At 45.0% G+C, this 288,358-nt stretch overlaps 2 protein-coding genes across 2 annotated transcripts; both read left to right on the forward strand.

The window, feature by feature from the left end:
* The first annotated feature begins 12,025 nt into the window (after positions 1-12,025).
* Positions 12,026-212,085, forward strand: FRAS1 (Fraser extracellular matrix complex subunit 1). The gene is made up of 70 exons (XM_065405125.1): positions 12,026-12,185; positions 16,628-16,761; positions 20,428-20,511; positions 21,365-21,466; positions 21,582-21,773; positions 27,609-27,698; positions 28,339-28,377; positions 30,235-30,382; positions 34,810-34,953; positions 35,416-35,550; positions 48,372-48,515; positions 51,436-51,576; positions 51,963-52,103; positions 53,123-53,296; positions 58,131-58,271; positions 61,283-61,426; positions 71,285-71,437; positions 73,451-73,597; positions 77,606-77,752; positions 79,172-79,312; positions 79,602-79,742; positions 80,465-80,609; positions 81,204-81,470; positions 82,595-82,679; positions 86,764-87,090; positions 98,300-98,453; positions 110,924-111,102; positions 114,935-115,051; positions 126,076-126,190; positions 126,760-126,897; positions 132,400-132,432; positions 133,235-133,366; positions 135,048-135,173; positions 136,087-136,334; positions 141,096-141,247; positions 143,384-143,546; positions 144,839-144,971; positions 147,001-147,191; positions 148,107-148,260; positions 154,063-154,326; positions 156,468-156,656; positions 158,336-158,455; positions 159,189-159,368; positions 162,074-162,198; positions 162,758-162,898; positions 163,993-164,220; positions 166,179-166,292; positions 167,917-168,067; positions 171,440-171,599; positions 172,587-172,749; positions 174,909-175,155; positions 177,157-177,501; positions 177,850-178,010; positions 179,567-179,714; positions 180,775-180,980; positions 181,507-181,663; positions 182,222-182,422; positions 184,144-184,331; positions 186,098-186,373; positions 187,366-187,598; positions 188,070-188,230; positions 189,026-189,240; positions 193,811-193,961; positions 195,533-195,640; positions 197,469-197,628; positions 199,341-199,457; positions 205,757-205,923; positions 206,274-206,479; positions 209,188-209,334; positions 211,489-212,085. Exons 1-70 carry the CDS (start codon positions 12,032-12,034, stop codon positions 212,083-212,085), a joined length of 11,721 nt encoding a protein of 3,906 aa, XP_065261197.1. The 5' UTR covers positions 12,026-12,031.
* A 13,389-nt stretch (positions 212,086-225,474) lies between these two features.
* ANXA3 (annexin A3) lies at positions 225,475-266,719 on the forward strand. The gene is made up of 13 exons (XM_065404991.1): positions 225,475-225,546; positions 227,821-227,858; positions 241,637-241,724; positions 242,812-242,906; positions 243,637-243,750; positions 244,829-244,919; positions 256,153-256,232; positions 257,100-257,156; positions 258,329-258,422; positions 259,511-259,606; positions 261,275-261,333; positions 261,574-261,696; positions 266,488-266,719. The coding sequence occupies exons 2-13, from the start codon at positions 227,844-227,846 to the stop codon at positions 266,545-266,547; spliced, it is 972 nt and encodes a 323-aa protein (XP_065261063.1). The 5' UTR covers positions 225,475-225,546; positions 227,821-227,843; the 3' UTR covers positions 266,548-266,719.
* The last annotated feature ends 21,639 nt before the right edge of the window (positions 266,720-288,358 follow it).

Raw genomic sequence — 288,358 nt, forward strand, 5'->3', positions numbered from 1 at the left:
GTGGTTGCTCTAAACTGTCAACTGCAGAGGAATTCAATTTGGACAAGAAACATGAATTCTGAAACAAAGGGGGTAGGAGCCATTAATTTGTCCAATACGCCTCACAATAAGAAACTTGGAGGTGAAATCCTGCCTGCTTTACTCTCATGAGTTGTCTCATTGAAGCCAGTGAGATTACGTTAAGCAAAATGGGCAACATTTGGCCTTTAATCTCTAATTTCTAAATTTACTTCAGAAAAGTGGATTACAGACTCCTTTTCTGGTTTCTTTCTTCCCACCCCAAAACAGTTATAGCCTGACTCTCATTTGCACTAAGTCCACTTTCCACCATTCTAACCAGGGCCGGCTCTGGCTTTTTTGCCGCCCCAGGGAGGGCGGCCGGAGCCCCGGGGGGAGGGCGGCGAGCCCCGGCGGGGGCTCCGCTCTCCCCCCGGCGGCCGGGGGGAGGGCACCGGGGGGGAGGGCGGCTGGAGCCCCGGGGGGGAGGGCGGCAAGCCCCGGCGGGGGCTCCGCTCTCCCCCCGGCGGCCGGGGGGGAGGGTGGCGAGCCCCGGCGGGGGCTCCGCTCTCCCCCCGGCGGCCGGGGGGAGGGTGGCGAGCCCCAGCCGGGGCTCGGCTCTCCCCCGGGCGGCCAGAGCGCCGGGGGCAGGGCGGCGAGAGGGCGGCGAGCCCCGGCTGGGGCTCGGCTCTCTCCCCAGCGGCCAGAGCGCCGGGGGCAGGGCGGTGAGAGGGCGGCGAGCCCCGGCTGGGGCTCGCGGCTCTCCCCCCGGCAGCCGGGGGGAGGGCGCGGGGGGGAGGGCGGCGAGCCCGGCTGTGGCCCCGCTCTCCCCGGGGGCCCGAGCGCCGCGCCGCCCCCCTCCAGGTGCCGCCCCAAGCACCAGCTTGGTTGCCTGGTGCCTGGAGCCGGCCCTGATTCTAACACGGTAAGAGAGCCTTAGAGAGTGGAGGTGAATTACATTTACATTCACTTTAAGCCCTCTCTGTGCTGCCAGAACAATGTAAAGGAAGCTCAGTAGGACATTTTCACTTAGGGTTGTAGAAATGATCTCTGACATAGTAAGCACAATGCTGTGTGCCTGTGTATTTGCACATAAACGTTTCCTCGCCACGTTTCTGCATATGCGAAACCTCTGTAGGAATGGAAACCGCTTTTGCACACAGACAGCTGGTAGTGAGGTGATTAACCCACAGCAGTCAATTTTCTCATGACAATACAGCGTTCATATACAAGACTGGATTTTTTTTTGCATGGGCAAAATTGGTGACGGAAAAATTGCCTTCATCAAAACGTAATGATCAGTCTGTCCCTAAGTCTGCAAAATTATGCCCATAACTTTAGAACCTACCATGCGTCTCCTCCATAGACCCCATAAGCCCTCCCTCTTGAGGGGCGTGAGCTGAATTTTCTGGACCCCTGCATTACCCCTTCCATAGGTGTCAATTCAAGAAGGGATGTTTTTCATCTCTTACTCTGTGCATGGATTTAGGGGCCTAGTTTTCAGAGATACTGAGCACCTACAGCTCCACTTGAAGTTAGTGAGAGTTACAGGTGCTCAGTGCCTCAGAAAGCAGTCCCTTAATGATGTACTGTATCAACAGGACTGGCTTTACTCCTGGTGAGCTACGGAGGTGCAAGGGGTGTGGCTAATGGTGCCGCAGTTAACGTCAAACTGCGGCTCGTGTAAATATCCAGCAGCAGCACATAGATATTTTGGGATGATCAGCGATAGCCAAAGTTGTTTGTTTTCAAAGCCACCTAGCGGATTTGGATGCCCCTAGGCAGCTTTTAAACTCTCAGCCTCGATTTGTTGACAGAAGACAGGAGATTTCAAAGAGGTACAGCACTCAGCTTGAGGCTCTTGCAGGTTATGTACAATCCATTGTCTTGCAGTGGGAATTGATTGATTGTTTTTCTGTGCATGGCCTTGTCTTTTCATTACGAGTTTGAAATTATGAAATGAATAGCCCTGGCCTTATTACTGCCTGGGGTTACTAATCCGCATCGCGTAGACGGAGCCCGTTGTAGAGTTTGCCTTTCTATTCTGTGCCTGTTTAATTCATTTGAACTGTTAGCCATTAGATAACAGCACACGTTTTACACTTGACGCGAGTTTAATTCAGAGCTTATGTTTGTTTGCAGAACAACACAATTTGGAAGCCAGATTCTTGCCAGGAGTGCAGATGCCATAGTGACATTGTCATCTGTGAACCTGCCGTTTGCAGAAACCCTCGGTGTGACTTTCAGAAGGTAAATATGCCTGTTGGCTTGCTATGCAAGGGATGGGAAGTATTTGAATCATTAGGTTTTTCTCCCTATGTTCAACCTACACCCTGTGGGTAACTACAGGTTTGTGAAAGTGTTATACTGGAATATACACAGTATATGATCCATGCAGGCATGGAATGGACAATCAGAAGGGGCTTAGTCCTGTAGTCACAATGTAAGCAAAGCATCTCTTTTCTTCCGCGGGCCTCATGGTTAAACTTGCATAGAACACCTGATAATTAGTGGCTCCTCTATAGCATAGCATCAGCCCTATCACGGTTCTGTTTTCATCAGTGGGAATTGTAAGAAGTGAAAAGTGAGTGCAAAATGCTGCCACCCACTCTACGCTGATGTAAATGACTGCCCAGAATTGCACAGGCATAGATGAGAACGGGATTTGGCCCACTGTGAACAGAAAAGGCAGTGTTTTCAAGTCCAACCAGTCTGTTCCCTTCTCACATGGGAACTGGATGCTTGGCAGTGGCACCGTTTGCATGCTACATATGGCAAGTGATCTGCCAAGAGTATTCTGATCTCAAATGATGCCAGTGGGCTGCAGTGTTCGACCACAGCTTGGGCATAGCTGATAATCACCTTTAGACTGAGCCCAGGGGGCTGGGTTGCTGTAGAACAAGCAGATGGACGCTTTCCACTCTAATAAACAGTAACAGAGCTAAAATTGTGCTTTTGGTCCGTCTTTTCGTTTGTTGTGCCTTGGTGGTTATTGCTGGGCTTTCATTGTCTTTTCGTTTATCTGTTTCCCTGTGAGCCTTCATTAATGGTTGTAGCTAATTGGGCGCAGGGTTTGTGTTCCTGTAGGGCCCAGGTTCTGAGGGCAGGAACAGATGAATATCAACAAAAGTCTGTATTTTAAAGAGACACTGCCAATATAAAAATCATGTAGCTTTAAAAAGGTCTTGCTAGTGTTCCTGGTAGCACCCATAGGTTATTAACAGTGAAAGAATAGGTGGTGTCTAATTTTTGCTCCATCATTAATGCTATTTGTTTGTTAGAGGGAGACTGAAAATATTGGTTCTGTTTATGTTATAGAGGAGATGAATAAAAGGAAATGTAATATACAAAATAATGAATGGGATAGAGCAGGTAGATTGGACACTCCTGTTGCTCCTTTCTCATAACAAAAGAACATGGGCAAATTGAAAGGCAGCAAATTTAAAACGGATAAAAGGAAATAATTTTTCATGCAATGCATAATTAACCTGTGGAACTCATTGCCACATGATATCATCAAGGCCAAGAGCAGAATAGGGTTCCAAAAAGGAATGGACATTTATATGGATAATGAGACCATCCAGTGTTACCTTAATTTAAGATAACTTTTTTGGAAGGTGTCATGCCTTGTGCTTCAGGGCATCAGCCAACCACTAATTGCGGGGGTAAGGAAGGAACTATTCCTGTCAGTGATTTATTCTTTAACTGCCTGCTGCAGGATTTCTTCAACCTTCTTGGAAGCGGCAGGTGCTGGTCTCTGTTGGAGGGAGCTCCAGCTTGAGTGCCTCTGCTGATCTTACTTCCAACAGGCTGGCATAGAGCCGTGGTTCTCAACCAGGGGTCTGGGGCCCACTGGGGGGTCGCGAGCAGGTTTCAGGGGGGCCGCCAAGCAAGCCCAGCATTAGACTCGCTGGGGCCCAGGGCACAAAGCTGAAGTCCCAGCACATGGGGCTGAAGTCTGGGGCCCTGAGCCCTGCCACCTGGGGCTGAAGCTGAAGCCTAAGCAAGGTAGCTTTGTGGGGGCCTCTGTGGCATGGGGCCCCAGGCAATTGCCCTGTTTGCTATCCCCCAATGCCGGCCCTGGCTTTTATATGCAGAAAACCAGTTATTGTGGCACAGGTGGGCCGTGGAGTTTTTATAGCCTGTTGGAGGGTAGAGTGGGGCTCAGAAAGAAAAAGGTTGAGAACCCCTGGCATAGAGAGAGGCAATCTCTTAAATAGGCAGGTCCCATTCTATTTTGGACTGAATACGTCAAAACCAACATCTTAAACACTGACCGTGACCTTCCAAAAGGGCAAGCTTCGAATATGTCCCCAGGGGGACACCCTTACAGTATTTTCAAGAAGGTGACTTTGGGGCAAAACTCTAAGTCAGGGGTTGGCAACCTTTGGCACGTGGCTCGCCAGGGTAAGCCCCCTGGTGGGCCGGGCCGGTTTGTTTACCTGCCTCATCCGCAGGTTCGGCCGATCGCGGCTCCCACTGGCCGCGGTTCGCCGCTCCAGGCCAATGGGGGCTGCTGGAAGGGGCAGCCAGCACATCCCTGAGCTCGCGCCGCTTCCCACAGCCCCCATTGGCCTGGAGCGGCAAACTGCGGCCAGTGGGAGCCGCGATCGGCCGGACCTGCGGGTGCGGCAGGTAAACAAACCGGCCCGGCCCACCAGGGTGCTTATCTTGGTGGGCCGTGTGCCAAAGGTTGCCGATCCCTGCCCTATTATGGCCCCTCTTTGTTGCCTTTTCATGTTCTTAGCTACTTCATTTAGTGTGTGTGTGTGTGTGTGTGTGTGTGTGTGTGTAAGAGAGAGAGAGAGAGAGAAAGATGGTGCGGGGTTTGCTTGTTTCTGGCTTGTACAAGTAAAACTGTCTGTCTCTGTTTTGTTACTGTGGGCCTAATCATGAGGGATGCCGAGCACAACCCAGAAGGTACCAAGTATCCTCAGATGCGGTTGACATCTGTGAAATCCTTGCCAGGATAAGGTCTCATATCACATTCCTTTGTGGCATCTGTGCGGCATGCTGCCAGGGTCTGGGATATTTAAAACACATTTGGGAAGGCTGGAATGAGAATGCAAAAGCTGCTTTGCACAACCCTTGGAGATGCTCCAGGAATGGAAGCAAAGCACCTCCAGAGCTTTTGCCAACTTTTTTACTAACCCTACTGCTGCACAGAGTGTAGCAGCCAAACTATGCGCTATGCCTCTGGGAACACTGAGGGGGCAATATAAAATCTCACCAGGCAATATAATAAAGATGGTCAATATTTTTCAAATTTTGAAAATGTCACATTTTGGAACTTGAACAAAAATTGGGAATTTAAAAACAAAACAAAAAAGAAATCGATAATCAGTTAATTTCCCTTTCCTTTTTTCCCAACTAGCTCTAATTAGAAAGGAAGAAAATGTTTCCACTTATGATATTTTAAAAAAGTAATACATTTTAAAACAAGAAAACAAGTTTCCCTGAGATCACTTATGGGTTAATCTTTTTTTTTTATTATTATTATTATTATTATTATTATGCCTTGTTGAGAGAGTCAGTTTTCCCCAATCATTTTCCTATCTGTCACTGAAACGGCTGGTGTCAGGGAGTTAATGAAGAATGAGTCATACTCCAAAGGATTGTTTATGGCAGTGGTTCTCAAAGTTTTGTACTGGGGACCCCTTTCACATAGCAAGCCTCTGAGCCCGACCCTCCTAATAAATTAAAAACACTTTTTTAAATATATTTAACGCCATTATAAATGCTGGAGGCAAAGTGGGGTTTGGGGTGGAGGCTGACAGCTCACGACTCCCTGAGGGGTCCCGACCCCCAGTTTGAGAACCCCTGGTTTATGATGTGTATGTATTTTCCTATGCATATCTTGGGCATAAGAATGAATTCAGCATCCCAAAGCAATGCAACAGATCTTCACAGGGAAGTCCTTGATTAGTACCATTGCTTTTAAAACTGAGAGCACCATGTGCAAGAAGAACCCCCCTGGAGTCACCCCTCCCACCTGTACTGCTCATAGGACTCTCTTGTATTTGTTCAGGGGGAAGTGCTCCGGATAGCCCCCAATACGTGCTGCCCTGAGTGCGCCTCAGGAACTGAAGGCTTTTGCCAGCATGAAGGCCAAACCCATGCGGTAAGTGCTCTTAAGTATCCATTGGCATTAACATTATTTTCCTTTTCTTAGCTCTCCGATTGTCCACCTAAATTCAGTGGCGGCAGCTTTTGCCTGTGCAAAGTCAGTGGCTGGTCAGGTGCTTCAAAAGCCATCTCCTAGACTTGACACAGTTGTAAAGCAAAGAACCTCCCCGCCAAGGTCACACCATGCTCAGTCCTGACCTTCACTCTGGCTTCTTTACCCCTAGAGGGACTGGAAAGCAGACAGCTTTTCCCAGCTGAGAGTCCCCAGCGGATGTGTACTGGTCCTGCACCTCTAACTCCTGCAGCCCCTGGTGGATTGGGGGGGTGTTTGGAGCAATCCCCATCTCTGGGGCTACTCTAAACTTCTCCAGGGGCCACCCCCAGGAGCAGAGTGAAGTAAATGCCTCCTTCTGTCCCAGCTGTGCCCACTGGGAATAACTGAGGATTGAGGCCACTGCAGAGTAGACATTGTACAAAACCACAATGGAGGTATGGCTTAGGAACATGGCTGACAAGTATGTTTATGAAGAGCCCAGCGCATTGGGACCGCATATCGTTCTCTAGCTGCAGCGGCAGGGATGTGTAACGATTACCTCCACTTTTTATAGTGCATTTCAGGAGTGAGAGAGAATATTGATCAGCAGTCTTTTTCTGAAAGTGAGTATCCAGGCCATTATAAATGTGATAAAAGAATCACCTCGTTAGTGACAAGAGGCCTACCCCTTGAAGCCCTTACCCACCTTACCAGTTCTTACTCGAGCAAAACCGTCAGTGGGATTTCCCTATATAAGTATTGAGGAAGTAAGGAGGGGGTAAGGACTACAGGATTTGGCTCATTGGTAACGGAGAAGCCCTTTTATGTAGCAGCAAATCCTCAGAATCTCTACATTGTACACCAGTCCTGCACACCACACTGAAACCCAACTTAATTGTTTCCCCCAAGCAAACCACTCTTTGTAGATCCTGTCTAGGGAAGATGTTGCCTGGCTGGCACGTCGTTCTCTAGTTAAGTCAAGCTAAGCTGAGTTCTTTGAGCGTGGTCCTTGCGAATATCACGAAACATTTAATTCATCTACTTGGCCAATATTAGGGCTGCTTCAGACTCCACAATGCATATGCTTATGACACGCGGGAACCGGGTCAGTGGAATTGTAGGCTCTTTCATACATGAAAGGTATCTCTTCAAATGAACTTTCAGGCAGATAACCAAGATGAAAAAATGGAGTGCTGCTGCCAACCAGGTCATGGAGAGAAGCCTTCATGTATTCACTAAGGAATGCTGGAATGTCCTCTCGCGGCTGCCTTTTCAATACAGCACTCTGTGGAAGGCAGCAAAAGGCACCATTAATCGTTGTTCCCCTCTCTCCCATTATAATTTCTCCCGCCATCAGATAATGGCCATAGGGGGAGTTTTGTTTGCTACAGTTCATGCAAAGTGAAAGCGCCAATTCACAATAGCCTGGCCTGTTTGGCTCAGAAGGGTGGGGAGTCTGGTGCATTCATTCATTCATTTAGCTGTGCTCTGTGGTTAAATGAGACAAGATAGTATTGTTGGGAGAAGAACTGAGTATTGAACTGTGCACGTTTGCCTTCTTCAAAGTGGAGGCTATAACACTGCTCTACAGCCAAAATGCTTCTGAAATAAATGTAGTCAAACTTTACTAATTCTGGGTCACTGAGAACGAAAATGATGTTTAAAATTGTTGATTGGTTCTAGTTTTCAAGATATGCTATTGGGTCAGTATATACGACCCTTGACTTGGGAATGGCAGAGGATAAGTGAGTTATAAAGGGAAGGGATCTCAATTTAAACCAGAAATGACTAAAATACATCTTTGACTGGATCTATGAATAAATCTATGACTGGGTTTGGACAGTACTTGCTTTTTAGGCAAAACAATGAATGATGCAATCTGAAGCTGGTATTGCGTCATACATTATATGAATTGCATCATGTTATTTCTAGAAGTCATGGATGATGCAATCCTAACGAAGCTTACATCACTCTGCTGAACAAATTGCCCTATATCAGCTCTAGAAATCATACAGTGTCGTGCTCTCTTCTTTGTCAGTGTTTGATTTTGCAAAGGGACACATTTCTGTTTAGCCAAAGTGAGCAGAGATGCCTCGTACTTGTGTGAACAGTGCAGATAACTTCTGCTATGTTTGTGGTGAAGTGACTTTTGCATCACAAAAGCGCAGTATAACCACTATGGTTAAGAAAGCCTATCACCTTTATTTTGGCTGCAAAATTGGAGATCAGGACAAGAGGTGGGCCCCACACATATGCTGCAACACTTGTGCAACAAATCTTCGCCAGTGGTTGAACAGGAAAAGGAAATCTATGCCTTTTGCAGTGCCAATGATTTGGAGAGAGCCAACAGATCATACCAGCAATTGTTACTTCTGCATGGTGCCTCCAGTTGGGAAAGGTGTGTCAAAGAAGAAAAAGTGGACTGTGCATTATCCAAACATTCCATCAGCTATACGCCCAGTACCCCACGGAGAAGGACTGCCGGTTCCTGATGCACCAGAATCATTCACACTTGAGTCAGACGAGGAAGAGGATGAAACTTCTGGTCCTGAACCATCAATGTCACAGGACCCACATTTTCTCCCATCCTCCTCCTCTGAACCACACCTCATAACACAAGGTGAACTGAATGACCTTGTCAGGGATTTGGAACTACCCAAGAGTAAGGCAGAGCTGTTGGGCTCCAGACTACAGCAGTGGAATCTCCTGGCAGGTGATGTTAGGGTTTCCATGTTCCGTGACCGTCAAAAGGATCTTGTCCCATTCTTCTTCATGGAAGGTGATCTTGTAGTCTGCAACAACATCGATGGTGTGATGGCAGCCCTCAACAGCGTTCACGATCCAGATGAGTGGAGACTGTTCATTGATTCATTGAAGACGAGTCTTAAAGCTGTTTTACTGCATAATGGCAATGTTTTGCCATCAATTCCAGTTGGTCATGGAGTCCATATGAAGGAAACCTATGACAACATGAAACAACTTTTGAGGTGCATAAGCTATGACCAACATCAGTGGCAGCTTTGTGGCGATTTGAAGGTTGTTGCTCTCTTGCTTGGTCTGCAGACTGGATACACAAAGTACTGCTGTTTTCTCTGCAAATGGGATAGTCGTGCAAGAGATTCCCACTACATCAAGAAAGATTGGCCACTCCGACAGTCATTGGAGCCTGGGAGGAAAAGTGTTCAGCATCCACCACTTGTTGAATCAAGGAAGATTTTGTTACCACCCTTACACATCAAGCTGGGTCTGATGAAGAACTTTGTCAAGGCCATTGACAAAACACAAGCAGCTTTCAAGTACCTCCGTGGAAAATTTCCAAGGTTAAGTGAAGCTAAGATAAAGGAAGGCGTCTTTGTTGGTCCTCAGATTCGTGAACTTCTTCGAGATGATGCATTTGACCATGCACTGCGTGGCAAGGAAAAGACGGCATGGAAAGCCTTCCAGTTAGTGGCAATAAATTTTCTCGGAAACAACAAGGCAGACAACTACAGGTTGTTGGTGGAAAACCTCCTCAAGGCATACAAAAGCCTTGGTTGCAACATGTCACTAAAGATACATTTTTTGCACTCTCATCTAGATTTTTTTCCACCGAACTGCGGAGCAGTGAGCGACGAGCACGGCGAGCGATTTCACCAGGACATTGCAACAATGGAGAAACGCTATCAGGGCAAATGGAGCCCATCAATGCTTGCAGACTATTGCTGGACAGTGACAAGAGATGCTCCATGTAATGAATACAAGAGACAAGCCAAGAAGCGCCGAGTAGACACTGAATAGGACTAAACTATGTACATAATAGTTTTTTGCCTTTTGTTTCATAATAAATTTTATTTATATAACCCTTTTGCTGATTTTTAAAGTGTTACATAAACAGGACAGGTGAAATATTATCATGTAAAGCAACCATAAACACATGAAAAGACCTAGGTTTACAATTTATGATTAAAACTCTACTATCTACACAATATACATAGACATAAAATGTAAAAACTTAAATATCTTAGAAACAGTAGCCAATCAGTTGTTTTCATTGTCATATTTGAATTCAGCACATCAAAATACATAATAAATAGCACATTTTATCTCTGAAGCAGACGACTTCTCAAAAATTGTAGACCAGTGTAATTACCATCAGAAACTTGCATTGTTAGATACTGACCTCTGCCATGAGATGGGGTGTACATTTCTGTAACCTTGCCCTATGCAAACACAGGCTGCAGGCGGGCCAATCCACCTCGGTAGTCAAACAGGCCACAGCAGAAGGAACAAGTGTCCATGTGATTAAAAAACCCACTGAGGTTCAGAGATGGTACTTATTGACAGATGTCCAATAACAGGCAGAAATGCTCTGAAAGGGGAATTCAGAAGAAGGATGGTTTAGTGGTTATGGCACTAGCCTGGGATTTGGAAGATCTGGGTTCAATTCCTGGCTCAGCTACAGATTTCCTGGGTGACCTTGGGCAAGTCACTTAGCCTCTCCATGCCTCAGTTTCCCATCAGTACAATGGGGATAATAGCACATCCCTACTGCACGGGGTGTTATGAGGATAAATACATTGTGAAGTTTTCAGATACCATGGTAACGGGAGTCCTATAAGTACCATAGATAAGTTGTAGACTCTTCCCTCTGTCTTACTGAAGTGTTTTACTAATTGGCTGCAGTTGTTTTTGGCTCCTATTATGTTTTATTTTCATTTGTTTTGTTTTTTTTAATGGGAGAGATGTAACCATAGCTGCTGGAGTTGGTGCCTGCTGATTGCTGTCATGTGACTGTGGTATAACCTCTGGTATGCTTGACTCATGTCGCATAGGCCGGGAAATAAAGATCAGCCTCATGTCAGTACTGTCGTGTCTCATCCTTACTATAGAGCCGGCTGCATATTTAGGAAGTGTTCATATTCTAAGGGTACAGCCTAACGGCTGGAGCAGATTACATAAGGGAAGGTGATTATCTTTCTGTCAACGCGCCAGGCAAATGCTTTATGTCTTCATCATTATTTTAGAAACATCTAGCCAGCAGAACTGTCCCCAGTAATCACCCCAGGAAAGAAAAGCTTACGCTGCAGCTGACAGCAGGTTTTTTCCATGCCCAACTTCCATGTTGCATGTTTCACATAAATTAAAATTCTGCATTTCCCGTTTCAAACAATATCACAGCTTATATCCTTGCCTTCTGTGAGTGGTGATGCATGTGCTGTTGTACCTAGTAGAGTCTTGTAAGATGGCTTTCTGCTCGACAATGATCCTAAGGAAAGAAGATTCTGCATATTGCGTTGGAGTGTACTGCAAAAAGCAGTGTGTTCCTTACTGGGCCAAACCCTGCTCATGAGAGCAGATCCAGCAGTTGGTGGGTAGTAAGGGAAGCAGGATTTGGCTTGTTGTGAGGTACACTGTAGTTTGTAGTTTAAGCTTAGCAGGACAAATATTGTCCTTGGATGTGTGTAGGTCCTAATGAACATTTTAATGAGACCCAGGTAGAGACAGAACAGCTGCAGGGTTATGTCTGGTCTGGACATGCCAGCTCAGCCCATCACACAGGCAGTCATGGGTGGGGAGAATGTATCTATTAGATGTAGGTCCTTTGGCCGAGGTTATGCTATGTCTACGCCACCAGGGGGACCCTCTCTATTGGACTGATCCCAATGTGACTGCTATGCCCGTGTTAGGACTACTTTGTCCCCGTGTTGCCAGGAACAGTGGGTGCATTGCAGCCTGGAGTCTGGGCCATGAGTTACAGAGCCTGGGGATGTTTGCAGAAGAGGGAAGTTAGGCACTGGTGCGGGGTAACTCACTGGAGCAAGGATTATTTCCAGGCTTGTTGGCTATTAAATTAGCTGACACATTTCCCGTGTTGTTTTTCCATTGCAGCATGGCATGGAATGGGCAAGCTCTGCATGCACGGCGTGCTCCTGTGCCAATGGGAAGGTTAGCTGCACCCGCAAGTCCTGCCCACCCCTTTCTTGTGGCAGAGGGGAGCTGGAGTACATCGCTCAAGGAGAGTGCTGTCCCAAATGCGTGGGTACTGGTGGTGAGTATTTCGAAAGGGGCGCCCCACGCAGTGAATTTGGCCTTAGTTAAGTGGCCCCAAGGAGTGGGGTCGACGGTGCTGCTCTGCCTGTTGGCTTAGTGATTAGGTGAGACCATCTCTTCAGTCCTCAAATCCAGGGCCGGCTCTAACTTTTTTGCCGCCCTAGGCAAAAAAGAAGAGTGCTGCCCCGCCGTAACACCCGCCCCCCCCAGCCCCGCGCTGCCCAAACCCCTCCCTCCCCCCAGTGCCACGCCGGACCACCCAACCCCCTCCGAGCGCCTTGCCGGGCCGCCCAAACTCCCGCCCCCCCGGAGCGCTGCGCCGGGCCACCCAACCCCCCCCCCCAGCGCCGCGCCGCGCCGGCCACCCAAACCCCGCCCCCCGATCACCGGGCCGGGTCGCCCAACCCCCCCCCTCCCCCAGTGCCACGCCGGGCCGCCCAACCCCCCGCCGCTCCGAGCGCCGCGCCACCCAAACCCCCGGCCCCTGAGCGTCGCGCCGGGCCGCCCAAACCCCCGAGCGCCGGGCCACCCAAACCCCCGCCCCCCACCCGAGCGCCGCACCGGGCCGTCCAAACCCCCCAGCACCGCGCCGCGCTGGGCCGCCCAAACCCCCGCCCCCGCCGAGTGCCACGCCTGGCCACCCAAACCCCCACCCCCGCCGAGCACTGCGCCTGGCCACCCAAACCCCCCAGCGCCGCACTGCCGAAACACCCCCCGCGCTGCCTGGCCGAAACAACAAAAAAAAAAACCCCAAAAACCCCTTGAGTGCCGCCCCGCCAAACAAAACAAACAAAAAAAACCACACCGCAAGCGCCCCCCGCTACCCCAACATTGGCCACCCCTTCTAGGGTGCTGCCCCAAGCACGTGCTTGGGCGGCTGGTGCCTGGAGCCGGCCCTGCTCAAATCAATGAAGAGTATTTTTCCCCTTTGCTTTGAATCCGTTTTCTTCAAGCTCTCCTGTGCAGTACCCTGCCCAAACACATATCGGGGTATGGAACTTCTCCGGATTCTCTTTTCACGCTGCTCATTTTGTTTCTTGTAGATAAAGGCTGACATTTCCAAAGCTGCCTAAGGGATTTGGAGGTGCAGATCCCATTCAAATTAAATGGGAATTGGGCATCCAACTCACATAGGTGTCTTTGAAATCTCAGCCTTAACCTAAAGGCAAAATCTCTTAAAGGCTGGTGAAATTATTGATTTTTTTCCCCCTCCGATAAATCAGGCCTTTTGCGTTTTGAGAAACACATAGTCTTATTTAAACCACACGCACAAAAATAATTCAAAAAACTTCATTTAAATCCACAGATGCTTCAGATTTTATACTTGCTTTTGAAGCTGTGTACTTATCCATCCTTTAGGGCCTATAGACTAAATTCAGCCCTCCTTAAGAGGGGGGAACCTCTTAGACTCTACTTGAATTCACTAGAGTTGTAGCTGCTTACACCAGGGCTGAAACTAGCACGAGTCATATTGTTTGCAGTATCTTAGCCACATGATATCAGTTGTGACATGCCGGCTGAACATACTCAAGTGTTGGACTAGTAAAAAATGTAGAAATGGTGCGAGTGAAACGTCAGTGGCCCTAGGCTGTCCGGCACATCTTCATAGCAGTGTCCACACTATTCAAACTTGTCTTGTCAAACAAACCTGACTTCAGTTTTTCATGAGATTACAAGTTGAGTTGATTAAGGATGTTATGCAGTTACCTTTGAGTTTTGTAAGGTATTTGATTTAGTGCTGCATGCAAGACTGTCCCTAGGGGTGTGTGGAAGTGATGGATTCGTCTCTTCCGGAACTGACCGTGCTGGCCAATTGCAGCGGCTGGCAGGACCCCCCCCAAAGCTGGGGTGCCCGGTGTGGAAGTGACGGTTTCACCTCTTCCAGGACTGACCGTGCTGGCCAATCTCACCGGCCCGCGTGCCCCCCCCCCCAAAGCATGGGGCCTGGAGCGGTTGCCCCAATTTGCCCTACGCAAGGGATGGCTCTGGCTCCATATCTCTTTTAAAAAAAAAATTAGTTCTATACAATAGCAATAAAGAACACATTGGATAGATTGAGAATTGGCTAAGTGACAGATCTCAAAACCTGGTTATTAATGGGAATTCTCATCAAATCGGGGTGTTTCTAGTGAGGTTTTTCCAGGATTGAACATTTTTATCAGTGATCTGGATGTAAATTTAGAATCACTGCTGATTAAATTTGCAGATCCTAAAAGATTGGTGGAGTGATAAGTAATGGTGAGGACAGGGCATTTGTATGGGGTGATCTGGATCGCTTGGTAAACGGGGTCCTTTCAGACAAAATGAGTTTTAATACATCTAAATGCTAGGTTATACATCTAGAAACAAAGAATGCAGGCCCTGAGTATCAAATGGATTATATTCTAGAAAGCAGTGACTCTGAAAAAGGATTTAGGGGTCAGAGTGGACAAACAGCTCAACATGAGCTCTCAGCGTGATACTATGGTTAAAGGGCTAATGTGATCCTCAACCATATGAACGAGAGTAGTGAGTAGGAACAGAGCAGTGATTTAACCTCGGTATATGGCATTGGTGAAACCTCTACTGGAACACTGCATCCAGTTCTGGTGTCAACATTTTTAAAAAGATGTTGAAAAATTGGGGAGGATGCAGCAAAAAGCCACAAATATGATTCGAGGGTTGGAGAAAATGCCTTACAGCAAGAGATTTAAAGCTCTCAATCTGTTTAGCTTATCAAGAAGATTGAGAAGTGACTTGAATACAGGTTGTAAGTACCTTCATGGGGAGAAGGTAACGGGTACTCAAGGGCTCTGTAGTTTAGCGAATAAAGACATAACAAGAAGCAATGGCTGAAATATAAAGCCAGACAAATTCAAATTAGCAATAAGATGCACATTTTTAACAATGATTAATCAGTGGAACAAACTACCAGGGGAAGTGGTGGATTCTCCATCTCTTGATGTCTTAGAGTCAAGACTGTTTACCTTTCTGGAAGATAGGCTTTAGTCAGACACAAATTATTGAGCTTGATGTGGGGGTAACATGGTGAATTTAATGGCCTTGGATATGCAGGATTACATCAGCTACTGGTTCCTTTCTGGCCTTAAACTCTATGATCTATCCTGAACTTACTTCACAACGAATATAGGTACCTCCTGTAGTTTGTAACGTCATATACAGATGTCAGAACCCAGAAGTAGATCTCAAAACATGTCAGGACAATTTCAGGAGGAAGCATCATGGTTGATGCATTTCTTCAGTACTGAGATATCTCATTGGTTTAAATCTCAGACGTAACTTTGGACTCTTACTATAATCCTTGGCCTTTCTGCTGAGGCTGTCAACATCAATTAGGTCATTTGTCCATGGGTAATTAGATTGAGACCAGCAGTTTACTGGGGCAAGGATCATGCTTTCTTTCGTGTTTGTAAAGCATCTCATACATCATGGATGCCACCAGAAACAAATAGATAATAAATAATAATTTCACACAGGACAGTGAATAATGAATGGGTTTTTTTAATATTGCAATTATTCTGGGTCAGCTTCATGGAGTTGGCTCTTATAAAGTTCTTCCTTGCAGATGCTAATCAGTAGATGAGTCCTACATCTGCAGTCTCTTTTATATGATTGTGAATGTCCATAAAGTCATCGCACATGTGAAATTGTGCTGGTAGAACGTGAGAAACCAGAAAAAATGTGCACAGGTGAACGCCGTGCAGCCAAATGGAGTTAGTAAGGAAAGTCATGGTCTGATGCTACCTCTGGGCCTTCCAGGGGGCAGAAGTTCCTAGAGTATAGGGGATGGATCTGAGATTAAAGGAGTTGGATGAGGAGAGGGAATTAAAGAAAACATGAAAATGGAAACACAGAATGACTCACAGACTCATAAACGTTAAGGCCAAAAAAGACCATCATGATTATATAGCCTGACCTCCTGCAGGCCACAGAATCTCACCCACCCACTCCTGTAATAGACCCCTAACCTCTGGCTGAGTTACTGAAGTCCTCAAATCATGCTTTAAAGATGTCAAGTTACAGAGAATCCACCCTTTGCACTAGTTTCAACCTGCAAGTGACCCGTGCCCCATGTGTAGAAGAAGGTGAACACCTCTCTGCCAATCTGACTTTGGGGGAAATTTCTTCCTGACCCTAAATATGATGATCAGTTAGACCCTGAGCATGTGGGCAAGTCTCACCAGCCAGACACCTGGGAAAGAATTCTCTATAGTAACTCAGAGCCCTCCCCATCTACTGCCCCATCACCAGCCGTTGGAGATATTTGCTGCTAGCAGTTGCAGATTTGCTACATGCCATTGTAGGCAGTCTCATCATACCGTCCCCTCCATAAACTTATCAAGCTCCATCTGGATGCCAGTTAGGATTTTTGCCCCCACTGCTCCCTTTGAAAGGCTATTCCAGAACTTCACTCCTCTGATGGTCTTAATTGTCTCTTAGAGTCCTGCTCCTTTGATGGCCAAATGTTTCGGGATGGCGAGGAGTGGCACCTCAGCCAGTGCTCCAAATGTGTCTGCAGGAATGGGGAAACTCAGTGCTTCACAGCCGAATGTCAGCCAATGTTGTGCAACGAGGTAAGAACTGTCCTATCAATGGTTTGTGCAATTTATTAGCTTTTCCTTTCCATGGGAAATTTGCATTTCTCAAAAGAACATATTTGCTGGCAGGCTAAAGGAAAAAATATTCAGAAAAGAGGCTTTTGAAAATCATGTAGAAGTGTACGCTCCACAAAAAAATAAAAGCCCCCCAAACCTCCAGCCATGTCCATTACAGGCTATTACAGACTAATATATTATAACCTCCAACCATATTACAGACTAATATATTGTAAACACCAGCTGTGCCTTTCGTTTTGTAATTCAGATAATTCTGTGGAGCTGGTCAGGAAATATTTTTTGATTCTGTGAACAATTTCGTAAAACGCAAAGGAGTTTTATTTAAATGTTTCTTCAAACTTTTTTTGAGCTTTTGTTGAAACCTACCAATTTTTGTTGTTGTTGACAAGAACCTTCCCAAAATTTAGTTGAAAATGGACATTTCCCACCATAATTTCCTTTTTGATGAAAAAGCAATTTTTTTGTACAAAAATGTTTCAAACTAAAAGGTTCAGCCAGCTTTACAATATTACTCCCGAAAGGTGACTGTGTTGTCTACTGATTACAGCAAATCCTGGGAGCCAGCAATGCTAGGGACATAACTTGCTCAAGTTCACCCAGCGAGTCAGTAATTTAGCCCAAATTAAAGAATCAGAGCACTTCTGGCTCCCAGTTCTTTGCTTAAGATGACAGTCATTATTCTCTAGCACCTACACAATGATTTTCACATTCAAAGTACTGTACGTACATTAACTAAAAAAATTCCAGTATGCTGGGTAATCCAGATAATCAAAAGCATACTTAGTACTTTATATATTGTAAAATAATTTGATACATTTTATCTTTGGTAGATGTCAGGCAAAAAGTGCCAAAAAAGAGCAAGGGATCTGGTTGGACTTTTCACTTCCTGGGCTTCCCAACAGTGCTCATGTGCAACCACACTCATCTGCAAAATAAGAAACCAGCTTCCAGGGAGTTTGCATTGTTCTGCTTTACTGTAGTTCTCGAGATGCTGTCGTTTTCCTGATTTTTTGTTTCCCCGTCAAGCGCATTCCAGTCGCAAATCCAGAATTGTGTCTCCCTTGGTGTGTGGTGAAGCAGGTTCCCACCTTAGAACTGGGGAAATAAAGCACCTATCATAAAGCTTTTTCTTTTAGTGCTCGCCAACCTATGTGCTGTGGGACCAGGTGTTCATGTAATGAACACTGGCTCCTGTTTGAAAAAAGCCCAGCTGTTTCTCTGAATACTAATCACTTCATGCTTCATACTGAGATGTGTAATTAATATTACGAGATTAAGTGGTGTTGGTTAGAGCAAATTAAAGCAAAATCTCTAAATGTTTAGAATTTTTCCTCTTAAATGTACTTAAGTTATCCCTTGATTGATTGCACTAATGTTTAATCAGTTAGTCATTAAAACTTAATTAATAGAAACTGGAACCAGAACATTGTTGCCATGACGTATCTGAGACTAATCAGCTAGAAGCATCCAATTTAATGTACCAAAAATCCCCTTTAGCTAATTCTGATAATGTTCCATAGATTTCCTAACAAGGTGCCCTAATGGAAAGCACATTAGCAGTAATGGCAAGAATCCCATTCTGCTCACGATAACTATCATTTTTTCAGTGCTCTGTGCTTGTGTATTTATATCAATATTGCCCGGTCCGGGCTTCCCACAGCACACAACACACGGGTAGTTTCTCTCCTGCTACATCAGGCAGAATGGCAAGCAAGAGAAAGCTGTCCTTCAGATAGTCATGCTCTGTCCCTTCTCTCTAGTCTTTCTCCTGCCTCACTGCAGAGAAGGAACTTAGGAAGCTTCTGCCATTTTTGTCAGTGTTTTCTTCAGAGGGCTAGATCCCGCCAATCTCACTCAACCGGAGTAGTACTTTACTCCTTTATTCGAATGGCACTATCTGTGGGAAAAGGTACGGTCAGTGTGTGTAATCAAAGGATTCGTTTAGCTCTCCATGCTCTGTACAGTGAGTACCATCAAAGAGCCAGGAGAGAAGAGGAAAAAGGCACTGTCTGTGGTGGCACAGGATACTTTTGCCCTGCACGTGAAAGTTCCCTAGTCCTGAGCAGCCAGCAGGCAGCTTCTGGTGGAACATGAAAAGGGTGGCTGGCAGTTTCAGCTCACTTCGCTTGCTTGTCTCCAGGGAGTGTAGTGGGAACAAGAGGTTGTCCCCAAAACCCAAGTCAGATAAAGGGTCATTTGTTAGAATTTCCCTGGCAAAATCCATGAATTACCACCATGAACTTTCCCAGGAGGTTTCTGGCTCTCCAGCCCATCCTTTGGAGGTTGGACATTAGGAAAAACTTCCTAACCGTCAGGGTGGTTAAGCACTGGAATAAATTGCCTAGGGAGATTGTAGGGTTTCCATCAGTGGTTATTTTTAAGAGCAGGTTAGACAAACAACTGTCAGGGAAGGTCTAGGTAATTAGTCCTGCCACAAGTGCAGGGGACTGGACTAGATGACCTCTCGAGGTCCTGTGATTCTATGAAAGTCATCTTTGTTCTCCCTTTGGAAACTTGTGACTTACATGCTATCTCATGAAGCAGGAGCTGACATAATACTACTTAGCATTTCTATAGCACTTTTCATGTTCAGAACACCTTACGCATATTAACTAATTAATCTTCACAAGATCCCTATGCGGCAGGAGGTAGATACTGGTGTAAATATCATTGTCCCCATTTCACTGACAGGATACTGAGGGTTTATCAACATGCAGAATTGTGCAGGTTTTAACTAAATGTGATTTTTAGGGTATGTCTGCACTTAAAACGCTGCAGCTACACTGCTGTAGCACTTCTGTGTAGATGCTACCTATGCTGATGGGAGGGGTTCTCCCCGCAGCATAGGTAAGCCATCTTCCCTAGAGGCAGTGGCTAGGTTGACAAAAGAATTCTTCCATTGATCTAGCGCTGTCTACGCTGGGGGTTAGGGCAGCTTAACTATGCTGCTCGGGTGTGGATTTTTCATACCCATGACTGAAATAGTTAAGCCAACTTAATTTTCTAGTGCAGACCAGGCCTTCGACTGATTCAGTTAAGCCATTGCAAAAGGCTGTGTGAACACTCTTATTGGTTAAAACCAGCAGGCTTATTTCATTTTCGTTTAAGTCAATTAGCAACAAGTTTAAACTAAACCAAAATAAGTCACTCTTAGACTGAAGTAAGTCTCTACACAGAGGATTGTACTGCACCAATTTAACTAAACTGGTGCCAGTTTGTGTGTAGACAACCTCTGAGGCAGAGAGGTTAAGTGACTCATCCAAGGCCACAAAGTGAATCAGTGGCAGAACCAGGTCTAGACTCTAGAACTCTCCTAATTTCTAGTCTTGTGCCTAATCCTGTAGACCATACTGTTTCTCTTTAATCATGATTCCAACCGTGTCTATCTCAAGAGTCCCAAAGAATGAGATGTAGTATCTTTGTACTTTTGCAGCAGAATGCAAAGCTGACCCCAAAATTCTTACCCTAATTCATGGCTATGGTGGCTGGTGGTTATCACATAGATATAAATGTCTTTTGCAGGAGTTACAGGTATAGGCTACTGGGTTGCATATTTAATTTTCAAACTGTTATTCTGCTCATTTCTCTTTTTTTAAATAAAGTTTTCTGTTTTTTAATCTTTAGGATGAAGCTATGGCTGTGTCTCCTGGAAAATGTTGCCCAGAGTGCATTCCAAAACCCTGTTCCATATCTGGAAAAGTGTATGAGGTAACCTTTGATGAACCAAACCAAAAACCAACCTGACATGAATTCTGGCACATCTCTATTTTTCCCCTCCCTAACATCTGACTTTCTGCCAGCATTAATAACTTGGTACAATGGCTGTTTTTTTTTTTATTTCCTGGGAAGCTAAAAGACTTGAAAGGGATTAGAAATATAAAGGAATTTGCTGGCAAGCTGCAGCCAGGTTCACGGGATAAATTAGATAAGGTACTTACTGTTCACACATCATTTTTTTTAAGTGGGAAAACAAATAATTGATGGAAGTCATTATATCCATAGCTTTCAATGTACTCCCCTGGAATATATTTAGTATTATTCAGTCATGTATACAAAGGGAAATATAGTACACCTCTACCCCGATATAACGCGACCCAATATACCATGAATTCGGATTTAACGCGGTAAAGAAGCTCTCCGGGGGGGGGGCGGGGGCGGGGCGGGGCTGCGCACTCCGGCGGATCAAAGCAAGTTCGATATAACGTGGTTTCGCCTATAACGCGGTAAGATTTTTTGGCTCCCGAGGGCAGCGTTATATCGAGGTAGAGGTGTATTAGCACTAACTACGCTCTTGCAAAGGTGACTGACCCTCTGGCCAACTTTCTGATGAGGAGTGTACACTGCAATATCGATCTGGGCCTCTCTTCTTCCCTTTATCTATCCTGATCATGGAGCAATATGCAGTTTCTTTTAAAAAAAAAATCTCTGTACTTGGATACATGTATGTATAAGGAACCCATTACACTCAAAGGGAAATCCATACTCCAGGAGAGAATGTGGTGATGGTTACTGCTTTATTTTTTTATTTATATATGTATCTATCTATCTTCTTTCTGGACAGCATGGTGAGCAGTGGAAGAAAAATTCCTGCACTACCTGTGTATGTAACAGAGGGGCAGCAAAGTGTCTTAAACAGGCCTGTGCCCCACGTACCTGTGAGAAGGTAATGCAGCAGTGCACGGCCTCACGATCAGGCTGCGGGTCTCACTCGCCCCTTTCAGAAAGGGCTGAAGGAGGGCTTGAAAGGTTAGCACTTACTGAGTATTGATGTTTGCTAGGATCAGAACAAAGTGCAGCGTCCTGGGAAATGTTGCGAGCAGTGCGTGTCTTCCAAAGGAAGCTGCTTATACGAAGGCACCATCAGGTATCACAACGAGATGTGGAATGGCACTCGCTGTGAATTTTGTACGTGTGATGGAGGACAAGTCACTTGTCAGAATGGAGCGTGTGCCAAAGTGGAGTGCGCCTTGGTAAGAAAAGGTTTCTTCTTTAAGAATATAATGGTCAGTTCCTGATTTTCTTTCTTTACTTGCCTCCAAAGCAGTTAACATGGAAGTGATGGTCAATTTGTATGTGCAAGGCAGGCAGGAGGTTTAGCTGTCTTGCGTTGTGCAAGCAGCATGCCTGGGTGAATCGGTGGCTACCTTACTTTTTGATTGTCTCCGGCACTGTCACTATCTACCTGGTAAGAAATGGCTTCAGTAGAGCTTGTGCTGAATTCGGTGCAGAAACCATAGACTAGAGGCAGCCAGTTCTGTTAAAAACTGTGAAGAATTTTGCCCTTGATCTTTGCTAGGCCTAGAAAGCAAGATCTTAGCTAAGGTATTAGCCACTAGACTTAGCGACCCCCTACCGATTTTCAGACAGCGAGCAGTCAGGGTTTATGTGAAGGAGATTTGTGATGGACTATACAAATATTTACCTCTTACTTAGAGCTCAAATGATAGTTCATATTATAATTGCCCTGTAAATGGGTGCAGAAATGGCATTAGGTAGGGTTGATTGGCCCTATCTATTTGCTGTATATGAAAAAAGGTTTTTGGATCAACTTTCCTCCACTAGATAAAACTTCTTTCTTTCACTTTTAGTGTCAGTGCTAACCAGTGGGCTAATATCTGCTTCATTCCAACTGGGCTTACAGAGCCAGGGTAATGAAGGGAAGGAATTGTGGCCTTCATGCATATCTCTAGCTCACAGTACTTGGCAAGAACACTCCTAGGATGGTAAAATTTATTTAACACCCCTGGATCAAGGCTGTGCCCACAGTCTAGCCCAAAATCTGGGTATGTGCATGGATATAAGGTGAATTGGAGTAAGTCTAATTTAATGGATGTATCAAAAAGTTCAGTTCTGACACAGTGCAAACACATTTTCATTCCATCAAGAGCAGAGATCATGTATCTAGGAATAAAGTTATGTGCTAACTCATGTAACATTATCTCTTTAAATATTAAAAATACTTTGTATTTCCCTCTCTTGATCCATTCTTATTGACGTTACAAAGATGAATATTGGACCCAAACTTTTATTGTCAAACGGAATGCTGCCTTGTTACCTTAAAATGCTTAAATAAAACTACCTAAACTACTTCTGAATGTAGTTGGATGGAAAGTCAAGCTTCTCATATAAACAAGACAAGATCAAGGGAATAAGTCTTCTGGATTTGTATCTCTTTTACTTAGCTTTCCACACGCACACAGCTGTAAAATGAAACGCTTACATTAACGATTACATACCATCATGGCTCAACGTAGAAAATGATTTAGCAGCTCCATTTGGTGCAGTGCAGACAGTCCCATACCTTGAACTCTTACTAGTACCCATGAGAGAAAATCTTGTATTCAGTACAACCTGGGATGTATTACAGTACAACTGAAGACGCTCACCAATACAGATTCATCGTACGTAGCATTCCGCCCCAGATTGGACCATCCAACGTTTAAGATCACTCTACAGACAAATGTGGATTCATAAACAAATATATAAAGTAGCAGATCTAATTTCTACTGACAGATTAGATCCTTTCCCTTTCTTATGGAGAAAAAATTGCCTGTGTTAGAGACAGACCCTGGGTGGTGCTGAGTGCCATTAACACTCATTGAATTCAATGGGCATTAAGAGCACGCTAATCTTGGCAGAATTGGGTTCCATGGAAAACCTCTTCAAACCCGGGTGTCCCAAATCAGGCATCAAAATAAGTAATATTGAAATCAGTGGTGTATGGGCATTGGAAAAGACAGGAAAAGTGTTTTTTGCATATTGGACAACAATTTTGGTCCTAATGGATAGAAAATAAAAAAAATAAAAAAAGTTTGTGTGAGGACTTGCATCCTATATGACTTCCCAAAAAGGTGAAGCAGCTGTCTTGGATCATTTGTGATAGAATTCCAGCTCAGTAGTACAAGCCATGCATTAATTTACTCCAAGGATAATATGAAATGTCTCATACAAGAATCTTAAAGAGGGTAGGGTGTCATTTTTTCTTCTTCTTCTCCAAGTCTTGCAGCTTTGCTGGCAAAATCTGAGATTTTTTCCCCCCTGCCTCAGTAAATCAGAGCTTAATTGAAGCGAGGAGTCTGTGGGGTTTAGCCCTTCATTAAGGGAAAATTAATTTTCTGGTCACATATTCTTGTCTAAATTGTAATGAGGTCACAAATTTAAACATGAATCCTGGGTAGTTCGACCTAGCATATCAGCATCTGATGGGACTAGAGCTAGGGCTTAATTTTAAAACCCTTTCAAACAAAACCTGCCCAGCAGTTGCAGAGTGAATATGTCTCTGGTGACTCTGAGCGGCCCTCAGGTGAGCTGTGAGTTGCAGTCTTCAAGGGGGCCGCTGGAAATTGTCTGGTAGGTGTGAATAGGGTGGTTGCTGAAGTGGATTTGCTCAACCAAAACCACTTTAGCCATCAAAAGCATCTCATAACCCATCAAGCTAGTTCCCACCGTCCCTTCCATGAAGTGCTGTAGAGACCGTTTTCAGGGACGTTTCTGAAGAGTACAGGTCATGGGTGGCTGAAGATGAGACTGAGCCAGACCTGAGAATGAAGTTCCTGTTTCTGCATCATCCCACTTTGGAGACTCTCTCTAAACAGTCCCGTCACAAAGGGAACAATGGGCCAGATCTTGCAAGGTGTTGCATGACTAACATGCTATCAGCAGGTCTTTGGATTGGTCCTAATGTTATGAAGATAAGGAGGAAATTTAGATCATTTGTATTGCACAGCTTTTTTCCTTTCCTTGCAAGTTGTTGTAGTTACTTTTGATAAATCTTAAAGATAAATCTTAAATCTTAAAGATCTAAAGTATTGTGTGTGTGTGTGTGTGTGCGTGTATAAACATTTTATTTTCCTCAGGCCTGGTCTACACTACCCGCCTGAATCGGCGGGTAGAAATCGATCTCTTGGGGATCGACTTATCGCGTCTCGTCAGGACGCGACAATCGATCCCCGAATCGACGCGCTTACTCCACCAGCGGAGGTGGGAGTAAGCGCCGTCGACTGGGAGCCGCGGCAGTCGATTTTGCCGCCGTCCTCACAGCAGGGTAAGTCGGATCTGATACGTCGAATTCAGCTACGCTATTCGTGTAGCTGAATTTGCGTATCTTAAATCGACCCCCCCCGTAGTGTAGATGTAGCCTCAGTCTGACACTCCCCTCCCCCTTACTCCCTTTCCACAGTCTTAACGTTGAATGTAATGAGTAACGCCTCTTAAACAAGAGTTCAAGTGACATAGTTATCTCGCATAGTGCCTCCCACTTCTGAGTCTTGGCAGGCCAGGCTGCCTTTTTTGGCAAGGAGAATCATGTCCCATACACATTTCCCCCCCCCCCCCCCATCCTTTGTACAAGTGTCTGTGTGTGTTGGAGGTGGGAAAGTTCACAGTACATACTAGTGACCTGGGTTCTTACCATACACCACGGAGTTTTGCAAGAACGGTTTAAATATCTAGACACTTGTAGGAATGCCCAGTGATGGATTAAAGTGAAATGTCTCCCCGATTGACTGACAACATAGTGCCTCAACTCACTACAGTCGGTGGCCCTTTCAAAGCATCGGGCCCAGATTGGCCATTCTGGCATAATCTGCCATTGGTAACGCTACTGCACTTGTGTATATGTAGCCAAACTGGCAAGCTGTGTTTTCCTAAGTGGAACACTGTAAAATATACCGTAGTGATTCTATGAACAAATATACTGGGATGCATCCTAAGCTGCTGTAAATAATGGAGCTACATCAGTTGACACCAGCTGAAGATCTGGCTCATCGGAACAGTTGACTTTTATGAGCCAGCCAAGGGAAGTAGCCGCATGCTTCCGTTGAAGTTAATGAGAGTCGTGGGCAAAATCCCCTGGTTGGCTTTGAAAATCTCAGCCACTGTCTAACTTTATACTTGCCTCTTGTCCCTTAACTGTGTTTTAATATTGTGAAGATACACCTCTACCCCAATATAACGCGACCCGATATAACACAGATTCGGCTATAACGCGGTAAAGCAGTGCTCCGAGGGGGCAGGGCTGCGCACTCCGGTGGATTAAAGCAAGTTCGATATAACGCGGTTTTACCTATAACATGGTAAGATTTTTTGGCTCCCGAGGACAGCGTTATATCGGGGTAGAGGTGTACTAGTGATTGAGCAATGGCTATCCAGCAATCCTGGCAGATATATGGAAACTTTTGAATCCAACCACAGTTCATTTGATTGTGGGAATTCACCAGTTTTCTCTTCACTCTACTCCAGACTTAGGGAGCTGAGATGTAACCTCCCCCTGCAGGGTAGGTGGCCAGGAGTGTTTCACTATCACTTCACTCAAGAGCAGCATTCCCTGAGCACAGTGAACCCAAGGATGTAGCCAGCTTTTCCATTCGTGGGGAGTTTTTGTTAGCTGGGGTTTTCCTCTGTGTGTGTGTGTGTGTGTGTGTGTGTGTGTATATATATATATATATGAACAGTTCAATAACAGAATTTGAAAAGAGGATTCTGCACATATAGAACAACTCCCATGACTGGAAGTTCATCAAGGGCCTGATACAAACCCCATTTAAGTCATTGGAAAGAATTCCACTCATTCCAGCGGAGACTGAATCACACCCTGTAGCTAGAATTCTGGTGCATAGAAACAGTATGAGAAAATGTTCTACTTCAAAAACAGGGTTTTACTATATCCAAAAGCACTATCTATCTACTAATATTCCCCACTCCACCACAGTATCTGAGCACTTCATACCTATTAATGAATAATCTGCACAGCTCCCCTAGGAGGTAGGTAAATACTATCCCATTTTTTACAGCTGCAGAACTGAGATACAGAGAGATTAAAAGGTGCGATTTACAAAAGCGGTCAGCATTTACCATTGACTTCAAGGGCAGCAGTTAGTCCAATGCTGTGTGCGTTTGAAAATCTCATCCTTTGGGCTGGTCCATGAACTAATTTGCCCTGAAATAGCTAAATTGGTTGTTAGTTCACCTTTTATTATTTTGGTGCAAGTCTGTGTGGATACTTAGTTTGGAATTAAAATAGCCTATTTTGATTTAATTTTTATATGTACACCCATTTTTAGGCCCCTTTATATCACCTTAGCAGTGTCAAGAGGTCTTAATGTAAATGAGAATCAGGCCGAGAGAATCAAAGGCAGAGACAGGAATTAAACCTAGTTCTCCTAAATCTAATCCAGGTTCTTCCTGTCCCGTAAGTGTTTCACTTCCATTCAGACAACAGACCTTTGAGCAGATGGAAGGCCCCATTTCCATTTCTTATGGCAAAATTATGATCTCAGTTACACTGGTGTAATCACAATATCTTTGTTACAGTTGTAACCAAGAATAGAATTTAGATAATATAATGTGTGTTTTAAAATTTACCATGAACATTTTAAAAATTTTTAGTCTTTTCTTTAAGGGAAAAATGGAACATAGAAAATGAAGTGAGAGAGCTGTATTTTAAGGAGGTGAAAGTTTTCAAGTAAAATCCAAGGAATTCAGAGTGAAAAATGACGTTCCAGTTTCTATGTATTTTTAGTGGTTTGGTTGGGGGCTTCTTTTACAGCGGCAAGAGTTAAGGATGATACAGTTGCCTTATCAGTGAATTTCCTGAACTTTTCTGGGGTTCGTTCTGCAACCACAATGTTATTTAAACACACTTTTCAAAACGTACATACAGAGATGAAGTAGGATGTAGGGAAGATAAGATGCAACTGGATATTGAAGATTGCATTCCAGTGTGATAACCATTCTGCCTCTGCATTCTGCAGTATTGCTTGGAAATGCTAATTTCATGTGTATTGCTGCAACCTCTCTCTCTGCAGGATGAAGAATTAATTCATTTGGAGGGGAAGTGCTGTCCTGAATGTATTTCAAGGGGTAGTTACTGTGTGTACGAGGAACGTAGCAAAGATGTGAGTATCCTGGTAATTTGGAACACATAACACAGTGTGTTATGCTTGTGAGGGTTTGGAGAAGTGAAAGTCTATCTCCTCAAAGTCTGGAAAGAACATTATTTGCTGAGTCTTACAAAAGAATAATCCGTTAATATTACTTACCCAGAGGGTTTTTGCATTTTATAAAATCTGCTTGTTTATAATTTTCTGCACCACACAAGTCTCCTAAGGCTCTTTTTATTACATAGAGGAAAGCAGAGCAAATTGAATCATTCCCGTTTAATGTTTTATATACATACCCTTAAGTTTTCAGTGCATCTCCCGGGGTTTAAGATGTTTGACTTTCATTACAGTCAATGGGAGCTGCGCAACCAAAGCTCAATGCAGCTTTCGGAAAATGTTCCCCATTGATTAGTGTTTTCACTGCAACAGGAGTCTGTTATTCAGGGATATTTGCAATCAGCATTTCTTCTGAAATTGACTATGCAATTTTGATGAAGTACAATAGGAGACCTTACATTAGTGTGACAGATGAGTAATGACGCTAACCACTACTTACGTAGAAATAAACAGCTCTTAACAGAATACTTTTCAGAGATGCAGGAAGTAGAAGATTCAGGTGTTTTCTAAACAGGACCATATCTCATTCTGTCTATAGATCTCGCTCCCTGATGTGAGTGGAGTAAAACACATCAAGGTGAGTATATTGCATATTTCAACTCACGCATTATCCTTTTTAATAGAGAAATCTTCATGATATAAGGCCATCTAAGAACCAGACTGAGCCTCCCCCGTGCTTTTACCACCTCTCTTATGGGGTCAAGCACAATTACTGTCACTGAGTGTAGGGACTGCTCCCTGTTAACAGCCCCAGGGACACAAAGGATATGTCTACACAACCCATGGCAGAGAGCCTCCCAGCCTGGGTTGACAGACTTGGGCTAGTGAGGCTTGCACTAGCACTCTGAAAATAGCTGTGTAGACAGTGCTTTGAAGTTGCAGTTCGGGCTCTGAAGCCCACCCCCATCCCGAGACTTTAGATAGGCACAGCTATTGTTAGAGAACTACCCCACTAGCCCAACTCTGTTGACCCAGGCTGGGAGGCTTGCTTCGGTGAGCTGTGTAGACATACTCAAGTGGGACAGGGAGTAGTTGGGATAATGGGGTAGTCCCCAGCCCTTGCAGTCCCCCTGCTCTTGCCAACAAAACTAGCTGGGTGCAGAAAGGGCAGTGTGCTGCACCATCCTAAAGACTGGCTTTTGTCAAGGAAAATTGTGCCCCTTCAGTCTGCTAGAATTCCCTGTGTGTGTCAACAGAACAGTTGTTAAAGGAAAAAGAGGCGACACAAACTTATTTAGACTTTCAAAAAGCACGTGATAAAGTCCCACTCAAGAAGCTTTTCAGAAACTCAGTAAAGAAGGTGAGACGCAAAGTGCAGTCATAGACTAGAGACGGGCTAAAGGATAGAAAACAAGCAACTGCAATAAATGGTCAGTTTTCACCATGGCAGAAGCTTAACAATGGAGGACCCGAGGGTCTCTACTTGGCACAGTGTTGTTTAATATATTTATTAATGAACTGGGGAAAGGGATAGAATAACGAGGTGGCAAAATTTGCAGATGACACAAAATTCTTTATGTTGGTCAAGACTTAGAGAAGATGGAGGGAATGGAGGTCAGTGAATGCACAGCATAACAGCAAACGGAATTCAGTGTTAATAAATTAACTCTCTAACCACTTGGGAAAGACCAGGGCATCATTCTGAGAGGGGAGAAAGACATAAGAGGGGACTTGATAGAGGTGTATGAATGGTCTAGAGGATGTGAATCAGCTGCTCCTGTTTACTCTCTCATACCTTAATATGAGAACAAGGAAACATCCAATAAAACTGAAAGGCAATACATTAAAAACTGATAAAAGAAAGTACTTCTTCACAATGCCAAGTTAACCTGTGGAGGTCATTGCTGCAGTGTATACTTGAGGGCAAGAACTTAACAGGATTATAAAAAGGCTTAGATGTTTATAGGAATAATGAAAACCTCTACAGTTACATCAGACCTGATAAAAATTATATGGGACACAAACCTTTAGTTTTCATGTCATAAGCCCAGAGGTAACTGATGGTGATTCAGAAAAAATAACTTCCCCTTTGGGCAGCTTATTTGTCCATTATAGAGATTCTTGTACTTTCCTTTGAAGTATCTGTCACTGTCTAGTCTAGAAGACAGGAATGGACAGGGCTACTAGACAAGATGGAGCACTGTATGGCAATTGATGTGTTCCTGTGTTGTTAGAATATGGCTGATAATGGTTATCACTCTATTAGATTCTCTGGTTTATTTGGGGATTGCTATAGGTCACAAAGCATCTAGTTCGTGCCGAGGCTCTCCTTTGATTAGTATCATGGCTCATTCTGCAAAATTCTAGCTGGCCGCTAGACCTGTAACTGTTCATCACACGTCGCAGGATCTGGATTCAGCCCCGCTGCTGAACTTGGCATCACTGCAGTGAGAACGGAGCCCTCATGTAAAGCGTTCAATATTGTCTTATGCAGAATGGAGAGAAATGGAAAGAAGACCCGTGCAAGGAATGTGAATGCCGGGACGCCGAGGTGGTCTGCTATCGACGCTCTTGTCCGTCCTGCCCGTTGGGCCGCCTGGCAGCAAAGGCGGAGGGAGACTGCTGCTCGCAGTGCCAGTCAGGTATTTGTGCGAAGGAGCTTCTGCTGACTTTTGTAGTTCTGTACAGGGTGGATTCTGACCCCTGTCATATTACCGGGGTATAAACCTTTGTAACCCTGCCCCTCATAACTGAGGCCAGGAAATGAAATCCTTTTACGAATGCTCCCCAGTGAGGCACTAGTTTTTCAGGGGCCTAAAGAGGGGGTGTGATGCTTCTCAGGGGTTCCCAGGGTGGTGAGGCATCTCAATACCACCTGCCCTTAGCACGAGGAAGTCTGTGCTTGCCATGAGTCAGCTCCCCAGCTCCACTGCTACAGCCAATCCAAGCACTGTCCTCTAGGCCTTGCTGTCACTGTCCAGGTTAGCGACACATTGGCACATACCAACCTCTGAGCGTCAGCCTGCAGTGTCCAGCCGCTGGTCCTGTGGACCCTCGCAGGATTCACAGATTTGTTGCTTCAAAAAATCAGTGCACCCCAGCTTACCAGTTCCACTTCACATCAACCCTCCACTAACCCACAGCACGTAGCGAGGTTAGTCGTGAAACCAAATATCACTTTATTTAACAAACACAGAGAATTGAGTAATAGCAAGTAGAAATATTAGAAACATGGTTACATATAAAATAAAATCATAATACGCATTTCAGAGCCTGTATGTAACGAACAAGGTACTCTCATGTCTAGTATTGCTCTTCCGAAATCCTTGCAGCGCGTTACAGCCAGGCTGACTGACCCTTCTTTCATGAACCATGCATACTGTCGGTTTGCCTCCTCGGTGAAGGATTCCACGTCTCTCTTTGCGCTCCAAGATACACCAGACCAATTCTTTGTTTTTATTCAGAAACAGGGCACCCCCTGCTGTTTGTTTCTTCCTGTGGATTTCCTCTCTTGACGATTTCGCAATCTCACAATGCGCCCCTGGCTCAGTGTGAAAATAGGTAGATAATACACCAACGGCCAGACAGGGAGATAGGTGTCAGTCACCTCCTGCTCGAAAGGAACATCTCCGAGGTATGTCACCTCCCGGCGACCTGCCTTATCTCCAAGATCTTCAGAACATAATGTTCAGTAGGGATACATAATTCCTTAATATTATCTGTACAGACATTTCTCAGTGATTAGGACGACCAGTGGGCAGCTGGCTCTCGGTAGAGACCTCAGATGCAGGGCCGGCTCCAGGCACCAGCTTAATAAGCAGGTGCTTGGGGCGGCCAATGGAGAGGGGCAGCACGTGCGGCAATTCGGCGGCGGCAGGTCCCTCACTCCCTCTCGGAGCGAAGGACCTGCCGCCGAATTGCCGCCACCGATGGCGGGTTTTTTTTTTTTTTTCCCTTCCCCCGAATTGCCGCCGCCGATCGCGATCGCAGCTTCTCCCCCTCCCCCCCCGAATTGCCGCCGCCAATCGCAGCTTTGGTTTTTTTTTTTGCGCTTGGGGCGGCAAAAGTGCTGGAGCCGGCCCTGCTCAGATGCCACCCTTTGGTGAACTATTCTGCAGCTAGCCAACCCAGGGGGTCTCTGTAAAACCATGCACTGTTGGCTCTCTGGTTACAGGGAGTACAATCAGGCATTAGGGGTTTGATTGTGCAATCCTTACTCACACTGGTTAATCCCGTTAACTTCATTGGGGGTACTTGTCGGTGCTTACCAATGTGAGTAAAGGTCATGCAACGTAGCCCTCTATTCCCCGGGCTTCTCAGTATTATCAATGTTCTCGTGACAACTGTTTTGATTTCAGCTTTGCTGCCTCTGTTTGGTTTGGGGATCAGTAATTATTCCCCTCCCCCTATAATTTAAATACGATATCAGGGTAGGTTTAGGACTCAGGCCAAAGTCTCCCTCTGACTTCAGTGGAGTTGGATCAGGACCCTAAGAGCCATCCTTTGGCAAAGTAAAAAGAATCGTTGGAGGACTTGGAGACTGTTGTCCTGGAAATGTTTTTCATTCCTTTTTTTTGAACTCTGAAATCTTCTAACAAACAAAAAAAGTCTCTCTCTCTCTCTCTCTCTCTCTCTCTCAGAATTATAACATGCTTCTGTGAAGTTTATGGGCTTATGATTAATTTCCTTTAAAAAAATGTACTCCCTTATACTGTAACGCCACTTCCAGTTCACCTGGGGTCAAATTAGAGCCAGTTAATAATTATCTGGACACATTAGAATAGCTTTGGCTATATAGCAATTTTGCATATAAATTATTTTTTTCCACAGGATGTTGTCATTTCCCTTCATTTGCATTTCATAGTTGGTAGGTTTTAGCTGCAGATTCCTAATTTTTCATATTGGCAGCTGCTCTTATTCCTAATTTTTCATATTGGCAGCCGCTCTTGTTGCACTCAGCTTGCTTTGGTTAATCAGAGAGCTCCAGTTTGTCACAAGAAAAAGAAAACAACTTTGCAGTTTAATTATGCTGTCATTGCCGAAGTGGCTCAGAGCGCTTGTCAGATAAATATTTAAAGCTTATTATTTGTTGAATAGCAAAAAAACCCAAACAAACAACAACCCAAAAAAGCGTTTGTAAATCCAAAAGGCAAGCTTTTTGGACAGGCCACATAAACTTAGAGACATCTTGTAGGCTACAGAAGGTGAACGTTTCAGGCATAAGAAAAGAGGAAGTGGTAGGGGGTTAGCCTGGGAGACCCAAGCTCAATTTGCTACTCGATCACAGACTTCCCGTGTAAACTTTGGCAAGTTGCTTAGTGGCTTTTGAAAACGTTAGCCCTGAAGTCCCATTTTCAAAAGTGACGGCTACTCGGTCCCATTGACTTCCAGTGAGACTTAGGCTTCTAAGTGCCTAAGTCATTTAGGTGCTTTAAAAATGTTTAGCCTTAGTCTCTTTGTGACTCAGTTCCCCATCTGTACAATGGGGATAATAGCACAGCCCTCGCTTGCAGAGGTGTTGTGGGGATAAATTAATTAAAGGAGTTCAGATGCTATATAATGGGGACAGATTTGGGAGAAAGTATGACTGTGATTTGAAAACATTGCATTGTATTAACAGGTCTATATTTTCTGGGCCGGATTTTCCAAAGAGCTCAGCTACCGTTAAGGCACTTCAATGAGGCAGGCAGATTATAAAATAATCCCGGCACCCAGAAGCTCTCATTCGTCTCAATAGGAGCTGCTGAGTGCTTTTGAAATTCCGCCGACTTCATTTAGGTGCCTGACTGTGTGCTGAGCTCTTTGGAAAATACGATCTCCTGAGATCATTGCATGGGGATATATAGAGCCAAGCCTGCGTTCTGCATACTCACTGCTCCCCTTGAAATCTCCTTTCCACGGACCCGCCAACTACTTCTCTCCATGCTGCAATAGAGGCAATGAGTGTTTTGCAATGCAGTGTCCAGGCTGATGATCCTATAAAACTTTCCAAAATTTTAACTCTTTAGCCCAGAGTTCTCCAAAATCTCCCACAGCGTTGTCCCCACCTTCCCACAAACTAAGGGCTTCCCTCACCCAGATGTTTTTGTGAAGCCAGTGTAAATTACTGTTCTCTGACCAATGTGTTTGGGGGGAAAACCCACACCCCCCTACCCAGTCCGTAGTGTCGCTCTCTAAGCTGAGGTTTGCTCATGGGACAGCAGCTGGTCCTACTTTCAGGGAACACTTTGGATTAGTGCAGAAAGCTTTGCTCCTGAATGGAGCCCAGGCTGTGCGCTACCTCTCTCAGCAGTAAGGTGATTGCCAAGCAGTGGAGACGCTGCTACACGTGTGTAGGGACAGGGCAGCCCATTCTTTGTTTGTTTTTCGTTGGGGCTTTTCCTGCTCCTCCTCCACCTACTCACCTATAGAACTTCACTAGGGGCTGAAACCATTACTCAGGCAAGCCCCACATTGATGTCAGTAGGGTTTGGGGCCTGAATGAAGACTGAGTAACAGCTCCAGGATTGGGCCCCCGTTGAAAGTTGAACAGACAGTTCTTCTGCTGGGCAAAAATGATTCAACACTAAAGAAAAAATATTCGGTCCCTTGGCCACCGCACGGAGGCCGGCCTTGTAGTTTGAGAAACACCTGCTGTAGGGAAATATCTCGTCATAATCCTGTCCCCTCTGCTGATCTCTCTGTGTTGCTAAGCCTGCAACTCCTACTCCGACCCGACTTGGCCAGACTCCCATTGACTTTGTTATGGGATTTGGCCTGAGGTAACTCAAGTTCTGATTGTTGTGGGCCATTGATTCCTGATGGTATAAGAATATCAATGAAAAGAGACAACATGGATTGTGAATGGACGGTTGTCCAACTTGAATTAAATGCAACGTTTACTTATCCAGTCCAATAAAATGCAGCATTTAACGGATCGCATGCAATTTATGAGAAAATGCCTCGAGCCATTAGCAGAGAGGCCACACATTGAGTGTTGCTTTGACTATAGCGTATGTGTTATTTCCAGCCTTCTTGATACAAGGCACGCAGTGCTGACAGCTTCTTTCTTTTTTGTTCTCCATGCTAGTGCAATGCCACTCAGACTGCTTGACGTGCTCTCGGTCCTTTGACCACTGTGACGTCTGCCTGGATGCAACTAAGTGGCTTCAGAATGGACGCTGTGTGGGGAGCTGTGATTCTGGATTCTATCGGGATGCTGGGGTTTGCTTAGGTATAGCCTATGTACCAATCTCAGCTGACTGGATTTCCTTCAGGCTGGTGCTTTAGTCCTGGGGGGCTGCTTATTCACAATGCCTCCCAGTCATGGACTGTTATTGTATGAAAACTTTCCTCCTTGTAATCGCTTATTGATGCGGAAACACAACACCAAATCGGATATCAGTAAGGTTAGTCTTTCAGTCCTGGATTCAGGAAAGCACCGAAGCATCTCTTTATGTCCTATTGATTTCAACTGATCTAAACTAGAGCTCGTTGGAAAATTTAGAATTTCAAAAAATTTCAGCAAAAAAAGGAACCATTTTTTCCCCAACCATCTTTAATCTAAAATGCTTTTCCTGCATAGGGATGCGTCCCTGAATTTAGCCCGCAGACTGACCATGTACAGATCGGTATCAGTGCACAATGACGTTTTAAGGTAACACTGTCTCTTTTTCCCTTCGTTTTGTGTGGGCAGCCTGCATGGAGATGTGCTCCACCTGCACCAATGGGTTTGAGTGCACCTCATGCCAGGGATCCCTGCTGATGAAGTACGGGCAATGTGTGACATTGTGCGGGGACGGATTCTTCCAGGATCACCTCCACTGTGCAGGTAACTTACAAATAGGGCTGCCTGGTAAAACAGCCACATGTCTAAGCTACAGTGCATAGTCTGTATTTAGAGATCTATTGCCAACATGAGGACAAAAGTTTTCAGTGCTGTAACACCACAAGGTAACAGAATCACGTAGAGTTAGGATGATGGCAAATGGGAGAAGAATGCACTCTTTAACCGTCTGTTTCTGAAACCCCTACTTCTCAACACTGTGGGTACGTCTTAACTACCCGCCGGATCGGCGGGTAGTAATCGATCTATCGGGGATCGATTTATCGCGTCTTGTCTAGACGCGATAAATCGATCCCCGAACGTGCTCCCCGTTGACTCCGGAACTCCACCAGGGCGAGAGGTGGAAGCGGAGTCGACGGGGGAGCCGCGGCTGTCGATCCCACGCCGTGAGGACACGAGGTAAGTTGATCTAAGATACGTCGACTTCAGCTATGAGAATAGCGTAGCTGAAGTTGCGTATCTTAGATCGATTCCCCCCCCCCCCCCCCCGCCCCCCAGTGTAGACCAGCCCTGTGACTGAATCAGTCCTATTTCGATTCAGAAGTCTCTCCCAGGGAAATGTTATTGTCTCTTACTCCTGGAGGGTGAGAGAACTGCTATATTTTACCATTGACCTAAAATCCGTAGCCATTTACTGGAATCTAATTCTTTGGTGTATACTTTGTTTTCAGCACAGGCTAAACTACAGCTAATGAAATCAGCTCTCCCCAGGAGGCTGCAGTGGAGGTGTTTATTAGAGCGAATTAGAGAGCGACATGGGATATGGCAGGTAGCCAGAGTGTCACAATCACACTTAAAAGTCCTTTCCTCTTTGGTGATATTTTCTTGCTCTTCACACTTCTCCTTCCCAGAACATCTCTTGTGGTAGCTGGCCGCATCAGGAATATTTAGGGAGTCTTACTCTGTTAATCACGAATTCCACATCTCCTCAATATATGTTTCACTGTATATGCATCCGAAGAAGTGGGCTGTAACCCACGAAAGCTTATGCTCTAATAAATTTGTTAGTCTCTAAGGTGCCACAAGTACTCCTGTTCTTTTTGCGGATACAGACTAACACGGCTGCTACTCTGAAACCTGTCTAAATGAGTGTATCTCTGTACGTTTCTAAAGGTTGGGATTAGGATAGGGAAAGTGGGGCTTTCTGTTTGATTCCTTTGACATATTCTTTCTTTGTCCAAACTGTGATTCAGCCTCTTTCATCCTGACAGATCTCTAAAGTCAGCACTTTCCTCCTTATGATATTGGCCTTTTTAGAGGGGTTGTAATTCTTTCTGAGACCAGTTCAGCCAAACACCTGAACACATGTGGACTTCAGGCACCTGAGCAGTCCTAATGACTTCTGTGGAAATACCCATTTGCTTTAAAGTAAAGCACATGTTTAAGTGCTTTTGCTGAATGGAGATCTAAAGCAGGAGTTGGATTCTTGACCATTGCTTTTCTATAACTGTCTGACCCAAAGGGTTTACGATAGATTTCAGGTTTTGAATGCTAAGTAATCTTTGAGTTTGTTTTATTTTACCATTCCCTTTCTGCCTGCTCCTGGTGTTTTAATTGGCAATGGCCACGCACTGTAAAGGCAGTTGGAAAAGGCTAATGTTTCATTTTATTACCGGTTTGTAGTGAACTGGCTTTGCATTCCATCCATGTTTGTACCCATGCATGCCTGGAGTGGAAAGTTGCTGGGAAAAATTTGTTCATGTTTCCTCCGGGGAATTAAACCAATTTGCTTTAGTTCTGCCTGGCTGCATTTTCTGCATAAAGTAAAACTGGCAGAGAAAGCCTCAAATTTCAGACCCAGTCCATAATTAATTTCCATCCAACCTTCCTTTGTATGCTCTTTGTTTTTATATGCATGCAGTCAGGTTGTCCAAACTGTCCTTAAGCTGTTCAGCAAGCAGTATGTTTTATTAACACCTGCAGTAAGTTTGTCAATAGAATCATATATAGGATTGATCAGAGCCTCAATTGGTGTAAATTGGTGCAGAGGATCTGACCGTAAAAAGGGTAAAGACCTGTGAGAACAGATGACCTAGTCCATCCTCCTGCCTTTGCAGGACTGCTCTCTGCAGTATATGAACAAGCCACAACAATTCAGTCTTGCTTCATCACTTGTTTTTTTTTTTTTTTAAAGAAGATCTAATCTAAAACTAAAAAGAACATTTGACCGAATTGGTTTGATGGGGTGGGTTTTTCCCCCCTGCTCTAATAATGGGGTTTGTTTTGCTGTAAAACAGAAAAGCCATTAAGGAAAAAGGGAAATTGAAAATCAGTAAGGAGGCTTATTCAGATAACTAACTGCGTGATTAATATTCACGGGATCAGTGAGAGACGGGGTAGAGCAGAGTGACACATGGAGTCTGCTGTGCTGAGATGAGACCGAAATGAATAAGAAAAAGGCTGAGAGAAGAAAAGTCAAGAGAGTGAAAGAAGAATGACCTCTGCCCTGAAAAGCAAGACAGATGAAGGACTTGCAGTCTTCAGTGCCCCCATTCTTTCTTTTTCCGGCAACTTAATTGTGCACATTTTCAGGATTAATGCTCCCTGAAAAGTCTAGACGGAACTCAGGCGTTGCTGCTTTGACCTATCCAAATGAGAGTATTGAAATATGTAACCTGATTGTAACAGACAAAGCCTACATCATAGCAAAGTGCTCAGATTTTTATTAATGACTCTCTAGGCTCTTTATTAATGGTTCTTTAGACTATCTTAGTTATAGAAGCTCATCTCTGAGAACAGAGGTCTCAGTATTACTAAATAGAATTACTACAGGTAGCTAGCACTACCTTGCAATGAACTGTTCAGTTTATGAGTCATTTAGATCTACAGTGCAGAATTGTTAAAAACATCTTGTATCTTTCAAAAGTCAGGCAACTGTTTCTCAAATAGTTCCATGTGTTCCTTTTATGACGCCGTTAGCGTTAATCTCTTGCAGTCACAAAACGGCTTGTGATCTTCACACCTGCGGTGATGCCGATGAGATTTCTGAGAAATCTTTTGAGAAAAGAAACTTTAAATGAATTTTTACTCTGAATTGTGACCAAATGAAAGGGAGTTAAATGGCTGAGTGCAGGAAGCACTATGCTTTAGTCTAGGAGCTTTAATGAAACATGTCAGTTATGCCACATTTACTAGTGGTTCCGGGCAGACGCGTACTAATCTTGAATGCAGCAGAGCACAGATGCTTTTATAAATGCATGGGTTTCTTTTCCTCAAGGAAGCCAGTGCTTTGCAAGAGTTCTTTTCTCTTAAAAACATGAAGCATGGCTCAGCTCTGTTCTACACCAGTTTTACACTGCTGGAATTCCTAAACCTAGAGTAACAGAGAGGTGAATCAAACCCTTTAACGTGGCAGCATTGGAATGCTCCTAATTTAGCAGTGAAGTGAAACCAAAATTTGAAAAAGACCCATCCATCCATGAAGAATTAAGTGAACATGCGGGAGGGGCCCCCCTTTTCCCTCTTGAAATATAAAGAAACAAAACTGAGAATACTAGACTGTGGGAAGGCTCCTTGAAGCTTATAATATAGTCCTGAAAAATCAGTAGTAGAGAAAAGATTTTCACCACCCATGTTGTCCTCTGTTACCCCAATGAGCTCATTTATATATAATAAGCAAATTATTGACGCCTATAATGTTATAAGCCAATCAGTGATCAGACTGATGGTGACCTAGTTATGGCTTGCTATGTTGTAGAAGGAAGTTTAGTTTAGTGGTATAAGCAAAGGCTTGGAAGTCAGGAGATCTGAGTTCCATGATCAGCTCTTGACACAGGTTTGCTGTATGACTGTGAGCAAGTCTCGTGAGCCTACAGCAGCTATTAGTTTTGAGTGCCTTGATTTTTGGGTATCAAGCTGAAGGTACCTGAAAGGGGCCTGATTTTCTGAGTGTGGGTGCTTAGTGCTTCCTAAAAATCAGGCTCCTTTAACGTATCTCCAGTTGGACACCCAAATTGAGGTACCTGAGCTCGCTAGCGACTTTGAAAAGTTGGGTCATTTACATCTCAGTTTCCCTTCTGTAAAATGGAGAAAGCAATATTTCCCTGCTGCACCTCACGGTGATGTTGATGTCAGCAAATCTTTCTGTGATGGGGGTTGTGGGTTTCTTAGGACATCTTGTTGGGTTTGGGGTCTGCTTAAGGAACAGGGCTGATGTAGTATTGTCGGTTGGGATTTGGCCTTGGTTATGTTTAAACCAATGTCCACATGTATAGTGTAGGATAGTTTCAGTGCCAAGGAAAATTAACGTCTACGGCCAAACTTTCAGCTGAGTTTTTAACCCACCCTACGTTTGTGCGCTTGCGAGTTAGCAGACACAATTATCTGCATGGTCAGCTTATGGCGCGCTATCACTTGGGCTGATGAAAATAGGTGCATAGAAGCAGTAAGTACTATCATGGGATGAGGCAAGCACTCCTAAAGTGGTTCAAAAGGCCCTGGTGGTTTTACAGTGATGCTGAAAGCTCATTGGCTCAATGGGAGCATCTGGGGGAAGACTATGCCCTTGCGAGTGCCAGGTTGGGAGGGTCCCAGAGCCCGGGCTCCAGCCAAACCCAGGAGTCTGCACAGCAATGAAACAGCCCTGTAGCTTGAGCCCTGCGAGCCCAAGTCAGCAGGTACAGGCCAGCCACAGGTTTCTCTTTGCTGTGTAGATATATCTATGGAGTCCTTACACCCCCTCCCTGCAGGGCCATGCAAACTGTGAGCCTTCATAATGATACATTTGTGACACCACTTGTGACCATAGAGGACAAAAGCCAAATTAGCAGGTCTATATCCTGACAGCTTGGAGTCGCTGAAAATGGCTTGTTTGCATAATCCCTGCTTTCAAAATCAGCAATGTCTACAACCTTCCACATCTCGCCCCAAACAAAATCTTCCCTACCCCCCTTCCCCACCCCCCAGCCCTCTTTCCTCCCATAATTTTTTGCAGGGTGTGGTGAGAAGATGGGTGTTATAGCGGCTGGAGGGTGATTTGGTGGGCACTCAGAGAGAATCTGTGCACTCGACATTTGCTGGGTCTCTTTAGAGAACAAAGATATATGCTGTGGAAGGATAAGGTATCCTATACTGTCAATGACAAAATGGAACAGAGTTTGTCTCCTAGACGGAACCAGCTCTCTGTACAACAAAATGTTTAAACTAAGCAGAGGAATAGGCCATTTAAAGTACAGAACGCCCCTTTGGCTTCTGGCCCAACCCTGTAGGGTCCGCATGTGACGGGTTGGACCGCCCGTTCAGGATGCCACCTGATATACTGGGGTCCCATTGAGCCTGCCCGTTCCACCAGCCTGGGCTTCCTCATCCTGTCCTTGCTGTGCCAGGCCCACAAGCCTTCTCCAGCACACACGCAGGTAAGGCCACACCCTGTTGCAGCCACAGACTGAAATCAGCTGTGTGTGGGAAGATTCAGCTTGGGGATTTACCCAGCATTCCCATAAACCCAAAATAATATTGTCTTGCACTGTATAGAGAGATCTGTACAGCGGAAGCTCATAAAAATCATCCCCTCCCTCAATCTGGAGGGAGATATGCATAGCCTTTTGCCCCTCCTTCCCCAGATATGAATTGCACAGACTGGTTTATAGAAAACAAAGACAAGTTTATTAACTACAAAAGACAGATTTTAAGTGATTATAAGGGATAGCAAACAGGTCAAAGCAGATTACTGAGCAAATAAAACAAAACATGCAAGCTAGGCTTAATACATTACAGAAATTGGCTACAAATAGTAATTTCTGACCCTAATTGTTGTTTTATGCAGGTTGCAGAGTTTCTTGAAGGTAAACTGTACTGCTTGCAACTTAAATCTCCAGCTATTCCTTTCACAGGTTGACCTTTCCCAGCATGGGTCCCAGTCCTTCTCCCCAGATCAGTCTTAGGTGTTTCCAGCAGTCATCCTGGGCAGGGATTCCGTGAAGAACCCTGATTAACTCACTCTCCAGCCTTTAATAGAATTGACATATGGCGGGAATCGTTTGTTTCCCAGTCTGACCCCTCTTAATGGAAAAAACACTGAAAGCCCAAGATGGGGGTCTAGTACCAGGTGACACAATCCCCTGACCCTGTAGTGTCAAAGCAGCAACCCAGGAAGCGTCTCAGGAAGGCGGGAGATAAGTATCTTCAAAGTCTTGTTGTTCTTCCTAATGGCCCATTCAGGCTGATTGCTTACTGTCTGGTAGGCATTTCCCAGATGCAAATGCTTTTGCAATTGATACAGAGTTTATATTCCTAACTTCAGATACAGCAATGATACATGCATACAAATAGGCTAATCATATTTGGTAAATCATAACCTTTCGACTGATATCTCACAAGACCCATTTTGTACCCAATACATCTTAGTTGTGCCCTATTCGTATCATAAGCATATTTCTATGAAGAATATGGGCGTGATGTGACACCTCACTTCTTCCTATTTGGTTCCATGACATATGTCCTCTCTCCCTTGGCTCCATGCATGCTCTGCGTTCCAGCCTGCCTTGCAAGCAACACCACCAATCAGTTCCCTCTAGAAAGAGCTGAGCTGAGGTGAGCTGAGCAAAGCCAGCTGGTCTGAGATTGCTTTCCAGCAACCACATAGTTTCTATTGATGCACTTTCCTTTAGTGTTTAAGTTACTGTAGACAAGCAGAACAGAGATATCGTGGGGATATCAATAGCTGTTGCATTTTTAAAACAGCAACTCTCAGGGCATGTAGGCAAAGAGAAATTGCCTGATGCCTGTCACTGTGGGCATGAGAGCTGAAAGTTTAGATACGAGCACAAATTGGGCCATGTTTGATATTCATTGGGAGACCTGCAGCTGATACCCTATGCAGGTGCTGCTGCTTTGAATATGGAAGTGGATGCAGGGCCGGCTCCAGGCACCAGCCGACCAAGCACGTGCTTGGGGCAGCACCTTGTGGCGGGGCGGCGCTCAGGTTTTTTTTTTGTTTTTGTTTTTTGGTTCGGCAGGGCAGCGCTGGAGGGTTTTTTTTGTTTGTTTTTGTTTCTGCCGGGCGGTGCTCGGAGGGGGGGCTTGGGCAGTGCGGCATTCGGGAGGGGGCGGGGGCTTGGGCGGCGCGGTGCTCGGGAGGGGCAGGGGCTTCGGGCAGCGCGGAGCTCGCGGGGGCAGGGGCTTCAGGCGGCGCGGCGCTCGGGGGGCGGGGGCTTCGGGTGGCGCGGCGCTTGGGGGGACGGGGGCTTTGGGCGGCGCGGTGCTTGGGGGGGTGGGGGCTTGGGCGGCACGGCGCGGGGGGCTTGGGCGGCGCTCAGGGGGGCGGGGGCTTTGGGCGGTTTGGTGCTCGGGGGGGCTTCGGCAGCGCGGCGCTCGGGGGGGCGGGGCTTCAGGCGGCGCGGTGCTTGCGGGGGGGGGGGTGTTACGGCGGGGCTGCTCTCTTTTTTTTTGCTTGGGGCGGCAAAAAAGTTAGAGCCGGCCCTGAGTGGATGGGTTTTGCTGTCGGCCATGTTAACAGAGCCTGAGTCCAGCACCATCATGTGTGGTAGACCTGACAGCTGTAGCAGTGCATTTAAAGGAGGCCAAGCTAATCACTGTCTTTCCTGGCAAATACTTTGTTCAGTGAAGCCACCTGGGAAAGTTACTCATTAACCCTATCTGAGCAATTAGCTTCGCTGCCAATGCTAACCTGGCTGAAATGAATTGAGAGGCTCAGCGGTTTGATTCAGAGAAGCCTCTGAGTGTTTGCTAGCTTATTGAGAATGATCTGTAGTTTTGATTCTTTTTCTTTCCCTCCCTTCTTTCAGCCCCCACCAGTCTGCCCCTTGTCATCCTCATCCTCCTCTTCCCCCTCAGACTCTGCAAGCTATTGGTCCCTGATCCTTCCTTTGTCCCTCCTCCAAGATCAGCTCTCTGGCTTGTTCCGCAGACTTTCAATACTTCTCTTTCCTTCCCTGACTTCCAATGGCCTTGACCCCAAAAGGTTCCATGCTCGTGGCGCTATCCTGCTAAGTTCATTGCATCTTCTCAGTAGGTCTGGCAGCCTCTGCTGAGCTGTTTGTTATTGTCAGGTCTCTCTCTCAGGCTTTGCTAGATCAGAGATAACTCAGAAGTCATCGCACCCCAGAGAAAGATAAAATGTGAAGACAACATCTGCCTTAGTAGAAGCTTCCAGAGCTGCTGAGATCCTGCACTGGTTTTGCAGGATCATTGCCAAAGGCAGGGGAGTCAACTGGGAATCGGAGCAAGATGGAGAAGGGGGAGTACTTAACCAAACGGATCTGACCTTCAAATAGTGCTGGTTTGCATCTGCCTCTGGGCTGAGCAGAGATCTGCCTGGTTTCCAATGAAGCGTGCTGCATCCTGCCTGCCCTAAACTCGCGCTGTCTGAAGCATGCCCATCCTGTTCCAATACCTTCCTCTTTATTGCCTGTGTTCAAAGTGAAACTTGCCAATGACTGTAGTGAGTTTCACTCTGCAGATAGGGGTTGGGGCAGTTGTCAGGGTTTGCTCCCCACTCTGAACTCTGGGGTACAGATGTGGGGACCCACATGAAAGACCCCCTAAGCTTATTTCTCCAGTTTAGGTTAAAAACTTCCCCAAGGCACAAATCCTTTCTTGTCCTTGGATGAGTACTGCTGCCACCACCAAGTGATTTAAACAAACATTCAGGGAGGGCCACTTGGAGCCCTACCTCCCCCAAAATATCCCTCCAAGCCCCTGCACCCCTTTTCCTGGGGAGGCTAGAGAATAATATCCTAACCAATTGGTTACAAAGTGAGCACAGATCAACCCCCCTGGGTCTTTAGGACACTGAAAAACAATCAGGTTCTTAAAAGAAGTTTATTTAAAAAAAGTTAAAAGAATCACCTCTGTAAAGTCAGGATGGAAGATAACTTTACAGGGTAACAAAAAGATTCAAAACACAGAGGATTTCCCCTCTAGGCAAAACTTTAAAGTTACAAAAACAGGGATAAACCTCCCTGTTAGCACAGGGAAAATTCACAAGCTAAACCAAAAGATAATCTAATGCATTTCCTTCCTATTACTTACAATTTGTAATCTTAGAGACCTTTAGTTCAGGTATGGCTTTGGGAGATGTATTTTCCCTGCCCTTATTCCTCGCTGACCCGGAGAGAACAACAAAGGAACACAAAACAAAAACATTCCCCCCACAGATTTGAAAGTATCTTCTCCCCTCATTGGTCCTTTTAGTCAGGTGCCAACCAGGTTACTTGAGCTTCTTAACCCTTTACAGGTAAAGAAGGGATTTTATGCTACCCTTAGCTGTATGTTTATGATAGCAGTAAATGACGGTGAAAAATAGCCACTGATTCAGAGCAATCTTAATTGCCCTGACTGATCTGGGCTCAGAACAACAACATATGCTTTAAGGCAGGCAAATGCAGGGACATACATTAAGGAGCAGAGAACGTAGGCCATGCTTAGAGGATGGGGAGCTTCTTTTGGTCATTGCAGACCATCAGCTGACCATGAGCTCCCGATGCAATCCTGTGCCCCAAAGTGCTGCTGCAGTCCTCCGGCGTGTAAATGGGAATGTCAGGAAGATGATGCAACTTGCGCATGTGGCATTGGTGAGTCCATTGCGGCAATACTGTGTTCCGTTCTGGTGTCCGCACTCGAAAAACGATGGTGAAAAATTGGAGGGTGTTCAGAGAAGTATTACATGAAGGATTCAAGGTCTGGAAAACCTGCTTTAGGATCAGAGAATTAAGGAGCTCCATCCATGTACCATATTGAAGAGAAGGTTGAGAGGGGACTTGATAACAATCTGTAGGAACCTACAAAGGAAGAACATACCTGATTTTAGGGGGCTCTTGAATGTAGCATAACAAAATCCAATGGCTGGAAGTTGAAGTTAGAAAAATTGAAATTGGAAATCAGATACAACTTTCTGTCAACGAGGGAAATTAACCACTGGTTAATGTTGCCAAGGGAAGTGGTAAATTTATCATCATTTGCAATGTTTAAATCGAGCCTGGATGTTTGCTCTAATTCAATCACAAGTTTATGGGCTTGATAGTGTTCACATGTGAAATGGAATAATTGCCCTCTCCGCGGGAATAACTGGTGAAATTCTGTGGCCTGTGCTTTGATCTCTTCTGGCTTAAAATGTGTGACTCGGACTGCCCATAATGCTCTGGAGAAATTAGGACAGAGAAAGGGAGGAGGAGTGAGGCAAGAAGAAAAAGGAGAGGAGAAGATGAGGAAGAGAGCAGCAAATTGCAAGGGAACAGAAGGGGAAGAGAGAAAAGGGTGGAAAGAAAAGCAACAGATCGTAAGATGGGATGATAGAGGAGGAAGGACGGTCTAGTGAACAGAGCACTGGACTTGGACTCAGGCATGTTAGGTCCAATTCTTGTGTGACCGTGCGCAAGTCACTTAGTCTCTCTGTGCCTCAGTTCCCCATCTGCTCACTGGGGGTAATAGTACTGCCCTGCCTCATGGGGGGGGGGTGTTTGTGAGGGTAAAATCCCTTAATGGTCGGGAGCTGTTCAGCTGCTATGGTGATATATATGCTGCAGGCTTGTTAATAAAACAAAAACGACAGGGAAGAATGCCGTGTACTCCAGCAGATAAAAGAGGAATTAAAAAACTTGGAACAAAGCGGGGGTGGGGGGTAATAAGTGACCTTATTTCTGTGGAAATGAACGTGTTTAGAGTCAGTGGCAGCCGTCTACCCTGCTCTCTAATTGCAGTATCCTCTCCTTCGTTCTGTCCTCGCTTGCCCTGCAAAAGTTAGGCATGTTCTGCTTTTATTGGAAACGAGCCCATTCTCATCTATTCTGGGGCAGATCCCTGCGAAGGGTGGGTCTGTTCTTTTTTTTTTTTTTTTTTAAACGGGCTTCTCTCCTATTCCTACTTTAAATAAATGTGCATTAGACCAGGGGTCGGCAACCTTTCAGAAGTGGTGTGCCGAGTCTTCATTTATTCACTCTGATTTAAGGTTTCGCGTGCCAGTCATACATTTTAACGTTTTTAGAAGGTCTCTTTCTATAAGTCTATAATATATAACTAAACTAGTGTTCTATGTAAAGTAAATAAGGTTTTTAAAATGTTTAAGACACTTCATTTAAAATTAAATTAAAATGCAGAGCCCCCCGGACTGGTGGCCAGGGCCCGGGCAGTGTGAGTGCCACTGAAAATCAGCTTGCGTGCCGCCATTGGCACGCATGCCATAGGTTGCCTACCCCTGTATTAGATAATGAAATTTAAGCTCTCCAGCGTGGATCATTTATTCCCTTGTGAGTTGTTATTGTTGCCTCCTGATTTTTGCGGGTTATACAGTCTGGATACCATAATTGCAGCTCCTTCTGTGTTAGAAATGGCTTCCATATACCGTTTGAATTTCTGAATGCAAGTGCTGCTGAGATTATATGAACGTCACTGCAGGACCTCCTGTACAACCACACTGGAGGTTGCATTTTACTTTACAAATGGCAAACGCAGTTGTGTTTTCCGGAGAGGTGGGTTTCATAAATGTCTGCATGTTCAGGACATACGCCTTTAGGATTCTGTTTCACCCCACCTTTCACAGGGTGGGAATACAAGCATAGACATGGCTTGTGAAACTATAAAGTTGAGAAAAGCTTTAGAACATATATGGGTGTAATCAGGAAAAAAAATCTAATTCTGAAAGTGCTGTAATTTGCACAGGCTGTGTGAGTAGTGGCAGCACGATTTAACATGATGTAACAGCCACACAAATACCATGAAAGGCTAACCACAGTGGGCTTGATTTTCCTCTCGATTAAACTCATAGTCTCAAAGTGAGTTGGGTCTCACAGCTATGTAGGAGAGCAGAATTTAGCCCCATACAGTCATTCATTTCTTTGCAAAAAAATGAGTATGTTGAAATGTTGCTCTAATCCTGTGCAGGTACTAGTTAGTATCTTCTTCTGCTCAAGAGAGAACATATCCATTGCCTGAATGGTGTATGTATGTAATATACTGCAGGAATACCCAAACAATTACTGGATGCTGGCCTTGGTGCAGAGTTTGCCCAAAGATAAAGCTATTCGCCTGCTCATTATAATTGCGGCATTTCCATTCTCTTCTTTTGGCCATATAAGGGAAAAGATTCACAGTGCACAATGTACACTTCAATGGGAACCTGCCACACAGAGACAGTTTCAACCTGTCCCTATGAATTACTAGTTCCCAGCAAACTACAATTCCATGGCATGATTCCTTCCCTGTTCAGACAGAATCAGTCGGGGGTGGAGTTCAGCAGCTCATAGCCCCCAATGCAGAGTTTTTGGAGGGAGTAAAAATCATTTTCAGAAGGGTGGTCCCCTCCCCCCCCCCCCTTTTTTTTTGCAGGAGCAATTTGCTTAGGACACCCTCTCCCCCCCCCCACCTCCTTTTGCAATCAGATCCTCATGGATGGACCTTTGCACTCTCATGTAGTTCCATTGATGTGTCAGTGGGGCCTTGCAGGAGTCTTCCTGCAAAGATCTGGTGGTTTTGTTTACATGTCATGCAGGGCAGATTGTTTCCACCTAGTACCATGAAGCCCAAATCCTGGTCCATGCTATACCAATACATATATTTTACAATAATCAAAGTTGTTCCTCTAAGTGTCTGATTGTAGCCGCAGGCACTATTCTAATTTGCACTTAGCTATTTTGCAGATGCAAAATTGGGATGTAAATGGAGTTCCCCAAAAGCGTGACTAGCCCAGATGAAAATACCAAACTCAACACACCAGTGATTTTTTAAAAGCACAAAAAGCCTATGTTATTTTAGGAGTGAAAGTGCAAATAGGCAAATTGCTACAAAACTCATTTTTAAAAACTCAGTGGCCATGTGGTTGTTCATTAACTTGTTAATCTTTTTCCTTTCAGTTTGTCACGAGTCCTGCTCTGCATGCTGGGGGTCTGCTGAGAACAACTGCTTGGCCTGCAAGGACGGGTCTCACGTTTTAAATGCCGGGCTCTGTGTGGCCAGCTGTGGTCACGGGTTTTATGTGAAGAACGGAATCTGCAATGGTAAATCCCTGTTTCTCTTTTTCTCTGACATGAACTTTGCCCATGCATGACAGAAGGGAATCAATATGTTGTGTAGACAGCCAGCAAACAGGATTGTAGATCTATATCTGAGAGACCAGACACACCTATTCCATAAATATTTAGTGAAAAATGCTGCTATTTGTTTATAAGATTACTAGCTCATTTAAAATTATCAGATGCTGAAAGGTTTAAGGCTGTTTTGTTCACTGAGCAGCATGAAAGCAAAAATGAGATGATCCTTCGGGCTTGACAGATCCACTTGACGATGGAAAGAGAGACGACTTTTGCCAGCAGATTGCTTGAAGTTGTTCAGTAATCCACAGCTCGGTGACTAAACAACGCCTGCGGCACATGGGAATCTTTTGGAAGGACAGAGAGAAAGAGAAGGAAAGGGGGCAACGAATATAAGTCTTTAGAGACTGGTAGAGCTGGGCAGATAGTGAGAAAAAACATAGGCGTTTCCAGACTGGATCAGACCCGGTCCATCTAGTGCACTAACCCATCTCTGACAGTGGTCACTACCAGCTGCTTCAGAGGAAGTGAGACAAACCCTTTAGTAGGCAGATGAGGGACAATCTGTCCTTCCTAAGAGTTTCTGATGTCCCATCTACCTGAAGGAAATTGGCACTGGTGTGATTACATGGTCATTGTTGCACTATATAAATCCCGAAAGTAGGCGTGCTGCCAAAGTGAGATGAACTGGGGCAAACTCATGTATGTTAGGGGCTTGCTCTGCATCGATGTAGTTCATCATCATTCGCGTAGAGCAAAGCACTGTAGCGTCACATCACAGTGAACAGTACAATCACAACATGCAGGAGTCGTCCAGCAATCTTCCGCCATGTTTCACAGTCTTCACACAGACTTAAGCAGTGTACTCTACTGCCTCCCAGCCAGCCAGCCACATCGTCAAACCACTCTCGCTGTGGGTGTCCCCTTCCCCTGGCATTTGACACCAATCGCTGCCAACCTTGCTCTGGCAATCTTCCTCTGCTCATCCAACCCACATGTCCCCCAAACTCCAGTTTTTCTCGTCTGATAGTCTGGACGATATCAGCTATCACTCCAGTTATGCTGTAAATTCGGGTGATTACCTCCTTGTTAATCATGTGTGAGGTATAACTAATGCGCAGCTATTACCTGTAGCATTTCAATTCGAAGGCAGAAAGCCTCTTCGGTGTCTGTTTTCTTAGCATCCATATCTCACACACACATAGGCAAGAGACTGCAGCCATTTCATTTTATACTTCATGGTAATACCTTTGCTTCTCCAGATGTGGTTGAATGTTGCTAGAGCAGCAGTCATGAATCCAATTCTATGTCTGGGGCGTCTAAGTGCTCAGCATCCCTCGTAGTCACATTACCCAGCTCTCTGGAGTGCTCAACACTCCAGTGCCTCCTCAGATTTGGGTAGGAATATCTTCGCCTTTTCAACAGACTTAGATGTCACCATTGTCTTTTGTCTTTTCATACGATCTCTTTATATCTAATTTCTCTGCCTCCCTCGCTGCCCTTTCTAGACATTTTTGCACCTCTTCTTGTGACCATCCAATCAGGACAATATCCATATGATTGGCGAAACACAGATAACTAATTGTTTGTCCACGTGTACACCCTCCTGTAGGTTTCCATCAGTGGGTCTTCTTACAGTTTCTTCAAGATAACTCTTGAAAAGGGTCCGGAATATCATGCAGCCTTGCCTGACTCCTATCCTCAGGTCAAACCCCAACTGCTTTGCTCATACCCTGCAAACACTGAAGCCGTTGCGCTGATGTAGAGCTTTGGTATCAGCCGTATTACATTTTCACCAACTCCGACCGGCCGCAGGATTGTCCAAAGAAGCTTGTGCCATCTGCTTCAGCAAAATCCATGAGGACATGGACTGCCTTCCCACCATTTCCTAGCACTAGCTTGCATAGCACATGCAGATTGAATATTTGCTCCACCGTACCTCTTTTGCATCTAAACCCAGCTTGTTCTTCAGCTAGAAAATTCTCTCTTGGGCGTTCTCTTCAGGATGGTTCTCGGCATTATTTTGCTAGGGTGTATCAATAATGAGATTGTGCAATAATTTCCATAAACAGCCGGGTTCCTGTTTTTATGAACAGGAACCATCAGGAACTGTGTCCAAGTCGTGGTCCATATTCCAGATGCCCAAATCACAAGCTTATGGGATGCCTGTATGAGTGTCTCTCCATCACTTTTAATTGGTTCTGCTTATATGTTATCTCTGTAGTTACACCTCCGCAGATGTCCTTAGTAATGCTTATGGGTTGTGAAGAAAACCCTCTGAATGCAAACTGATGTCTGCTGCATGCAGAGAATGTGAAAGAGAGCTGTGCTCTTTCCACCTTACATTCATCTCGATGGGGTGTTAACTCTCAAGTCTTTTTCTGATGGAAAATGAAAATTGTAGACATTGCTAAGAATTTATCTGGGCAGGGAGCAGATGGGACATAGGAACTGCAGATTTGAAAAAAATAGGCCTGAGAAGAGGAGACCTTTAGGATTTTCAGCATCTCCAGAGGCCATGTCTCACTGATTCTTTACTGACAATTTTCCACTGTTGTTGTAATATGAGTGCATCCACTGGTGATAGCAGTAGTGAGAGCGCTAGTGCAGAACAGCTGCTGCTGTTTCTACTGTGGTGTCACTCTGAATTCCACTAGTTCTTTCGGGCAATTAGAGATCTGTTCTGTCTTTCATATATGCTACTAGGCATGCAGTGAAAGGCAAGAGGAAGGGTTTAATTTACTGTAACATTTGAAAGTGTCTCTGTAACAAGGAAGGAGCTGGGCATGGCTATATTTTGCTATATTGTATACATGCAACCAGATTGGGAACACCGCTGTTCCTTTCATAACAGTGCATTTCATTAATGGTCTGTCCTCTTTGACAGCTTGTGACCAGTCCTGTGAAACATGTTATTCAGACCAACCCAGATGTTTAACGTGTGCTTCAGATAAGGTGTTACACAGTGGGAAATGCATTTCAGAATGCCCTGGTGGGTATTACACAGACAACATTCAGCGATGCAGAGGTAAGAGGCATTTCTGCTTGGCACTTGTTGCATGACCTTTCTGATGACCTTCAAGGCACATTCCAAAGCTCATCTTCTCTTGCGAGGGTACAGAATTGTTTGAGGAGACAGGGGATTTGAGTTTTTAAGTTGCTCAGTTAACTCGGGGTGGATTATTTTAAATGATCTCCTTTGCAAAACTTTTTGAGATCTCCGAGTGAAAAGGACTGTGTAAGAGGGAATTATTTATTATCCTCACTATCATTACTTTAACACGTGACAGAATGCTGTGGATGTGTGCGGAGTGAGAGATGACTTGGTTGGCAGCATGGTACAGTAGCCGGCAGCATGGCTACAAGCGGATTAAGTATGCTATTCCAGTTATATGCTCTCTGTTTCTCCACCAGCTTGTCACGATTCTTGTGCCAGTTGTATTGGCCCATTGGCCACTCAGTGCACTTCCTGTTCCCTTGCTCTGGGATTGCGCCAGGGCCAGTGTCTGCCTGCCTGCGGAGAGGGCTTTTATCACGATCACAATGTCTGCAAAGGTAAACTCCGTATTTTGAACCAGATCCCCAGTAAAGTGTAAATCAGTGAAATTCCATTAGCTTCAGTGGAGCTGTGCTGATTTAGATTTAGATAGAGATTCTTCCCCATTACCGTATACTGAAGTAAGGTGAGGTGTGTGAAATTCCCACTTTTTGCTTCATTTCCGCCACACAACAAACACATACAAATTATTATTTTTTGATTTTTTTCACCAGGGTTTGCTCCCTCTGGACATTTCCTCCCCCCCATATTGTCACAATAGGCCAACACGACAATGTTTCCTATATTTTTCTGATGACAGTTAAATGTGCATACAATTTCACATTAAAGTTCAGTGGATTTGCTAAGACACAAGGTAATTTCCCCTGGGCTGCAAAGGAAAATATGAACATTCAGGGGACACAGTTTACACTTCTCATAAACCCTTCGAAAGCACTATTTTCCCCGTCTCTCCCCAGCTCCCCCGACAACACAGTGTTGGTTTATGCAGCTCTACAGGTAAAAGGAAAATTGAGTTGCCTAAAATACTAAGCTGCAGTGTTCTCCCCTTTAGGATTTTGAAAAAAAAATAAAATATTTTTTTAATTGAAAAAAGATGTCAGATCTGTTATCACCATTTCATTATATAAAACAAAGCATCCCATTGGATAGTGGAACAGTCTCCCAAAGGAGGCTGCGCACACCCCATTAGTTAACTCGTGTAAAATTATCTGGTGGGATTTTCAGATGCATTGACCTAATTCTGCTTCTCCAGAAATGGGTGATAAAACTCCCATTCACTTCAATGGGAGTCGAATTTGGCCGGAGCTTGAGAGAAACCCACCCAATGCTTGAAGAATCTACTGTAAGGAGCAAGCCAACACTCCAAGGTGGCTGAAGAAGATGATTTATCTATTTTCCCACCAGCTCTCATTTTTATGACAGGATTCTATTGTTTGCATTCAGATAATCCGGCTTCTGTCAGTTTAAGGGCGCTGTCCCTTGATCCATGACTTCATATTCCATTGCTCTTGTATAGGTTGCCATCCATCTTGTCGTGCCTGTGTAGGGCCGGAGAACTCTCACTGCACCCAGTGTAGGAAGCCAGAGGAGGTATTGCAGCCTGGACAGCTCCTCGAGGGAGCACCATATGGCATTTGCCTTTCTCAGTGCAAAGCCCGATTCTACCTTGAGAACACCAGAGTGTGCAGAGGTGAGGAAAAGAGCCGGCCAAATGATTCTTAAGTGCTTTCAATGTACATGCCGGTATTCATTAGGTTTTAAATACAGTATTGGGAATGGCTGATTGTGTGTGTGTGTGTGTGTGAGAGATACTGGATGTGCTTGTGACATGTTACAAGCTACCGTCTGGCTTGTGGTACCAATAAGTTATTGGCCTGAAACGTGTAGCGTTTCACAACCTAAATGTGCTCAGCTGATGTTTGTCCCGAACACTGGTGTTTTTGAGAGAAAATATTTTAAAAATGTGTAAGATTCTAGCAGGTCCAGTTATGTTTTTATGGCTCCTAGGGTAGGTCTGCATTGGTGTTCCCGCTCCATTGAACGCAATGGTAAGAGTGTCACCAGTGACTTCAACTGGAGCAGGAGCAAGCCCCAAGTGTGGAAAATGTTGCAGGAAACGTTTAGTTATCTTGCTTGTCCCTGAAGCAGTTTAACAGGAGTGCTGCTTTTTTAAAGAACGGTTTTAGCAAGTCTGCACCCAGCACACCTTTTAGCCTGGCTATCTTAATGCATTCTGGGTATCCTGAAGGTCCTATCCCATAATGCCCAGCACTGTGACTGGGAACAGAGACTTTTAGGTAAATTCCAAACAGAAGGCCTTGCATTGTGGGATGGAGTTAGGAGGACAGGCTGAACCGATACAGATTGAATGCTTGTGGCTTCCCAGCAATGCTGAGAGGGAAACCACTGTAGATTGCACTGGGTCAGCCAAGCCCAAACTGAGAGCGCTTGTCCGGATGTTGCAACCAGCTAGTAGAACCAATGGCTGTATAAAGCTTGAGACGGCTTTGCATGTAGGTGCATGGCACAGTTTGTTACAACAACTTTTCACGTAGTTAGGGTGACCAGACAGCAAGTGTGAAAAATTGGGACAGAGGGTGGGGGGTAATAGGAGCCTATATAAGAAAAAGCCCCACATATCGGACTGTCCCTATAAAATCGGGACATCTGGTCACCCTACACGTAGTGCAGGCAGGGCAGGGGAAGAGTTTACTGTGGATGCCTGGAACCAGCTCAGCCCATCCTCAGACTTAGGATATGTGTACACTGGAGCTGGGGGTGGAATTTCCAGGTAGGCATACTTGCCCTGGCTAGTGTGCTAACAGCAGTAGCGTAGCTGCAGCAATGCAAGTGGTGGGATGGGCTAGCCACTGGAGTACAATCCCCTCGGAAACCCTAGGGACATACTCAGGACAGCTAGCCGGTCCCACTGCCCATGCATACACTGTTAGTTTTAGAGCGCTAGCTCAATCAGAATTAGCGCAGGCGTGACATCTCCAACCCAAGTCTGAAGTGAAATGGTACTTTTACAAGTGACAGCTTGAGTGCCAGGAGCCCCTACACAGAATGGGCATTCTCATAGGCTAGATACTCTACAACTGTGCATCATATTCTGCTAATCTGAGTGCTTTCCCCCCCCCCCCCCCCCCCCACACACACACACACACACTCTTTGTGTTTGCTGGCAATGACTGTAACATAAAACTCATCTAGTATATTAGTTTCACAGAAATTTGCTGGAGGGTCATTTCTTGCCTTAGAGGTGCTTAAAAGAGAAAAATGCATTGTTAACACAAGATCGTTCTGCAAAACAATCAGCTGTACAGGCTGTAACAGGTACAGTGCTCTGGTTCGTCTCTCAAAGGCGTCAGCGTCAGGTTTGTATCCATCTTGCACTCCGCTGAACAGGCGCCAAACAAAAGGAATTTGCACGTATATAGATTTAAGCGATTGAGAGGCAAGCAAGAGAAGAGAACATCTCTTGATTGTCCTAAGTGTTTTCTGTGCCAGCCTCAAAGACATAATTCAATCATTCTTGACATTTTTCTTCAAGTAAAATCCCAGTCATTGTTTTCAGCGCAGTTGCAGTTCTGGGCGTGGGGACGAATAACAAGAACTTGTTGTTGTTCTTGATTCTTAAATTTCTAGAGGTGGATCTTCAGCGGGTGCAAATGTCATAGCGCCATGTAAGTCAATAGAGCTCTGGCAAGACATCAGCTAAGGGTCTGCCGCAGAGCAGGTTGGAATATTTCTAAGAAACAATTTCACTGGAAGATGCCGATTTGAGAACCTGGCACGTTACACCGAAGCATCTTGGGTTCAACGAACTTGCCATGACAAAGGCTTCCAGGGCCCACGGCGTGGGGAAAGCGCTGGCCTTACCGGGCTCCCAGACTCACTGCCGTGAAGCCGGGAGCCCCAGCTCTAACTGCGGCTTGGCTCTAAAAGTAACTTGATGGATGTTACTTATTCATCCTTCTAGCAATGCAAACTCTGCAACTGACATGTACAAATGCCTGTAAATAGGCAACATTTGCATTTACTGTTTGAGAGGTCGGGCTTGAAAGTTTTCTCCATTCAGGTTTGGATTTCTCAGGTATCCACAGAAACATTCTTGTACATAATCTGAAACTCTTGAAGTTTCCCTGACAACATTGGGTCAAATTGATCCCTGGTATAACTCTCTTGATTTCAGTGGAATTAGCTACCCCAGAGGCTGTGTGCTCCAGTGGAAAAGGGCACCGCACTAGTAGTCAGGATCCCTGGGTGCTGCTCCTAGCTCTGCTACTGACCCACTGTGTGACCTTGGGCAAGTTCCTTCACCTCGTGGTGCCTGTTTCCTCCCATCCTTTGGCCGTCTTGTCTGTTTATACTGTAAGATCTTAGAAACAGTCCCTGCCTGCCCCAGCCTTTGTGTTCTGCAGCAGGGGTTCTCAACCTTTTTCTCTCTGAGGCCCCCCTTGACATGCTATACCAACTCCAAGCCCCAGCAGGGGTAGAGGGGCCTTGGGGCAGGGACCTTGGGCATAGGCGTAGTTTGCCTTCTATTTGGGGGGGCAGGGGCCAGCAGGGCTTGAGCCACCTCCGCATGGCGGGGTCCAGGGAGGGAGCGCCACCTCCACCCCAACTCACCTCAGCAGGCCACCCAGCCTGTCTGGGTTGGGGTGGGGGGGGGGCAACCAAAAATTATAACTCAAAGGTGGGGGGCTTAGCTCAAAAAGTTTGAAAACACTCAGGGTGCAGGGAGAGGGGGTAGCTCAGGGTGCAGGGAGGGGGCAGCTAGGGGCTGTGTGCGGGCAGGGGGGTAGCTCAGGGTGCAGGGAGGGGGCAGCTCGGGGCTGTGTGCAGGGAGAGGGGGTAGCTCAGGGTGCAGGGAGGGGGTAGCTAGGGGCTGTGTGCGGGGGGGTAGCTCAGGGTGCAGGGAGGGGGTAGCTAGGGGCTGTGTGCGGGGGGGTAGCTCAGGGTGCAGGGAGGGGGTAGCTAGGGGCTGTGTGCAGGCAGGGGGGTAGCTCAGGGTGCAGGGAGGGGGCAGCTAGGGGCTGTGTGCAGGGAGAGGGGGTAGCTCAGGGTGCAGGGAGGGGGTAGCTAGGGGCTGTGTGCGGGCAGGGGGTAGCTCAGGGTGCGGGGAAGGGGTAGTTAGGGGCTGTGTGCAAACAGGGTGGTTGTGGGTTCAGGGAACTGGGGTAGCTGGGGCTGTGCACAGGCAGGGGGATAGCTCGGTGTAGGAAAGGGGGGTAGCTGGGGCTGTGTGCAGGCAGGGGGCAGCTCAGGGTGCAGAGGGGGGTAGCTGGGGCTGTGCACAGGCAGGGGGTAGCTCAGGGTGCAGGGAGGGGGCAGTTCAGGGTGCAGGAAGGGGGTGGCTGGGACTGTGTGCGGGGAAGAGGTAGCTAGGGGCTGTGTGCACACCGGGTGGCTGTGGGTGCAGGGAGGGGGTAGCTAGGGGCTGTGCACGGACAGGGGGTAGCTCAAGGTGTAGGGAGAGGGATATTAGGGGCTGTGTGCGGGGGGGGGGTAGCTCAGCGTGCAGGGAGAGGGGTAGCTAGGGGCTGTGTGTGGGCAGGGGGGTAGCTCAGGGTGCAAGGAGGGGTAGTTAGGGGCTGTGTGCACACCGGGTGGCTGTGGGTGCAGGGAGGGGGTGGCTGGGACTGTGTGCGGGGAAGGGGTAGCTAGGGGCTGTGTGCACACCGGGTGGCTGTGGGTGCAGGGAGGGGGTAGCTGGGGGCTGTGCGCGGACAGGGGGTAGCTCAAGGTGTAGGGAGAGGGATATTAGGGGCTGTGTGTGGTGGGGGGGGGGGTAGCTCAGCGTGCAGGGAGAGGGGTAGTAAGTGCTGTGTGCTGGGAGGGATCTGCCGGGAGCCGGGTCTCCCCACCCAGGCGGCTCTTACCGGCTGCCTCTGCATGAGCAAAGGGGGCTGGGAGCTGAGGAGCAGCTTCAACCCCAGGCACCAGCAGGAGAGGCAGGAACGCTGCTGCTTACTGCGCCATGGCACCAGTCAGAGCAGCAGCTGCCCTGAGCAACCACTCAGCACGCCCATGCGCAGCATCAGTTTTGCCGGCATGTGCCCAGTGCCGTTTCGGCGGGAGATGCCGTGGAGCTGGTTTGGTTATGCCGACGGGAGAGCTCTCTGTCACTGGCGTCATGTGGCTACGCGATCGCTCTGACGGTGGCACAGCTGTAGTGTTACAGCACGGTAAGCTTGTCAGTGTAGACATGGCCTAAGACACCAGCATGCACCCAAATCTTCCGTTCTTAGAACGCAAGCGTGAGCTTTGTGAGAGAGGCGGGTTAAATGCAGTTACTTGTGGTTGATCTTCATATAAATAATCTCAGAAGACAGTATTTGTACTTTTACCTATATTACGGCCTTTCGCTGGCAGAGAAGCCTGTCGAGTATATGTCTTATCGCCTTGGGGAAAAGGTAAGCCAGCGGGTGAATGAAATCATCTCGGTCCGGGACAGCAACAGCCAACACAGGCTGGAAACCAATTTGTCTTCCTCTTTGTTTTCTTTTCTTTTCCTGTAGAGTGCCACTCCTCATGCTCAGCCTGCACAGGGAGATCTCCCCACAACTGCACGGCCTGCTCCTCCCCCCGTGTCCTACTTGATGGCAAGTGCTTATCCGAGTGCCCGGAAGGATTGTACAGCCAGAATGCTCTTTGCCACTGTGAGTGCATTGCAGGGAGACCGACAGCATATGCTGCTGAATCTTACTTACAGTTAGACACGCTGTCAGGTGATAGGAGGTTATTCGGCAATTTCAGGAGAGACTCATATGGTTCAGCTTCAGCAACTGGATTATTTTACCAGAGAGAGAGAGAGAGACATACATGTTAAATAAAAAATTATAACCCCCTCTGCTCTACTGGATTGGAGTGAAAAAATACTGCATTTTATTGCAATAGGCTGCGGTGGTGTTCTCAGCCAACATACCCTGGGGGAAGAGTTCTTTAACATCCTGTGTAGTGCTTAAGCAGGATTCTGCATTCAGAAGGGCTGGTTTTACTAAGGCAGTGTTGTCCAGTGGATAGAGCATTGCAAGATTGTGGCCTTGGTCCCTGCTCTGAAGAGCTTACAGTTTAAATGCATAACAGAAACAGTATAGTGAAGGAGCAAAGCTAGGCTGTCCAGGGATGCTCTCATATACACGGGTGCAACTCCCTTAGGGCCAAATTCGGTGCTGGTGTCACTGGGTGCAACTCCACTAACATAAGTGGATTTGTGCCGGAGCTGTATTTGGCTTAATGACTTCAGTGGGAGTTGTATATGTGAGTATGAGAGCCGAATGGGACTCAGGCTGTCGTGCAGATGTTACCTCCAATAGACTTAAATAAGGAGATGAAAAAATTGGACTGTGCTGGGGAGGGAAGCAATGGACTTAACTGGGTTATCTTTCTTTCCAGCCATCAGGGTTCAGGGTAATGTATTTTCTAGTTACAAAGAATGCTTCAGAACGTCTTTAAGAAAACCATCAAATGCTCTGTGTCTAGGCATTATGTAGCTGGAAATAGTTTTCTGCCTTTCAAAACAAATAATTTTGTATTTGGGATGAGGAAACAGATCTCTTGTTTTATGGCATTTATTTGTTTGTGATCTTAGGGACATATGAAGTATGCTAACCTAAGTCTTCAGCAAAGCTTCCACTTAATTTCCATGGGAGTTGGTGTGTATGGATCAAGAGCAGTGTCTAGTTTGTGCTTCCACAGACAGCAAAGAATTACCATTCTATTCTAATAATGGAAAGTGAGCGTGACAATATGCAGCTAGATTTTTTTTGAAGAACCTTTGAATGGTTTATGCCCAATGGTCCAAAAGGCTAGAAAAACATATCAGTGTGAATTAGATTATTATTTTTAATCCATAGTTTACTATAGCACTGGGTTTATGAGGAGGAAATTGTGCAGTTGCGTGAGAAAACACATGTTCTATATGGGTGTACTTACCGGCCTAGGGAAGGGCACTGTATTTCTGATGTGCGCATCAGCTGCAGTATAATTATGCGTTATAAGCCTCTTCAGCCAATCAGTTTGCAGCTTTCATTCAAGTCATTTAATCTAATCTAATCATATTACCAGAATCAGTCACTCTGTGGCTGAATGGCACAATGAATTCCTATGTACCCATTGAGCTAGAATTTGGGGATTTGGTGCAATCTTTCATTATTAGCTGCTGACCACAGGAAGGTGTGGGGAAAAGGTTTGAAATGTGATATGTCCCTCAGACAACGTATAAAGGTCATCAACTGGTTTTATCAGATTGCAGCCGTTGTCCATAAATGTGTACTGGGCTAGATATTTTCAGAAATGATATTACATTTCTTCGATGAACTGGTTACTGTTGGGTAGGAGGCCTCCAAATTGGAGAAATGCAGTTTCTCTGAGATTCCATGTTCTATTTATTGGATTTTAGCCAAGAAATACTCTATAAAGATGTTTATGGGGCAAGTGATTACAAAAATTACATTGATTTTGGTGTTCTGTACTGCCACCTAGGAGATCCTGGCTCATGGCTAACTGTATGTTGCATTGCAATATGTCTGATCCTGGGATGGTATTAATGTGTAAGTGGCAAACATAGGTATAAAGAAAACTACCTCATCTCACACCTTGCCAATATAGAACATCTGCAGCTTTTAAACAGGCACAAGCAATAATGTTAATATAATCTGTGTCTACCTGATTTTTACAGCGTTTAAAATGTTTCATTCCATTTTTACCAGGCTCTGAATAATAATGGGCGGGAGGCCCAGTCAGAAATAGGTGATGATGACCTTTCAGGGCTAGAAGAAGGAGCTTTATATTATATGAAATGGGAGATTCCTAGCTTTCCATAGAGATCCAGCAATTATTTCTAGTCTGGGGAGGTCCTGAGATGTTGTTACACTTCTGAAGTTGCAAGTTTTTATTCATAGGAAAGCTTTTTCAAGGTAATTTTTAGAGGTTTTTACACATCATTAGTCTCAGTATTTTTTTATTTCCCTCAGAGGTCTGCACAGTTGGAATCCTGATAATAAGACTCCTGACTTTATTTTAGGTAGAAGGATGCAAAACATTGTCTCGATAAAATATTTTAGAACACTTTTAATCTCTTTCTGGAGTAGTTTTACTGTTAAGTATGTGGCATGGTATTTAGGTTTTATTGACGTGAGTTTGGGGGACACCTTCATAAATCACTCCTGGCTTCCCCACTCATGAGTAATATGGCCATCCCAAACTCGTACTAATAAAACTTTTATACCATGCCCTCATGTATCCTTTATCTCTCCCCTGTCTCTCGCTGTGCATGTGTTTGCCTGTATGTATATATACACACAGGCTGGGAGATGATCTCTGTATTTTGTATGGATTTAGATCTTAATTTATGCAGAGGACAAGCACAAAGGTCTTAAATTTCCCGCTGCTTGCACCTTGTCAAGCCAAAAAAGGAGAGGGAGTAAAATCCTTCCAAGTCAGAATTTGCTAGTCACTTACACCCGAGATAGCAATTTACACCTTCATTGCAGAGGTGTAACTGATAACACAAGGTGCTGGGCAATGGAGAATTGGGCCCTATGATTCATTCTCTCTCTCTCTCTCTGGGTGTATATATATATATATATATATATATATATATATATATATATATATGGGTATATATATATATGATTATCTTAACAGCGAGTGTTGTTTTCTCATGCAGCCTGCCATCCATCCTGCAAAAAGTGCAATGGTCCTTCAGACTCTGACTGCATAACCTGCCATCCTCATGCAACCCTTGTGAGTGGGAAGTGCAGGACTAGCTGCAAGGAGGAGCAGTACCTGAACCTTGTGGGATATTGTGTTGGTAAGTGAGAGGAGGAAATGGCACAGTCTGTACAGACTCCTGGCCATTCTTCAATAGTAACCAGATATTTCAGTGTACAACTGTAACATAAAGGAGTCAAAATGATAGTTACTGATAAAATAATGACTAAAAAGTACTGCTAAACCACTAGACATACCATCTAGCACGACCACTTACCACAGCGATTTTATTTCTCTTCGAGCTGTGTGAGGCCAATTGCAAATTATAGAAACACAAAGGTTTTCAGCTTCACCACCCACCCAGCATAAGGGACCCTGAATTGAAGCTGCACAGGTGGTGGAAGGCCATGGGTGCTGACTCTGTCCTTCTTCCTGAAGAGGTTGGTGGGATGCAGCCTTCTGCAGAGGGCCAAAAGCCACTCTGAGGCAGGGAGTTAGAGGAGAACTTGGTCAAACGAGTCCCCCACCTGAGTTCCTCTTCTGTTCCCCTTGACTTCTCTAGCCCCAGCCCCAGTATATGCAGACACTCCATGTGCAGCCCCAAAAGGGGACATGGGCCAATTCTGGTCATCCAATGGACGGTCTTAAAAAAACCCAAACCACACAAACCAATCCCTATCCCCCTGCTGCTAGTTGGTGTGAGGCAACAGGGACAAGAGATCTCTGATCACTTTGATCTCTGTGGAGAATGGAAGGGGGTTCTCATATCTGATCATGAGAGCAGGAGGTGCAGGGGGACTTGTCCTTCCCGGCTTGTTGCCGCTTATTTTGGGGAGGATTGGGCTTATGTCTGGAAAGTGGTACTTAGCAATATTACGAAAAGCAGTAGAGCGTTCACACAGTTAATGGTATCATAACAAATCAGCTCTTACTTAACAGCTGCTGCTAGAGTATAATACAGACCTCAGCTCTGCTGTGTTCAGTGATTGCTGATCCTCTTCAGAGGGTTATAAGCAGCTGGAATTCGTGCAATTTTATCGACAGTTCAATTAGGCAGTCAGACCATTGGACCACCTCCTGTTCAAGGCGGAGCTCTGCAATGGGGCTGGCAGTCAGCTGTCTTTGGGTCTGTGGCCCCTCACGGGGACCAGCCTGCCACTGAAGACACTGGACATGCTGTGTTCATCCCCTGAGGTGGTTGCCCTGAACTCAATTCCCATACCAGGAAGGGCACCGTCACAAGCTCCACCCCAGAGAAAGACGCAATCATAGGTGGTCATAATGCCCGAAGGAGCCTTCGGCGGCTGTTGACAAGAGAGTAGTATCCCCGGGGAATCAGGAACAGCGTGGTGGGCCAGTAGCCAGGAAAGCTGCTTTACCGCTGCATAGAGCTTCAGAAAGATGAATTAAGAACCCATCCCATGATTCTGAGAAACAGCTTATCGGGCCTTACAGGAATATTGGCACAGCTGGGTTTGATGTGTGCACTTTTGAGAGATAGGAGGATGTATTCAGAGGTTACGCTCTGTGGGTACTGTATACATGCACTTCAGCCGATCATCAGAAGCCGCTAATTGCATTTACCTGTTTAAAAAAGAAAAATCTCATTTGATCCATCATGCAGACGAGGATAAACATATTCTGGGAACAGTTCCAGTCACTTCTGAGCTGTAAGGCGTCTCTGTATTTATTTAGTTTAGTTTATCAAAGAAAAGATAGAGCTTGTGAGGCCTTTGGCAGCACTGAGAGGTTCCAACAAAGATAAATGATCTGAAGAAAGGAAGAGGAAAAAATGCAATAGACAATAAGTAAATCTATTCAAGGACTATCATTCTCATGTTAGTCCTGACTCCCCACTCCCTCCCACCCCCAACATAGACTTTTTTCCCCCCAATATAAGACTTGTTTCTTTGATCTCAACTTCCAGGACTACTTCTTTTTTTTTTTTTTTTAAGCAGATTTATTATTTTGCCGGGCCGCAGCAGAAATGGGAAAGGAAAGAACAATATAACTAAAGAGGGGAGAAATATCCAAAATGTATTCTACAGTTCTCTGAATGCGCACAAAGCTGGGTTACTTATCAATTTATAGAAAGAAGGAGACATGAGTCGTGATTTTGTTTAGCTAAAGCCTGCAGCCGAATGATTACAGTGAATGACACCTATGAAAATAATTCAGCATTTCAAAGAGTTAAAAGCTACATTGGATAATGGGGTGGAGAGTATGCTGAAAATATTTGTGGATGACCCCAAGCTGGGAGGAGTTGCAGGCACTTTGGAGGACAGGATTAGAATTTAAAATGACCTGGATAAATTGGAGAATTGGTCTGAAATTAACCATATGAAATTTAATAAAGACAACTGCAAAGTACTTCGCTTGGGAAGGAGAAATGAAATGCACAATTACAAAACAGGGAATAACTGGCTAGGTGGTAGTACTGTTGAAAAGGATCTGGGAGTTATAATGGATTGCAAATTGAATATGGTCAACAATGTGACGCAGTTGTGAAAAAGGCTAATATCGTTCTGGGGTGTATTAACAAGAGTGTCATATGTCAGACACGGGAGGTAATTGTTCCACTCTACCCGGCACTGGTGAGGCCTCAGCTGGAGTACTGTGTCCAGTCCTGGGTACCGCGCGTTAGGAACGATGTGGACAAACTGGAGAGAGTCCAGAGGAGAGCAACAAAAATGAAAAACAGCTTTAGAAAACCTGACCTGTGAGGAAAGGTTAGGAACGCTGGGCATGTTTAGTCTTGAGAAAACAAAACTGAGTGAGGGGAGGGAGAGAACTTGATAAGTCTTCAAATATGATAGCAAGAGGACGGTGATCAATTGTTCTCTTCATCCACTGAAGGTAGGACAAGAAGTAATGGGCTTAATCTGCAGCAAGGGAGATTTAGGTTAGATATTAGAAAAAACTTTCCAACTGTAAGGGTCGTCAGTACTGGAATAGCCTTCCAAGGGAGGTTGTGGAACCCCCATTGTGAGAGGGTTTTAAGAACAGGTTAGACAAACAGGTGGTCTAGGTCAGGATGGTCTAGGTTTATTTGGTCCTGCCTCTGCACAAGGGGCTGGACTTGATGACCTCTCTAGGTCCTTTCCAGCCCTACATTTCTATAACTTCTATGATTTCTCTGTAAAGTTTCAGAGGATGTAAAAAATGTGCTTGGTTGGAACAGACTATTACTCCAGCTCATTGGCCTGATTGTAACTGGAGTTACATCACATTAGAAGTGGTGTAACACAATGGTAAATCTGCTCTGTTGTGTTTGCTTGTGGCCTGGGTCTTCAGTGTATGTAAAAGTGTATCTTTTGTGGTGCTGAATTCTTTTTCGTTTGAAACCAGTTTGAAGCATTAATTACTTATTTAGGTCCCCAATCCTGCATATGGATCTGCTACCACAGACTCTAGCTGATTCTGATGTAGGATTAGCACCTTAGAAAGCTCGTTAGTGTGTTATGCTTTGTAGCTCTATGCAGAGAAATCCTTTATTTCCTCCACTTTATTTTTCCATTACTTTTCATTGTGTTCTCTCTAGCAGATCCCCCTTGAATTGTCATTCCTAGCTGTAAGATTGACTGGAAAGAATTAGTAACATTTATCATGTCAAGATTAGTCTTGGGAATGGTTTTCTTTGCCTCTGGTTTGTGTGTATGTTTTAATTGCCCCCTGTCATCTCTATAAGTTTGGTAAAGTCTCGTCGGATGGTAAGCACGCTGTTATTTTCATGTCCTTGGGCCCTGCGTGGCTTGGATTTGGCCTGGAGACTATTATTGGCAGTGATGCACGAGCCAGAAAGAACCCTGCTTGGTTTTCAGAGCTTAGGCTGTATATGAAACACGGGCAGTTGAAAGGACCATCATTTTCTTTCTAAACGAAGCCAAGTTTGATCTGGAAATCACTGAAGCGACAAGCATTGGCCCCCCACAGGGCTGTTTTTACAGAATCACTTCTCAGTAGAACCACACTTCAAAGGCCCTATTCAAACCCACTGAGGTCAAAGAGTTTCAGTGGCCTTTGGCTCAAGCCCTAGAATAGGAGGGAAGGCTTAATAGTTACAGAACAGCAAAGAGGGGCAGGAGATCTCAGTTCTGTTCCCAGCTCTGCCTGAGTCTTGCTGTGTGACCCTGGATAGGTCACTTAGGCCCTGACCCTGCACCACAGAAGTCAGTGGTAGTTCTGCCAATGTCTTCAATGGCACAAGATGAGGCCCTTCATCTCTCTGTGCTTCTGTATAGTGGGGATAATACTTCCCTGCTTCACACTGGCAGCGGCGGGAGGGCGCAAATGTAGGTAAAGTGCTTTGAGATCCTCTGACGAAAGGTGCTGTAGGAAGAGTGTTGCTATTGACTGACTTTTTAAAACATCTGTGGGTGGGTCTTTGAGGGAGATGTTTGTGGCCGGAGGGGATGTTGCTCCTTGTTCCAAAGTTCTGTCTAATGTTAGAACAAATTGCACATGCTGATGGCCCTGTGCCCTGCGTTTATGTTATTGTTGCATCTCAGTCAGCCTCCTCACTCAACCCAGATTGAAATGTTACTCTCTATGTTTGCCTTTGCAGGTTATTAATGATCAGTTTGAGAGCAGCTGTCCAATAAAAGTGAACATCAGAAACCATTACATTTACATTGCGTACAATTTGCATTAATATCTGCAAGGTTTTTGACTTTGCTTCAAAAGCAATGTTTTTACAATTATCTATCCATCCATCATGATCACTTGTTATTCCAGTCCCTCCCTGACCCTGGAGGCAGAATTTTGTAGTGACTTAAAGGGTGTACTGTGCATTGTAGCCTCGTCTTATTCTTTTTATATCCACGGGCGGGAAAATATTTTGTGAAAGATTGAGAAAGCCAACTGTCAAGTGAAACTATTAACGTCTAGTGAATTTTATTGTTGCATTTTTTAATAATAATAATAATTAATAAAATAGTGTTATGCTTAACACTGTCCCAAAAATGCACTTCAGTTATCACAAGAGGAAAGAATGCTCAAATATTTTGAAGCAGAAGTGGGTTTTCAAACTGTGGTCCAAGGTATCCAAAGCCTCTGCGAAAAAGCTTCCGAGGAATGTACAGGTTACCTGGGGGCTGTGTGGGGCAGTGCTGGTATGGTGGATTGAGACTCCTGAGATGTTGGGTGGGCAAGTCAGTTTCCCTGTCTGTAAAATGGGGATAATGATCCTGATGTCCTTTATAAGGAGCTTTGAGATCAGTGGGTGGAAACCGCCATATAAGAGTTAGGAATCATTTTCAGGTGTATGTTTGGATTTTTAGCTGTTTCGAATCCAATTTTAGGTGTTTTTATTTTTCCAAAATTTGGCAAAGATTACGTGACATTTTCCAACGACTAGTAAAAGTTTTTGTTTGGCTTCAGAAACCTTGGAAAGTTTCACCTTCACTAAAATTGCTGTCCTTCTGGTGAAATCTCACTTTCTCCTTTACTTGTGGGAAGGAAACCCCTCAGGGTTTCTTCAGATTTCTTCCAGAGTATTCTCTAGTACTTAACGGAAGTCCCATGAGAAAATCACAGGAAAACCTGAGGTCTCACGTGGTGGAAGAGCCTGAGAATTCAGAGACCAGGTTCACCTGGGCATTTTGCTAACCTATAAACCTTCAACCATCAAAGGCTTCCGAGAAGAACTGATAGAGAAGATGACTGACATGGTGATGGAATTCAAGACAGCTCTTGATCTTGGTCACCTCAGTTTCCACAGGGATGACACCTCTGATACAATAACCCCAAACCTTCTAGTTAAAGTTTCCATCTTGGCATTCTCACAGGTAGTCTCCAGATCCACACATATAGTTGGTCAGCCCCCCGACTGGATCCTCAGGCTGGATGTGGACATAAGGGTCCAAGTTCTCGGCTGGTGTAAATTGGGATGCCAATTTTTGCCAGCTGAGGATCTAGGTGAAGAAACGCAAGAACCACCTCCCTGCTTTGGTCTGGGCTATTTTGTCTCCTGCACCATTCCTCTGGAATTCCTCTCCTCCGTGTGTTCAGAGACGCTCCTGCTCTTTGTGGCAATATAAGCATTTCTCTATGAGACTGCCAAGATCCCATTAACTTTCTAAGGAGCTGAGTGTGTTTGTTTATGAGCAAATGCCCCCATCAGCATTTTCAAGAGTAAGGTAAAAAGTTTTTTGTTTTTAGATGACCTTCTGACTAAACTTTATTGACTTTTCTCTTTGGATGCATTGTAAGTTGCTGTGGGAAGTTTGCATGATGACATGCCTGTGAATTACATGATATTAGATTATTGATTTAATATAATGCCCTGTTCTTATCCCCATGTTCTCTGTTATCCTTATGGGTAAAATATGGGTAGGCATATGCAAGGGAAAATATATCCCCAGGATCCCTTAAAAGGCTAGGTATAGCTAAACAACTCAACACAGGCATTTGCTAGCTTAGCTAATGGACGAGTCAAGAGGGCATGGATGGTTCTGGGTTCTTTGAGTTTTGGCTTCGTGATGAGTCCCTGTTCTGTGTGTTTCACAAGGGAAGCGGTCGCCCCAGTGATTTTAGGCAGGTCAGCAGCAGATCACTTTCCAAGCGGGGGTGGGGAGGGGGGTGTTTACTTTACATTTCTAGTGAAAGACATGTGCATGGTGGTGGCTTGATAGGCTCTGGAGTGAAATCTTGCTGTAGCTGTTTTATCCTGCTCCCTCCCAGTAAGGTTTTGGTGGGGGACCAGGTGGAGAAGAGGAACCCTAGAGCCTGATGAGAAACAAGGTTAGTTAAGTCATTGGCTATTGTGAAAGCAGCTCTGTGAACGTGAGGAGGAGAATGAACGAGAGGACACTGGGACTATCATCAAGGTGACACCATCATACTCTGAAGACTCAGTCTGGGATTCTGAAAGAGGCCTCACAGAGTAATGTACCTAACTCACATTGATTTTCAATGAGGGTTGAACGCCTGACTCCTTGAAAATGCCAGCCAGTATCACTCCTGGAGCTGAAGTCACATCCTAGATATACGGTGCGGGGAGGAGAGTTGTGAAGGGGTCAAGCAGAAGTAAAAAGACAAATATCGGTGTGGGGGTGATAGCAGGGGGCTGTTCAGAACTATAAGGAGAATACTCTGCTCCTTTTCCTTCTTAGCCCAAAGGGAGCCTGCTGTGAAAAATCTATATAACCTTTTACAATACAAAGTACCTTTGTTCTTCCTTTTCTCTGCCACTTGTTCCCCATGGTCCTTCGAATTCACCACAAGCCGTTGTCTTTCTGGGGGGAAGTCAACAGTGTGAGTGTTCTTTGAGCTCTACACGTTCAAAGTATCGGGGGTGGATATAGGACTGATTTCTCAGGAAGCAACAGCCGAATTAAAGGAAATGTTTTAACATATAGGAACAAACACAGCCAGGCTATAAAGAGGAGAAAAAAGTGCTAGCACCCAGCTCTATAGACACTTATACCTTTTAAATGTCTTTGGACTTTTCCAACATGAGAACAAAAAATTATTTAGATGAGAGTCTGGTTAATTGCACTCAGCAGGTACTTTTCTCTCTGTGTTAGTCTGCATTTATCGGGTTTACCTGCCACCGATATTTATTCCATGCTCATCGCTATAGTATTTCAGTGCCTGGTGTACTGTATTTGTCTATTTATTGCACCTAGCCAACAATTATCACCATCCAATACAGACACTTGGAAACAATAGGACACTAATATTGTTTTGGTGGTAGGGTGAGTAAATGAATTACTAGGTGAATAGGGGGAGCATGAGAAATTTGTGAAACCTACTGGTGCTAATTTTAGTGCTTAAGGAGGGTGCACATAGATGTTTATGATCTTACTTCTTTAAAAAAAACTATCCCACATAAATTACGTACAATATACCAACATATATAATCATATGTATGGTACCTTAATCCCTGATCCCCATAAACTCTGCAAGATAAGATATTTGGGACCATGCCAACCACCTCTGACTTCAGGGGGGAATCTATGGGGGTGCAGGGTCTGTCCCCTAGCATACAACAAATATATGGCATTACACACAGTATAGTGTGAAGCTTTGGGGGATATTTTATTAGTTCTTTTCACACACAGGATTCTGAAGCACACAATACATTAACCCTTGCATGCTGTGTATGCAGGATGGATGAGGTTTTCCATTGTGAATCATGGAACACTACAAGCATTACTTGGTCTTTACTATCAAGAAATGTATAGAAAAACAATTTCATGATCTTAACCATAACATTTGTTCTCCTTTCCCTTTGGTTGTTAGGTCCCTATCTGTGAGATTGCGTCCTTGGGGCCGGGACTGTGTCTTCTATGTTCTGTAAAGTGCCTAGTACACTTACGGTTTTATATTGCCTTTCCTAGGGTTTTACGCTGCCGGCCATCACCATAGGAGTGCTCAGCACTCTTTAGGCACTAATTAAATAAATAAACAATAATGACCCTAAGTGCATGCACCACACTGCTTAAAAAGTTAATGACACAAAATACTAGTACCTCATGCCAGAGTCTCAGGGAATGAAATGTGCAGTAGGTTAGGGGATGAAGTAAGCAGTTACCTGAATGATCTGAAATACTGTATACTCCCTGGGTCAAATTTTGCCCTCAGCTGCACATGCACATAGATCCCGCTGAATTCAGGGAGACTTGTGCATGTGTAACCGGGGAAGAATTCAGACAGGTTTTCAAAGGAGCCTAAGGGAGTTAGGCATCCCTATCCCAATGGAAATGGGTGCCTAACTCTCTTAGGCTCCTTTGAAAATCCCAGCCTCGTTCTTTAGAATCAAAACACTGCAATTCTCAGTGAATGTTTCAGGAGAGACAAAGGACAGAAAGGTTAGTTCTCAGTAGAAATCTCATTATTACATTTCTTTCAAGACGGCCATTATTTCCCTGATAATTTTCTGAATTACTGTAATGAGGATTAATTTGGCTTCCAGGATACCTTGCGTTGACCTTGTGTAGGTACAAAAGGTTTGTTGTAAAACCTTTTGAAACCCTGAAGGTTCAGGGGAAGGTCAGGAGCCATTAATTGGAGTGCTGCTGAAAAAGAGGTTTGTAAGGCTGGCTAATCCTACTGTGAATGGCACTCTTGGCTTGGCGGCTGGGCAGGCAGTGGTCTTTTGGGAGTGCCGGGTGGGAAAGCCTGGGCAATGTGAACCGGAGGAGAAAATTGATCCACTTGCTCCGATCATGCTCTTTTGGGGGCATAGAATCTGTACAGCCAGCAGCATCCTTTTTAGAAAGATTAATCTTAGGGGGGAAAAAATGTGCCGGGGTCTTTTTAGGAGAGAGCTTTGAACCATCTTCGCCCATTAGGGAGGAAGTGGGGAGGACACTTGAATTCAGCAAAAGGCACGTTCAAGCAGTGTGCTCGCTGTCTGATGCTAAGTAAAAAGCTGTAACACCACAGTGCCTGAAAATAACACAGAGTAAAAATGGGGGAGGAGGAGCAGTCCACTGGGCCTAATATTTGCTGATAATGCCTCTTGCAAACCTGATCCCATACCCCTTTTGCTCCGAATGAGAGTTGTGCATGCAAAGTGCTCTTAATGTTACTTTTCCGAAATATATTCCTTGTGCTCTCTCTGGCTACGTCTACACTACCCGCCGGATCAGCGGGTAGCGATCGATCTATCGGGGATCGATTTATCGCATCTAGTGTAGACGCGATAAATCGATCCCCGATCGCTCTCCCGTCGACTGCTGAACTCCAGCTCGGCGAGAGGCAGAAGCAAAGTCGACGGGGGAGCCGCGGCGGTCGATCCTGCGCCACGAGGATGCGAAGTAAGTGATTCTAAGTCGATCTAAGATACATCGACTTCAGCAACGCTACTCTCGTAGCTGAAGTTGTGTATCTTAGATCGATCCCCCCCTAGTGTAGACCAGGCCTCAGTGTCGTTGTCTCTGAGCAGGGCTGTTTTGCAAGATGATGGTCAGAAGCCTCCTTCATTGGTACCCGCTATTTCTTTTCTCTTTAGACTGTCATCCTTTGTGCCACCAGTGCGTGGCTGATCTCCACGACACGGGCAGCGTCTGCTTGAAATGCCAGAACGCCCGTCACTTGCTGCTGGGGGATCGCTGTGTTCCCGACTGTCCTGTGGGATCCTATGCAGAAAGCGGAGTCTGTAAAAGTGAGTAACACCTGGAGGTGGAGGTTAGTGGTGAGAGCTGCCCAGCTGCTCCCATGGAATCGCTTCTCTTGAGAGGGGTCCAGTGGGCAGGCGCTGAGCTAGGATTCAGGAAATCTGTGTTTGAAGCATGGCTCTGCAAGTCACTGCACCTCTCTGTCCCCGTTTCCTCTCCCGCCCTTTGTCTGTTGTTAAATTGGAAGCTCGCTTTGAGGTAGGGACCGTATGTCTTTGTACTGTGCCTAGCCCCATGGAGCCCTCGAGTCCCCAAGCACAGCTATTACACAGATAATACTAGTTAATATACTGCAGATAGCAGGAAGTTTATGGGGAGAAGGGGGTGGGAGTATGGTTCTGTGTCAGTCTTGTGAAAGGTCCCCGCCTCATCCATTCAGTGTTGGCTGATGCAGTGATGTCACTTCTAGAGGTTGTTTTCAGGTAGGTGGGGCTCAAAGATTTTCCATATTCAAGGAACACGTTAAAGTGGGGTCACTTCAGATGTCCATTGCTAAGCTTCTATGATTCCTGTCTCTTCTGCTCTTGTGGTGGTAGCACAATTTTAGGAGCTTGATTGTCCAGGGGACCTTCTAGGCATGTGCCAAGAGGAGAAAAAACAAATTCTATTCACTAAGGTGGGAACTACTGGTACAGAGGGACACTAAACACGATGGTGAAATCCAGGCCCCATTGAAGTTAATGGCAAAACTCCCACTGACTTCACTGGACTTCACTCTGTGTATAGATGTCAAGTGGGCACAGGACCCTGCATTAGTCTACGGTAGCATCTCAACCGAGGAAGGTTCTTACATCTTGAAGCGGCCTCTTTTCTCCGTGCTCTTAGGAATCCAACAGAAAACCTGCCACCTGAAGCTATTATCCCCATTTTTAGAATCTCCTTGCAGTTGATTGAGGCTCTTGCTGAATCAGTATCGCCAGAGGCAGTAATTCCTGCCAGTCCCAGAGACAAAAAGCCAGCTCCAGAAAAGCTAGTCTGACTCCTTGGTTTGTGGGGGTAGTGTGCTGTAGGTGGTCAGCCAGCAGTATTGGTAGTAGCATTTTGATGGTGCCTTGTGTCTTCTGGTCCATTAGCCCTTTTGTGCCCACCTTGGTACCTGCTGGTGCTTGAGTGGCACTTTTTGGCAGTCAACTTTGCACCATTTTGCCTTTCTCTGCCTTTCTCAAGAGGACATAAATCCATTTCCTATGAGAACTCCAGGATGTCCACCCACAGCTCGCCAAAGCCCAATTCATCTTACATGAGACAAAGGATATTAGGGAGTGATGGAAGAGAAAGAGACCAAAAGAAGAAACATTATATATTTAAATGTCCGATCTGGCCTCTTTGCATGAGATGGGCACTTCCTAATCCAGACTAAATGTACAAGATGAGCACTGCAAAAACTTCTCTCTGCTGGCCCAAGATTTAGTTACAAGGTCGCTGTATCGTTATTTACCTAGCTCCACACTGACAGAGATATTAACTGTGTTTCTTAGTTTGTCTTAGCCTTCCGGGTAATGTAATTCACTCCATGGCGTTATAATATGTCATCTAGTGGGGCATGTCTCTTGGAGGGAGGGGGGAATTCCTTCCTCCTGGAAAGCCAAGTTTAGACAGAGCATTTCTGCCCTTGGGTGTAAAGGTTTCATGAATTACCCAAAATGTTCTGTTGTTCAAGCTATGTCAAAGTGCATATTACATTTAGTGTTAGCTTTTAAGATTCCTAACATTGCCTTGGACCAAATTCAACCTTGAATAAGGTGGGTATCTCCATGGATTTCTCTGTCCACTTGCAGTCAGTGATGGATTTGGCCCTTTACATTTAATGAAGGCACAGTTCTTTACTTACAGGACAGTCAGGAAAGCAAGAAATCTGACAGCGAGAACATGTGTGCGTGTAGGAGCGGTGGGTGCTCTCTGTGCTCTGAGGATTAGTCCGGTGATGTGCGCTTGTAAAGAACCTCTACAGAAGATTTGCTTTTGCGTGAATGGTATTTTCATTCTTTCTGCCCTCTCAGAGTGTCACCCCTCGTGCAAAACCTGCAGTGGCGGAGGCCCTTTCTCCTGCTCTTCCTGTGACTCCAGCCTCGTTTTGTCCCACACTGGAATGTGCACCTCAGCCTGTTTCCTAGGATACTACAGGGATGAGAGCCGGACCTGCAAACGTAAGAGTCTCCCGCCAAACACTCCCTCCTCTTCAGAATGCCCTTGCAAATGGTTTCTTGGCTTCTTGATCCCATCTGTCCCGTCATGAAAAGCTTGTAACTGTCAGGAAAATGCTGTTGGTGACATTATGGAGACCTTGAATTAGACTTAATAATTAAGGAGCATCACTATACATGCAACAGTGACTATGCAGAACGAGGGCCTAATTGCCTACTGCCTTGAATAGGTCTGTCATTTATGCCAGTGCAAAATGGGTTCAAAATGCTACCATTCTGTTTGGGGAGATTTCTGCAAGGTGCTTAGCACTCTAGCCACAATACAGCAAAGCTCTTAAACATGTGCTTAACTTCAAGCATGTAAATAGTCCCATTTGCTTTAAGGGGTCAGTCCATGTATGTGTTTCAGTACTTTGCTGGCTTGGGACCAGACCGCTGAGCAGGATCAAAGCTTATGAGCACAAAGTGGATTCCACTCTTACTAACTTCTCCAGAAAACCCGCTCTCCAAATAGAAAGGCTTGCCAGGCCTCAGTGTTGTGCTGAACTCATGGATAGTCTTCTGTGAATGTCCTAAAACATCTGTTTCTCCCCTTGGGCTGTCCATTCACTAGCCTTATGAAACCAAAGCCCTTGCCAAATACAGATCTAGCTCCCAAACTTGAGTGAGACATTTATTTCTGTAAACAATCTCATTCCAACCACACATGTCTCCTCTCCCAGTTTGCAAATAACTTTTTTATTGTATGTAAAATGTGTGGCTGGTGAAAACTAACGAGAGCCTTATGGCAGGGTGTGTTGATGAATAGAATTTGTGTAATCCCAGGGGGCACTCAGACCTGTTCAGGTGTAGTGTTAGTGCTAACTCATCTAGAAATAGATTGATCTGCTGTGTTGGAGAACTACCATTTAGAGATAACAAAAAATGTTTAATCACAATCTTTGGTCTCTTTCCCTCCTCCCCCATTTGTTTTGATTTCACTACACTTTTGAAGAATCCATAGTTTTAAAAATACCTTAGATTAAAGCAAAGGAATGTGAAGTAGATCTACGTACTCCTTTGGTCTCGATATGCCTACTGGAGTGTTTGTAGAGAAACAATGACACAAACTTAAGAAGCTTTTCACAAAAGTGGTATGCATCTAAAAACAGTGTTGCAGAGCAATGCTGATAAAATAAATGGCATGTACTTGTTTTTAAATGCGGCTTTTGTTTTCCCCTTTGGGAGCAGTCTTTTTGGATAGTGTGACTACGATGTATTTTGAACTCCACAAATGTTTTATCATTCATGGTCTTCTAATTCATGGCTCTTTTAATGTAAAGATACTTGACAAACACTAAAGTAATGCTCGCCACACCTTTGTAAGGACCGATGAAATGAGACAAGTGCTGGCGCATTTATAAATAGGTATTAGATGCTTTAAATAGACTTTTCTTTAGGGTATGTCTACGTTACCACTAGAGGTGTAATTTCAGATAGATGTACACGGGGTAGCTTTGATTGAGCTAGCGTGCCAAAAATAGCCGTGTAGCCATGGCAGCATAGTTTAGCTGGCTTATTACAGTCCTATCCTTGACCCTAAGTAAGTAGTCAGGTGGCTAGCCTGGACTGTCGCCCGCACTGCTGGGGCTACACTGCTGTTCTGAGTGCCCTTCATCAAAGCTAGTTCGTGTACATCTACCCAAGCTGGAAATGACACTTCCAGCTGCAATGTACATGTATCTTTGGAGACCTGATGTTTTCTCCCAGTAGCGACAGAGTTGTATGACATTTTTGGACCATATAGCAGCAAATCATTAGCTCAGATGTCACGAGTGACAAAGTAGGCGGTTTCTCCGAGTTTCAACAAGACACCAGGGAAAAAACAGGTATTTACAGCTAATCTGTGCTTTGAGTTTTTCGGATTTAGGACTCAAAGTGAACTTGAACCAAGAACAAGTGCACATGCACCCCCCTAAATAAGAACCACTGAGTTTCATAGATCTCTACTTTCCAGCCACACTGAACTCATTCTCAAGCCTGTGAGAACCTTGGGCCATAAAAGCGACCAGTCGAGCTTGATCCTTTGGACTTATGGGGCCATATTTCCAGAAATTTGCCTGCATGATTGTATGCATAAAATTGTACTTGCTTTTGCATGAGCAGATGCCGTGATTGTGTTTGAGATAATTGTGTGCTCAAATAACCAGTTATGTTTCTAGCTGACCGTTTGGGTGCATAATGGTTGCATTTGCTAGCACAGCTTTGGTAACTGTGCATGCAAGTTAGGTGTGCAAATCCACACGATTTTTGCATGTGTGTTTCTGAAAATATGGCCTTTGATGTGCATTGTACCCCTCCAAGTGATTGCTCACCATTAAAAGTATGGCAGGTCAGTATCCTAGTGGGCTTTCTGCACATCGGCTAGATGCTATTAGGGGTACGTCTGTACAGCAGAAAAGACCTGCAGCATCAAGTCTCAGAGCCTGGGTCAACTGACCTGGGCTTGCACTGCAGGGCTAAAAATAGCAGTGTAGATGTTTGGGCTTGGGCTGGAGCCTGGTCTCTGAAAGCTGATGTGGTGGGGAAGGTCTCCAGTCTGAGGCCAAACATCTACACAGCTATTTTTAGCCACCCCCAGTGCGAGCCCTGTGAGCTCGGATCAGTTGACCCAGGCTCTGAGATTCACTGCTGTGTTTTTTTGTCTGTGTAGTTGTAGACGTACCCAAAGTCGCTTTCCACTCTTTTGTAGCACTTTGCTATTAAAGCTTTGCTGTGGGATCAGAGAATCATAGAATATCAGGGTTGGAAGGGACCTCAGGGGGTCATCTAGTCCAATCCCCTGCTCAAAGCAGGACCAACACCAACTAAATCATCCCAGCCAGGGCGTTGTCAAGCTGGGCCTTAAAAACCTCTAAGGAAGGAGATTCCACCACCTCCCTAGGTAGCTCATTCCAGTGCTTCACCACTCTCCTAGTGACATAGTGTTTCCTAATATCCATCCTAGACCTCCCCCACTGCAACTTGAGACATTGCTCCTTGTTCTGTCAAGGATAGCCAAGAGCTGTGCCATTCATGTTGAATGCACCTGCATTGGGCTGAGAAATTCAGACTCACAATATTGTGGAGTTGGAATGAAATATTTTGAATCTCTGGGGGTTGCACCTTGTCCAGCTGAACCATCAGATTTTACTTCCTGTTTCTATAAACCTGCGACCAGGGGCGGCTCCAGGCACCAGCTCTCCAAGCACGTGCCTGTGGCGGCAAGCCACGGGGGGGCGGCCTGCCAGTCCCTGCGAGGGCGGCAGTCAGGCAGCCTTCGGTGGCGTGCCTGCGGGAGGTCCCCAGGCCCAGGGATTCGGCAGCAATTCGGCGGCGGGTACGCCGAAGCCGCGGGACCGGCGGACCTCCCGCAGGCATGCCGCCGAATCCGCGGGACCAGGGACCTCCCGCAGGCGTGCCGCCGAAGGCAGCCTGCAACATCCCACATTTCAAGCAAAATGTAAAACACTTGGTGAAACACTTTGGTGAAATTCTCTGGCCTGTGTTATGCAGGAGGTTAGATGATCCTGATGGTCCCTTCTGGCCTTCAGAATTCTGAGTCTATGAATACACAGTGGAAGGGTTACATTTAAGTTGCTCAAGGTGGAAGGAGAAAAATGCTTGAAGAACACCTGTATACAGGGATTTGAATTCAAGTCTCATGTTTGACCCTGGTGGTTCGCCAGATTATTAGTACACAAACTCTGTCCATCTGGGGAAAGCAATATTTTAAATTGCTCTCAAGTGGCCTCTTTTGGTAGACACTCAGAGCAACATTAAGTCCTATGTGGAGACATGTCCAGAACTCCCTTTTGGATAGATGGAGCCATGAAGCAGGGTCTGGGGATGGGAAGCAGGGAAAGCTATGAAGAGTTACCCCAGCAGATTCTCCAAAGAGAACATTCAATAGCGAAGCTTCAAGTAAATCTAACACCATTTGGCTAGTGCTTCAGTAATTGCGGTGATTTTTTGGTCTTAATTTCTCTACAGCTTGCAGTGTCCACTGTCTGAGTTGTGAGTCGGCCATGGGATGTACATCATGCAGAGACTCGGCCAAGATTCTGTTATTTGGTGAATGCCAGTATGAAAGCTGCACTCAGCAATATTATCTTGATTACTCCACCAAGACTTGCAGAGGTGAACAATGCATATTTTCTATTTAAAAATAACAATTAGGATGGCTGCAGAATGGTCTGCCTAGGTGGTCTATTACTGAACAGATTTTTTTCTGTTCTCTTTTTTTCAGCAGTCCTCTGTCACATACTTCAGTTTTCAGTAAAAAAAAAAAAAAAAAAATCCCCAAGATTATTGCAAACCCTTCCTTTGTAAATGATTTAGTAAGTGAGCCGTCAGACTTTCCAAGGGTCAGGTTTTGCAATTCATTCAGTCACGACTCAGTTGAATAATGAATGAGGTTAACATTTTAAATCTTTTTGTATTAAGCACATGTAGGGTCTTGTATATTGACCTGAGTATCTCTGGCTTGTAAATACTACATCCCTGAACAACAACAACAGCAACAAATATTGAGAAAGATTTGAGAGATTTCCAAAACTCTCCTGGATAATATTCCATACTGGAAATGTAGTTTGAGGATGTTGTAGCTTTATCATCTTCCACCACCATCCAAAGCACTATTGCAAATCGATTGTTATTAGATAGTTATTTCTAGCTGGCTGTCTCTATGCCTCATTTAACTAGGTAGTAAGAGTCTGATGATATTTCAATACTGTAGAGAAGCAATGTATAGGGCACTGGACTGAGCTCTGCCACAGATCTGCCATGTGACATTGGGCAAGTCACCTCACCTTTGTAGGCCTTTGTTTCCCCTCCCCTGCATTGTCTATCTTGTCTACTTAGACTATAAGCTTTTGAGAGTGGGGATTGTCTTGAATGATGTATTTGTACAGGGCCTAGCACCACAATGCCCCAGTTGAGGTGCTGCGGTACTACAAATAATATTATAGGCCATATTATGCCCTGATGGACACAGACACATGCACACAGCCTCCACTAAAGGCAGCAGGAGCCATGCCTGGGAATCTGAAGGTGGAATTGGGCCTAACTATATTTGCTATGTTTCTGGCCTGAGGTCTCTCCTCTATTAGTGACCTTCCTCTTTGGTTAGTATGAATTGGGAAAGCTTTCGGCATCCTAGGATTCCCAGTCTGTGCAAAATAAGAGACTGAGGATTTTATGTGGATAAATACTAATGCTTAGCATTAGCAGATAAGGACCCACTGGTGCCTAAGGGAGAAGAGCAGACTTCTCTGTCTGCGAAGCTGCATCACTGATAAGAAGGTCCAAACACTGAACAATACCTGTGTTGAATGTAATTAGGGAATGTTAAGCCAAAGAGAGGAATTCTTGTTGTTAGAAGAAGGCCCCGCATTAGAAATCTTTCTGATCTTACATCTATTACACTGTCCTTGCTTTACCCTTCGCTGCTCGGGATTTGGCTTCCGCAGCTGATAGCTGCCTAATGTGTTAAACGCTTGTACAGCGCTGGATGTGCACGCAGAAGGCTGCCCTACTTTGACGTTTTCTTTATTTTAGAGTGTGACTGGAGCTGTAATGCTTGTAAAGGCCCCGCGAGGACTGACTGTCTGCAGTGCATGGATGGCTATATTCTGCAGGATGGGGCCTGCGTTGAACAGTGCCCGTTAGCTTTCTACAGGGAATCAGACACATGCCAACGTAAGTCTCTGTGAAACTGCTTTTAGCTATCACTACAGTGCCATACTTCCCTCTTTTGTTTTCGAATCTGTCTCTAATTTTCATTTGTGTGTACAGCAAGTTTTTGATTTTGAAGGCATGCCCTAACTTCAGCCTCCAAACCCCCTACATGCAATGAATCTCTGAAGACACATAGGTATTAATGTACTAGACCCAGCCATATATCGCTTTTGTGCAGGCAGCAATAAAAGGCCTAGTTGCTAGTACGTAGATGGTAGTTAATTCTGTTGGTTTTGCAAATGTTTTTCAGGATGTGATGACCATTGCCTCCAGTGTCACCATCCAAATGAGTGCACTCGCTGTGAAGCTCCTTTTCTCCTCTTGCAAACACATTGTGTCCTGGACTGTGGGAAGCGATACTATGCAGACCGCACAGAACAGAAATGCACAGGTGAACAGAACTGGTGTGAGAAGGTGGGATGGGATTGAGTTTGCAACTCTTTAAACACTGTGAACTGTTAATTCTCACATGGTGGCTTAGGCAAACAGAGAGCACCGCTGACATGCAGTGATATGAAACTCATTGCTGTCTAGGTGAAATCAGATTGAGAATTAAGGAATAGGCTATGCCTACCCTGGAACCCACTTATGGTGAGTTTGAATAGAGTGAAATTCCACCAAACAGCAACTCTGGTTTTAGTGAACCTCTACTTATGACATTTGCCCATAATAAAAATAACATTTACTGTTATGTAATAGATCCACTCTATTATAGCTTTCTACGGCATGTTCAGATTAGCTAGTTGTGCAGGATCTGAGTACACAGCCAGATTTTTCAGATGTGCGAAGCTAACCGTGGTTCCACTTAAAACATTCTTCTGTTTTGAACGATTGTCAGTTTGAGAGAGCTTCCCTATGTTAAATGGGGGATATTAGTAGAACCAGCAATGAATCTGACACTAGTAAAAGCTTCCTACCAAGGACACCCACTCTCTGTGTATTTGTAAATGGGTGTGTTAGCACTTGTAGATACAGTTCGGGTCATTTTTTACCATTAGGCAAGGTAGTAATGGGAGTCGTTGTTTCCTAATCTAAGAACTGGGACACCTGCACATATCAGTTCTTGCATTGCTTGTGGTGGCTAATGATCTTGTGCCTTCCCATCCATCTCAGCTTGCCCCGGGGGATGCTTGGAGTGTGACAATGCCAGTGAGTGCCACCTCTGTGATGCCACCATGTTTTTGAAGAACAAGCTTTGTGTTTCTTACTGTGGTCATGGTTTTTATGGCAACACCAGGACCAGAGAGTGTGAAGGTGAGTTCCTCCCATGGTGGGTCAGGGAACTTAACTGGTGTTTTTCTGACAGGTTTATGGGTCTAGAGGTAGCACGTGTTTAGTAGTATTTTTTAAACCCAAGTTTTGTACAGACCCTCCATGTTGTTCACGGACTGGCTATTAAAAGGAGCAGAAAGCTAGTTCTCTGTAATGTTTCTTTTCAGGAAAATGCATGCAGCCGGAATTCCAAGTAAAGTTAATTTGTATAGTTAGGGATAATTCTCTTCCCCCAGCCCCATCTCCCATCATTAGTGGATGCAGAATAAAACCCAGGTGGGAAAAATACATTACTGAGGCAACAATAAGACATAGCATTTTATATGTACAAAGCACCGTGTAGACACGAACTAATTAATACCCCTGTGGGGGAAGGTCAGTAAGGGTTGTTATTCCCGTTTTACAGATATGGATACTGAGATAAGAGTGACATTAGGTGATTCTGTTGTAGTATCTAGCAGAGGGCAGCGGCAAACATGCACATCTTAGGAGGACAGAGAGACAAATAAACATAGCCTCCGATTATGTAGTGAGAGCATGTCTTATGTATTCATGATGTTTTCCCCTTGTTTCTAGCCAGCACAGATACGTCTGTTTCCCAGGTGAATGGTTCACTCACAGTAGGGATTGGTGGGGTAAAGCCACTGGACTTGTCCTTCATGGATGCACGTGACCTGGGTGACCGAGATGGAGAGCTGCTGTTCCATGTGGTCAGCTCTCCCACCAATGGCAGGCTAGTGATCATGGAGAATGGGAAAGATGTGCAACTGGACACGGGTGACCACTTCAGTTGGAAGGATGTGAAGGAGAAGAGAGTCCGCTTTGTGCACAGCAGAGAGAAATCCAGGTGACTGAGCGTGTCTTTGTTTTGATCTGTTGGCCTTGCAAAGATGGATGCATCTTGAAGAGTTCCTCACCTGTCAGTTGGCAGAGCGCTGTAACTGCTTTCTGTGAGGTGCATTGCAATGTTTTCCATCCCTGCGCCAAAGCTGCTGTACCATGGTATCACAGACTGCACATTTCCCTCCGTGTTTAGAATAGCAGATAACTCTGATCCAGCTCCCATTTAATTGAATGAGAGTTTGCTGTTGGATTCAGTGTGAGCAAGTGTAGGTCCTATGCTTGGGATACGGTGATGGTGGTGGTAAATGTTGATATTTTAATGGCGACTGTGGTATTTAGTTATCTGATACCTACAGGAAAATATTCAAATAATTATGTAGATCCACATCCCAGCATGACCTGCGCTCAGCCACTGCTGACATCATGCATTCAGTTTTTAGGTCCTGACTGTATGTTCCATTACTTCATGTATAGTACCTGGGAGTGTTCAGATCTGAAATGTTTGAGGAAATTGCATCTCCTGACTGCCACTTGTATGTGCCAGAATGAGACCGAGCGCCAAATTCCACACTCGGTTACACCACCTTGAAACCAGAGTAAGGTCTAGTGTGAGGGCTGGAATCAATGGAGTTATTCCAGTTTTACACCTGTGTAACTAAGAGCAGAATTTGGCCCATTGTTTTCAATAATAATTTTGCACTTTCAGAGCACTCTTCATGTGAGAATCTCAAGGCACTTAAAAATGTTAGCTAATTCTGAATAGATAAGGGGCGGGAGCGTGTGGTTTTCTATTGAGCTAGAGATTTCTTTCTGCGTGGTCTTCAAAAAGTCACTTACGTGCTTTTGAAAATCCCACCCAGTATTCTTTAATGGAGACTAGTTTATTGAATTTTGGACATACTGGCTTACTGTGAGTAATAAAGGGCAAAGGGAAATTAGAGTATATTATGTACTGCGAATGCACTTCACTAAAGATACTATATAAACCTAATTGCAGAAGTATTAAGTTCACCTGCCACTAATCTATGCATTCCTCTTTGAATATATAGTATTTTATCTTTCTTCTGTTCCACGAGCACATTTCATCCATTAATAATATTCTATTTTTATGGGGGGGCACTTGTTTAGGAAAGGTCAGTTTTCCTTGAAGATCAGCGATCAGCGGTTCTTCTCCCAGTTAGAGATGATCACCGTGCAAGCACTGTCGACACAGGTAATATAACAAAGCTGAAGAAATCCCTGATATTTTTATATAGATTTTAAATGTACAAGAGAAACTTGGTATCTTGTAACAATAACCAATGAACCTGAGTAAAACTCAGTCGATTTGAATTTCTTCAAGCCAAAGAGGTTTTACCAGAGACACACAGGACTGGATTTTCCTCTCATTTACACTGGTGTGAATTAGGAGTAGCTCCATGTAAATTAATAGAATTACACCATGTAAAAACAGTTTAAGTGAGAACAAAATTTGGGCCACTGAGTACTGTGGTGCTGGGCACAATTACTGTGGTATAGCAGAACAGCAGCTCTTCTAAGGTTAAGGTTGAGAGTCACTTACCGTTTAAAATATCCTTACGGTTAGTGGATGATCTAGTCCGGGGTAGGTAACCTATGGCACGCGTGCTGAAGGCGGCACGCGAGCTCATTTTCAGTGGCACTCACACTGCCTGGGTCCTGGCCACTGGTCCGGGGGGTTCTGCATTTTAATTTAATTTTAAATGAAGCTTCTTAAACATTTTAAAAACCTTATTTACTTTACATACAACACTAGTTTAGTTATATATTATAGACTTATAGAAAGAGACCTTCTAAAATGTTAAAATGTTTTACTGGCACGCAAAACCTTAAATTAGAGTGAATAAATGAAGACTCGGCACACCACTTCTGAAAGGTTGCCGACCCCTGATCTAGTCCTTTATTGCACTGCAACTGAGTCATTATTGATCTCTACAGTCGAATCTTTTGCACTTGAGAGCCTGTAGTTAGAGAGTCTGTTTCAGGGCTGCTGATTAAGTACACTAATAGGAACAAACAGAGCAAAAGAGCTTTCTAAATGTCTCTGTAGTCATTTATGTACCCCTTAAATTGCTCACCACTTTTACTCATGTTGAGCTTATAGTCCGTGTTCCCATTGTATAGGATTATTTTACTATTATCGTTATTTCATATCTATAGTCTTCTGTTGCCTAGAGGTCTCAATCAAGTTGGGGCCCCATGGTGCTAGGTGCTGTACAAACATATAGCAAAAGACGTTCATGCCCCCAAAGAGCTTACAGTCTGAAACACAAAATATAAAAGGTGGATGAGAGAAACAAGTATGTGAAAGGAGGACAGGGTTACACAATTAATTGGATGTTTTAGCACAGATTAGCTGGGTGCGCAATTCTTAGCCAATCAGTAGTGGTAATCACATTTTATACTCTTATGGGATCTGATTCTCATTTAAACAAAGGCTGTTTTACCCCACTCTAGCCAGTGTAAAGGGGAATGAGAATCATTAACTTTAAGGCCTCTTTATACCATCAAAGCAGTGTAAAACAGCCTTAGGGTTACTGAGAATCAGGGCCATAGTCTTTTATTGTTGACTCTTGTCTGCCTGCCTCCGCACCCTTAATCATAATGAGTCATTTCAGAAATATATAAAAGTTCCTTTAATCTCTCCAGTTAGGCTCGGATTTCAAGGCTGTAGTGCTGTGTTTTAGGCTAATTATGTAGGACTACAACCAGCTGCAACACAACTCCAAAGCAGAAATGTTGGCACACTGGACTACTGACATCCTCACTATGATTGGTGACCATTTTATTTATCTATTTAGTGTTCCTGGTATGGAATAAATCCTCCAATTTGAGTCGTTTTTTTTCTTTTTGGGGGACACATAGTCTCTTGATCCTGTGAAGTCAGTAGGAATTCAGCATCTCGCAGGGTTGGGCCCTTAAACTTGAGGATTTAAAAAAAAACAAACGTGATTGTGTTTTCTTGCTTTTAAGCATTATTTTCTGTGTGGGCTAAATTAATACCTTACACAATAGGTTACACAACTCAACAGTGCTCCTTACAATAAAGAACTAGATAACTAATTTGAAACTGGTAAAATTTGGACTGTAACTGGACTTCTTCCCAGGTTGTGTAATGTCTTCAAAATAGAGGTTAGGTGCCCCTTGGCCCTGGAGTTAAGGCTGTTGTGTAGCCAGGTCGGTCCAATCTATAAATTGAATTTGTTTTCCATAAAACATATGTTTGAGCATTATTTGGTGGCCTGGTACTTTGCGCAGCAAGAAAATATTTCATTACAGGCCTAGTCTTACAACTGTTGAAGTCAGTGGTAGAACTCCCATTGGTTTGAGTGGAAGCAGAGTAGAGACTTAGGTGAGCTAGGATTAGAGGTCTGATCCAAAGCCTATTGAAATCAGTTCCATCTCCATTGACTCCTGAGGGTCAGGCCCTAGGGTCTGTGTCTGTACAAGCACTTCATACAACAGCTGCGGTGAAGAGTTTAAGAATGCTCCTGACTGATTCTTTTGGAGACAAATGGGCCAAATTCAGTCCTGGCATAAGGAGACATGATTCTGTTGACTTCAGTGGAAGTTGTACCTACTTATGCCCACGCTGAATTTAGTCCAAAATCTGTGATGCTCAATTCTCATTTTGTCTGTTGGACAAGAGATCAAAAGCCCAGCCAAGTGGAGGTGGGTTTTTGCTTTATTATTGTTAAGACTCACTTCTTCACCAGCCGAATAACAAAACCCTGTGCATTCCCATGTTACTCCATTCAGTCACTTCCACTGGGAAGCTTTACCAGAAGCTGAGGCCTCCCAGCCATTAGGATGTTACATGGAATCATTTGTGTGCATGAAGCCATCACTTTAGATTTCTTTTTAATTTGCATGTCAGGGAATAGATAAGTACCCATAGTCTGTATCGTGTGCGTTTGCAATGGTGTTCCTTATATGACAATATCATCGGTTTAATAACGTTTGTTTTTGAGGAAAAGAGTGGGTCTGAGAAGAAGAGGAGCTATTCTAAAAACAACCCTGATTTCAGCAGAGGGATATTAAACTAAGATTATTATTTAGTTGTATTATGGTTGTGTCTACAGGTTCCAACAGGGGTGAGGGCCCCATGATGAAAGGCACTGTACAGATACAGAACAAAAAGATAGTCTCTATCCCTAAGAGCGTACAGTTTAAAGTAGATGACAATAGACAACAGGTGGAGACAACCTGTTTTCTTTGGCTTTGGGTTTTGATTAGAAAAAAAATCCCTTTTCTAAAGGTTCATGTTGCCTGCTTCCTAGATAAAGGGACACTTGAAACCTGAAGAAAACACACTTACACAGATACGTAACCAGTTATAATGAAACAGTGACCTGTGTTATATGCCTTTCCCCTAACCTGTCTCTGTCTTGTCTAGTAGATTTTAAGCTCTTCAGAGCAGGGACAGTCTGCTGCTCTGTGCTCGTACAGTGCCTAATGCAAGGCGGCCCTGATCTCAGTTGCTGCCTGGGCACTACCGTAATAAATATGATTAATAATGTTGCCATACCACCTGGGACTGCGATTTCATTTGATTACAAAAGCGAAGCATGGTTGGGCCTGGTCATTACCTGTATGGGAGACCTCCACGGAACGCCTAGGAGCCGCAGAAATGGGTAGTGGTGAATGCAATAGGTGGCACTCTTCTCTTGGGTTACATCTAGAGCCATTACCCAGTATGTGCAAGAGGGGGCGGCATTGTCTGTTCCGTGAAGTTTCAGTTCGTATTTTTATGTATGTTTTCCTCCTCATCATAGTCTTACCTCGATAGGAATGATGCCTTCTCCTTCTTGGTCACTGGGCAAGTGAGAGGGTTGTAACTAGATGCTAGGACAGCTCTACCAAAATCAGGGGGGGAAAGAACTTGAAGTCAGTTATTGCTTGGAGTTCCCACTGACTTTAGCAAAACCAGGCTTTGTCCCTGGAGGTTCTTATCGAGCTATCCAAGTAGAGCAGCAAAGGGGATACAGACCGTGAGCAGGTAACTACACTGCTTTATGCATAAATGTCCTGAGGCTTTATGTTCAGCTTGCTGCAGTGTGAGAATCCCACCTTCTTATGTAATTAAATCTGTCTAGGTAGTCTAAGTTCTACCCTTCTGGGGAAACGTGCAGTTAGTGAATCTTTCTTGTTTACAAATCGGGGCTTTCCAGCACATGAAGGGAATTAATCTTCCTACCCCACACCTTACTTCCCAGACTTCTATCACCATTCGAGCACTGTGGTTTAGCAAACAGCTAAGAGCTGGTTTTATGTTTCAGGCCCCATATGTGCTAAGGAATGAAGTCCTCTTTATCAGCACAGGGGATATTGGATCAATAACAAACGTGTTGCTTGATATTCGAGACAATGACAATCCCCAGGATGTAGCGGTGGTGGTTTTAGATCCTCCACGTCATGGCCAGCTGGTCAAAGCTCCAGGGGACACAGCTTCTGCAGCCCAAGTATTCCATCTTGATGACCTGGCGAATGGACTCCTACGTTATGCTCACGATGGTTCTGACAGTCGGGATGATACGGTTCTTCTGCAAGTGAACGATGGGCACCACTTCCAGAATATCCTGTTCCACATTAAGGTTTCTCCAAAGGTATGTTCCTTTCTGCAGTGCCCAAGCTAGTAGTTTATAAAAGCAGTATATCTGGGGGGGAGGTTAGAGACCAGACATTGCTGACGGGAATGTGGCAAGGGAGGGGCAAAGCGGTAGGTTGGGTTTGCAAAATTTTGTCTGTTGATGTTTTGGTTTGTAGACCCAGAATGGTTCCACTTTAGTGGTTCAGCTTAGCTAAATAGTTCCTGTTTCAGTTCATCTCTAGCTTCAGTTTGAGAGTTGAAAATGCACCATTCTTTTTTGCTGTGGGAGCAATGGACATGTGAGAGGAGGGGAGCCTGACTCTACCCTCACTCCCTGGGAGGAAGGGGTGCAGAGAGGCTGGTCGCAATCAGCAGGCAGTAGTGTGATATTGGACATGGGCCAAGTTCACATCTGGATCCAAACTTCCCCCAAAGTCTGACGGTGCACTGATCGGGGGATTTGGGACAGCAAATTATAAAATTAGGGGCCAGAGGCAGAGTTCTGATCCAGATAAGGATTCAGACTTCCCCAAAGTGTGGAGGTGGTTGGGGTTGTGATTGTGACTGGCTTTAAAGCAAGTTATTCATTTGACCGGAGGTTAGATTATGTAGCTAGGTAACATCAGTGGAGGAGTATGGAAGAGAAAACAGAACAGCTTGGTGTTTGGAAAAGAGAGCTCTTCTGTTAGTTCCTGGCACAGTAAGTTAGTATTACATAGTCAATACTCAATTGTGAGAAGAGTGAATGCATCTGGAAAATGAATGGATCTCAGGAAACTATCAGGAAAAGAAACCTACATAAATTAAAAAGCTTAGTTAACAAGGTGTTTGATTTGCTGACTTCAGCTTTAAAGGGATGGGGAGGTATTGAGTGTAATGGGTTCATGGCTGATCAACATCTCAAAGCTATCAAGATCACTGAAGTTTAATAAACTTTACTTAGTACTTGACCCTTCTTAATATTTGGTAATGTTCCTAGAGATATTTGAGAAGAAATCCCTACAATTTAACAATTATTATTGTTTATTTTAATTTAATTCTTCCATTTTTATTAAAAGCTGGATGTTCCCACCTGTAGTAGTGTTATTCCCATTCTAAGTACAGGGAATACTGTGGCAAAGAAAATTATGGTGCAGTATCTATTTTTAAATCACATTACTTAAAAAAAAAAAAGTAGAATGCACTGTGGAAGTGCATTTGTATGTCAGACACTCAGGGTATGTCTACACTACGAGGGTATTTCGATTTCACTTAAATCGAATATGTGGAATCGATATTGCAAATTCGAACGTGTGTGTCCACACTAAGGACAGTAATTCGACTTTGTGAGTCCACACTAACGGGGAAAGCGTCGACATTGGACGCGGTGCACTGTGGGCAGCTATCCCACAGTTCCCACAGTCCCCGCTGCCCATTGGAATTCTGGGTCGAGCCACCAATGCCTTCTGGGTAAAAAAAATGTGTCGAGGGTGCTTTTGGGTAATTGTCGTCATCCGTCCGTCACTACCGCCCTCCCTCCCTCCCTGAAAGCGCCAGCGGGAAATCAGTTTGCGCACTTTTCTGGTTAGTGACAGCGCGGACGCCACAGCACTGCGAGCATGGATCCCGCTGCGACCATCGCTGCAGTTGTGGCCGTTGTCAACGCCTCGCAGCTTATCATCCACCTTTACCAGAGGCAGATGCAGATGCAGGCGAGGAGGCTACGGCACCGCGGTGAGGGCCTGAAGTCTGAGAGTAGCACAGGCCTGTCAGAAAGCACGGGACCCAGCGCCGAGGACATCACGGTGACAATGGGTCATGTGGATGTTGTGGAACGGCGATTCTGGGCACGGGAAACAAGCACGGACTGGTGGGACCGCATAGTGCTGCAGGTCTGGGATGAATCCCAGTGGCTGCGAAACTTTCGCATGCGGAAGGGGACTTTCCTTGAATTTTGTGAGTTGCTGTCCCCTGCCCTGAAGCGCAATGACACCCGGATGCGAGCAGCCCTGACTGTCCAGAAGCGAGTGGCCATAGCCCTCTGGAAGCTTTCAACGCCAGACAGCTACCGGTCAGTCGCGAACCACTTTGGCGTGGGCAAATCTACCGTGGGGGTTGTTGTGATGCAAGTAGCCAACGCAATCGTCAAGGTACTGCTCTCAAAGGTAGTGACCCTGGGAAACTTGGAGGTCATCATAGATGGCTTCGCCGCGATGGGATTCCCAAACTGCGGTGGGGCTATAGATGGAACTCACATCCCTATCCTGGGACCGGAGCACCAGGCCAGCCAGTACATCAACCGAAAGGGCTACTTTTCAATGGTGCTGCAAGCACTGGTGGACCACAGGGGACGTTTTACCAACATCAACGTTGGATGGCCGGGCAAGGTTCATGACGCTCGCGTCTTCAGGAACTCTGGTCTGTTTAGACGGCTGCAGGAAGGTATTTACTTCCCGGACCACAAAATAACTCTTGGGGATGTGGAGATGCCTACAGTGATCCTTGGGGACCCAGCCTACCCGCTAATGCCCTGGCTCATGAAGCCCTATACTGGCGCCCTGGACAGTGAAAAAGAACTGTTCAACTACCGGCTGAGCAAGTGCAGAATGGTGGTGGAGTGTGCTTTTGGCCGTCTCAAGGGGAGATGGAGAAGCTTACTGACTCGCTGTGATCTCAGCGAAACCAATATCCCCATTGTTATAGCAGCTTGCTGTGTGCTCCACAATCTCTGTGAGAGCAAGGGGGAGATCTTTATGGCGGGGTGGGAGGTTGAGGCAAATAGCCTTGCTTCTGATTACGCCCAGCCAGACAGCCGGGCGATTAGAAGAGCCCAGCGGGACGCGCTGTGCATCCGGGAGGCTTTGAAAGCTAGGTTCCAGAGTGAGCACGGTTACCAGTGACTTTTCAGTTTGTGTACAGAGAAGCTGAACCTGCCCCCGTTTCTTTACCCAGTTAATGTTGACTATCCTCTCCAGTTACATACCCCCTTCACCCCCTTCCAAAAAAATAAAATCAGTTTTATTTTCTTAATGAACACCGTTGTCTTTATTACTGTTTTCGCGGGAATGTTTTAAACCTGGGACGCAGACTGTGGTGGGGAGCGGGTGTAGTGTACTGATGCAAATGATCCTTCTAAACTCCAGGAATGACAGGATTCGCAGTGGTGGACTGGTTGTTTCAACGGAGCCTGCCAGCCCTCCTGAGCGGGACTGCGTGTATGTGGGGGCTATGTGACTTTATGGCAGGGGGAGGAGGGTTACAGATCCCCTGCTGCGTGGCTCTGTGATCCAGGAAAAGGACCGCTGCATAAGATCTGTAACTGCCCTCCCCCGCCACAAAGTCACAGAGCAACCCCCCCCACACACACACAGAACATGAAAACCACCTCCCAGACTGACCAGGGTAACTAGTGACTGCACTGTGTATGTGCCCTGCTGCTGGACCTGCCCCCGCCTCTGTACCCTGCTAAAGGTGACTGTCCTGTCCAATTACCAAGCCCCTTCCCCCCCTTCAGACAGACTCTCCTCCAAAAGAACATGATGGAAACAGTAATGAACAGAAACGTATTTTTTATTAACAACCACACATGAAACTGGGGGGTGAAATTTGGACGGGGGCTTGGGTGAGGCGGGAAGGAAAGGACTTTTCAAATTTTGGGGAATGACAGCCTTCTGGTGCTTGAGCAGTCTGCAGGGGTGGAGTGAGAGTTTTCACGGACTCTGCCGCCCCTCCTTCTTTGGACTTTGGGCGTGGGGGGTATGGGACTTGGTGGCGGGGGAGTGCGGTTACTGATAGACTGCAGCGGGGCTCTGTCCTCCTGCCTCCGTTCCTGCAGAACATCAACAAGGCGCCGGAGCGTGTCCGTTTCCTCCCTCAGAAGTCCAAGCAGCGTTTGAGTCGCCTGCTGGTCTTCCTGCCGCCACCTCTCCTCACGTTCCATGTGTGTCCGGTGCATTTGGGACAAATTCTCCCTCCACTGGTTCTGCTGTGCTGCCTGGGCTCGGGAGCAGCCCATTAGTTCTGAGAATATGTCCTCTCGCGTCTTCTTCTTCCTCCGCCTAATGTGCGCTAGCCTCTGGGAGTGTGACGCCAGGCTGGGTTGGGAGACAGTCGCAGATGTGGCTGTGGGAATGAGAAAAAGGTAGTGAATTCCTCTGAAAGATAAATGTAGTTGTGAACAAAGAACATAGTCTTTCTCTGTGAACAAGACCATGCACTGCACCTATCACATGCGCACTCAGGACAAGGTCGAATTTTCGGACCTCGCCTTCAGTGCCTGGGGTCTTGCACTGCCGATCTGGGAAGCGGGGCAGGACACCGGAATTTCTGTAGCAGGCAGACATGGTAAGCCGTAGACTTGTGGCTGCTTAAAACTTTAATAGTAGCACTGGCCTCCTTTCACATTGAAAGCAATGCCAGTCTCTGCTGCCAGCAATCGGCCAAGCATGAACTCTGCCCCTGTCCCACCCCCTCACGGCTGTCCCAGGGAAAGATCCCTGTATGCTGCCCCTCTCCCGCCTCCACCGCATGGCTGTAAACCGGCGGTTACAGTTCTGTAAAGGAACGGGCAAGCAGTCCCAATACTAACAGTCCCCTACCTAATTCAAAGCAGGTCATCATGAGCGACATCACTATCATGAGGATCTCAGACAGCGATAAAGAAAGGATGCTTCGGGAAAGCCTGCAAAGACCAGGGCCGTATGCCGCCATGCTGTGCAAGGCTATGATCCCGGAGTACTTGAGGATCTCCTGGCGCGGAAACGTCTCATACTTCGGAGGACCCAATAAGGCCGCTCTCCCCAGGAACCTGATGAACAGGCTTTCCAATTACCTCCAGGAGAGCTTCCTCGAGATGTCCCTGGAGGATTTCAGCTGTATCCCCGGACATATAGACCGCATTTTAATATAGCTGCACTGGCAGGGACTAAAGAGTGGAGCGGCTTGGGCAGCAGAATCATGCACAACCGGCAATTGTTAGATTTTTTTTAAATAGTTGGGACTGAATAGTTAAGTGCCTAGGGCACACAAATCATGAAAAACACATTGTTCTTATTGTTAATATTCCAGTTCTGTTAAAAATAAATGTTTAGATGTTTAAAACACTTACTGCTTGATCCTTCCCCTGAATCTGTGTCCGGGTTAAATGCTGGGGACGGTTGGTAGGGGATCTCTGTAAGGGTGATGAAGAGATCCTGGCTGTCGGGGAAATCAGCTTGGTAAGCGCTGTCGACTGCCTCGTCCTCCTCATCTCCTTCCTCATCTTCCCCGTCCGCTAACATGTCCGAGGAACCGGCCGTGGACAATATCCCATCCTCAGAGTCCACGGTCAGTGGTGGGGTAGTGGTGGCGGCCGCACCTAGGATGGAATGCAGTGCCTCGTAGAAACGGGATGTGTGGGGCTGGGATCCGGATCGTCCGTTTGCCTCTTTGGTCTTCTGGTAGCCTTGTCTCAGCTCCTTGATTTTCACGCGGCACTGCGTTGCATCCCGGCTGTATCCTCTCTCTGCCATGGTTTTAGAGATCTTCTCATAGATCTTTGCATTCCGTCTTTTGGAGCGCAGCTCGGAAAGCACGGACTCATCGCCCCACACAGCGATCAGATCCAAGACTTCCCGATCAGTCCATGCTGGGGCCCTCTTTCTATTCTGGGATTGCACGACCATCTCTGCTGGAGAGCTCTGCATCGTTGCCAGTGCTGCTGAGCTCGCCACGATGTCCAAACAGGAAATGAGATGCAAACTGCCCAGACAGGAAAAGGAATTCAAATTTTCCCGGGGCTTTTCCTGTGTGGCTGGTCAGAGCATCCGAGCTCGGACTGCTGTCCAGAGCGTCAACAGAGTGGTGCACTGTGGGATAGCTCCCGGAGCTATTAGCGTCGATTTCCATCCACACCAAGCCTAATTCGATATGGCCATGTCGAATTTAGCGCTACTCCCCTCGTTGGGGAGGAGTACAGAAGTCGAATTTAAGAGACCTCTATGTCAAACTAAATAGCCTCGTGGTGTGGACGGGTGCAGGGTTAATTCGATGTAACGGCGCTAAATTCGACATAAACGCCTAGTGTAGACCAGGCCTAAGATTTTGTAACAATCATTTCAATAATGTGTGGTGTTGTCATAAAATAACAGTCTTCAAAAAGTCAAGGATTTGTCCACCTGAGAAGAGGTCAGATTTGTGCAGTCCTACTATTGTGTATTGTGGAAGCCAATAATTACAACGGACTTCCCTATATAATTTTGGCCAAGTTGCTTAATCTTTCTGTGCTAATGGTACAGCTATTCTCCCATTCTTTTGTCTGTCTTGAAAATGGTAAGATCAGATTGTAAGGTCTGTCTCTATGTGTACGGGGTCCTCTTCTCTTCTGAGGCTTCCGGGTGGTACTATAACATAACATAAAGAATAAAACTTAGTTGTGTGACTCGAGCGCATCCATCTGATAATCAGAAAGGACTTCTTCAAAACTACTGGTGATAAGTCGTTTGGGCTCCACCAGAATTAGAGCAGCCACCCCCATCGTTCCCCATTTGCTACTTCCCCAGAGCACAGAAGTTAGCCCTCAAACTAACAGAAAAAGAATCGTTTGGGTGCCGCTCAGTTGTTGAAAGTGCCAGGTTCTGTAGCAAATGACAATGAAGGGTGAATTGCTGAGTATAGTTTGTTTTATTAGCCAATTTCACTCTCCCTTGTCTCTGGTTCTTTTCTGGAGTCCTCCTTTGCAACATTTAGCTACAAAGAGCAATGAAGGCAGTGAGACAGAAATGAGAGCAGAGCAGGATTGAGCGTGAGATAGGGCTGGCAGGTGCCCAGTTTCTGCCTTATCCTAATTATCACCTTTCTGCAATAGCCTTGGGAGATGAATTGGATGCAAGGTTTATTTCAGAAGAGGTGCTGTCTAGACACACACAAGACTTCTTTTTTCTTCCTAGTTTTCATGTTGTTACAGATTCTGCTGTAACTCTAGCTGTAGGGTACTTTTTACCTTGCTTCTAATCTAAGTACATGAGGCTTATCATAATACAATGCTGTATGATCGTATGTGCTATGTCCTCATTTGAAAACATTTCTAGGATTTCTATTAAATTGGCTTAGAGAGTAACCTTTTAAGGTTACATCCATAGAAGCACCATATTATTAGAATCAAAACATGAAGTAAGGACCACTGATTCTTTCGAGTATTATGTAATTGAGACATTGGCTCATCCACTCCCACTGAGTTGGTTTTTGCAAAGTATTTGCTTGAGTGCTTGTGTTTGCTGAGAGCCTGATCTTCAATACACCGGACCCTCGCTAGAACGCCCGTCTATATAGCGCAAATTCGCAAATAACGGTCGCAGCCACGGATCCCAAATTTAATTACTTTAATTGCAATTTATTTTAACGCGGTCCCCACGTTAACGCAGTACTGCGCATGGATCCCAAATCCTGCATTTTAGCGAGGGTCCGGTGTATTTGTAAGACCCCCATCCCAGAACTACTGGAGCCTAAATGGTTGGCCTCATTTTCAAGAGCACTTAGTAACGATTTGCATTTCTGTATTGTGCCCTCTGGCCATTTTAACTTTGATGTGGCTGTTGGTCCTGCCACTAATGATGTTCTATTGGGAAACAGTGAGCCCACACCCTAGAAAATGTGCCATCTGGCAACATCAGATCAGCCAAAGCGGGGGTTAGACCTGGCTGCATGTTGTGTGTTTGTTGTAGGTATCAGCCTGGGTAATGGGATATGGAACCCTTTCCCTTCCAGGTAGCCAAAAGATACTTAGATCAGATGGTTGTGTGATGTTCAGTGTAGTAAGGGCTGATAGTCCCGGTTCATTTCGTAATGGATGAGTATCTCCGGTGGGCAGTTTCAGCGGGTTGGCCCAGATTTGAACGGGCATAGAGACTGAACTACCTTCTCACCACTAGGGGCGATTCAGCCAGGTCGGTGTCGAGGCACATTGGCAAGGCAGTGTGGCGGAAGCGTGACCGGCAATAGCCTGTGCTATACTTGCTGAGTGGTTAAATAGAGAGGACTTTAGTCTTCAGGACTGCTTAGTACACACACACACACACACACACACACACACACACACACACACACAGACAGACAGACACACACAGACACACACACACACACACACACACACACACACGAAATGTAACTATCAGCCTTACCACCGGTAAACAAAAATCGGACATGGTTCCAGTTGTGTCACTGACCTGCGCGGGAGAACTGACTCTGGCCTAACTAAAACTTGTCACTTACAAATAAAAGGATTAGCAAGCAAGAAGGAACCTTTTGCTGAGAACATTTTTATTAATTAGTTGGATCACAGCATCAAAGCCAGCTGGGAATGTTATTGCAAAATGACTGACTGATTTATTGTGGGGATTGAAGAGCCCTTCATTCATTCATCGCTTGGAAACGAGGAGATGCCATTGTTGCTCTGGAACTGTGACCTTGCTTTTAATTAACATTTTCTTGGAAATTTTTTCTTCTCATACGGTGCATTTTTGGCCCTCGCCTCAAAGTACTCTGAAGCACGGCTGCTCTCTCACTTCTCCCCTGCCATAATAAATCTGGTAATCTCTCTGTCCCTTTCAAGCTGGTAATTTCCTGCTGCTGATTTATGCTTTGATGTTAAACTCCATAAGTGCCGTGGCATCACTGACACTTGAAGACGGAAAGTTGCCATGGGTATTGTTAGGGTTCTCCTTAGCTGGCAATCAGTTCTTTCTTACTTCTGCTCAATTCTTTTAAAGAATAAAGTGATCATTTGTCCTAGGGGAAATGCTGATCCTAAATGATGTAAAACTTAGGACTACATGACATTCTGAATTTAAAAAATAGCATTATGCAAAATCAATATTAAATGGATTAAAATTTGATTGGTAGCTCTCAAAAAGTAATTGTAAATGGGGAGTTATCATACAATGGGGATGTTTTAATGGGGACCTGCAGGGATCGGTTCTTGGTCCGGTGTTAGGGTGACCAGACAGCAAATGTGAAAAATCGGGATGGGGGGTAATAGAAACCTATATAAGAAAAAGACCCCAAAATCAGGACTGTCCCTATAAAATTGGGACATCTGGTCACCCTATCCAGTGTTGTTCAATATTTTTATAAATGATTTGGAAGCAAATATAAAATCATTGCTAATAAAAATAATAATAATAATATATGGAGATAATACCTATCTCATAGAACTGGAAGGGACCCCAACAGGTCATTGAGTCCAGCCCCCTACCTTCACTAGCAGGACCAAGTACTGATTTTGCCCCAGATCCCTAAGTGGCCCCCTCAAGGATTGAACTCATAACTCTGGGTTTAGCAGGCCAATGCTTAAACCACTGAGCTATCCCTCCCCCTCCTTACTTATATAAGGTTTTACATAACACAAAACTTGGTGAAGCGGTAAATAATGAGAACAGTTAAGTTATACAGAGCAATCTGGATTGCTTGGTAAACTGGGTTTATTTAAACAACATGCAGTTTAATGCAGCCAAATGCGAGGTCATACATGTAAGAACCAAGAATGTGGGTCACACTTACAGGGGGACTGTAGCCTAGAAAGTAGTGACTGAAAAGGATATAGGGGTCCTGGTGGATAACCCAACTGAAGAGGAGTTGCCAATGTCATGCTGTGGCTAAGAGGGCTAGTATGATTCTTGGCTGTAATACAGCGCAATATCGAATAGACGGAGAGGAGTGTTATTACCAGTGTATATGGTATTAATGAAACCATTACTGGAATACTGTGACATGTTCTGCTGTCCGCACTTCAAGAAGGATGTTGAAAAATTGAAAAGGTTTCAAAAAAGAGCTACAAGAAGTATTTGGGGTCTGGAAAACCTGCCTTACAGTGGAAGACTTAGGAAGCTCAATATATTTAGCTTATCAAAGAGAAGATTGAGGTGACTTGACCATGGTCTATAAGTACTTACATGGGGAGACAATTTTTGAGAGTAGAGCACTTTTAAATTTAGTAGACAAAGGTATAATGAGGTGGCTGGAAGGTGAAGCTGGATGAGTTCAGTCTATAAATAAGGCACAGATGTTTAACAGTGAGGGTAATTAACCATTGGAACATTTACCAAGGGATGTGGTAGATTCTTAATCACTTGAAGTCTTTAAATTAAGAGTGGATGTCTTTCCCAAAAATCCGCTCTAGCTAAACCACAAAATATGGGCTTGATACGGGAATTGCTGGGTGAAATTCTGTGGCCTGGGTTATGCAGGAGGCCAGATGAGATGATCATAAGGGCCTCCTCTGGCCTTAGAGCCTATTAATCTAGGAACTGACTTTGCCTCGGGATAAATTTGGCTCCCAAATATTCATTTTCCAGTTGGAAAACTTCCTCTGCCACAAATAAAGCGGGGCAGAACAGCAGGTTTATGTGTCTCCTCCAGACACGCTACCACACCCAAACTCCTCAGTCATTTCATATCTTCGCAAACACTTTTGCAATTGCAGAACTATGTCAGAAAAGTTCTCCCTGACGTGTTGTTGGTTCTAAAGGTGTTATACTTTGACATGCTTCCTAGGATGTGAAAGGGGTGAGAGATTGAAGTGATTGCCAGGGCCTGTGTGTATTGAAGTGTCACTATTCCACTATGATGAAAATTACAGACACTTTAAAAGGTTGAGAGTGTTTTTATTATGGGTTGTTTTTAAATGAGGGTGTGATTTATAACCAACCTCGAAGAAGTGTGTTCGGGGAAGGGATTTAAAGAAGGGAGAGATAGGAGGCGTGGGAGATAGTCAGACAAGTATTCTAGTCCTGGACAAAGATTTTAGCAGTGGAGATAGTGAGGATTTTTCACAGTGTCATGGAGATTAACCTGACAGGAGAGAAGCTGCAAAGGGAAAGGGAAGCAGATGCACCAGGACTTGAGGACGAGGAAGACAATCCTGTTTAAATGAAGAGGTGAAAAGGCCACTCAGAGAGACGGAGGATGATGGTACAGGAGAGGATTAGGGAGGGAATGACTTGAGGTCAGGAGGAGTTGGACAAGAAGAAAGTCACAAATGGGACTGAAGGAGCAGAAAGTGGAAGGTGGGAGGGAAAAGGAGGTGGGAAATGGAGTTGGTAGGGCAGAGAGCTTCCCTCTTTGAAGCAGATGAGAATCAAAGAGAGTCAGCTGCATCATGTGTTCTGCAATATTCAAGCTCATCCTTCTTGTTTAAAAGTTTGTTTATATTGGCCCATTATCATTGCTCTTCAACCAAGCCTCTGCTGCTTTTCTCCCCTCCTTCCCCGCAGAGTGATGGAGGCCCCCGGCTGGTTACTAACCCCCTGGTGTGGGTCCCAGAAGGAGGGATGCTGCAGATCACCAGCAGAATTTTGCAAGCAGAGATGCCTGGTGCCAGTGAATCTGAGATAACTTACACGATCATCAAGGACCAGCCAAGATACGGTAACTTCTTGTAGATCTTTTACTACCAGGGGACACTGCGGTTGTGCTGCTCCTTCTTCTCCTTCCCTGGCGTCTCCCACCCTTAACAGAAGTGCCGGGTTCTAATTCTCTGGGAGTCAGGCATGCTCAGCACTGACTAAGGATATTATAATGTCATGGTATTTTGTACACATCAAATGTCTTTGAAGAACACAGTTAGTTATAGGGCTGTGTTTAAATACAATCAGCTATGAATACTTGCATATGATGTCCAAATCCCACATCTGGCCAGTTAAAATGGGTGCGTAGGCTTGTAAAACAGTCATGGCTAGATTCCAGTCTGAATGCCCAAATGGTGGGGCTGCACATTCCGTTTCATTGTCCATGTTTGCAGATTCATTGAGCTCAATGCAGTTAATATGGAGTTAGACTCAGATGCTCAAAGGTATTTAGGCGCCTAACTCCCATTGATTTCAGTGGAAGCTGGGCACCAAGTATCTTTGAGGACCTGGGACAAACACCCTCATGGGAGCACAATGTCACCCACTGTTTGTCAAATGGTAACATTATATGATGCAGTGTCGTCGTAGCCGTGTTGGTTCCAGGATATTAGAAGGACAAGGCGGGTGAGATAATATCTTGCATTGGACCAACTTCTGTTGGTGAGAGAGACAAACTCTGTGTAAGCATGAAATACATTATCTCATCCTCCTTGTGTCTCTAATATCATGGGATGAATTTTGGCTTAAGAGCAGCACAGAGTAGCATATATCCTGGGCACATCTGAGCAAAAGCCCACTGAGGACAAAAAAATTCATTTCTTGATTATTTTGTAATGAAGAGGTTCATTGGTACGAGCTAAATTGCTGGTATTGGAATCCTTATATAAGCCTTATATCTCCTAATTCCCACTGTGGGCTCTGCTCTCTGGGTGGCTGCATTCACAAGCAGTCCACAGTCTGCAGAAAGGCAGGTGTTAAAAGCATTCTACGGGCTGAGGGGAAGGGAGGGTGGTAAGTAATGGGATTTGTGACTGAGGTACAAATTCGGAGAAGCTAGATGGGAAAGAGAACAGAGCACATCAGGCTGGAAAATAAATATGAATAAGAAAGAAGAATGGTCATTTCCCCATCAGATGTACTGTTTGATTAACAAGGACAAATAATCTTTAAACATCCTTTAGACCCAAGTGAAACTGTATTGTTGTTTTAATTTGCTGAACCAGATCAAATTAGAAAGGGTCACTTTAACAACACAGACTCTGCACTTCTGCCTGTTATTCTTAGGCCTGGTCTACACTAGGAGCTTATATCGAATTTAGCGCCGTTACATCGAATTAACCCTGCACCCGTCCACACCAGGAAGCTACTTAGTTCGAAATAGAGCTCTTTTAAATTCGACTTCTGTAATCCTCGAAAACGAGAGGAGTAGCGCTAAATTCGAAATGGCAATATCGAATTAGGCTAGGTGTGGATGGAAATCGACGGTAATAGCTCCGGGAGCTATCCCACAGTGCACCACTCTGTTGACGCTCTGGACAGCAGTCTGAGCTCGGATGCTCTGACCAGCCACACAGGAAAAGCCCCGGGAAAATTTGAATTCCTTTTCCTGTCTGGCCACTTTGAATCTCATTTTCTGTTTGGACAGCGTGGAGAGCTCAGCAGCACTAGCAACGATGCAGAGCTCTCCAGCAGAGTTGGCCGTGCAATCTAATAGAAAGAGGGCCCCAGCATGGACTGATCGGGAGGTCTTGGATCTCATCGCTGTGTGGGGCGATGAGTCCGTGCTTTCAGAGCTGCGCTCCAAAAGAAGGAATGCAAAGATCTATGAGAAGATCTCTAAAGCCATGGCAGAGAGAGGATACAGCCGGGATGCAACGCAGTGCCGCGTGAAAATCAAGGAGCTGAGACAAGGCTACCAAAAAACCAAAGAGGCAAACCGACGCTCCGGATCCCAGCCCCACACATCACGTTTCTACGAGGCACTGCATTCCATCCTAGGTGCGGCCGCCACCACTACCCCACCAGTGACCGTGGACTCCGAGGATGGGATATTGTCCACGGCCGGTTCCTCCTCGGAAATGTTAGGTGACGGGGAAGATGAGGAAGGAGATGAGGAGGACGAGGCAGTCGACAGCGCTTGCACCGCTGATTTCAACGACAGCCAGGAGCTCTTCATCACCCTTACCGAGATCCCCTACCAACCGTCCACAGCCCTTACCCCGGACACCGAATCAGGGGAAGGATCAAGCAGTGAGTGCTTTAAACATCTAAACATTTCATTTTAACATAAGTGGAATATTTATATTGTTAAGAATGGGCTTTTCAGTCACTCAGTTAAACATAGAAACTTTTATTAATAACAAAACAGGAATAATAACTATATCAGTAATTTGTTGTTCATGATTTAGTTGGCTTAGTAAACTTTTTTCTACTAACTATGTATAGAAAATCAAGTACTGTCCGGATATTCATGATTAGTCCACAACACGGCCCCTCCACTCTGTAGTCCGTTATGCTCAACTTAAAGGAAAAGGCGGTCAATGTGCCCGGGAATGGACAGACAGTCCTCCTGTGATAGCTCCGCATAGCTCTCCTGGAGGTACCGCTCCAGCATGCGCACGAGGTTCAACGGCAGGGCAATCTTGTTTGGTCCCCCGTGGTAGCACACGTTCCCACGCCATGAGTCCATGAGGTAGTCGGGGATCAGTGCGCGGCACAGCATGGCGGCATATGGCCCAGGCCTCTGCATGCATTCACGCAGCATCCTTCCCCTCTCGGTCTCCGAGATCCTCATGAGGGTTATGTCACACATGACGCCCTGCTTTAAATTAGGGAGGGGAATGTTAGTATTTGGACTGCTTTACAGCCACGCGGTGGAGGCGGCAGAGGGGCAGCATACAGGGATCTTTCCCGGGGACAGCCGCGAGGTGGTGGGACAGGGGCAGAGCTCATGCTTCCCTGATTGCTGCCAGCAGAGAGTGGCCTTGCATTCAGTGCGAAAGGAGCCCAGTGCTACTATTACATGTTTAAGCTGCCACAAGTCTACGGCTTACCATGTTTTCCCGCAGCAGAAGTAGAGGTGTCCTGCAACGCTTCTCTGATCGCAACTGCAGGACCCCAGACACATAAGGCGAGGGCCGAAAATTCGACCTTGTCCTGAGTGCGCATGTGAAAGGTGCAGTGCATGGTGTTGTTCACAGAGAAAGACTATGCTCTTTGTTAGCAACTTCATTTATCTGTCTCAGGAATTTACTCCCTTTTTCCCATTCCAACAGACACATCTGCGACTGTCTCCCAACCCAGCCTGGCATCACACTCCCAGAGGCTAGCGCAGATTAGAAGAAGGAAGAGAAAAACTCGTGAAGACATGTTTTATGAACTTATGGAGTGCTCACGAGAGCAGGCAGCCCAGACGACACAGTGGAGGGAGAACTTGTCACAAATGCACAGAGCAGTCATGGAACGGGAGGAGAGGTGGCGCCAGGAGGACCAGCAGGCTACTCAAACCCTGCTTGGACTAATGAGGGAGCAAACGGAGACGCTCCGGCGCCTAGTGGATGTTCTGCAAGACCGGAGGCAGGAGGACAGAGCACTGCTGCTGTCTATCTCTAACCGCCCTCCCCCGCCACCAAGTCCCACACCCCCCTCACCAAAAGTACAAAGAAGGAGGGGCGGCAAGGGCCGTTAAAACTGTCAGTCGGCCACTGCACACTGCTGCAGCAATGGAAGGCTCTCGTTCCAAAGTTTGAAAAGTCCTTTCCTACCCATCTCACACTAGCCCATGTCCAAGTTTCCTTCCCCCCCCCCCTTTTCATGTGCGGTTCGTAATAAAACATCGGTTTCTGTTAAGTACTGTTTCCGAGAGTGTCTTTTGGAGGGGATTCTGTCTGAAGGGGGGGAAGGGGTTTGTTACTTGGACAGGACAGTCACCTGTAGCAGGCTACAGAGGCGGGGGCAGGTCCAGCATCAGGACACATACACAGCACAGTCACCAGTTACCCTGGTCAGTCTGGGAGGCGGTTTTCTTGTTCTGGGGTGCGAGGGGGTTGATCTGTGACTTTGTGTCGGGGGAGGGCAGTTAGAGATCCTATGCCGCGGTCCTTATCCTGGATCACAGAGCCACGCAGCAGGGGATCTGTTACCCTCCGCCCCCTGCCAGAAAGTCACTTGGCCGACACATACATCCAGTCCCGCCCAGGACTGCTGGCAGGCTGCGTTGAAACAACCAATGCAGCACTGCGGAGCCTGTCATTCCCGGACTTTAGAAGCATCATTTGCATCAAAACAGTAAGCCCGCCCCCCGCCACAGTCTGCGTCCCCGGTTTAAAACATTCCCGCGAAAACAGTAAAAAAGAGAACCTTGTTCATTAACAGAACAGAACAGATTTTATTTGTTGGGAAGGTGGGGAAGGGGGTATGTAACTTGGAAGGATAGTCAACAGTAACTGGGTAAAGAAACGGGGGCAGGTTCAGCATCTGTGTCCACAAAGTAAAAAGTCACTGGAGACCCTGTTCAGTCAGGAACCTGGCTTTCAAAGCCTCCCTGATGCACAGTGCGTCCCGCTGTGATCTTCTAATCGCCCTGCTGTCTGGCTGGACGTAATCAGAAGCCAGGCTATTTGCCTCAACCTCCCACCCCGACATATAGGTCTCCCCCTTGCTCTCACACAAATTGTGGAGCACACAGCAAGCAGCTATCACAATGGGGATATTGGTCTCGCTGAGATCACAGCGAGTGAGTAGGCTTCTCCATCTGCCCTTGAGACGGCCAAAAGCACACTCCACCACCATTCTGCACTTGCTGAGCCGGTAGTTGAATAGTTCTTTCCCTGAGTCCAGTGCGCCAGTGTAGGGCTTCATGAGCCAGGGCATTAGCGGGTATGCAGGGTCCCCGAGGATGACTGTAGGCATCTCCACATCCCCAACAGTTACTTTGTGGTCCGGGAAGTAAATACCTTCCTGCAGCCGTCTACACAGACCAGAGTTCCTGAACACCCTAGCGTCATGAACCTTGCCAGGCCATCCAACGTAGATATTGGTAAAACGTCCCCGATGGTCCACCAGTGCTTGCAGCACCATGGAAAAGTATCCCTTTCTGTTTATGTACTGGCTGGCCTGGTGGTCCGGTGCCAGGATAGGGATGTGAGTCCCATCTATAGCCCCACCGCAGTTTGGGAATCCCATCTCGGCAAAGCCATCTCTGATGAGCTCCACGTTTCCCAGGGTCACTACCTTAGATAGCAGTAGCTTGACGATTGCCCTGGCTACTTGCATAACAGCAACCCCCACGGTAGACTTGCCCATGCCAAACTGGTTAGCGACGGACCGGTAGCTGTCTGGCGTTGCGAGCTTCCAGAGGGCTATGGCCACTCGCTTCTGGACAGTCAGGGCTGCCCGCATCCGGGTGTCCTTTCGCTTCAGGGCAGGGGACAGCAACTCACACAGTTCGAGGAAAGTCCCCTTCCGCATGCGAAAGTTGCGCAGCCACTGGGATTCATCCCAGACCTGCAGCACTATGCGGTCCCACCATTCCGTGCTGGTTTCACGGGCCCAGAATCGCCGTTCAACAGTATCAACAAGACCCAGTGACAGCGAGATGTCCTGGGCGCTGGGTCTCATGTTCTCAGAGAGGTCGGAGCTAGTGTCCGACTTCATGCCGTCACGGTAGTGCCGTAGCCTCCTCTCATGATTGATCTGCAGCTGCCTCTGGTACAGGTGGAGGAGAAGCTGCGAGGCGTTGAGAACTGCCACAACTGCAGCGATGGTCGCAGCGGGATCCATGCTCGCACTGCTGTGGCGTCCGCGCTGTCAGTAATCAGAAAAGCGCGCGAAATTATTTCCCGCCGGCGCTTTCAGGGAGGGAGGGAGGGAGGGAGGGCTTGAGTGACGGACGGATGACGACAGGCGCCCAAAAGCACCCTCGACACATTTTTTTACCCAGAAGGCATTTGGGGCTCGACCCAGAATTCCAAAGGGCAGGGGGGACTGCGGGAACTGTGGGATAGCTGCCCACAGTGCACCGCTTCCAATGTCGACGCTTGCCCCGTTAGTGTGGACTCACAAAGTCTCACAAAGTCGAATTACTGTCCTTAGTGTGGACACACACGTTCGACTTAGTAATATCGATTCCACATATTCGAATTAACTAAAATCGAAGTACTCTCGTAGTGTAGACAAGGCCTTAGAGTAGGTTTAATTCTTAAACAGCTGCTGACACCTCACAGAAGATGTTGATAAAAACAGTGCTATTGTTCAGTTCATATTTACATACACACCATATTGTCTGTGGGTAAGGTGTGTGTATCACTTTTAATCATTTGAAATATTTGTATGAAAACAGGAATTTTGTCTTTAGGAGTTCATCTCCCGCTGCCTAACCCTAATTTGAAGTTATAATCCTCTGGTTGTATCATCGTAATTATCTCCGCAACAACTAATTGTGATGATATAAACAAGGTTTATGGCTTCAGATTAGGAATAAACAGCAGGAGCCTTTGATCTTCAAAGTTTTCTATGAAATATTATCCCTGGTAGTAATAATAATAATAATTAATAATTTAAGAAAAAGCAAGGAAATACAGAAAACTGGTCCTGAGTAAAAAAGGATCAAAATAGGACTCCTGTACAAGCAGAATTCCAGATCCATGAAACTTGTGTGCATTTTCTAGTCTCAGCTTATTATTGTTCCAGGCCAATTAGAAATGAACCATCTATGTATTTATATTTGCTGATGCTTCCTTATGATTTGTGGGGGAATAGCAACACCAGGGACTAAATCCTGGCCCAATTGAAGTCAGTCTCAAAACTCCAATTGACTTCAGTAGGATCAGGATTTCACTCCAGGTCTGTAATATTAGTAAAATGAATGGGAATTGGGCATCCAAAGGGACTGACTCATGTGAGTAAAGGTATCGGAATCAGGCCTGTCATTAGATTGAAGGACAATGCTGCTAAGGGAATATTAATGAAGTTGTCAGTGTGTGACGGGGTCGCCGGATGCAACCTGGACTGTGGGACGGCTGAGCCCTCTGAACTCACCAACCTGGGCTGCCGCTCGCACTGTGACGCTGATGTCAAGCTATAACCCTCTGATCAGCACTGCATTTACACCGACATCCACAGGCAGGGACACACTGAACTGAGTTACATGGATGATGTCCCAGCCACTCATGAATCACCAATAGAGATGCTCCAGCCAATTCCCCCCCCAGCTCCCCAGCCTTGCACCCCAGCACTGTACCATCCTGCACTGCTCAAGGCTTCCTTGGGCAGTGCAAGTTCAGTAGTTTGCCGCTCCCTCAGTGTTGAATGGACACACGCTAGCCTTTGTAAATTGAGCTGAGATTTCCCAAGCCAAATCACACTGTTTTAGGTAAAATATCAAACGGATTTATTAACTACAGAAAGATAGATTGTAAGTGACTATAAGCGGTAGGCCTACAAGTCAGAGAAAGTTACCTTAAGAAAATAAATTTAACATGCCTTCTAAATCCTAAACTTTTAGTCTAAGCAAGAGTTGAACCAAACAATGTCTGACCCTGGTACAAGCAGGTTACAGTTCCTCAGTACACAGGCTGGGACTCCCTTCCAGCCTGGGACCACCCTTCCCCAGTTCAAAGTCTTTGTCTTGAGACATTCTTTTCCAGGTGTTGAGTTGGGGGGAGGGGAGAGGCTAAGTGATGATGTCATTGTCTCTCCTTTTATATTTTCTTCCTGCTTGCTAGAAAGATCCTTGCTGTGACGTGGTGGTTAGGCAACCTCCATTGGTCAGGCAGTCTCCATTGCATACATACTCTCTTGAGAAGTCTGTGGGATGGCCCTTGGGAGAGTGGATTCCCTTTAATGGGCCATCAGCACGTGTCTGGCTGGTCCTCTGTTGCAGTTGAGAGGTTGGCTGTGGGTGTCTTCCAACCTCACAATATATTTCAGTAACACACATTGCTATACTTCATAACTGCACGTATAATGTAGCACATACAATCCAAAAGGATATTAATGTTCACCAGATCAAGACTTTTCAAATGATACCCCCCAAGGCATGCATTGTACAAAACCTATCATAATCATGTCATAATGATGAATATGGGGGTTTCAGGGTGCTACTTTGAGGTACAGAGTGCCACATAGTGATAAAACAGAAACACGATATGCCAGCCTGCGTTTTTTTATTACTCAAACATCATTCGAATGCGATTTTGGGAAATGAACTAAGAGAGTTTAAAATGAATATTTTGCAAAGCAGAATTATTATTTCTACAAAAAGAGCTAAATAATTTATATGGGTTTTGATTGGTAGCTACAAGGGATATTTTCAAAGGTTAATAGAGAGGTGGAATGCACAGTTAAATACAGATTATTCAGTGGGATGTTGGAGTTTGCTATCCGTGCAGACTACATTTGTATCCATGAGTACTAAAACATAGGGTGATGTGGAATTATTAGCACAGATTATATGTAACTCTAAAACAAATGAGTAAAATTAAATTTTGGGGATCAGATAGATCCTCAGCTGGTATAAATTACCCTAGCTCCATTGACTTAAGTGAAGTCAGGAATACTGTGTCCGGTTCTGGTGTCCCCAATTCAAGAAGCACGTTGAAAAATTGGTTTCAGAGTAGCAGCCGTGTTAGTCTGTATCCGCAAAAAGAACAGGAGTACTTGTGGCACCTTAGAGACCTACATGCCCCTCTGCCATGTACATTGGCCAAACCGGACAGTCTCTACGCAAAAGAATTAATGGACACAAATCTGACATCAGGAATCATAACATTCAAAAACCAATAGGAGAACACTTGAACCTGTCTGGTCATTCAATGACAGACCTGCGGGTGGCAATTTTGCAACAGAAAAGCTTCAAAAACAGACTCCAACGAGAAACTGCTGAGCTGGAATTGATATGCAAACTAGATACAATCAACTTAGGCTTGAATAGAGACTGGGAATTGCTGAGCCATTACAAACACTGAATCTATCTCCCCATGTAAGTATTCTCACACTTCTTATCAAACTGTCTGTACTGGGCTATCTTGATTATTACTTCAAAAGTTTTTTTGGCCTCTCAGAGTTGGTAAGACAACTCCCACCTTTTCATGCTCTCTGTATGTGTATATATATCTCCTCAATATATGTTCCATTCTATGCATCCGAAGAAGTGGGCTGTAGCCCATGAAAGCTTATGCTCAAATAAATTTGTTAGTCTCTAAGGTGCCACAAGTACTCCTGTTCTTTTTGTTGAAAAATTGGAGACTCGTCAGAAAAGAGCCCTGAGAATGACTAAAAGATTGATAAACATGCCTTATAGCTAAAGACTCACGGAGCTCGGTCTGTTTAGTTTATCAAAGAGAAGGGTCAAGGATGACCTGATCACAGTCTATAAGTACCTACCTGGAGAAAAGAAGCTTGGTGATAGAGGGGTCTTCATTCTAGCAAACAAAGGTATCACAAGAGCAAATAGCTGGAAGTTAAAGCCAGACACATTCAGACCCTAAATGAGGTGAAAAATGTTAACAATGAGGATAATTAGCCATTGGAATAATTACCAAGGGGTGGTGGATTCTCCATCGCCGACCATTTTAAAATCAAGATATTGGATGTTTTTCTAAAAGATCTGCTCTAGTTCAGCCACAGCTATTACACGTGATGCAGGAATTAATTCAGGGAAATCCTGTGGTCGGCGTGGGTATGTTTACACTGCGCGGTAACCCCAGGCTCTGACTCCGGTTTGAGCCCAAGACCCCTTAACATCCACACACAAATCAGTCTGACTCAAGTCAGCAAGCACTCGGGACCCTGGTCTTAAGACCCCACTAGGAGGGTGGAACAGAGCCTGAGTTACGCAGTGATTCAGGTTGAAGCCCGGTCATTTTGCAGTGTGGATGCAGGTCAAGCCATACACCGAAGGTCTGCATAGTGCAGTATGGATGTGTTAGCATGGCTGTGAGACCCAGGTGTAGTGGTTGCAAAGCCAGGATTACAATGCAGTATGGACACTCGAGCATGGGGTTGGAAACACCAAGTCTACAAGCTCGGGTCCCACAGATCTGGGCTTAGTGTGCAGTGTAGACGTACCGTGTTATACAGAAGGTCTGACCAGATGGTCACAATGATCCTTTCTGTCCTTAAAACTGATTAAACTATAGGTGCTAAGGATCCAGCCCTAGAACTGTATACAAAATGTGATCTAGAACCCATTAATATGAGGGGAAATCTCTATAATGCTCCTATTGCAATTAACAGAAAAACTGTTATTGAAGTCAATGGTGCAGGGTTGGGCCATCATTCTAGACATGCGACCAAGTTTTGTTCTGAAGTTATTGAATATATACCTGATTTACCAAGTGTGTGGGTTTATTTAACCCAGGTGTTTGCATTTTGAAATAATTTAGAAGTTCTAGATTAAATAGACATCACAGCAGCCCTATGGGAGTAGCACTGTCAGTTGCAAAAACATTTATAAGAAGATACCGAACAAAGGAATCTACACCTTCAGCGAAATGGAATCATTTACTTTAGTGTCAGAACGGATGCAGGGTTAGAAATGCATGAATCCCAAGAGAACCTCCTAATACCCATTCAGAGATGATGCAAAGACATTTAAGATCACATGGGTTTCTTATTTGATTACCAGTTAGATATCATCTACTTTTTAAAGATGTTTTATCATTTTGATAGTGTCTTTTTTTATAAGGTTTTTGTTTGATTTGTTTGTATTTATATATGAGATTTTGAGCAAACTTTGAATTGTGTTGCTCAATAAAATAAATAAAATATTTAGGACCAAGATTTTGATGCCCTTTAGTGAGTAGCACTTGACTCTGTGTAGTCTCATGGAAGTCAGTGGGGCTACTCATGGAGTAAAATGTTGTTCAACACGAGTAAGGGATAAGACTCTTCTTCTATATGTATCTGGAGGGTCAAAGTTGATCAATAACAGGATTGATCCTCCAGTGATAAACATTGTCATGGATGCATTGAACCCAGTGGAGCTAGGAAAATTCACATCAGCTAAGGATCTGTCTGGCTGTGTGTAAAAGCTGATATAAACAGAATGTTTTCTGTGTGATATCAGGGGATCTTTAAACTGAATATTTGAAGGACATAAATCCACACCGTGTAGAGGTCAAGCATAGGAGTTTGTTACACACAGCGCTGGCGGAGTGTCACCTGGCTTATTAGGCTCAGAGACACTGTCAATCAATTGATTACAATGGAATATATAGATTTTCCATGGGCGGGGGAAGTGACGGGGTAGGCAGTTCCACACCCTGGGATAGGTTTTGCAGCAAGACAAGATAGCACATTAGCCAATGGTTAAATGGTTACATAATGTCTCCGCCCATGGTCTCAAGTTAGCAAGTTAACATTTAATTAATACTTTGATAAAAGGTTATTAGTATAAAATTATATATATGTTGAATTCTGATTTGGGGTCCATAGGAATGGAGCAACTCCTTTGATTGTCCAACAAGTACATTCCTAGGGGTTAAAGCAAAGAAACAGTGAGAGTATATGACAATACAGATTGTCTCCTTTATGTCTTAAGGCAGGGCATTGGTCCCTTGGAAGGGAGGTGGAAGGATGCCATATCTTATATTGACGTGCCAATTTTTCATAAACTCAAGGTTGGATCTGTGGGAAGACTGTTTTCCCTTCAGGAGAAATACAATAGGAACAGGGATCCTTTGTTCAATTTGAAACATTGGATGAAACATAATTATTCAGTTATTGCTTCAACATCTGGCATTTCTACTGACCAAGCATATCTTAGCAAAGGCAATGTTATCTTGTTTATTTTGCTTTTCTCTTAGCTAATCACTATTAGCTAGGCCTCTGGTCTCTTAACCAAACTCTGGACTTTGGGTCTGAAAAAGAGCTGGCCCAATCCATATACCAGGTTGTTATATAAAATGCACATGGATTTTAACCCTTCAATATTATTCTGACTAGACGCTATAGATTTGCAGATTTTTTACATCAGCTAATAATACTGGGTGTTTAAATGTATTAGTTCGGCATTTCTATATGTGCTCAATATTTCCACTTAATGAAATTAGTAAAGAATAAAATTATGGGGTTAAAAGGTGCACAAAAGCATCAAACAAACTGGGCCAGAAAGAATTCAAGTGCACTCCATATGTTGACACAAACCTCTCTGTACACATAGGAGTAAGTAGGGGGGTCTAGGAGCAGTGTACTGACACTTGGGAAACATGGGTTTGGTTGCTGGCTCAGCCATATGCCTCCTACGTGACCTCTGGAATCTTCCCTGTGCCTGTCACCCATCTCCAGAAATGGATTCCCCTACTTCCCAGGGGTGTTCGGAGGCTGGTGATTTTGGAGTGTTCTAATCTAGAGCCAGACCAGTAAACAGAAGAGGCTGTCAGTGGGTGAAGACTTTTTTCCCTTTGAATGCACATTGGTTGTGGGGAAGGACACACACTCCTCCTTGTCTCATGCATGACCTCTCCCCGTTCACCTCTGCTTTCTCAGGGGAGGTGGTTCTTCTGGTTCCAATGCCAGCAGATGGCCCAGCTGACTCATGGCAGCGTCTGCCTGATGGAAGAGCCGCCACGCCAACCACCTCTTTCACCCAGCGGGACGTCAACGAAGGCATTGTTTGGTATAGGCACTCTGGATCCCAGGCGGAGAGCGACTCCTTCTATTTCCAGGTACTGCCTGTCTTGCCATCTGTCCTAGAGCAGCTTTTATTTTCCTCTGGGACTTACTCTGTTTGCTGTGCCTTATCCATTATCAGGATCAATATTGGTGCCTGCTGACCGACAGGTTTAATCATAAAAAGGCTCCCTGTAGGTAGGACCAAATCTTAGTCTTAATGCAGGTAAAACTCCCACTGATGCTAAAGAGAGTTTTGTCCGACTGCAGGATTTGGCCCCTTGTAATGACTGCAGTAGTAGAGGTATCCATCTGCGGAGCTGATTTATTAGGCTAACTCTTGTATGGTGATGTTGACCTCGTTCGGAAAGTCACAGACCACATTGCAGATCTAGGGAAAATTGCCTTTCAAACGACATGCCAAGGGACTGCCAACTCCTAGAAGTTTGTCTGATTCGATGTCCATCTCAAAGAGGAGTAGACTCTTGAGAGGAAGTTTAAATTGCAACACTCCAGTAGTGATATCCTGCTGGTAGCCTCCCTAGGCAGGAGATGGAGGAGTAAAGTCATTAAAAACGTGTGAGAGAATGACTGTCCCCAGAGTGAACAGGTGCACAATGGCTTATACGTGCATGGCCTGGCTTAGGACTGCCACGAGAATGAAAACAGCAGACTCATTACAGCCAGGGCTGGCTCTAGGCACCAGCAAAACAAGCTGGTGCTTGGGGCGGCACATTTTTAGGGGCGGCATGGCCGGCGCCAGAATGCCGCCCCTAAAAATGTGCCCCGGCCGCCCTAGCTCACCTCCGCTGCTGCTGCTCGCGCGCCATGGCGCGCGAAACAGCTGATTCGCGCGCCGCTGCTCGCCCTCCCTCCCAGGCTCTCAAACCTGGGAGGGAGGGGGAGATCCCGAGCGGCCGCGGCGCGCGAAACAGCTGATTCGTGCGCCGCTGCTCACCCTCCCTCCCAGGTTTGAGAGCCTGGGAGGGAGGGGGAGACTCTGAGTGGCCACAGCGCGTGCGCCGCTTCTCCCCCTCCCTCCTAGGCTTGAGAGCCTGGGGGGAGGAGGCAGGGCTGGGGATTTGGGGAAGGGGCGGAGCTGAGGCGGGGCCGGGGGTGAGGTAAGAAAAAAACGGGTGGGGGGGAGGGCAGCCAAAATTGTTTCTGCTTGGGGCGGCAAAAATCCTAGAGCCGGCCCTGATTACAGCATTGGCCTCCTAAACCCAGGGTTGTGAGTTCAATCCTTGAGGGGGCCATTTAGGGATCTTGGGCAAAAATCTGTCTAGGGATTGGTCCTGCTTTGAGCAGGGAGTTGGACTAGGTGACCTCCTGAGGTCCCTTCCAACCCTGATATTCTATGATTCGGTGTGCCCAGAGACTGATGCTTGCTGGGAAAGTGATAGTATCTGGATCTACACAGAATATTTGTTGTTTAAAAATGCCGATGCTCAGGGCACTCCACTTTTCAGGAGCCCTGCGACGGAGGTTTTCATGGAGTCAGTGTTGGTGCGTGGGGGAGGTCTGGGACTGGTGCCCAGGCAGACCAGGTTTGGAAGGGAATAGGACGGTGGGGAGGCGTATTTTCCCCACCAGCCCCACAGACATCGCTAGAAAGACATAACCCAGCTTATTGCACTCTTATCTTTCTGTAACCTCTTGTAATAGGAACCCTCTTCCAAGATAAGGAGTTTCCAGGGGGCAGCTGTGCCTTAGGCGATGTCCTGGGAATGACTGAGTGGGGAGCAGAAGGAGGGGAAGGAAACAACACTCCATGAGGAGATGGTTGCAGAGTTTTCCACTGCCCAGGCCCCCTCCCATAGGTATATCTCTGTATCTGGGTGATTCATCCCTGAGAAAAGCATCACCTCGAGATTTGCTGCTGCAATGATGGAGGTGTGGCTCACGACTCCAGCATTAAGTTCTGTTTTGCACGTAAAGCAGGGATTTAACATCTTTTGTTTTGTATGAAAAATGCAGCCTGCCCTCCCCAAACGTACTGTGCTTACTCTGAGCAGCGAGTGGATTTTTTTGAGAGTTGAGTTAGATTTGAAAACACCAAGGCCAAGTGCCCATCTCTCTCCTAGGGTTCCCTCATGTAATAATTTAATTTTCATAATAGACTGCTCCTCTCACTCCATCAATAAATGTATATATAGACAAAAAGGCACAAAATACACCCCAGCAGCCATTATAATAAAATAAACCCCACCTTCCCAGCAGGCAGAAGGATCATAAAATCCCTCAGACAGTACCTTGCATTTTGCTTGGGAAGTTTAACAGTCTCCCATAATGCTAAGTCAACATGAACATTTGCATGCAATATTTGTTACATTTGGTTTACAACCTAGAAGCTATTACTGACAGGCAATTAAGGTAATTTCTGAAGTAATTAACATAAGTGATAATGAGGAAGTTGAGAGTGCCAGATGTTGAGCAAGCTAATCTTTAATTTAATTGCTATGTTGCTGTTAGGTATATGCCTTTTGCATGAGTCAGACGTTTGTTTTTAGTTTCTTGGTGCAGTGACAATAATTGATGAGGAGCCCTATAGGGAAAAGAAGCTACAGCATGCGATGTCACATCAGAAGATCATAATACATCTGTCTGAGTGCAGAACAGTGGATTGTGACTTCCTAGAAAAGGCAGGCTTATGTGTTTTCAACAGCGCTCTGGGAATTGTAGTTCAAATGACATCAACATAAACAGACCCTGTGAGTGACTAAAATCATTTCGGTTTTACTCTTTTAGGCCCCAGTTCCGCAAAGCATTTTCATGCACGTTCTCAACTTGAAGCGGGTGTTAAGTCCATTCTTACTCAGCAAACTGTTTTAAGTTCTATTGAAGTCAAGGACATACTGGGGCCTAATCCTTCCCTGGTGTTGAGCACCGATGTGTGGTGCTGAGCAGGGAAGGCAATGAGAGCTAAGGGCGGTTGCCGACTTTCAGGATTATTCTAAGCTTTTCTAGCATAGTTTTTACACTATGTTTTAGTGCTTTTAAATTTTTGTAAAAATAATTTTGCTGGATCCATGTGTTTATAAAAAGAAAAAAAGAAGAAGCAACTGCAACTGGACTGTGATGAGTTAGATATTAATTTCATCTTGGTATTGGGATGGTGGTATGGATCATCTTCCAGTGTGGAGCACAAAGTTGTCTTGTGCAGCCTTAACCTTTATAGTATATTGTATCAAAGCCAGGGCCGACTCTGGCTTTTTGGCCGCCCCAAGCAAAAAAAAAAAAAAAAAACCTGCGGCGCGGCCGGAGCGCGGGTACAGGGAGACCGGCTGGGGGGGGAGCAGGCGGGAGAGAGAGAGAAGGGGGCGGCCAGGGCTACAGCGGGGGCGCTGCCACGCGGCCCCTCCCGCTGCGCCGCCTCCTGCCGCGAGGGCTCCGCTCCGGTCGGCGGGGAGGGAAGGAAGAGGACTGCCCTGCAGGGCGCTCCGGTCCTCCACGCCACCGCCCCCTACAGGGTGGCTGGAGCGGAACAGCAACAACAAAAAAAAGCGGCCGTGCCGCCCTAGGATTGGGCAGAATGCCGCCTCAAACAATCTGCCGCCCCAAGCACCAGCTTGCTCAGCTGGTGCCTGGAGCCGGCCCTGATCAAAGCATAGTACAGTCTGGCACCTACTATGTGAGTGCATTTGGATTACAGAGAAGCAACCCTAAGAGACATCTGGTTGAAGGTACAGTATGATTTTTTTCAGCATTTATCATCTAGTTCTATTGCTGGCTCATGTTCTCAGGATCAGCCCCTAACTTTGTCCTACCAAAGCCAGAAGGAAAAGGAGGAGTAGGGCAGGTTAAGAGGAGGGCCTAGAAAGGCAGTTGTGTTTTCAAGCAATAGCAGTTCTTCATCGTTGCGAATGAATTGTGATCTTGCATTTACAGGTATCGAGTGCTGCTATTCCACAAACCCACCTGGAGACCCACATGTTCAACATTGCCATTCTCCCACAGATACCTGAAGCACCACAGCTCTCACTTGGGTCCTCTCTCCACATGACTGTAAGTCTACCCCAAAGCCACTGAATAATTGTCACTGCATTTTTCCTTCTCATTATGGGAGTGCACTGAGACCAGACTTTGCCACAGAACAATTATCACTATTTGCTTCCTCTTAATGTTGTTCAGTCTGTGCTTTGTACCTGATTCAAGCATCAAGGGAAGTTTAAAGAAAGAGTGCTATACAGCTGGATGCATAGTAGAAAAAAGAAAAGTGAAATGAATCATAGTCAGCTCAGATGTTGAAATGTAAAAAAAAAAGTTGGAAAATCAATATGAATAGAGGTGATTGAGATAAAATTGTAGATTGTAGAGGCTCTTAATAAAGAAGATAAAGGAAGAAACTACATTTTAACATCTTTTCAAAGAATTCCCCCAGTTCTTAAAACCCCATGTATTACAGAGGCCATTACAGTGGGAAAAGGCAAAAAGCATTGGGTTAGAGAGACAATAACAAATAGATCTATGAGTAACTACACTGCCATCCATATTTACAAAGATCACAGTCCGCTCACAATGACAAAGTTCCAATCCATCAGTCTGACACCAGAAACATTTATTATTATATTTTCCTAAAACATTCAGACATGTCTATTACATTTCACTGTAAATTACTCTTTTTGAAGCATTGGCACTGGAAGTAAGTATTGCGTTTTTATACTATGTCATGTAACCTAATGCAGTTGTTTCCCTAATCATTTTAATTTGAAGAGACGCCTGCAAGGCTGGTGGGAATTAAATTAGACACACAACAAGCCTTGTAGGGATTGGCAGGTGTATGTAGTGTATATGGCGTATATTTTTGCTTTGTTCTGCTGTCTGCTCTGTTCCTGTGACCTAGCAGAATGCTGTTGTATACCTGAATCCTCCTTGGAGTGTTCTGCTGATAGCATAACCCACTGAGACCCATGCTTTATGCCAACAAATAGACCTTGGTTCGACTCTTTCTTTCTCAATGCAGACTGATGCAAGGCTCACTGACGTCAAGAAGAGTCTTTTCAGTTAGGTCAGTGGATCCACAAGTGTAGCACAGTGCAAGAAATTCATGGTGCAGTGATTAATACAGAGAAACTCAGACCTTCTACAAATTGGGCCAAATTCGGCCTTGGCATAAATTGATGCAATTCCCATTAGCTTCAATGGGACCTGTACCTGATTCACCAGGGCTGAATTTGGTCCATATGGCCTGTTTTTGAAGTGTAGGATTGCTACTCACGCTTGTTATTTTCAGCATGACCCTGATTTTAAGATCATTTCAAAATATCTTCAGGGAGAATTCAGCATCATTGTCTTGATGTTGGGTTGTGCAACCCCTGACAGCACTGAGCAAACATGTTGTGACACTGGCTTAATGGCATTGTTGTTGTTATTATGCTCAGAAGTGTACTGGGTACCTGTTGTTGGGGCGTAGCTACCCCATAGCACACACTGCTGGTCACACATTTCCCTCAATTTCCTTCTCTGAGGTGGGTCTCTTTGGCTCTCCACATGCTGGTCTGTGCTGGAGATGGGACTTAGCCCTCTGGCCAAATCACAAGCAAACCTGTAGCAACAGTTCAACAAACAAAAAGGTCTTTCTGCCTCTTCGCTCACCCTCTGGGCCTTGCTCCCAGCCCCTTTCTTGGCTACCTGTGTGAGTTATTCTGGCTCTGGGACAGAGCTCTGGGTCCCCAAGCTGGTTCCGGTGGAGTACCATTCTCAGCCACTTTTGGGCTCTGTTCCTTGAATCCTTCCCTGCTGTGGTACAGAGCACTGGGCTGCCACGCTCGTTTTCTGGGAGTACTTCGTCTCCTGCAGACCCTGGCTCAGGCCTTCCACAGAAGCCTGCCCACTGCCTGTGGTTCCACCTCAAGATTGATCTCATTCTCAGTCCTTTTATAAGGCCCATATGTCCATTAAGCTGTCACCGGACCCTCCTTAGTCCCTCCACCTCAGGCTGGAAGCAGCTAATTAATTATGGCCAGGTGTGGCTGGCCCGTCTCCCCTTAAAGGGGCCAGTCACCCTGTGACTCTGCCTTATGAAAATAAGTAAAGACCCAGTCTGTGCCGCAGAGAGTCAACGGGACCCAGCAAGTGAGGGTCATAAACAGACAAGTTGATAGTCGGTTGTAATAAGGTCATGTGGTGATTAAGGCATGTGGACATCTCAATGGCTCTGCTACCTGCTAAAAGGTATATTCTCCCTGCCCTTCCCCCTGTGACGTTGTGCAGTCTATATGGTTTTATAAAAACATGATAATAAGTGAATATAATGTAACTGGAATAGTTTTATAGAAACATGATAATAAGTGAATATAATGTAACTGGAATATGCTTCATGCAAAAGGTCTCTTGTAAGGTATCATTACAAAGCTTATAATCTACTGAGTGTGATCATCCTATTTGTATAAATGTACCACTCTTGTATCTAAAACTAGAAATATAAAATATAACTCTGAGGACCTATTGTAATTCTGCAAAGTGTGGGCCATTAATGGTGGTTTGGAATCTTGATGACTCCCATTAACCAGGACCATTGTCTGCAGATGGCTCTGTTTACCTGTGAGTCTTCCTGTATATGTGTGTGCTGGCAAGTGGGTAATGAAGTCTTGCAGTGACATGTGATCATGTCACCTGAACTGGAATCCATCTTTAACCTGGTGCTTTTCCAGTGAGGGGGGGTGGAAACCCAGAGGGACAAAGGATTCCCGCCTTATGCAAAAGATATATAAAGGGGTGGAAGAGAACAAGGGTGGAGAGGAGCCGCCATGAAGAATCCCCTAGCTATCACCTGAGCTGGAACAAGAGCTGTACCAGGGGAAAGAATTGTGCCCAGGCCTGGAAGGTGTCCAGTCTGAGGAAAAAACGTACTGAAGCATCTCTAAGGGTGAGATTATCTGTATTTAGTTTGATTAGACATAGATTTGCACATTTTATTTTATTTTGCTTGGTGACTTACTTTGTTCTGTCTGTTACTACTTGGAACCACCTACTTTCTGTATTTAATAAAATCACTTTCTACTTAGTAATTAACTCAGAGTATGTATTAATACCTGGGGGAGCAAACAACTGTGCATATCTCTCTATCAGTGTTATAGAGGGCGAACAATTTATGAGTTTACTCTGCATAAGCTTTATACAGGGTAAAACGGATTCATTTGGGTTTAGACCCCATTGGGAGTTGGGCATCTGAGTGCTAAAGACAAGCACACTTCTGTGAGCTGTTTTCAGGTAAACCTGCAGCTTTGGGGCAAGTAATTCTGACCCTGGGTCTGTGTTGGAGCAGACGGGAGTGTCTGGCTCAGCAAGACAGGGTGCTGGAGTCCTGAGCTGGCATGGAAAATAGGAACAGGGGTAGTCTTGGCACATCAGTTGGCAGCTCCCAAGGGGGTTTCTGTGATCCAACCCGTCACACCCCCCACCCCCACCATGTTTGCTCACAGACAAGATGGCCGAAGTGAGGCTTTAGGAGGGATTTGAAGGTGCCCTGGTGAACAACTTTGGGGCAGGCGTCCAAGCATATGGGAGATGGCTTGGAATTGCCTGTGAGAAAAGCCATTGCTGAGTGGAGGGGCTAGGAGAGAAGGTCAGAGCTGTAGGCAGGGGTGCAAGATGGCTGGCGTTGGGAACCAGGGCTAGCCGTCTGAATGAGATGCACAGGCATGTCTGACCTTATTAGCTACTAATTCTTTATTCATGATGTGTTAAGTGCCTACGGCATGCTTGGCTCTGTCATAAACCCAGATAAAGACAGAGTCCCGGCCCAAACAACCTTGCAGATAGACAAAAACACAAGGGGAGGATAGAGATAACTTTAGATCTGCCTATTGTAGGTCCTTATACAACTCCCATTAGCACAGTCTCTGCATGCCCCACCACACCTCTGTGAAGTAGGGCAGTGCTGTTATGCCCATTTTATAGAGGGGGAACTAAGGAGCAGAGAGACTAGGGCCAGCTTTTCAAAGCTATTTAGGTGCCTAAAGATGCAGATAGACGCCAAGAGGGATTTTCAGAAGCACTTAGGTACCAAACTCCCACTGAAATTGAAAGTAAATGGGAGTTAGGCACTATGGTGCTTTTGAAAACTCCACTAGGCTTCTTTAGGCATCTGCATCTTTAGGCACCTGAATACCTTTGAAAATCTGGCCCTTAAGTGACTTGCCCAAAGTCACACAGGAAATCTGTGATGAAGCCAGGAAATGAAGCCAGGTCTCACAAGCCCCACCCTGGGACCATCCTTTCAGGTGTAATAGGGGTGGGTGGGGAGTTCTTGCTGTTTCATATTGGGTAGGTAAAGGATCAGTGCTAACCTGGTGAGCGATATACTGTGGAAGAGAGTAGTTAGCATGTGATTTCTTAGAAGAAATAGGTTTCCAGGTGGCACTGAGGGAGGAAGGCCTTGAGTCTGGGAGGGAGTTCATTCCACACATTGGGGTTGGTGAGGTAGGGAGACAGGAATGGGTGAAGGAACTGAAGGGAGTGGTGAAACTGGGAGCAGTGAGATCATCATGGCACAGTGGTCTTATCAAGGTTTAAAATAAGGGCAACCTGCTGGCAATAATAAAATCTGTTCAAGCTGTTATTTGGAGCACTATTTGGTAATGTATCGTTTTCCTTTGCATTTTTTTTTTGAAACAAGATTCATGGGGGAGGTGTCCGATTGCTCCATGCAATGCTGGATTTTATAGCTAATTACACAACAAAATCCAACAGTGTCATAAAATATTGTGCTTTACTTGAGGGGGCTCATCACAACCTCTTTGAGAGACAAATATGCCTTGGAGGCAATTACAAAGGGACCATAACATTAACTCTTCTCATCATAAAAAGACGGCAGTTCCCATGTCAGCGTGATTGAGTTCTGCTAATCCGTTTTCAAATGTCTAAATTCCTTCAGAATTAGACTGGTGTCTTTGCCGAAGAATGAGCTCAATGCTAAGTCCTTCTACAGCACAAGATTGGTTTGACTGATCTGGACTAGAAAGGTCAAAGAAAGTTAAATGAAAGTTTGCCGATTAAGCTGGGCATGTATCTATAGTGTTTCCTTTTTCAATTATGCATCAAGTTACACCTTTCCCAAAAGATATGATTGATGAGGTGAGCATGTCGCTTCTCTGATGGCAAACGCTAGCTGAGTGTAAGCTGAGATCACATTTGTGGGGTGGAAGGAAATTCTGTGATGGTTCAAGTGCAGTTTTATTCCAAAAAGTGGCTCTGTAAAATTGACACCATCATTATCATGAGACTTGTTCGCTTTATGCATTCAGAGCCATATCTGCTGGAGTCAGTGTCAAAAAGAACTTCCACTGCCATCAATTTCTGTTAGCTGTGCAGAGCCAATGTAGCTAAGAGGTAGCAAGCTGAATTCTATTCCTTCATGTGCATCATCAGCAGAATTGATTTCTAAGTTCCTTTCAGATACACTTGTGCAAATGTGCTGAAAACAGTGGGGTTGAACAGGTGTCCCGAAATACTGATTTATTTAATGAATGGTGTATATTAGACTTAATTTGCTTTTGCTTTTTACTCCTAGCTGTTTTTTAAGATGTATTTTGTCAGGAATGTTGCTTTAATGGTGCATAATGGCAGCATCAAAACTATAACTTTAATCCAACTAGGCTGAGGACAAATATACTCCCACAGTGAGCACTGGAAATAAGGTTGGGGTTATCTGTTTTTTTATTCATTGTGCAGTGTATTTGGATACAAGAAAGTACTGTAGGAATTACAGGCTTACCATACAAGATAATTAATTCACTTTTTCATCTGAGGATCTCAAAGTATTTTACAAAGGTGGCTAAATCTCATTGTCCTCATTTTACAAATGGAGAAACTGAGGCACAGAGAGCACATATAATTAGCCCGAGGTCATACAGTGGCAGAGCCAGGGATGGAATCCTGGGCTCATGACTCCTAGGCTATTAGTCCATGTTGTCCAGAATCCTGCCTTCAGCATTCGCCCGTATCTGACACTTCAGAGACAGGTAAAATCACGCCTCATAATAGATCTAGCCAGTTGTGTAATACTGAAACATGGGAATTCCATACATAGTCATAGAGTTTACGACCAGAAGGGACCACCAGGTCATGCAGTCTGACGTCCTGTGTATCCCAGGCCACTGGCAACACCCAGCACCCACATGCTAACCCAACAACCAAAATTAGATCAAAGTATTACAGCCCATAGGAGACTAGCTATTATGTGCCACAGGCAGAGAATAGGAGTGACTGAGTTCACCAGTGACCAAGGCCCTTGCTGTGGCAGGGAAATGATTGTGAGACACTGCCCAGGTGATCCTGGCAAGTGACCCGCACCCACACGCTGCAGAGGAAGGTGAAAAAATCCCCAGGTCACTGCCAATCTGAGCTGGGGGACGACTCCTTCCTGACACCACATGTGAGGATCAGTTAGACCCTGAGCATGTGTGCAAGAACCAGCCAGGCAAGCACCCGAGAGAGAGAAATCTCAATACCACCACAGAGTCCTGGTCCGCCCCATCAAGTGTGCCATCTCCAGCCGTGGCCACTCCTGATGCTTCACTGGAAGGAGATTTTTAAAAAACCCAACCCAACACATTGTGGGGGTGGGGGAGGAGAAATCCCTTCCTGACCACTGAAGGTGGCTGGCTAAAACCCTGAAGCATGAGCTTTAGGAACATCTGACAGAAACTGGAAGCCCTGCCTCCGACCATCACAAACAACCCCATCACACAATCACATTCACAAATTTGTCCAGCTCTCTCTTTAAACTAATTAAGTTGTTTGCCCCCACAACTACTGTTGGGAGGCTGACCCAGGACCTCACCCCTCTTACGGTTAGCAAACTTTTTCTAATTTCCAGCCTCAATTTGTTCTTGGCCAGTTTATATCCATTTGTTCTTCTGCCAACATTATCCTTTAGCTTACACAGCTCTTCACTCTCCCTGGTATTTACCCCTCTGATGTATTTGTAAAGAGTAATCATATCCTCTCTGGGCATTCTTTTTGCTAGACTAAATAAGTCCAACTCTTTCAGTCTCCTCTCATAAGGTTATCCTAGTAGCTCTTTTCTGCACCTGTTCCAGTTTGAATTCATCTTTCTTGAATGTGGGTGACCAGAATTGCACACCGTATTCCAGATGAGGTCTCACCAGTGCCTTGTACAACGGCATTAATACTTCTCCCTCTCTACTGGAAATGCCTCTCCTGATACATCCTAGGATCGCCTGTGGTCCATCTAGTCTAGTAGTCTGTCTCTGACAGTGGCCAGTATCAGATGCTTAATAGGAAGGTGCAAGAATTCCTTTAGATGAGAGAATTATGGAATAGAGGAAATTTCTTCTCAATCTTATCTATTAGTAGTTGGCTTATACCCTAAACCATGAAAGTATCTATCTATCTATCTATCTATCTATCTATCTATCTATCTATCTATCTATCTATCTATCCTAATCATAGCAAAATACTGTGTTAAAAGAACATCATTAAGGTCGCAAAGTTGAGCACTCAAATGCTAGGAAAGTACTGGGTCTTGTGAAGGGATGGAGCATACTCAGTCACTCTGTGGGGACGACTCATGTCCAGGCCAGTCACAGCACTAGAAGCCGTGAGAAGCTCAGACATGCCCAACGAGGATGGAATCTTCAGAGATATTAGCAATAAAGCTCTAACAAGTTTCTAGTGAGCATGTGCAAACTTTCAGAGGTTATAACTTGGCTGGATGTGGGCAGATTTTTACAGAGATGGTAAAAGGTACGCAAAGGACCCCTCCTAAATGTCAAGTCCCTGATCCAAAGCATAGGGGCTCTAGAGCATGTCAGAGTAAGGGCCACAAGAAACTTCCCCTCTAGCATTGTTCTTAAAAATGGCAGAACCATGTTGGCAGAAATTTAAAAAAAAAAATCAATCAGCCTAATGTAGACACCCATCATGGAAAATTTCTGTCCAAACAACAGAAGTTTGGCAAAGTTATAAGCAACTGAAAATAGGGTCCTATAATGGGATGCGTTGTTCAGCCTCAGTAATAGGTGGTGGTACTAGTCCCACCTATAATATAGTTATTTATATCCCATTGAATAATATTGCATATGTTCTCCTATGCATATAAATGTCTAACATTTTTTTTTAAATCCTACTGTCCTCTTGGCCATAATATTATCTGCTGTAAGTAATAGATTAATTAGGGAAGTAGTTACATTTTCCAGTTTTAAATTTGTTGTCTTTCAATTTCACTGAATATCCCCTTCTTGTATTAGAAGAGAGGATAAATATGAATCCTCAGTTTACCTTCCAGATAACAAGGCTTGGCAGAATTCATTTTTTATTTTTATATGGTTTGGACGGATAATATTGTTGTTTATTTTTAAGCATTTGTTTTTATATGTTTATCAATTGACATTTTTGCAGATGCTGGAAATCATGGGAGGGATCAGACAATAAGTGTTTAATAGCAGTAGACATTGATGTTCTAAAAATTAAAACTTTATAAGAGTTAAAACGCCAACTGTCAACATCACATGTCAAAATATACGAAGTAAAAATCCTCCACTAACACTGGCATTCCAACCCTTTATATATACACATGAAGGTGGGACACTAATAAGTTCCCAAGCAGCAGTTTTCTTACTTTGCCTGTCTGTAAATTTGGATTATTATCAATGGAAATATTTTTTCATTGGTTTGTGTGTGTATGGTGAAATCGTTGTTTATTGACATTGACCGATAAAAATCTAATCTTTCCAAACCTACCTGTAACATTCATTCTCTTGTATATATCTATCACATTCCCTCTTCATTTTTTTTTCTCTAAAGTAAACATTTTCAGGGTGAAGTCCTGACTCTATTGAAGTCAATTTGAGTTTTCTTGGGAACTTCAGTGGGGTCAGGATTTCACTCCCAGTCTTTTCAATCTCTCCTCATAAGGAGGTTTTCCATCCCTCTGTTCTTTGTAGTTTCTTTTTTCTGAATCTCTTCTATTTCTGCTATGCAGTCATCAGAACGGAACATAGGATTCTAGGGTAGGCGATACCACTGATTTATGTAATGCCATTGTAATATTTTTGGTATTATAAGGTAGTAAGTAGACTACACGATATGGTGAGTGGGAGGAAAAAATTCTTCTTGATCCTCAGCAGATGATCATCTTATGCTCTAAAGCAGGGGGTTTAATTGCCCATGTAATTAACTTAGCTTGAATAGATACAGATGTTGGTGATCACGAAATGATCTGGGCCCTTTTAGGATCCAGATGGAGTATTAAACTCAGTGACCTCTTGCAGCAGTTTTCTAATGCCAATATACTGGCATTAGAAAAGGTTCAGAGAAGGGCAACTAAAATGAGTAGGGGTTTGGAACGGGTCCCATATGAGGAGAGATTAAAGAGGCTAGGACTCTTCAGCTTGGAAAAGAGGAGACTAAGGGGGGATATGATAGAGGTATATAAAATCACGAGTAATGTGGAGAAAGTGAATAAGGAAAAGTTATTTACTTGTTCCCATAATATAAGAATTAGGGGCCACCAAATGCAATTAATGGGCAGCAGGTTTAAAACAAATAAAAGGAAGTTCTTCTTCATGCAGCGCACAGTCAACCTGTGGAACTCCTTGCCTGAGGAGGTTGTGAAGGCTAGGACTATAACAGGGTTTAAAAGAGAACTAGATACATTCATGGAGGTTAAATCCATTAATGGCTATTAGCCAGGATGGGTAAGAAATGGTGTCCCTAGCCTCTGTTTGTCAGAGGGTGGAGATGGATGGCAGGAGAGAGATCATTACCTGTTAGGTTCACTCCCTCTCGGGCACCTGGCATTGGCCACTGTCGGAAGACAGGATACTGGGCTAGATGGACCTTTGGTCTGACCCAGTATGGCCGTTCTTATGTTCTTATGTTAGTTAATTCCACTGCATTAAGACTCTCATACATCCACAAGTTATATATATATATAATATGCAGTACAGTGTGCTCCCACACCATAGTGGCTCTTTGGAAGTGTTGCATTGATAATGTTCTTGTAGTGCAGGAAACGGTACGCTGTTTTAAAAGACTTGAATAGAAAAGGAAAAGCTACTATTCCTTGACATTTCCATGGAAATTTTTCAGGATTTTTTTAAAAAAGCAGATTCACTCAAAACATATCTGACCAATAAGCTGGCTAGGGAATGACTTGTACCTTCACCCAGTAGTTTTAAATCACATTGATTATTTTTTCCTCATCCATTCTAAAAGTGTGTGTGAGGGGGGATGTATAAGGAGCACTGCTCTGAGGCACATATCCCTTTCTGCTTCCCCCTTGCTCCAACGTGGGGTAGTAATCTGCAGCAAGGCCATGCCAGGAACAAGCTGTGACACCCTGCCCTGTCAGCTCTGCTGTACTGGCTGGTGTGTTTGGATGGGGGGGAGGAGACAGAGCCAGGACTCTGTTCACTCCTGGCCTACCAGTCCCCAGATTGGTGAGGGAAATCAAGGCAGCAGTAGCTCTGTTCACACCTCCGTTCCCAGACCAAGCCCAGGTCAGGATAACCTGCACAAGAGTGTAAGGGACGGCGGGGGGAGGGGAGGGTCTTAACTTTCTTGCATGGACGTAAAATCTCTGTGTAGTTCATCTCTGATTCCCACTGGTTCTCTGGAGATAGGAAGACTCATCACTGATGGTGAGATAAAGTGCTCTCTCTTCTTAATGATTAATATTTGCCACTCCTGTAGCCCCTTCCCTGTGAGAATCTGAATCTGGTTTACAACATTAGGTCATAGGTGGTGAATAAGCCTTGCGCTGGCCTTCTGCACAGAGGTACTTTTAACCAGTAGTGAACCCCACAGCACCTCCTAAAGGTAGCTGAGTATTGCCCTGTTGGACAGACGGCACAGTGAGATCAAGTGACTTGGCCAAGGCTCTCCCAGCACGTCGCTGTCAGGGATCTAAATGTGTAACTTTAAAGATCAGGTATTCTGAGACTCTTGTGTTTAAGGACTGGTTCCTTTGGGGAACAACTCTCTCAATTGATTTGTTATATTTCTGAGCAAATCTCCAGGTGCCATTGGCTTTTGTGTTCATTGTATAATGTGTTTTTTAGGCACTGGAGGATCGGGTGACAGTGATTGAGCCGCATCATCTCTCCTTTGTAGACTCAGAGAGTCCGAGTGGGAAAATCATGTTCAATGTGACTGTACCTCTGCAGCCAAATCAAGGCAAGATGTGATATTAATATGCTTTTTTTTTTTTTTAAACAAAAGTCTTAGTGCTGGAGGCTAAGGATTTCTGTGCTTTTATTGCCATTTCTTCTAAGTTCTCTAGCTTTATTCAAAGTATCTGTCTGTGCAGGCAGGTATTAATCTCTCTATCCTCCTTCAATACTTTTCAAACCATCTATTTCTCAACCGGATTCCTTCAGTTAGCAGAGGAGTGAGCAGTGCCCAGCCAGCTTTCTGTAATGTCAGTGTCTGGAATACATTGCACACTGCACCCAATGATTTTGCTCTTTTCACCTCTCCATCCGTAAGCATCTGCAGCGCTTACTCAATTAGAAATCTGTGTTTAATTCCCAGTGTCCTCTGTTAGGTCCAAAGAGCTGTACTGTGTGCGAATGCAGCCAAATGGGCTGTGGCCGGGTGGCCCATTCTGGAGAATGTGAGCAGAGATAACATTGAAGACATAAATAGCACTACAGGGGGGGAAGGGACAGTGGCTGAGCCTTGATTGTTTAGTGTTAAAAATGAAATGGATGCCTCTTGTTAACGTGAGCTCTCTGTCTCTCTAGGAATCGTGGAGCACAGAGACAGGCCCCTCTCCCCAGTCAAGTATTTCACGCAAGCGGATATAAACCATGGCAAGATTGCTTACCGTCCACCCACTGCAGCTCCACACGTCAGAGAGATTATGGCATTCTCTTTTGCTGGTAAGAAATACAGGCACTTCACTAGCTCTGTGTCAAGAATGTGGCAATATCTCCACTAGTTCCCATGACAGACCTGGGTGTGCCTCTTTCCCCTCTAAAAACCTAGCATGTTCTCTCTGTTATGGGCCAAACTCACTTCCATTAAACAATGAAGATGTAGTCAATGCGAGTTTTGCCATGGACTTCAACAGGAGCAGGATTAGGACTTGAATTACTGTGAACTCTTTACAGTAGAAATGCTGAATTGTGAAACTGAGATTGTTCAGAATGCTACGGGTGTCATGGAAAATGATGCCACAACTTTCTGCACTTTGGGCTAGATCCTGGCTCCGTGAGTATCAATAGGAGCTTTTGGCATTGACATCAATAGTTCCAGGATTCCACCTTTTATTTTTTGTCACTCATGACAGAAATCTCTAATTATGGGACAGTATTGCAAAATGCTCAATGCATTATGGGAGTTTCACGACTGCCTTTGAAGCATCTGGCATTGACCCACTCTCGGAGATTGGATACACTGCTCTACAGCCAAAATGCTTCTGAAATAAATGTAGTCAAACTTTACTAATTCTGGGTCACTGAGAACGAAAATGATGCTTAAAATTGTTGATTGGCTCTAGTTTTCAAGATATGCTATTGGGTCAGTATATACGACCCTTGACTTGGGAATGGCGGAGGATAAGTGAGTTATAAAGGGAAGGGATCTCAATTTAAACCAGAAATGACTAAAATACATCTTTGACTGGATCTATGAATAAATCTATGACTGGGTTTGGACAGTACTTGCTTTTTAGGCAAAACAATGAATGATGCAATCTGAAGCTGGTATTGCGTCATACATGATATGAATTGCATCATGTTATTCCTAGAAGTCATGGATGATGCAATCCTAACGAAGCTTACATCACTCTGCTGAACAAATTGCCCTATATCAGCTCTAGAAATCATACAGTGTCGTGCTCTCTTCTTTGTCAGTGTTTGATTTTGCAAAGGGACACATTTCTGTTTAGCCAAAGTGAGCAGAGATGCCTCGTACTTGTGTGAACAGTGCAGATAACTTCTGCTATGTTTGTGGTGAAGTGACTTTTGCATCACAAAAGCGCAGTATAACCACTATGGTTAAGAAAGCCTATCACCTTTATTTTGGCTGCAAAATTGGAGATCAGGACAAGAGGTGGGCCCCACACATGTGCTGCAACACTTGTGCAACAAATCTTCGCCAGTGGTTGAACAGGAAAAGGAAATCTATGCCTTTTGCAGTGCCAATGATTTGGAGAGAGCCAACAGATCATACCAGCAATTGTTACTTCTGCATGGTGCCTCCAGTTGGGAAAGGTGTGTCAAAGAAGAAAAAGGGGACTGTGCATTATCCAAACATTCCATCGGCTATACGCCCAGTACCCCACGGAGAAGGACTGCCGGTTCCTGATGCACCAGAATCATTCTCACTTGAGTCAGACGAGGAAGAGGAAGAGGATGAAACTTCTGGTCCTGAACCATCAATGTCACAGGACCCACATTTTCTCCCATCCTCCTCCTCTGAACCACACCTCATAACACAAGGTGAACTGAATGACCTTGTCAGGGATTTGGAACTACCCAAGAGTAAGGCAGAGCTGTTGGGCTCCAGACTACAGCAGTGGAATCTCCTGGCAGGTGATGTTAGGGTTTCCATGTTCCGTGACCGTCAAAAGGATCTTGTCCCATTCTTCTTCATGGAAGGTGATCTTGTAGTCTGCAACAACATCGATGGTGTGATGGCAGCCCTCAACAGCGTTCACGATCCAGATGAGTGGAGACTGTTCATTGATTCATCGAAGACGAGTCTTAAAGCTGTTTTACTACATAGTGGCAATGTTTTGCCATCAATTCCAGTTGGTCATGCAGTCCATATGAAGGAAACCTATGACAACATGAAACAACTTTTGAGGTGCATAAACTATGACCAACATCAGTGGCAGCTTTGTGGCGATTTGAAGGTTGTTGCTCTCTTGCTTGGTCTGCAGACTGGATACACAAAGTACTGCTGTTTTCTCTGCGAATGGGATAGTCGTGCAAGAGATTCCCACTACATCAAGAAAGATTGGCCACTCCGACAGTCATTGGAGCCTGGGAGGAAAAGTGTTCAGCATCCACCACTTGTTGAATCAAGGAAGATTTTGTTACCACCCTTACACATCAAGCTGGGTCTGATGAAGAACTTTGTCTAGGCCATTGACAAAACACAAGCAGCTTTCAAGTACCTCCGTGGAAAATTTCCAAGGTTAAGTGAAGCTAAGATAAAGGAAGGTGTCTTTGTTGGTCCTCAGATTCGTGAACTTCTTCGAGATGATGCATTTGACCATGCACTGCGTGGCAAGGAAAAGACGGCATGGAAAGCCTTCCAGTTAGTGGCAATAAATTTTCTCGGAAACAACAAGGCAGACAACTACAGGTTGTTGGTGGAAAACCTCCTCAAGGCATACAAAAGCCTTGGTTGCAACATGTCACTAAAGATACATTTTTTGCACTCTCATCTAGATTTTTTTCCACCAAACTGCGGAGCAGTGAGCGACGAGCACGGCGAGCGATTTCACCAGGACATTGCAACAATGGAGAAACGCTATCAGGGCAAATGGAGCCCATCAATGCTTGCAGACTATTGCTGGACAGTGACAAGAGATGCTCCATTTAATGAATACAAGAGACATGCCAAGAAGCGCCAAGTAGACACTGAATAGGACTAAACTATGTACATAATAGTTTTTTGCCTTTTGTTTCATAATAAATTTTATTTATATAACCCTTTTGCTGATTTTTAAAGTGTTACATAAACAGGACAGGTGAAATATTATCATGTAAAGCAACCATAAACACATGAAAAGACCTAGGTTTACAATTTATGATTAAAACTCTACTATCTACACAATATACATAGACATAAAATGTAAAAACTTAAATATCTTAGAAACAGTAGCCAATCAGTTGTTTTAATTGTCATATTTGAATTCAGCACATCAAAATACATAATAAATATCTCTGAAGCAGACGACTTCTCAAAAATTGTAGACCAGTGATATTGGAGTAGATGGATGGATGGTAACTGTTACTTTCCTATATTTTGGATCTTTGCCCCATATTGTGTCCTAGTTTGGGTATGGCAAGTTGAGAAGTGTGGGATCATGTTACATGCATAATTCTGTAGGCCTTATGCCAATACGGTATGCAGCCAAGTTCTTTCAGCTGAGACAAATCCTTATGTTAAATACCATTCTTCAAAGTGTATTACGTACATTTAAAAAGAATGTAGGGCCATGTTGTCCACTTGGCATCAAGAGGAGCTCTGGATGTGGAATGAGAGTAGGATGAACCATTTAAAATGTTCTTCAACCCCTCAAGTTGTGTTATGGACTGATCGTTTTCTAATCCTGTAACTCCACACAAAAGAGTTCCTCATAATGTGGAGATAAACCAATGGAAAGGGGGGGCTTTCTTTGCATCCTGGCCTGGGGCTGTCTTCCAAAACTGTGTTAACCTAAATGGGTGTAGTGAAAACAAAAGCCAACAATGCACAGGCATGCAGTACAGAGTCTGTTGGGCCAAAGCAAGTTCCTTCTTCCTCAAGAAATCATTGCATTCTTTCTGACGTTCAGTGTCTGTTGGGATGTTCTGTTTTTGTAGTGGAATAAGAAGAGAAATAAAGCATGTGATATTTAGAAACGTGTTTTAATTTGACATGGATAGATTCGGGTTGGCCCTTGTATGGGTGTGGGGCAGAGGATGAGGGAGACCCCCGTTCCCCTGCTTCAGCACCCAGTGCAAGAGCCATTCACAGTTGCAGTCTCTGTGCTCTCTCTTCGCACACTGCCCCAGACAGAGGCAGTCAAGCCGTGGCCCATCCCTTCCCTTCATACCAAGATGTTGCCTCCCTAGTCGCACACTGGGAAGTTCAGGAGCAGAGTAAGCCTCCCTCATGCACAGTCCCTCCACGGGCACCAGGGAGGACAAGGCAACGCTCTGTATTTCCCCTGCTTAGAGCAGTGCCCGTCTAGCACAATCTAGCCCTGAGTGTTTTAGTTGATATTTTTTTTAATGTTCTATCATAGAGGTGTATGGAGCCTCACAGGGTACAGTAGCTCTGTTTGTATCGGAGTGGTTAATTCACTGGTTGTTACATATAGAACTAATTACAGTAGAACTTCAGAATTATGAATACATTGGGAATGGAGGCTGTTCGGAACTCTGAAATGTTCGGCGCTGAACAAAACATTGTGGTGGTTCTTTCAAAAGTTTACAACTGAACATTGACTTCATACAGGTTTGAAACTTTACTATACAGAAGAAAAATGCTGCTTTCCTTTTATTTTTTTAGTAGTTTACTTTTAACACAACCCTGTACTATATTTGCTTTTTCTTTTTTTTTTTTTTTGTCTCTGCTGCTGCCTGATTGTGTACTTCCGGTTCCAAATGAGGTGTGCGGTTGAGTTTGTAACTCTGGTGTTCGTAACTGTTCTACTGTAGCTTTTCTTCATGGTCTGTATGTGCTGAGCTACTTTCTGTTGTAAATAGAGGTGTAGAAATTGACTCAGTAACAAGTGAGCAACTCTGTATTTACTGATGCTGGGTGGCGGTGCTCTGTAATGTTCTGAATACTGGATCCTCATTCTGGAAAGACAGCAGAAGATGAGTAACTCACAGGAGGGCTGATGCAAGTACAGGCAGGTAAACCCCGCCCCGCCTTCTAACAATGTGCAAATCAAGTTTATTAGAGTAGCATCACTCTGTCTGCAGTGAACTCGACTCTGTCAGTGAAATATGATGGTGATATTAGCACTCCCTGATTTGCAGAGCTGTGTGTGCTGAGGAAATGAAACCTAGAAGCAATTATTAGTAAATCACCAGGCCTGCCAGGGTATACAAACACCAATTTATGCAAATCCCTTTTGTAATGTTGCCTGCCTTGTAGCATTGAATAGCAGAACATTTATCTGTTAATTGTATTAAATTCCAAGTTCTTAACAATTACAAAGCATAGTACAAACAGTTAATGTTTACAATAGCCCTGGAAGTAGGGAAGTATTAGCATTCCCATTTTACAGATAGGGAATCTGAGACCGAGGGGAGCTAACAGCTACACTTTCAAAAGTTACCACTGATTTCGATTACCCATCTTGGGACGTCTTGTACCTATTGCTTCAGAAGAGCTGAGTTCAGTTCAGTTGGACTTGTCAGTGCTCAGCATTTCCAGAAACCAGGCCCAAATTAAACAACCACTAATGGGGGTGTCTAAACTCGGTGGCTTTTCCGAGGCCGCACAGCAGGCGAGTGGCAATGCTGGAATTAAAACTCAGGAGTTCCTGACTGTAACACCCAGGATTGAAGCATATGTAATAAGCTGCCTCCATAAAATGTCAGGAAAGATACTCAAGTTTTTGTTGAAAACAAAATGGATTTAAATCCATGTGACCCTGTTTTTTCCTGTGCTAGTAATAAAAGTGCTCTACTTTGTTTTTCCCCCTGCAGGTCTCCCGGAGTCAGTGAACTTCAGTTTCACAGGTATATAAATCACTATTCTTTCACTGGCATAAGGGTCGTGGTACTTTTTCCTTCCTGTTAATGTCCTTTGCTTTACCTCTCCCTGCCTGCCCCCCGCCCGCCCGGCTCCTATTTCAGGGACTTCTGAGTGTTGAGTAAAAGTCTGTGAAAGTAAAAGTGCACCTGAAATACTTGATGGCTGTTTTCACAAATTGTGGATTAATATGCATGGAAGACAATGACTCTTTGGTAGGAGACAGGAGTTGGTTTTCTTAATAGCAGATACACCTCTTTTCTAACCATTAATTCAAACCCTGCAGGTCTTATTCAGTCAAAAATCCCATTGACATGAGTGAGGACAGCAAAGTTTGACTCAATGATTGTTAAATGTAGTATGGAAACATTTCAGATAACTGAAGTATGTAATAACTTGTTACCTTGTTTAAGCCTTTTCATTGTGCTGCCTAGCATCCCTTATTCTGGATAACCCATTTGTGTTCTGGCTCCAGACTGCAGCCTGTAAAAGAGAGAGGCGTACACATGTGCGTACGCACACACGGAGTCAGCACTGCTCTTCTAGTACGTTAGTACTGCCAGGGACGGATTAGGGATAAAGGAAGACACTGTTTTTTCAGAATTTCTCAATTATGTAGTCTTGTGTCTGGATAGTGAAGGTAATTAGAGGGGGATGGGGCAAGAAACTACTGTGGCATGACGGTCAGTGGTGAAAAGCAGACCGCCTGGAATGTGTTTTTAGGTGCGTTTCAACATGTGTCATTTGAAACAAGCCAGTTAATGCAGATGTGTTTACATTTGGTTGTAGTGTCTGATGGAGAACATACCACCCCTGAGCTGATGTTTACCATTCACTTGCTCTCGACTAATGAGCAGCCTCCGGTGTTCCAGATCACAGCTCCATTTCTGGAGGTCAGCCAGGGTGGCAAGGCTACGATTGGTAAGGAGCCAGGAGGGCGTGTAGCAAAGGCACGATTCTGAACTAGCACGACTGACGGGATTACTCTGAGAAAGTGCTGAACAGGCTGGGTTCGTCGCCATGAGCCCAGCATGCAGCTGGTTCGAATTCTGGTGTGGGCTCATCTTTTTTGCTAGGGGCTAGATCAGGGGTGGGCAAACTTTTTGGCCTGAGGGCCTCATTGGGTTTCGTAAATTGTATGGAGGGCCAGTCAGGGGAGGGGGCCTGGCCCCCACCTCCTATCTGCGCCTCCCCCCGGGACTCCTGCCCCATCCAACCCCCCGTTCCCTGACGGCCCTCCCGGGACTTCTGCCCCATCCACACACCCCCCGCTCCCTGTCCCCTGACCGCCCCCGGACCCCGCCGCCCCATCCAACCCCTCCTCTCATTCCTGACGGCCCCCTCGGGACTCCTGCCCCATCCAACCACCCCTTCTCCCTGTCCCCTGATTGCCCCCGGAACCCCTGCCCCTGACTGACTGCCCCCCGCCGCCCCATCCAACCCCCCCTTTCCTGACTGCCCACCCGGAACCCCTGCCCCCATTCAACCCCCTGTTCCCCCCCCCGACTGTCCTGACCACCACCCCGAACTCCCCTGCCCTCTATCCAACCCCCCTGCTCCGTGCCCCCTTACCACGCTGCCTGGAGCACCGGTGGTTGGCGGTGCTGGAGCCGCGCTGCCCGGCTGGAGCCAGCCATGCCGCCACTGCCGCCACCACGCAGCACAGAGACCAGGTCAGGCCGCGGCTCTGCAGCTGCGCTGCCCCAGGAGCTCACAGCCCCGCCGCCCAGAGCATTGCGCTGGCGGCGGGGTGAGCTGAGGCTACGGGGGAGGGGGCCTCCCAGCCAGAAGCTCGGGGGCCGGGCAGGAGGGTCCCGCGGGCCGTAGTTTGCCCACCTCTGGGCTAGATTGTGGCACTTAGCCCACAACCTGCTTTGGCGGCAGTGCTGAGCCCAACACCTCCATTCCAAGAGCTCAACAGGCACAAACTGCTGCACCTCTTGGAAGGGTCCGGCATGTACCCCTTCCCCATGGCTTCGTCTGTTCCCCACCCTCCCCCCCTTTCGGCTGAGCTGCAGGGCTGCATTCTGACCTGCTCTGGTGGGCTGTGCAAGGCGGGAGGGCCCCCACTCTCCCCCTCACATTGTACTGCCACAGGGGCAGGGGGTGGACGCTGGCCCGGTATGAGCAATGTAGCACATAACACTGTCTGGTCTATGAGAACGTGATGCACAGCTCTATGTGCTAGGGTGAGGAAGCTTTGCATTTTTATAGACGGACTCACTGACCCACTCGCACTGCATCATGGGGCTGTCTGAACGCATGAACAACTGGATGCGGTCCCCTCCCACGTGGTTAGGAGTTGAAGGTCATGCTAGCTGTCACTTGTACGGCAGATTGGCAATAACGTCTCCGTTTGAACTCATGACCTCAGCATCACCAGGGACAAATTGTCTCCAGGCAGGCAGACCCACAGATATTTGTGTGGAGGAGAGCTCCAGAATTACATGAATTTTAAAATACAAACTCAATTAGAGCCCATTAATTTCTGTCATTTAATGCATGTGAAATTGCATATGCTCGACCTGCTGCTTATAAGGGAAGGTTCTCTGTACAGCAGATTACAGCTCCGACACTAGTGCTGTGTATTCCTCCAATGCAGGGATACAGCTGGCAGTAAGTGACACAGACTCGGCTCCTGAAGATCTCTTCTTTGAGCTGGTGGAACCTCCTCACCATGGTGTTCTGCTCAGGTATAACGCTGGGGGCCATGAGCACATGAAAGCAGGTGAGTTGAGCAGGAAGAAGAGGAATTCAAGTTTGGGGGAAGTCACCAAGTGCAATATATTTTCCCTATCTTTGTGTTTTTGTTAATTTCTAACAAGCGATTGAGCTAGGATCTGTTTGTCAATAATAAATTGCTGGTAATTGCCTGTCACGAGCTCTTCAGAGAGCCAACTGAGTATTAATTATTTTCAGAGCACTTGAATATGTTCACTAAAGCTGGGCAGGAAACAGTTTACCTGTCCCCCAGAAATTTTCCCATTCAGTATCTGGATGAAACTGAGACCTTTCAAAATTTGCCATGGAGAGAGAGAGAGACCCACCCCTGAGAAGCCAGTAGCCCAGTGGTTTGGGCATTCAGCTGGAAAGGGGGAGACTCAGCTTCAAGTCCCAGCTCTGTTGATCCAGGAGGCAGCATTGCCTAGTGGGTAGGGCGCTGAACTGGGACTCAGGAGATCTGGGTTCTATTGCTGGCTTAGCATCTGGCCTGCTGGTTGACCTTGGGCAAGTTGTTTTCCCATCTGTAAAATGGGGATAATGGGAAAGCCATGCAAAGAATAGATAGGGAGGGAGTAGCCCCGGTGTTGGAAGCCTTGGCAAGAGAGGTGGATTTTAGAAGGAGATGGAAGGAAAAGAAGAATGCTGCGCTGACAAGAAATGGGAAAGTTTGTTAGTGAAATATTACTCATTTTGTCACAGGTTTTTCTGTACTGCTGTGAAGGTCATGGCTTCTCCCTGCATACCTTCTAGTTCATTAATGAAACCCTCAGATAGAATCAGTGCTCACACAGCTGTAAGGGATGCATGTGCTTAGGTGATTTGCTTCTTCTGGGACTGAGACATTTGATCTGAACTTAAAGTATTAATTTCATGCAGCGGATAGAGTCATCACTGTTTTTATATTTTTTTTTGGGAAGGAGACACCTTCACGTATGAGGATGTCACCCGAAATGCTTTACAATATGTCCACGATGGCTCATCAGTAGCAGAGGACAGCATGGAAATCTCCGTAACTGACGGCGTTACCACTGCAACAACGGTGCTGAAAGTCAAAGTGTCCTTGATGGATAGCGATGGTCCCCGGCTGGCCCCTGGCTGCTCGTTGACTGTCATGGTGGCTAGTAAAAGCTCTGTGACTCTCTCCCGATCACACCTTGCTTACACTGTAAGCATGTGTCCATTCCTTGCTAAACCCAAAGCATTCAGCTAGCTTCCTTCCCCTCTTAAGACCACTGCACCTTCAGAATGTTGATACTTGTCAAATATGTCAACCTTTTACTATACCCTGACTACAGCTGCCAAAAAGGGGATAATGAGCTCTTTCATCCTATCAGATTTCTGAGGCTATGCATATTTGACTGAAGTAAAGGTGAACTGCAAAGCAAAAATGAAAATGGAGTTAATCCCATATTTATGCACCAAACACCCCCACTAACCAGGCCTGTGGGTTCGCTCAGCAATAATCTTTTTAAAACTTCTTTACCCTCCCTGATATTGACTGGCTCTTCCTAGTTTGCTAAAGAACGATCTGGAATTCTGTGACATCATGCTGTGATCCATTGCTTGCGTACGCCATGAGTTTTCCAGTATCGATGGTGTCACAGAAGTGTGGTGCTTTGCTAGACGCAGTGGATTTCGTAGCAATGGAATTAGCAGTAGATTTCATGGAAGAGACCTGTACACGAGCTTCACAATTTAAGGGACTATAAGCATTTTAATGGCCTATTTTCAGGGCTTATATAACTTAATTGTAAAAAAAAAAAAAAATGGCTTTGAGTAGAAATATGGGACATACCCATATAAAGGTGTCAGATCCAGAAAGCAATATTATTGCACCATTTCTCCAAAAAATCTCCGTGGTCTCTTTCAAGTTTTACAGATTTAAATAACATACAACAGTTCAAGCAGTGCTGTAACTGCGTTGGTCCCAGGATATCAGAGAGACAAAGTGGCCGAGGTAATATCTTTTATGGGACCGGCTTCTCTTGGTGAGACAGACAAGTGTTTGAGCTTACACAGAGTGAGATATTACCTCACCCACCTTGTACTGAAGTTCACTCATTTTATAAATAAATAAATAAAACAAAGCCAAGTAGTGATTTCCCCCCTCATGTATTAATATCTGTTGAGACAATATTATGTCCTATAAAAATCAGGAAATTATAAAAGTATATTGAACCAATAGACCATTGCAGCTTGAAAATTGTTCATCTGACAGATTAAAATGGTCCCTAGGGAGTCTTTCCTGCTTATTAACAGCATGTCTTGCTCTGCATTTTAAAGTACTAGCCCTTTGGATACTTAGTATAGGTTTGACTGAGCTCCTGGAATATATTCTTATTGTACCTAATAGTCCAGAAAGGCACCCAGGGTCAAATTCACTCCTGTCGAGATGACTACTACAAAGTCCACACACCACTTAAGTCGAAGTGCCTCAGGAGGCTAAGTCCTATTTTCATAAGTGATTTAGGGCCAGATATACTAAGGTATTTTAGCACTTAAAGAGGCAGATAGGTGCCTATGGCATTTACAAAAGCGCCTAAGCAGGGTAGCATCATTCCCGTGTGTAGTTGTTTCCACTGACTTAAATGGGAGCTAGGTACCTAAGCGGCAAAAAAACCCCACCTCAGGGCAGCGAGTCTCATAGCCCAGGTCAGCAGGCTCATGGAGCTCGTGCTGTGGGGCTAAGAAGAGCAGTGTAGACATTCCTGCTTGTGCTGCAGCCCCGCCTCTGAAAATACGTGAGGCTGGAGGATCTCGGAGCCCAGGCTGCAGCCCAAGTCGGAACAGTTACACTGCTATTTTCAGCCCCATAGCACAAGCCCCACATGACGTGGGCTCTCAGATGCGCCGCTGTGGGGTTGTTCTTTTGTTTTTCAGTTAGACATACTCTTTGGCACTTCTGTAAATCCAGCTAGGTGCCGATCGGCATTTTTTTAAGTGCCTACATTCCATTGAAAATCTGGCCTGTAGGCCCACACGAGCCTATTTTTAATTGACAGTCAATGGAACTTAGGTTCCGAAGCGCCTATGTCTCTTTTGAGAATAGACTTAGGCACTTTTGAAAATGTTACCTCCCATCTGTAGAGCTCTTTGAAGATGAAACGTGCTCAGTGTTATCCTGAGCGCTAGGAAGGCTGCAACGAGCATGGTTGGGGTGGGGTTTTTTGGAGTGTGTGTCGAGGAAAAACAGCAATGGGAACTATCACAGAGTTTTCATGGGGGAGGCAGAACAACTGTCCTGTGGTGGTTTCTGGACGAGAGAAAGCAACACCGGGAGCCGTCATACAACTTTTTGTGGAGAAGACAGTCGGGGGGAGGGGGGTGGCGGGTGTAGGAGTTTGACCAAGACAGGAGGCTGCAGTGCTGTAAATGGAGTCACTGGGAGTTTGTGGAGGATGCGGTTGTAGGAGTCCCATCCATATCTTATATAATGGTTTAAAGCTGACAACTTGTAAGTTAGGTTGGGGGAGTTATAATTTCCTCTTCAGGTTCTGATGAAGACACAGAATACTTGACCCTATGCTCCCCTGGTTTAAAATGCCACTAGCTCACTTCTACAGCTGAGTAATTGACTTGCCTGTTCTTTGTTCTGCAAATAACATACAAATACCTTAGAGAGACAAGGTGGGTGAGGTAATATCTGTTGATGAACGAAACACGCTTTCAAACTACACAGAGCTCTTCTTCAGGTCTGGGAAAGATACTCAAGCTTCACAGCTAAGTACAAGGTGCAATAGATTGTTTAGCATAAATAGTTGTTATCAGGGCATTTAGTGCACTGGATGAGATACACCATATGTTGTGATAGGCATGTCACATGCGACCTGACACACGACCCTTGGATCTTGAAAGGTGTGTTGTGAGGGGTGTTGCTCATTGTAGTAGTGGAGATATGTCTGCAGGTTTTGCATCTGTTGTTCTGGCAGGGTCTGGTGCTGTTTTGAGTTGGTGTGGCCTGGTCTGTAGGGAGCTTGCTTCTGATAATGAGCTTGGCGAGGTTGGAGGATTGTCTGAAGGCCAGAAGAAGGGGTTTGGGTTGTAACTGAGTGATGACTGCGTTGATTGTAATTGTTTGCTGTCTCTCATACGGGTGCCAGTGCGGGGTGGTAGGTGATAACTAGGGGTGTGCATTCAGAGGGTTTTTTTTCCCCATATTGAAGCAGGTTCTCTCAGTGTATTTGGTTGATCTGTTCCATGATGCAATCTATTTCTGTGGTAGTCTGTCCTTGTTTGGTGAAGGCAGTTTTAACTGTGTTAAGGTGTATATCCCGAACTTTCTCCTCAGAGCATATTCTGTGGTATCTGAGCGCCTGGCTGTAGATAACAGATTTCTTGATGTGTTTGGGTGGTTATTGGCGATAGGTGTGGTGAGCTGTGGGTTTCTTGTATATAGCTGTCTGTAGGGTTCCATTGTTGAAGCTGATTGTGGTGTCCAGGAGGTTGATGTCCTAGAGAGTACCCTGTCGTACTCTTAGAAATAACAGCCTTTTGTACCTTTGTATGACCCAGTATGACAGTATTGCCAACCCCAAACATTCAAAAATCATGACGTTGGCTTAAAAATCACAAGATTTTTAAAAAAATAATACATGGGGATTTTTTCCTTTGCTTTCTGGTTTCTAGGGTCATGTTTTCAGGCTTTTCTCTGCCACCATGAAGGCTAGAAACACTTTTACAAAATATGAAAGCAGATTCTCACATAATCATGTGACTGCAGGAGCTGAGGCTGTAAGAGAAACACCAGTGTGGCAAGAGTTGGCATCACTGGTGTGATTTCATGAACAATACGTAATTACAGAAACTGATGTCACTCAATGAGGTTTCCACAGAGTAGTTGCGGGATTTCACTTGTAGTTACCTGGTTACATCACCACGCAGTGCACTGAAAATTTTATGTTAAGATATTTTATCGGATTTGCATTGACTACACTGTTGGGAAATCATTTTTAAAAACGTCCAGGAAAAGAGATCAGAGTACAGACGCACTTTAATACGTTAAAAAGTATTGCAGGTGCCATCAGTTTAATAGCACTGTTTGTGGTGGAGGAAGGTGAAATGATCAAAAGGCGACATTAGGTGTCTGATTTTTGTGGGCACTCAAATCTTATGGAAAAATAAATCTTGCTCTCTGAATGTATGTAATGAAAGTCTATGGGTCAGAACCTGCTTTTCTGACTTCCATTGAAGTCAGTGGAATTACACTTGTGGGTAAGGGAAAGAGGCTTATTTATTTGTATGTTGAGGTTACGGTGACTTAAAACTTTGACACTGTGGTACATGATGTCACCTGAAACTTTTTAATAGAGATGCAGACGTAAATATAATATCATACAGTTGGATACACATAATATAGTTAAATGGGCCAATTGCAGCTCTTAAGTGTGCCAGGGTAAATCCAGAAATAATCCATTGATTTCAATAGAGTTTACTCCAGATTTACATTGGTCTAACTAAGAGCTGAATTTAGCCCAGTCTCTGGATATTCTCTCTGACAAATAGAAATTATATTTCAGTCCATCTTTTGTGGGGAGGAGGTAGCAACTGAGTATTATTGGGAAGGTAAATTCTACTTGGCGTTTAATGTGATTTGAAAATAAAATACGCTAGACTTATACCCGTGTGTGTGTGTGTGTGTGTGTGTGTGTGTGTGTGTGTGTGTGTGTGTGTGTGTGTGTGTGAGAGAGAGTGAGACACAGATAGATAGAACACTTCTCAATTATGAGAGAATGAAGGTACGTTTGTGCCCAATTCTCAGCAGGTATAAATCAGTACGGCTCCATTGAAATCAAAGGCGTTCCATCGATTTACATAAGCTGAGGATCTAGCCCAGTATCTATATATTTCACCACTTGACTTTTTTCTTTCATGTTCACCATAAAGAAACAAAAGCAAATACTGCTGTTTGGCTTGCTTTTCTTATTAGGATAATAATTCTGCTGACTCGAAAATAAGAATTCAGTTAATTTCTCTGCCCGTGTATGGCACCCTCATGCGGACAACATCTGGGCAGCATGGTGAAGAGCTTTCTGAGGTTTATAATTTCACCATGGAAGATATCAACAACCAGAGAATCAGGTAATAAACAGGTTTCAGAGTAGCAGCCGTGTTAGTCTGTATCCGCAAAAATAACAGGAGTACTTGTGGCACCTTAGAGACTAACAAATTTATTAGAGCATAAGCTTTCGTGCATCCGAAGAAGTGGGTTGTAGCCCACGAAAGCTTATGCTCTAATAAATTTGTTAGTCTCTAAGGTGCCACAAGTACTCCTGTTATTTTTGCAGGTAATAAACAGGTATTTTTCACCACACCGTATCTTCTTGGGCTCAAGAATTTCAGAGCACCATCTGCAGGGAACATATGTTATTAATGTTGGGATATACAGTATTTATAAATTATAGCAGAGATGATGTTTCATAACTACACTGTTGTATCTTGTGATAATAAAAATGGCTATGATTGTGTATACAAAATAGGGTATTTTTGCACTCTCACAGTGCTATTTAGCTTGAACGTCTTCAAAATCTCTCTCTGTATTTGTTGTTGTTTTGATTTTTTAGTTAGGCAATACCAAATATAATGATACAAAAGAAAAAATTCCTTTACTTGAAATAGTTCCAGTCATGGAACATTTGAAACCTAATTCATGCCTCTCCTGTACTTCACTGATATTATGTGAACAGTGGTATCCCCTGTGCTATAGCTCCAGCAGGAAGCAGTGTTTTCTGACTGTCTATGCTAAAAAAGTGATACAAGAAAAATGATTAGGGGGTATGGAACAGCTGCCATATGAGGAGAGATTAATAAGACTGGGACTTTTCAGCTTGGAAAAGAGATGACTAAGGGGGGATATGATACAGGGCTATAAAATCATGACTGCTGCGGAGAAAGTAAATAAGGAAGTGTTATTTACTCCTTCTCATAATACAAGAACTAGGGGTCACCAAATGAAATTAATAGGCAGCAGATTTAAAACAAACAAAAGGAAGTATTTTTTCATACCTTGCACAGTCAGCCTGTAGAACTCCTTGCCAGAGGATGTTGTGAAGGCCAAGACTATAAAAGGGTTCAAAAAAGAACTAGATAAGTTCATGGAGGATATGTCCATCAATGGCTATTAGCCAGGATGGGCAGGGATGGTGTCCCTAGCTTCTGTTTGCCAGAAGCTGGGAATGGATCACTTGATGATTACCTGTTCTGTTCATTCCATCTGGGCACCTGGCATTGGCCACTGTCGGAAGACAGGATACTGGGCTAGATGGACCTTTGGTCTGACCCAGTATGGCCGTTCTTATGTTAATAAACTGCACCACTGGTTTGTGGATTTCCCTTCCAGACAGGGTCAAAGCTGAATCTGTCATTGGCTCCTACACAGAAGGAGCCAATATTTGCTCTTGCTGCATGACACCAAACTAAGATCCATGCACCACTGTGTCCTTCCAACAATATATAAGTAGTTTCATACACAAGCACAGACTAGACTGAACAATTATGCACAGGGGAATGATACTATCAGAACATTTGTGTATTAACATCAGCAATGTGAAGGTTGAAGGTGATAACGCTTAAGCACATAAATAAGTCAGTGAAGAAAAATCATGATAGAAACAGAGTAGGATTTTCAGAAGCGCTCAACATTGGCCTAACTCTGCTTCTACTGAAGATGATGGGAGTTTGTTGACTTCAGTCAGAAGCAGAGGTAGGCCAATGCTGAGTTTTTTTGAAAATCACCCTCTACGTGTCTGCCAGGCAGGTGGACCGGAGACAAGTGTCCAGATTTAAAGGTTTAGAAGAAAAGAAAAATGAAACCATACTTCTTTCAGGAAGGGCAGGTTGGATCTGTTGGGACAATACTCTAATTGTACAATAACCTTCACCTTCCGTGTTCTTCCCTAACCACCCCAGTGTTGGGTCCTGCTTTCCCTGAGAGTCTTTCGGGTTTGCAGTGCGCTATGTGAGGAACTGTCTGAATGTTCTTTCACTATGGCTGACTAGCCAGTACGCTCAGACCAGCCTTGTCCTGGTCAATACCACTCGCCCAATGACATGGGAAAATATTAGTTCTTTCTGGATGGACGAGATAGAGGGGGAAAGGATTGACTCGTTATCTCCTTCAAACGAGGCATGTTCCTGCCCGTGCAGTTCTTAAACATAGGAAGTGAAATCCTTTCAGCAGGTTGTCTGTGTGACTCACTGATCTGATTCTTGATACAGATACTCAACTGAGTTTGAGACTGACAATCAGCCAGTCACAGATATTTTCCACTTCACTGTCTTTGATGCTGACAACAATCGGCTCGACAGCCAGATGTTTACCATCACTATCACATCTGTCCAGAACAAGCCTTCGATCATTGCTTTTGCTGACCTTATCACTGTGAGTAATTGCCCAGAATGCAGGAAGTTGTAGCAGGAGCACGCGTGACATAAACAACTGAACAGTCGTTTTCCTGGCTGCCCTGCAACCATGGTGAACTGGTGTCTAGTATAGATGCGAGAAAGCACTGTGTCACATATGCACTCTTGTATGTGTAAAGTGCTGTGAAACTATTTGGTGAAGTTAACAGTACCCCCATGTCCCAGAACTTCATCAAGTCATTTCCATTGTACACAATGGGCCAGATCCTCCACTGGTGTAAATTGGTGTATGCTGCTTTCCACTTTTTGGGGATCTGGCTCATTGTATCACCAGGTGACAACACAAAAGGCTAGGGATGGATGAACCTAAAAACATCTGGAAGTTTGGCTCAACATGCCACATTTCAGAATGCTTCTCTGAACCCTTAGACTTGAAATTAGACAAAGGTTTCTAATTAGACGAAGGTTTCTAACCATCCGAGGAGTGAAGTTCTGGAACAGCCTTCCAATGGGAGCAGTGGGGGCAAAAGACCTATCTGGCTTCAAGACTAAGCTTGATAAGTTTATGGAGGGGATGGTATGATGGGATAGCCTAATTTTGGCAATTAATTGGTATTTGACTATTAGCGGTAAATATGCCCAATGGCCTGTGATGGGATGTTAGATGGGGTGGGATCTGAGTTACAGAGAATTCTTTCCTGGGTGTCTGGCTGGTGAGTCTTGCCCACATGCTCAGGGTTTAGCTGATCGCCATATTTGGGGTCGGGAAGGAATTTTCCTCCAGGGCAGATTGGCAGAGGCCCTGCGGTTTTTTCGCCTTCCTCTGCAGCGTGGGGCATGGGTCACTTGCTGGAAGATTCTCTGCACCTTGAAGTCTTTAAACCATGATTTGAGGACTTCAGTGACACTGCAGGGTACACTCTGCTGCTCAGACCACTCCCATTGTACTGACACTAGCTCAGCGACATGCAGACTGCTGCTGGGGCAAGATAAGCTCTTACTCAACCTAACCCCAGCGTGACATTGGATTTTTATACTCATTGGTAGGGAGGGGCAGGAACTTGTATAAAACATACAGTGTCAGGGGAAGAATTGGGATTTACCCCCTGCATACTCCAGCAGTGACCTGTAGTAAGAATGAGCTAGAGAATTCATGCCGAAACAGGTAAAGGGATAAGTTTAAGACACTCATGTGATGAAATCCTCCTTGAACTGTTTATAAAGGCCATTCGGCAATGGTTATTGAACCTGTTTTTGTTTCTGAAGCACGTTTGTTCTTCTTCTTTTTACCTTGTTTTTTTTTTCCTTCAGGTTGATGAGGGAGGCAGGGTCCCGCTGTCAGTTCACCATCTCTTAGCCACTGACTACGATACAGCCAAAGACGACCTAATGGTTACAATAATTACGCTACCAATATATGGGTACATTGAAAACACAAGGACAGGTAAACTGTATCTACGCCTGTTTTTCGTTGTACTTGGTCAGGAAATGGGAACGCAGGAATTGCCAGACTGGATGAGGCATGGGGTAGCTCATGCGTCTGTCTCTGACAATGGTCAGCACCATCTGCTTCAGAGAAACCCTGCAGTCAGCAGTTGTGAGATAACCTGCCCCCAGGAAAAGTTTCCTTCTAACCCTCAAAAGTTAGAGGTTGTCCCAGCAAGGGGGTTTACATCCTTTACAGAGACCTTGTTTAATTTTTAATATTTACTATTGTAACTTGGGCGCTTCTTGTTATCCATAGAAATCCTTCCCTGACTCCAACTAATAAATGTTGCACTGCAGTTTTAAAACTAGCTAAGCTGCAAAGAAGCGTGGTTGCTATTATTTCTCTTACTTCGCTGCAAGACCTAAGGTTTAGCTTCGCATATTATCCATGGACATTCCTCCTGGAACTTGTGCTCCTAAATCACGTAGCTGCTCCTATTGGGAGTGGTTGGTCCCAGTATCCTTTGCCTATAATTTCCTTTTCCCCCTACGCTGTTTGTTCAGGGTGCTGGTTGGTTGCTCCCCTGTATCCTGGAGTGGCTGCACCAAAGAACCCAGTGGCTTGGCTCACAGACCCTGCAGGTCCCACAAGTTCTGCACGTAGCTCGGGTATCTGATGCCTCTGCAGCAGCCCTGGCTTCCCTCTGGCTCTGATCCGGCTCTTTGGCAGTGCAGTTACTTTGGAGCTGAGCTATCAGAGACTCCTCAGCCAGCACTTCCTGTTGGGATCCCCCTGCAGAGAAATGAATGAAATTTCTACCTGCATTAATCTTCCTTTGCTGCTTCCACCCCCTGCCTGGTGGGGGGGGGGGGGGGAATGCTGTAAAGTGGGAGATCTACATACGGAGAGCTCCCCTGGCCTGGGGACCCTAAAGATACGATCCAGCCTCAGCTTTTGCGCTGTCCGTGTGCAGGCAGATACATGAGAGCTTTGCCTTTGAGAGGACTGAGTAAAAAAAAATCTGAGGAACGACCTTTTTTTGTTTGTTTTGGTGTTAAACCTCTTTCCCAGCCTTTCCTATCGTTTCGGGCTTGCCTCGTCAGCATCCCTTCTGGACTGTGTTAATTTACAAGCCCATGTTACTGTTAGGGCACCGGTAAATCCCTGTCTTTTTTCATTGCTTCCGTCTCATCCGGGAGACCTTAATGGCGGAGATGTTTGTTTTCACCCTCTCCCTTATAGAAGCAGTCACTGGGGAAGGAAATTTGAAATCGATCAATGCTCCCAGGATTAGAACCAGGGAATGGAGGGGACGAGCTGTAAATCACTCAGCAGCTGTGATGTTTTTTCTCTTTCTAATAGATTAGGTTGTAGAGGACTCAGAGTATAGACATGAGCGAAGCTCTCAGGATAATTGTAGCCACCAGGGCAAATTAGGCACTCTCCAAACACAGCTACATGCAGTACAGTGGGGTGTTGTTTGCCAGAAGATATCACACAGTTATCACAGTTATCTTGTATCCTAAGTACAGGGGGAAGAACTGTAGTTTCTAAGATACCTCTGTGTGGTACGTGATTGTAAATGTGTAGCGGTTTATAGCCACAATCGCAATTGTTCTCCCTCTGGGGCCTGCAGGCTGCTAAGCAATACATAGTCACTGCATCTTATGGAAGAGCAGGAATAAGTTAGTGTTTTAAAAAAGACTGAGCTTCTCCGATTAAACAGGCCTTTAATGGATGGCAGACAAACTGTTTTTGCCAGGGTGAGCTGGGCTGTTGGTTCTGCTGGGGAAAGATGGTGCATTAGTAACTGCTTCACCATTTAAGGCAAGCCTAATAAGAGGGGACTGAAGCCGGCCGCTGTATGTAAAACAACAGGATCTTTACATTTCATAGTGCCAAAGAAGCAGCTTTCTGGGCGGGTCACTAGACACATTAACAATCAATTGCAGGAACAGGAAAGCAGAACTTGGGATTGTTTTCTTACTCCCGTTGTTTTCTTAATGAAACGAGCCTCTTTTCACAGCTGGTGCTTTGTTTGCAGGTGGAACTTTTGGCCCTGGGGGCTCTGCAGGCTCAGATGCGTCGTTCTCCATTCACGACGTGCTGGAGAACAGTATTTACTACTTTCAGAGCGTCCATGAAAGCATCGAGCCGACTAATGACGTCTTCACATTTTACGTGAGCGATGGCTTCAGCCGGTCCGAAACTCACAGCGTCAACATCACCATCCAGGTACACGCTGTCTGAGGAATACGATGCGTGGTTAACAAAGCCCCACCCAACGATGTGGATGACTTTTAAAGTGTTATTGCCACAGCTGACCTAGCGCCAGATTGTGCCCCACTCTGAACACCCACGCAGGGGAGGGGCTGAGGGTCAGGTGCCCCCTTATGCCTCTCTGCTCACTGCCACCCCTCCCCATGCAGCAGGCAAGCAGTGGATAGCTTCACCCGCCAAAACACCAGCCACTGCAGCGAAGCTAGTGTGACCAGGGAAATCATATGAACCAGCTATAGAGCTGGCAGAGATGACACATGCACCTGGGGCTGGCATAGATAATAAGAATACCCAGCTTTTCCATATCACTTTTCAAATTCAGATCTTAAAGTAGTTTACAAAGGAGGATCAGTTTCGTTATCCCCATTTTACATAGGTGGAAACTGAGGCACAGAGAGGGGAAGTGACTTGCCCATGGTCACCCAGCAGGCCCGTGGCAGAACTGGCAATAGAACCCAGCTCTCCTGACTCGCATCCTGGTGCTCTGTCCACTAGGCTACACAGTCTCCCTTCGATAGGCTCTCCCATGGAGCAAGGGGGAATCGGGGGATCAGAGTGTGACCGCATAACAATCCTGCTGGGGCAACACAACTATGCACCAATTCCCCTTTCTCAGGGCATGTGGCAAAGGCATTTATTGGTCCCCCTCCATCTCGGGATAGGCAGGACGCTGACCAACATGCAGGAGACGTTTACAACACTACAGTTAAAAAAAAAACCACCCTCTTAAAACGGTGAACGGTAAAACAAGTCAAGGGTGTGTATTTTTATCTCAGAGCAATTTCCTCTTTACTTTCTTTCATGGTGAGTTTGCTCTTCTTGTGAGTGAGTTTTCTTCGGGGACAGCCTGCCTGTCTTTGTGTTTTGTAGCGGCGGAATGATGAGCCCCCGAAGATGACGCTGGTGCCTGTCAGAGTGCACGGCAGTGCGGGGGTGGTGATCAGCAATACCTCCCTAAGCCTGCAGGACTTGGACACTCCCGATGAGCAGTTGGTCTTTCTAGTTACCAAAAAGCCTGACCATGGTAAGACCGAGCATAGGTGGAATAGCTCTTGCTGTGAGAAAGGCCTGATTTGTTCATGTAAAATACCTATGGGCTGGCTAATCCAGGGGGGATTTAACTCTTCATGACAGGCCAGTTCCTGAGGGTTTTTAGAGGCCTGAGGTGGATGTTGTGCTGGAGGAGACACAGGGTCTATGGCAAGGGGTAGGAGGGCCTGGTTTGAGGCGGGAGGGCGGCAGTACCACCAAACCCATCTCTCTCAGGCTACTCTTTTCCATCAGCCTGCCCCCAGACATGGGTTTTACCCGCAGCAGGGGCCTGAGCTCAGTGGCAGTGGCCAGCGTGGAGTTCATCACCACAGCACACAAGCCTCTCTCCCTGCTTACTTTGCATTCTGACTAGAAAATGAATAATCGATTTATAAAGGGATCGGGGAACTCTGTTCCCCTCCTCCTGGCCTTGCAGCTCTGCCCGGCCATGCGAGAGGGGAGGTGTCACCTGACAAGGAGTGGGAGACACACGGCAGTACTGCCTCTGCATGGCGTGGGTCTGAAGGGAATCAGTGGAGCCTGCTGGCATCCTTTCTACAGGGGGCTTGCAGTAGGGGAGCACAGGGCTACTTCATCCACTGGGCTGAAGAAACCTCCATGGAGCAGCTGCTTTGCCAGTTTAGGAGAGGATGCCACCCATATTGCCCTCAGTCTGGGCCCAACTACACAGATTGGTACTCTGCTAAGGATCTGACCCTACGGGAGACATTCGAGGTAACCCAGGCCACCCCCGCCGTCCCACTACCCGGTCTTCCTGCCTCCTTTTGTTTGTTGAATTCAGGGGGCAGAACAACTTGACAACAGCTGTGGAATGTGGGGCGCACACAGCTACCCTGCTAAACTGTAGGACTTCTTGAACTTTGGAGCCAGCTTAACCGCTGCATCCCGCTGGAACGGGTCCCCTCAGCAGAGAGCGCATGTGATGCACAGGGTGCTGGGATATGTTTTCACTATGGAGAAAATTACCTGTCAAAGAATAATAAAACCCTATTATGCTTTGCTGGGGCATATGGGCTCCTTTTGATTTATATGCCAAAGCAAACACTCAAGCTGTAAGCCATTCCTCTTCATGTTCCTCTGATGCTGATTGAACTGATGTGTAGATCTGGATATGAAACCATGACATCATAGCTTGTAGCAGCCCGAAACCTGCTGTTCATTATTTACAACAACCTATTCTCGCAGTATTTTTTTTTTTTTACTAGGGGTTGGATTGTAGTTGTAGTTGCAATTGGTCCCCTATTCTCCACAGAGTATCCCACAGTTCAGTCTCCAGCACCTCAAAATGGGAAGGGGGGAGGTAGGATCAAGACCACACTTCCCCCCTGCCCTGGCCAGCTGAATCGGCTGGCCCTGGAGGGAAGCCTCTGCAGTACCTCTCTAATGGATGGTGTAGCAAGCGTGCTTCTCCTATGCCCAAGGTTACTCTGGCACCATCCCTCCTGGAATTCCAGCTGGGCCAGTGCAGATCCACTCTGTCCCTAATGGGCATAATCAGAGCTTTGTCACTTAGGGGGAGGGATAGCTCAGTGGTTTGAGCATTGGCCTGCTAAATCCAGGGTAGTGAGTTCAATCCTTGGGGGGGCCATTTAGGGATCTGGGGCAAAAATCTGTCTGGAGATTGGTCCTGCTTTGAGCAGGGGGTTGGACTAGATGACCTCCTGAGGTCCCTTCCAACCCTGATATTCTATGATTCTATGAAAACCTGAGAAAAATAGTCTAAGATTCTGTGAAACTTGCCCTGACCAGAAATGAATCCCAAGAGCCAGTCCTCAAAACTCTCTGTTGACATGGTTCTGCCAGTCATTGCGTGTATAAGACAGGCTGTCAAGCACAGTCGTCAGTAACTGTTCTTAAAGCATTTGTCCCATCCGCCCTGCTGGCATGCCCATGTTGTCTGAAGAACAATGTCTCTGGACACAGCAGGGCTCTGTATGTAGACAGGGCTTTAATGGTGCTGATCGCCTGATCCAGAATAATCACCAGCCTTCTCTTGGAATTGGTTTTTAAGTACTGATGAGAGTTTTAAAGACTCCCAGTTCATATATCTTTGTTTTTAAAAAGAGAAGAAGCTTTTAAAGGGTAGTGGCCGAGTTGAAAACTAGTGCTATTGTCTCCATTGCAAACTCTGGCTTTGTTGGGGGGGGGGGGGGAGAGGGTGTTTATGTAAAAAGACTAGATGGAAGTGGCATTGTGTTAATGATCCTTTCCCCCAGAAGTGTCACAGACTGATCTGACCAACGATGATCTATCACGTCCCCTGTGCAGACAGAAAACTCCATGAGTTTCAGCTTGAAGTGTTTCCTGCAACGGTTCCATTGGGGTTTGCCACCTCCCAGAATAGACAGGGAGCTTGGACCCTTCAAATCCAGATGGCCAGAGCTCAGTGGGGCAGCCTAGGGATCTCAGGCCATCTGCTGAGGACTGAAACACTTGTACGGGGACTTGGGACCACATTTTAAAATTCCCCTGGGAGTTAAGTATCAGAGGGGTAGCCGTGTTAGTCTGAATCTGTAAAAAGCAACAGAGGGTCCTGTGGCACCTTTAAGACTAACAGAAGTATTGGGAGCATAAGCTTTCGTGGGTAAGAACCTCACTTCTTCAGATGCAAGTAATGGAAATCTCCAGAGGCAGGTATAAATCAGTGTGGAGATAACGAGGTTAGTTCAATCAGGGAGGGTGAGGTGCTCTGCTAGCAGTAGAGGTGTGAACACCAAGGGAGGAGAAACTGCTTCTGTAGTTGGATAGCCATTCACAGTCTTTCTTTAATCCTGATCTGATGGTGTCAAATTTGCAAATGAACTGGAGCTCAGCAGTTTCTCTTTGGAGTCTGGTCCTGAAGTTTTTTTGCTGTAAGATGGCTACCTTAACATCTGCTATTGTGTGGCCAGGGAGGTTAAAGTGTTCTCCTACAGGTTTTTGTATATTGCCATTCCTGATATCTGACTTGTGTCCATTTATCCTCTTGCGTAGTGACTGTCCAGTTTGGCCAATGTACATAGCAGAGGGGCTTTGCTGGCACTTGATGGCATATATAACATTGGTGGACGTGCAGGTGAATGAGCCGGTGATGTTGTAGCTGATCTGGTTAGGTCCTGTGATAGTGCTGCTGGTGTAGATATGTGGGCAGAGTTGGCATCGAGGTTTGTTGCATGGGTTGGTTCCTGAGTTAGAGTTGTTATGGTGCGGTGCGTGGTTGCTGGTGAGAATATGCTTAAGGTTGGCGGGTTGTCTGTGGGCGAGGACTGGCCTGCCTCCCAAGGTCTGTGAAAGTGAGGGATCATTGTCCAGGATGGGTTGTAGATCACTGATGATGCGTTGGAGAGGTTTAAGCTGAGGGCTGTAGGTGATGGCCAGTGGAGTTCTGTTGGTTTCTTTTTGGGGCCTGTCTTGTAGCAGGAGGCTTCTGGGTACACGTCTGGCTCTGTTGATTTGTTCCTTTATTTCCTTGTGTGGGTATCGTAGTTTTGAGAATGCTTGGTGAAGATCTTGCAGGTGTTGGTCTCTGTCTGAGGGGTTGGAGCAGATGCGGTTGTACCTCAGTGCTTGGCTGTAGACGATGGATCGTGTGGTGTGTCCGGGGTGGAAGCTGGAGGCATGAAGGTAGGCGTAGCGGTCGGTGGGTTTTCGGTATAGGGTGGTGTTAACGTGGCCATCGCTTATTTGTACTGTGGTGTCCAGGAAGTGGACCTCCCGTGTAGATTGGTCCAGGCTGAGGTTGATGGTGGGGTGGAAGCTGTTGAAATCATGGTGGAATTCTTCCAGGGTCTCCTTCCCATGGGTCCAGATGATGAAGATGTCATCAATGTAGCGTAGGTAGAGAAGGGGTGTGAGTGGACGAGAGCTGAGGAAGCGTTGTTCCAGGTCAGCCATAAAGATGTTGGCATATTGTGGGGCCATGCGGGTGCCCATAGCGGTGCCACTGGTCTGGAGGTATATATTGTCACCAAATTTGAAATAATTGTGCGTGAGGATAAAGTCACAGAGCTCAGCAATAAGTTGTGCTTTGTCATCGTCAGGGATACTGTTCCTGACAGCTTGTATTCCATCTGTGTGTGGGATGTTTGTGTAGAGAGCCTCTACATCCATGGTGGCTAGGATGGTGTTTTCTGGGAGGTCACCAATGCATTGTAGTTTTCTCAGGAAATCTGTGGTGTCACGGAGATAGCTGGGAGTGCTGGTGGCGTAGGGTCTGAGTAGGGAGTCCACATATCCAGACAGTCCTTCAGTGAGAGTGCCAATGCCCGAGATGATGGGGCATCCAGGATTTCCAGGTTTGTGGATCTTGGGTAGTAGATAGAATAACCCCGGTCGGGGCTCTAAGGGTATGTTGATTTGTTCCTGTGTTAGTGTAGGGAGTGTCCTGAGTAGATGGTGCAGTTTCTTAGTGTATTCCTCAGTGGGATCTGAGGAAAGTGGCCTGTAGAATTTGGTATTGGAGAGTTGTCTGGAGGCCTCCTTCTGGTAGTCAGACCTGTTCATGATGACAACAGCACCTCCTTTATCAGCCTCTTTGATGATAATGTCAGGGTGGTTTCTGAGGCTGTGGATGGCATTGCGTTCTGCACGACTTAGGTTATGAGGCAAGCGATGTTGTTTTTCCACAATTTCTGCCTGTGCACGTCGGCGGAAGCATTCTATGTATAGGTCCAGACTGTCATTTCGACCCTCAGGAGGAGTCCATGTGGAGTTCTTCTTCCTGTGTTGTTGGTGGGAGGGTATCTGTGTATCAGTGCGCTGTTCAGTGTTATCTTGAAATAACAAGATGCCTGGGAGTTAGGCACCTAGGCGCTTTCGAGAATCCCAGTAAGTGCTTATAAGCATCTAAATACTTGTTAAAATCTGGCCCTCGGTGCTGCTGCTCTCACCACACCTATCCATTTAGCTCACTTCAACCAGCGTAACTCAAGAAGAATACAAGGGCTTACAGCATATACGCACCAATGCAAAGTAGTCACCTGAAGGGTATAAGTGAACAGTGCACAGCAAACACTGCTTCACACTTGAGAACAGGAAATCAAGAAATGCCAAATTCAACTGAAACTACAGCAGACATTTTAACTCACCATTACATCTAAGAGAGGAGAGGCAGAGGGTCTGAGCAGGCCAGCCGCTGGACAGAGTCAAATTCTATCCAGCTCTGGTAGTGATCAGAAAGCCACGAGCAATATCTTGAAGCTCTCTCAAACAAGCTATGGTTGTCAGGAAAGGACTCTGAGTGAATAATTGATCTTTCAGTGTGGCCAGCTAACTGAAACATAAAATGAAATAAATCAGTTAATTTCTCACAAAAACTGAATTTTTTTAATTTTTCTCAATGGAATGAAAAACCAAAACAATTTCATTCAGGTTGAACAAAACATTTCAAATGTCAATTTGGACATTTTTTGCCATAATTGATTTTGTCATTCTCAATGTTTTTGTTTTCATTTTTACCAGCCAAAACAATTCACCAAATTCGATCCAAATTTCCTAAATAATGTCTAAAAAAAAAATTTATATTTTGGGCAAATTTACTATTTGCCAAAAAATTTCTCCCAGCTCTAGTAAGGAATCAAAGGGCCAGAGACTCCAGCATCTTGCGCCTTCAGTAGTGATTTACAAAGCCTGTGCCAAGTGGGTGTGAAAAGGGAGTGGTGTCAAGGAGTGCACAAGTGGTAGGGCAGTAGAGAATCCAGCCCATAGTGTTTTTGATGTTGGCGTGTTACACTAACGCTGAGAATTAGAGAGACTCCCATGTGACTTTATGTTTAATGTGCCTATTCTTCCTCAGGTCACCTCCGCAGGAGACAATCTTACTCAGAGCCTCTGGAGAATGGGCGTGTTCTGTCTCAGGGCTCCTCTTTCACCTATCAGGATGTCCTGGACGAACGGATCGTTTACACGTGGGGCAGTTCCAGAACGCAGACAGATGAGTTCAGATTCTCTCTCACGGATGGGCTGTACACTGAAACGGGGAGAGTGGAGTTCTCTGTGGAGCTGCCAAAGAATGAACCGCCCAGATTAGCTGTGAACAGGGGCCTGCAGCTTTCAGCTGGTACGGTTTGAGTGGAGAGACTGACAAGCTTGATAGAAACGAATGGTCAAGATTTTCAAAGCCAGCCAAGGCGTTTAGACACACACCGCTCCTATTGATTGTAATCAGAAGTGTGCATGTTTAATTCCCCAAGCTGGCTTTGAACATCTCAACCAATGCTTCTGTCCCAGTAAGTCAAAAGGGTTTTAAAACCTATGGAATGGTGAAAGAAGAAGGGAAGAGAGGGGAGAAGGAAAGCTTAAAAATTGTTGTGCTTCAAGGAACAGCAACAGAAGTTTCTTGACATGTCAAAGGACTAATAAAAGTTAGAAATGGTGCAGGCAAGGGCGATCTGTCAGACCCCAAGGGGCAAGTTCCCTGCAGTTTGTGTTTTGTCTAGTCTAGCTTAAATGTCTTAAGTGTTTGGGCTTCTGCCATTCCCCCAGGACACTTCTACAGCCTGCCAGAGCTCTTCATTAGCAGTATTTTCCTGAATGTCAGGTTTAACCAACCTTTCTGAAAATGTCATTCATTTCTCCTAGTCATACTGTGCTGAACCTCCCCAAATAATTCCTCCCCCTCCTGGCAGCCCCCCTTGAAATATTTGTAGATGGCTATCATGTCCTTCCCCCTTCTGCCCCACACTTTGCCATTCCTTAGCCAACCTCTGTATAACTGGAGCTCATTCTCTTCTCATAGCACTCCTACGCTGGAGTAGTTCAGGTGGCATTGGTGGGGTTTACCTTGATCATCATGGGTGTGAGAGGAGAATCGGGCCTGTTAACGTAGTTCAATATTTTCCCCTCTGGCCCCTTAGTCAGTCTGTTGTTGTTCTCTGTACTGTCTCCAAACTTCCTGGTACTGAGTTGCCCAAAGTAGAACTCCAGCTGTCTCCACTCTGTTACATGGCGAAGACGGTGAAAGCTGCTCTAAAGCTATGAGACATTCTTCTAGTTTTCAGAATTACCCACTGCCTTGTCCCCAGATCCAGAATAATTCAGTGCAGCCTTTGAATATTCAGACGTACCGGGGTACACCAGAAATCAATAGCTTGTTGGGAGCTTGGATTAGCCAGTGGGCTTTGCAGGCTGTATTCAGGGATGGGAGGACTGGGAAAGGATTTGGTTCAGAATGAGGAGTGCTGTGGGTGCTTTGATGCCCCACATGGATAGGACATGAAGGTCCTTTGCTGTGATGCTTAGGAATGAAACTCCATGCTTCTAAGGCTTGGTCTACACTTACCCCCCCAATTCGAACTAAGGTACGCAACTTCAGCTACGTGAATAACGTAGCTGAAGTTCAAAGTACCTTAGTTCGAACTTACCTCGGTCCACACGCGGCAGGCAGGCTCCCCCGTCGACGCCGCGGTTACCCCGTCGACGCCGCGGTACTCCTCTCGTCTAGCTGGAGTACCGCAGTCGACGGCGATCACTTCCTGGTTCGACTTATCGCGTCCAGACAAGACGCGATAAGTCGAACCCAGAACTTCGATTCCCAGCCGCCGAACTAGCGGCTGGGTGTAGACATACCCTAAGATCTTAAGCAGTGGCAATTCAGAAGTGCTCTAACCCTCCAGCCCCCAGGTGATCCTCTTCCTTCGAGGCATGTCCCATCCCTCACCAGCTGATTATCTGAGCAACGCTTGTCTGAGCTCCTGTTTTCTGAAACAGGGTCAGGTCTCCTACTGAACTTTGGGACATGAGCATGTTTTGGATAATAGGGATAAGTAAGGGTAAGATTATTAAGGCTAAATTGTACTGGTATTTTTACAAGGTTGTTAAGGACACACACATTCGCAAACACTCTAGATCTGATGTCAGTCCCACAGGTTGGTGACGTGCCAAGCTTTGAGGAGCCTGAATTTCAAGTGTGGGCTCCTTAACAGGACTAACATTTGGGTACTCAAATCAGTATCTAATAAGAAAATGTTAAACTGAGCATCCAGATGCAGGATTTAGGCAACCCAGTAAGCTATCTTTTTGAAAATTGGGCCTACAGTGCTTTCTTTGGAGGGAAATAAATGGAGCTTTCTTGAAACAACAAAATCTCTACATATGTAACACGTTATTTATAAATAATGCAATCCAGTCTTTCAAAATGATTTGGCAAGCCATTTGGAAGGATTGAGTGGGGCTGTTTACGTATCTTCTGTTACTGTCTAGGCTCTGTAGCACGCATCACAGGTCAGCACTTAAAAGCTACAGCTATTGATTCGGATGACCTGAAGGTCAGATATGTCCTGAAGAAAGATCCCAGTACTGGACATCTGCAGATGACTAAAACTGATAACCTGGTCCAGATCTCTGTCAAGGGACCCATCAAAAGTTTCACCCAAGCTGATATAAATAAAGGTGAGCAAATTTCTTGACCCTTTCAGTTCCAGTAAATAAAACTAACTTTTGCCAGCTCTCTTACATCCCCCCACCCCCAAAAGGAATAGACCATACAACAAAAAGCCTCATTTTGCCTATATTAATGAGAGAGAGAGCACCAGTTATAATCTGCTTTAAATGAGAACTGTGAACTGAATCGTTCTCATCTAAAGTACACATACTCTCTTTTTTTGTTTTTGTTGGATTCTTGTAATTAAGGATCATGTCTTGTTACAGGATAATTAAGGATAGTGTCTCCATTGTCTGGGTTAATGTAAAAAGTCATAGAACAGTTCCTGAAAGCTTTTTTTTAAAATCAGCCTGCCACATTGAATGTGTGTTTGCGTGTAGGAGAGGGCATGCATGGGGTTTGAAAGAGTGGGCAGTGGGGGATAGTAGTGTGACTTTAAGAGGTGATGCTATTTGCAATCTGTTTTCACCTCCCAACAGAGGTGCAAATTAACTCGCTAAAGCAAACAAGGGCATAAATTAGACACACAGACAGTTGCCTGCCTCTTCCTCTTTATTTGTATTGTGGTAACATCTGGAGGGATGCCAATCAGGGCCCAGTTATGCTGCACACACAGAGACAAGAGTTCATAATTTAAATGTAAGATGAGAGACCGCAGATAGATACAACAGGTAGCGGGAGAACAGGGTAACAATGAGATTGTTACCAGTGTAATGAGCAAGAATTACATGGTATGTTGTTGTCCCAATAAATCCCAATGTAATGAGAAAAAGACATGGCATAAAACACAAATCTAAAATTATTATAAAATTATAGATATATATGGACACAGTCTATACGGTCAACTAGTCCAGTCGCTCCTGGATAGTGTGTCGCGACCCATGTGTTAGACACAAATTTTCAAAAGAGCCCATGTGACTTAGGAGCACCAGTGTCATTGACTCTTGATGGCAATTATGCTCCTAAATCACTTCAGCACTTTTGAAAATCCCACCCACCATCTGGTTCTAGTTGAGTTGTGAGCAGGTTGGGCATGTCTTCAAATGTTGTAATACCACCCCCCATTTCCTCCCGCGCAACATTAAGCTAAAGATATTTTAGCTAATCACTGATTCAAGCATTGAGTTGTATTTTTAAAATAGCCAAAATCTTTACAGTGAGGGATGATGATGTGGAGCTGGGAGAGGAGAGAAAGAAAAGTAGCAGAAGACAGATCTGTGAAGGGAAAATTGATTTTCAATAACCAAGTGTTTAAAAACTGTCTCTGAAAAGGAGAGAAAGAAGGAGAGGGGAAAATGACACACAAATCTGGAAACAGTAGCAACCACCCCCCATGTTCTGCCGGCTAGACAGATTCCAAAATAGGTCACAGCAGCCGATGTTGACTATAACAGGGTTTAAAAGAGAGCTAGATAAATTCATGGAGGTTAAGTCCATTAACGACTATTAGCCATGATGGGTACGGAATGGTGTCCCGAGCCTCTGTTTGTCAGAAGGTGAAGATGGATGGCAGGAGAGAGATCACTTGATCATTACCTGTTAGGTTCACTCCCTCTGGGGCACCTGGCATTGGCCACTGTTGGTAGACAGGATACTGGGCTGTATGGATCTTTAGTCTGACCCAGTATGGCTGTTCTTGTGATGTTGCAACTTATATTAAGCCACTTCTTTTCCCCTCTCTCTCCAGGACAAGTGGAATATAGTCATGAGAAGGGGGAGCCTGGAGGAAGTTTTTCTTTCACCTTCGATGTGATTGATGCAGAAGGCAACAAACTGGTCGACCAGTCATTCTATATTAGTGTCTTAGGTAAAAGATGCTACGTAAGCAATATTTTCTTAGCTATGAAAGATCATAGATTAATACGGTGAGATTCTCACCCCTGCTCCGGCTCATGTATGCCAGATAAGGCGAGTGGCAAAAGGAGCCCTAAAAGGCCTAGATCTGTCGGGAAGAATTTCTCTGGTGCAAGAACTGGGGAGGACAGCCACCAGCTGCTGGATTCTTAGAGGCACAGCACAGAAACTCCCCCACAGACCTTATAATCTCATCTGACTGACAGGCCATAAAATTCCACTCATCAATTGTTTCGTCAAGCCCATAATTTCTGGTTGTGCTAGAAGCATATCTTTTTGAAAGACATCCCATCATAATTTAAATAAATCTCTAAGCAAAAAAAAATCTTTGAATTAAAGATTTAAATGTTGATGATTTGGCTTTCGTTTATTGGCAACTCAAAACCCTTTGAAACTGGGGCATGGGAAGGAATCACTCATTAAAAGAACAGTTCATTATTCATGTTGGGGGCCTTCTCCAAAGCCCATTGGCTGGAGGGCGTTTTGAATCAGGCCTATTGTGATGTAACCGCCACTCACCTGCTCTGGTGACTTTTGAGTAAAGCATCATGTAAATCATGCCCAAAATAGTCAGGTAAAAATTATTTGTCTTTGAAATTTTTTGCTACATGGTGTATGTGTGTAAAGCCAAGGAAGGGAAGCTGATTGTATCATAATTCAAACCACTTTGCCCCTGCTGCTTTCAGAGGACAGACTCCCCCCCTCCATCATAGCTAACAAAGGGCTGGTCTTGGATGAAAATTCAGTGAAGAAGATCACAACGCTGCAGCTCTCCGCCACCGACCAGGACAGCGAGCCTGCAGCGCTCCTGTACCGAATCACCAAACAGCCACAGCTGGGTCACCTGGAACATGCTGCGTCACCAGGTTTGCAAAGCCCTCTCTTGCTCTGTCACGTGCTCCACAGAACACAGGTTTGCAGGGCTATAAAGTTTTTTAGAAGTTCATTTCTTGAAAAATGTCTGCCTGGAATTAGAGCCTCAATGAGCTCTCAAACAACCATTAACCCAGGGAGCTTAAAAACAAGGCCAGTGGAGACGAGGCATGGAACTCACAGAGAGGATTATTTATTCCACAGCTTGGGGAGTTTAGGATTTATGGTAACCTCACCTGCTGGGTTTTACTCAGCAATCCAGCTCCGATCTGTAGCTCATGCCACCGGCTTGTGTGAATCTCCCTTTCTTGTAATCCACTATTTCAGACAACCCTAGTTCACATAACTTGCAGCCCCTCTGTCACTAAACTGAAATTCATACCACGTATAATTTGGGGACTCATTTTCTTATGCTTAAGAACTGATTCCAGAACTTCTCAAAAAATCACAACCAGCATCCCTTGTAACTGGGCATGCCCAGCAGGCAAATGACTTTTACCTCAGTATCTTACCCTGTATGTGTTTTGGTACGAAAACTCCAACCCCTATCTCAGCAATGCTTAAGATGTGGCAATTTAATCACAAAGTTTGAAAGAAAGACATATCCAGATACCCAAGACACGATGTGCCATATACTAAGTCAGCAAAAGCTTGATGGAAGACTGCTTTGAGCACTGAAATTTGCTAACACACTTTTGCATGAATTACCCAATATTTAAGTACTGTCAAAACAAACCTTTTCTGGAGACCTACCAGTAGCTTTTTTGTCCCCTCTGTCAGACTTACAAAACAATTTGCTGCAAATTTAATCTTTAAATCTTACGGTTGCCTTCCAGGGCCAGTTATCCCAGGATATTATGTGTCCTCTAATCCTATCTAATGAATTACTCTAAACCTGTACCCTCAAACAATATGTTCCTTTGGCTTAGATTATGTTTATCTAGGATCCTTTTTTTTTTTAGTGTGACCTTTCATTAGATTAATGGACTGTAAATCTTTGCTGTGTTTTCAGAAAGCAGTCTGTGCCCTTACAGCTTTGTTTTAGAAAGAAATGAAAGTAGGAATAAGCAGTTAGTGTTCTTATTTCCTCCAAAGCTTCTGCCTAAAATGCAAACCAAACATTGAACATAATACTTTTGGAAGTTTGAAATAGCTGGATTAATCTTTTTCTCATTATTTTAAGTGTGCTGGTTCTGGTACCACGGCTCTTTCAGATCCTGGAAGGCATCAGAAGTAGATATGATGGAATACTCTGAAAGAGGTTGTTTTCATGGTGTAACTGACTCCAGCTCTAAGCAAAAAATATTGGAGCTCTCATAAGAGAGTCTGTTCTCACAAGCCTTCTAACCTAATGAGCGTCAAATAAGTTTTCGATAATCATCCTCTTTTTATGTTGCTTATCTAAACCAAACCTCTGAACATTTGAAGTTTGCCCACCGCTAATTGATAGCCATTTGTTATGAAACACAATTTTGTCCAGGTGTTTTCAGTCAAGGACAAAATTTTCACCATTGAAATCAGTGGGAGTCAGGCACCTGGATGTTTTTGAAAATCCCACTATAGGCATCTATCTGCATCAGTAGGCACCTAAATACCTTTAAATATCTAAGTGCCTAAGTCACTTTTGAAAATGGAACCCAGGGCTTTTGTTTGGTTCTGAAAAAATTTTATTAAGGCAAAGTTACAATAAAATGTTAATATACATCATGCATTACTTATTACTTTTTCAGGCTCAGGTTAATATTCAAAGAACCTGGCTAAAGATTCTGGCTTGCTGGCTGGAGAGTCCTCTTCTGGGTACACTACTAAGTGTGACCAAATTTCTCAATACCTATCCTCCTTTTGGCACTTCTCTTGTGTACGTACCTGGTGTGAAAGTTTTTCAATTACAAGGACAGTCCATATTTTACTATACCACAATTCTATAGGAAGAGAAGTCACATTTTCTCTAATAATGTGCAATACAATGTCTTGCTACTAACAAGAAAAATAAATTGATTTGTTGTTCTGTTTAAAATGTAGCTCCTTTCTGGAGCATTTAGTAAGCAGGTCAGGGGATCTCTAGGAAGCTGGTATTTTGTCGTAAGATGAATCTTTTTAATAATTTCCTCCCAAAATGGTATAATTCCTGGACACAAACACCACATGTGCAAGTCTGTTCCTCTTTTCCTGCAGCTCCTCCACTTTTGAAAAATTTATCCTGGATCTTTTCTTATGCCAAATAAAGCTGTGAGAACCTTTTGCCCACGTTCAACAAAACCTCTTTTGGGCATATTACTGTGTGTTGTCTGAGAGATAATGGAACTGTGGGATTTACTGTTCCTCATATACTGATTCCCCACAGATACTCTGCATGACCATGCCCAGTCAGTCTGCTGAGAATGTGACTCAACTTCATATAATCTCATCCTTTAGGATGAGAGAACGGTACAGATGGGATTTGTAGGAGCCTCACCACTGGCCTAACTCTGCTTCCATTGAAGTCAGCAGTAAAACTCACATTCGCTTCAGTGTGAGCAGAGTTAGGCCAACTGTGAGTGCTTGTGAAAGCCCCACCCTATGTTCCCTCCACTTGTGCGTTGGAGCTATGTATGGAGTTGTGACACATTTCTGTCCTTCCGAGAGGTTGTTCCAGGTTCCCTGCTCTTTTTACTTTTCATCATTTTTGGTGTACATTTTTCCTATCATTTTGGCCCAGGCACAAGGATTAACTCATTCAGCCAGGCAGACCTGGCCTCGCGCAGCATCCAGTACCTCCACACCAGTGAGGCAGAGAAGCATGCTGATGCGTTCACCTTCTCCGTCTCGGATGGAGTGAATGAGGTAGGTCTGAGCACGTGGTTCTCTGAGTTGATGCAGACGGTCGATTCTGGACTGATCGACGTGCTGGGAGTAAATTCCCTTGATGTCGTAGGGGAGACATAGTTACACCAAAAAAATTAAATGAAACAAGCTTTGCCTCCCGAGCTTATAATTTAGCATTGGCGTGTACTCCTGCTATTCGGAGGTCAGATGTGTCACCAAGGGAACACATTGAGTGTGTGAGGTGGAGGTAGGGTGACCAGACAGCAAGTGTGAAAAATCGGGACGGGGGTGGGGGGGTGCCTATGTAAGAAAAAGCTCCAAAAATCGGGACTGTCCCTATAAGATCGGGACATCTGGTCACCCCCCTAGGTGGAGGAGGGTAGTGGCAGAGGGGTAGCAGGGTGACACAGAGTTTGGGACGCCTGAAGAAAGCATCACAAACACTTTTATACACAATCTGCAGCATTACCTATGAGCTATCCCCATTGGCTCTTCATAACATCGTTGCTTCCATTCAGACATATCCCGAGTAGAACATATTCGTCAGAAAAGGTCTGTTTTTTTCTCTCTCTCCCAGGTCACTCAGACGTTTGACATCACCATAACCCCAGTGGATGACTCCTTGCCTGTGGTGCAGAGCCCTGGGATGCGGGTGCAGGAAGGGGTGAGAAAAACCATCACGGAGTTTGAGCTGAAAGCCACAGATGCCGACACGGAGGTAAGGCGCGCATCGCTTCCACATCCTCTCACCCCTGTGCTGTTGCGCAGCGGCGTTTGTACTCGGAGGGATTCAGACTAATGTCTTTCCTCCCAGCACATACTCTGTGTGACCACAGGGACTAGACCGCTTCAGACAAACAGCTGGGAGGAGGGTAGGTCTGAATAAAGGTCTGGGGTAGGTCTGAGGTAGGAATGACGTCTGAATAAAGCCAAGTCTTGGCTCGAGAAATGTCATACTTCATTTCTTGTGTCTCCCTTCTATGGGTAGCAAAGAAAACCCATCATTGGGCTAGGACCTAACATCCCCCTGCCCCATCTCCTCTATAAACCTTGCGGGCTCTATGACTTCTCAGCTCAGCTTAGCTTGGCACAGATGAAGGGGATAGACGCAAGTCACCTTTCTTCAGTCCCTTCTCCTGGGTCTCACTAGGAGCTAGGCAAGCCCAGGGCACAAGTTAAAGCAGCCCCAGGGCTGCTGTAACTGACATGGCCTAGACTTGTAATGCTGAAGCATTTCTATGAGGGGGGCGTAGAGCTGGCTCTGATGACTTCACTTAAAACAGAGAAGTCCCCAGCTGCCTCATCTGGGCACAATGGGAACTTATGCTGGGCCAAGCACCTGGCTTCTGAGTGTGTCATTCCTTAACCTGAGCCGTGGGACCATGTCCCGTGGGCATGGCAACAGTCTTTCACTGACAGAATAAGCAACTTGCACTTTTCTGCAAAAGGAATGAACGTGTTGGCATGCTACGACTGCATGAAGTATGGCCAGGGAGACAGCTATCAGACTAGGTGAACCTATGGTCCGATCTAGCCCGACTGACTCTCATGTGACCACTGTTGATGTCCTCATGGAGACAGTGACATTGGGAAAGGGTGGTTGGCACAGTAGTGCCAGCATGCGGAGCTGGCTCAGTGCCCAGCGGTGGTTCTTTACTTCTTTGAACTCTTGTACTTGGAAAGAAGACGGGTGAAAAGGTAAAACCCAGTCGTATCCTTCTCCAGCTTTGTTGACCCGAATAACCCACCACTCCCGCAAGGATATTTTACCAGCTTTGCCACCTTCCCCACCAACCCCTTTCCTCTGGACAGGCCGAATCGGTTACATTCACCATCGTGCAGCCTCCTCGACACGGTCTGATTGAACGCACCAACGATGGGCAGCACTATCGCCAGACGGCCACCTTCACGATGGACGACATCTACCAGAACCGGGTCTGCTACAGCCACGACGGCAGCAACTCCCTGAAGGATCGCTTCACCTTCACAGTGTCTGATGGGACCAATCCCTTTTTCATTGCCGAGGATGGAGGGAAGGAGGTAAGGGAGAATGGAGCGGGGAGAGAAAGAGATTTCCTAGAAGTGATGTAAACCTCCCTGAAAGTGTCCAGCGGCACTTGGCTGTTGCATTTGATACTTTTGGAGCCAGATCCTCAGCGAGTGTAAATTGGCAGAACTCCATGACGTTAATGGTTGTTTGATGGCTGGTGTTCCACCATGTCCTTGTGTGCTGGTGCAGTGCTTGGACCGTGTGTGTGTGTATTCTAGGTGTTGTGCACTTTATGATTTTTAAGCATATTTTGTGCGCGCGTGTGTGTATGCACGCGGACATACGCTGACATTATGCGGATTGTTGAGTTTGGTGGAGCGATGTGAATTTACAGTCACTGAGGATCTGACCCAAAATTTAAAAAAAGCACCAAAATCCATGGAGTTACATCGATTTGTGCTAGCTGAGGATCGACTATCCCGACGCAGTTCTAGAGCTCTTGCAGTATCGTGCGGAGTATTAGCCTTGTGCTTTGCCCAGCAGCACGTTTCAGTGTAATCTTAAATCATCTAGTCCAGGGGTGGCCAACCTGTGGCTCCGGAGCCACATGCAGTTCTTCAGAAGTTAATATGCGGCTCCTTGTACAGGCACCGACTCCGGGGCTGGAGCTACAGGTGCCAACTTTCCAATGAGCCGGGGGGTGCTCACTGCTCAACCCCCTGCTCTGCCACAGGCCCTGCCCCCACTCCACCCCTTCCTGCCCCCTCCCCTGAGCCTGCCATGCCCTCGCTCTTCTCCCCCTTCCCCCCCAGAGCCTCCTGCACACCACGAAACAGCTGATCAGGAGGTGCAGGGGGGAGGGGCTGATCAGCGGGGCTGCCAGTGGGTGGGAGGCACTGGGAGTGGGGGGGGGGCTGTGTCTTTTTAAAGAATGGAAACAAAACATCCCTGAACAGACAGCGCTGTGAAATCACAATGCAGCAAAATTTAGCTTTGCCACTGCGAGAGAAAGTCATTAAATCCCAGAGGCTGAAACCATGGAGTATTAATTTAATTAGCATCCTCTTTTGTTGGTTATTCTTTGCCCACTTCTTCTGCCTAGCAGATATTTGGGATAAAAAGACCCAAATTGTCCCTGAAGCCATAAGTCTCTGAAACATACGTTCCAAATGCATTTGCAATATAGATTTGTGAGCATTTCAGGAAACATTTCACAAGATTTTTTTTATTAATTGGTTTCAACATCTGTTGATAATCATCAAAATAAGGGTAACAGCAGGGCAAATTATTTATATTACAGTAATAGCGACCTCATTGTGCTAGGCAGTGCATAGTAAGAGACAGACCCTGCCCTGGAAGAATTTACAATCTAAATAGATCAGACAGAAGTAACATATTTAGTTGGGGATTGGTCCTGCTTTGAGCAGGGGGTTGGACTAGATGACCTCCTGAGGTCCCTTCTAACCCTGATATTCTATGAACAGACAGGAGCTCTTTGGGGTGAGATTTTCAGTAGCACTCAGCATGGGTGTACCTCTGTTTCACTTGAAAACAATGGGAGTTTTATCATTGACTTATAATATAATATATGGAGATATACCTATCTCATAGAACTGGAAGGGACCCTGAAAGGTCATTGAGTCCAGCCACCTGCCTTCACTAGCAGGATCAAGTACTGATTTTGCCCCAGATCCCTGAGTGTCCCCCTCAAGGATTGAACTCACAACCCTGGGTTTAGCAGGCCAATGCTCAAACCTCTGAGCCATCCCTCCCCCCCAGTGGGTGAACGAGTTAGGCCACAGCTGATTGTTTTGGAAATCCCCCCCAGCATCTGTGTTTGGTCTGATTCATCATGTAAGCTCTTCAGGGCACGGACCACGCCCCCTTCCGTGAAACATCTGGAACGTCCATAGTGATAGATCAATAAATGACACCTCCGGCGTTTCATGCTAAGCAATTATGTGTATGAGGCATAAATGGCCACCTCTGTGTCGGGACTCTTGCTTAGATGGTGACAGCGGCACCGCAGCGGTTCAAAGTGGACATTCTCCCGGTGGACGATGGGACTCCCAGAATTGTCACCAACTTGGGCCTGCAGTGGCTGGAGTACATGGATGGCAAGGTAACCGCTTGAGTTCAGCTTTGCTAAAACCAGCCTGATTATGTTCCCGAAAGAAGGGAAAGAGGGAGGGGAGCAACAGGCACAAGAAAATCCAGAATGTCTCATCACTTCTCTTTCAGTGATGGGAGTAACAAAAACCCGAGTACCCGTCTAGGGAAATGCGTAAGGATGACAGAGGGCAGGTTGGAATCAATGTACTCTGGTGGGAAGGGATGTGGTAAAGGTACCTCACAGAGATACTACCAGGGAGGGGCTAAACCCATCTCCTGAGAAGTCTCCCCAGACAGCCAGCACTCTGTAATGTGGAAGGATAGCTATACGGGTGTTCCCCACTGGAGTACGGACGAGCCTCATTGGCACCAGGAGGCTGATTATCTGCAGGCATGACATCAACAGAGCAAAATCGGATGGACTTAGTAGAAGTTCCAGGGAGATTCCTTTTACTCTCGGACTGCATGATGACTGAAGTAAACCTTTTTTGGGTGGTGTTGTGCCAGCAATGGCTGAAACTGTCTTCCCTGATGGGCCTCAAAAGGAATGATTCCAATATGTTTGTCAATGCAGAGATTTCTTCCCCCCATTAACTTTTGTTCGTTTTGCTGAATTCCAAATAGGATACAGGGACAGGCACACCTGACAGTACTTTGAGGAGTCAGTGTAAGTTGCAAAGAAATACTCCAAATTATTCACAGCAAAATAGGTTCACACGTTGTTAAGAGAAGGCTATTTCAACTCCAAGTGCCTGACTTATTAAAAAGCATTGTGCAGGCATCAAAGAGTTTTATTGTCACAATTTTCCACTCACGTTGTTTTCTCTTAAGAAAACATAGAAGAAGTAGAGCTGGACTGAGGCACACGCGTGACAGGGCAATGAAAGAGGGTTAGCACCTATTCACTAAAGCTGTGCAAAATGTTCTGAATAGAACCCAAAACTCCGGCCATTCTCAAAGCTTCAAGCATGCCTGAGCTGAGTTTCAACCAGCTGTGTTGAGAGGTTGTTTTCATGTAAAAACATGAGGTTTGTCATCGATTCAAGACAAGACCAGACCAGACCTGGCAATTTTGCACAAGTTTCCCTTTGTTCAAACCACAAACTCATATCAAAGCTAATCCTAATCTGAATCCTTTGCTTAAGGCACAAACAGGACTCCTCCGTCCCTGTCTATCCTGGGCTACTCCTTGCATGTCCTCTGTGTTGTTACGTTCCAGAGGTTTTCCCTTTCTAAGGGTATGTCTTCACTACCCGCCGGATCGGCGGGTAGCAATCGATCTCTTGGGGATCGATTTATCGCGTCTCGTCTAGACGCAATGAATCGATCCCCGAACGCGCTCCCCGTCGACTCCGGAACTCCACTAGGGTGAGAGGCGGAAGCGGAGTCGACGGGGGAGCCGCGGCCATCGATCCCGCGCTGTGAGGACGGGAGGTAAGTCGATCTAAGATACGTCGACTTCAGCTACGCTATTCTCGTAGCTGAAGTTGCGTATCTTAGATTGATCCCCCCCCTAGTGTAGACCAGCCCTAAGTAATGTTCAACAGATCAATTCTTTCAGTTGGCCGCCTAATCAGACCTGCTACGCAGCATCTCAGGAGTTGTGTAACCTCTTTGGTGTGGCTTTAATCCAGGCAACAAATCTGATCACCAAGAAGGAACTGTTGACTATGGACCCCGACACAGAGGACAAACAGCTGATCTATGAGATAACAACTGGACCCAGACATGGTCACGTGGAGAGCAAGCTGAAACCGGGGACAGCTGTGACTACATTTACACAAGGTAGGGTAGCAGGACTGCATTTTGTTGACCTCGTCTTCACTTCCTTCCATTCCTCTTCACTATGTCATGATAGCTCATGTATGAAAGAAACGCAGACAGATTGATTCTGATGTGTAACATCCCTGACTTCAATGGAGTTATTGATTTACACCAGTGCCAAGAGAGTAGAATAAGGAAGGTCCTTCTCTCCCAGGTCAGAAGGTTGGGAGGGGAATTTATTTAAAAAAAAAAAAAACTTTGATTTTTCTCTCAGTTAAAGAAATTAAACATTTCCCATGGAGATGATCCTGAATCCAGATCCCAATCATCTCAGCGTTCGGGGCTGTTTGGAGCTGACGGTTTGGTTAGGGCCAGCCATAGATTTTGCACCTGGATCTGAACATGACCAAAGTCTGGGTGTGTTTGAATGTCAGGATTTGGGTTGTGCTCACCCAGGCTTTCTCACATATTTGAAATAGTATTTTATCCATCTCGAAGTATTTTGTTTTATGGCTGGATTTCTAAAAAAAGATTTCCAAGTTTTTTCAGCACTGATGACGGAGGCTTGCTGTTTTAAAGAGCTGCACTGTGCAAATAATTTCCCCCAGCAGTTTTTTATAGTTTAAGAGAGAGAAAATGTTTGGGATGCAGTTTACGGTATTTGCTGAAGTGCTAAAAATGCCTTCTGGAGGTCTAGTTTCTGGTCTTTCTTGTTTTGACTTATGAAAAATGTTAGCCTGGCTGGATAATGTGCTCCTGACTCTTCTGATTACCTTCTGCAAGACAGTTCATAGACTCATTGACTTTAAGGTCAGAAGGGACCATTATGATCTTCTAGTCTGACCTCCTGCACAACGCAGGCCACAGAATCTCACCCTCCCACTCCTGTAACAAACCCCTGACCTATGTCTGAGCTATTGAAGTCCTCAGCTTGTGGTTTAAAGACTTCAAGGTGCAGAGAATCCTCCAGCAAGTGACCCGTGCCCCACGCTGCAGAGGAAGGTGAAAACCCCCCAGGGCCTCTGCCAATCTGCCCTGGAGGAAAATTCCTTCCCGACCCCAAATATGGCGATCAGCTAAACCCTGATCATGTGGGCAAGACTCACCAGCCAGACACCCAGGAAAGAATTCTCTGTAGTAACTCAGATCCCACCCCATCTAACATCCCATCACAGGCCATTGGGCATATTTATCGCTAATAGTCAAAGACACAACTAATTGTTATAATTGCTAATCAGGGCTTGATAGTGCTACTGGGTAAAATTTCTCATTTACAAAATGGGCTTAGGCACTTGGGAGCCTAAACCTCCTGGAAAATAAGATTTGAAAATGGGACGTAGGCTCCTAATTGACTTGGGTGCTTTTGAAAATTTTATTTTGTCTTTGTCTTATTTGGCTGGGGGGAAGCTAGCCTTTTCAGGGCTGTGGTGACTTGCAAGGTGGAAGCAAGGAAGTAATTTGAATCTCAAAGTGCCTTCTCTGGGTGCTCCCTTTGGAGACATAGCCTTACATGGCCCCTTAGACAGGATGAGCGTAAACCCTCCTGTGACATTACAACCCATATTCTTCATAGAAATATAGTTATGATATGAATATGGCATAACTAAGATATACTTTATGCAAGATGGCTCATGTAAGATACCATTGGAAAAGTTATGATTTACTGAATGCGATTATCCAATTTGTATGCATGTATCATTTCTGTATCTGAAGATAGGAATATTGACTATGTAACAATTACAACTGTGTGTATGTACTTGGGAAATGCCCACCAGACAGTAAGCAATCAGACCTAACGGGCCATTAGAAAAAGACAATGAGTCTTTGAAGATGTGGATCTCCTATTTGCCTGGCGTTCCTGTGGACATTGCAAATAAACTTGGTTTCATAATTGCTTTGACACTGCAAGGTCAGGTGGTAAGATCACCTGATACAAAATACCACCTTGGACACTGCTGGTACTTTTCCTCTGTAGGGGGATGGGGATCAAACAAAGGTTTCCCGCCGTAGGGTAAATCTTTTTTTAAGGCTGGGGAGGGGGTTGATCTGGACTCTCCTCCATTGCCTATCCAAGAACAAGGACGGCTGAAAGTACTTGAAGAGACAAAGGAACTAACCTAAGGGGAAAGGCAGGGGTGAGTCCAGATTGAGACAGAGGTCCAGTCTGTAAGAAGAAATAACTGGAACTCTAAGCTACAGAAATTCTGCAACTTGCCTAAAATAACATTTAGGGGGAGAAATTACAGTTTCTTTAAGATCTTAAGCTTAGTAGGCGTGTTTTTTGTTTTATTTGCTCAGTAATCTGCTTTGTTCTGCTTGCTATCCCTTACAATCACTTAAAATCTGCCTTTTATAGTTAATACGTTTGTTTTGTTTATTATTAAACCCAGTTTGTGCAATTTCTAACGGGGGGGGGGGTGGCAAGAATTTGTGCATATCTCTCTTCACATTGAGGGAGAGGGCGAATTTTTATGAGCTTGCGCTGTGCAGATCTTTCTATACAGCGTAAGACAATATACCTTTGGGTCTGCACTCCAAGGGAGGTGGACAGCTGAGTGCTGGGGCAAGTCTCTTAAGCTGAGTCTTCCCAGAGCTGATCTCAGTGTCTGTGTCTTTTTGCAGCTGGGCGTGGCCCTGCCTCTGTGTGTGCTAGAGGAGGCTTAAGAGCCTGGCTCAGCAAGGCAGGGTAAAGGGGGCCCAGGCTGGCGGAACAGGCAGGGTCAGTGGATCCCAGTACATCAGGTGGCACCTTAAAGGGGGGCAACCTGTCGCACCTCCATCTAGCCCTTCATGTTTCTATTACAGTAAAACACAGAGGTGCCAGTCAAGAGCAAGGCCCCATTTTTGCCAGGCGCTGGACAAACACAGTCAAGGTTTCTGTCTCTCTCTTCTCATCAGAACTCCCCAGCCAAGTCTGTCCCATCTTGCGTAAAGTAAATCCAGGCTAATGCAAAGGAAGAGACCCAATATTATTTTATGGGCAGAGGTCAAGGAGTCAATTTAATGTTATGGCAAAGCTCAGACGCTACTGCAGAGATACAGTGGCCTTAAAGGGACACACCAAAATACAGACCAGGGGATTTAATTAAATTCTTCTTAAGCAAATTTGTATTAAAATAGTCCCAGTCAAATTTAGATTAAAAAATCCTTTTTTTCTAAGTCATGGAAGAAAAGATTAGATCGGTTTTTGGAGAGAGATGCAGCATGATTTCTGATGGCTCTTGGACTGGAGAGAATGACAAATAACTGTTAAAGCCATTAGAGTTGCACCAGTGTCAAATTTGTGATCAGAATCAGGCCCATAGAGATGTATGCATACAGCTTGTACGTTGTTCAACTGTAAAACTGTCACTGAATGCCTGGATTGGCTCACTGAGAGTCTCTTCCCAACAGAGGATGTGAATCTGGGACTGATTCGGTACGTGTTGCTGGAAGAGAAGATTCAGGAAACCATGGATAGCTTTCAGTTTCTAGTGAAAGACAGCAAGCCCAACGTTGTCAGTGACAATGTCTTCCATATCCAGTGGTCTCTCATAAGCTTTAAATACACCAGGTAAGCTACCCTATGGGTTACAGCACTCATCTGACATACAGGGCCTTATTCAGAGGTGAGATGGGTGGGGTGGAAGTTAAGTTACACATCAATAAGTAGTTGGTGTAACTAAGAAGCTGAGGTGGCTACAAGGAGGTAGAAGATAGATTCTTAGACTCACTTCGGATTTTGGCCCTCGGTTTTCAGGGAGCAGTGCTGGGAAGTGGCCTGGACCTGGTATATGAGAATAATCCCATAGGGATAGATCATCATCATTTATTAGTATATCTCAGTAGCGCCCAACAGTCCCAATCATGTCCGAGGCCCCATTGTGCTACACATGAGTAAAGGTCAGTCCCAAATGATGATTCAGTCCTACAATGAAGCCATATTGAACCCAGTAGTTTCAGCTGAGAAATTACTATGAGTGTGTGTGGAGAGAGCATAATAATACCCAGCTCTTACACCGTGCTTTTCATCAGTAGATCTCATAATGCTTTACAAAGGAGGGCAGTGTCATTTGTCCCAGTTTACAGGTGGGGAAACCGAGGCACGGAGATGCAGTGACTTGCCCAAGGTAACCCACAGGCCAGTGGCAGAGCCAGGAAGAGATCTCCCAAGTCCCAGTCCAGTAGCCTAATCACTAGGACACACTGCCTATGCATGACAGTGTGGAGTATAGCGTTTATCTGCCTGAGTTTGGGATGGCTGCAGATCTGATGTGTTACCTTTGTGATGAGTGGGAGTAGCACCCACATATCTAAGATTAAAGTTTGCCTCCTTATGTTTGTCAGTCCCTTACTGTGTCTCCGGATCTCACCTCCTTGAAGGCATGAATTAGACTGGATTAGGGCTTGCTTAGTATCACTAAAAACATATAAGGCTCATGGTCTGTTCAATTCCGGTTCTTATACCACGCTCATCACCTTAGTACCTGAGCAGCTTCCAGTTGTGCATTAAGTGACGTGCCTAACGTATCTCCCATGTTTGCGTTGTGTACGTTCCCAGCTACAATGTCAGTGAGAAGGCTGGCTCTGTCAGCGTAACGGTGAAGAGGATCGGTAACCTCAATCAATATGCCATTGTCCTGTGCCGAACGGAGCAAGGAACTGCCACCTCCAGCGTCAGTTCAAAGCCAGGACAGCAGGACTACGTAGAGTATGCAGGCCAGGTGGGTTGAGAAATTCTATCTGGAAGGACTATATACCCCCAGAAATAGCCCTATGGAAACCTAACATAGTGAATCAGACAGCGTGTTATTTATTTGCCTGCACCTGATCTGTGTACCCCTGAGGATGTCTGGACTCTGCTGTTTCATCCTTTTACCTTAGCTGTTATAGCCCTGCTTCACATGTCTGAGACATGTGCGGGAGGAGAAGACGGAAGTGGCGGAGTTCAACATCTCACCATAGAATAAGCCCATGGATTGCACTGTGTCACATTAGAAGGACACTGCTCACGTTGGCGGAGTGGTAAATAATGATGAGGACAGGCTGCATTACAACAAAATGCGTTTTAATGCAGCCAAATTTAAGGTCCCATATTCTTTCTTACTAGATGTAGGTCACACGTATAGAAAGGGGGACTATCCTGGAAAGCAGCGACTGAAAAGGACTTTGGGGTCTGTGAAGGGGTCGGCTCACTGCTGGCACCTCCTCATGGTCGGGCATGGTGTGACAACTCATTCTTCATTGGGGTCTGCAGCCAGTGGCTGCCCTGCCACTCCAGTGCCTTGCCTCTTCTTGTGACATGGCCCTCCATCCAGGTCACTTCTGGGGTAGTCCATAAACAAAAACAAGGGGAATTAACACACACAAACTAAGTTAATGGGAGAGAGGGAGGAGCACCTCTCTGTCAGGGTGCATCGGGATCAGGCCCTCCCTTCCCTTAGACAGGGACCTCCAGGCAGTTGTGGTCAGGGAAGCTCCTGCCTTCTCTTATTTACCCTCAGGAGCTGCGGGTCGAAGGTCTGTTCTTGTCCCTGCACGGCCCACAAATGAGCTGTTCTGCTCCAGCCCGTACGTGCCTTTGCAGGTGTGGCGGGGTTGGGCTGGCTGAGCCCAGAGCAGCTCCTTAACCCCTTGTTGTCCAGTGTGGGGTATGTCTACCCCATCACAGGGTCATAGTGAACAAACAACTCAGACATGAGCTGCCAGTGCAATGCTGTGGCAAAAAGGGCTAAAGCAATCCTTGGCTATATTGGCTGGGGAATAGTAAGTGGAGTTAGGGGAGCTGATTTTGCCTCTGTATATCGCGCTGGTGAGACCAGGACTGGTCAGATTAGATGCACTAATGGTCCCGTCTCATCTTCAGATCTTTGACTCTAATGTTGAATGCCAAATTCCTTAATTTAAATTTGTTTTTAAAATGTCAGTTTGAGTCCCCTCTGACATCAGTTTGTCATCCGTGGACTTGCTCCTGATTTTCAGGCCTAAGTTGGCTTCAGCTATGACTTACTAATGTAATAGAAATATATTTATGACTTTAAAAAGAATTCTGTGAAACCAGTTTTTTGAAGTTCAAGTAATTCTCTGCAGTGTTGTCATCCTAAACAACTTCAACTTTCCGTTAGCACATGAGCGCCAAAAACTGAAAGTGATCAGTCAGTTTTCGTCATCTAAGCTTCATGGAATACAAAAAAACCCCACCTTTGTAAAATAAGTGGTAAAAACATGAAGTAGACTTTTAGATGACTTCAGTTTTAAGAATCTAAGGTGTTTTTGAGCCTCTAGGTGAGAGGACATTCTTTTAAAGTATGAGGTTTATGTTGACAGAGTCCCTGTAAGGGAATATTCTGCAAGGTCGTGTCTAATATAGGCTTGCCTAGATTCTGATCTCATTCATGCTGGTATAAATCAGGAGTATCTCCATTAAAGTAAATGGAATTACTCAAGCATAAAACTAGTGTGAGGTCAGAATCAAGGGGCCTGATTCTCCAGTGCCTTTTGCCTTGTGTAGTTGTTTACCCCTGTGCAAAACACTAGGAAGAGAGAGTGGTAGAGATTTGCATTCACTTTGTACATCTGCATTCACTGTAGGTGACTGAACAAGGGGCAATTCAGTGAAGAACTGAGCTCAGGTGCTCCCAAGAGCTCTGATCCAAACCCCACTGAGGTCACTGGGAGTCTTTCCTTTGACTAGAGGGCTTTGGATCGGGTCCCAGGAGAACAAAAGTGAAGCATAGCTCTGAAACATACCAGGGCAATTAAAGTTCTGTGATTATTAGCAAAGATTCAGGGCATCCGTCCTTTCCAGAGGGGAACAGGGAGGGTTTCTGCATTTGTAGCTGCAAGCCCACCCATGCACCCCTTGTGGTTCATTTCCTTGCAGGTGCAGTTTGATGAGTGGGAGGACACCAAGGCCTGCATCATTGCTATCAGTGATGATGACATCTTTGAGAACACGGAGAGCTTCACCGTGGAGCTCAGCATGCCAGCTTATGCCCTGCTGGGGGAGATCACCCAGGCCAAAGTCATCATCAACGACACAGAGGATGAACCCACTCTGCAGTTTGACAGGAAGACTTACCATGTCAACGAGAGTGCTGGCTTTCTGTCTGCACCCATTGAAAGGAAAGGTTTGTGGTATTAGATATAATAACAACGATACTGCACTTATATAGCACTGCTCAGCACAGGAGCTAACGCTGCTTTACCAACACTAACTAAGATTTGAAATTCCATTGTGTGGTGATAGGCCCATTTTATAGATGGGTAAACTGAAACATACAGAGATTAAATGACAAGGTCCTACAATAAATCAGTGACGGAGCCAAGAAGGCAACTTGGAAGCCCCGATCCCCAAATTCCTGCTTTCACCATTGGTCAACACTAGAGCAAACACATCAGTTGTGAGCAATAACAGGATTTATCTCTCTAGTGCAAAATTTGTGCCTTCTGTGTCACAGGAGATAACAGGAGAACTTGCTGCTACATTCAGAGTCTTTAGTCCCATCTCTGACGTTGCTTTTGATGATAGAATTTTAAAACATAAAAGTGTTCAGTTGGCATTTTTATTGATTGAGACGTTGGTCCCAATCCTGCAGCCTCTTTTCACAGGAGTAGAAGTACAACAAGGACTGTTTACATGAGGAAGGGTGGCAGGAATGGGCCTCTTGTGCTTGTCTGGACTCAGTTTTATCTCATCTGGCTCCATTGCGCTTTGAAGTTAGCAGGTTTTCCCAGCTTTTAAGCGAGTCGATCTTCCCTTCTGGTGGGCAGATATCAGAGCTCAAAAAGAGAGGGAAAAACGGGGTTACCCCCTTTCTTTTTAAAAATGTAGCATTATCCACAGGGAAAAGGATATCTGAAAATAAAGGAAAGAGGGCAATGAGGATGGCCTGGTTTTCCTTTATAGATTCAATAATTGAGTTTAGGCCTGCTGCCTTAGGGCCCAGTCCAGCTCCTACTGAAGACAGAGGGAACAGAAGGAAACCAGGATATCTGTTGGCTTCTTCCCTATGTTTCGGGCGCTATACTTCCCTTGGAATACACCTGCAGTGTTACTGCAGGTAGTAGGAGACATGCCCTCTTCGATCTCTGATTTCACTCGAGTAGCAACAGAAGGCAACAGTTGGCTGGAGTTGAGTGTCCAGGGATTCAGCTGGTTAAAAATATCAAAATGTTCTTTTGAATTCATGCTAGGCCAATTTCTGTATATGATTAAGAGCAGAAGGAGTGTCCCTTTGAGAACACCCTTGCATAAATATTTTCCCCTTATTCTAGAAATTACAATGGATTGTAATTTGGATTACGATGTTTGAAGGTCTGAATTTATCCAGTTTGTCGGAAATTATTTTCCTAATAAGTTTAGGAAACTCAGTTTCCACACAAGCATTCCTTTATCGGTTCAAAGGCCTCTTGGTGGTGACTGCACACAATGTACAAACATAAGCATATATATCTATATTCTATACCCAACAGCAATACAGTTATAATTACTGGCCCAAATACTCTCAACAGGACTAGGCCTGGGAGGTACCTTCCCATCATGCTATTTTTCAGAGGGGTAAGGAAAGGCACTCACAAAGAACCCCTAGATACCTTGCTTTTTATATACTATGACAAACAAGTGATGTCATGGCTGGTTATTGGACCTTAACTAAAGCTAGATGAGGGAGTTTTAGAGCAGAACCCTGCCCCTGGCTTGGTCAAGACAAGATTCCTGGTTGAGCCCCTTTCTTTTCAAGGTTTCCTCCTTATCTCATGTTGCTGTATTTCTTTCTAACTACTAAACTATGCATTTCTTTATAATAAACTAAACACACCCATTATTTCCTGCACCTGGTGCCCAATTCCCCGTGGTTTCTTTATTTCTGTTACCTCAGTCCACACCTTAAATGAGATAACACTGGTATGTTCAGGGAAACTACAAGTTTAACGCAAACAATCCCTCCTTCTTACTATTTTTTTTTTTTTGGTCACATGCTTCAGGCCTATCACTTATGTTGAGATCCAAACTCAGTTTAAACCCAGAGTTCATTCAGGTCTAATGCGGGCCTATGTTCCTCCACAGCAAATGAAGCCTCATATAATTTTCTGACAATAACACTTCTGTCCCCGTGGATGTTGCATTGTAGGGGATGCCAGCAGCATCGTATCTGCTCTTTGCTACACCATCTCCAAATCTGCTAAAGGCAGCAGCCTTTACACACTGGAGTCGGGGTCTGACTTTAAGTCTAGGGGGATGTCGAATGAGAACCGTGTTATTTTGGGGCCCGGTGTCACCATGTCAACCTGTGACATCAAACTGATCGATGACAGCGAGTACGAGGAGGAGGAGGAGTTTGAAATTGCCCTGGCGGATGCCTCTAGTAATGCGCGCATAGGGAGCGTGGCTTCGGCCAAGGTGATGATCAGTGGCCCCAACGACGCCTCCACTGTGTTCCTGGGAAACGCAACTTTTACTGTCAATGAGGATGCAGGTAAGGGAGAGCAGTAATTCCACTGGGTCTGGGCTTGTTGTCACTGTGAGATACTTGCCGTGGAAACACTGCTTTACCAGTGGGGGTTGTAAAGAACTGAACCTTCCAACCAGATGTGTGCTGTGAAGGAAAAGGGCGGCAGCTATGGCACTTCCTCATCCTGCCTCACAAGTTAGAGCTGAGCTTTGGTTATTACTGTCTGCAAGGCATTATCCTTTCTGGAGAGCCATGGACCGAGTCACGGTGAAGGAAAAGGGCAATGGCCCCTATTGACATTTCAGATGTGAGTTTTTCTCATGTCCAGCTAAGTTCTAATCATGGCTTTAATATGTGTAACTTCACCTCCAGGCACCATTGACATTCCAGTGATCCGGCATGGTACTGACCTCTCAACCCCCACCTCGGTGTGGTGTGCCACTCGGACTTCAGATCCACCCTCGGCCAGTCCAGGAATTGACTATATCCCCAGCTCCAAGAAAGTCGAGTTCAGGCCAGGCAGAACTGAGGAGGTATCGGACAACACACCCAGTGCTTAGATGGAGCAGATTTCAGTCTCTGTCTCTTATATAATCACTGTACTCACTGTTTTTGAATGTTAAATTTACTGCAGTTGTTTAGTTACAGAGGTTTGGGGACATTAAGAATAAAAGAGACATAAGTATTTTTTTATAGATGCAATTGATCCCACACCAATACAGCTGCATCAAGAGTCATTTTAATCAAATAAAGAAACACATAAATGGCAGAAGGAGTTGCCACAAACCTTCCAAGCAACAGCCAAGAACAGCCTGATTTCCCATGTAAAATCCCCATTTCCAGACTGCAGGCTTGTACTGATGTTTCAGTGCTACCTGGTGTTCCCCATCTGACTGTTATATCCACCTGTTCTCTCTTGCCATATCCTTCGATTGTAAGCTCTTTAGGGCAGGAGCCCTCTTTTCATTATGTGTGCGTAGCACCTACCACAGTGGAGCCCCGATACAAAAACGTAACATTAATTTTATAAAGCCCAGTGATACTCAGGGCCTGTTGGCCAAGTCACGTTGTTGATTTTGTCCCATTATGCCACAGAGTCTATGGAATCCCCAGTTATTCAGCCCACTACTAATCCTCCTCCATTTGTGGGCGGTCACAATTTGTAATGCTTAGAGAAGCTGAACTTCTCTGACTGTCTGTTTTATAGTGACCAAAAACATGCCAGGCACTTCACAGGACACATAGAAAGACAATGGTCCTGCCCCCCAAAAGCTTACAAGGGGATATCTTAAAAGGCACAAATGGCAATTAAGCACCATACTCCCATTGACTTTCAGTGGGAATTAGGTGCCTAACATTCACTTGTGCCTTTGAAAATCTCCTGTGCACCTTAAAATTCTAGACATGAGGGTGACAACTACAATAGTGAGGTGGAGCTGGGAGGAGGAAAGGGGAGGGTTACAGCACAGTTACTCTCTGCTCGTATTGCTGAGTTACCTGCTAGGTTTGTATTGAAGCCCCAGTAGCTGAAGCTGATGAGAAGGAAGAATGGTCTGGTGGTTGGGGCGCTAGCCTGGGACGTGGGAGATCTCTGTTCAATACCCACAGACTTCCTGTGCAACGGGGGGCAAAGTCGCTTGGCCTCTTGGTGTCTTCATTCCCCATCTGTACAATGGGGATACCAGCACTGCCCTACCTCACGGGAGTATTGTGAGGATACACACATTAAAGATAGTGAGGCGCTTTGAGACTATGGTAATGGGAGCCCTATAAGCACCTACAATAGATAGATGAATCAGGCATTTTGGATTAATATAAATCTAGTCAAATCAAGTTGACATTCTGGTTAAAGAAGGTTCAGCTGAAAGAATCTCTCCAGGATAACTGTAGAGCCTTACCCTTTGATACAATGTGTGTTATATGTGACCAACAGTGTATTTGCATGAACTGTTGCTGTTTGTTCACCTAGAAGAGCCCACATTTAGTGACATTACTCAGATCACCTGAGGATGAATCCCAGGGTATTTTCTCTTTCTCACCAAAGGAGGATAACCGGTTTTATAACCTGGTTCTTTTACTTTTCCTCTAGTACTGCACCTTGACAATCCTGGACGATGCCCAGTACCCAGTGATTGAAGGGCTGGAGACGTTTGTTGTATACCTAAGCTCACCCCATGGGGCTGAATTGACCAAACCTTTCCAAGCTATAGTGGCCATTAATGACACCTTCCAAGATGGTAAGCTATACAGTGAATCTATATCGAATCCATTCTAGCTCCTTCCTTTACATATTTCCCTTGTGTACTAAGAGAAATTGGAAAACACCCAGGATGCGTTTGATGACATCATGCAACACATTCCATGTTACCTGTCCTTCATAGTTTCTTTGTCCTCAAGAAATTAAAGTCTGTGGAAGTGCAAAATAAACTTCCTATTTTCTCCTCCCATTTGGGGCCAGACTTTGTCACCCTTGCTCACAGTGAGTAGTGTCTTCCTCGTATGGTCCCATTGAAACCAGTCGTGCTTCATGAGAAGTCAGGCACTATTCAGTGTGGGTATGGGCATGAGAATCTGGCCCTTTTTTAGCAGCTGGGTTGAAGCTTACATGTATTCATTTCAACTCACAGTATTTTTCCTTCCTCCTGTGTTTTAAACATGATCCTGACCTCTGTGATTTTCTCCTTGGGAGGTATCTGCTTGCTAAAGAAATGCATCAGTCACATAACCCCAGAAAAACTGCTCTGTAATAACCTGTAATTGTCTCTGCTCCTGAACTGTCTGCTGAGATTTGTCCTCTTGGCTTCAGGCTTTTTCTACCCCTAGCCACAGAAGATGTCATGATTGCAATAATGCCCTAAGAACAATAACCTATCTAAGTATTACCCATTCTTCGTATGTATCCCCAGCATACAGTATGCATACCGCTCAGACACATATACCTTAGGGCATGGTTAGTTCTCTGGTACGTGCAGAACAGGTGGTTACCTCAGGCAACAAAATATTAGGGAAAGCAAAATGTTCAGTAACTTTTTGTGTGGGTGACTCAGGGTTGGTAGGATGAGAGATTTGCTTCTTTATCAAGAGCAACAGAATCTCCAGTTCCCAATGAGAGCAATGATCAGCTGCTTGGTTAAAGTCAAGAATACTCTTCGTGAGCACAGTTGACTATCTAATCAGACATCTCACTGCATGACTATCAGCCCCACATGGTGGTACTTCAATACATTGCATGCTTGCTTTGGCCGCTGTTTAGCTTTTATCACAGTACAGGTGTGGATGTTGTTGTGCCCTCTGCAGTACCCAACATGCAGTTTGGCAAGGACTTGTACGCTGTGAAGGAGAAGGAGGGTGTCCTGCACATTCCCATCATCCGCACCGGAGACCTGAGCTATGAGTCCTCTGTCAGGTGCTACACCCGCAGCCAGACAGCGGAAGTCATGGAGGACTTCGAGGAGAGGAGAAATGCGGAGGAGTCTCGCATCACTTTTTTGAAAGGAGAGAAGGCGAGTTAAACCTAACTGGGTTGGGGGAGGACCAAGAGCAATCAGCAGAGTAGGTTTTGAAAAGCTGGATGTTCTCCTGGGCACTCTGTTGTTCAGAGGCTTTACCAGACCCCCTTTCGCAGAAGTAATACTTCAACTGCTTCGGATTAGCTATTGTTACTGTTCTGGAATTAAAAGATGAGTCCATGGAGAATCTGCATTTAACAATAAATATTAGTTAACACATAAAAAGCAAGTGTTGGGTATCAATAATACTTAGCATTACAGCTAGTGCTTTTTGATTAGATAGTCTCGGAGTACACCCGAGGACCAGCTGTAGTGAGTAAGAAGTGCCATTTTTCCACAGCCACTTTTCATCATATAGCTGCACTTTGATATCCACCCAGAGTTTCTAAGGCTTCTTTCATCATTTAATACACTGTGGTGTTAAATGCTAGGTAGTGAGGAAACACTAATCTTCCATTAAATTCAGAGGAATTATTCGAGTTAGTTGCTAGTCTTTAACTGATGATGTACTTGGCTGTAGGTGAAGAACTGCACTGTCTATATCAATGATGACTCTGCATTTGAACCCGAGGAGCAATTCCGGATCTATCTCGGCAGTCCCCTGGGAAACCACTGGAGCGGAGCTAGAATCGGAAAGAATGACATGGCCACCATTACTGTCTCCAATGATGAAGATGGTAAGAGAGAATGGGCTACATTAGGAACTAGACGGAGCAGGTACAGTCAGTGGAATTTACACCAGGTCTGAATGTTAGTCATTATATGTAAACTGCCTCGAATTAAACGATTGACTTGTTGATCAGCGCTCCATTACATTGTATTAACTCGCATTTAAAGTTGATTCTGAATCTCATGTTAACGGTACACTGTGGCACATAGATAAAGGACCACTAATGCTAGACAAAACATAGAGTTAGCGTATTTGGAAAGGTCAGGTAAGCCAGCCTACGTGGCTGCTGGAAGGGCAACCCAAAGGAATGAGTGCCAAGCTTATTGTGTGGCTCCTGGCCGCAGCAGAGTGTCAGAGAGCCGTGTCTAGGCTGTAGGCTCCGCCCCTGTATGTCAGGAGTGCCTCTCAAACTTCACTCTGATGTGCGGAGTAGTGCTGATGGGTTTTAAAAGGAGCTATGTCAGGTCAGCCTTGGTTGCTGGAAAGCGTACTGTGATGCAAATTATTTTGAGGCTACTAGAGTTGCTGCAAATATGTGTTTCTGTTCTTCATACCATTTCTCTAGCACCCACCATTGAGTTTGAAGAGGCTGCATACCAAGTACGGGAGCCTCCAGGCCCTGAGGGCATTGCTATTCTAAACATCAAGGTGCTCAGAAGAGGGGACCAGAACAGGACCTCGAAGGTCCGCTGCAGCACCCGTGATGGCTCAGCCCAGTCCGGAGTCGATTACTATCCAAAGAGTCGAGTCCTCAAGTTTAGCCCTGGTAAAGGATACTTGGAATTGAACTATGGGGTGGAGGGATTACTCAGTGACATTTAACACAGGCCAAAGCAAATTCAAATGAAAGGAAAATGTGCAAGTAATTTATACAACAATACTCTGTGTGGGATTTTCAAAAGCATTTGGCATTGGCCCAGCTCTGCTCCCATTGAAGTCATTGTATGTGTCTTGTTTTTCGTGGGTGTCTGATTTCACGTATAAGCAAAAACATGAGCTACACCAACCCCTTCTAATGTATTTATGCTTTGGGCTTTGTTCTAGACACACACCCTGCAGTCATATTTAATGCAGCATTTATAATAGGAAACACCTATGTAATCCTTTCAATAATCTTTCCCAGGGTGGGTTATATTTACTTTTCCCAAATCAGTCATAAGCCTCAGAGGAATTCTTTAAGTACGCTGGAGAGACCACAAAAAGCAGTCAAACGTGACGTTTCGACAGAGCACACACTGGGGATGTCAGGGTTCTCTCCGCTTCCCACTGCAGGCAGTTGAGAAAAATAAAAATTGAAAACCAGTGGAGGTGGGGAATAGAGACTCCCATTGGAGCACAGCATCACTTTTCTGCGGGTGCCAAACCACATTCCCCCTCACGCCCTTCTGCATACAATGGACAGTGTTTTGCTGACAGCAATGTTCATGCAGCCAGACAAAGTGTGAGTGAGCAGGGAGTGATGAGTGTAAGGAGACAGAAAGATGGCCTGGCCTGTGTGCTCACAGCGATTGCCTGCCTTTGAACAGATTGGAAGGCCATCCCCAACCACAGCCCCTTTCATGTTTGGTACCATGGAGTCAGCGAATCCCATATTTCATCCCTTCACAACACCCTTGCTGGATGACGAGGGTTTTTTTGTAATACAGACGCCCCCTGGGTTACGCAAACCCGACTTACGCAAATCCGCACTTATGGAAAAAGTTCCGTAAGCTAGAAATAGATTTTTTTGCGTAATGATAGGGTATACGTGTCCGACTTGTGCAAAATTCGAGTTACGCGAGGCGTTCCGGAACGGAACGCTTGCGTAAGTCGGGGAGCGTCTGTAAACTGTCAATGTTCTGCGTAAGGTTTCAGCCAGGCAGTTGCCGTTAAAGTCAGTTAGGAATCCCCTGGCTACAACCCTGCCTTCTGCTATGGCCGTAATCCTGCTATCTGAAAATGTAACCCTTCTTCCTGCTGTGGTGATGAAGTCTGAGAATGAGAGTGATTGTACGAGAGCTGTCATTCTCTAACAACACAGACTCCTCAAAGAGCCTGTGTATATAGGAGTTCTGCAGAAACCCCTCAAGATCCTACAAGATCACTCAAACCATGCCCCACGGGTCCAACAGTAGCTCTGCATGTTAGAGCCAAAGAGTTAAAACAGAGACACTAGTAACAGGGAGGGGATATATTTTGGATCATAGATTTTTATTACAGTCAGCTAATATAAGACAGGCACTATTAATCCTCATATAGCATCTGCTTGTAAGTCTGCCCAGTGATCGATCGGACCAGTCGTTTTAGCTGGAGTTTTATTTATGAAATGAGCTCCTGGCTGGAACGGTGCTAAATCATTAGAGTTCAGATAAAACCTGTAATGTGTATTTTATCATAATGTTTCAATGCTCCTGACCTGAGGCAGCTATGCAGTGTTTTATGGGAGCTGTTAGGGTAATGTCAGATGATATTTCAGGTTCTCTGTCTCTCTCGTGTTCATTCATGTAGGGGTGGAGCACATCATATTTAAGGTGGAGATCATGTCTAACGAAGACCGGGAGTGGCATGAGTCCTTTTCTGTGATGCTGGGTCCAGATGATCCAGTGGAAGCTGTTCTTGGGGATATCACCACTGCAGTAGTCACTATTCTGGATCAGGAAGCAGCAGGGAGCCTTATTTTACCAGCACCTCCCATTGTAAGTAGCAAAACGTGAATGATGTAAGTTAGTGGCATGGGAGAATCTATAGAAAAGCAGAGCATGCAACAAAGCACACTGGGCTTGCCTGCACTAGAACGTGCAGGCCTGTTAAGCCAAGGCCTTTTAAAAAGCTAGTGTGGAGACTCCCAAATGCTTGATCCAGGCTACAAACATTTGAGGCTAGGCCAGTGATTCCCAAACTGGGGTTCGCAGAACGTTACAGGGGGTTCACCAGAAAAATTTCACTAATGGTGGCCAGAGGACCCCGGGCATTGGAGGCAGCAGGTGGGACCCGGTTGCAGGGCAGACAGCCCTAGCCCCAGGGAGAGCGGGGCCGGGCAATTTGGGCTGGCAGCCCGAGCCCTGCCCCCGTCAGCAGGGGAGCTGGCAGCCCAAACCCCAGCGCTCCGATCAACTTTTGGCTGACTGTAAGAAACGAGTACCCCCTTCTGGCAGAAAAAGCTGCTGCAGTTTTGTTACCATTTTCAACAACATACTTATGCGAGAAAGCGTTTTCCTCCTCTGCACATCTGAAAACCAAATACAGAAACAGACTTGATGCCGAACCAGACCTGAGACTTTATCTTTCTCCAGTGGTTCCAGACTTCCAAGAGCTATGCAGAGCAAAGCAAGCGCATCCATCGCACCGAGAAAATTTAAACTTATATTCATGGAAATATTCATTTTTAGGAGTGGGTTCACGAGATTTCACAATTTAGTGAAAGGAGTTCGCGGGCTGTTAAAGTTTGGGAACCACGGGGCTAGGCTGACCCCCTGTTCATGTGACCAGTTAACTCAAGGTTAAAACTGTAGTGTAGACATACCCTCTGTAGTCACAGCATTCCTCTTTGGACCAGCAGAGGGTCAGGGTAGATTGATCCTGGTATTCCAGGTGGTGTGGGAGGCAGGCAAGGCAGTGAATAGGTGAACAGGCTGCATAATGGTTCTTCACCCACTTCACAGAGGCATGGGCCCATGCTTTCCTGTCATTTGAACTGTGGCATGACTGAAGAGACACAGTTGCTTACATTAAGGTGAAAGGGGCTGGAGATTGCCAAGGCAAAAATGGCAGATAATAAGGAAGTAACATGGGAAAGTCCCACTTAACTAAGGTATTATCATAAGATAGGAACCTTTCTAGTGGGCAAATGGCATATAGATGTCTGAGTCTGCTACCACCTCCAAGCTAACGGAGCTTGTCCTTTTGCCTAAGGACAAGCCTTTTTGTCCTTTTACATCCAGAATTCCTGGGTTTATTTCCCTCAAACAGGGAAGTTATTACATTGGCATTGCCCTTAGTTTGGGCAAAGGACAGTATATGCACTGACATGTTCCTTGTGTGCTTCAGCATCCAAAGTAATATCAAATATAATTATGTGGGTAGAATCCCACTCACCTTTTCCTGCAGAGAGCCAAACTGATACCTGAGCTGGAATGCGAACAGCTGGGCAGATGTAGGACTTGGGTTGTTTCTCTTCTGAGGGACATGGCTGCAATTCAGGAATTGGATGAATATGTTCCATAATGTAGGATTTAGTATTTTAATAGCATAGGATGCTCCAACATGCTGGTAGCGCTGAGCATTCCTGCTGAGTCCACACACCTCTCTCCTTCCCTGTAATCCTCAGTGGGATTTATGAAGTAAAATAAACACAATGCACCAGTAACAAGGTTTGGAAATTGAGGGAACAAGCAGCCCAGCCCCTTGCTTCCTGTCTCTTTCCCTAAGTCCCACTGAAAGCTGTTGTGTTGCATTGCTGCAGGTGGTCACCCTGGCAGACTATGACCATGTGGAGGAAGTAACCAAAGAGGGTGTAAAGAAATCCCCTTCTCCAGGCTACCCACTGATCTGTGTAACACCTTGTGATCCTCACTTCCCCAAGTACTTAGTCATGAAGGAGCGCTGCGATGAGGCCGGGATCAACCAGTCTTCAATACAGTTCAGCTGGGAGGTGGCAACCCCCACTGATGGGAATGGGGCCAGATCACCCTTTGAAACAATTACGGACAATACGCCGTTCACTAGCATCAACCACATGGTACGTGACTGTGTACTGTAGTGCAAGAGGGTGTGGATTGTGCATAACAGTACATGGTGAGTGTTGTGGGGCTCAAAGCGCATCCTTGAAGCATTTGCTGTTTTGAAATTCTAGGTCAGTGGAATATCAGTTCTTGAAGAACCATTAACTAAGTTAAGTAATGTGCGTATATTTTACACCCACCCAGCCACCCACAAAGTCCCCAGCTTCATTAAGAGAACATTATTAAGGTTGCAAAGTCCAGCACACAAAAGTTAAGACGTGCCAGAAATAAGGTTGCCTGTGCAACCTTAATTCAGCCCCCTGGTGCATATGCATTATGATACAGTCTTTAATGCCCTGATCGATAGGACGCCTGCCTCATTCGGTGCACAGGACGGATGGTGCTCACTGAATGAAAACTTATTCAATATTTTGTTTTATTCTGGTTGTTTAACGGGTGGCCCTAGGCATTATTTGCTGCACAGTATTCAAACCCTTCTCTCCAGACAATTATTAATTTCCTTCCGGGCATTTCCATGGTGCTCCTCACAAGAGCATGAGAGTGCTTCACAAACATGAATGAATCTATTATCTGTGAAGTGGGGGGGATGGCATTATCCCCGTTTTACAGAAGGGGTACTGAGGTAGAGAGAGATCCAGGTCAGAAGTTTCCACTAATTTTGCATGCCCAACTGAGAGCCCTAGGACCTGACTTTGAGAGTACTCAGCAGTACGTTGTAAGCCCTAGGGGACAGGGACCATCTCTTTGTTCTGTGTTTGTAGAACACCTTGGGCAATGGGGTCCTGGTCTATGGCTAGGAGCCTCAGGCACGACAGTAATATACATAAATTGATAATAACGAGAACACTTCGTCTATTCAAACACAGCTCCCACTGACTTCATTGCAGCTGTGAGTGCTCAGCCCTTCTGCAAATCAGCCCTTGCGTATTGGGGCGGGCCTGGCTTTGCCTTTTACACACACGCAGACCTCTTTCCTCATTCCTCCCAGGTGCTGGACAGCATTTACTTCAGCCGGCGGTTCCATGTGCGCTGTGTGGCAAAAGCCGTAGACAAGGCCGGGCACGTGGGGACCCCACTGAGAAGCAACATAGTTACCATCGGGACCGACAGCGCCATTTGTCATACTCCTGTGGTAGCTGGAACGGCCCGAGGATTCCAGGCTCAGTCATTCATTGCCACTCTGAAGTATCTGGATGTCAAACACAAGGAACATCCCAACAGGTATAAGCCTGGAAAGGTGCAATCACCTGACCCTGATTCTGGTCTTCCAGGGGTTTAACAGTTTAATTCATTTTTTTACATACGCAACAAACAGAACAGAAAAAGAGGGATGTGTGTAAGAAATGAGGTTTCTTTCGTATATCATGAACTGGATCTGCCCCCACACACACGCTCCTCATATTTAATACTGAAGGGCTGCAGTGAGCATTCATATGATTTCCTCTGAAGTCATGCCTTACTCCTTGAGTTAGAAACACTGCAGTAAGGGGGTCTATTTCAAGGAATACAGTGCTGCTCAACATCAGCGAGGAAATTCAGCCCTAAATAAATATAACACTAACTAACTCAAACTTGTACTATGAGCTGTGGACGAGACCTTAGCTATGTGCTGTGTAAACTCCTATAATTCGCACCCCTTTTGTGAACAGGTTTTGCATAAACAGCTGTTTCTGTTTGTTTATTCTGTCCCAGAATCCATATTTCAGTGCAAATTCCCCACCAGGATGGAATGCTGCCTCTCATCTCCACTATGCCTCTGCACAACCTGCACTTCCTCTTATCCGAGTCCATCTACAGACACCAGCATGTCTGCTCAAACCTGGTCACCATCCGGGATCTGCAGGGCATCTCGGGTAATCTTTAAAGCAAGCTATTGCTTTGTAAATTAAAAAGGAAACATGTACAGAGTGTAAGCTTAAGCTCTTTAAGGCAAGGACCTAGCATGCTATTGGCACTATATAATGAAGAATAATATCTCTGTTAAAGTGATATCAATATTCAGCAGAGTTGCTATATTTGAGGGAGATAAATGGGAAGGAATGCACTTAGCAAGTCATTTCCCCTTTCCCGTACATGTTCTTTGGCAGGTCTTTATCAAGGTACATAGTGAGTCCCTGTGCCTCATTCTGCTGTGTGGCACAGAAAGCAGCATCAGCAAACAAATCATGTGGAAGGGACGCCATGAGCCAAGGAAAAAATCCAAAACTTGTCTTTAAAAATTAGTTTAAGCTACCCTGGGACTGCAAACACTCTAATGCACACATCATAATTGTATGTTTATTGCATGGTGTCACTACAGGGCAGAGTTAAGGTTGTTTGGATGCCCTAACTGTGCGTTTTCATACCTTAACATGTTTGGATATTTTATAAGTTTAACCTTAGCCCTGAGTTTCCTGGCTTTGTAATGTTTTTTGTTTCTGGAATAAATGCAACATCCCTGTTACGTTTTTACCTTTCTGTTATTTATATGGACTCAGCCTTACCTCCAGTTTAACGTAGCGAAAAATGTCTCTAAGCAGTACTGTAATAAAAATCATCATCTCAGTATATATCCGATATCTCATCTGATAATTAAAATGTTATGTCAGTACCTAGGCCAGAGTTCCTTAATTCACAGAGATACATCTCCTTTTGTTTCCTAATTCCAGACGCGGGATTCCTGGATGAAGTGACCTATGACAGCATCGTTCTGGGTCCTGGATATGACCGTCCATACCAGTTTGATCCCACCGTGAGAGAACCAAAGACAATCCAGCTCTACAAACACCTCAATCTGAAGAGCTGCATTTGGACCTTTGATGCTTACTATGACATGACAGAATTAATCGATGTCTGTGGGGGATCTGTAACTGCTGACTTCCAGGTGAGGGTTCATTTCCATAAGACTTGGGCCCAATCCAGACTTCTTTACTCAGGCAGAAGTCCTGTAGCAGTAATATTGACTGGGCGTGCCTTCCATCCCATGGAATCAGTACACATTTGATTTTCCCCTGGCTGTTATTTAAGGTAGAATAGTACATCATGAAATGTTCTTGGCTCTTTTATTTTGATAAGCATGGTGTCGTTTTAATGATATTATTCCATGGTATGCTAGAGAATATACTGTAAATGGTGTAAGTGCAATAATGTATTGGTAATATGAAAATTCATGATTGTCTCTGCTATTAACTGTTTTAGACCAGATGCTCAGCTGGTGTAACTCAGGATTGAATTCAGTGGCTATATGTTGATTTGCACCTGCTGAGAATGTTGCCCTCTGTGAATAGTGGAGTGAGCTCACAGGAATTGTTTGAGGTTTCTCAAATGTGCAGATTAGCCCTGTGAAGCTCAGCAATATAAAATAATGGCTTGTGTGTATGAGCACCACTGCCCTCTACTGGTTGCAGTATGTATAACCAATATATTCTAGTATCAGAGGGGTAGCCGTGTTAGTCTGAATCTGTAAAAAGCAACAGAGGGTCCTGTTATTTAATATAATATTAAATATTTAATATTTAATATATTCTAATAACCCAGACTGGCTCGTTTAACTGTTCCTTCTACTGACTGAGCAAGCAGAGCTGCTCTTTTCATGCACCGAATAGAGACTTGCGTTTTTAGAGCTGAAATCATGATTCACAGTACCTCGTGCGAGAGTTAGCGTGTGTGTGTGGTTAGCTCATGTGCGCAGTTAGCGTATGTGGTGGAGCCCAGGTATTCTAACCGACACACATACCCGTATTTTCATGCACCGAATAGAGACTTGCGTTTTTAGAGCTGAAATCATGATTCACAGTACCTCGTGCGAGAGTTAGCGTGTGTGTGTGGTTAGCTCATGTGCGCAGTTAGCGTATGTGGTGGAGCCCAGGTATTCTAACCGACACACATACCCGTATTTTCATGCACCGAATAGAGACTTGCGTTTTTAGAGCTGAAATCATGATTCACAGTACCTCGTGCGAGAGTTAGCGTGTGTGTGTGGTTAGCTCATGTGCGCAGTTAGCGTATGTGGTGGAGCCCAGGTATTCTAACCGACACACATACCCGTATTTTCATGCACCGAATAGAGACTTGCGTTTTTAGAGCTGAAATCATGATTCACAGTACCTCGTGCGAGAGTTAGCGTGTGTGTGTGGTTAGCTCATGTGCGCAGTTCGCGTATGTGGTGGAGCCCAGGTATTCTAACCGACACACATACCCATACATTTATAATGCACACAGAGCTAGGGTACACGCATATAAAGATAAAGGCATGTTTGCAGACTCAGCTTTGACTAACACTAGTGTTTTCGGTGGGTGAGGAACAGCTTTGTATTTACACAATGTTCTTTCAGCAGAATAGGGGGAGGGAGGTATTTTTCATTTCTCAAATGCTAATCAGGAAAAGACAGTCTTTATTCACATTGGCAAACTCATTCATCATTTTAGTGACAGTTACTTTTATTCCAATAGTTTTTGAAAACCAGCAACGTTGGTGATGATCCACTGAGTTGTTGCCTTTATACGTGCTCATTTCATATATTAAAATCCAGTTATCAGGAGGTCTCGAATGGTTCGTAGGCTTTCAACTGACCCCCTGCACATCACCCGATTTGCCTGCTTGAGACAATTACAGAGAGATTTTTAACAGCAATAAGAGCTGACCTAACTCTGTTCCCATTTAAGTCAATGGATCAATTACCATTGACTTCAGAGAGAGCAGAGAGAGGCCAACATTGCGCATTTATCAAAATCCTGGCTTTGATAATTAGAAATGCTACTTATTTCTTTATCATGCAAATCAAGAAAACTATTTGTCTGTTAAACTCTTGTCAAACTTTTTTTAATCTGTAAGTATTTTCTTACTACCTGAAAATCTTAAATAAGATTCTAGACAAATTACAATATTTGCTTTTTCAAAACATCTGCTGCAATCAATGCTTCAAGCACTTGAAAAAGAGCTTTCATCAACTCCACCTGTGTACATTTGCCTCCGTACTATGAATTGGTAAACAAAGAAAAATACCTATTTAACCCTACACTAGAATGGCAGAGTGTGCAAGAAGATGTACTGTGAGGAGAGAAAAAATGGCTTTGTGTAAAGATACAATATATGAAATGGGCATGTGTAAAGATAGGTATAATATGATAGCTTTATACCTTGCCCATTTCATATACAAAAATCCAGTTACCAGGGTGTCTTGTATGGTTTGTAGGCACACTATAATTATCTGTGCTCCAAGAGGGAGGACTAGACAAGTTTCCCTCCTCCCAACCATACTTGTTCATTAATCAGCAATAATCATAGAAATGCAGGACTAGAAGGGACCTCAGAAAATCATCTAGTCCAGTCCCCTGCACTGAGGCAAGATTAAGTGTTATCTAGATCAGCTTTTCTCAAACTAGGGTCTGCGGACCCCTGGGGGTATCCAGGCCCCACTGATCAACTCCTCCTCCTCCCTCCCTCAACTCCTCCCCTTCCCTCCCAGTGCCTCCTGCACGCTAAAAGTCTGGTGGTACAGCGAGGTGAAGGTAGGCTTCCTACCTGCCCCGGCTCTGCACTGCTCCCAGAAGCGGCCAGCAGGTCCCTGAAGCCCGGGAGGGGGGCAGGGGGCCTCTGTGCGCTGCCCCCGCCCTGAGCACTGACGCTGCAGCTCCCGTTGGCCAGGAACTGTGGCCAATGGGAGCTGCGGGGGCAGTGCCTGCGGGCAGGGGCAGCGTGCGGAGACCCCCTGGCCCTCTGCCTAGGAGTCACTGCCAGAGGGATGTGACAGTTGTTTCTGGGACCCGCCCGAGATAAGTGCCACCCAGCTGGAGCCCTCACCCCCTCCTGCACCCCAACTCCCTGCCCCAGCTCAGAGCCTCCTCCTACACTCCCACCCAGAGCCCACACCCCTCCCTCCCTCCCTCCCCCGAACCCCCTGCCCCAGCCCAGAGCCTGCACCCAAACTCCCTCCCAGACCCCTCATCCCCTCCCACTCCCAAACTCCCTCACAGAGCCCGCACCCCTCCCTCCCTCCCTCCCTCCCTCCCCCGAACCCCCTGCCCCAGCCCAGAGCCTGCACCCAAACTCCCTCCCAGACCCCTCATCCTCTCCCACTCCCAAACTCCCTCACAGACCGCTCATCCCCTCCCACTCCCAAACTCCCTCACAGAGCCCGCACCCCTCCCTCCCTCCCCCGAACCCCCTGCCCCAGCCCAGAGCCTGCACCCAAACTCCCTCCCAGACCCCTCATCCTCTCCCACTCCCAAACTCCCTCACAGAGCCCGCACCCTGCATCCACTCCTGTACCCCAACCCCTGCCCCAGCCTGGTGAAAGTGAGGGAGGGTGAGGGAGAGTGAGCGATGGAGGGAGGATGGATGGAGTGAGCAGGGGTGGGGCCTCCGAAGGGGTGGGGTAAGGGCTGAACGGGGGGGGTGTCTTGGGGGTCCCTGAAAATTTTTAAATCAAAATGAGGGTCCTGGGATTGCTAAAGTTTGAGAACCGCTGATCTAGACCATCCTTGACAGGTGTTTGTCCAACCTCTTCTTAAAAACCTCTAATGACAGAGAGGCCACAGCACCCCTAGATAATTTGTTCCAGTGCTTAACCACCCGTAGGAAGTTTTTGCTAATGTTTAATCTAGATCTCCCTTGCTGCAATTTAAGTCCATTGCTTCTTGTCCTGTCCTTACTGGATAAGGAGATCAATGTATCACTCTCCTCTTTATAACAACCTTTTATGTATTTGAAGACTGTTTTCATGTCCCCCTCAGTCCTCTTTTCCAGACTAAACACAGTTTTTTCAATCTTTCCTTATAATGTCATATTTTCTAGCCCTTTAATCATTTTTGTTGCTCTTTTCTGGATTTTCTCCGACTTGTCCACATCTTTCCTGAAATGTGGTGCCCAGAACTGGCCATAATACTCCAGTTGAGGCCTTATCAGTGCTGAGTAGAGTAGAAGAATTACTGCTTGTGTCTTGCTTACAAGATCCTGCTAATGCATCCCAGAATGATGTTTGCTTTTTTTGCAGCAGCATTACATTGTTGACTCGTATTTAGTTTGCGATCCACTATAACCTCCAGATCCTTTTCTGCAGTACTCCTGCCTAGGCAGTCATTTCCCATTTTGTATTTCTGCAGTTGATTATTCCTAATGTATGACCCTTGGGGTGGGGTGGGGGAAGCAAGACCTTACAATGCCTTAGAAATACTGCATCCTTCCCTTTGTACATCCTACATGTAGGACATCCATGATTTTCCTTGTGGAAAGAGGTAGCTTGTCATCCACGTGACACAAGATCCAAACCTATGGGAGAAGAATTCTATGAAAGCTGCTCTGACTTTTTGCTATTTCTGGGGCAGAATCTGAACTGCTCTGAGTGTATAGGGTTTACTAGTTACAGTAAATCTACAAAGCATTATTATGAACTGGTGCCAGTATCTTTCACCCCCCCCAAAACTCCATAACCATCTTTTTGTTTGATTGACAGGTGCGAGATTCTGCCCAGTCCTTCCTGACAGTCCATGTCCCTCTCTATGTGTCCTACATTTATGTGACCGCACCAAGAGGCTGGGCTTCTCTTGAACATCACACAGAGATGGAATTTTCCTTCTTCTACGACACTGTTCTCTGGAGAACAGGTAAACTGACACATTTTTCCTCTTTTCGCAACTGTTACTGCAGTCTTCACTTTGGGCACAACTTGCTGAAGCACATGGGAGTTCTGTCTGAGTTAGGACAAATGGGATCAGACCCTTAAATTGTAAATATTTAGCAAGGAGAGTCATCCTTCACCTTCTAAGCTCTGTCCGTTAACAAATGAAACTGCCTTCACTGAGTCATAGACATTGTAGCTGGAAAAGACCTATTGGGTCATCTAGCCCTTTCACTGTCCTGGCAAGATTGTTCACTGGGATATACTTTTTAGTGCTTTCTCCAGCTCTCTTTGAAATTATTCAAATGTTGGTGCTTCCTACCACAGTCTGACAGGACTCACCATTTGGAATTTTTTCCCAATAGTTGGTCCAAACCGACTTTTGTTCAGTTACTGTCAGGTATAAACTCTGCACAGTGTCTCTCCTTTTTTGATGATTACACCAAAGAACCAGCTTGTGTGTGAGTCCATCCTTTCTATTTAGTCAAGCTGTCCGTATTCCTTGTAATTTCCCTCCCGTTTCCCCCCTCCTTGAACCCTGGGCTTGTTGTGAGTAGGCCAAGAATTCTGTTTTGCTAAACATATTGAGGTTTCAGAATCTGTTTTCATTCTGCGCCAGAACAAAACCAAGAGTTTTCTAAAAAAAAATTTTAAAACCCATGAGAGCACGTGCCACTGCAGAATAGCCAGTGCTCTGAATTAAGCTGAGCAGAGACTTGTATCTGCGTCTCCCACATCCCAGGTGAGTGCTCTAACCACGGGACTACAGGGTCTTCTGGGCTGTGTCTCTCATTTTGACCAGAAAGTCCATCCTGATGTGTTTAGACAAATAGGAATTTTCCAATTCATCCAAAGTTCCCTCTAATTTTTTACATCCACGTGCAGAATGAATTTTGTTATGTGCACCAATATGGAGGTGATGTGTGGCGGGGGTGGGGCCGAGGGGGTTCGGAGTGTGGTAGGGGGCTCAGGGTTGGGGTACGAGTGGTATGGGCTCTGGCTAGGGATGCGGGCGGTGGGGTGGGAGATGAGGGGTTTGGGGTGCAGGAGGAGGCTCAGGGTTGGAGCAGAGGGTTGGGGTGCAGGGGCTGCAGGCTCTGGGGTGGGGCCGGGGATGAGGAGTTTGGAGTGCAGGCTATCCCAGGACTGCAGCAGGGAGAGAGGACTCTTGCGCGCGCGGCGGCAGCCCAGGGCTGGAGGAGAGGCACCCCTCCCCGGCTGCGGCAGCTCCGAGGCTGGGGCCAGGGGAGAAGTGCCTCTCCCAGTCTGCGCAACCCTTGATAGCCTGCTGTGTGGCCACATAGCTTAGAGGTAACTTAGGTTTCATCAATAAATTCCCGACCAGCTGAAGCTGAGGCCCCAACCCTGCAGCCCTCCCAGGAGTAGTCTTGCTACTCACATTGAGTAAGAGCTGCAAGGATTGGGCCCTGGCTGTGTATTGTCAGATTCTCTACCTCTGGAATTCATTCTGGTGGTGTGAATTCGTTCATTGCAAGCAGATGTTCTAGACAGTCCCCTTGCTGTTACATTCACTTTCTCCTCAATATGCCCATGCAGGGATTCAGACAGACAGCGTTCTCTCCGCCAGGCTGCAGATAATAAGGATCTACATCCGAGAGGATGGCCGGCTGGTTATTGAGTTCAAGACCCATGCCAAATTCAGAGGTAAGAGTGTCAGCTTTGATTTGGAACATCATACAAATATTGCTTGGTCCTGAGGACAGTGATGATAAAGTTCTAGGATTGTTGTATATGGCTGAGGGCAATGTTCACGTTCAAAGAATTTATTTATTTTTACCCAAAGGCCAATTTGCTTTTCTGCTGTTACCCTCTTAGCTGGTTGCTGTTTGTTTGATTCATTCCCTGGGTTTATCTGCACCATAATTCACCTGTATTGGGAAGGACTTGTGGAATTCTGTCTGCCTTACTCCTTTTCCGCTTGTTCCTGCCCAGGGCAGGCCAGCTGTGCTCTCTGCCTTCAGGAGCCAATGCTCTAAGGAACAGGAAACCAGAGCAAGCCTAGTTTAATGCCAGGTATTGGGGACTCCCGACACCAGCAGTGAAAGTGTCGGCATTAATGGTAGGCAGCTGGATGGAGTGAGGTTCCTATACTCCAGAGTTTGCTGGCTGCCCTTAGTGTCAGCTGGTCTTTGCAGAAGACTACTTTTGTCATGGCCGTGTCTAAATGAATGACTTTCTGAAATCCTTTGATTGTTGCTCTAGCACAGACATGGGCAAACTACAGCCTGCGGGCCACATCCGGCCCACGGGACCATCCTGCCCGGCCCCTGAGCTCCGGGCCGGGGAGGCTAGCCCCCGGCCCCCCTCCCCCGCAGCCCTACCTCACCGTGCCGTGGGCGCGCGCTGGGCAGGAGAGCAGGGAGGGAGGCTCACCCGCAGCCTCCGGGGAGCAGGCAGGCGGTGCGGGTGGCGGGAACGCGGGCGGAGGACTCGGGAGGAGCAGGGGCAGCCGCGCAGCCGGAGAGAAGCGGCGGTTTCCCCTTCAACGTGCCGCTTCTCTCTGGCCGGCTGCGCAGCCGCCCGGCGTCCTCCTGAGAGAAGCGGCGCTTTGAAGGGGAAACCGCCGCTTCTTTCCGGCTGCGCGGCTGCCCCTGCTCCTCCGCCCGCGTTCGCAGGGACGCATTCGGAGGAGGGCTTGGGGGGAGGGGGGTTCGATAGGGGGTGGGGTCCTGGGGGGCCAGTTAGGGGCAGGGCGTCCTGGGAGGGGGTGGTCAGGGGACAAGGAGTGGGGGGGTTGGATAGGGTGTGGGGTCCTGGGGGGTCTGTCAGGGGGCGGGGGTGTGGATAGGGGTCAGGGCAGTCAGGGGACAGGGAGCAGGAGGGGTTGGATAGGAGGTGGCGTTCCAGGGGGGCAGTTAGGGGACAAGGAGCAGGGGGGGTTGGATAGGGGTGTTGGGGTCCCAGGGGGGCGGTTAGGGACAGAGGTCCCCGGAGGGGGCAGTTAGGAGACAAGGAGCGGGGGGGGGGAGGTTTGGATGGATTGGGGGTTCTGAGGGGGGCAGTCGGGGCGGGAAGTGGGAGGGGGTGGATATGGGGCGGGGACCAGGCTGTTTGGGGAGGCACAGCCTTCCCTACCCGGCCCTCCATACAGTTTTGGAACCCCAATGTGGCCCTCAGTCAAAAAGTTTGCCCACCACTGCAGTACCATCATGGCTAGCAACAGTGGGAATGCTACTGTACGTCAGCTGCCAGTGTTTTACCATTGTGTTGTTTGTAAATCTTTCTTAGGGCAGGCTTAATCCTGACTCACACAAGTTACCATTACTCACCTGAGTTATCCCACTGAGTTCCAAGTTCTTGAGATCCAAGGTTGGACCTTTTCCTATTTTGTTTTATTTTAAACCTTCAATGGAACATTAGATATTCTACTGATCACCTCTCCAGCATGTGACTTCAAGACAAGTTTGCAAGAAGGCTAGATACAGGTAAAAATATGTCTTTCTAGGTGATGTATTTGTATTTCTCCATACAGGGCATTTTGTGATGGAGCACCACACTCTGCCAGATGTGAAGTCTTTTATAATGACTCCAGACCACCTAGGAGGGATTGAGTTCGATCTGCAGCTTTTGTGGAGTGCACAGACTTTTGACTCCCCGTATCAGCTGTGGAGGGCAACCAGCTCCTATAACAGGTGAGGAAGAAGGACCGTGGGTACAGTTGGCTTTATAGCTTCCATCAGCAGAATGGTGTTCGTGCATGCTGACAATGCCAGTCTTAACAGCATCCTGGAGCGAAATGTCCAGTTCAGTCATACTAGCACTTAATTTCTCTCTCTGCTGTTATGGCATTAGCCACTAGCATGAAACTTTATTTCTGTTTATCTCCTGGGTGGCCTTGATAAATCCTCTAATCTGTTTGGATCTTGCATAAGCAGAAAGGCTCTTTTGGGCATAGGATATAAGAATGGAGGTAGAATAAGTGAATGGCAACAGTCTCATCTGTTCGATGTCCTGAACACATGATCAGGGCTTTTTTTTATATATATATATATGCTTATAAATTTTTTATTCTCCAAGAACTTCTCACCGTATTAACAGCCTATCGTTTGTAGGGGCTTGGTAATGGGATATGGAGTCTTTGGGCCTGATTTTCGGTTGCTTTGCCCCTGTGTAACTCTGGGGTAAATGACTGCCCAAGGTGCAAGGCAACTGAGAATAAGGTTTCCATTCACTTCTATGGCAACAGCTGAATTAAACCCTGGTTGGTGGGTAGCCCCTAATTTTGTTATTAATCTGGTGGCTCCTTTGTCTTCCTCCTCCAGCTATGCTCTGTATCATCTTATATAAATGACACCTCTTCAAAACCCCTCCTTCTCTTTATCCAGTTGCCTCCTCTCCTCTTCTCGGTGTCCTATCTTCTGTTTGTTTACCTGAAATTGTAGGCCCTTTACAGCAGGGAATGTGTCTTACCTAGGGGTCTGATTCTGATACCCTCACTCAATGGAACTACTTGTAGAATGAAATCCCTTTACTCAGCCAGTAAAGTAGTATTCGAATCTGGCCCTATGTTAGTAAGCACTATATACCTTTATGGCAGTACCTATATGGTTCCTCATAACAAGGATTGTTGGTGGCCTATGTAAAATGGATTCAGTGGCCTCAAGTCCAGTCATCAGTATCTGCCTGGTGGACAGACTCAACAAAGGGAGCTAGAATCGAATGGCCTATGGAACCTGCATTACCTCAAGGGTTTGAGAGGAGGCACATAGGAGGGCAGCTTTCACTGCTACAGCCGACGCTGTATCCGTCATGTGAGTAAAGGAAGAGCTTAATCTCCAGGGCTGTCAATCCAGTTCCTTTCAAGTGTACTGAATTCATTTTTGGGAGGAGGGACAAAACATCTGTGTAAGTAGCATGGAGGTATTGGTAGTGACTTCATTCCTAAGGGCGCATTGAGATTTGCGCTTTAAAGCAGGATTTCAATCCCTGTGTTTCACAGTTTAATTAAAATTAAGGCTGTCCTTGATAGGAGTACTTACGCTATGATCCAGAAATATCTTCATTCACTCTGCTTTTCTTGCTATCATTTCAGTAAATGATCCCATGTCTCTCATCCACCTGTGTTCGTGCTCACAGGCAAACAGAGCATCTTTAAACATTGTGGACCAAATTCTCATCCCTGCTGTAACTCCACTGGAATTGATGGACTTACACCTGGTGGTGGTGGTTCAAAACTTTTATCTTCAGTATTAGAATAGTGCAACATGCATGGATAATCATTTGTACTAATGAGAAAATGCTGGATGCAAAAAGCTATGCAACTGCCCATCTGATAAATGTTTCCAGGCAGGTAAACAACTCCCAGATTAATACGGTAACCATGGCATCTCCCATCTGTTTCCAGGAAGGACTATTCTGGAGAGTACACAATCTACTTAATCCCTTGTACTGTGCAGCCCACGCAGCCGTGGATTGACCCAGGAGACAAGCCATTGGCGTGTACTGCTCATGCCCCAGAAAGGTGAGTAGAGGCGCTAGTCTCCTGTTTCACTGCTCACTCAGACCCCAAGGCCTGCGTTCAGAGTTGGTACAAATGGGTTAACCTCAAGGGAGTGGAGCGTATGAGTAACTGATAGTTTGTGGAGTTGAAAATGAAGAACCCTCCAATGAAAGAGATTGAAATGTGTGGATATAGGAATGAAGAATAGTTATATTGAGATGTAAATGTGGTTGGGGTACACAAATTTCATAGATATTAAAGAAAGCCACACACAAACAGAAGGTGTGCAGTGGAATATGCCCCCAGAGGAGGTGGTGCAGGGTACACAGCACCACAAGCTGAAATGGCTTAGATAACAGTGTTGACTTTGTGCTAGCTTTACAAGGAAGTGGTCTGTCTGCTTGCATCATTTGCATGGACACAGCAGGCATCTGACATGAGCTATAACAACAGCAGAAACGAGAGGGGAGAAAACTCTCTATTGGCTTTGGATTCTAGCAGTGAATGAGATTGTCCTCCATCAAAATAGTAGAACAGGGCTCCCTCAACATTAAATCTATAGTTTGACTGGAGCCCCTCAGAACGGTTTGTAACACGGCTAATTTCACTACGTCTGAGCACTTGGTTCGGATGTCAGCAAAAAATGACAGGGGAAAGCATGATCTCTTTTTGTTTCCTTTTGCTTCTGTCAAAGACAATCTGTGGAGTTACATAGGCCTGATCGTCACAGGGGCTGAATATCAGTGGCTCCAGTGGGAGCTGCAGTACTCAGGACAACTGAAAATCAGAACCACGTTGTTCTTGTTCTCCTTTTGGGGTGAAGTTCACTGCCCCCGCCCACATACACTCAGACAGAATAACTGGGCTGCGTGCGGGGTACTAAGCAGGAGTTGGGTTGTGGAAGATGAAATTTACTGTCTTAATCTCTGGCTCTTTTTTGATCGCTACTAAAGGTGGGTTAGTGGCCACTGTCTTTCTCCATCCCTTATGGGGCATTTGGGTATATGAAACTCACGCTCGTTCCCTTGGCCTGCCTGCAAACCCCAGATCAATGCTGGTTTAGTCAGTCCCAGTTCCGGGGCTTGCAGGTGATGCAGAAGCCCACAACTAATCTGCCTGCTCCCCCCCCCGAACAGAAGTTGATCCAGTAAAAGATATTACTTCACCCACCTTGCGTCTCTGCTCCCCACTGGACAGCCCTGCCCCTAGGCTTAAATAGTGTGCAGTAGCCCTCTTCAACTGAGAAAATTTCACTCTTGATGCATAGCCTTTATACCAGGCAACAGCTATTTGTTATTAATGAGTGTTGTGCCCCATATGCTCCAGTTTGAGCATATAAACAGTAGGAAATAAAGCTCCAAAGTGTCAAACAATAGTACCACAGCTGCTGGGTTCTTCTATAGACTCCCATGCTCTCAGCAGATGCTGCATCTCTGGAGGAAAACGCTGACTTATGACAGCTGCAGCTCAGGGGAAGATAGGGATCTAACGTCTAGTCTACACACAGGTTTTGTAGAACTGTGTTGGTTAGAGGGTGCGATTTTCACTCTAGTGTAGATGGCAATAAGCTAAACCAGCATAAGTACCTTTATATCAGTATAACTGGGTCCATTCTAGGATGGTGTGTACCAATTTCACTATATGGGGATGTTTAAAGCGGCATAACTTACGTGTGTGGACAAGTCCAAGCTGCATTTCCTTCTTTTCTTTCTGAGTGCTTGCGCATGTCCATTCCATATTAGGGGTGTGTGCTTGTGGATCCCAGTACAGTCTCCTTAGGGGGTGCCAGAGCCCATCCCCTGGAGTGGCGCCCGCATGGCGCGGTATAAGGGGTGTGGCCGGCTCCCCCCACCCTCATTTCCTTCTTGCCACCAGTGACGGTGCTGGAACATCTGCTGCTTCAGCTAGCCTTGTTTCATTTTCTGTTCTTGTGAACTTTGAAAACCTGTAGTATAGTTGTGTATCGTTAGTGGTTTCTTAGTTACCCTTAGTAGTAGTTCTCAACTTTTCGTGAGTCCCAAACGGGACTCAGCCAGGGGACGGGGCATGCCCTGGTCCCCAGGCTTTACGCCCTGCAAACGGCTGATGCCCATCAGCGATCCACATACCAGCTGCCTAAGGTGCTTAGGCGAAGGGCACAGCAATGACAAGTGCCATATCTGCAAGTCCTTTAAACCTAGGACGAAGAAGGAGTTCAATATCCATCTGAAAGTGCTCCTAATGGAGTCGGCACTCACTCTGGCAATGGAGCAGCGGTTCGACTCTGCACCGAGCACCATGGCCTTCGTGCACAGTGCTCCGCCGGTGCCATCCATGAGCCGGCACCGATCCCACTCCACGGCTCTGGGGAAGAAGCCGAAAAAGACTGGGAGGGGAAGATCTCCTACCTCCCTTAAGGGACAGGAGAGGGCTGGGGGGTGAGTCACAACCCGTGCTAGGCAGCTCAACACCCCCTTCGGGAAGTCGGGCCCCAGCTCAAGTCAAGCAGTGCAGCTTGACCCATGCTTTGCCTGCGACCCTGGATAGCGGTGCAGGCCCTGGCCAGCGTCAGGTGCTGTCGACATCCGAAGCTCTTCGAGTGGCTCAGGAGATTCTGACGTTCCCGGTGCCGCCCACATTGGCTCCCGTGGTACCTCGGTCTTGGGGAAAACCCGCGTTGGGACCTATGCGTGTGTCCCAGCCTCAGCAGTACCGATCCACATCGAGAGGGACGTCCTGCCAGTGTTCACCCACCCGAAGCCGTCATGCCTCAGGACTGGAAAGGCAAGCTCAGCAGAGCCCTCTTCGGTCACCACACCAGGGGCACTGATCAAGAGACTAGAGGTGTACCTCGCCGGTAGATTGTCGCAGACCCTCTGAGGCATGCGCCACCCGACAAGAACTCTGGGAACGGCCCCGACCATCTTCAAGGGCCCGGGACTGATCCTGGGACCGATCGGACACCAGAGACCGCCGATCACTGGGCCATCATCGCCTGTCTCCAAGAAGGAGATCGCCCTTTTGGCAGTTAACCACAAGGAGAGGCAAGGACAACCTGGGGCCAACCCCAAAAATAAAGACTCGAGGAGGCTTGATCTCATTGGACGTAAGGTTTATTCGTCTTCTAGCCTTCAGCTGAGAGAGTGGCCAACCACCAAGCCGTCCTTGGCCGATATGACTTTAATATGTGGCAAGCCATGGCCAAGTTTGAAGGGTCACTTCCCAAGGCTTCCAAGGAGTTCCGAGTGATCCTCAATGAGGGCACAACTGCAGCCAGGGCAACCCTCCAGGCAGCGTCAGAGCTGCGGACGCTGCTGCCCGCACCATGGCTTCCGCTATCTCCATGCGGTGAGTTCTTGGCTGCTCCTCTCTGGGTTGTCCACCGAGGCTCAGCAGTCATTGCAGGATCTGCCCTTCGACAGCAGGGCCCTATTTACGGAGCAAACAGACAGCAAGTTGCATGGCCTCAAGGACTCCCGCACCAACCTGAAAACTCTGGGTCTCTACGTCCCAGCTCCGGCACGTAAGCGGTTCAAACCGCAGCAGCCTCAGGGCCAGCCTCATAAACAAGCCAAGGGTAACAAGCGCCGCCCGAGCCACTTGCCTCTACCCTCGGCACAGTCGGGCTCTACCCATAATAAGCAGGGGGCCAAACAGTTGTTTTGAGGGTGTACCTGAGGGCAACCTACCAAATTATTCCCTGGATCCATCTTTCCCAGTGTTCTTCAACTGCCTTTCCCCTTTCCTCCCGGCTGGGTCCTCAGCACAGTGGAAGGGGGTTATACCCTCCAGTTCCTTTCTCCCCCGCCCCCTTCTCATCCACCTTCCCCATCCCTCTTCAGGGACCCCTCTCACGAGAGTCTCTTCATGCAGGAGGTAAAGAGGTTGCTACAGCTGGGTGCGGTGGAAGATGTTCCTCTTGAGTACAGGAACCAGGGGTTCTATTCCCAGTACTTTTTAATCCCAAAGGTCCAGGGCGGTCTGCGGGCCATCCTGGACCTGCCAGACCTCAACAAGTATCTACAGAAGCTAAAGTTCCACATGGTCTCTTTGGTTCTATTATCTCCTCCCTGGATCCGAGAGACTGGTATGCTGCCCTCGACTTGAAGGACACATACTTCCACATAACAATCTTTCGAGGACACAGACACTTCCTCTGGTTTATGGTGGGGCCCCACCACTACCAGTTTATGGTCCTCCTGTTCGGCCTGGCAACAGCACCGAGAGTGTTTACCAAGTGCCTGTCAGTGGTGGCGGCTTACCTCAGGCGCCGGGGTATCCAGATCCACCCGTATCTCAATGACTGGCTCGTCAAGGGCGGCTCCAGATCTCAAGTCCAAAGGGTTGTTGCGGTGCTTCAAGCACTGTGCCACTCTCTGGGCCTACTGGTGAACAACAAAAAGTCAGTGTTAGTGCCAGTGCAGAGGATAAAGTTCATCGGAGTGGTCCTTGACTCGACCTGCGCCAGAGCGTTCCTGCTGCTGGAAAGATTCCACGCGATGGCAAACCTCATTGTGGAAATCTCAGCATTCCCTCTGCCTACAGCCAGGGTCTGCCTGTGCCTGCTGGGATACATGACAGCATGCACTTACGAGGTCCACCATGCCAGACTCCAGATGCAGCCCCTGCAACAATGGCTGGTGACGGTCTATTCCCAGCCCTGAGACTCCCTGGAGAAGATCGTTACCATTCCCCAGGCGATACTTACCTCGCTGTGATGGTGGACCGCTGGACAGTCCTGGAAGGGGTTCCATTCGACAACCCCGCTCACTCCATCAAGTTGGCGTCAGACACCTTGGACCTTGGACCCCAAGTAGACCTGTTCACTACCAGACAGAACAGGAAATGCCACCGGTTTTGTTCTCGACTGGGTCTTAGCAAGGACTCCCTCTCCGATACCTTCCTCCTGTCGTGGTCAGGGAGCCTGGTGTACTCTGTGATAAATGGGGGGGAGGAAGGGGTAGCTCCCTTTGATGGACAGCCAGTTAGCTGTAAAATCCCTCTTGGTAGCTGTTCTCTACTTGCTTTACCTGTAAAGGGTTAAAAAGTCCCCCAGGTAAAGAAAAGAAAGTGGGCACCTGACCAAAAGAGCCAATGGGAAGGTAGAACCTTCTAAAATTGGGAAGAAACTTTCCCTTTGTCTGCTGTTCTCTGGGCTGAAGGGACACGGAGCAGCAATGCTATAAGCAGAAATGCTGTGTAAGGTTTGAACCAGGTATGAACAAATTATTTTCCATACCTAGCAGGACTCACTGGGATAGGGAATGTTTAGGTAGACGCGATCAGGTTTATTTTTTTATTTTGGCCTGTGGATCTCCTCTGTGCTAACTCCAGATGCTTTTGTTTGCTTGTAATCTTTAAGTTGAACCTCCAAAAAAGCTATTTTGGGTGCTTAATTTTTGGAATTTATCTAGCAAAAGCCTAAGTTCCAAATGTATTTTCTTTTTCTTTTTAATAAAATTTACTTTTTTTAAGAACAGGATTGGATTTTTGGTGTCCTAAGAGGTTTGTGCCTATGTTGTTTAATTAGCCGGTGGCAACCGCTAATTTCCTTTGTTTTCTTTCTCAGCTCTTCCCCGGGGGGGTGGGGGGGTGAAAGGGCTTCAGGGTACCCCACAGGGAGGAATTCCCAAGTGCTCCTTCCTGGGCCTAAGGGGTTTTTTTTTGCATTTGGGTGGTAGCAGCGTTTACCAAGCCAAGGTCAGAGAAAAGTTGTAACCTTGGGAGTTTAATACAAGCCTGGAGTGGCCAGTATTAATTTTTAGAATCCTTGCGGGCCCCCACTTTCTGCACTCGAAGTGCCAGAGTGGGGATTCAGCCCTGACATACGCCTTCCCTCCAAGTCCACTCATCAGCAGGGCCCTGGCAAAGATCAAGAGAGACCAGGTGCAGGTTATCATGATTGCCCATGATCTCCTACCTGTGGCCCGTGAACTCCTACCCATCTCCAGGGGTACTGCTTTGGAGTCACCTAATATGGAACGGACATGAGCAAGCACTTGAAGAAGAAAAGACAGTTACCTTTTCGATAACTGGTGTTCTTCGAGATGTGTTGCTCATGTCCATTCCATGACCTGCCCTCCTTCCCCACTGTTGGAGTTTCCAGCAAGAAGGAACTGAGGGTGGGGGGAGCTGGCGGCGCCCTTTATACCACACCATGCGGGCGCCACTCCAGGGAGTGCCAGAGCCAGTCCCCTATGGATACTGCTGAGGGAAAAAATTCCGGCACCGGTGCATGTGATGAGCACACACACCTAATATGGAATGGACATGAGCACCACATCTCGAAGAACACCAGTTACGGAAAAGGTAACTGTCTTTTTTTCTCCTCCCAAATTTAGATTTTTGATCCCAATTGCCTTCCAGCAGACAAACCGCCCAGTTCCTGTCGTGTACTCTCTGAACACAGAGTTTCAGCTCTGTAACAATGAGAAAGTATTTTTGATGGATCCCACTAAATCTGAAATGTCTTTGGCAGAAATGGATTACAAAGGAGCTTTTTCAAAGGGTAAGACCTTTTCCTTCGCCTTGTTAATTTACTTTAGCTAAAGGGTCCATCCGTGCTGCCTCTATTATTGTGTAAGAGAAATGATGTGATATTGGAGATTCGTCTTGCCTATGTGAGCATGCTATGTTACAGAATCATGCTACAACCCTGTCAGACCATGACTATAACTGTTGTATAATACAGTCATACCACAATATGGCACCATCTACATAGGCAACTCTAAACCCTGTCATAATACTATTCCCCAGCCTGGTTGATTTGGCTGTGTAGGTGGTCTCTTTAGTCTTTCTGAATTGCTCCTCTTCCTCCCATGAATATAAATATGACTATTATTCTCTCAACCTTCTCAGGTCAAATCCTATATGGCCGTGTGCTTTGGAATCCTGAACAAAATCTAAATGCTGCCTACAAACTGCAGCTGGAAAAAGTCTATCTCTGTACTGGCAAGGATGGTTATGTGCCTTTCTTTGACCCTACTGGAACAATCTATAATGAGGGGCCACAGTATGGCTGTATTCAACCCAACAAGCACCTAAAACACAGATTTCTGCTACTGGTAGGTTGGACACTGGACAAAATTGTGACATGGAATTGTGGCAGCTGTGGAGTTGTGGGTAGTTATGTCAGGGCAGATTCTGGAACCATCTCTTTGCTAAACTGTGTGAGAATCCGTGACAGGAACACTTTGTATTTCTAATACTGCCTTTGGTCTGATAAAATTCCATGGAGAGCCAGTGAGGTTGAGCAAATCTCAAAGACACAGTTCACATCACAAAATTACTGACTGGAGATGGAGACAAAACTACTTTCTAACCCAGGTCAGGGGTGAGGCACAATGAGGCCCATTCCAAATGAGGAAAATGAGCCATTTGGCAAGCACAATAGCTAACACATCTTAAATAGCATGTTTTAAACAGCACCTCGTTTAGACAAGGGCAGTGACATTGAAACACACTTTAGCTTGTTGTGGGTAACACTACGGTCCCTGTGTTTAGCTAACGTGTTCGTGAAATGGCACCACGTTTTCCTAGCGTAGACAGGCCCTGACTGGAAGCTTGCCCAGCTGTTGGCCACACGGTGCACGTTCTGTGTCTAAAACAACCTCATGTTCTAGGGTTGTTGATCCAGCATCTTTCATGAGCATTAAATTCGCTTTCTCTTCTTCACAGACACCCTGTAACTTTTAAACCTAGGCTGTTTGTTTGATCCATAGCTCACATTTTTTAGTCTGCTCAATCACTCTCCTCGGGCCTTGTCTACACCAGGCTTTTTTGTCTCCAAGTTTGCAACATGATTCCCAGTGCAGGTAGACAGACAATAGCAGTGTGACAGTGGCAGATCAGGCTAGCCACCCGAGTATGTACCCAGGGATCAGGCAGGTTTGTACTAGGGTTGTTAGCCTGAGCTGCACACTTCAGTTTTCAGCGTGCTAGCTAAAGGGATCCCCTGGAGGCAGCCTTACACCTGTGTGCCTCAGTGCCAGCACTTGGGGAAGCCTCCCTTGCCTGGATACAAGGCCTTTCGGGCTCTTTTATGCCACTCTAGCCCCTTTATGCGGCATAAGTGGGCTGGAGCAGGGGTGAGGTTCTCACCTGTAGTGTAGACACACCTTGAGTTCTGTGTGCTTTCACTGAAATATTTGCCTATGATGCTGTCTGTATCCCACTTTTTCTTATATGTTCCTAATGCAAGTAGCAGCTTACTGCACAGCTATGTGAAAGGCAGGAGGGTGGGGGGTTTATAGCATATTAAATGTAAGTCCAAATCCTGTGGACCTTACCCATCGTTTCCTCACTCCTTATTCAGACACCTTCCCATTGGTCTGAGGACTAGGAAAAATGGAGGAAAGTCCTTGTGATTTGGACCTCATTTTTAATGTAGGAAGGGTTATACAAATATATTTGTAACAACAGCCCCCTCAGCATATAGAAGGACATTTCCTCCTCAATTTAACAAAAATCCTCTTTCCTGGTATGAAATAGTGACTAGTGCACATCACATGTTTAACTGTAAGTGCAGACTTTGAGTTTAACATTTCCCAGGGGCCTGGATGGCAGCCATGCTACCATTCCGCAGCATAATAAAAGGTACCCTTAGTATTCTGAGTAAATTTTCATGCATCTATATATTAGGCTGGTTACACTCAGCACTGGGGTGTTTAGTTTAATAAACCTAATCTAGGGATGATCTATTACAAACAAAATATCAAATGCTGTAAATCAAATTACAATTATAATTACACCTCTACCCTGATATAACGCGACCTGATCTAACATGAATTCGGATATAACGCGGTAAAGCAGTGCTCCGGGGGGGCGGGGCTGCGCACTCCGGCAGATCAAAGCAAGTTCGATATAACGCGGTTTCACCTATAACGCGGTAAGATTTTTTGGTCCTGAGGACAGCGTTATATCGGTGTATTTCCTATGCTGTGAAATGCACTATATTAAAAATTATTCTTTCCTAAGTCCTAGGAGTTGGCACTTTGCACAACCACTTGCATGGACTTGGGACTTGGGTTTGACTTTTGGCTGAGAGATGTGGGGCATTATTCTTGGACCTGGATTCTTGCTTCCCCTCTGAGAGATCTGCAGAGGTGACATGCTTAGCCTCAGGTGGCTGATGTATTGAGCCCCGCATGGATCTCAACACTGTATTAGGGCCTCAGTGTTCATTTTTATGTTTGATTGAGCACCGCTTGATGATGTCCTTTTTAGTGAAGTCCTCCCGAGTCTAGTTCAGCAGGGAATTGTTGGCTGTGGTTTGGTCTTTGCAGGAAGAAGGGAAGCTGAAGTAAGAAACTGGGAGAGTAGCAGGACTCTAACAGGAGCACAGAAGTTTCTCTCTGGGGAAAATAACGGCAACTGGATAATTTATGAAAAAAACTGGTTAAAATTTCTCTTGGGGAAAAAATGAAAGGAAAAAATTAGGAATAGGGACACATGTCTTTGGATTAGCACCAGGAGTTAAGGAAGGAGTGTGTTTTAAGGAAGCTTTTGACTCGAGAGGATGGCCTTTAGATGCACAAGAAGAGAGTGGAAGAGGGCCGTGCTGGGTCAGCATGGAAGGAGGCACAAAGACATGAGTGAGAGATGCTCTTCTTGTGTCCTTTTGCTGCTTCCTATAACACATTAACCAAAAAGTCAACTTTGACACATCTCAGTTGTCATGTAGCTGTTGGTTGCCAGTTTGTTACTAATGTATGTGTCACCCATAGTGTGTGGTCCCATTTCTTCAGTACATATTGCTTTCTGTAAATTCCAGGACCGAAACCAACCTGAAGTAACTGATAAGTACTTCCACGATGTACCTTTTGATGCCCACTTTGTCTCTGAATTGTCTGATTTCCACTTGGTGAGCAGCATGCCAGGAGTGGATGGATTTACTATGAAAGTGGATGCTCTCTACAAGGTGTGTTGCATGAGATGCACAGTACCACAAAACAAACTTTGTTATACAGACAGTCCAAGATACTTTGTGCTTTACAGACTCTAGGCCTGACCCTGCATGTATACAAGTCCAGCACACACTAGAGCAAGCCTTGCAGTGTTATCTAATTTTCTGTGGACAAAGGCAGCACATATTTCCTAGTGCCAGAAACACTCTTCAACAATTTAGGGCCCTAATTCTGTACTGGGATCCACTAGCACAAGTCTCTGTATCCATGCAGAGTCTCATTGAACCCAGCTCATAGTCACTTCCTTTAATGCTAATCTTCAGGTAGGAAGTGGATTCCAGAATTACAGCCCAGGGCCTTCGTGTTCAGTCTGTGAATGTGCTGAGTCCCTTTAACTGATCCTGAAGTCAGTAGGAATTTAGAGTACTTAGCAGTTCTCCTTGGATCAAACCACTCAGTTACAGAGGTGGAATTCCTAGAAGGTGGGTGCTGTCTCTGCACAGTTACCCAGCAAGATACGACTTAATGAGCAAGTCTAGAATATAGGTGAGACCTACATTGTCAACAGCTACATGAAGGAAGCTATCTATCAGTGGGTTTTACAGGAGCTGTATGTTAATCAATTTGAAGGTTCCTATTGACTCCAGTGCCCACTGATTCAGCTCCTTAGTCAGCACATGATCACACCTTTGCCATAGTGGGCTCTCGGACAAGGAACTTGCTCTTCCCTGAGATCCATCTCAGCTCACTCTAAAATCATCATATCTTAGAACCATAGACTAAGGTCAGAAGGGACCATTATTATCATCTAGTCTGACCTCCTGCACAATGCAGGCCATAGAATCTCACCCACCCACTCCTGTATCAAACCTATGTCTGAGCCACTGAAGTCCTCAAATCGTGGTTTAAAGACTTCAAGGTGCAGAGAATCTTCCAGCAAGTGACCCATGCCCCACGCTGCAGAGGAAGGCGAAAAACCCCCAGGGCCTCTGCCAATCATATGTTGGAACAAGAGGCATTAGATGGGAGAATTTTATAAATATGTATTATCTTCCCCTCCCCTACACTTTTCCCACATTTTCCCATTGAACTCAATTTGGATTTAGGGCTCCCCAGCACTCTTCAGGATCAGACCTTAAATTAGACAATGAATACTGTTCAGACAAACTCCAGCACATGAACTGGAGATCAGAAATTCAGTTCAGCTCCCCACCAACTCCCAGAACGGATTTATTTGTTTGACCTTTCCTAAGACAGTGCTGTATTTAGTTTTTAAAATATATTTGTAATTAAATATTTGTAATGACAGTTAGTTCTCCAAGCCATTCAGCAAAGAGTCTCTTTTAAAATAGTTATTATTTATGAATAATTTATTAGTATTATCATCATAGTTATCAGAGCTGGTCCAAAACAGTAAACAAATTTATAAAAACAGTTTTACTCTTCTTTCAAAAAAAAATGTGAAATGTTGATTAATTTTTTTCAAAAATCAAAAACTGTCAAACTTTCAGAAGTTAAAAATGGAAAAAATTATGAATTTTTGGGGGTCAGACAAATAATGTTGACACAAAAGGTCATTAAAAAAGGAAATTTTTTAAAAATCCAACCAGCTATGTATTATTATTATTTCTAGAACTGGACAGAACATTTAAAAATGATTAACACTGAAACAAAATATTGACACAATATTCTGGGCAATATTTGCCCCCATTTTTTGGTCAGCTCAAATTGTTAATATATTGCTGTTGGTCACCAAACTATGTGATAGTGTGATGGCTTCCATCGTGGTCAATGCACGGAGAACTGAATGGGCACTTCCAGAGCTAAAGCTACAGCTTGAACTAAAGCTCCCTGAGGACTGTAGGGTGACCAGATAGCAAGTGTGAAAAAATCGAGACAGGGGATGGGGGCTAATAGGTGCCTATGTAAGAAAAAGCTCCAAAAATCAGGACTGTCCCTATAAAATTGGGACATCTGGTCACCCTAGAGGACTGTAACAGACCCATATCATCTGTGAATCAGGCACAGACAGGCACCTATAACATGCACTTGTCCCTGGCTTATAGAGTAGCACTTTGCCCATTTCCATCTGCTTTGAACAGAATTCTAGCATCACTTTAGCTAAAGTCCCAGAGTAAAGTCTCTTGTGTGTATGTTCTGTCATAAAGGTGGAAGCTGGACACCAGTGGTACCTTCAGGTGATCTATATAATTGGCCCAGAAACCATTGCAGGGCCCCGTGTTCAACGGTCTCTCACTCACCACCTGAAACGCAGCCGCAGGGACCTGGTGGACAACAACGGCAGACTGATTCTGGATGACTCGTTGATCTATGACAATGAAGGCGACCAAGTCAAGAATGGCACCAACATGAAATCGCTGAGCCTGGAGGTTCAGGAAGCAGTAGCGGCTGCTTCCTTATCACAAACAGGGGCTTCCATAGGAAGTGCATTCGCTGCCATCATGCTGCTGCTGCTTGTGCTCCTGTTAGTTTGCTTCATAACCAGGAAATGTCGAAAGCAGAAGAAGAAGAAAAAGCCTGCCAAAGATCTCATGGAGGAATATCCTCTCAACACCAAGCTAGAAGTACCCAAGAAAAACACAGAAAGGGCAGAGAAGAACGTAAACAGACAATACTGCACTGTGAGGAATATCAATATATTAAGTGACAATGAGGGTGCCTACAAGGTCAAAGGTGCTAAGGTCAAACAAGTGAACTTAGAGGTCAAAGTTCACAACAATTTACATGATGGAACAGAAGTTTGAGAGTGCACATTTTTTTGTAAAAGCTTTTTATAAACTGTAAAAAAAAAAATTAAAAATTTACTGGTATTTTTATAATCTGGTGGAAAAGGGAAGAATATAGCTTTGAGTGGTGGACAGCAATGCATCCTCCCATGCTTCAACTCACAACTGAGCTACCTCATTCAAAGCAGGATTGTGTGACACACCCAGGGCAGAAAACATTGAAACTTTCATGTGGTATCTCTACCAACACTCAGTTCTATTTTACGCTGTACTGCTTTCATAACAGGATTCCTGGCAGCCAAATATTTACGTAAGCTCTACAGTGATTCTAATAAGAACAGTTCATTCTAATGGGGTTTAATAATGCTGGAAGATCAACAGGCCAGTGCAGTATCCTTAGATCAGACACAGTGTTTAGCAAAGATCCTTAGAAGAGCTGGAATCTATTCAGTACCACTCTATACTGCTTTCCTTTGCTCTTCCTTTTTGCTGGAAGACATCATGCAGAACATGACAGTTTTGGTCAAGCATACAGGCACGCACAGCCAGTTCTGAAACTAATGCCAGTATCTTCTCAATGGATGATCTGCATGGGAGTGAAATGCTCTTCAAGAAAATCACCCCAGGCAGAGGGCCCACACACAGCAGCGGGTATCACTTAAGCCCCATGTTAAAGGGGAATTAAGTTGTGCCCAGGACCTTCTGCACTGGAGTGATTGTCACTCACAAATGAGTGTGAATCTTCTATTGTTCTCTGTCCTAGAGATTTAGGGTGAAATCCTGGTCCCATTGAAATCAATGGCAAAACTCCCATTGACTTCACTCTGACTCTTTGAACCACCAATCCCACCATGTATCCTTCCAACTCAGTGAAGTTTGTAACCCAAAATCATCTCTGTTTGGTCTCCCAGTCAGTAGCAGCAGCAGATTTCTCTGCTATGTTATAAGATTGAAATACCTTTCATTGAGAACACTCCACGAAGTCAATGCAAAGAACTACTTGGAGCCGTCTAGATGAGGGAGTTGTCTACTTGGGGGTTGGTTGTGGGTCACAATATTGTTAAATGGGATGGAGTCCTAGCTAAATCCCAGCTCTATGGGAGGAGAGTCCTAGTATTGAAAAGAGTGAGAACCATTGATAAGGATAAGCAGTTGAAATGTTCTAACTTTTGCTTACAATGATCTGAGCACTTTTGTACTGTAGTGTTACATTTTCATGGTGCTGTACAAACATTAATGAACCTCTTAGCATTATTCCAAACTGATATTTGATTTTGATGAGATACCAAACCTTTTTTCCCCTGACCCTCAATCACATACAGTACAAATGGAACAGTTGCTCTACTGCATGATGCACTAGAAAATAGTGTGCACAAGCATGCCATGCCTGTTATTTATTAAACAATATTGCCTTATCTGCACTGATTTCCGAACTCATCAGTAACCTTTACACTCCTGGGTGCACTGTAAACTGCATGAAGTCTGGAACACACTCTCATCCCCCTGGCTTTGAATTCCAGCTTTGTGCAAACTGGAAATAAAGCAGCTGGTATTCTCTATTGCCTGCAATTTTTACGGTTTTAGGTTTCCCACATCATTACAAAAACCCACCGAACAACATGTGTCTTAGTTTGTAAGAAGGTTCTCTTCATTTTAAAATATTTTTTTAAAATGGAGGGACAAAAAAAATCCAAAACTTGTTCTGACCGCAATAGAGCAACTGCAACTCTGGTGTCTAGTGATTCCATTCACCCTTTATAGTAAGGTTCCATTTATAAATAGTTTACAAATCAATAGATGTTTTAGTAAATAATAATAATGGAGGTCAGTTTCATTATCCCTTTTTATAGATGGGGAAATTGAGGCACAGAGAAGAGAACTGACTTGCCCAACATGACCCAGCAGACCCCAGTGGCAGAGCCAGGAATAGTCCCCTGAGTCTCAGGGGACAGTTCACTAGCCACTAGGCTACAATGGTTAATCAATTGTTATAGAGGCCAAGGGTTTGTTTATAATCATTTGACACATTCTACTGATGTGCTGATAAACATCTGTACCTTATGGCTGCAACAGGCTTATAACATCGCTGCTCATGTATTAACCCTTTTCAAACTGTTTATAAATGGAACATCACTATGAAGTGTGACTGTGATTCCTTTAGCTGTGTCCCCCATCTCTATTATTATATTTCCTGATGTGGCACCATTTCAGGTTTGTTTCTGGTAGCTCAGACACTTGGTTTACCACTACATACTCATACCAAGGTCACACAGACATACCTAAACAAGCAATATTTTGGGTTGTCAAAGATCTGATATTACTTTTCTGGGTCTGTTAGGCATTTGGCCAGAGGGTATTTGTTTGTTTGTTTTCCCACAGATTCAACAGCAACTGGATAATATGTGTAAATATAACATGTAATGTGCACTTTCTGAGTGGAGGTGAGATCTGATTATTTAGCGTAAATATTTACAGGGGAGGGTCTGTTCTCCCTGTGATGCATGCAGACTGCTCCCATTAGTGATTGTTTTAGACTGTAAGATCTGCATGGCAAGGACTGTCTGCTTTGTGTCCTGAACAGCACGGAGTTGCTCAGTGCCTAGCACCAGATCTATCCTAGTGTTAAATGGGAGTTTTATGCATATGTTTATGGAAGCTGAGAGGTGGAAAGCGGCAGTAGAGCCAGCTGATTTCACACAACACTGTGTAATAATAGAGCCTGGCATCCCTCCTGTGTAATGTTCACAAAATAAATACAGGAACTACCCCCAGCAGATTAATTATGACAACCTCACAATAGTGACTTGCCAATGGAAAATTAAAATGCCTGCAAAATTTGGGGTGTTCCTTCATCTCACTTTGATTGTCAATATCCGATCTGTTAGACGTACACTTAAAATGGAAGTGTTGAAGCTTTGGATTCGTGACTTAATCATTTTATTCACAATTGTCAGCCGTGTTTTATATATGTTGATTAAAGAACATGGGTGGTATTACATTTCATTCAGATATGTAGCACCCACATAGTCTCAGCTTCTGCAGTTTGCTTGTTAATGCGTTATAAATCCTACTGTACTTTTTAAAGTGTTGAAATTAGTACAAATAAAACCTTGGAAGTTCATTTTCTCTTGTGTATTATGGTGCTGTATAAATAAAAACAGAGCCAAGGTGCAATGTTAGTTTTCCATATTTGTACAACTGTTTTAACCGGACGACACGGGGGACGTTATATATTTTTGCTCTTGAGAAATAATAATGTTGAGACAGGCTTACGTATGACTGCATTTTTCTGACCTTGTGTGTGCATATGTTTTGATATCCTTCACTTATTTTACTGTGCATTGCACCCCCCCGTGAAGACCGTCTGATATGATCTGAATATATCATTTGTGGTGCTGTCAACCTGTTTTCTTGAATCTCGTTATAATTTATGTATTTTGAATATCACTCTATTTGTTATGGAGTTAATGGGTTTTTTTTCCATGCAGTACAACATGTCACAATACAATTTTTTTTTGCTAATAAACAACATTTTGGTTACTTTTTGATACAAGCTTTCAATTTATTTAATTCTTCATGACACACATGAAGCACCCGAATCACTCTGGAGTCAGTGCTTTGAAGAAAGATGTCTTAGAGTTGGACACACACAGTGTTATCCAAAAGTTCAGTTATATCCTAATTATTTCCCATTAAATTAGCAATCAGGTTATGGTTGTTCAACATTTAATTAAAAATAATTACCTCATATCTAGCTAAACTCCAAAGGCTATCAGTGTCTCCTCAGTCATTTTACAAGAACTATTTAGAAACAGACTTCAGCAATTTAGGTGGGGTTACTCACCTCCACAGATTACTACTTCCTCGTCCCAATCTGTGAATCCCAGACAAGAGACGGATTCCTGGACAGTCCCACTATGTCTTACTTTCTTTTTCTTTTTTATTTAAAATTCTTCTCAAAATTTTGTTTCTTTTTTAATATTGAAATCTGGGATTTTTTCCTTCCATCATCCTTTCTTTCTTCTCTTGCCTATATTTTTATAGACTTTAAGGTCAAAAGGGATCATCATCATAATCTGACCACTCTCACATTTCAGGCCACAGAACCTCACCCACTCACTCCTGTGATAGACCCCTAACCTCTGGCTGAGTTACTGAAGTCCTCAAATCATAGTTTAAAGACTTCAAGTTACAGAAAATCCATCATTTACACTAGTTTAAACCTGCAAGTGACCCATGCCCCATGCTGCAGAGGAAGGCAAAAAACCCTCAGGGTCTCTGCCAATCTGACCCAGGGGAAAATTCCTTCCCGACCCCAAATTTGATGATCAGTTAGACGCTGAGCATGTGGACAAGTCCCACTAGCCAGACACCTGGGAAAAAATGCTCTGTAGTAAATCAGAGCCCTCCCTATCTAGTGTCCCATCACTTTTCTTTTCATTTTCTTCTTTCCACAGAAAAACTATGACTGCCACTTAAAATTCCAGCCATTACACATATCATTTATCACCATTTCCTGAAAAAAAGCTAAACGCCGCAAGTTGGGTGTAACAGGGAAATCTCAATCCTCCTCATTGAAATGAATGATTCTCCTAAGGGCTTGTCTACACTACTGTGTGGGGTCGATCTAAGATACGCAACTTCAGCTACGTGAATAGCATAGCTGAAGTCGACGTACTTAGATCTACTTACCGCGGTGTCTTCACTGCAGTAAGTCGACAGCTGATGCTCTCCCGTTGACTCCACTTGCTCTCCTCATTCTGATGGAGTACCGGAGTCGACGGGCGAGCACTCATCAGTTGATGAGTTGTTCTCCAACTAAATTTTTGAATGTTATAATTCTTGACGTCTGATTTGTGTCCATTTATTCTTTTACGTAGAGACTGTCCGGTTTGGCCAATGTATAATGTACCGGACAGTCTCTACATAAAAGAATAAATGGACACAAATCAGACGTCAAGAATTATAACATTCAAAACCCAGTTGGAGAACACTTCCATCTCCCTGGCCACTCGATTACAGATCTAAAAGTCACAATATTACAACAAAAAAACTTCAAAAACAGACTCCAATGAGAAACTGCTGAATTGGAATTAATTTGCAAATTGGATACCATTAAATTAGGCTTGAATAAAGACTGTGTAATGGCCCATCCATTCCCAAAGTAAAACTATTTCCCCATGCTTATTTTTCCCCCCCTACAGTTCCTCATATCTCCTTGTCAATTGCTGGAAATGGGCCATTTTCATTACCACTACAAACAGTTCTTTTTCTCTCCTGCTGATAAAAGCTCACCTTAACTGATCACTCTCCTTATAGTGTGTATGGTAACACCCATTGTTTCATGTTCTCTGTGTACATATATATCTTCCTACTGTATTTTCCACTACCTGCATCTGATGAAGTGGGCTGTAGCCCACGAAAGCTTATGCTCAAATAAATTTGTTAGTCTCTAAAGTGCTACAAGTACTCCTGTTCTTTTCACAAATAACAATTCTCCTCCTAAACAAGAGAGTGTAGATCAAAAGTTGTGCTACTTTTTTCTCTTAAATTTCTTAGAATTTTTAAAAATTTTACTACTATTCCTTCTCTCAGTAGGTTTTCCTTTTTTCATATTTGGCTTGCCTTTTATCCATTCTTTTTCTTTCCTTCTTGCTTCCTCTTCAGTCCCTTTTTCTTTTGATTCCATTGACTTACAAAATATGGCTATTGGTGTCATTTCCTGGCAAGTACACTCCACACCAGATACCGAACCAAACCATCTCACCTCTGCAGGGATGCTGAACTCCGCAAGTTGGAGCAAACTGAGGAATTCACTCATCCTTTTGAACTGACTAGCTCACCTAGGAAAATAAAGAAGCTTGACAAGCATTAAAATTCCCAGTGCAAACTGCAATAATCTCTATCAGATCCCTTCAACTGGTCTCTAGCAGTTTCAACTCTTCTTTCATTTCATTTCATTTCATTGCTGTACTGCTTCAGAATTAGATCCATCAGACACTTTCCTCCACTGCCAAACTTAGTATTGAACTGAAACTTGTAATAGCCGTTTGGAAAGTGCTAAATGAAATTTTCACTTGGATGATGTGGCCTCCCATCTTCCCTTCCAGCTGCCCAAATCCTTTCCTGGTGATTGATCCAACTGCACCCACCACACAAGCAATCACTTATTCAGAAGAGCCAGATTTTCATCGCAACTTGTCATAAGTAATGACAGAAGCAAAGCAGTTGTATCACTATATGTGTGATGAATATGCACGTGCTGTGTCCAAACTAAACTATCTTGCTCGCTCTCTCATCCAGTATCCAAATATTTATTTCACTGTCAGAAACACAAGACCCTTCATAATAAATCTGATTAAACAACTGTCAAATCGGGTGAAGTCCCTATGGAGGGAGGAACAGACACAGTCACCTGCCAAGCTTCGTGTTTTAAACTGGAAAGCCTCCCTTTGACTCCTGTGTGGGAAACGTACCCTATTTCATTCTTAACTGGCCTCTGAATTTTGCCAGGTGTCCTTCATAGGGCCAGCCACTGTCTCCTGACACAGACCTAATTGTTAAATCATGATTTTCCATCCAGGCACAACAGTGTAAACACAAATTATTATTTTACAAAATATGACCTGGACACTGTACAGCCAAAAATGCATCTGCAGAAACTTTTAAAGAATCGGGTTTCTTTCAGGTGTATCAAATTGGATGCCCAAACACTCACGCACCCAGAATCACCAGTTTCTTCTGAAAATTTTGGTCAATATATTTGGAGAACTTTCTCTTTCATAACATTCCCTCTGCCAATCCCCAGTATAGGAGGTTAGTAAGCATTAACAATCTGAGGAGAGAAAAAGACCGCAGAAGGTATCACCTCAGAAGTGAATCTTTGATCTTCTGAGCAGGGACTATAGCGAGTCTGAATTTCTCAGGTGCAAAGTGAGTTAATCCTATCCTAAAGTGCACGCAAGCAAACCCTCACAACAGTGCTTGAAGCCACCAGTCCCAGTAACCCATAGGAAAAAATTCATCAAATGGCTGCTTCAACACCTCACAGCTAGCATTGCCTTCTAAAGATTAAATCTCTCTTGAAGCAGACAAACAAGAGCCCATCTGGAATCCAAAAAAGCCTCTAAAAATGTCAGAAGCTGAGCAGGATTCAGAACTGACTTTTCTACTTTCACCCCCAACACCAAATCACTGAAGACCACGTGCAATATTTTCAAGGTGTCAAGCACAGTTTGATCAGATCATATTCTTTCAAGCAAGCCTTTGTTTAAAGGTACATCTGTAAAGTCTAACAATGAAAGTGTGCAGCCACCACTGTCAGACACTTAGTGAAACCTCCTTGACAATCTCAGCAACCCAGAAGGGTGCACATTGTACTGAAAATATTCTTATCTAGACCTGACCCTGCAGTATTTCCTGTGCGTTTTCATTAGCAAGATGTGGAATTATGCATAGCAAAGATTAACAGATGAACAAAGGACACCAGGGTCTGGAGTGGTTTCAAACTCTACAAAGCTCCAGAATCTAAAAGGGAAGTTAGGATAGGGTGATGGGAAAAAATGCAACCCCGGCTTTAGGGATAGACAGCAGTGAAACAAAGTGAGCCCATATCTCTCTCAGGTTCCAGATACTCTACATTAATAGAGAGGGCGACTCTTTTCTTTTCCCTTTGTTCAGGAATGTCAACTCACGCAGGAGGCTTGGTTTGAACTGAGGAATAAAAAGGTATGTTCCCCTAAAATTGGGTCATCTGACTCAGCTTATTTGTGAAAAGCTCTCCGATACTCTGAAAACTGAATCATCTGGTGATGTAGAAGATGAAGAAAAGACTTCTGGAGACTGTTCCTCCTGTGAATGCCATTGTTCCTCCCTCAGCAAATGAATTCTGTGAAATCCTTACAAAGGGCAGAAGTTTCATTCTCTATCCTTCAACAGGCTCACACTCAGTGACCATCCATTCCTCCAACAATTTCCAAAAGGAAAACATCACCCATGGAAGAAGAGGCCAAAAAATCATTCCCCAAGAGGGTCAAAAATACAAAGATCTGTGAACCAGCTATAACTTATCTATCTCCCCATTTTTCTACTTTCCTGACTGCTTACATTGTGCTCATCACCATATTAGCTTACCACTTCTGGTATTAAAATTATTTAAATAGTGCTGTCGATGAGCTATAAGATCTCAAATATACTCAGTCTCCGACTTTTCCTGGTTCACTGGCCTGCAGGGTTCAAAATGCTATGGTAATACCACTTGACACAAACAATGATATCAGAAAGATTGTTACACACCATATGCATAGTGAATGGGCAGTTTCAGTGTCCAAGCCAAGTTATTTCTTCCCCTGCTCCAGTTATACCTTGCTTGCTTTCTTCCAAGTCCAATATCTCTTCAAAATATTATTTCAGAACCAGAAATACAAGTACCTAAATGATTAAACAGAAGCCAAATGGGCAGCAGATATCAACAGTCAGGGGCTGATTGAAAGCCCACTGAAGTCTATGACAAAAATTTCTTGGAAAGAAATTCATTTCCCAAAGTTACTGGTCAGTGCCGCCACTTTCAAGACATGAATAAAGGTGACTATTTAAGAGGTTATTGGATTATACTTCTGTCACTTGGGCCCCATAACCTGGATGTCATCTTCAACTCTAGGTATCCAGACATCCAGAGTATGTCTAAATGTTGCAGATTTTTTTTTTTTTTTTTTTTGCAGAACACCTCTAAGACATGGCCTTTTCTATCCATCCACACAGCTAAAACTTATCCAGGCTCTCATCCCCTCATGACCTGATTACTGCAACATCCTTTTCTCTGGCATGGTGGGATGATCTCCTGGGGTACCCAGAATTGTGAGTTACTGTGTTACCGCTCTCAGCCTCAGCAAGTGAGAGCTTTGCTACTGCTAAGCTACAAGTCAGTTCCCTGACACACCTACTTGTCCACACCTTGCGTAGCAGGTAACAATTAGTAAATCCCAAAGCCTAAATTCCTCAGAGAAATCTTTCTGCCATGCACAGCTCCTTCTTACAGTAACGTTCACAAAACCTTATCAAATTTGTTGCTCCGTTGAAGAGACAGTACACAGCAGCTTATTACCTTACCTGGGGTTAACAAACACTCTATCTCAATCAAAGCACTGAGTTGGTTATAGTAAAAGTAAATTTCATTAAAAAGACATAGGTTTAAGTGATATCAAGCATAAGGAAGAATGATAGAAATGGGTACAAGCCAACAAAAATAAGAATGCTTCTAAGACTTCAATATAACTTTGTCCTTTGTTCAAAGATGTTTTTCTTACCATTTGTCCAACATGGCTGACCAGTTTTTAGCCAGGATCCTTCACAGAGCTCAAAGTCCTTGGTTTCTTTGTTTCCTCATGTGAAGGATAACTTAGGAGTTGGCTCCTCCTTTCATGATAGTCCAGTAAACCTTTGAATTGTATTCTCTTGAAGGGTATCCCCATATAAAGTTCCTTTCCCCTGCCAGGTGTAGACACCTTGCTGGTTCCTCCCCCGCTGATTATTTTTACAATGCTAATGATCTCTCCCTGCAACCTCTGATACAAATGAATAGCCCACTGAACTTATCCACACATGGTCTGAGGTGTTGGCCTCTTTTCTTTGTCTGGAGAAAACTTATTTATTAATTCCCTCTATTCTGTCTGGTTCAAATACATTTTAGTCACGTATTTACAGCACATCTGTGAAGTTCTTTGTGGTTAACTTTACATGCATCACACAAGAATATTAATGATTAGTGAGTTATTAGTTTTCCAGTGAGATGTTACATGCCACTTTTTGGGTATATATCATGACAACAGTGCACCATCTGGCACTGGGGTACTCTTAAGGTCACACCTTGACAAAGAGAAGCTTGCCTGCTCATATTTACTCAGATTGCTGCAGCAAAGATCATTTTTGTAGCCCATCACTTTGATCATGTCCTCTCTCTCTGTGTCCCTCTTCTGTCTGCCCCTTCTCTATTGCATCAACTATCTGCTGCCTATTTTCATTTTCAAGCTCCTTTGTGGCCTATCCCCACCTTTCCTATCATCTCTCATTCACTATCAAAATGCTGACTCCAGCCTCCATCACCCACCTGTCACATTTTCAAACAAGCACCTTTATGCTTTCTCCCATGCAGCCCCTCACGCTTGGGAGGAGCTCCCCATAAACATCCACAAAGATACTTCATTATCTTCCTTCAAATCCCTCCTTAAACACTCCTTTGCTCTAATGCCTACAAAAAACTTGACAAGAGTTAAGTTGCTGGTGCCCTGATACCACTGCCTATCAGGTGGGAAAAGGGCATTTTTTTTATTCCAATAGAAAAATCCTGACCAGCTCTAATCATAGGTACTTATATGGCCCCCATTACCGTGGTATCTGAACGCCTCACAATCTTTAGTGTATTTACCCTCACGACACCCCTGTGAGGTAGGGAAGTGCTATAGGGAACCAAGGTACAAAGATAAGTGGTCCCACAGGAAGTCTGTGGCAGAACATGGAGTCCCAGGTTAGCACCCTAATTATAGGACCATCCTTCCTCAACTGTACACACTTCAAGCCCTCAATGCGCTTTTCTTCCTTTCAGGTCTCCTAAGCTACAGCCAGCACATTCTCTCAGAGACCATCGCTCTGGTTGTGTTGCCTTAATCTACCCACACAGTCAACAGCCCCCTTGAGTTTAAGTTGCCACATACACCTTCCTGGCACATACAATGTTGCCCGCCCATTCCCCCACAAAGTCGTCATTATCCATCCAGTGGCCTCTGTTCGGGTCCAGTCCAGTCTGACACTTCTGGGCGGAGTGTCGCTAGTCCAGCCAGTATGCTGTTCTGGCTGCCTCTAAAATGCGAGACAGTTGTTGGGTGGCAGCTGATGCTGGTGAGGCAGGAAAAGCCTCTTCTGTCCTGAAGGGATAACAGGTCCCATGCCCTAGAGCAGGGTGTGTGAAACCTGGTGATGCTGGATTTGTCGGGACATAGGCAATGCCCAGCATCCCCCTCAGTGCTATGAGACTCCCGGTCAGCTTGGGAGAGGCAATGGGACTCTAGGTCTCCCCTCTCTGTCCTGTACTGCCCAACTGTCACTCCCAACTGCCATGGAATCTTAAGATACCTGTCAGATGGAATGTTTGTATCCAAACAGCAAGGTTAAGGCCCTGTTGGTGGTCTTTCCTCTTAGTCACCCCATGGGGCCGGCTCCACCATTTTGCCGTTTTTGCCGCCCAAGCGGCGAAAAAAACAACAAAAAAACGTGATTGGCAGCACTTCAGCCGGAGCTCTACCACCGCTGCTTCATCCTTCGGCGGCAATTCGGCGGCAGGCCCTTCCCTCCGAGAGGCACTGAGGGACCCGCCGCCGAATTGCCACTAAAGAGCCGGACGTGCCGCCCCTTTCCGTTGGCTGCCCCAAGCACCTGCTTGCTGCGCTGGTACCTGGAGCCGGCCCTGACACCCCATGGGTCACCTGAGGCCAGTGCCAAGCAGGGGGCAAAAGGGAAGGGAAGGGAAGTACCATCATTGAGGCCCGAATCACTCTCTTCCACTGAAATGCTCATTAAGGGAGATGGGGCAGTAAATACCATCAGAGAGAGGACAGACATTTTGCCTCTCCCCCAACCATGGACCATCCAGAGTTCTATCCCAGAGCTCATGTATCCTGTGGGATCAGTGGGAGACTAGGAGTGTGGGTTATTCATAGTGTGTCACAAGGCCAGCACCAGGAACTGGCGGGGAAGGGATAGCTCAGTGGTTTGAGCATTGGCCTGCTAAACCCAGGGCTGTGAGTTCAATCCTTGAGGGGGCCACTTGGGGATCTGGGGCAAAATCAGTACTTGGTCCTGCTAGTGAAGGCAGGGGGCTGGACTCGATGACCTTTCAAGGTCCCTTCCAGTTCTAGGAGATGGGATATCTCCATTAATTATTATTATTATTATTATAACTCCTGCCCTCCCATGGCTCCCTGACAATGTAGCTGTGTTGTCAGGTCTTTCCTTAGCCATTGTTGTCTAGAAGCCCACTGTGGGTAAAGTGGTTTTCCTAGCACAAAGGGAGCTATATAAGAGAAAATGCTGTCCTAATATGCATGTCCACAAGGCTGGGGCTAGTGGGAAGTGTGTATGTCCCATTCGGGTAGCGTATGTCCCCGTTTCACATTAGCTCATCCTCACCGTGGCCACAGTTTACTAATCCTGGGCCCTCTGTTGGGTCCAACACAAGGGGGCAAAGTGCTGCAAAGGCGGCTGACCCCTTTCCCACAGCAAGGGGGACTCTCCATACAGCTAACATTGGCTGCCTGATCTGGTTCCTGGAAGGACCCGCCTACCCCATGGATAAATAAAGTCTTGCTGGCATATGATTTCACACTAGGGGCCTTGTCTCTGTCCCAGCCCAGCCCTCACTAACCCTCACTGGTGACTGTCCAGAATATTTTCCTCTGGGCTCCCAACTGGATGACGCTAAAGTTGGTTCCTTTTATTCACAGTCCCTTATTTCCCTTTTTTAATTCAAAGGCACACACATTTTTGAAATATTCAGTGTAAGTTTACAATTTTAGAAAGCTCCCCAAAACAAATTAAGTTTATAAGCTATATAGTCATGGCTTTAAAAATACAATTTTATGAGCTGCAGGAGAGAATCCAATCCCAAATGGTGGGATTACCTCTGAATTTGATTAAGCAAAAGATTTGAGGACATATAAATGACAAAATACTTCTCAAGACACCCCAGGTGACGTGCTCCTGCCACCACTGCACCTTTCTGAAATAGCTGGGACATGCCACTCCCCAAACCAAAGCTTTATAGCTGCAGAATATTCTGCCACACATCACCCACCCACCCCGCCTTCTAATCTGCAAATGGTGCTTGCATCACGTAGTGGGCTGTGACTGGCCAGGGTGACAAAAGACTTCTTAGCCCAGTCGCTGCCAACTGTTGCACCCACCCTTCCACGCTGCACTTTCTTTGTGAGTGATCACACCATGAACCTCCACAGAGCAACCAAACCCCAACATTTCAATCAATTTGTTGCCAGTGCAGCTGTGGGGTTTTCACAGCCATTCTATTCACAAATGCAGAAGAGAGAGAAAATCTGCCTTGGCTTTAGGCCATCTAAAGGGGGGGGGGTGAAAATGACTCAATTCAACACAGCTGTGTTCAATTTTGTTAGAAAGGTTACAAATATATTTAAGTTCAGCTTCACCCCCTTGCCCAGGGACTGCAAGAAGGAGAGAGCAAGTGCCCTAAGAATGGAGGCGGCTGGAAGGAAGCAGCCCTGGGAACAAGAGCAAGAGCCAGGAACGGGAGCTGCTGGGATGGGGTGGAGCAGTGGGGCGGGTTTTCCACCTACCCTGGCTGGGCAGGTGGAGCCTGCGCTGGGGGCGGGTCAGGGCGGCGCCCGCTCCTCTCTCTCCTGCTCCGGGCGCCGTTTGCAGCTGCTCTCGCCGCGGGTGGTTTGCGGGGACTTCCAGGTACGTGTCTCCGGGGGGCTGAGCCCGCCTCGGGCTGCCCCAGGGGCCGCTCGCCTTCCCCGCTGTGTCAGGCGCTGCCGAAGATTGGGGTGGGGGGAGCGACTGCACTTTCCCTGCAGAGCTGCCCCAGGCCCCGTAGACGCTGCTCGGTTCCCGCTGCGTGGGGGGAGTTTATGGGTCTCCGCCCCTGTCCCGTCCCAGTCCGCTTGCACCAGCGGGTGAGAGTGAAATCTGTGCCGGGGGGCAGCCGATGAGCCCCCCCTGAACTTCGGAAGTGTTTGGGGGAAAGCCAAGCCACACCCCTGCCTTTACAGAGCCCGAGATTTGAACCCACTGCTGGCCTAAATTAAACCTTATTCACCAGGTGTAGGTGTTTGTGTACTACGTGTCCTTAACCCTCTCTTGGATAGCCTTCAGGGGTTCTCAGATCTGTTAACATCTTCCCTTCTGGGCCACATACCTTCTCATTGGCAAGTGAATGGCAGCTCAGCAATTATGTACATGGAACAATATGAAGGGAGTGTTTTAATATGTATTTTAGCTTTTTTAATATGACCAGGGAGCTGGAAACAAGGAGGAACAGCCAATGCTTTGTGATCAACCAGTTGGTCATAGATTACCACCAAGTGTTCTGTAAATTTAGGCCCCAAACCCACAAGTAGCTTTGGAACCCCTGGACTATTCAGTTTCATTTTCAGGGCTAGCTTGCACAGCCTTGGTGTGTGGGACTTGCAAACACTGAAAGAGAAATACTTCCTGAATGCATTTGTAGTAACAGTAGATTTTATTTTTTTAAATCCAGTTTTTAAAATAAAACCTACATTGAGGAAACAAGCTGCCTGACAGTGCTCTTTTAAAGAAACTGATTAAAAACAGGATTTGGCATAGTGGAGGTGATCCTTCATGTGGGATTCACTGAATTTAACTGATCGCATTTGTCATTTGGTTTTCTGATGCTTGATAGTAGACTAATGTGTGACGGGATGGATCACTTGATGATTACCTGTTCTGTTCATTCCCTCTGGGGCACCTGGCATTGGCCACTGTCGGCAGACAGGATACTGGGCTAGATGGACCTTTGGTCTGACCCAGTATGGCCGTTCTTACGACCAAAAGGGTCCAAGGATTCCAGCCAGTAGCTGGACAAGGCTAAAATCCACTGGCTTTGAGAAAAATATGCAGTCTTAAGTAAATATAGACCAGACTTATTTATAAGAAACTTCAACTTCATATCTTTAAACTACAAAATTAAGTCATAAAAATCTCAAACTTCTTCTTGGGGTGATGCAGAATCTTGGAGGAACCTAGAAATGCCCAAAGAAAAGATGAAAAGGTTGTTACGCTCTCCTGTGTGTGAATGGAATTTTACTGTAGGATGAAATAAGTGTGGTGAAAGAAACGGATATGTTTCGGCATTAGTCATGTGTATCTGAAGCAATATAAACAAACCAATGAACAAACTCAAAATTCCTATTAGAGTGAGGAACCAGTTAACTTAGGACTGAGTCCTGCAATCTTTACTCATGAGTAATTCTCCTGTAAGAAGTGCCATTGAAATCAATGGGGTTGTTCAGAAAGGTAAAGCTGTAAGGGGAAAGGACCCAAGATGTGTAACTCATTTCAAAAGATAGTCCACGTCCTGTCATCATAAAATGTTCCTGCCAATGGAGGTTACAGACTGTTTTGATTCAGAGCGCCAGGATTCAGTTAAGCCACTTTGAATCTAATTCAGCAAAGAAAACTCAGTTTGCAGGAGGAGGTGAAATCAGAGTTAATAAACCTGGCTATCCCAGTCAGGGTAGAAAGTGGTGGACAAGTGCACAAACCAGATCTGATAAGGGTGCGGGGAGGGAGAGGAGAGTCTGCCAACTGTTAAGACACTTTTCCAGATTTTTGTTTTTATAATATCAGGAAAGGCGGGAGGATTTCTTTTAAACAAAACATTGAGCTGAGCGAGTATGTTTAAATAGTATGTCTGCCAAATGGAAAAATCCATATAAGGTTCTGTCTTCAGACTCCAAAACTCTGTATTGTATTTGTGCTCTGACAGCATATAAAGTATGATCCAAAACTAACCGAGCTTTATAGTTTCCTGAGACTTTAGCTTATTTATTTTAATCCTTATAAACTTTTACCTTCGCTCTCAGTAAAAGGTGCTTTAAAAAATATTCTGCCATGTTGTGTTTAAACATTGGAAGGTTGATAACTTTGTTTTTATCAGTAAATATAAATTAGCACAATGTCTTATTCTATTAATATCTGATTGTTTTTCAGGTTTTCAGTGAAACGATCAAATCATGGCATCCGTTTGGGTGAGTTTAAAAAAAAAAAAAAAAATTCTTAAAGATAACTTCTGGAAAGTCCTGTGATTTTTATTTCCCCTAAAAGTGAGGCAAACCTTCCACAAAAAGAGTATCACTGTGGAAAAGAAACAAGATCAAACTTTTTCAAACACAGATGTTTCTCACTTCTAATGATCGCTAGAAGGTCAGTTAGAGCTTCTGGATATTTGTTGCTTTTGAAAAACAGGCCCGTTTCTATAGGCACCTAAATATGGATTTAGGATCCTACTTTAGGACCCCTATTTTTGAAAATCTTGGCCTAGATGCACACGTCACCTTTTTGATTTGTTTCCAGATCTGACACCCAGCACCCTTGAGAAATAGCTGTGAGGTGAAAGAACTCCCTCTTTTCCTTACAGAAGTATCCCTCTGTGCTTTTATGGATGTGTAAAATAAATGCTGAGGAAGCTTGGGAAAGGAAGTCTGCCTGGGAACTGTTTGGTGCAGATGATTGGGAATTAAGATTTCTGAGGTTCTGTTCAAGTCTTCCATTGACCCTGTTTGAATTTAAGCAAGTCTTACTTTCTAGTGTGCTTTGAATATAGGAACAATGGAAAGGTATCTCCATTTCTATAAACGTCATACACTATACACTTTCGCCTCATACAATACTTAGCTTTATCTACCCCAGGCCAGGTACTTGAAACTTTCTGATTAGCCTTGACAGGAACCAACTGGGTTGCTATTCTGTCCTGGAACAGCCCTGAATCAGTTTTAAAAGATGCACGTAACCTTCTTCATCTGCACACTTTCTGAAGGGCCCTGAGTCCTTGCTTGGACCCCCTGGATTCAGTGACATGTGAAAGCTGTTGTGTTCAGGCATTTTTACTGGCTTGAGCATGAGAGCAACTACTCCCACAGGGCGACTTGATCTGGGAGGGAGAAGTGCTATGCCATTGAATTAATGGCAGATAGAATTGAGACACAGAACATTTTATTTTGTCCCACTTAGGGTACGTCTATACTTCCTGGTCCGGATGTAAGCGATCGATCTTCTGGGATCGATTTATCGCGTCTTGTCTAGACGCGATAAATCGATCCCGGATCGATCCCGGAAGTGCTTCCCGTCGACGCCGGTACTCCAGCTCAGCGAGAGGAGTACGCGGCATCGACGGGGGAGCCTGCCTGCAGCGTCTGGACCTGTGGTAAGTTCGGACTAAGGTACTTCGAATTCAGCTACGTTATTAACGTAGCTGAATTTGCGTACCTTAGTCCGAAGTGGGGGGTTAGTGTGGACCAGGCCTTAGAAACATTAAAACAATGTCCCAGTGGGTAGATTCATCTTACTGACCTAATGCAAGTGAACCCTGTTTGGAGACTACAGAGTTCTGTTTTATATAGATTCTTATACAGTCCTCTTCACTGTAAAGATCTGAACTCTGGTTCCTGCAGGTTTCCCTACTCCAGATGTACATAAATGACACAACTGTGCTGAAAGATGGCTGTAGAATAAGCTTTCAAACATAAATGGATTCGCTGTCTCATGCATGCCAGTGTTAGAAGAGCATATTGTATAATTGCAATACTAATCCAATGGCTGGAACTTAAGGCAAGACCAATTCAGACAGGAAATAAGGCATAAATTAACAGTGAGGGTAATTAAATTGTTCCAATGGTTACCATGGGATGTGGTAGATCCTTAAAAATTGTCAGTGATGAAATCACAATTTGATGTTTTTCCTAAAAGTTTTGCTCTCAAATAATTCCTAAGGCAGTTCTGTGGCCTGTTATACAGGAGATCAGACTAGATGATCACAACAGTCCCTTCTGGCCTTGGAATCTGTGACTCTAGCTGGAGGTGTGTTTCCGTTGACCAAGATGTCCTGGGAAGAGAACAATCAACTCCTACATCCTAGTCCTCCTCCTCCTTCAGTAAATATTGACCCAGAAGAAGGCTCCAAACAATGGCATGAAAAGCAAACAGAAAAGAAAAGCATGTTAGATGTGGATTTCAAAGCAAGGAAAATTGTTTCAGCCAGAAAACTGGGGGAGAAACGTTGAGTTAAGGGAAAGTATTTCTAAATATGTCTGCAATGAGGATGAGAAGTGCTTAACCACTTATTCAGAACTAAATAGAAATGGAAGTAAACCTGGTTGATGCCACTCTATGCGATGACCATTTGAAAGAGTATCAGAGGGGTAGCCGTGTTAGTCTGAATCTGTAAAAAGCAACAGAGGGTCCTGTGGCACCTTTAAGACTAACAGAAGTATTGGGAGCATAAGCTTTCGTGGGTAAGAACCTCACTTCTTCAGATGCAAGCCATCTGAAGAAGTGAGGTTCTTACCCACGAAAGCTTATGCTCCCAATACTTCTGTTAGTCTTAAAGGTGCCACAGGACCCTCTGTTGCTTTTCATTTGAAAGAGGTAATTACACACTGCAGTGTAAATGAAGTAAAATCCTCTAAACAGAAAACTAACAAGAAGGAGAGTGTTAAATTATGGCTTAAAAGGGTTGTATGATAAAAGTTGTTAAAACCAGACAGATTCTTTCTTTTTAAGATGTTATTAGGGGTAGTTATACAAAATGCTTCCAGCATCAAAAGAGCAGGATATATTTCTGGAGCTCTTCAGTCTCTGGGTATGAATCAACTCTGAAAATTCCTCCTCTGAAATTATACCACTTTTGTCTTTGTAGGCTCTTCATAAAAATATGAATTTTGGCTATTCCAAGCAAACTCTCTTCCTAAAGCTTTATGTAATATGACGAACCTGCCTACAGGGGTCATGAGGTAGCATTGCCTGTCTTTGAGATACTTCAGCTCTGTAGAGGACTTAATATCTCATAACCATTCACTGCTAGCTCACTATTGCATAACTAGACTAGAGCATTAATAGAGAGATGGTCCAAACCAAAATCCAGATTCAAACAGCTTGAGCTTTGGGAAAGTCCAGATCCAAACTTTAAGTCTGTCTTATTGCTAGTGATGAAATGTAGTTGTTTGGCCTGTGCAAAGGGGTGGCAGTCCAGTTCCAGCCTAGGTAATCGCATCACATGTGGAAGCCTCATTAGCACTCAACGGAGGCCAAAGATTTGTTAAAATGGTATTTAGTTTGTGGAGTAAAAATTGACTTCCATCTCCATGTCTCTCCATAGCAGCCAGTAGATCCTTTTGTCTTACCCTCGTCATCTGATGCAGCCTTCCCATCCCTCTGCACCTAACTGACTTCATGTCTGTCTTGAGATCCTCTTTCTTGTCTATGACCCTTTTTCTCCCTCCCCCATAGTCCTTTCTCTCATGAAACTAAGCCAGATCCCCATTCCCTGTCCTTCTGTTTTCAGGCTGATCATTTGTTCGTCCCATAACCCAGCATATGGATCAATGCTCCCTGTAGCATATGAAGTATTGCACCCTGCTGCATTTCTGATCATTTATCCTACAAACAATAGGTTCTTTTTATACTTTTGAGTATGAGAAATTTTATATGACCATTGTATGTACCTCTGTAGTAAGGTAGTGTCAAAGCATTGCATTGATGAATGATTTCTTGAGTACCTACGCAACTTCATGCGTCATGGAACAAAAGGAGATGGCATTGCCAGGAAAGGATTGGTGGGATAAGGGACGCTGAGGGACTACAGCTGGCAAAAGCAGACTTTAGGTTGAATAGGCGAGAGAATAGATTCATTTCCATGCCTACAGAGGTGGTCTCACCAAGACCGGGTTGAGGCAAGTTAGCAGTGCATGGGCAGGGAAGCTCATATTACTGCTGTGCATGCTGTACCTGTTCTGTGGATAAATAGAGGCCATCAGGCTCTAGGGAAATCAGTCTGGCACCATTAAATATTCAAATTAACTTTTGAGGAAGAAAGAGCTCCCAGAAGGGTGAGATTGCCAGACCTAATAAACGAGTCACAGGTGTGCAGTGACTCAGAATGCAGCTTGGAATGCATGGAAGGGAATGAGTTTGAGCCACTCCAGTCTGTTGCAATTCAGCAGTGGAGGTTTCTGCGAGAGTGGTTTTGAGCTTGGAGACAGCACCCGTTACTGGTGGTGCTTGCCCTGGACTTCACCTCTGACCATTTATCCATAGGGGTTATGTGGTGTGGGGGAGGCATTTAAAAACAATCTTCCAGGATGTTGGTTCTTCCAGGACCCCGACTGCTTTCCTCACAGTTTGAAATGGGTTGAATGAAGCTCATGGGACTTCATCCTGTTAACTGGAAAGTGGAGTGGAAGCATATTCTGGAAAAGGGCTGCTAACTGTTGTGATTTATTATCCCAGCTGGGATAATAAACAGCTGTGAGATCTCAAGGATAGACTGCTAGATGCCTTAGACGTCCCTAGCCCTAGAAGTCTTTAGGTCAGGTTGGGTTCAGAGCTCCTCCTTGCTTAACTCCCTTATCCTGGTGACCTTCAGCTATTTTCAATTCCATCTCTCTTGTCTCTCACCAGTTCTTAACACCGCTGCAGCCAGGTCTGTTCTCCTTTCTCAGCTCTGCTCAGCAGGCCTTCTCAGCTTGAATCAGGAACTGCCCTTCTCTGGAACTTGTTACTAGCTGCCCTCTGAGCCCCCACCTTGCACAGAGTGCAGAGTTGCTGTTGCGTTCTTTCAACAGCAGGTTCTTGCAACATGGATGTGTTTTGTCACAGCTATAAGTCCCCATGTTGCTGGTTTGCATTTCAAGTGTCCTTCTTGACGAGGATGGAGACCTTCTAAATAACAAGTATAACCTTTGAATGAAGGGAATACAGGGGAGTCGCATCTTTCGCGGGGGTTAGGTTCTGAAGTCCACGCATAAGGTGAAAATCGCATATAGTCAAACGCTCATTGAGTGGAATGGCGGGCGGAATCGCCCGCACTACAGGTACAGTATTTAAATTGTTTTCTCCTTTTTTTGTTTTGCCAAGCGCGTATAGTTAAAATTGCATAAGTTAAATGTGCCTATGATGCGACTCCACTGTAGTGCATATGAAATAAGGGAAAAGGTTGTGGAGTGGAAGGTTCTAAGACGTAAAGGATTAATGTTTGATTTAGGGCGTGGTAGAGTATTTACTGTGCAAAGAAAGCATGAGGCCTCAAGTGATTTCATCTCAAGTATGAACATTTGAGATTTGGCCTATTTCATGCATTCATTAAAAAAAGGTGGGGGGAGAGGGGGGTTTCTGGCTGGAGAAGGAAAGGTTCTAGAATCATTCGCTAATGTTACTGTCATACTTTGAGCCTAGTATTTTTCCTGATAAGAGGCAACATGTCTAATGTGAAGTACTCTCGGATCTCTTCAGTTGACATCTGTTAGCCTGTGGTGCTAATTCATTATTTCAAAACTATTTTGTTTTACCCTGACAGTTTTGCAATACCCCACGAATTCTCAGTTTTGCTGCATCAGAACTTTGGCAAATCTTCAACTGTGAGGAAATGCTACTTGAGGCAGAGTCAGTTACTTGTAAAATAGTCACTTTACAAGGTGTGGCTTCATCTGTCCCATTCACACTCCTGCCTTGTAATCCCAGGCTAGTGAGTCTGGTTAACCTTCTGGTTTACCATATGCCCCCCCCCCCCCCCCCCCCACACACACACACTCTGTTGCTGGAAAAAACAGATTGTAGATTCCATACTTGGCTACAATTTTTCAACCATCTTTCTCTTTATTAAAATAAATTGAGATTGGTATAACATCAGACGCTTATGAAACTTGAACACAGGAATTGCCAAACTGGGTCAGCCTGGAGTCCAGTGTCCTGTCTCTGAGGGAAGGTCTATACTTAAAAACACTGCATTGGCACAGCTGGAGCACTTAAATGAAGGCATTCCTACGCCAACAGGGGAGAGTTCTCCCATCAGCATAGTTAATCCACCTCCCTGAGAGGCAGTACTGTAACTGTCAATGGGAGAAGCTCTCCTGTCAACATAGCATGCTCCACACAGGCAGTTAGGTCGGTATAACTTTGTCGCTCATGGGGTGTGGATTTTTCACCATATAGGTAGACCAGTGTAGACCACACCTGAGTCTCGGTGTTCAGTGTGTTAGGTGAAGATGCAAGAAGCCCCATAAAGGACAATTATGGACAGTTTTCCAGCTCTGGATGTCTTAGCCAGCCATGCAAATTGACCAAATAACTACCAAGGCTGTAAAGATAGGAGCTGGTTCTATAGCAACTTTCCCACCTGCTCTCAAAATGCTGAAAGTGAGATGATTTAATTAATTTTTTTTTAAGGTTTATTCCTGTAGCAGGCTGGACTGACACATTTATAGTCTACAGCAGTAGCTTATGTGATTAAACTTTAGAAATAAACAAGAATATTTGTCTGGAATTTTTTTTTGCCAGGATAAACTAGTGAAAGATGCAAAACTAAAGTGATTTTGGTAGCAAAAATAATTCGAACTCTTGAAATTCAATGACCGATTCAACCTGAACTTATCTCACTGTTAGAAGCACTGCCCTCTATGCCTCCTCTAGTCTGGACGTCTATTCTGCATGATTAGGCGCTCTCCCTGCAATTGATAGCACCTGGGTACCATTGCACCCACCCAGAGCCCCACAGAAGTCAGTGACTCCATGTGGGTGCAGCAATCCACCTATGCACCGGTGCTCTGGAGAGTAGACTTTTGCTAATTCACACACACAACTGGGAGACCCATTACCAAGTAAGTGAGCAAACAATTTTTAAAAATGGGGTATTGAATCACAAAATGGACTTCATTTCTTTTATCACCATTTTCTCTCAAGTCTAAGTTTTTGGTACATCATAGTATAGGGTTACCATACGTCCGTTTTTTCCCGGACATGTCCGGCTTTTCGGCAATCAAACCCCCGTCCGGGGGGAATTGCCAAAAAGCCGAACATGTCCGGGAAAAATGCCGGCCGGGCACTTCCCCTCCCATGGCGGCTCTGCTCCTCCCCTGACTCTTCGGCTCTGTTTAAGAGCCGAGCGCTACGGGCTTTGGGCAGCCCCCATGCCTCCGGACCCTGCGCCGCCGGAGCCCGGGAGGGGAAGTGCCTGGCCGGGGGCGTAGGGTCCGGAGGCATGGGGGCTGCCCGAAGCCCGAGCGCTACCGGCTTCACGGTTTGCCGGGCAGCCTCCAGACCCTGCGCCCCTGGCTGGGCGCTTCCCCTCCCGGGCTCCGCTGCGCTGGGGAAGCGCCAGCCGGGGGCGCAGGGTCTGGGGGCTGCCCGGCAAACTGTGAAGCCGGTAGCGCTCGGGCAGCCCTTTTCGCGTGGCTGGGAGTGGGAGGGAGGAGGGGGCGGGGAAGGGGCGGGGCTGGGGGTGGGAAATGGGCAGGACCAGGGCCCTGTGGAGGGTCCTTTTTTTTTATTTGTTATATATGGTAACCCTATCATAGTATACTGGTAAACATTACCACAGTTTATTTTCTAAGATTTCACTAATTTTTAGGAGATCCTACAACCCTTGCCTTTTAATGTAATGCAGCAACTTTTTTGAATTGGTTTTAATTGGGTTTTTTCACCCATGAGTATCATTGACTCTGTAGAGGAGATATTAAAAAAGCGCTTAAAGGTACATCCACACTGCAGTCAGAGGCTACCAATAGCAGCATGAGCTAGTCCAGTCTCTGGCAGGCTTGTATTTGAGCAGCAGCTGGCACTGCTATGGCTTCATTTCTGTTGGAACCCGAACTAGCGAGAGATTTAAGCTAGCTGAGGTATGTCTACACATGCTGAAATCACACCTCTGATTGCACTGAAGACGTACCCTAAATGAGTTAGGCGCAGAAGTCCCATTCACTGCAGTGGGACTTCTGCTCCTAACTCACTTAAATACTTTTTAAAATCCTGCCCCCTGGTTTTATCTTTATCATTCATAGGTATTCCTAGCCAAAATCTGATTGGTTTTTTGGGGTGCTTAATCTGCTTGTAGGCAGATGGCTTTCTTGTTTTGTTTGTTTATTGAGGGAGAGGAAGGGATGAGGAAGAGAAACTTGGCTCGGCACTGCAGTCTGCATGCAAAGAAAAAGTCCCACTGAAGCCAAAAGAAGTTTTGCCTGGGTATGGGATGCAAGATCACACCCATTTGGTTACTTCCCTTGATTTAGTTTCTGCCTGCATTCAACTATGCTTTCTCAAGACAAGCAGAGGGTTATCTGAATAAAGTGGATGTGTGCTAAAAATATCCCAAAGACAGTCTCTAACTGTGCACTGCTACACTGGCAAGGCAATGTTGGTGGGAACAATCTCAGGAATGTGCTAGCCACGTATACTTACTGTTTCTGTCAATGCTTTGAGCCCAAACATGTCCAGAACAGTGGAACAGATAGGAGTTCAGAATCAGGACAATGCACATTTTTTTTAAATGATGTAACTAAGTCAACATTCCTGAAAGACTGAGGTCATAGCCTGTTTGCTTTTTTTTCCCTCCACACCCACAAGGATATATCCCTGTTTCCCCATTTAAATAACTTGAATACAAGCAGGGCAAGAAAATTAAATAGGATTCTGGTTATGGATTTCCTGTCTTGTATAGCTGATCTGTGCGTTTTTCAATTCTTGTCCAGTTTCTTCCCAAGATTATTCACTAGCACTGCCTTACAGTAACCCTTCAGTGGGAGGAACTGAAATATCCTTGATCCAGTGATCTTTCAGCAGATGGCCATTAGCTTTTCTAGTTCATTTTATTCGTTGCATTACAAGTGTGTCTACAGACTGCAGCTGAGACCAGGGGCCTGTTCTGCTAGGCTCTGTACAAAGTCCCAGCCACAGAGTTTACAATCTAAATAGCCAGGTCAATTATGTTGACTAATCAGATACAGCTGGGAAGGGGATAAGTCTTGCCTATAAAGTGTGTGTGGAGCTGGAGCTGCAGTACAGGAAGGGACAGTCTCCTGCAATAGACACTGGAGGAAAAACTCCAGGTAGGAAGCCTTGAGAGTTGTGGCTGGGTAGAACCCCCGCTGGAAGTTGTGATTTTTTTTTTATTTTGTGAGTTTGATTGTTTGGACAACAAATGGAGCCTGGAGGTAAGGGCTGAAGACTAATTTGGGTGTGACTGATAATTCGTCTGGTTGGTGAGGAAAGTTGCCAGCTTCCATGCCAATTGTGAGAGAGCACCAAAAAGTGGGGGAGAGACCGTGTTGGTATTGCCATTTTTATAGATGTAGGGAGTTGAAGCACAGAGGAGCTAAGTGACTTGGCCAAGTCATCACAGGAAGTTTGTGGCAGATGGAAATTAAAAACAGACCTTCTGAATCCCAGTCCAGTGTCTTCATATACAAGGCCACGCTTTCTTTAAATTATAAACCTATGCTGGCAGAAATGGAGATGGCTGACCAATGTCTGTTTCCCTGCTTAGTGTATCAACGTAGATACATGTTGGGCCAAATTCATTGACTGGTGCGCTTACATGGGAGAGAATTTGGCCCTTTGTGCCTTCTGTGTACAATGGGTTTAGGATGCTTACTTTTATCTCCATTCAGTTGAACTCTGCTGAATCTCACTACTTAGCAATATTTTTCTATTTTTAAACTGACTGCTAGTTAATATTTGGATTTCAATTTTATTGAATCCCCCTCTGCTGCACACACCCTTCCCCTCCCCCCGCCCTCCCAAATAAAGCTAGAATGGGGTGGGGAGAAGACCAAACAAAAAGGGAATCAGAGGGAAGAGGAGAGCAACATCTTAGTTTCCTTCTGCTAGGAGTTAATCAAAGATTTTTGTTGTTGTTGTTGTTTGTTGTTTGGTTTTTTTACAAAGTTAGACCAAAAGCTTTTCACTTTTTGTCTAAGGTGCCTCTGCTCCAAAACGTTACCCGCTCTTTAGCGGTCAGGTCAGCCAAGTGGCAGTGCCAAGCCTATATCCCTGGAGGCAGTCTGCTCTTCCATCCAAGAAGGATGAGTTTAGCTACAAGCACTTGAGAAAGCTTTAAGTTCTTTAAGACTTAAATCCAAAGAAGTGTTTCATGGACTATGTTACCAAAGTCCCTTGTCAGACTGTATTTTGTTGCCCTTTTCTGCAAACATTGATCAGATAATGTCATTTACCAGGTTTAGTTAGTTAATGTGCCTAATCTCAGGCTAGTTACCAGTGGAAATGCACAATGCTTGACAATCTCAGCAGAGACCCCCCTACGATAGAGTGGGCATGGAGACTGAGCTCTGTCTCCAACCTGGCTCAGGGACAGGGTTGAGGAACACTGTTGGAGCAGTGCAAGGAAGCTGGCATTCTGTGTCAGTCTGAGACTGAATATTTAGAACTACAAAATCTTACCGCTGCTGTTGTTTCAAAGTACATCTTTCCTGTTTATGTATTTCATTAAGGTAGCCACTGTGGACAGTATTTTTGTCAGCAGGCAATAATTCACAAGATGTACATTAGTTGGGGAATAACTTGCTTGTTTGACATGTGTTCGCCAAGAAGTGCTATTAACTTTTGTGGGAACAAGGTGTGGAGAAGGAGTCCATGATGAAGGCAGTTGCGCAATAATGTTGCAGCATATCCTGGTATTAAACAATACTCCAGGACTTGCCCAACAGCCTATATGGGGAAGCTTACTGCTATAACGTTTAAACCTGAGGAAGTTTCAGCTTTAGATCTGTATCTAAACTAATGTTAACACTTGTCTTTAATTCTGTAATTATCTATAGCAATCCTTTTAAGTGTAGCGGCACTTGGTTAATCATAACCCCCCCCCCCCCATGTGTTACTTCGGGGGGGGGGGAGGCAAACTTCAAAAGTGTTCAGCTTGCAAAGTTTCCTAATACAGGGTGATCGTTGTGCTCCATTGTTAGTAAAGACAAAATCAAGTGTCTATGAAAACAATGTTAAACACTTCAGGAAATTAAAATCAAACTGTCATACAACTCAATGGAGCCTGTATTACGATGTGAGAGAGGGGAAAAATCAGGTCAGTGTCAATCTAGGGAGAGAAGAGATTTGAAGGTAAGTAAAACTGTCTCTGTATGTAACAACATACACTGTAAAAACAGAGTGAAAACTTCACGGAGCAGCATCTTGTGGGATTTTTACTTGTCATTGTTTGCAATGCCCACCTGAAAGCTTGAAAATAAAATTTTTCATTGAGTTTGTAACATCCAGTTAGCAAATACATTTTGGTTTGTTTCTAATGTTACCTAAAATCAACAGTGTAGCACTTCTCATTTACCTCCTTGTAATTGACATGAGGTCTATGACAGATGTGGCAATTTCTTGCCATATCTTTGTGAGATCTTATTGAATTAAGTTTAAATAGCTTTGGAGTCCGCTGGATTTTAAATGCGAAGTTAATGTATTGTGAGAATGTGTAAACTCTCTAGGAGGGAGATGTGCCCAGTGTAAACTCTGGGAAGTGTTAAGCTTCAGAAGTCTATTTCAAACAATGTGCCAGACAAGAAGGAACTCTTGGGACAAAGTTGTGAGTTTCCTAAGAAATACTGAGGGGAGATGAATGCAAAGTCCCACCTTCTGAAGCTATCCCTGAGGAGAGAATCAGTCTGACTGATACAGGGTCTCTGAAGATCAAAGACCCCAAGCATATAAAGGAAAGGTTAACTTATGCATAAGTGTGCTTGTTCAGAGCTAAGGCAGTTATGAATTTCCTTCAGTTTGAAGGACTGATCATCTACCAGAGCGCTTGTTTTAATGTGTTCTCTGTAATGCTTTCACCTTAAGAATAAATCTGCTTGCGGCGAAAGGGCTGTGCGGTAACTTATAACTGTGGGCAATTAGGCTGTTTACGTTGTCCTCCGTGGCTGTAAAGTGCAGATGCAGGCCTGTGTAGGCAGTCTGACGTGTTAGAAAACACGGTGCAGGCTGCACAATTCCTTGCCTTCAAAAACCCTGATCAGGAGGAAGAGACACAGGTGTCTGCCCAAGAAAGGTGAGGGCTGATGAGCCAGGAGTCTCAAGCAGGTGCCCTTGCTGGACCATGAGGGGGGGACACAGGTGCAGTTTCCCAGAGCTGTGACACTGTCTGTGTAGCCTTGGAAATAACTCTAACTGTGAGCTTCTTTTGCAGCAGCAGTGTCATGTCTCTGTGCAATGATATGTGGCTTTAATCTTTCTGTGGCCAGTGGCTCTTAACTTTAATAAGATCATTAACATGCATAGTCCTTTGTACCAGGTTTCAGTAACTTCAGAGTTGAGGCTTAAACCAAACTATTAACTGAATTATTTTAATATAAAGGTTTGTGCTAAGGCACTGAGTGGCCTAGCTAGAGTGAGAAGGGGAGGGGGTGTAAAGTTTTTCAACATCTGTGGATTTACTTGAGTCCTGACCTGTGCAACCCCTTCTGTTTCCATCCTGGACTTCTCTTGAGGAGTGACTGCTAACCATACTGTGGTGTGATACGTTAGTGATGTGTACACGTGCAAACAAATCTTTGAATGTTGCCACTGATTGCGGTGGTGCCATTTTTGGGGTGCCCAGTTTGCTACACCAAGGGCCTGAATCTCATTAGATGAACTACATGCAGCTCCCATAGAGTTCAGCTGGATTTGTGGTTGCTCATCACTTCTGAAGATCAAGCCTAGGGTGGTTCAGGTTGGTCCCCATCAAAAAATGGACATGAAATTGACACATCCAAAATCAGGTTCCACTTTGAGAAATTTTGGCTATCCCAGCTAAGATGAAAGTATCAAACTCGCTTTCCCTTTTATCCCCCAGCAGTTGAACTTAGGTCATTTTATGTGAACCACTACCCTAATGCACCATCCACCAATGAGTCAATAACCCTTTTACTTCAGATACATTTTGCTGATAATATCCTGCACAACTTGGGTGTAGTGGGGAAAGAGGATTATATTGTTTATATAAAGCAGTGTTTGTACCTTTCTCTAACAATGTAGAAGCTCTTTGATCAAAAGCCTGAATTATTAAAAAAATGTAGCTGATGTCCATTGTGAATTAGATCTATTTAACCATAAATTGTATTCAGCAACACTACGCATATCCAATTACTTTTCCCTATTACCACCCAGACCTAATTTTGCTTGCTTTAAAAATTATCATCTTCCCTCCGGCACATTGGTGTTTACGGGGAAAGCAGTGCCATTATGATTGAGATTAAGGTAACTTGCATTGCTGTAATCTGATTATTTTTGTTTGAAATTTATATTCCAGTCATACCCAGAGGCCCCACTGAAAGTTATTTCAATATTTAGAATTTCAAGCCCGTGCATTTGCCATTTCCCCTGTGTGTCCATGCCAGAGCTAGAATTTTCCTTCAATTTAATACAAAAAGGGTTATCCTGGCATGAAACTCTCCCTAATTTAAAAAAAAAAAGGGGGGGGGGAGAGGGAGGACAAATCTCCCCATCACTAATCAAGACTGAATACTTCAAAAAGCCTGTGAACAGGGGATATATTGGCACCAACCTTCCTGGTGAATCTGCCAAAAATGAATGTTTTGCTACAGAAATACATTTGAAAAAACAAATGTCAACATGGCTTAATCATTGTGCATCTGTAACCCACTGGTGAGTATGTATTCTCATATCCCCAGAGGATATGAAAGGTTACAGTCCCCAGCTACAGCATCTGGACTCTTTGAGCTGCTGCAGCTTGCGTTATGCTTTTTGAACTAAGGACCTATGGAGCTATCTACCCATTTTATGGATGGGGAAACTGAGGCAAGGTTGCATAAGGCCAGTGAGAGTTGATATCAGAGCTGTGGGAAATTAAAATGTGGGAAATCTACACTCCCAGCCCTGAGCTCAATTAAATTTTAAACACTAGTTTATTGTTGCCATGGTGAAAATATGAAGCAGATGGAAACAGTTTCCATCTTTGAACCTAAAACTCTTTGGGGATTTTTGTTGCTGTTAGATCTCAAAATGTTGTTTTGATCTCTAGGTTGGAAGCAGAGGAACCATTCGAGATTACACAGGATTTAATGCTTCCAAGGATGCCGAAACTGTTCGGAAGGCAATCAGCGGAATTGGTAAATATGCATCTAAGTTTCACTCCTATATTGTTACAGAAAAGCAGATATGGTATTCTGTGTGTTGGGCTTAGCACAAAAATGCTGGAATTCTGTGTGCCATAAAAACGGCCATACTGGGTCAGACCAATGGTTCATCTAGCCCAGTTTCCTGTCTTCTGACAGTGGCCAATGCCAGGTGCTTGAGAGAGAACAAACAGAACAGGTGATCATCAAGTGATACATCCTCTGTCATCTACTTCTGGCTTTCAGAGGCTAGGGATGCCCAGATCGTGGGATTGCATCCCTGGCCATCTTGGCTAATAGTCATTGAACTTACCTAATTCTTTTTTGAACCCTGTTATACTATTAGCCTTCACAATCTCCCCTGGCAACGAGTTCCACAGGTTGACTGAAATATTTCCTTCTGTTTGTTTTAAACATGCTGAATATTAATTTCGTTGGGTGAAGCTTAAATATTTCCTTATTCACTTTCTTCACAAGAGTCATGGTTTTATAGACGTCTATCATATCCCCTCTTAGTCGTCTTTTTCCAGACGAGACGTCCCAGTCTCTTTAATCTCTCTCCTCATACAGAAGCTGTTCTATACCCTTAATCATTTTTGCTGCCCTTCTCTGTACCTTTTCCAATTCTAATACATCTCCTTTTTGAGATGGGGTGGCCAGATCTGCACACAGTATTCAAGGTGTAACGCCTCAATGCAATCAGTAACTATGATGATTGTGCAAGGTCACACTTTTGACAAGGGGGGGGGGGTACTACAACCACCTGAAACCCCCTGACACTAAGATAATATCTGCCTAAGTCTAATCTCCATTTGAAGGTATCTTTGCCATTCTCATTTTCTGTTTGCTTTCAGCAAGTGTTCATGATGGAGATAGCTTCAGAACAAATTGACAAATCAGCAAGGACAACTTGGTTACTAAAATGCTTCCTTGCTGAAGTACAAAAGTGAATAATAGCTTCGTTTCCCAGTGAATTAAAACTAGTTTGAATAACTCGTTTTAGTTTCAGTGCATTAGGAGTTTTGTTGGGTTGTGTAAAACTGGGAGTTGAACAACCCTGAGTAAAATGATTTTCTTTCAGGGACGGATGAGAAAACACTGATCAACATCCTCACTTTGAGATCAAATGCTCAGCGGCAGCTGATTGCTAAGGAGTACAGGGCAGCTTCAGGAAAGGTACAGCTTGGGGAGGATAGCTGACAGTAAAAATATTATCCTGTAGCATCTTCATTATGCAAAACTAACCTGTATATGCACAAACCCTAACCGATCTTGATTGAGACAGGATATGAGAAATTAGTGCATCTAAGTAACTCCATTTGAATTTATAGCCAGCTCTGAGAACAGAGAAGGAATGCTTTGATTAAGGAAAAAACTAACTCTACAAACTGTTTTCAGTGAACCATGAAGCATGCCCTAAACAAGGGGAACCAAACCAATGCTACTGTTGCAGTGTGGACTAGGCACGGTAAATAAAGTAACGCTTACCATTTATTTTTGGGAAGATGACCAATGAGAAGGCTGGGAGTTAAAAGGCCCCTTTTCCAGCATCTGCAGTTACCTTTTACTGGACCAACTAACAAAGTAATCTGATTCTCTGCCTTCTCCACTTGAGAATCAGTATCTACATTTCTGTGATTTTTTTTTTTTTTAAGACCTACAGTGGGCTGACCTTAATTTTGAAAGGGGCCTACTCAGAGTGGAATTAGCTTTCTAAATAATAGTCGTTTTTGGGAAGGAAACATCAAAAAGCAACACAGCCATGAGCAAGATGCTTCTGAAAGTAGAAGTGATTGAGGAGAAGGAGGGTGGAATTATTCCAGTAGCAACAACTAAACTGCCATTTCATCTGGAAATAATGTGATCTGTGCAAGCTAATCATCCTGGGTCTTCCCTGTTGGTTTAGGACCTGAAAGATGACTTGAAGAGTGATCTCTCGGGCAATCTGGAGCGTATTATGGTTGCACTTGTAACACCACCAGCTGTGTTCGATGCTAAACAGCTTAAGAAATCCATGAAAGTAAGTCTGCAAGCAAATTTTTCATTCTTTTGATTTAGAGCCAGTTTGAAAAAAGGTAAATATATTTTGAAAAAAACGTTCAAAGGAAATGAAAATACTTTTTGTTTAAAATTTTCCATTACATTTTTTTCCCCCCAAATGAAAAGATATATTTAGTTTCAGTAGGGAGAGGAAAAATACTAAAACTTCTTTTTACTTTGGGGAGGGGGAAATGTATTGGGGTGGGGAAGTCAGGGTTCCACACATCTGAAATGACCTCTTTCAAAATATTTCAAAAAAGTTTAATTGGAAAACAATGACAAAAAGTGACCAGAACCAAATTTTCACTGAAATTTTTGTTTTGGTCAAAATGGAATCTTGTTAAAACAAAGGTGAAATTGTTCATCTATCTCTACTCCTTAGTGTTATGCAAAATATCAGGGTGATGGAAAAATTAGTCCATTTTTCAGATAGCGTATTGGTGGGCTATGACACTTTTCTAGTGCTTTAGTTATAAGGCGGCAGGGGAAACCATGCCACAATTTATTAGCTATTCATTGCCGGAAACTCTTTTCAAATCCTGACTTTGTTGTAAGTGGGGATCTGAGTTTGGTGTTCCGCTGCCTAGTTCTATTTCAGGACACTAAAACAACACTTAATTTGGCATGTCTGCTCTGTGCTCAAGAGCTCTGAGATTAGAACGTCAAATGTGTTGAAATGTAGGAGTGACCTGCATTCTCAGAGCTGCGTGTGGATTCTGGCAGAACCTGGCCTCTCATCACTGGCTCATTCCCTTATCTGCAGGTTTGAGAAACTGTTAAAGCTAATGAGCCATCTCTTGATAGGCTCAAATAACTTTTCATTTCAGTAATTGAATCTTTTCACAAACATTATTTTCTTGCTAATGTGAATTGTCTGAATTTTGATATTTGAAATCACAGTATTTTAGGTATTACCTGGTTGGTTTTTATTTGCAATGTGTGATGTTTAGAATTCTTGCTTCAGGTCACTTGAAACTAATCCCCAAACAACCTCTATAAAAACTGCATTTTTTCCTTGTAATAAACTGTGTATGTGGATTTTTTTTTTTTTTTTTTAGGGTAGTGGAACTAATGAAAAAGCACTGATAGAAATCCTAGCCTCCAGGAGCAGTAAGCAAATGAAAGAGGTATCCCAGGCATACTATACAGGTAATGCTTTCTCAAACATATGTATATTAATACCGTTACCTGATTGCATCCTATCCAGTGCTCGATAGTCACTTTTTATAGATCATTTCAAGTAGGTTATTTTGAATTTGGAAAGTTGAGCTTTAGATACAAAAAATATTTTGCAATAATTGCAGTTTTTACAAAAGATTGTGTACTATGCTGTTAGCAGACACATGCACTCCCATGAGATGATTCAGCATGTCGTACCACTTCAGTACCTACAGGACAGAATTCCATATTTGGGAACAAATTTGCTTTTTAAGTACACACCTGTGCAGGCAGCTCCTATTGAAATTAGAGCCGTGTGCAAGCATCTGAGGGCAAACTTTTAGTCTTGCAGCCAAATTCCAGTTTCAAATGCATGGCTTGGCCAGTAATGGATTTTTTCCCTTAAGGAATGGGGTGATGTGCTCCTTTATATCTTGCATATTCGGTTCATTCCCTTTAGAGTTGTGCATGTAATTACTTTAAAGTGCACAGTACAAACCGCAAATAATAGGAATGACTTTAACATTTGTCACTGGTTTTTTTTTTTTTTTTTCATTATAAGCTCCGCTTTAAGGGGCAAATGACTCAGCTACGCAAACTCTTCGCAAACAAACTTGGCACATGAGTCGTGGAGAGTTATTTTAACAAGTGATGCACTTCTGAATCGTGTGTATTTACCGAACAGCATGTCTCTACTTACCTAATATCAAGTTTAAGAGGCTGTGGGGGGAGGGTGCTGGTTTCTGAAAACGTTTTGGGTCAGATGCTCCACTGCATTCTGGCCCCTTTGCGCTGCTCCGATGGCACAAATGGGCCAGTAAAGCCACTGGCTCTACCCAGGGGAAGATGACTCCAGTGGCTCCTATGCCACCCCCTCCTGCAGCATAAGAATATTGAGGGGGCGTGGCCAGAGCACTCCTGTTACTCCAATTTACCCTACTTGCTCCTATGGGATAGAGCCATCCGAAGTAACTTAGAGTATATCTCAGGCTGGTATTTGTCACACCAGGATTGGCATAGAACCAGCTCCATAATATGGGAGCTTCAAACAGCGCCTTTGGGGCTGCCGCTGCAGTTGTACCCAGTGGATACCAGAGAATCGGGTCCATTATTTTTAGTGATTTGGAAAAATACACAGAACAAATCACGAAGCATTGCACTATGGCTACATCTACATTATGAGCTAGGGGTGTGGTTACCATCTTGCATACAGGTAGCCAGGCTAGCTCAATGAGCGCTAGTGTGAGCATAAATAGCGGTGTAGCTGCAGTAGCATGGGCAGCAGTAAGGCCAAGTATAAACCTGCCTGAACCTCACAGGTATGTACTCAGGGCAGGTAAGCCAGTGCCACTGCAGCAGCACTACTACTTCTACTCCCACTAGTTCTCATTCAGCTAACGTGTGTATGTGCACACAAATTGGGACTCGCCCCCCTCAGCTCATAGCATAGCCAGTGTGATTCCACGGAAGAGATGTTTCTTTGGCATGCATGGCATCCAGTAACCTAATGGTCTCATAGGTGTTAATTCTAGGATAGACTGAACTTTCTAAGTAAATATTTTTCAATGCGTATTTGCCATACACGTTCTCGGAGCAATTCATTGTCATGCTATTTAAAAAATACTGTCCGTTTCAAGCCTCAACACGTTGTCCAAAGGCGCTTGACAGCACTGCAGTAACTTTCTTGCACCTCTCATTTTAAAAGTTCAGGTACCAGAACATGTGGTTTTCGTCTCTGTGTGTATACATAGATGCAGGAAAATCTGAGATTTTTATTGCTTTTTTTTTAATGGTAACTGGCAACAATTCTGCTCCTTTCCCAGGAGATTAATTGCTTAGCAGTATAGCAGGTGAGGTTGATTTGCACATTAGAAGAGCAAACTGTGGACGCATATGCTGGGAACAGATGCACCTAATGTGGGGTACAGCCTTGTTTGGATTCATAACTAGGAGATTTATAGTTTCTTGTGTGATAGGCTAGTTAAAGTACCATATAAGGAGCAGTTTGAGTTGCCTACTGTAACACATTATAGAATCTTCCACAGGAAGCTTTGCAAACTAAAGGCAGGAGGTAAAACAAATGAAAAGCAAAAGAGTTCCCTTTAATGAAAATGTCACGGTGGTGGTGGTTAGTCTATTGGCATGGAAAAGCCTGTGGAGACAGAAGTATGGCGTACGTGAATAGGGTACTAGAATGAGAGCTGGGGTCAATTCCTACCTCAGATGCACTCTTTCTTTATGACCTTGGACAAGTTGCTTAATTTAGGTCCTGTCTAAGATGGAGATAAAATTTCCTTCCTCCTCAAGGTGTTGCAAGGATAAAATCCACAAATGTCTGAGAGTCTCTTGCATACTACAGTGATGAGGGTGTATCAATGGCCCCATGGCTCTCTACAGAACATGGGGCATGTGCCGATGAGTTCTTTGACTACTCAGTCCGATGCATGAGTAACAGTCCTGTCCACAGCGCACACCCACGCACTAGCAAGGCTCTGAATCCAAACAGGAGATTCTTTCCACCTCTGACACCAGTCTTCACAAATCTTGATCCAGTCTGCCTCACAATCCCTCGCTCAATCTACAAGCTGAGTCCACCAACCAGAGTGGCATTCTGCACTGCCTTCCCAGATTCTAAAGCAGTGGTTCTCAAACCTTTTTGTACTGGTGACCCCTTTCATATGGCAAGCCTCTGAGTGTGACCCCCTTATAACTTAAAAACTCCTTTTAATATATTTAACACCATTATAAATGATGGAGGCAAAGCAGGGTTTGGGGTGGAGGCTGACAGCTCGTGACCCTCCCCTCCCCCCCCCCCATGTAATAACCTCACAACTCCCTGAGGGGTCCCAACCTCCAGTTTGAGAACCCTGTTCTAAAGGATACTAAATCCATCTTTGGAAGCATCCTAATCTATGCAGTGGTCTGCCTCTTTCTAGACCCTTCGAGCTTCCGAATACAGCACACTCTTCAGGATCCTCTAATCTGGCATTCGCTTGACATGTCCAAGCCACCTGCATCTTTTTTTCTTACTAATCAACCGTCCCATGAATGACATAGCAGCATGATTTAACACCTATCCTCTTCAGCCCGCAACTTGCTCTGTTCATCCCGCGATTCAGCATGCCACCTCTCCTCTCGTTCATATTGTGCTTTTCTGTAATCAGTCATTGACTGCCTCCACGCATTCTGCTGTGCTGTCAGCGTGGGAGGACATCTGGAGCTCTGTGAACATGTCATCCCGCGTCCTACGTTTTCTCTTTCTAATCTTCACTAGCCTCTGTGAAGGAGAAACATTTGCAGCTGGTGGAGGAGAAGGGAGAGGTGGTTAAAAAAGACACATTTTAGAGAACAATGGGTACACTCTTTCACGTTAAATTTTGCTGTTCACATTACACAGCACATGTGCTTTCGTTACAAGGTCGCATTTTTCCTCTTATATTGAGGGCCTGCCAGTTTGGTGTGAGAGATCACTCACGCAGTGCCAGGCCACAGATTTCAGCTTGCAGGCAGCCATGGTAAGACAGTCTTTTGGCTTTTTTAACCTTCTTAACATGTGGGAATGATTTCAAACAGTAGTGCTCTCATTTCCCATACCAAGCACCCGTTGGGTTGGCCATTTAAAATGGGTTTGCAATGTAAAAGGAGGGGCTGTGGTTTCAGGGTTAACATGCAGCACAAACCCAACTAACTCCCCTCCCCCACACACCCAATTCTCTGGGATGATCACTTCACCCCTCCCTCCCACCGCGTGGCTAACAGCGGGGAATATTTCTGTTCAGCAGAGCAGGAAGGGGCACCTCTGAATGTCCCCTTAATAAAATTGCCCCATTTCAACCAGGTGACCGTGAATGATATCACTCTCCTGAGGATAACAAAGAGCGATAAGGAATGGATGTTGTCTGCATGCCAGCAAACACCGGGACCATACGCTGCCATGCTTTGTTATGCAATGATTCCAGACTACGTGCTACTGGCCTGGCGTGGTAAAGTGTCCTACCATGGCGGACGGGATAAGGCAGCCCTCCCCAGAAACCTTTTGCAAAGGCTTTGGGAGTACATCCAGGAGAGTTTTCTGGAGATGTCCCTGGAGGACTTCCGCTCCATCCCCATACACGTTAACAGACTTTTCCAGTAGCTGTACTGGCCGCGATTGCCAGGGCAAATTAATCATTAAACACGCTTGCTTTTAAACCATGTGTAATATTTACAAAGGTACACTCACCAGAGGTCCCCTGTGTGCCCACAGGGCCTTGGGTGAGTTTGGGGGTTACTGGTTCCAGGTCCAGGGTGATAAACATATCCTGGCTGTTGGGGAAACCGGTTTCTCCGCTTCCTTGCTGCTGTGAGCTATCTACATTATCTCCATCCTCATCTTCCTCGTACCCCGAACCCGCTTCCCTGTGTGTTTCTCCAGTGAGGGAGTCATAGCACACGGTTGGGGTAGTGGTGGCTGCACCCCCTAGAATGGCATGCAGCTCCGCGTAGAAGCGGCATGTTTGCGGCTCTGCCCCGGACCTTCTGTTTGCTTCTCTGGCTTTGTGGTAGGCTTGCCTTAGCTCCTTAATTTTCACGCGGCACTGCTGTGCGTCCCTGTTATGGCCTCTGTCCGTCCTTCATGGCCTTGGAGACCTTTTCTAATATTTTGCCATTTCGTTTACTGCTTCGGAGTTCAGCTAGCAGTGATTCATCTCCCCATATTGCGAGCAGATCCAGTACCTCCCGTTCTGTCCATGCTGGAGCTCTTTTCATAGATTCATAGATTCTAGGACTGGAAGGGACCTCGAGAGGTCATCGAGTCCAGTCCCCTGCCCGCATGGCAGGACCAAATACTGTCTAGACCATCCCTGATAGACATTTATCTAACCTACTCTTAAATATCCCCAGAGATAGATTCCACAACCTCCCTAGGCAATTTATTCCAGTGTTTAACCACCCTGACAGGAACTTTTTCCTAATGTCCAACCTAGACCTCCCTTGCTGCAGTTTAAGCCCATTGCTTCTTGTTCTATCCTCAGAGGCTAAGGTGAACAAGTTTTCTCCCTCCTCCTTATGACACCCTTTTAGATACCTGAAAACTGCTATCATGTCCCCTCTCAGTCTTCTCTTTTCCAAACTAAACAAACCCAATTCTTTCAGCCTTCCTTCATAGGTCATGTTCTCAAGACCTTTAATCATTCTTGTTGCTCTTCTCTGGACCCTGTCCAATTTCTCCACATCTTTCTTGAAATGCGGTGCCCAGAACTGGACACAATACTCCAGCTGAGGCCTAACCAGAGCAGAGTAGAGCGGAAGAATGACTTCTCGTGTCTTGCTCACAACACACCTGTTAATACATCCCAGAATCATGTTTGCTTTTTTTGCAACAGCATCACACTGTTGACTCATATTTAGCTTGTGGTCCACTATAACCCCTAGATCCCTTTCTGCCGTACTCCTTCCTAGACAGTCTCTTCCCATTCTGTATGTGTGAAACTGATTTTTTCCTTCCTAAGTGGAGCACTTTGCATTTGTCTTTGTTAAACTTCATCCTGTTTAACTCAGACCATTTCTCCAATTTGTCCAGATCATTTTGAATTATGACCCTGTCCTCCAAAGCAGTTGCAATCCCTCCCAGTTTGGTATCATCCGCAAACTTAATAAACCTACTTTCTATGCCAATATCTAAGTCATTGATGAAGATATTGAACAGAGCCGGTCCCAAAACAGACCCCTGCGGAACCCCACTCGTTATGCCTTTCCAGCAGGATTGGGAACCATTAATAACAACTCTCTGAGTACAGTTATCCAGCCAGTTATGCACCCACCTTATAGTAGCCCCATCTAAATTGTATTTGCCTAGTTTGTCGATAAGAATATCATGCGAGACCGTATCAAATGCCTTACTAAAGTCTAGGTATACCACATCCACAGCTTCTCCCTTATCCACAAGACTCGTTATCCTATCGAAGAAAGCTATCAGATTGGTTTGACATGATTTGTTCTTTACAAATCCATGCTGGCTATTCCCTATCACCGTACCACCTTCCAAGTGTTTGCAGATGATTTCCTTAATTACTTGCTCCATTATCTTCCCTGGCACAGAAGTTAAACTAACTGGTCTGTAGTTTCCTGGGTTGTTTTTATTTCCCTTTTTATAGATGGGCACTATATTTGCCCTTTTCCAGTCTTCTGGAATCTCTCCCGTCTCCCATGATTTTCCAAAGATAATAGCTAGAGGCTCAGATACCTCCTCTATTAGCTCCTTGAGTATTCTAGGATGCATTTTGCGATCCTGGGACTCCATCACGGTTACCTGTGCTGATGAGCTCTGCGTGGTCACCTGTGCTCTCCACGCTGAGCAAACAGGAAATGAAATTCAAACGTTCGCGGGGCTTTTCCTGTCTACCTGGCCAGTGCATCTGAGTTGAGAGTGCTGTCCAGAGCGGTCACAATGAAGCACTGTGGGATAGCTCCCGGAGGCCAATAACATCTAATTCCGTCCACACTACCCCAATTCCGACCCCCTAAGGCCGATTTTATCGCTAATCCCCTCGTCGGAGGTGGAGTAAAGAAACCGGTTTAAAGGGCCCTTTAAGTCGAAAGAAAGGGCTTCGTCGTGTGAACGTGTCCAGGCTTAATTCGATTTAACGCGGCTAAAGTCGACCTAAACTCGTAGTGTAGACCAGGCCTTAGTCATCCCAGTTAATGTTGTTTCAGTGTTACATTGCTGATCAATTAGAGAACATGCTAGTTTAAAGTTGTGCAATGCTCCCTTATAACATTGTTTGGCAGCCGCCTGCTTTGTCCGCTGCTTGCAGGAAGAGCAGCCTGTTGCAGCTAGCTGGTAGCTTGGAACCAGAGTGGACCAGCAGCCCCCCTATCAGCTCCCCTAAGTTCCCTGTGCAGCAGCTGCCCAGCAGGCTATCAATTGCCAGCAGTTCAGCTGTCCCTCCCCCCATTGCCATGTGCTGCTCCTGCCCTCTGCCTTGGAGGTGCAGAGGGGGGAAAGGGATGCTGATGTCTCCCTGCTCCTGTATCCCATCTCCATAGAGCAGGGGGGAACAACTACAGGGCTCAGGACAGAGAGCTTGCTGGCAGCAGCTGCTGTCTCCACTTGCTGAACTACTTAAAAAGGCAGTGTACTTAGAGTGAGGTCAGCGTCCTTAAAGGGGCAATGCACATCTCTCTCTCTCTCTCTCACCAAGGTGTGTCTGTTTCTCTCTCTCTGCCATGCTGTCTCCCCTCCCTCCATTCATGCTGTCTTGTAAAGTGTGAGACTACATTGTTGTTAATGTGCTAACCCTTGAGGGCTCAGCCGAGTGCTAGTTCATCATTTAGCAGTAAGGCATCCCCTAGGAAATATCCCTTCCTCTTCCACCCTCTGACTCCACCACCTCAGCCAAACTTCACAATCATCATTGCTGTGTACAGTACTAAATTGTTTGAAAACTTACTGTGTGTGGCAAATAAAATTTCCCTGGAACCTACCCCGCCCCCCACTTACACTAATTCTTATGGGGAAATTGGATTTGCTTAACATCTTTTCACTTAAAGTAGCATTTTTCAGAAACATAATCACAACGTTGAGCAAGGAGTTACTGTAATATGTTGTAAAGCATCAACATTCTGAGCCACAAATGTTGCATCATCTGCAAACAAATATTAATATTTACTTCTCCTTCCTGCCTCAATACGTGTTCTGTGATAGGCACCTTCTTGAACATCTTGGCACCAGAGATGATGATTTGCTTAACAGTGCAAGGTTCAGAGCTAAGACAAAGCTGAAGGAGATCATCTTAAGGGACCTGTTTGCAGATGATGCAGCCCTTGCGGCTCATAGTGTTGAGGGCATATAAGTACCTAAATAATTAGGGAATTATGAAGATTATTAATGGAGTAAAAATGTCAAATCTCCCCTTAGTTCTCAAACACTGCTCCCAAGTTGGCAAACCTATTGCTTTTAATTGTAACCTGTGTGGTGGTGGTGGGCGATCACTTGTTACCGAGTATGATCCTCTTCCATGGGAGTTGAGTCCTCAGGTGGCTAACAAGGACAACTCTTGAACCACAAGTTCTATTACAATGAAGGCAGATGTTTTCAGGCTCAGCAGGAGGCGTTGACCATGACTGGAAGCCAGTCTCTCCTTCCTCTTGTCCTCGTCAGCTTGTCGGCGAGCAAGTTCAAAATGCAGGGGACCATCACGTAGGACTTCATTCCATTTTAAGGATCCTGGGCAAGTGTCTCCCAAGTGTCAATGTCAATATTACACTTTTTTTTAGATTGTCCTTCAGCAAGTACTTATAATGCTTCTGTTGTCCACCCACATTACAGTGCCCTTCTTTCAGCTGAGCGAACAGGACCTGTTTTGGGAGGCGATGGTCTGGCATGATAACAACGTGACCAGTCCAGCAGAATTGCTGAAGGATGATCATTGCCTCTATACTGGTGGTCTTTGCCTCTTCCAGAACACTAATGTTGGTGCGCCCGTCTTCCCATTTGAACTTCAGAATCTTACGAAGGCAACGCTGATGATGCCTCTTGGGGACTTTCAAGTGGTGTCTATAGGTTGTCCAAGTTTCAGACCCATACAAGAGTGTTGGAAGAATAATAGCTTGATAAACAAGAAGCTTGGTGTCTGTTCGAGTGTTGTGATCTTCAAAAACCCTGTGCCGTAAACAAGAAAAAGCTACACTGGCACAGCTCAGGCGATGTTGAATTTCTGCATCAATATCTGCCTTGGATGAAAAATTACTTCCAAGGTCGACATTCTCCAGTGCCACTCCATTGATTTTGATAGATGGGACATGTAATACCTTATTTGGAGAGGGCTGATAGAGCACTTCAGTCTTCTTGATATTAAGAGTGAAACCAAGACATGCATAAGCACCGTCAAACACATTCAAGATAGTTTGAAGGTCTTTCTGAGTGGGCAAAGATTGCGTTGTCATCAGCAGACTGAAGTTCCACAATAGATGTTGTGGAGATCTTACTCTTGGCTTTCAGCTTGCTAAGCCTGAACAGCTTTCCGTCCATTCTATAAACTACTTCAATGCCAGCTGTAAACTTCCCAGCAATTAGGTAAAGACTAACAGCAATAAAAACCGCAAAAATGGTTCGAGCAATGATACAGCCCTGTTTGACTCCTGTTTGTACTTTGAAAGGTTCACTCTGGGAGCCAGTGCTGCTCAGAACAGTCACTTTCGTGTTATGAAGCAATTTTAGGACACTAATGTATTTATCAGGACATCCAATCTTAGAAAGTACAATCCAGAGGGCACGGCGATTCACTGAATCAAAGGCTTTAGTTAGATCAATAGAAGCCATGTAGAGTGGTTGGTTTTGCTCCTGACACTTTTCTTGCAGCTGCCGTGCTGTGAAGATCATATCCGCAGCTCCATGACTTGGTCAGAAACCACTGTGACTCCAGTAAAATTTCTTCTGATGGGGCAGAAGGCTGGTTGCAAGGATCCACACCAGAACTTTGCCTGCAACGGCTAGGAGGGAGATACCACAATAATTTCCACAATCCACTTTATCCCCTTTCTTGAAGAGGGTGACAATAGGGCAGCTCATTTTCCTGAGTGTTAAGGAGATCTTCAAAATGTTCTTTCCAGCAAGAATTGATGGCTTTGTTGTCCTTCAAAAGTGTGGCTCCATCCTTAGAGCGCAGAGGATTTATGCCATGGCAAATTGGCCCATAAATAGCCTTGGTGGCACTAAAGAAACCACACGTATTGTGGATAGTCACAAGATGTTGGAGTTCTTGCGCCTTCTCAGTTCATCATTTTGTTCTGGAGTTCTCTGGTTTTACGTTGGACTTCTTCCCTCGCCTTGGCGTGTAACACTGTTACTACACTAGTTGCAACACTTGAATTTATAAATGACTCTGTAAACCCAGAAATGGTAAATATTTTGTTTTGTACTGCACCAAACTCAGGTTTGGGGAAAATGCTTTAAAACCCTTTAAGAAAAAGGACATGGTTGTAGCATTAACTCTGTTAGATGAGCAAGTAATAGTACAATAATGGAGCAGTTTCTTTTTACTTCTCAGAATTTTAATTTCTCTGTGGTATGTGCAGAACTCCTGTCAGTTTCCAGGTGTTAGATATAGGTCCCTCTTCTCCCATCCAACATGGCAACAGCCACATCAGTATTATAGCCCCACCAGTCAGGAAGCAGGAGGTAAGAATGTCCATAAATTTTATATTCACTGAGGAAAATCCAAGCAGTTGTACATCTGCTTTGAAGATGTAACAAGCGCAGGGCAGCCTGCAAAGACCTTTGTTTCACCCAGTTACCCCTGTTTTGAGCCCAATAATTTCTGTTTGACTGGATGCCTTAACTGGAGATGTGCTTTAGTCTTGATTTGAAGACCTCAAGAGATGGGGAATCCACCACTTCCCTTAATAGTTTGTTCTAATGGTTAAAAACCCTCCCTGTTAGAAACTGGTCTTATTTCTAATTTGAATTTGTCTGGCTGTAACTTCCAGCCATTGGTTCTTGTTATGCCTTTGTCCACTAGATTAAAGAGCCTGGCGTTTTCTTCCCATAAAGGTGCTTTTACACTGTAATCAAATCACCTGTCTTCATGTTGATAAATTAAACAGATGGCTCTCTAAGTCTCCTATTGTGTACAGCATTTGTATTCTGCCCTCAAGTCACTTTTTTAAGGCTTTTCTCAGTACCGCCTCCAATGTTTCCACATCCTTTTTTAAAATGTGGACACCAGAACTGGACGTGCTATTTCAGTATTGGTCTCACCAGTGCTGTAGATTACCGGGGGGGAGGGAGAGATCGCTTTCCAACTCACTATTTCCTTGTTTATACATCTAAGAATTTATACCCTTGTTGCCACAAGCATCACACTGGAAGCTCAGGTTGAGTTGCTTGTCCATTATGACCCCTAAATCCTTTTCAGAGTCACCACTTTCCAGGATACAATCCCCCATTCTGTAGGTATGGCCTGCATTCTTTGATCCTAGATATGACCATGCATATGACTGTACTAAGGAGAAGAGGCTGGATTGTGGGGCTAAACTATGTCAGCGGACTGATGGATCTTGCCTAGTACCATAACATTGATACGTCAGAGTTGTTGCTGGGTAGGCTAGGATAAGGCTACAACAAATCAGTTACTGATCAGTGATCTTCCCTTGTCATCCAGATGCCTTTGCTAATCTTACCTTTTGATTTTTTTTGTTTTTTAAATTACAGAATTCAATTAAATTTGATTTTTCTTTTTAGTATATAAGACGAGTCTTGGAGATGACCTCAGTTCTGACACCTCTGGTGACTTCAGAAAAGCCCTATTAACTCTGGCAGATGTAAGTTCCGTCAACTTACAGTCAACATCATTACTGTACAGAATTGATATTTAGATCTTGAAACTGTAAATATCAGCAGTCCTAGTGAATCCTCTGACAACTGATACAGTACTTCTAGGGTGTGCATAGCTTTGCTTATTTAAACTTAAGGTAAGCGAGTGGCATGGTAGGTTAGAGTACTGATATTTCCCCTCTAGAGATCGAAGTCCCTATCTGGACTTGTCGGTTGAGATGGATTTGGTCTCCTCTTATCCTTGTCTACTTTTATACCACTTGCAGCACCATAGTTTTATCACAAGTAACCATAACTGGCATCCGCTTCTTGGACTCTTTGTACTGTAGCAATTGGGGTGTTACAGATCAGGATTGAGGAGTTGCACGTTGAAGCCAATGCGCAATCATGCTGTGGCTTGGCTATGGCCTTTGCTGTTGCATGATCCATTCAGGAGTACTAAATCCAAAGTTTGACGGGTCAGGCTCTGTCCTATTCCCATAAGAAGCAGAATGATGCAGTTTTCCTCATTCATCGCTCTCCTATTGGACCCCAGCATTGTTGATCATAATGAGGGGGAGTCACCACTCCAGGCTTGGTCGGAGTGGGGGTGAGGTAAAGAGGAGAAATAGCAGGAGTGGTGGCTTTGGCCTTAGACCACACGTGGAGGCCCCAAATGCTCATACTCAGCCTTCCCCCCGCAATGCTATTAATGACACTGTCAGACCAATTTGGGGTGTAAAAGGATGCTGGCAAGAGCTATCACAATCTAAAATAATTATTCTTGGGTGGGTGACTGGGAGAAGGTGACTGTATTTGAGACTTTCAAATTCTGCACCTTTATGGGCTTTAAACTTCATTCCTCCTTATTGCAGGGCAGAAGAGATGAAAATGTAAAAGTGGATGAACATCTTGCAAAGAAGGACGCACAGGTACAGCAAAGCAAACCAATGGCTGAACCAAGCTGCATTTGGCATGTAGATATAAAGTGTTCCCTATTGCAATACAAAATTAGCTGCTAATCGGCATCTTACAGGGATGGATCATACCCAAGAAATTCAGAGCTTTGAACACCCCAAAGTTGAAATGGAGTGGGCAGGGAGATCATGAGATTAGGCTTTTTCCCCTACTCCTTCCTATAACTGGCATTAGTTTTCTATATGTAATCCAGTCTAGAGTACCCAGTCTCCCAATTTCCAACAATGCATTGTTAAACTGCTATAGTCACCTTTGAAGTGTAAGTATTGCCATTTTATCTGTGGTGAGAGCGAACATGAACATGGGTTTCTTTGAGGGTTTTTTTTTTTTTTTTTTTAAATGGCCTATGGGGAAAGTTTTTTCATTTTAGTTAGACTTCCCATTAACAGTGTAAAACTTTGGATTGCCCTTCTCCTTGTTGCCCCCATGTGAGGTGCAGAATTTGGGCCCAGCAATCCTGGGCCAACACACTCTGCAAGTGCAGCTCATGATGCACTCAAAACCTGCCTGGGGCTGGTATGTGAGTGGTGCTGATGGTATCTATAAAACACCATCCCCAGTTTGGCCAGTGGGAGGATTATAGTGAAGCCTCTGTCTGAAGAAGACACCACAGCCACTGATGCCCTTGAGTGGAATGGATGGCCGGGAAAGCTCCAAGGAACCCCCATTCCTGAATAAGACATGTTGTTTACAAAGTCCTATTTGTATTTGATGCATTGGAATTAACACTAACATTCACTTTGTGATAAATTGCATCTTTTAGAAAGCAAATATTTCCATGCTGTCATATTCCTGGAAAAATCTTCTCATTTTGATGAGACATTAAGGGAGTCATATTTTTCCACAGTATAAGATGTTCCAGTGTAGCTCAATAGACAGGCAAGTTCTGCTTTTTATGACTACTCTCTCGAACTAGTTCAATTTTCCAGGCTTGAGTTTCAGCAGCTCATGACAGCAACACCATGGCACTGCAATGAAGTCCATTGCATCGCCCAGGTTCAGAATCCTGTCTTCAGAAAACTTATTGAAAATGCAGAGACTAGTTTGCAGTGGCACGGCTCAACATTCTTCTTTTGAGAAGTCTAGTCTAGTGGCCACAGTGATGTCCTTTCTTTCCTTGTAATAGGTTCTCTATAATGCTGGTGAGAAGAAGTGGGGTACAGATGAAGATAAGTTCACTGAAATTCTCTGCCTTAGGAGCATACCGCAGCTGAAACGAAGTATGAAATCGATTTTTGTACCATTTTTAATAAGAAATATCACATTTATGATTGTTTTCTATAGCCAAGCATTTGTATGTGTAATTTGGATTGAGGTGCCACTCACTGTCCCACCATCACTTCCCTGGGTCCATCAGCTTTTGCTAAAGGTTGCAGAATAAAAACCTGAGTTTCTAGCTCTCATGGTTGTGAAGATAAGCAGTACTGTATCTGTTCACATATGGAAGGCTGCAATCTGAAACAATAGGTCTAAGATGCATGTATTGTCCTTGTTGAGTGTGCCACATATCAGCGTGTATGTAGATTTTTGAAGTGGGCTCTTCCTGTGCAGTTTTACTCCAAGGTATTTTCATTCCCACTTTTGCAGGAGAAGAGATGGAAAGTTTGATCTTAAACCCAGGCAGCAGGTGGTCTTTTACTTATCCCTGTCTCCAAAGACTGTGTGGATTGAATAGCATGCTTTAAATGTAATTGTCAGCATGTACAAATGTCATGCAGACTTGGGGACCAAGCAAGCCTCTGATAAGGAAGTAATTGTGTTTGCTATTTTGTGAATCACTGAATGCATCTTTGCCTTATGACTAATGGAATGTGCTGCATGAGACACTCTTTCCTTTATGGGGAAAAAAACCAAAAACCCTGGGATCGTGAAAGCCTTCAGTGGATAAAATTTGTCTCCACCCACTCAATATATTTGAGAGTCTGTCTTAATTTTATGATTATTAAAGCAAGACAATTGGGTAAATGGGCTAACTGAAGCAGGGTCTGACATGCTGCATTAAAGAACAGAGGCCAACTGCCTTTAGAGAGAAAGTGGTGAATGTTAAAATGATGGCTCTTGAAGGTTGTTTATTCCTTAATTTTTACCTATATCCACCTTGATTGGCTTAGAATGATGGCACTGTTGCTCTCATCATACGGTATGTGTTCATCAAAGGGCCGTTTCAAATAATATTGAAGGTAGTGGAAAGACTCCCATTAATTTCACTAAGGTTTGGATCAGACCCCAAATGGAGCCTGACACATGAGAACACTGAGTAATTTCCTTGTGATATATGTATCAACAAACTGTTTGGTTATCTTTTTAGCATTTGATGAATACAGGAACCTCAGCAAGAAGACCATTGAAGAAAGTATACAGGGTGAAATGTCAGGGCATTTTGAGGATTTACTCTTAGCCATTGGTAAGATTCTTGGGGGGAGGGGGGGAGAGGCATGGCTGAAAACAAGCTGTGCCTTTTTTAAAAAAAAAAAAGTAGGATAGGTAAAATATTAGTCTGAATACTTTTGATTTACAGTGACTTTGCTTATCACTAAAAGCAAGAATTAGTATCACTGCAGTAAGTATTGGTAATGCTGACTTAGGTTTACAAAAAGAAGAGAGCCTGTTAGTTCTGTATCATATGTTCAACTGTGTTGGTGTTATAATTAGTACAGTGGTAGCATCTAGCAGCCCTAATCCTGCACCAGGACTGCTTTGTGCTAAGTCCTATACACCAGGCACCCCCCTCCATCATTTATACTGACTCTATGCAAGTGCCAAAAAACCCTCCACCATACTTGGGGATGTTTTTAATAGTGACACTAATGACAAATTTTACGGGTCACCAGACTTCAGCCACCCATAGTGCTGAACCATTTCTGTATGGGGTATTTTACTTTCAGGGCAGGCCTGAGGGTTCTATAAAGTCTTGTTATTCTTAACAATAGAAATGCTTTAACTAAATATCTATAGATTCACTCTTCATATAAGTGGGTGCATCTCTCATGGGAGTGAGTGTAAAATGTATGTAGTTTACCAGCCTGGGGCATCAGCAGGAAGAGAACTATAAGGTGAATGCAGAATTGGCCAGGTGCATATGTGTATATACCTGACTTGTGCATGCATGTCAGGCATTAACTGGTACAAGGCTGGTGCATACAATTGCATTTACAGTAACTCCTCGCTTAGCAATGTAGTTATGTTCCTGAAAAATGCAACTGTAAGCGAAACAATGTTAAGTGAATCCAGTTTCCCCATAAGAATTAATGTAAATGGGGGAGGGGGGGCGGTTAGGTTCCAGGGAAATTTTTTTCGACAGACTTTTGTCTGGTGAAAAAAATTTCCCTATCTTCTAAATGATGAACTAGCACTTGGCTGAGCCCTCAAGGGTTAATGCATTGTTGTTAATGGTGCCTCACACTCTACAAGGCAGCACAAATGGAGGGAGGCGAGACAGAGCTCCCTCCATCCTGAGCCCTGTCGTGTCCATTTCCCCCCCCCCACACACACACACACACTGTATGGAGAAGGGGTGAGCAGGGGGGAGGGAGACACCCTGACATTAGCACCCCTCTTCCCTCCCCCCCTCCCCCCCCAGCAAGCAGGAAGTTCCCAGGAGCAGCTCCAAGGTAGAGAGCAGGAGCAGCACATGGCAGTGGGGGGAGGGACAGCTGAACTGCCTGGCAATTGATAGCCTGCTGGGCAGCTGCTGCACAGGGAAGGTAGGGGAGCAGGGAGCTGATTGGGGGGGGGGAGGGTGAAGGGGGGCTGCCAGTCCACCCTCAAGCCCCCACCAGCTAGCTCCAACAGGCTGCTCTTTCTGCAAGCAGTGGACAAAGCAGGCAGCTGCCAAACAAGGTTATAAGGGAGCATTGCCCAACTTTAAATAAGCGTGTTCTCTAATTGATCAGCAACGTAATAACATTAACTGGGAGGACTTTAAGTGAGGAGTTACTGTACCTAGCTTTGAAAATCTGGCCATACATGTCCTGTCCATTTATAGCGAGGGCTTGTAAGCCAAAGAAAGCTGTATGGTGGTATTGTTGTAGTTTAAGTGGCCTGCTCTAACTCTCAACTTTTCTTTTAATAGTTCAATGTGTGAATAACACTCCTGCATTCTTTGCTGAAAGGCTGCACCAATCTTTGAAGGTAGGTTTTCAGCTTCCATACCCATTCTTGAACTCTTGTGTATCTTAAGAGAATCTTAGGTTTCTAAGAGTGATGTCTGTAAATAAACACAGGACTGGTCCCTTACCACAGATAATTCCTGGAGTCAGGTTAAGTGGGGAGGAGAATACCATTTCTGAATGTAGATGCTGGTTTTAGCCTAACTTGCATAATGCTTTTATATGGTGTATTGTACTAGATAGCTCTTTTCTATTTTATCAGGGTGCTGGAACTGATGAGTTCACTCTTAATAGAATCATGGTTTCCAGATCAGAAATTGACCTGTTGGATATTCGAGCTGAATATAAGAAGCATTATGGCTGCTCCTTGCACGCTGCTATAAAAGTAAGAATTATTGTAATGAACTATTTTTGCATATTGGAACAAAGTTATGTAACAAATGTGCTCATGTAATAGAACTTTTTCAATATTTTTTTCTCTATTTGAGGTATGTATAAAAGCTTTATTTGGAAGTGCCAAATCTAGTTAAGTGGCAGTAAGCAAGGAGGTGTTGGTAGAGGAGTTTGAAGAGGAGAGGGGTATAGCTTTAGCATCTGTGTTCTAGACAAAATGGAGTAAAATGGCAATTGAGTAGGTCAGAGAGCAGGTGGCTGGAGGCAAGAGATGACTAGGAAATAGACAAGAATGTGAGCTATTGTGCCAGATGTTTGGTACATTGTGTAGAAAGAAGATACAAGACTTGATCTAGTTATTTGGGAGGTGGAGTCCAAGGTGATTAGGAGGAAGATTGGGGGAGGGGGTATAATTGACAAGGGAATGGGGTGGAAAGAAAGTGGGGGATTTTGGGTGGAAAAATAAGACTGTTGGTCATCTCAAGCCTGCGGTGGGCAAGCTAGGATGATCTGTCAGACAGTGAGCAATGCATGTTTAGAGATTTGTGAACTATTAGCTTAGCTTGCTGACTCCACGTGAGGACGAAGTGAACAGGTATAGATGGAGAAGATGAAGTAACCAGTGACCACTGCAGGATGCCAGGGAAGGGGGACTGGGTGCTCCTAGGTGCTCAATAATATATAACGGCAGAACTGCACCACACTGTCTGATACCCAGAACGTTTGGAACTGCCTAGCTTTAGTAAGAAGACATTAACATTAAGGGAATCATTTAATCCTGTTTTAAAGCTGAATTGAAAATTGCTAAAAGGCAGGTGTGGGACCCTGTTTCCTGATGTTATACTGCCTCTTGCAGTGACACTTCCCACAGCTGACCTGCACCAGGCAAGCATTACACCCTAGTACTAGTTTTGTGGTATGGTAGCTAATTTTCATAGTCTCTGAAGCAGATCAGGGACCATTATTAGCTATTTGAAACAGGATAGTTGTGTAAGTCCGAGGTGATGCCAAGTGCTTAATGTGACTTTGTTTAGAGATAGTTATTTAAAATGAACAACATTGAACACAATGGTTTAGTTCTTAAAGTTCTGTTCCTACAACACTGACTGTAATTTCCTTCTCTTTCCAATGACTTACTAATTCAACTTTTTTCCACTTTAATGGAAGCTGGAGTGGTTTTCCCCCCAGAAATGTCACTCAGTCCTTCTGAGATCCTCTCTCGGCTCAATGCTTTAAGTCCAGCAAGTAGCTTCCAACACTTCTCAAAAATTTCTGAGGTTGGGAGATTGATTTTTTTTTTTTAAAGTACACTTCTTTGGATTAAACAGTCTTTTGAGTGATCTTTTCTGTCAGCCTCTTTCATAAATTGATGCACAATGTTTCGTTGCTAGAGGCGGAACTGATGTGATGAGCCCTGTTCCATAACATAGCTCTGAATTGCGCAGTGCTGATCATCACAACTAACTGCACCATAGAGTTTTTTTTATTTATTCTTCTTTAGGATAAAACCTAGAGTTCCATACAAAATCAGTGGGTGCCTGAGGCTCTTTCTTTCTTAGGAAAAGAGCTAGCTAAGCCTGCTCTTTCCTTTCCTAGTGTAGATGCAGGGTAAGGCCTTGTTGCTTGTTTCATCTGGTGGAAATTGTAGTCTACATTATCCTACAGCTGCACTGGGGAAAATGGTAGCATTTAGGTTGGTCTTAGCTAAAGTGTGTGCTAAACCTGTCTGCTTTTCTTAGTTCAGGCAAAGCATGCATTCTGCAAACCTACATGGGATTCCATTTTTGGCCAGTCAGCTGGTACTGATCAGTGATAAACTCACTGAATGGGCCAGAGCCTTTTAAACTATCAACTTGTTTAACTTAATTCATATATTGAGAAACAAATAGAAATGTATGGAATGACATTGCTAATGTCTGTAGAACACAAATGCCAGGAGTAGACAAGCTTGTAGGGGAACAACATATCTTTCATACCATTTAAATACTAATCCAGCCTTCAAAGAATCTTGTCATTGTAACATCATAATGCTACTGTACTCTAGCATCCAAACACTTTGAAAAATTTTATGTATTCTTTCTTTATTACCTGCAGTCTGCTGCAGAATACTCCTCCATAGTCCTAGATTCTTGTCTTCATGAGAGAGTTGGACTGGCTTAACTAACGGTGTCATTCTAACACATTTAGTTGAATTCATGCAAACCCCTTTTCTGAACACTTTTTTTTTTTTTTTTTTTTTTTAATTTTGGCTTGAGTGGCTTAAAATAATTAGGCATCTGTTTGAACTAAACCAAAATAAACCTGGCTTAAACTGAAATTGATACACTCACAGCCTTTTACAGCAATTAGTTCAACTAATACAACTTCCTGTGGTCAACATTTTCCGACCTGCTGCCTACAGACAGGCTTCTAAATCTGCATTTAGGTTCAAAAGTGAGAATTGCCTGACTTTCAGAATTACCAACCACTGTAGCTCCCTGTGATACTGGAAAGTGAGATCACACGTTTAAGAGACTAAATGTAGATTTGTGGTACCTAACTTTAGGCGCCGGGGTTTGAAGGTGTTGGATTTTGTTTGTGGTTAAATAGTTTTCACTCAGCTACTTTCTGCCTGTCTTTGAGTACTGGTTTAGAACTGGGTGGACCAATTGAGTCATTAATTTAAATGGGTTAATTTAGAACTTAAACTTGCCCATTGATTTAAACCAGGTTGAGGCTTTGTAAAAAATTTGTGCTATTATAAATTTTAATCTACATTTGCAATGACTTACATTGTAAGTTGTAGTGGGGGAGGGTGATTTTTGTTAATACTGCTGCTGGAAGGCTCTTATGACTTTTAAAGCTGCTAGAGGCAGGCAACAGTACTGAAAACTGAGGCCGTAATCCTGCAGACACTTCACTGTGTAACTTCAGTCACAAATAGTCCCGGTGACTGCAGTGGGACTGCTCACACTCAGAGTTAAGCATGTGCAAGGGTGTTTGTAGTATAGGGGGCTAATGAAGACTTTAGCATCAGGGCCACCCAAAGGGGGGGGCAAGTGGGGCAATTTGCCCTGGGCCCCGCAGGGGCCCTCACGAGTTTTTTGGGGCCCCTGGAGCAGGGTCCTTCACTCACTCTGGGAGCCCTGGAAAACTCTCGCGGGGCCCAGGCCCCCGGAGCTTCTTCCGCTTCAAGTCTTTGGCGGCAGGGGGTCCTTCCACTCCGGGACCTGCCGCCGAAGTGCCAGGTCTTCGGTGGCAATTCGGTGGCGGGGGGCCTCCTGCTGTCAAAGACCCCGACCCCTGAATCCTCTGGGCTGCCCTGTTTAGCATAAGGTCTGTCACTTCAAAACAAAATTGTTCGTTGTTAATGCACAGTTGACTTTCAAAACATAACAGTTATTGTCCTGTTCTTTTTTTTTTTTTTAATATACACATGCTGCCAAAATTTCCAAATAGTAGCCTGAAATCTGTGTTTAAGCACCTAAGCGATTTAAAAGCACAAATACAGTGATTTCAAATTACAACCCCCCTGATGGAGGAGTACAGGCTCGTAAAGCATTTCAGCTTTCTGGACCTATGGAAGTTCACTCTATCAGAAGGTGGTGGTGGTTGTAAAAGTAGCACAGGCTATTACGGAAGTTACTGAGGCCCTGGTCTTGTCTTTTTTTTCACCATAGATGTGCATTTAAGTGGGAGCCTTTCTACTAGGACAGGGGTGGGCAAACTTTTTGGTCTGAGGGCCACATCGGGTTTTGGAAATTGTATGGAGGGCCGGTTCGGGGAGGGGGTTGTGGCCCAGCCCCCACCTCCTATCTTGCCCCACCAGGACTCCTGCCCTGTCCCCTGACCGCCCCTGGATCCCCGCCACCCCATCCAACCCCTCCTCTCTTTCCTGACGGCCCCCCCACGGGACTCCTTCCCCATCCAACCACCTCTTATCCCTGTCCCCTGACTGCCCCCTGCTGCCCCATCCAACCCGCCCCTCCTTTCTGACTGCCCGCCCCCAGGACCCCTGCCCCCATTCAACCCCCTATTCCAACCGCCCCGACCCTTATCCACACCCCCGTCCCCTGACCACCACCCCGAACTCCCTGCCCTCTATCCAACCCCCCTCGCTCCGTGCCCCCTTACTGCGCTGCCTGGAGCACCGGTGGCTGGCGGCGCTACAGCCACGCTGCCCAGCTGGAGCCGGGTGCTGCCGCCAGCACAGAGCACCGGGTCAGGCCCCAGGAGCTCACAGCCCTGCTGCCCAGAGCATTGTGCTGACAGCGGAGCGAGAAAGCTGAGGCTGCGGGGGAGGGGGCTAGCTTCCCAGGCCAGAGGCTTGGGGGCTGGGCAGGATGGTCCCGCAGGCCAGATGTGGCCCCCAGGCTGTAGTTTGCCCACCCCGTACTAGGAAGTTGAATGTAAATCTGAAATGCTAAGTAGGAAACTAAAACCAGTACCGAACATACTCTTCAGCAATTTAAAGTGATAAAATGGGGAAAGTAAAACTAGCAGCAAGTCTGATGTATGTTTTTAATTTCGTAAAATCATGATTTTTTATCGACACTGGTTCAGTATTTTACTGCAATCATGATGAATTAAATCTTCTCCCAGTCAAGAAAATGGGAGTTCAGTTATTCATTTCAGTAGGAGGATCAAGTATCTTGTATTCTCTTAACATGCTGTTGTGTTGGCCCAAAAAGCACGGGGGGAAGGGGGGGGAGGAGTGTGGAGAAATCCTTTTCGAAATAGCAAATAATGCGTAAGGTGATCCTCACTAATGTCACTTTTTTTTTTTTTTTTTTTCTCTGCACAGTCTGATACCTCTGGGGACTATGAGACCACACTACTGAGGATCTGTGGTGGGGATGACTGAAAGTAAATTCATAAGGAGCACCATGCTATTGCTTTTCTGCTACCTACAGTAATGCTTCTTGTGAAGCTTTTTAAACATTTAAGCAATTGTAAAACTGCAACATGCTGACTGCTTTCTCATCAAGTATCCTAATAAACAGATGTTTGTTTTTAGTGCATCTCTTCAGGCTGTTATCTAACCACCTGCTGGCATCTGGGTAAACTGTGCTTAGACTATCAGAAACCAGATCTTCCAGCTATACACTGTGTTCCCTTGTAAGCTAAGTCTGTCTGGAAACAGTTGCTGTCTTTCTACAGCTGTACAGCATCAGAAAGTGATATTACCTTAGGGTGGTGGCAGAATACAAACCAATGGAAGGTCAAGTTTATAGTTACAAAGGCTGTGTTTGGTAGTTTGCATTGGTGGACTGATAATGTAAACACTGGATTCTTCTCTAATAAAGTTATTCCAAAGAGAACCATTTATTTTTATATATTTTAGGGCTGTCAATTGCGTTTAACGCATGCAATTAACTCAAATTAATCTGTTTTAATCACACTGTTAACAATAATAGAACACCAATTGAAATTTATTAAATAGTTTTTGGATGTTTTTCTAAACATTCAAATATATTACTCCTGGGGGAATTCTAAACCACTACACTATGCAGAATTTTGTAGAATTCCCTGTTTCCTCCACAGAATTGCTGGCTGCCACTAGGGGCCGCTGGACTCTGCAGAGTCCAGCTCACAGTGAGTGGAGCTAGTCTGGCAGGGCTGTAGGCTGCATGCTCTGCTTGATCCTCATTCTCCTGAGGACGGGAGAGGGCCTGGGAGACCCAGCTCTGGCCAAGGGTGAGGAAGGGCAAAGCCATGCCCCCTGCTGGCAGGACAGTAAAGAAGGGGGGGGGGGGGGGAGGCTCTGGGGGTGTGGGTGTCTGGGCGAGGGGGTAGCCCATTGCTGGGCTTTGGGGGTGCTGGTGTATGGGCCAGGAGATGCCCTGCAGCTTGGTTCTGGGGGGAGCAGGGTGTGGGTATCTGGGCTATGGGGGCCCCGGGCTCTGGGGGCCCCAACACAGCCCCCTCCAACTGGAATCAGGTTGTCATAGGGGTTTCTTTAATTGTCTACTCCCGGGGGAATCTTCTTTGCTCTTGTCTGTATTGTTGACATGCTCGTTGACAGGTATTTTGAAATAAATTACTAAAATAATTGGAACTGGAGTGATTATGTTGTAGTGTTTTGAGAAATAAAATGTGCAGAATTTTAAAATATTGTATGCAGAATTTAATTTTTTGGCCCAGACTTCTCCCAGGAGTAAATATATTGATTTCTATTACCACACAGAATAGAAAGTGTACAGTGCTCACTTTATATTTTTATTACAAATATATGCACTGTAAAAATTATAAACAAAAGAAATAGTATTTTTCAATTCACCTCAAACAAGTACTGTCGTGCAATCTATTGTGAAAGCGCAACTTACAAATGTGGATTTTTTTTTTGTTACATAACTGCACTCAAAAACAAAACAATGCAAGACTTCAGAGCCTAAAAGTCCATTCAGTCCTACTTCTTGTTCAGCCAATCGCTAAGACAGACATGTTTGTTTACATTGATGGGAGATACTGCTGCCTGCTTCTTATTTACAATGTCACCAGAAAGTGAGAACGTGGCACTTTTGTAGCCGGCATTGCAAGGTATTTACGTGCCAGATATGCTAAACATTCGTATGCTTCGGCCACTATTCCAGAGGACATGCTTCCTGCTGAAGATGCTAGTTTTTGAAAAAAAAAGTGTTAATTGAATGACACAATTCTCCCCTGAGGAGTTCAATGTCTCCTGCTCTGTTTTATCCACATTCTGCCATATATTTCATGTTCTAAGAGTCTCAGATGACCAGCACATGTTCTTCATTTTAAGAAAACTTTCACAGCTGATTTGACAAAACACAAGGTACCAATGTGAGATTTCTAAAGATAGCTACAGCACTCAACCCAATCTTTAAGAAGCTGAAGTGCCTTCCAAAATCTGAGAGGGACGAGATGTGGACTGTGCTCTCAAGACTTCTGAAAGCAACACTCCAATGCAGAAACTACAGAACCCAAACCACCAAAAAATAAAATCACCCTTCTGCTGGTGGCATCTGAGTCCGATGATGATGAACATGCATCGGTCCACACTGCTTTGGATCGTTATCGGACAGAACCGGTCATCGGCATGGATGAATGTCCTCTGGAATGGTGGTTGAAGCATAAAGGGTGTTTAGCATATCTCGCACGTAAATACCTTAATATTGGCTACAACAGTGCCATGTGAATGCCTGTTCTTGTTTTCAGGTGACCTTGTAAACAAAAAGCAGGCAGCATTGTTTACATTTATGGGAGATAAACTTGTTTGAGCGATTGGCTGAACAAGAGGTAGGACTGAGTGGACTCATAGGCTCTAAAGTTTTACATTGTTTTATTTTTGAGTGCAGTTACAAGTTGAATTTACAAATTTAGAATTCTTTACAAAAAAGTATTAGGTGAACTGAAATACTATTTTACAGTGCAAATATTTGTAATCAAAATTAAATATAAAGTGAGCACGGTACACTGTGTTGTAGTTGAAATCCATATATTTGAAAATGTAGAAGACATCCAAAAATAATGGTATCCTATTTAACAGCACGATAATCACTTGACAGCCTTTTATTTATTGTCACAGCACCTATGAGCCCTGCTCAGGAGCAGACACCCTATTGTGCTAGGTACTGCATAAATGTGGCCAGTCTCTGCAGGAGCTGAAATGGTTGGAGACCTCAGACAGTTTATACACTTCAGCAGCTGTTGACCTAGCATAAATATGGTCAGTGACCTGGAAATTTAAGTACAGGGGACACAACAAAGATAGTTGCAACAAACAAATCAGGTGGTACAAGGTAACAATGAGGCAGTACTGGTCAGCATATGTAGCCTGAGACTATGGAGACAAAATTTGATAAGCAATGCAATTTGCATTAGTGTGAGAAGAGAGGGCTCAGACGAATCAGAGGCAGGTACCACTACTGCACAGAACTGACCTCTCATCTGCCTGCTGAAGGCTATCCCATTTGGGAGAAAGATAGGTGGACTGGGAGAAATCCCTTTGCACCTTCATCTGTAAAATCATGATGGACAGACACATTCAGGGAGGTCATCTTCTAAATATCATATTAGTCGCACTACACAGAGGTCATGTACATTCCTGACCAAATAAATAGGTTAGAGCCTATATAAGGGACATTTCAGATGAGTAAACTGAAGTTGGTCGTTTCAAAACATTCTTAAAATATCAACTGGTAAACAGAAGTGAAACTGGAACTGCAGTTGGACTGACCCTGCTAGGACAGACTACGGCAACTGGTTTCTTCTCTCAAAACCAGAAATAGAAGTGCAGCCACTGGGATTCACTTCCTTAATCCTTACTGTGATGGTTAAGGGTGAACAGTTGTTGCTGTGTGTTTTTTGGAGTTTTTGCTAGTTCCCATTGGCTGTTGACTTAGTGCAGTTTTATGCAGTTTCCACAAGGTGGCAGGGTCAGTTAATTGGGACATATTATATGCGGAATTGGGTTTGGTTTTTTAAGACGTTTTAATTTTTTGAGTCGTGGGGTCTGAGGCCTTTTTTGTCAGCGGTGACTTCAACACAAACTTATAGTTTACAAATGGTTGTAGGAGTGGTTTTAGTGATGGACTGGTTTCAGTGTATACGCATGTCATTAGAATTTTAGAATCCTATCCCCAATCCTGTTCAATTAAGAAAACACACCCAAATTCATCAACTTTTTGGCCTGGCCACATGACCCAGCCTGTGTTACAATTTTTTGTCCCACGCTGTGATATGGTTCTACATGGGAATGTGCCACATTAAGGCAACAGAGACCACGGAGGATGGAGAGAGTGAGGATGACATTACTTAATAATGTAAGTGTGCACCTTTTATTTTAATATTTTAACATGTAAGTTAATGTTGTATGCAGCAAAACTCGAACTACTAAAAAAAAATGGAATTTGTATGAACACCCCCACTCCCTTCCCTCTGAAATGGGTTGGCTTGTTTAGAAGGTCAGTGCCGCTTTTTCCCCCCCTCCTCCTCTTGTGAGACTTGGCAACACTGACTGGGAGCCAACTTTCCTACATCAAAATGGTAGGATTACATAGCATGGTTCAAAAGTCTTAAGTAATTACACTATAGCTGTCGTATCTATAAGATACTGGTTTTTAGCAAATTCCTGTTGTGGTCTAAAACCTTGTTCAGCTGTAGAGAGATTTTCTAATTCATCTAACCCTGGACACTTCGGACAGTCCTAAACAACACTTAACGTGAAAAGTTCTCATCACCCGTCCTTCAGGCTTCAAGCCTAGCATGGTCATGCTAGTATACATTACCGTAGGAATGGGGGGAGGAATAGCTCAGTGGTTTGCGTATTGGCCTCCTAAACCCAAGGTTGTGAGTTCAATCCTTGAGGGGGCTATTTAGGGATTGGGGCAAAGATCTGCCTGGGAATTGGTCGTGCTTTGAGCAGGGGGTTGGACTAGATGACCTCCTGCGGTCTCTTTTGGGGGGGAGGGATAGCTCAGTGGTTTGAGCATTGGCCTGCTAAACCCAGGGTTGTCAGTTCAATCCTTGAGGGGGCCACTTAGGGATCTGGGGCAAAATCAGTACTTGGTCCTGCTAGTGAAGGCAGGGGGCTGGACTCGATGACCTTTCAAGGTCCCTTCCAGTTCTAGGAGATAGGATATCTCCATTAATTTAAATTTAAATTTAAGACTTAATTTTGGAAGTATCCATTTTGGGATACTTAAACTCCCTGGCATCACAAGACCAAGCTACAGGATGATGATTTTATGGTCCAGTTACTGGACTGGGAATCAGGAGATCACTTAATCTGTACCTCAGCTTCCCTTTCTGTGCAGTGGGGAGTGATATCTTCACAACATTCCTGTGAGATAAGTTGTTTGCAGAGCATATGGAGATCCTGGGATGGAAGGTGTAAATAGCACGCTTCATGTACATATAACTTCCTACCAGGGTCAGCCCAATTAATGTGCAGTAAATGTATGCACTACATCTTACCATGAATGGGCCTTCTGAATGAGCTAAACACCAGACATAGTCTGTGGATGCTGTATATCGTGGCATGCTTTAAAATGATGCTTAGCTTTTGGTGTTCACTTAGATTTGAACTTGTCTCATATTCCCCATGTCTAAGTAACTTTGACCACTGATTGTCTAACAGAAATTATTTCTAAGCTCTTTCATTAAATTGTACGTATTTTCTTGTACTTTGGCAACTTTACCCAGTTCTTGTTTTTCCAGCTGCAACATTTTGGACACTATATTTATTTCTTCCAGAATTTTAGTCTGAAAAACAATCAAGAACTACACTGAAGCTTTCTAAACATTTACATAAAGATGAAGTTTTGTCTCACTCTTTGGGTTTCTGGTCTTCAGAATACTTTGAGCCAAGGCCTTAAGTATAGCTCTGTGGATATCTCAAGGCAACCCAAGGCCAGCATATAGGACAAAGTGTTTTCAGAGCTAGGTTGGGTTTGCTTTCAAAAGAAGAAAGCAAAGACTATTGATTAATGCGATGGCCAAAAAAATTACAGAATTTCTCAACTAAATCGTAAAAGTTTTGAAATTCTGTGATTGTTGGTACTGAATTGTTTAACTCTACATGCAAATTGTATGCAGCACAATGCCCATATCTTGCATTAGATTTTTTCAGTCATTCTTGCTTGTACACCAGAATAGATTCCACTTATATTCACAGCACCATTCAGCTCCTTGTCCTTGTCATTTCAATAGTCCTAAACCATTGTCTTCCATGCTCTCGACGACATTCTCCAGGATTAGGACCTGATTGTCCACTTACTTCATGAAATCCTGGAAAGCTCTCGTTAATATTTATTTTGGCAGGATTCTTTTTCTATGGCAACATACCGAAAACCTTGGCTTATTTGGTTGACTTTGAATAAGTCCTGGGTTGTATTCATTATCGTTGATTACAATGGAGAATTCTTGATGTCCTTAATAATTTCAGTAACCTGGTCTGATAGCAACTATATGATCTTGTTTTGAATTTCTGGGCTGAGGTTTGTTGTCGGGCTGTTTGGCTTCCTTGTGAGTTCTTCAGGAACAGGAGCATATTTGGCCAATAGTTCAACAGTAGACAAAAAGCTACAACTGTTTGGCGAAGCAATCTCCCTTTCCTTATTTTTGATTCAAGATCTTTATCAATGTTACTATGCAAACACCACAGATCAGATACTCAGCAAGCTTCAAAATGGCAATCCAGATGTTGTGTATCACTATTTCAAGATGAATGCTATCAGTCTTTCATTCCACTTAACCATGCTGAGTAATCAGAATTGTTTTCCCGATCCTCAAAAAGCCAACAGTGTTGGCAGTAACGTTTGTCCAGTACAGGAGAACAGCATAACCAGGTTTGTTTGTTTTTTTTATTCCAGCCTTTGACACAGTTTCATAAGATGTTGAAAAGCATTGATTTGTCTTAGTCTTATGGGAAAGGTCCCTCAAGTTGACAGGGGCCATGTTTTACAATAAAACATTTCTGTTCCAAACTTAATTTCAGCACTACATTTTTACTTGTCAGTGGGATTTTTCTCTAAACAACTCAGTTTGAACTTTACTGGACTAAAGAGATCCTTGGTTGCTGCAAGGTATTAACATTTTCATTCTGAACTAAGTCTGCTCCTTGAACACTATCAAGTTCAAATGTCTTGTGCTATTGGGATTAAAAACATTTTCAACAGTTGCTGTCATAATTTTCCATAATTTTGTCACTGGTAGTTGAAGCTGTCATAGGCACAGCGGCTGTAGTGACACTTTGCCACAAATCGATGTTTTCTAAAAACTTTGATATTTGCTCCCTACTCTTCTTTTGTTTCTTGAACTTAGCAGCTCCAGTCAGTTGTTTCAAGGTTTTTAAAACAGTGCATACATTTCTGACAATACAAAGACTTACAGTGCTCGCGGGCAGTGAGCAAGTGTTAAGTTTTTATAGTGCAGGAACTCTGCAGAAATGATCTCAAGTTGGTAATTTTGACACGAATCTCCAACATCTACCTTGTATGTGATGTCACCATAAGATAAAGCACCCATATTCAAAACCTAACCAACATTTCGTCAGTAAATTTTATCTAATTGCACAGATTTTCAACAGCAGTTGAGACTTCACATATTAGTAATAAATACACATCATAGCAACCTAAAACGTGTAATTTAGCTTTTTCTGTACCAAACTTTAAGTAGCATGGCACATCCAAAGCGTGCACGTACTTAGTCAAAAAGCCCAAGGCTTGAATCACCATTGTGTTACTCCAGTTTCAACCTAGTGTAACTCTACTGGAACTAAACAAATGGATTTACATGGCTGTAAAAGGGGAGTAATGCAATAGCGAATCTTTATAGCTGAACCTACAGTTTTGTCCATGGAAGCACTTGCAATGTGAGCACAAACAGCATTTGCTTTGCTTTCACCAGTCCGGTAGCTGAGCACCAAATGCAAACAAGTGTTGTCATAAATACACAGATTGCTCTTGAAAACTTGGTCTGTGTCACAGAAACCGAAGATTGGGATGCTGCGACCTAATCTACTGAGAGTCATCACCACTCACTCAGATTTGGCCTGGCAGCCCCCTCCCCATGACAGATGGGCAGCTGGGCCAAACCTAAATGGCATTTCCAGCCCTGTAAGCCCAGATGCAATGCTATTGAGTTTGGCCCCGCCAGCTTTCTGTTGGACTGAGGGGCGGTGGAGTGATGTTGCAACTCTCTGCTTCAGGTGAAGTCATGGAGTGCCGCTCCATCTGGTTGGGACTCAATACTTTGTGGGCCCAGGCATGACTGCATCACTTGCACCATTGTAGCTAGCCCTTACTGTTATCTAGCTTGTGACGTGCTTTCTTTGAAACAATATTGCTGAATGAAAGTCAATAATTATCTTCCTGGATATCCATGACTGAATATTATGTGTCCATCTTGAGGGACATTATGGGCATTGAAGGGAATAAAGATTAAATGAAACAGAGGAATTCTTAGAAGCCGCTATTCAAGGGGTGAGGATGCATTGAAGTTCGCTGCCATCATTCTCCCTGCCTGTTTAAACGAGTTGTAAACTCTGAATTGAGACGAGTAAAGGGCACCCTCTTCCTTTATTTACAGACATGCTTGCTATAGTGTGAATGGATCATAGCATGGCTTACTTGTTTAGCAACAACCATTTGACTTGTATTGCATAACTCCTTATTGTGATAATGGCTTTGGGTGCCCACCATCCATCCAGTCTTCAGCTTGGAGAAGGGTAGTTTGTTAATAGACTATGCACAGCCAGCTGTGGAAAAGGCTGCTTTGAGTGGAGGGTAGCAGAGTCTGGCAATGATGGAGTGATTAATTTCATTAAAAAGCCCAACAACAGCAACAAAAAGTATTTTAAAATGAGGACTTTCGCTCATTTAATGCCAGTCTTGTGGCTTCTCCAAGTACAGCGCTGTAGTGACATAGATAGATCTGTAGTATAGCCCTGGCCTTGACCTAGGAGTCTCATATTCCTTCAACAGCAGAACCCTCCTTAATCGTTGGGACACCCAGCTGGAAAGAACTGTCAACTAACCAATTGCCTCCATTATCAGAGACCCAATACGGAATGTGGTGGTGTTTTTTTAATTACTTTAATAACAGTAGAAAGCATGAAGCCATGCAGGAGCTCTATTAAAATTAGATCATATTTAGCAACCACAACGGACCAGGGGAACTGCATAAAAAGAAAAATGGGCCTTACAAGGCAGAACTTACAGTGTGATTAAGGGTATCTACCAAACATTTCTTCTTACAGTAGGTATCTTAGGCCATGTCTACATTAACAAACTTACAGCTGTAGTGATGCAGTTGGGCCGCTGTAAGCTTGCTCGTGTCGCTGTTCTATGCCAATGGGAGAGAGCTCTCCCGTCGACATAATAAACGAGCAGCAGTAACTAGATCAGCAGGAGAAGCTCTCCCGCTGATCTAGCGCTGTGCACGCAAGCGCTTATGCTGGCGAAACTCGTCACTCAGAGGAGTGTGTTTTTCACACCTGAGTGACATAAGTTTTGCTGACCTACGTGGTAGTGTAGACATGGCCTAGTGAATACCTTTGACATTCTCATACCAAATATTTAAATCCTGGCAGGGTCATATCAGCTCTCTTGATGTAGTACCGTGTAGCCAGGGGTGAAAGTAAGTTAAAGAACTGACCAGTACGCTGGAGTCCTGGGCAGGGGTGTGGCCTCAACTGGAAGAGGCGGGGCCTTTAGATCAAGATTTAAAGGCCCCGAGGCTCCAGCTGTGGCTGGGAGCCCCGGGGCCTTTAAATCACCCCCGGAGCTACCAGCTGCAGAGGCAGCTGGGAGCCCAGGGGCAATTTAAAGGGCCTGGGGCTCTTGCCGCCGCTACTGCAGTGGAGCTCCAGGCCCTTTAAATCGCCGACGGAGCCCTGCCACCGCTACCCTGGGGCTCCGGCAGCCGGGCTCCGGCGGTGCTTTAAAGGGCCCGGGGATTCCTGCAGCCACAGGAGCCCTGGGCCCTTTAAAGTGCTGCCCAAGCCCCGCTGCCTGAGCCCTGGGGTAGCGGCGGCAGGGCTCCGGCAGTGATTTAAAGGGGCCGGGGCTCCCCACAGCGGCTGGAGCCCCGGCCCCTTTAAATCACTGCCGGAGCCCTGCCGCTGCTACCCTAGGGCTCCGGCAGCGGGGCTCAGGAGACTATTTTAAAGGGCCCTGAGCTCCGGCCGCTACAGGGAACCCCGGGCCTTTTAAATCGGCAGCCTGGGGAAGCCGGTCGGGTCTGGCATGGCGTACTGGCTCTTGCCGGTACACCGTACCGGCCCGTACAGGCTTACTTTCATCTCTGCGTGCAGCTGACTCTGTGGTCTTTCAGATAAAACCTAAGGAACATGCTTCCTGTCTGCTAAGTCTAGTATACTAGTTGCATGGAAATTCTGGTGGAGTAGGGTATTCTTCCAAGCACTGAACTAATTAAACAATCAATGAATGAATGAATAATGATTCATCAGGGAATGATCCCTGCTTCCAACAGTGACCAATATTTTCCAAAGCAACTGATGACTTGGGGTGCCTGATGTTTAGTTTAATTTAATGTAATGGGGCCTGATTTTCAGGAAGTCCTAAGCATCTGCTCTTTGAAAAAAATCAGACCCATTATAAAGTATCTCAAGTTGGGATCTAAAACAGAGGTACCCAAAATCTGTAGTCACTTAGAAAAGTCTTGGTCATTTTTTTTTTTTCCCAAGCAGTTTGTGTAATTTTAAACATTAGAAATTTGGAAAGGGGAGAATTGACTAAATTATTTCGTGTTCAGCATGCCAATAAGTGATCCATTTGATAAGTGCGTGTAATACGGTGACCGTATATAACATGTAGATTCTTGTTAAAAGTGCAATTATGTCTATTAAAATTCCTCGTTTTAAGGTGCAGATATACCCAATGAACTTACGGTCCAGGAAACTGTTGGCATACTCTGCATTGTGAATCATTGTGTTTATTCCCGGCTAACATTTGGATTAAATTATCCCTCCTAAATCAGGTTCACCAAGTGAGTATAGAACAAAGTCTAGCAGCCACCTTGCAGTGATACATTTTGAGCAACTGCTCATTATTGTTTAAATGACATAAAACCAGAATTTGGAGTGGTTGTTTTTCAAACTGAGGGGGAATTTATACATACATCTTTTTTTACCTAAGAAGAGGAGTAAGTTGTTCCACTAGCATTTTCTTAGTGTAAGAAAAATGACCCTGTTTATATCTCCTCCTAGTGAGAGAAATAGCCCTGAAAAAGCTCATTAGTATGTACGTCAGCTCTTTAGTTCCCAGATTTCTCAATCAAATGACTAAAAACGCAGCCATATCCAGTTTGGGACAGGTGAGTCAAGGGCTTGGCTTTGAAAAATAAAAACTACTGTATCGCGGTATCCCCATTAAAAGTTGGCGCTTGTCTACACTTGAAATGCTACAGCTGGTCCTCTGCAGTGCTTCAGTGTAGACGCTACCTATGCCAACAGAAGGGGCTCTCCCATCAGTGTAGGTTCACCTACCTGAGAGGTGGCAGCTGAGTTGAAGAATTCTTCCATCAACGTAGCACTGTCTCAGTGTCCTAGAGCCCAGGCTGCACCCTGAGCCCGACTGTCTACAGCTCAGTGAAACAGCCCAGTAGCCCTAGCCCGAGCCTGAGTCAGCTGGCACAGGCCAGCCATGAATTTTTAATTACAGTGTAGGCATCCTGTTAGGGTACATCTACACAGCCGCTGGGAGTTGTAATTCCCAGTTCACGTAGACTTATATCATCTGCTCGAGCTAGTGCACTAAAAATAACCGTGCGTCCATGGCAGCACAAACAGCAGCTGGGGCTAGCTGCCGGAGTACGTACCAGGATCTCAGCTGGGATTGTGCTCAGGCGGCTAGCCCTTTCTGCCACCCATGCCCCTGCCACCACACTGCTATATTTAGTGTATTAGCAGGAGCTGAGTTAGTGCTTGTAAGTCTGCCCAAGCTGGGAAATTACACCCCCAGCTGCAGTGGACATCTAGCCTGAGACAGCTACCAGACTGAATTCCTGACATTACTGGAAAAACGAGGCATCCTTGTGGCACTTTAGAGACTAACGAATTTATTTGGGCATAAGCTTCCGTGGGCTAAAACCCACTTCATCAGATGCATGAAGTGAAAAAGACAGTAAGCGGTATAAATATTACAGCACATGAAAAGATGGGAGTTGCCTTACCAAGTGGGGGGTCAGTGCTAACGAGGCCAAGTCACTTAAGGTGGAAGTGGCCTATTCTCAACAGTTGACAAGAAGGTGTGAGTATCAGCAGAGGGGGAAATTACTTTTTGTAGTGACCCAGCCACTCCCAGTCTTTATTCAGGCCTAATTTGACGGTGACACATTACTGAATGTGTCAAGTGTTCAGCAGTTTGTTAAAAGAGATCAAGAACAACCAGTGATGATTAGAGTTTGTTTTGTTATACAATTGTATAATAGTTACGGTAGTTTCCCTTTTAGTAAGAGGCACCTTTATATATGAAATGGACAAAATTCTCAGCACATAGGAATCGGAGTAATCCTGTTCTTGTACTTTAGACCTGCATTTGAGCAGCTCCCCAGCTGGCGAAAGTCAGCCTCAAAGACCAGGTTGATTTACAGTAGGTAAGGATCTGGTCCATTCTTTATATACAGAAGCTTTTATTGATAAAGGGAGAAAATGGGAAATGGCTCTGCTTTGCTTTTTCTCTCTGGGTTCCGTTACCCAAGGTGAACAACTTAAGGTGGTTGGAAGGTTAAAATGCCTTGGAGAAATCAATCTTTCACCACAACTGATTACTGTGAATTTATGCAAGTTTCTTTTAGTTTATATTGAAGCATGGAAATCTACAGATCTGATCTCAGAAAAGTGTTTGGACTGGGGCAGTAATGCCTTGTGTATCTTTACTTTGGTGTTAAGTGCATTGCAGATTATATCTACAGGCAAATGCAGCCACTTGTGGTAGTGACAGCAGGGCAGACACTCTGTGCTAGCAACATAACATAACCAAGTGTTTTGGAAGGAAAGTAAAGGATAACTTGTTGAACTGAAATTGTAAGCACTATGAGTGGGCAGAATGTAAATGCTTCTCCTACCCAGCAATTCCTGTCAAGCCTCAGTTGTTTCTTTGTAATTATTAGTCTTAAATAGAACTATGAAACATTTTTATTGTGCCTTGGGATCTTTACTAAGCGGTTACGTTTAGGATTGGATTTTTCAAAGCTGCCAAAGGAATTTGGACAGCTAGTTCCCATTAGAAATTAGCTGGGTGTCCAAATGTCCTAGGCAACTCTACAAATTCCATCCTTAAGCTTTATCTGGGTGTAGGTGACTTTCATCTAGATGAATGTCAAAACTTTACAGTCATACACAGGGTTTATTTCTTCCACCATTGACATGCAGCCATCTCTGGTCATGCCATGTGTTACTGTGAAAAGAAGAGCTGTAACTTATCTAGTCAAAGCTCTAGGGTTGTCAGCACATAGGGAGACAATTTCTCTTTAACACGTGTAATACATTTTCATAGGACTCTGCAATGTCATCCCTATTCCCTTCTGGTGCCAGGATACTTAAAAGGATTGCATCAGATAAAGGGAGTAAAACCAAAAAGGTGCATAATTGTGGCGGGGGGGGGGGGGGTATTTCTTTTTTTGCTTGAGGTTTGCAGAAGAACATTTTTGCTCCACCATCAGAGAAGGTGACACTTACCTAATATCCCAAAACAAGAATGGAATTTAATGAAAAAAATAAAGCGCAGAGCTGAAAAGGTTCACTGCAAAAGTGCCTGCGTCCCCTTTCTTCTCTGGCTTTAAAAGCAAAACTAAGGTTAATGTGGGTGGAAACTGTTCTATATATACAGTAAAAAGTGAGAGTTTAATTGATTAGTTCCAATTTTGGTTCATTTTCCATTCAGCTTTGTCACACTTTAGGTTCCCTCCTCTTTGAAGCAAATCTGAATTGGAGGTTGGGCCAGCAGGGTTTATTTTGTTTTGTTTTTTTGAAAAAAATGTTATCTTGTGTTCATCCATCTCTTTAAACCCCCCTTAAGTTTTGGGGACTCTTTTGTGTGACGCGCAAAACCCCTGCCTCCCCCAATAAAAAAAAAAAACCCACTCCTTAGATCCTTTGGCACCTGGGTTTAATTTTGGCTGGATTGAAACCACACTCTGGATTTCCCACTGTAAACTTACAGGCATAAAATGCACCACCAGTAGCAGTTCTGTGGCATAGATGCCAAATAACTAGGCTGTGGCAAACCTTTTACTTTGGTCCAACATCTTGTGCTGTATCTTACTAAATCAGCATCCAGAGCTTTGTTTTCTCTGAGATTCAGCCCTGCTAAAACAGAACTAGGTATTGGCAGGTAATTGTGTTCCTGCAACTAGAACTAAAATACAGATTCATAGACTCTTCTTGATAGGCATTTTCTCCATGAAAGCTAATGGACACCGAAAGAGGCAATTTTCAGAATGGGGATAAAGCTGCTAAGGTCTCTCATATTAGCGTTAATGCACTGATGTGCCATCTCTGTAATCATTGTGCTGAATTGCCCAAAACCACCTCCCTTCTCCAATTCACATTATACAGAGGGGAATTTTTTTCTGACTCAGCTAGAGTGCTTTCACTTCTCTTACAAGGAAAATACCTACCATAGATAAACAGTTCAGCTGTCCCCTGCATGCACTTAGCTGGATCTGGTCCATAGGAAAATGCCATTTCATCTAAATCAAAACTTTCTGTGGGACTGTTGATTTCGATGACATTTTGTTTAGAAAGAAGTTGAAGAGCATTTTGGCCTTTTTTGAAAGGAATGTTTCCATTTTCATTTCAAAACAACTTTTGAAATTGCTTTATTTTAAATTTAAAATAATGTTGAAATCTGAGCAAAACATTTCAATTTTATCAAAATGGAATCTTTCGATTGACCCAAAACAATTTTTTTTGCAGATTTAGTTTTGCAGGCAATTTTGAAAATTTGGTTTCATTCAGTTGAGAACTTTTGGAAATGTTGGAATTTCTACCGGATCGGAAATTCCAAGTTTCAACTAGCTTTACTCTTTGCACTCATCTGAATTCCTAGACTGCTCTTGTATCCGTGACCTGGTTCCATACTACAGAGATAGGGAGTATCTAGCAATAATAGAGATCTAAACCCCACTTCCCTTCCCTTCAAAGAAGGGTGCCAATAGCAACTTTACTAAAATACCATTACCCGATATTATCAATGTTCAATAGCTTGGAGGGCATATAACTGGCGGTAGTGTTGTTCATACTTTTAAGATTGATCCTAAAGTCAGCTTTGCAAAGGTCTACATGTACCCTCTGCGCTCAATCCTAAATTGTGCACAGCTAAAGATAGACACACACACAGTTATCATGGATGTATGTACAATAGTGGATATCCAAAATGATGTGGGTAGAGTTCTAAAGCCCTCGCCCTGTGTATGTAGTTAAGCATTTGCACTGATGAAATAGGTATTTTCATGCATAAATAAAGGTTTAGTAAGTCTTGCAGTGTCAGATTAGGCACCTGCCTTGGAAAAGGTGGTGGTAACTGACAAAGTAATCTCTCTCACTTGTGTTCATATAGATTTCGTATTCCCCCACTGATTGAATATTATGCACTTTAGTGGATAATTTAGTCAGGACAGTCTTTCAGCACTCCTGTACTCTAGGGCACACTAATTTTGTCTTGTGGCATAGATATCCTAGCTATGTTGGAGGACCAGAAGAAGCTACCAATGCAACACAACACGTGGGAAGGACTGTGCTGTATTGCCAGCAAAGAGTCACTTGTCATGCACAATAGCTGTTGGCAGAGCATTTGTATGTCAGAACTGGGAGAGCTGCCAATGGAAGCAAACTAGTTTGAGTTTGCCATTGATGGCCATCTGAAAATAGCCTGTCACCCGCCGTAAACAAAAAAGGATGACTCAGCAAAATGGAGAATGGACTTCTATGCACCAGCACCACCACAACAAAAAAGGCTGGGTGTGTGTCTTAAAGCCAACTTTCCTTTGCAAGCGAGAAACCCTGCACTTCAGACAACAAAGGTTTCAACTAAGTCTGTAAAACTGAGGTTGAACTGAAGTCATGTTTACACATTGGAGATGAGAGTTAAACCGCTGAACTCCTTGAAATTCAGAAGTCTTGACTGGAGGAGCTATTTATGTACTTGCAATGCCATCCACTTGTTATTACAAGAATGATGGGATTACATACCACTTCTGCACAGAGATTCCCTGGCATTTAACACAGTAAATATATGGAGATATGCCTATCTCATAGAGCTGGAAGGGACCTTGAAAGGTCAATCAAGTCCACTTCCCTGCCTTCACTAGCAGGACCAAGTACTGATTTTGCCCTAAATCCCTAAATGGCCTACTCAAGGATTGAACTCACAACCCTGGGTTTAGCAGGCCCATGCTCAAACCACTGAGCTATCCCTGATGCACATGAAATCTTCATTATTCCCCAACACTTTTGGAGTAGGGAAAGCCACGCTTTTTGATTCACCTCTGGTCACTTGTTCAGGGGAACATCGCAGCCCAGGGGCAGTTGGAGAACTGGCTACAGAGGTGCTCATTAACTCTGCCAAAAGCTTGCTAAGGATTTTGCTTTTCCAACAGGCAGAGCATGTTTCATTTGTATGTTGCTTAGGTGCTACTAGAGGTGGGCCAGAACATCAACCTGCATCTGAGCACCCTGAACCATTGAAAACCTGGTCAGAAATTTGTGGGTTAGCCAATCCCTTGTGTTTACAATGATACAGAAGAACAGTAGTAGCCTAGTGGTTTTAGAGGGTAGCTGCCTCCCTTCCATTTCACACTGCGGGTTTTAAAAGCCCTTAGAGTTGAGCCTCAATCTGTTTTATTAAACCACCTTTACCAATAGCTGTTGTTTAGATTGAGTGTTAATGTGTCTCTGCTCTGACTTAGGTCCTCCCAGATCCTGTCCTCTCTCACTAAGTGATAGGAGGGAAAGCAACTCTATACAGGTAGCTGCCACTCCTAGGTTTCCAGCTGCCTCCCTACTGCAAGAATCCAGCAAGGTGCGGGTCTGTGACTCCATGTTAAATCGCAGCAGGTGTTATGGAGCAGGAGGGTCCCAAAGCACAAGTTTCAGGAGGAGGTGGAGCAGGAAATACTAGCCTCCAATGGCAGGCTGCCAGCACTGGTGCGCGCACTGAGGAGGATTTGGCGGCATTTTATCCCTGCTTTGCCCAGGAGGAAACAAGGTGCCCAGCAGTGGTGAGCAGGTCTGTTATGTCCCTTTTCTACCATGCCAGCGGCAATTAGTAATACTACGGGCTTGTCTATGCAAACACTTAGTGCATGGCAAGCAGGTGGTGTACATCTACCCTGCTGCGCACTAAGTGTCCATTAAAAATCCCCTTGTGCGCTTTGATCTATCCCAGCAGTTCTCAAACTGGGGTTTGTGATACCATTTTAATGGGGTCGCCAGGGCTGTCTTAGACTTGCAGGGGTCCGGGGCCAAAGCCTGAGCCCCACTGCCCGGGGCTGAAGCTGAAGCCCAAGGGCTGCAGCCCTGGGTGGCAGGGCTCAGGTTACAGGCCCCCTGTCTGCAGCTGAAGCCCTTGGGTTTTGGCTTTGGCCCCCCGGCTTCGGTTCCCCTCTCCGGGGGTCATGTAGTAATTTTTGTTGTCAGAAGGGGGTTGCGGTGCAATGACGTTTGAGACCCCCCCAGATCTGAAACAGGACTCGCTCCAAGCTCACTAGGAAATTGTTAGTGTGCGGCAGCAGGGTCCCCATGGACATAGTGCACAGCAGGCTAGTCCAAGGTCGATTTACACCCCAAGTGGTCATCTAGACCAGAGGTGGGCAAACTACGGCCCGCGGGCCACATCCAGCCTGCGGAACCCTCCTGTCCGGCCCCTGAGCTCCTGGCCTGGGAGGCTAGCCCCCGACCCCTCCCCTGCTGTTCCCCCTCCCCCGCAGCCTCAGCTCACCCCGCCGCCGGCGCAATGCTCTGGGCAGCGGGGCTGTGAGCTCCTGGGGCAGCGCAGCTGCAGAGCCTGACCCGGTCTCTGTGCTGCACGGTGGCGGCAACGTGGCTGGCTCCAGCCGGGCGGCACGGCTGTAGTGCCGCCAGCCACCGGTGCTCCAGGCAGTGCGGTAAGGGGGCAGGTTGCAGCAGGAGAGTTCAGGGGGGTGGTCAGGGGGCAGGGGTGTGGATAGGGGTCGGGGCGGTCAGAGGGCAGGAACAGGGGTTGAATGGGGGCAGGGGTCCCAGGGGGGCAGTCAGGAATGAGAGGAGGGGTTGGATGGGGTGGCGGGGGGCAGTCAGGGGTGGGGGTTCTGGAGGCTGTAGGGTCAGGGAGCCGGGGTGTGTGGATGGGGCAGGGGTCCTGGGGGGGGGGGGGGCTATCAGGGAAGGGGGGGGGTTGGATGGGGCAAGAGTCGGGGGGGGGTTGTCAGGGGGCAAGAAGCGGGGGGGGTCAGATAGGGGGCAGGGCTGGGCCACGCCTGGCTGTTTGGGGAGGCACAGCCTCCCCTAACTGGCCCTCCATATAATTTCCGAAACCCGATGTGGCCCTCAGGCCAAAAAGTTTGCCTGCCCCTGATCTAGACAAGACCTAGGTCTTTCTCTAACAAAGCTTTGAACAAACTACCCCCCGTATTTACCAAAGTACAAACTAGTCAGACACTGGAGTAGAGGAAGCAGTGGGGAATGCTCTTGTTCATGGAGTTTTAATCACAATTTTATTATTCGTTACTTGCGTAACGATACTGCTTAGGCATGATCGACCAACACATCATAAGAGACCGTCACTGCCCTACGGAATTTGTAATCTAAATAGATCATAATAATAGTATGTTTCATCAGTAGATCTCAAAGCACTTTTCAATGGTCAGCATTGTTAGCCCCATTTTGCAGATGGGGAAACTGAGGCACAGCAGTGCTGTGACTTGCCTTAGGTCAACCAGCAGCAGAGCCAGAAATTGAATCTGGAGCTCCTGAGTCCTAGTCCAGTGCTACAGCCACTGGGCCACACTGCTCTGACCACTTTGAGACCACCAGTAAGAGAAAGGAAATAGCTCTCTTTTACAGAGCGGGAACAAAGGCACAGCGATTGTGACTTGGCTAAGGTCTAATGGGAAGACTATGACAATACTGGGAACTGAACACAGATATCTAAGTCCCTGTCCTGTGTCTTAGCTACAGGCCCATCCTTCTGGAGCTAGCTGTGGGTGTTTGTGTTTCTAGAAACGTTTGTTACTAGGCTTTGTTCCCATTAATAACTGGGAAGGAGCTTTTATTCGTGTGAGCTTGGGTAAATATGTATGAATGAGGGTATTCGTGCTGGAAGTGCTATCTATGCTGTGTACACAGTGACTGGGTTTGAATGAGGACAAGAAAAGATTGAATATTGGCCATCGGATTTTATAAATATGGCTCTCCCTCTCCTCAGTCAGGAAGGAAACCAGCTATTTTTAAGATCTGGCATTTACTTATGCAGCCAAATAGAATGCAAGAGGTGGATGAAAGATTTAGACTGAGTTTCCGAGACCTGTACACCTTCTGCTGTCTCTCTCCTTAAGCACTCCTCTCCCTAACAGACTCACGATCCCTGCAGGCACCATTCTAGTTTGTAACATTAGGGCATCCAGACAGGGAACAGAAATGATACCATGTGACTTAGACCCCAGTCACACAACGGGCACAGCAGATTCCAAGTACTTGAAGGAGCACATGCTGTCGTGCTGTGGACAGTTTGCAAACACCACCAATGTAAGGTGTTCATAAGAACTACACCTTGAACTGCAAACCACCAACACAAGTCACAGCAGAATAGGCCAAATTCAGACAGGCCCTCGTTTACGTGAAACAGCTCTAGTCTGCAGCTCCCCAACCAGGCACCACATGTATTTAGCATAGGGCTGAACATGACATTTAAAATCTATGGATCAGCATCAAGCTGGTTTTCTTCCACCCCCACCCCCAGCCCCACCCCCTCCAACTGCCTAGAGTTTCATATAAAAATATTCCTTTTTGTCTATAGTCCCCTTCTTTTCCTGTTTTGCCATGTGCTCTGTTTCCATGCTTTGCATCTCTGCCCCCCTTTCCTTCCCTTCCAGAAATGGTGGTGGTTGTATCGATAGCAGTAACTTCTTCAGGGATTGGCGACAAAGGGGACAGTGCAAAGCTAAGAAAAGCAAACCCCTCCCACTCCCCCTCTCCCCCGTTTGCCTGATTTTTCAGTGGGCTGCTGCTCAGGAGCATTGCCAGCTTTTTTGCCGCCCTAGGCGGCGGAAGGTCTTGCCCCCGAAATACCGCCCCTGACAGGCGGTGGAAGGTCCCTCCCCCCCCCGAAATGCTGCCCCCGACAGAGGCGGCGGAAGGTCCTGCCCCCGAAATACCGACGACGACCGGGGCGGCTGAAGATCCGGCCACTGTGGTCGCTGCCCCCCAAATGTTAGTGCCCTAGGCGACCGCCTAGGTCACCTAATGGGTTGCGCCGGCCCTGCTGCTGCTTTAAAGGCACAATGCCTCTAACGTAAACTCGCTTTGTACTGATTTTATTGCCTACTGATCATGGGTTATTGTCCCTGATCCCTTGACTAGATAAGTGTAACTGATCCTCAGCGGACTCAAGGGAACGACTGGGACTTTGAATCTCTTGGGCAGAGGCAGCAGTGTAGGGTGAGGCAAAATTTAAAGTGTGGAACCTTTCCCCCCAGGCATCATTCTTAGACCACGAAAGCTTATGCTCTAATAAATTTGTTAGTCTCTAAGGTGCCACAAGTACTCCTGTTCTTTTTACTGTTAACTAACCGTTTTATTGGCTGGGTGTAGAGTTTATTCTACACCTAAGCTCTGAATGGAAAATGAATGATTGCACATGCAATTGCAAGTTTTCCACTAGGGCAGTGACAACATGTTAGCTAATGGGATTAAGAGATTTGGATTCTCTCAGCCTCTAGGCTTCCTAGATGATGATGGGCGAGTCACTTAACTGGCACACCCCACTTAACCCATCTTTGTAAAGCACTGTGAGATCCTAGGAGGGAAGTTTGATGCAAGTGCAAGGTAGCCAAATTGTGGATGTATAGCCACATGTGGCTCTTTGTGGTCCCACCTACAGTTGTAATGGAGTTCCTCGCACTAGGCTGGTTTCAGGAAGAGCAATCCAAGTGTTTGTCACACTAATGCATCCATGCTATGTGAGCCACTCAAGACATCACTTGGAGCATTAAGCAAGCTGGCATGAAGGGGAGAAAGAAAGAGACTTTAGGAGATGGAACCGGAGACTCAAGGGCTGCGTAAGTAGCACTGCAGACCATGGAGAGAAAAGAGTAATACTGAACTCTATCAAAGCACAGAGTTTTGATTTACTTAGAAGCATTTCTAAAGAGAACTGTTCAGAAGAGTTGTCAAGTTCTCTACTCTTAAATCTAGTTGCAGGCTGTTATTTATGAATGCACTGTCAGATTTCCTTGTGCTGTAGTTTTTTGTGGGATGGTGAAGATACATACCCTAAGAATTTGAACATGAAAATAGAAGGGTTATTCCTGATCTCCTTGGGAAGGGTGCTCCTGAGGCTTGGTGCTGCTGTTCAGAAGGGTCCAAGTGCAGTCTATATACCAGGGCTCTATCGGATGTGATGTGCTGAACAAATTGCAGCTATCAAGGTGGATCCTGGGTAGCTGTGTTGGTGCCTCTTCAAACTTCCTTCCTGCAGCATAACAATGAAGAGTCAGGACTGTGAGGTTTTCACAGCAACTGTGTGCCATATTGACCTACAGCCACTGAAGACAAGCAAAGGAAGGAGTGTGGCTTCCGTTTGGTTGAAATGCAGCTTGGATTAATGCTAACAATATCTGGGTGGAGCGATTCTGTTCCAGCTAGCCTGGTCAGGCGTTCTTCCTGCTCAGCATTCTCTGTAGCCCAATGTTAGAGTTAATTTAGTCATTTGTGAACTTGTGTTCTTCCTTGAGGGGTTTATCTGCAACTTCAAACTGCTTCCCTGGAGTCTTGTCTCCACTAAGAAAACTTACACTGGAGTATCTGTGTAATTACAGTGAGGCAAGTCCAGCATACAGACCGGGTTGCATGGAGTGGGGCTTACACCCGTGTTACAGCAGAAAAAGCTTTTTGTCTATTCTTAGCTATCCCTAAAGAAATGGAGGATGGTTGTGAGCCTCTGGCCCCGTTTGCTACCCTGAAAACTCATGATTTAACCTCTTTCAATATC

This window comes from Emys orbicularis, chromosome 5 (assembly GCF_028017835.1).
Source record: "Emys orbicularis isolate rEmyOrb1 chromosome 5, rEmyOrb1.hap1, whole genome shotgun sequence".
NCBI lineage: Eukaryota > Metazoa > Chordata > Testudines > Emydidae > Emys > Emys orbicularis.

Coding starts and splice junctions, on each gene's coding strand:
- FRAS1 (XM_065405125.1), top strand. CDS start 12,032: ATGGAATGGGCAAGCTCTGCATGCACGGCGTGCTCCTGTGCCAATGGG. Junction 132,433..133,234: donor AGTGAACTTCAGTTTCACAG/GTATATAAATCA, acceptor ATTTGGTTGTAG/TGTCTGATGGAGAACATACC. Junction 186,374..187,365: donor TCACTAGCATCAACCACATG/GTACGTGACTGT, acceptor CATTCCTCCCAG/GTGCTGGACAGCATTTACTT.
- ANXA3 (XM_065404991.1), top strand. Junction 259,607..261,274: donor GGATTTACTCTTAGCCATTG/GTAAGATTCTTG, acceptor TTCTTTTAATAG/TTCAATGTGTGAATAACACT. Junction 261,697..266,487: donor CCTTGCACGCTGCTATAAAA/GTAAGAATTATT, acceptor TTCTCTGCACAG/TCTGATACCTCTGGGGACTA.